This window comes from Coenobita brevimanus, chromosome 101 (genome assembly GCF_032717465.1).
Source record: "Coenobita brevimanus isolate Jiangsu-jjx chromosome 101, ASM3271746v2, whole genome shotgun sequence".
Classification (NCBI taxonomy): Eukaryota; Metazoa; Arthropoda; class Malacostraca; order Decapoda; family Coenobitidae; genus Coenobita; species Coenobita brevimanus.
This window is the reverse complement of record NC_137054.1, coordinates 61,539,998-61,764,015: the sequence shown is the minus strand read 5'-3', so window position 1 is coordinate 61,764,015 and position 224,018 is coordinate 61,539,998. Positions and strand designations below refer to the sequence as shown.

Here is a 224,018-nt window from a genome sequence, read left to right as displayed (position 1 = left end):
TTAAGGCAATAGATGTCATTTGAGGTATACTGCCTGGTTTTTATGTCCTGTTCCTTTGTGGGTGCTTTACTTCCGGTCCGGAAAGGGGACCCCACTCAGTCGCTTTATGGGTCGTACCATTCTAAAGTGGCGGTTGGGTGGGGCACCAACCTCTGTACAGTTTTGCCAAGTTTTCCATACTAGCGTCCCTCTACTCTCTCTCTCTCTCTCCTGGGGGTAGATGTTGAATCACCTAGGGAATTTTGTTTCTTTTGTCTTATAAACTTGTGTTTTCATTTCTTTATTTTTGTTTTTTATTATATTATTGTTTTACATATGGCGCCCAGACGACCTCGGTGTTGAGGCGCACGTTGATTTGTTTTCATTCCAATAATTTCTCGCCCCTCCTTCCTTTCCTTCCCTCCCTTCATCTTTCCCTCAGCTTGACAATGCACTCAACATTGTTGCCCCTTGCCTGCCTTCTCTCTCTCTCTTTCCTGGAGGAAGAAATGTGCTTCACCCTTGGGAATTTTGTTTCTTTTTATGAGTGACATAAACTTGTGCTTTCATTTCTTTATTTTAATTTAATTATATCTAATTATGTTTAAAAAAATATTTTAATTTTACACATATGGCGCCAGATGACCTCGTTGTGGCGCCATAGATTTGTTTTCATTCAATCACTCTCTCCCTCCTTCGGTCCCTCCCTTCCTCCATCTCTCACTCAGCCTGCACTCAACACCGCCCCTGGTCTGCCTCCTCCCCCCCCTCTCTCTCTCTCTCTCTCTCTCTCGTCTGTGGTATTTTAGGATACATTTTGCGTTATTTTCTTTTACGTTATAATGTACAGTACCATATTGTAAATGACTTTATTTCCACACCACCCAAAAGGTAAAAGTCTTGTAGATACTGCGAATAGTGAGCTGGCTGAACTGCTGCATCCTGTCTGAGTCAAGGACACAAAGGAAGAGAGATAGAGGAAGCTCTGGCCAGGTCGGGCTGGGTGTGTGTGAGTGTTGCCGCTCACGAGGGTTTTAATGTATATATTTTTTTACTAAGAAATTGGCATATTTTTTTCTTATATTCCTGCACATTATCTTATAATCATAATTGTGACATTATTACCCACCCCAGAAATATGGTAACATCCAATAAAAGCGACTCCTTTTTCTTAAACAACACTGTAAAATAATTATGCCACGTTTCTGTACTGACGTATAAATATTTTATGCATAATAAGTTTACTGTTCTTTCATATATTATAATACACACGTTACCATTATATTCTTATGTGTTTTATCTTATTGTGTGATGCCTATTACATATATATATCAGAGCCGTTCACATAAGCGGGTATGGAACTCGTGGCAACACTGCATACCAGAGGAGTTGGTGCCCCACCCAAACCGCCACTTTAGAATGGTACGACCATAGTGCTTTTAGGACGAGAAGTCGACCTAAAAACACTCCAGCATAACAAATTAGTGTACGATGATGGCTGATATAAGTGCATGTAGGATAGCCCCTGCCACCAAAATAAATTACCACAACCATTCATTTACAACTTCTTATACAATGTCCTTTAGAAAAAATGTACTTTCATTTTATTCTACCAGGGAGAGAATTATCTCCATAAATAAAGGAGCCTTTTTCCAAGAATCCGCCGCACTCCCTATAAATGGTACCTAGCCAATGGAAACTGAGAGATCAGGTGGTGGGAGGCACGATCTGGCCCCCTCCCCCAGTGTGGGGGATGCCCCTCCCCCGGTCCATCTCTCCACCTCCCTTTGCCCCATTGGATCCTGTCCTGCACAGTTAGCCCAGAGACTCAAACAGTGTGCTCATATGCCGAAAGCAATCACACCCCCAGAATATGGCTCCTCCCACTTTCCTTCGTGTCTACGTCACTTGGAAAATGATTCTGTGTGTGTGTGTGTGTGTGTGTGTGTGTATATATATATATATATATATATCATATATAGCCTTAAAATGCGTGACGTAAAGAACAGTGCCCCGAAATATACCACATAGTGCCCCCGACAACGGGACCAAAGCAAAATACAACTCAGTATGCCCGAGAATGTACCCGACACCCCCACACGGACCCCACGGGGTAGCCGCCACCAGTCAGAACCACTCCCGGCAACAGAGACATATGTCAGCCCGGGCCGTGCGCCCCTATGTCACTCCAGCCACTACACGCCGTCGCCACCGTAGGAGAAAGACACTACCTTCATGGAGTGGGGGTTGTTGAACCAGCCAGGGGTGGAGTTGTCATAGGCACTCCAGACGGCGCCCCTCCGGTAGAGACGGCCTATTGCCGCTCCCCATCCTCGTGAGACGATCTATGAGGTCGCTCCGAAAGTGCTCCGGTAGAGACGGCCTACCGTTGTCAGCTCCCCATCCTCGTGAGGACGATCTATGAGTCGCTCCGACAGTGCTTCGGTAGAGAGACGGCCCTACTGTCGCTCCCATCCTCGTGAGACGATCTATGGGCGCTCCGACAGTGCTCCGGTAGAGACGACCTATTGTCGCTCCGAGAGTGTCTTGGTAGAGACGGCCAATTGTCGCTCCCTTCCTCGTGAGATGATCTATTGTCGCTCCGAGGGTGTGCAGAAAGAAGTAAGGAGAGAGACGTCACTACGGCAGGAGACTAGAGCCCAGGCTTCCCATCCCAGAGTGACCCACACAGGCCTCACAGCCTCCCCTGGCCTCTGCTCCCTACGTCTGGCTCTAGAGCAGACACATCTGACGGGCCCCAGTGGAAGTCGCTGCCACAGCCCTCCTCTGTCGGTGCCCCTAGGCAGCTGGAGACCGCAGCCCATAGTCTCTCTTGGTTCTCCCCAGGACACCCAGGCGCATGATCTCCCTACGCCCCCATGTTGGCAATGTAAGGCTCTCACTACAGGCCGAGACTTACAACAGAGGTTCCTGGAGCTATTCCAGCCCCTAGTCCCGGGGAGCCACACTCCTGAGCCCAGCCGGGAAGCCACGGGTAGCCCAGGACGCGAGAGGACGCCCTTGCTGGTTATCCCACGCCCTCTTGTCACGCCTCACATTGGCAGGTGCCCCTAGCCCGAGCAAGATGCGCCGACGACATGTTCCTGCCTATCCCCCTGATGAATACGTGTGATACTGCAGTACGAGTGATTTAGGTTAAGTGCTTGATTTCCCCTAGTATAAGTATTGTGCAGTGACTTCATATAGTGAATATCGGGGCGAATAAGATCTCAGTGAGAAACTAAAGGACGAGTGTGTGGAACAAGATCTGATGAACTATATTTATGAGTGACGTCCCTTTTATACAATCAGTAAGCCTGTGCCGCCTGGAAATTCCCCTGTAATGACATACCCCTATTACTGTGAGATCTAAAAAAAGGAATATTATGAAAGAGAGTATTAATGGTATTCTCTCCCTCCCCCCACACTTTACCCATAAATCTTGTTTATCACTCTCTTCACCCAATATCCCGAGTAAGTGTGAATCAAGAATAAAATCAATTACCAAAGTCCCTTGGCTAGTGGAAACCCGTATAAACTTCACGGCTAATATCTGCCTCTCTCCAGTATTACCATAACTTTCCCCTAGCCGTCACAAGTCACTCCTAAGCACCCTCCCCTATCTCCTCCTTGTGAGACTCACCCCCCCCCGCCACCAGCCTGCGCCAATATTAACAGCACCCATGAAAAACAAGGATAGATTGTGTTGTCATTACTGTCAGAGAAGCAAGTATCCTGCGAGATACACATATCCTAGATAAGGTTTTATATTGCTATGTATAGTGCTGTAATATTTGCTGACTTGTCCCTGTGTCTGATTGTGGTAATATACGTGCCTAAAGGTTGTTGCCTAGAGTTTTTGTGTCCTGCCTCTCTTTATTGCACTAAGCTCCGGTCTCGAAAGAGGACCCCGCTCCACGTTAGGTGTAATAGGAATGAGAAGTCGAGCCTAATTTCACCCAGCATTACACTGGTGGCCAGCGGTGGCTCTAGACCCGGGCGTAAAAGAGAGGTAATCAGGAATATTTGGCAAAATGGCAACCAAACCGCACATTCAGTTACCCAAATTTGACCCCGACCAGTATGATATACACACATATCTGGCAATAATTAAACCCTTACTGGATATTGGCTTTGAAAATGACCAACAAAAAATTGCAATTACACTACCACTGTTGGGTAAAAGCAGCGGCGAATATAGCACCGAGAGAAATCGTCCTGGAGCTCACCTGGCAGAACTTTACAAGAGTTCACTGTACAAGCCATCACCCCATCATTGGGAAAGTGGTGGCACTATCCCAACTGGATAGTCTAAAATTTGGCAGGAATCTAAATGATACCCTAACTCTGGCAAGACGCATGAGTCACCACTGCCTACCGGAGGCAGATGAACAAACCCGGGAACAACTCACATTTCATACACTCCTCAGAGGATTCTCCCAGATTATATTAAAGAACATTTCATAATACACGAACCGACGGGAGACCTGGATAAAGATCATCCAGTTTAATGAGGCACCTTTTAGCTTGCGTCCACTTGCCACCCCCTCTCAACAGCATCAGTGAAATACAATCAATTCCCCGTTGACCTCATCACCATCCTTACCCGTGGGAATTTTCTCCGTTAACTACCATGGATGCCTGATCCACGACATCCCATGAACACAGCTAGAAGCTGCCCAGTGCAGCCAAATGACACGAGGGGCGCTTACACAAACCTCCACCATACGCAAATTCCCCTAAGCCTCAGGGGAAGAAAATACAAAAAGAAAACACAAAAAGCGCCCCCACTGCACCCGCATCCCCACCGTAATGGCGGGGGCCACCTCACATCTCCCCCAGTCTCTACGGTACAAAGGGGGGAACGTTATCTTTCCTTTTCCTCCCCTCTCACTATCTCTTCTGTTCTACCTTCCCCTATTCCTGCCCCTAGTTCTAACCTTCCCACCCCCCCCACCACTCGACCCCCCTCAACACAAAAAAACTGGCCTCCCTCTTCACAGGCCTCCTAGGACCCTTTCACCTCATCTTCCCCCTAACCTACTTCCCTAAAACCACCTCCCCCTGTCTACTGCCTTCCACCTACCACCACGCACCACCCCACCACCATCACTTCACCACCGCTCGCATTTCCCCGCCCACATGGTTAACTCATTTTCACCTTCCCTATCACACCCTCCTCCTCACCCCCACCCACCTTTTTTCCTCGCTCCCACCTCCCCTACCCCACCGTCCACCTCACCATCCCCACAGACCCCCACCTCGGCCCCAATAACCACACCAGATGCCTCACCTTCCACCCACACCCCGCACCCCTCCACCCATCACTCTCCTCACGAGCTCCAGCCCCCTGCTACAACCTGCACCGCCCCATCCCCGAACATTCAAAGACAACCCCAGCGAGGCTGCATCTCCCCCCCCACACCACCACCGGCTCCCTCTCCCCCTAAGACCTTACCCCACCTTTCCTTGCCTCCGACAACACACACACCACCTGCCACATCCCACTCCACAGCCCCTGCCAAGCCACCACGGTTCCAGCACTGCACACCGTCCGCCCCATCACCCCCACACCCGCCTGCCATCCCCTAGCAACTTCGATACCCACCACGCCCACCCCACACCAATAGCACACAACCCTGCAAACACCCAAACCACCCCACCACCAAACACCGGGATGGCGCCACAAGATCGCACTCCCTCCTCGCCACCTACCCTCCAAGCCAACTCTCCTGCCACCTCACCACTGCTACCGACTCCATTCCCCCACCCTCCCCCGGCTCCCACCGCCTGGCACTTCCACCTACGAGTGCTATGTTTCCTCCTCGCCATCCCCCTCCACCTCCCCTACCACCTCAGCCTCCACCACCTCCACCACTCCCCGCACCTCACCTGACATCTCACCCAGCACACCTCGCTCTCCCTCACCCCTTCCCTCCGCTGCCTCACCCTTTACACCCAAGCCCACGTGCCCTGCCCACCCCGCCACCCCCACAGGACAACCCACTACCACCACCCTCTCCCCTCCACACCTACGCACGCCCACTCCGACGATCTCACCTTCCACCGCGCCCCCAACGCGCGCAACAGCCCATGCTAACCAACCCCGCCCACCCCGCACGTCTACTTCCCCACCCACACCCACCCTCAGAACCACCACCACCACCCCCTCTGGCCAACGCTTATGCCCACCCACCCGATACACCCACACCCCTACACCACCCACCTCTCCACGACTTCACACCATCAAGCTACATCAGGCCCAAATCTCCTCTACCTGTACTCCCCAGAGACTCAACGCCGCATTACCACGGCACAAAACCTTACCCTCGGTATCCAGCATTCAGCTTCCAACCACACCGACAGCCACACCAAGCAAGATGAGAGTGAAGCGGGCCGTATGGGAGCCTACCCTTGGCAGGAACCACAGACTCTGCAGGCCACACCACCTGCTAACCCTCTTCAGTCTACCACCACCGCCTCCACACTCTTCCTCACCTGCAACCCAGAACAAGAAGAAAACCCCTACACCATCGCCTGGCAAACTGTGCTGCAACACCTCCAGCCCATGTACACCACCTCCAACACACAAGCATTCCACCTCCAGCCACGAGGACGTGACTTTTTACAGGGGGAGAGTGGTAAAATGCATGACTTAAAGAACAGTGCCCCCGAAATATACCATAGTGCCCCCGACAACGGGGCAAGCAAAATACAGCTCAGTATGCCCGAGAATGTACCGACACCCCCACACGGACCCCATGGGGTAGCTGCCACCAGTCAGAACCACTCCCGGCAACAGCGACATATGTCAGCCCGGGCCGTGCGCCCCTATGTCACGCAGCCACCACGCCGTCGCTGCCGTAGGAGAAAGACACTACCTTCACGGAGTGGGATTGTTGAACCAGCTAGGGGTGGAGTTGTCATAGGCACTCCAGACAGCGCCCCTCCGGTAGAGATGGCCTATTGTAGCTCCCATCCTCGTGAGACGATCTATGGTCGCTCCGAAAGTGCTCCGGTAGAGACAGCCTATTGTTGCTCCCATCCTCGTGAGACAATCTATGGTTGCTCCAACAGTGCTCCGGTAGAGACGGCCTATTGTCGCTCCCCTCCTCGTGAGACGACCTATTGTCGCTCTGAGAGTGTCTTGGTAGAGATGGCCTATTGTCGCTCCCTTCCTCGTGAGACGATCTATTGTTGCTCCGAGGGTGTGCAGAAAGAGGTAAGGAGAGAGACGTCACTACGGCAGGAGACTAGAGCCCAGGCTTCCCATCCCAGAGTGACCCACACAGGCCTCACAGCCTCCCCTGGCCTCTGCTCCCTACGTCTGGCTCTAGAGCAGACGCACCTGACGGGCCCCAGTGGAAGTCGCTGCCGCAGCCCTCCTCTGTCGGCGCCCCTAGACGCTGGAGACCGCAGCTCGCAGTCTCTCTCGGTTCTCCCCAGGACACCCGGGCGCGATCTCCCTACGCCCCCATGCGCCTTAAGGCTCTCACTACAGGCCGAGACTTACAACAGAGGTTCCTGGAGCTATTCGGCCCTAGTCCCGAGGGCCACACTCCTGAGCCCAGCCCGGAAGCCACGGGTAGCCCAGGACGCGAGAGGACGCCCTTACGAGTTATCCCGCGCCCTCTTGGCACGCCTCACATTGGCGGTGCCCCTAGCCCGGCAAGATCACCGACGACATGTTCCTGCCTATCCCCCTGATGAATACGTGTGATACTGCAGTACGAGTGATTTAGGATAAGTGTGATTTCCCCTAGTATACTGTAAGTATTGTGCAGTGACTTCATATAGTGAATATCGGGGCGAATAAGATCTCAGTGAGAAACTAAAGGACGAGTGTGTGGAACAAGGTCTGATGAACTATATTTATGAATGACGTCCCTTTTATACAGTTAGTAAGCCTGTGCCGCCTGGAGATTCCCCTGTAATGACATACCCCTATTACTGTGAGCTCTAAAGGAATATTATGAAAGAGAGTATTAATGGTATTCTCTCCCTCCCCCACGCTACCCATAAATCTTGTTTATCACTCTCTCTCACCCCAATATCCCGAGTAAGTGTGAATCAAGAATAAAATCGATTACCAAAATCCCTCGGCTAGTGGAAACCGTATAAACTTCACGGCTAATATCTGCCTCTCTCCAGTATTACCATAACTTTCCCCTAGCCGTCACAAGTCACTCCTCGCACCCTCCCCTATCTCCTCCTTGTGAGACTCACCCCCCCCCCCCGCCTCCTGCGCGCGCCTATATTCACTGCACCCTTGATACACTAGGATTGATTGTGTTGTCATTACTGTCAGAGAAGCAAGTATCCTGCGAGATACCCATATCCTAGATAAGGTTTTATATTGCTATGTATAGTGCTGTAATATTTGCTGACTTGTCCTGTGTCTGATTGTGGTAATATACGTGTAAAGGTTGTTGCCTAGAGTTTTTGTGTCCTGCCTCTCTTTATTGCACTAAGCTCCGGTCTCCAAAGAGGACCCCGCTCCACGTTAGGTGATTTAGGAATGAGAAGTCGAGCCTATTTACACCTAGCATTACATATATATATATATATATATATATATATATATATATATATATATATATATATATATATATATATATGTGTGTGTGTGTGTGTGTGTGTGTGTGTGTGTGTGTCTATCTATATCTATCTATCTATCTATCTATCTGTATGTGTGTGTGTGTGTGTGTGTGAAGCTGTTTGCATGTATGAGAGAGAGAGATGCCGTACCTATTTCACCTGCGGGTATTTGCCAAGCTCAAGTATCAGGGGAATACCTCTCTCTCTCTCTCTCTATCTCTGTAATTTCCTAACTCTTCTGTTTTTTTCCGTCCGGTATTTTCAAGGGTTTGAATTAATGTGAATAGTTTACAAGAATTACTGTCACATATATAGGTTGGTAGCATTAATATTTTGTTACATTCACCAATTATTTCGTTATACCTAACTTCTTCACTCGTATTACAATGAGTCTATCACAATTTCGTTATGGAAATTGTATATAAAATGCGTGGCTTGAACAGTGCCCCCGCAGAATACCATAGTATCCCCGACGACAGGGCAAACCAAGAACAACATAATTTGCCCGCAAACATGCCGACACCCCCACACGGACCCCACGGGGTAGCCGCCACCAGCCACCACCACTCCGGGCAACAGCGATGCATGTCAGCCCGGGCCGTGTGCCCCTGTGACATGCAGCCACCACGCCACCGCCACCGTAGGAGAAGGACACTACCTTCGCGTGGCGGAATTGCTGAGCTAGCTAGGGGTGGAGTTAGAAATCAAACTCCAGACGGCGCCCCTCTGGTAGAGACGATCTATGGTCGCTCCCAAAGTGTTTCGGTAGAGATGATCCATGGTCGCTCCCACAGTGCTCAGGTAGAGACGATCAATGGTCGCTCCCACAGTGTTCAGGTAGAGACGATCAATGGTCGCTCCCACAGTGTTCAGGTAGATACGATCAATGGTCACTCCCAAAGTGTTCCGGTAGAGACGATCAATGGTCGCTCCCCCAGTGTTCAGGTAGAGACGATCAATGGTCGCTCCCCCAGTGCTCAGGTAGAGACGATCAATGGTCGCTCCCCCAGTGCTCAGGTAGAGACGATCAATGGTCGCACCCACAGTGTTCAGGTAGAGACGATCAATGGTCGCCCCCACAGTGCTCAGGTAGAGACGATCAATGGTCGCTGAAATGCGTGGCTTTGACGGACACACATACGGCACTCCGGAATATTCCGGAGAATACCATAGTATCCCCAACAACGAGGCGAACCAGAAGCAGCGGAGTTCGCCCTCAAGAATGCCGACACCCCCACTCGGACCCCATGGGGTAGCCGCCACCAGCCACCACCACTCCGGGCAACAACGACGTATGTCAGCCCGGGCCGTGCGCCCCTGTGACATTCAACCACCACGCCGCCGCCACCGTAGGCAAAAGACACTACCTTCGCGTGGCGGAATCACCGAGTTAGCTAGGGGTGGAGTCATAAACAATACTCCAGGCAGCACCCCTCTGGTAGAGACGATCTATGGTCGCTCCCACAGTGAACAGGTAGAGACGATCTATGGTCGCTCCCACAGTGAACAGGTAGAGACGATCTATGGTCGCTCCCACAGTGAACAGGTAGAGACGATCTATGGTCGCTCCCACAGTGAACAGGTAGAGACGATCTATGGTCGCTCCCACAGTGAACAGGTAGAGACGATCTATGGTCGCTCCCATAATATCCAGGTAGAGATGATCTATGGTCGCTCCCATAATATCCAGGTAGAGACGATCAATGGTCGCTCCCTTAAAACCCCGGTAGAGACGATCAATGGTCGCTCCCATAACGCCCAGGTAGAGACGATCAATGGTCGCTCCCTTGGCCCTCCGGTTGAGACGATCAACGGTCGCTCCCACAGTGAACAGGTAGAGACGATCTATGGTCGCTCCCACAGTGAACAGGTAGAGACGATCTATGGTCGCTCCCACAGTGAACAGGTAGAGACGATCTATGGTCGCTCCCACAACATCCAGGTAGAGACGATCGATGGTCGCTCCCATAACACCCTGGTAGAGACGATCAATGGTCGCTCCCTCGTCCCTCCGGTTGAGACGATCAATGGTCGCTCCCACAGTGAACAGGTAGAGACGATCTATGGTCGCTCCCACAGTGAACAGGTAGAGACGATGTATGGTCGCTCCCACAGTGAACAGGTAGAGACGATCTATGGTCGCTCCCACAGTGAACAGGTAGAGACGATCTATGGTCGCTCCCACAGTGAACAGGTAGAGACGATCTATGGTCGCTCCCCCAAAGCTCAGGTAGAGACGATCAACGGTCGCTCCCTTAGCACTCCGGTAGAGACGATCAATGGTCGCTCCCACAATATTCGGGTAGAGACGATCAATGGTCGCTCCCCCAGTGTCCAGGTAGAGACGATCGATGGTCGCTCCCAGGGTGTAGTGAGGAGAGGGACGTCTCCACAACCGGAGGCTGAGCTTCAGGGGTCTCACTCCAAAATATCTCGGAGAGACCTCCCTGTTTCCCCCGGCCTCTGTTCCCTGTGCGTGGCCCTCGAACAGACACACCTGTCGGGCCCCCGTGACAGCCGCTGCCGCAGTCCTCCCCTGACGGCGCCCCTGGTCGTGGGAGACCGCAGTCTGTCGCCTCTTCCGGCCCGCCCTAGGACACCCGGGCAAGACCTCACCACGCCCCCGCGACGCCGGGACCTGACCCAGAGGTTCCTAGACCTCTTCGGCCCCAGTCCTACGGGCCTTACGCCGGAGCCCAGTCCGGAAACCCCCGGACGCGAGAGGACGCTCTCGCGAGCCGCCCCGTGCCCTCTCGGCTCGCCCCGCCCAGACGACGCCCTCAGTCCGACCGGATCGAGAATGACGTGTCCTTGTTTCTCTCCATGAGGAAATATGAGTGACCCTGTAACAATCGTGAAGTAGGTTAAGTGTGACTCCCTGTCTCTTAGAATAAGTATTGTGCAGTGACTTTATGTAATCTCCATTGGGGTAAATCAGAACACAATATCCAGTTGAAGGACGAGAATGTGGGTTGAGACCTAAAGTGAAAATACGTGCAAGTGCCACCCCGAATCTTTCTAAAGACATATCCCTAGAACCCGAAGAAAGACTAAAATATTACTGGAGTTCTATTGGCTAGTCTCTAAGTAATATGGTGAAATAATATTTACGAATATTCCGACTTTGTTACGCGTTGTGAAGCGAGAGTCTACATATCATACCGAGGAGATGTGTAACGAATAAGTTGTGCCTACAGAAACCATATTTCCACCAAAATATCAAGGAAGGAGAGTGTTAACGATATTCCCCTCCTCCGCACGCTATTCCTAAAACTCTCTCCATTCCTCGCTCCTGCTCTTAAAGCCAAAATAAGAATCAGAGTTATTTGTCAAAGAATCTTCACCAACAGAAAACACCTAAACTCCCTTGCTAACATCGGGCATACTTCAATATTACCATAACTACCTCCTCGCCGTTTTAAGTCACTCTCCGTGTCTCCCCTACCTCCTCCTGGTGGATCACAAACCCCCCCCCTCACGCGCTCCGCGCGCACCTGTATTTACTGCACTCCTAGTACTAAGATTTGTTGTATTGTCATTAGTATCTAGAAAGCTAGTATCCTGCGAGATACACAATATTTTAGATAAGGTTTTTGTATTGCTCTATATTGTGTTGTAATATCTGCTGAAGTGTCCTGTGTCTGACTGTGGTAATATACGTGTATGGTGTTGCCGAAGGTTTTTATGTCCTACCTCTCTTTATTGCACTAGCTCCGGTCTCGAAAGAGGACCCCGCTCCACATTGGGTGAAATAGGGACGAGAAGTCGAACCTGATTCAACCCAGCATTACACTGGTGGCCAGCGGTGGTTCTAGATCAGAGCGTAGAAGAGAGGTAAATAGGAAATATTTGGGAAAATGGCAACTAAACCGCACGTTCAGTTACCCAAGTTTGACCCTGACCAGTATGACATACACACATATCTTGCAATAGTTAAACCCTTACTAGATATTGACTTCGATAATGACCAACAAAAAATTGCAGTCACACTACCACTACTGGGTAAAGCCGCAGCAAATATTGCGCCAAAAATTGTCCCAGAACTCACCTGGCAGAACTTTACCAAGTTCGCGGTCCAAACCATCACCCCATCACTAGGGAAAGTGGTGGCTCTATCCAAATTGGATAGCTTTACTTATGACGGGGATTTAGATAATACCCTGTTGCAGGCAAGACGCCTGATTACTGCTGCCTACCCGGAGACAGATGAAGAAACCCGGGATCAGCACACCTTCAATACTCTGCTCCGAGTACTCCCAAGTGTTGTGAAGCAACACTTTACTATCCACGACCCAACAGGAGACATGGATAGGGATATACAGCTGATACGGCGCCTCCTGACCGCCTGCCCTCCTCCACAACAAATTAATGTTGTCAAGAAATTCCCCACCCGACCCCCGGCTCCCCCAGCCACACCGCGTCCGCCCCTGCCCCACACCAGCCCGACCCCGATGCCTAGCCCACCCAGGGCGCACCCCTCTCGTCAGCGCCCCGCCCCGCGAGAAAACCCAAACTTAATTCTGATCAACCCGTGGGAATTCACAGCCTGCAACTCCCGTTGCCCCCTTCATGACATACGGGACCAGCTGAAAGCTGCTCGCCGCAAAAGCACAACCCCGGGTTCGCGTAAGGTTTCCGCCCTAGAAGGCGAAGCCCCAGGGGACGAGCTGGCGCCGGCGGACGACCCCCCACCAGGAGGACTAGAGTAGGAACAGGAGCATGAGAGCCCTAGCCAGCTGGATTTTTAGGCCCGCCCCCGCACCAACCCACGGTGGCGGGGGCCATCACCCCTAAGTATCGCCCCCCAGTATACCACAAGATGAAAATCAACAGCGTGAAGGCCAGACTACTAGTTGATACGGGAGCAGCCAGATCCTGCCTTTACAGCCATTATTTCTTCTGCTACAAATCACGGTTTGGCCCGCTCTGCCCCACTACCACTCACCTTATAGATGCGGGGGATGGCCCCCTGCCCATCCGTGGGGAGACTCGGGCCCTACGGGTCGACACCCACCAGCCAGTATCTACCCAGCACCCCTTCATCATTTTTTATTCCTCCTGCCGGAGCTATGACGGATATTTAGGGCTAGACCTACTTCAAAAACTTGGAGCCACCATCGACTGTCGCAGCCGACGACTCCAGTTCCGCCCCCCACCCCGCTCCACTCCAGCCGTTTGTACCTGCACGCCGCAGCCCCGGCCGGAGGACCCACACAAACCCCCCCCCGCTCTCTCTCTCTTTTTTCCCCCCCTTCTTCGCCCCCTCCTTCCCCCGCGCTGCCCCACCCCACTCTTGCCCCCTCCTTCCCTGCCACCATTTCCGCCGCCGTTACCATCCCCTCACACCACGAGGCATGGGTGCCCCTGAACAGGCCCTCGGGCCCATCCGTTTTGTTCTCCCCCCTCCTCCCTGCCGGACCCCTTTCTGCCTGCCTCATTTCCTCTACCTTTCTCCCCCCCCACCGCGCTGCCATTCGCATCGCCAATCTCGCACCATCCCCTCTCACCCTCCCCAAAGGGCTTATCGTCGGAGAGATGGAAGAAGCAGAGCCCTGCGTCCCGTCCCCCCCCCACCGCCCCGCCCCCCTTCCCCCCATCCCTGACCATCTCTCCGACCAACAGTCAGACGCCTTACGCCGCCTCCTCCTGGAGTTCCAGGATTTGTTTGCGACAGGGCCCGCAGATATAGGACACACTACGTACCTGTCTCACGAGATCCATACGACAGGCCCTCCGATACGACAACCTTCCCGACGTAAGAACCCCCAACAGAGAGAAGAGGAGGACCGCCAAGTGCGCGAAATGGAAGAGGCGGGTGTTATTTCCCCCTCCACCAGCCCGTGGTCCTCCCCCGTCATTCTAGTAAAAAAAAAAAGATGGCACGATGCGATTTTGCATCGATTACCGCCGCGTGAACGACGTCACGATTAAGGATGCTACTCCCCTCCCCCGCATCGACGATTCCCTAGACTCCCTATACGGGGCGTCTTGGTTTTCTACCCTTGACCTCCAGTCTGGATATTGGCAGGTCCCCGTCCACCCGGATCATCGAGGCAAGACGGCCTTCTCTACCAGTAATGGCCGACATTATGAATTTAATGTCCTGCCATTCGGCCTCTGCAATGCCCCTGCCACGTTTTCCAGGCTGATGGAATCTGTCTTAAGCGGCCTCACTTGGGAGATATGTTTGGCCTATCTTGATGATGTCATTGTTTTTAGCCAAACCTGGGCCGACCACTTGCAGCGCCTCTGCCGAGTTTTCACCCGAATTCACCAGGCAGGCCTCAAGTTACATCTATCCAAATGTGTCCTGGCCGTAAAAACCGTCGCGTTTCTAGGCCATACAATTTCCCAAGCAGGAATTTCCCCAGACCCCGACAAGCTGCGTGCCATAGCGGACATACCACCTCCGCAGGATGTCCACGGCGTCCGTGCCTTCTTGGGGCTCGCGTCCTACTATCGCCGCTTCGTGAAGGGGTTTGCACAGATTGCTAAACCTCTTCACGACCTGACGAGAAAAGGGGAACCTTTCCTCTGGACAGAGGACCGACAAACCACTTTCCAACAGCTGAAAGACAAGCTCATCTCGGCCCCCATCGTGGCCTTCCCCGACTATGCCCTCCCTTTTTGCCTCTACACGGACGTCTCTCTTGACGCCATTGGCGCTGTTCTAGCCCAGGTACAGGCCGGTCGGGAACACATTATTGCTTGTGCCAGCCGCACACTGAACCCGGCCGAGAAAAATTATGCCGCCACCAAGCGAGAATGCCTCGGCATAATCTGGTCCCTCCAATATTTTAGGGCTTACCTTTCCGGGACCCAAGTCACTATAATAACCGACCACCAATCACTCCAGTGGCTGCAACAATCGGACTCCCAGAATGCTCAAATCGTCCAATGGCGTGACACCCTAGAGGAATTCCAATATGAGATCTCGTACAGACCCGGGAAGCTCCACACCAACGCAGATGCCCTCTTCCACCTTCCCATCTGCGCGATCCAACCAGACCGGGACCTGCTAGAACTCTGGCACCACAAAGAACGCCCCCCCTGGATTCCAGCCCACCTGTTTCCCAAATTGTGCCGACAGGGCGACCACCTTTTAACCCCATCTGGACACATCCTCTTGGCCCCCGATGCGGCACGTGACACCCTGCGCCAGTTACACGCCCACAACGGCATCCATTTGGGCACCAAAAAATTGCTACAGGTGTTCAACGACGTCTACTAGGCCCCGAACCCCTCCACCCTCGCCAAGGAAATTATTCAAACTTGCCGCACCTGCGCACTCGGGAAAGACATTACCCGGACCGCCGGGCCTTCTGGCCATATCACCGCCCACAAACCCTGGCAGCTCCTAGCAGTCGACGTGGTAGGGCCTCTCCCTCCTAAATCGGGATATAAGTACGTGATCACTTTTGTTGACACGTATTCCAAGTTCGTAGTAGCCTGCCCCGCTAAAGAACATCACGCCGTCGCTGTCGCCGATGCCTTACTCCGACACGTTTTCCCCTACTTTGGCATTCCCCAAGCCATCCATTCCGATAATGCCCCCGAATTCTCCGGAAAAGTCTGGGAAGAGCTGGCCAGGATTTTTGGATACGAAATCTCCCACTCCTCACCATATTGGCCTCAAGGGAACGCGGTGTGTGAACGCAGCCATCGTACCTTGGCAAATCAGCTACGGACCAGAATCGAGGCTACAAAAGACAACGATTGGCCAGCACACGTTAAAATCGTCCAGTGGGGCATGAATTCGTGCCCCCAAGAGGACGGGGTTTCCCCCCACGAAAGGATCTTTGGCGAAACCCCCCTCCTACTACCTTTACGCCATCACCTGCAACCGCCCACCTCCGCCCCCGCCACGGACCCGCTACACTTGCTAAAAAGGCGGATATACCACCTACAGCGGAACTTAGATCTTGAACCCAACACAGCCACCAACCCCTTCAAGCCGGGTGACACCGTAGTCGTCGCCCAACTCCCCACTCCCCACAAACTTGCCCCCCGTTTCACGGGCCCCCACACCATCACCAAGATCCCCAACCCTTACCAGGTGGTCGTGGATTACCACGGCACTCTCCGTACCCTCCGAAACCGACATGTGCGCCCCTTCCGCACGCCCACTCGCCCCGCCCCGACCCCACCCCCCCAACCCCCCATGGCTCCCGCTCCACCATCTACAACCACATATGAGTGCTACATCTCCTCACCTTCCCCCTCCCCCTACCACCTCCACCTCACCTGCCCCAGGCGCCTCACCTGGACGCCTCCCCCGCCACCCCCCTCCCCTCGCCCCACCTGTCCATGGCTTCCCCCTCAGTCCTCACTCCCCCATCTCCAGCCCCTGCCACCACCCCCTCCCCCCAGCCCACCACCACCTCTTCCGCCCGCACCACCACCCCTTCACCACCCCCCCTTCCACCCCCTTCCCCTGCCCACCACCCGTACACCCACTCCACCAATACCACGTTCTACCATGCCCACGGCACGAAAGACAACACGCCCACACCCAACGCTCCCCTCCCCCCCACCCCTACCCTCACCACCACCACCACCCGCTCCGGCCGCCTCTCACGCCCACCCGTCCGATATTCCCACACCCCTACACCACCCACCTCCCCGCGACTTCACACCGTCCAGCTACATCGGGCCCAAATCCCTCCTACCTGTACTCCCCAGAGACTCAATGCCGCATTACTGCCACACAAAACCCGGCCTTCGCCCACTCTATCCAGCATTCAACCTCCAACCACACCGACAACCACACCAAGCAACATGAGGATTAAGCGGGCTGTATGGGCCCCTTCCTTTACCAAGAATCACCGGCTCCGCAGGCCACACCACCTGTTAAATATCCTCCAACACACCACCACCCCCTCCGCCCTCTTCTTCACCTATGACCAAGCACAAGAGGAAAATTCTTACACTGTCACCTGGCAGAACACACTCCGACACCTCCAGCCCGTTTACACCACCCCCAACACTCTAGCATTCCACCTCCAGCCACAGGGACGTGACTTTCTTCAAGAACACGGTGGTGAAATGCGTGGCTTTGACGGACACACATACAGCACTCCGGAATATTCCGGAGAATACCATAGTATCCCCAACAACGAGGCGAACCAGAAGCAGCGGAGTTCGCCCTCAAGAATGCCGACACCCCCACTCGGACCCCATGGGGTAGCCGCCACCAGCCACCGCCACTCCGGGCAACAACGACGTATGTCAGCCCGGGCCGTGCGCCCCTGTGACATTCAACCACCATGCCACCACAACCGTAGGCGAAAGACACTACCTTCGCGTGGCGGAATCACCGAGTTAGCTAGGGGTGGAGTCAGAAACAATACTCCAGGCAGCGCCCCTCTGGTAGAGACGATCTATGGTCGCTCCCACAGTGAACAGGTAGAGACGATCTATGGTCGCTCCCACAGTGAACAGGTAGAGACGATCTATGGTCGCTCCCACAGTGAACAGGTAGAGACGATCTATGGTCGCTCCCACAGTGAACAGGTAGAGACGATCTATGGTCGCTCCCACAGTGAACAGGTAGAGACGATCTATGGTCGCTCCCACAGTGAACAGGTAGAGACGATCTATGGTCGCTCCCATAATATCCAGGTAGAGACGATCAATGGTCGCTCCCTTAAAACCCCGGTAGAGACGATCAATGGTCGCTCCCATAACGCCCAGGTAGAGACGATCAATGGTCGCTCCCTTGGCCCTCCGGTTGAGACGATCAATGGTCGCTCCCACAGTGAACAGTTAGAGACGATCTATGGTCGCTCCCACAGTGAACAGGTAGAGACGATCTATGGTCGCTCCCACAACATCCAGGTAGAGACGATCTATGGTCGCTCCCACAACATCCAGGTAGAGACGATCAATGGTCGCTCCCTTAAAACCCCGGTAGAGACGATCGATGGTCGCTCCCATAACACCCAGGTAGAGACGATCAATGGTCGCTCCCTCGGCCCTCCGGTTGAGACGATCAACGGCCGCTCCCACAGTGAACAGGTAGAGACGATCTATGGTCGCTCCCACAGTGAACAGGTAGAGACGATCTATGGTCGCTCCCACAGTGAACAGGTAGAGACGATCTATGGTCGCTCCCACAGTGAACAGGTAGAGACGATCTATGGTCGCTCCCCCAAAGCTCAGGTAGAGACGATCAACGGTCGCTCCCTCAGCACTCCGGTAGAGACGATCAATGGTCGCTCCCACAATATTCGGGTAGAGACGATCAATGGTCGCTCCCCCAGTGTCCAGGTAGAGACGATCGATGGTCGCTCCCAGGGTGTAGTGAGGAGAGGGACGTCTCCACAACCGGAGGCTGAGCTTCAGGGGTCTCGCTCCAAAATATCTCGGAGAGACCTCCCTGTTTCCCCCGGCCTCTGTTCCCTGCGCGTGGCCCTCGAACAGACACACCTGTCGGGCCCCCGTGACAGCCGCTGCCGCAGTCCTCCCCTGACGGCGCCCCTGGTCGTGGGAGACCGCAGTCTGTCGCCTCTTCCGGCCCGCCCTAGGACACCCGGGCAAGACCTCACCACGCCCCCGCGACGCCGGGACCTGACCCAGAGGTTCCTAGACCTCTTCGGCCCCAGTCCTACGGGCCTTACGCCGGAGCCCAGTCCGGAAACCCCCGGACGCGAGAGGACGCCCTCGCGAGCCGCCCCGTGCCCTCTCGGCTCGCCCCGCCCGGACGACGCCCTCAGTCCGACCGGATCGCCGATGACGTGTCCTTGTTTCTCTCCATGAGGAAATACGAGTGACCCTGTAACAATCGTGAAGTAGGTTAAGTGTGACTCCCTGTCTCTTAGAATAAGTATTGTGCAGTGACTTTATGTAATCTCCATTGGGGTAAATCAGAACACAATATCCAGTTGAAGGACGAGAATGTGGGTTGAGACCTAAAGTGAAAATACGTGCGAGTGCCACCCCGAATCTTTCTAAAGACATATCCCTAGAACCCCAAGAAAGACTAAAATATTACTGGAGTTCTATTGGCTAGTCTCTAAGTAATATGGTGAAATAATATTTACGAATATTCCGACTTTGTTACGCGTTGTGAAGCGAGAGTCTACATATCATACCGAGGAGATGTGTAACGAATAAGTTGTGCCTACAGAAACCATATTTCCACCAAAATATCAAGGAAGGAGAGTATTAACGATATTCCCCTCCTCCGCACGCTATTCCTAAAACTCTCTCCACTCCTCGCTCCTGCTCTTAAAGCCAAAGTAAGAATCAGAGTTATTTGTCAAAGAATCTTCACCAACAGAAAACACCTAAACTCCCTTGCTAACATCGGGCATCCTTCAGTATTACCATAACTACCTCCTCGCCGTTTTAAGTCACTCTCCGTGTCTCCCCTACCTCCTCCTGGTGGATCACAACCCCCCCCCCTCACGCGCTCCGCGCGCACCTGTATTTACTGCACTCCTAGTACTAAGATTTGTTGTATTGTCATTAGTATCTAGAAAGCTAGTATCCTGCGAGATACACAATATTTTAGATAAGGTTTTTGTATTGCTCTATATTGTGTTGTAATATCTGCTGAAGTGTCCTGTGTCTGACTGTGGTAATATACGTGTATGGTGTTGCCGAAGGTTTTTATGTCCTACCTCTCTTTATTGCACTAGCTCCGGTCTCGAAAGAGGACCTCGCTCCACGTTGGGTGAAATAGGGACGAGAAGTCGAACCTAATTCAACCCAGCATTACAGTCGCTCCCACAGTGTCCAGGTAGAGACGATCAATGGTCGCTCCCACAGTGCTCAGGTAGAGACGATCAATGGTCGCTCCCACAGTGTCCAGGTAGAGACGATCAATGGTCGCTCCCACAGTGCTCAGGTAGAGACGATCAATGGTCGCTCCCACAGTGTCCAGGTAGAGACGATCTATGGTCGCTCCCAGCCTCGTGAGACGATCTATGGTCGCTCCGAGGGCGTGCAAAGGAGAGGGACGTCCCCACGGCCGGAGACTGAAGTCCAGGCTCTCTGTCCCAGAGTATCCCGGACAGGCCTCCCAGCCTCCCCTGGTCTCTGTTCTCTACGCCTGGCTCTAGAGCAGACGCACCTGACGGACCCCAGTGAAAGTCGCTGCCGCAGTCCTCCCCTGACGGCGCCCCTAGACGTTGGAGACCGCAGCCCACCGTCTCTCTCGGTTCTCCCCAGAACACCCGGGCGAGACCTCTCCACGCCCCCACGACGCCGGGACCTGTCACAGAGGTTCCTGGAGCTATTCGGCCCCAGTCCCGAGGGCCACACGCCGGAGCCAAGTCCGGGAGCCACAGGGAGCCCAGGACACGAGAGGACGCCCTTGCGAGCCGCCCCGTGCCCTCTCGGCACGCCCCGCATTGACGGTGCCTCTAGCTCAGCCGGATCACCGATGTCATGTTCCTGTCCATCTCCCTGATGAATACGAGTGATAATGTAACATGAGTGATTTAGGTTAAGTGTGACTCTCCCCTAGAGTAAGTATTGTGCATTGAATTCATGTAGTGCATATCGGGGTAAATCAGATCACAGTGAGAAGTTAAAGGGCGAGAACGTGGACTAAGATCTGAATGACTATACGTGCGAGTGCCATCCGTTATATAATTAATAAGCCTATGCCTTTAAAGACATACCCCCATTGCTGTGAAGGAATATTGTGAAAAGAAGTGTTAATAGTATTCTATCTTTCCCCACGCTGTGAAACGAGATCTATTGACTAGCTGTGAAGGAATAATGTGAAAAGAAGTATTAATAGTATTCTATCTTTCCCCACGCTGTGAAACGAGATCTATGGACTATACCCGTGAGGACATCTCTGTTATATAATTAATAGCCTGTGCCTATAAAGTCATACTCCCATTACGGTGAAGGAATATCGTGAGAGGAAATATTAACAGTATTCTCTCCTTCCCCACGCTACCCATAAAATCTTATTTACTACTCGCTCTCGCTCCTAAATCTCAAGTAAGTGTAAATCAAGGACCAGAGCTATTTACCAAAGTATCTTGGCTAGTGGAAACCATATAAACTTCACGGCTATTACCTGCCGCCTTCCAGTATTATCATAACTTTCTCCTAGCCGTTCTAAGTCACTCCCCGCACCTCCCCTATCTCCTCCTAGTGAGTCACAACTACCCCCCCCCCCCCGCGCCCTGCGCGCACCTATATTTACTGCACTCCTGATACACTAGGATTGTTGTGTTGTCATTAGTATCAGAAAAGCAAGTATTCTGCGAGATACACATATCCTAGATAAGGTTTTATATTGCTCTATATCATGTTGTAATATCTGCTGATTTGTCTTGTGTCTGACTGTGGTAATATACGTGTGAAGGTTGTTGCCGAGAGTTTTTGTGTCCTGCCTCTCTTTATTGCACTAGCTCCGGTCTCGAAAGAGGACCCCGCTCCACGTTGGGTGAAATAGGAACGAGAAGTTGAGCCCAATTTCACCTAGCATTACACTGGTGGCCAGCGGTGGTTCTAGACCCGGGCGTAGAAGAGAGGTAATCAGGAAATATTTGGCAAAATGGCAACTAAACCGCACGTTCAGTTACCCAAGTTTGACCCTGACCAGTATGATATACACACATATCTGGCAATAATTAAACCCTTACTGGATATTGGCTTTGAAAATGACCAACAAAAAATTGCAGTCACACTACCACTGTTGGGTAAAAAGGCGGCGATCATAGTGCCGAAAATCGTCCCAGAACTTACCTGGCAGAACTTTAAAAAGTTCACTGTACAAGCCATTACCCCATCATTGGGGAAAGTAGTGGCTCTATCCAAATTGGATAGCTTTTCATTCGACGGGGATTTAGATAATACCCTGATACAGGCAAGACGCCTGGTTACTGCTGCCTACCCGGAGGCAGATGATGAAATCCGGGATCAGCATACATTTAATACTCTGCTCAGAGTACTCCCAAGTGTTGTAAGACAACACTTCACTATCCATGATCCAACAGGAGACATGGATAGAGATATCAGTTTAATGAGGCGCCTTTTAGCCGTCCATGCCACCCCTCAACGCATCGGCGAAATAAATCAATTCCCCGTTGACCTCATCACCATCAACCCGTGGGAATTTTCTCCGTGCTACCACGGATGTCCGATCCACGACATCCATGAGCAGCTAGAAGCTGCCCAGTGCAGCCAAATGACACGAGGGCGATTACAAACCTCCCCACCATACGCAAATTCCCCTAAGCCTCAGGGGAAGAAAATACAAAAAGGGAAAAACAAAAAGCGCCCCCCCACTGCCCCCGCATCCCACCGTAATGGCGGGGGCCACCTCACCTCTCCCCCAGTCTACGACAGAGGAGAACATTATCTTTCCTTTTCCTCCCCTCTCACTATCTCTTCTGTTCTACCTTCCCCTATTCCTGCCCCTAGTTCTAACCTTCCCACCCCACACACCACTATACTCCCGCAACACAAAACCGGCCTCCCTCTTCACAGGCCTCCTAGGACCCTCTCCACATCTTCCCTTAACCTACTTCCTAAAACCACCACCCCCCGTTTACTGCCTTCCACCTCCCACCCCGTGCCACCCACCACCATCACTTCACCACCGTTCGCTTTCCCCGCCCACACGGTTAACTCATTCACCTTCCCTATCACACCCTCCTCCTCATCCCCGAGCATTCAAACAACCCCGCGAGGCCGCATCTCCCCACCACCACCGTCTCTCTCTCCCCCTACACTTCACCCCACCTTTCCTCGGCTCCGACGGCACACACCACCTGCCGCATCCCACTCCACAGCCCCTGCCAGGTCACCACGGTTTCAGCACCGCACACCGTCCGCCATCGCCCCCACACCCGCACCATCCCCTAGCTTCGTACCCACCGCCCACCCCACACCACTAGCACAGAGCCCTGCTACCGCCCAGACCACTCCACCACCAAACATCGGGATGGCACCACAAGATCGCACTCCCTCCTCGCCACCTACCCTCCAAGCCAACTCTCCTGCCACCTCACCACCACTACCGACCTCACACCCCCAACCCCCCCCTGCTCCCGCACTGCCTGTCACTTCCACATACGAGTGCTATGTTTCCTCATCGCCATCCCCCTCCACCTCCCCTACCACCTCAGCCTCCACCGCCTCCACCACCCCCTGCACCCCATCTGACATCTCACCCGCCACGCCTCGCTCACCCTCACCCCTTCCCTCCGCCGCCTCACCCTTTCCACCCAAGCCCACGTGCCCCGGCCACCCCGCCACCCCCGCAGGACAACCCACTACCACCGCCCTCTCCCCTCCACACCTACGCACGCCCACTCCGACGTTCTCACCTTCTCCCGCGCCCCCAATGCACGCGACGGCCTGTGCTAACCAACCCCGCCCACCCTGCATGCCTACTTCCCCACCCACACCCACCCTCAGAACCACCACCACCATCCCCTCCGGCCGACTCTCATGCCCACCCACCCGATACACACACACTGTCAAGCTACATCAGGCCCAAATCCCCTCTACCTGTACTCCCCAGAGACTCAACACCGCATTACCACGACATAAAACCCGGCCCTTACCTGCAGTATCCAGCATTCAGCCCCCAACCACACCGACAGCCACACCAAGCAACATGAGAGTGAAGCGGGCCATATGGGCACCTACCCTTAGCAGGAACCACCAACTCCGCGGGCCACACCACCTGCTAAACCTCCTCCAGTCTACCACCGCCACCTCCACACTCTTCCTCACCTATGACCCAACACAAGAGGAGAACTCCTACACTGTCGCCTGGCAGACTACACTGCGACACCTCCAGCCCGTCTACACCACCCCCAACACACTAGCGTTCCACCTCCAGCCACGGGGACGTGACTTTTTACAGGGGGACGGTGGTAAAATGCGTGGCTTGAACAGTGCCCCCGAAGAATACCATAGTATCCCCGACGACAGGGCAAACCAAGAACAACAAAGTTTGCCCGCAAACATGCCGACACCCCCACACGGACCCCACGGGGTAGCCGCCACCAGCCACCACGCCGCCGCCACCGTAGGAGAAGGACACTACCTTCGCATGGCGGAATTGCTGAGCTAGCTAGGGGTGGAGTTAGAACTCAAACTCCAGACGGCGCCCCTCTGGTAAAGACGATCTATGGTCGCTCCCAAAGTGTTTCGGTAGAGACGATCCATGGTCGCTCCCACAGTGCTCAAGTAGAGACGATCAATGGTCGCTCCCACAGTGTTCAGGTAGAGACGATCAATGGTCGCTCCCAAAGTGTTCCGGTAGAGACGATCAATGGTCGCTCCCAAAGTGTTCAGGTAGAGACGATCAATGGTCGCTCCCACAGTGCTCAGGTAGAGACGATCAATGGTCGCTCCCACAGTGCTCAGGTAGAGACAATCAATGGTCGCTCCCACAGTGTCCAGGTAGAGACGATCAGTGGTCGCTCCCACAGTGCTCAGGTAGAGACGATCAATGGTAGCTCCCACAGTGTCCAGGTAGAGATGATCAATGGTCACTCCCACAGTGCTCAGGTAGAGACGATCAATGGTCGCTCCCACAGTGTCCAGGTAGAGACGATCTATGGTCGCTCCCAGCCTCGTGAGACGATCTATGGTCGCTCCGAGGGCGTGCAAAGGAGAGGGACGTCCCCACGGCCGGAGACTGAAGCCCAGGCTCTCTGTCCCAGAGTATCCCGGACAGGCCTCCCAGCCTCCCCTGGTCTCTGTTCTCTACGCCTGGCTCTAGAGCAGACGCACCTGACGGACCCCAGTGAAAGTCGCTGCCGCAGTCCTCCCCTGACGGCGCCCCTAGACGTTGGAGACCGCAGCCCACCGTCTCTCTCGGTTCTCCCCAGAACACCCGGGCGAGACCTCTCCACGCCCCCACGACGCCGGGACCTGTCACAGAGGTTCCTGGAGCTATTCGGCCCCAGTCCCGAGGGCCACACGCCGGAGCCAAGTCCGGGAGCCACAGGGAGCCCAGGACACGAGAGGACGCCCTTGCGAGCCGCCCCGTGCCCTCTCGGCACGCCCCGCATTGACGGTGCCTCTAGCTCAGCCGGATCACCGATGTCATGTTCCTGTCCATCTCCCTGATGAATACGAGTGATAATGTAACATGAGTGATTTAGGTTAAGTGTGACTCTCCCCTAGAGTAAGTATTGTGCATTGAATTCATGTAGTGCATATCGGGGTAAATCAGATCACAGTGAGAAGTTAAAGGGCGAGAACGTGGACTAAGATCTGAATGACTATACGTGCGAGTGCCATCCCTGTTATATAATTAATAAGCCTATGCCTTTAAAGACATACCCCCATTGCTGTGAAGGAATATTGTGAAAAGAAGTGTTAATAGTATTCTATCTTTCCCCACGCTGTGAAACGAGATCTATTGACTAGCTGTGAAGGAATAATGTGAAAAGAAGTATTAATAGTATTCTATCTTTCCCCACGCTGTGAAACGAGATCTATGGACTATACCCGTGAGGACATCTCTGTTATATAATTAATAGCCTGTGCCTATAAAGTCATACTCCCATTACGGTGAAGGAATATCGTGAGAGGAAATATTAACAGTATTCTCTCCTTCCCCACGCTACCCATAAAATCTTATTTACTACTCGCTCTCGCTCCTAAATCTCAAGTAAGTGTAAATCAAGGACCAGAGCTATTTACCAAAGTATCTTGGCTAGTGGAAACCATATAAACTTCACAGCTAATATCTGCCGCCTTCCAGTATTATCATAACTTTCTCCTAGCCGTTCTAAGTCACTCCCCGCACCTCCCCTATCTCCTCCTAGTGAGTCACAACTAACCCCCCCCCCCGCGCCCCGCGCGCACCTATATTTACTGCACTCCTGATACACTAGGATTGTTGTGTTGTCATTAGTATCAGAAAAGCAAGTATCCTGCGAGATACACATATCCTAGATAAGGTTTTATATTGCTCTATATTGTGTTGTAATATCTGCTGATTTGTCTTGTGTCTGACTGTGGTAATATACGTGTAAAGATTGTTGCCGAGAGTTTTTGTGTCCTGCCTCTCTTTATTGTACTAGCTCCGGTCTCGAAAGAGGACCCCGCTCCACGTTGGGTGAAATAGGAACGAGAAGTTGAGCCTAATTTCATCTAGCATTACAGTATAAATAATTGTATGTTAAATGAAAATATAGTTATGGTGCACTAATAATGCCCTAGAGGTACGTTAGACATGGCTGGGTCCACATTCATTTATTTAGCCTGTTACACACACCCCTTGGGTTCTCCGTGATAATGCATTGCATTAGGGACAAGAAAATCCTTTAAGCATCTTGCATGAACATTTGATGCTCATGCTTGAACATAAATCCCCTAATAATTATTAATCTTACTGTAGTCAGTTATTTTTCACCATAAAACTATTTACTCACTGCATACCTTGTTGTTTATTAGGCAGATTTTGATCAGGGACTACTCCTGACTTTAGCAGTCTTCTGATTGGTGGTGGTGTCCCCAGCAACTTGCTTTGCAGATCTCTTGCATTCTGTTGCGAACTGAAATGCCTTTCACAGACACGGCCAGTGGGAGAAACCTTGTCCTTCCGTCCACACAAATGTATCCACTTTTGCCTGTTGATTTTATCATTTGGCATGCGAAAGCGTCTCAGAAACTTGCCATCAGATGTCTTCCCTGAACACCCAAACACACTGCACATCGTGAAAAGTATTTTAACTTGATGAAACGTATAAAATAAAGCAGGCTATGCGTCACGAATGGCTGGTAAAAACACACTGTTGTCCTGCTCCTTTGGGCGAGACAGCCATCCAAGTGACGTCACGGGTCAAGGTCACCAATCATAGATGACCTGTGCAAAACCGAACTTATTTTGGTCCAGAGATGAGCACACTGTTTGAGTCTCTACATTGTGCTGCCCTGTGTCCACTCCCACCCAAACTACCCCCCATACCCCCTCTAGACCGTATTGGGTGTGTGTGAGACATATTCTATCTCTTTCCCACCCCCCGCCTGATGTCTCCCCACACTCCCTCCACCTCCCTATTCCCCCTTATTTCTCAGGGGTGTCCCATTCTTGCACATAGCGAGGAGTAACTTTTTTTTTTTTTTTTTGACGGTCGATTGTGCAGAAACCATTAAACATGTGAGAGTAAAATGTACATTTTCTGCTGTGTGAAATCAAGCTCTTCAAATCTGTATGACCAAAATTTACTTTGGCACAATTTTTTTCTCTTTATACGTGAGGGGTAACATGTGTTATATTTGATGTTCTTTGACGGTCAATATTGGGGTAACCATTAGTCATATGACAGTGAAATATACGTTTTCAGGTATGTAAATTCAAGCTCTTGAAGCCTAAGGAAAAAGTTTGACCTTGGTGGAAGTTCAAAAATTGGACCCTTATTGCAGTTCTGGGGATAGGCGGCTGGGGATTTGCAGTCTTTACTGCAGCTTCTACACCTTCATCCCACCACCATGTTACTTTATGTTTTTTTTTGGGGGGGGGCCTTGTCCTCATGAGACTGTTCTTGGGAGCTCTGTACTGTTCATTAACACTTCTGTCAACAGCTCCCTGTTCAGCCACCACTCTACTCATCTCGCTATAGAAGGCATCCCTTACTGCTTGTTTTTTCACCGTCCATATTCTCCTCCTACTGTACATGCATAGGTCCTCTTCTCCATCACCCATTCCTTAAGCACCATAATTTAAGTTGCAGTACTCACTCCTCGCTCCCTATAACTTTAACATCCCTCACCAACCTCCTATCAGCCCTCCTGACCAGGAGATAGTCTATTTGGCTACTATTTTCCCTAGACTCATATGTAATCAACCAACTCTTTCTTTTCCTAAAATATCTGTTGCACATAATCATGTTCATTGCCTCCACAAACTTGAGTATCCTTTCCTCTTCCTCATTTCTCGTACCATATGTGAATCCCCCATATAACCCTTCATATCCTGGTGCTGTTTCACCTACATGGCCATTTAAGCCCACTCCCAAAACTACAATCTCATCATCCCCCTTGCCACTTACCACATATAATAAGTCATCCCAGAATATATCTTTTTTCTACACCATGCAAGCCAGCTGTGGAGCATATGCCACTATAAATGAAAATGTGTGCCAGCCTAACATAATTTTCACTACTATATTTCTTTCACTCACTCTCATTACATTAATGATATATTCCAGCCATTTTTTCTTAACCAGCACACCCACACCACCATGTCCATTTGCCCTTCCCTGCCAAAATGTCTTAATCTCCCAGCAATAATTCTGGCTGATCCTCCCCTATATCTAACCTCCTGTACATACCAACATCCACCCACCTCCTACTCATTGCCTCGACCACTTCCCCCGTTCTACCCTCCAAACTACCCACATTCCTAGATGCCACTCTGATTCTCTCGGGTGATTTAGTATCGTCAGGCTTCCGCTTTTTCTCATTTTTTGAGGTCGGTAAAATTAAATAAAGGGAAAGACAGACCACAGGCCCTGCCCCCTCACACAGTTCCAAGTCCAGGCATGGGACCTGGGACCCACAGCCCACCAGCAGTGAGCAGTGGCCTTGAGGCACCCTGCCAGGTCTGCTGCAGGGACACCTGTCCTTGCAGGGTGCTCCAAGGCCACTGCCACAGTCACTGAAAGGAAGAATATGGTATTTAAGGTGGCAAATCAGATGAGGAAGGAAAATAAGGATATCCTAGGGGTGCACTGAGTGAAGTATGATGAGGGAAAGGTTGTAATGGACAGTGAGGATATTAAAGATGCTTGGAGAAAGCATTATAACTGGTTGCTGAATGAGTTTGACTGGAACAGGGAAGGTTTGTCAAAAGATCCAATGTTTGGCTCTTGGCCTTTGAATGATGCTGCTACTGTTAGCAGGGGAATAGACAGGATGCAACTGAGGAAGGCAGCAGGTACATCTGGGTTGACTGTTGAAAATGATGAAGACCTCAGGAGATATAAGAGTGGGGTTAGTTGCTGATTTGATGAACATAGTTATATATAAGTCAGTTGTCCCAGATGACTGGCTGATGAGCGTGACTGTAAATGTGTACAAGAGGAAGGGTGATGCTCAGGAAAGAGGAAATTATAGAGACAGGTTGTAGCAACCATCAACCACTCACTTGATGCAGTGCTGCCTACTTCTGCCTTCATTTTTATCACTTTTTTTCTGTGTCTGCCTGCTCTCTTCCTATTTCTCCCATCTTTCCTGTTACTTTTTATTACTCTTCTTTCCTTTTCAGGTAACTTCACATCACCTTTTCAGGTAACTTTACAAGCCTAATAGTTTCCTATAAGCCAGGAAACCATTACAGCATTGGGTGGTAACTATATAACCAATCCATACATGTTCCGAACATGTCAGCAAGTGGGTTGGCAGAGGGTTAGTGCCCCTTCCCATAAAACAACTAACTCACAGACAAATGGCCACCCCTTACGGGATCATGGCGTCCGGCTATAGATAGATAGATAGATCAAACTTTTGGACCAGATAATGAAGGTAATGGAGGGAGTCCTAGAGAGTATGATTATAGAAAGAATGAATATTGATGAGATCCAGTTTGGGTTTATGCCAGACAAAGGGACCACTGATGCCATATTCATTGTCTGCCAGATTCATGAAATACTGTACATAGGAAAGAAAAGGGTTCTGTACTTGTTTTTGTTGATTTGGAGAAGGCTTTTCACAGAGCTGCAAGGGAGATGAAGTGAGCAATGAGAAAGCTTGGGATCAAGGAGTAGCTGGTTAGAGTGGTTATGGCTATGTATGTGGGTGCTTGCATCCAGGTGACAGTGAATGGAGATTTGAGTGATGAGTTTTCAGTGAATGCTGGCGTGCATCTGGGGATCAGTCTTGAGCCCCTTATTGTTTGTCATGGTGCTTGAAGCTCTTTCACATGACATCAAGAGAGGACTCCCATGGAAGATATTGTATTGTGATGACTTGGTGTTGATTGCAGAGAATGAAAGAGTAGGTAGAGGAAAGATTTAGGAAGTGGAGAGACGGAATGTGGATAAAGTGATGATATTTAGGGCTGGTGGTGGTACTGTTAGAGTAGCAGGAGAGTGGCCATGTGCAGGTTGCCACAAGGATGTGGGAAGTTATTCCATCTTGTGCGGTATTTGTGATATGTGGGTGCATAAAAGTTATAATGGTATTAAAGGCTGACTACATGATTAAGCTGATTTCACGTGTGTGGTGAGTCGGGGAGAGCATATTTTGTTAGGTGTGAAAGGATTGATCTTGCTGGTGAGTCTCTTGAGTTTTGTTATTTGGGGGACATCTTATATGCTGGAGGTCTGGCTGGAGGAAGTTCAGGAAGCTGTTGCCTCTCCTGGCACTGAGAGGGCTCTCTCTCCATGCTAAGGGATCTTTGTATGTAGCATGTGTTAGGAGTGTAATGCTGTATGGCAGTGGGACCTGGACAGTAAAGGAAGAGGATTTTTGTAAGCTCAAATGTAAAAAAAAAAAAAAAGTTTTACGCCAGGTACCCCTGAAGGACTAAGGCATTGCCCCTGGGTAGAGGACTTTGGATTGGAGGGTGTAGCATTTTATGACCGGATGCCCTTCCTGATGTCTACCAATGACCCTTGGGTGGATTCGATCCTCCGACCCTTTGGTCAGAGCGGAGTACCCTAACCCATTAAGCGTACAGAAATGATAATGATTAGATGGATATGTAGTGCATCCTTGAATGCAAGACCTGGGGGGGGGTCTAGGTGTAGAATTGAAGAATTGAGAGGAAGAATGGGACTGGAGTGTATTGGTGCTGTGGTGAGGAGGGGCAGATTGAGATGGCTTGGTATGTGGAGAGGATCGAGGATGACAGTTGGGTGCAAAGGGTGAGAGGTGTGAACATCAGGATTAGGGTTGCAAGAGGCTGATCGACAAAGACCTGGGACTAGGTTATAGAGTGTCATCTCGAGGTTGCCAGAGATTAAACAGCATGGGAAGCCGCCATTCGGTGACCAAGGCCAATGCATGGAAGCATGTTAGAGCCTTTACACATGATATGAATGATACAAAAGTGAGAAGGTGCACTGTCACAATAATAATAATAATCTGAATACTAAATTATCTCCCTCTCAGTACAACTCTGCTTCATTTGCAAAATTGTTTCTCAAACAGCTTGATAATGTCTGTTACAATGCCTTAAGATTTTTCGGTGAAAAAGCAGACAGAGAGGATTTGCACTGTTGTAGAAATTCAAGGGTTTATATTCATAATCACATGTTGTATGCATTCAGAATATGAGTCACTGTGTCCTCAGAGGTGCAACTTGTGAACCTTGCTGATTTATGGTTAGTAGATTACTTTTTAAATAGAAGTGTATCTCATCTGCAGTAAAGACCTATCTGATGTTATGATCACTATATTCATGACCGTTAACTTGGCTGTGTACCCCTGCAAAACATTCTTGTCTGCACAGGCTGGCTCAGCCTTAACCAGTCCAGTATCATGTCATTTTTTTTCATTCTAGCTTCCTCCAGATAATTTTACTAGACTTAAGTGAGACCTCTCTGAGTGAAGAGATTAGAAATTATCTCTACTATCCACTTCTTTAAGATAACTTTTTTTTTTAACTTGTACATTTTAAAATTCAGATTAGGAAAGATTTCTTACAGTGAAGATATTATACCAATATTTTCATGCTGTTCACTTTAAAGGAATGCAAAAGCAAATGGTTTACTTGCCAAGGAAGATGGTAACCAGATAACATTATCCTCTATCCTCCTTTGCCACTTCAGTATACAGCCATGAATCTTTGCTAATGGGTGTGTTATTATGTTTTGTATTCAGTACGGCATGCCAGCAGTCCTTAATCTTTGCAAATAGTGGATTGTCTCCAAGTTTAAGTGACACTGCTACTGACTTTGCAATCTATCTTTTAATCCTTATCAGGCTGAACTTATTGCAGTCCTTATTAGATACTTTAAATCACACTGTACAGTACTCTTCCCGGCATGGTACAATTCATAACATTGTCAGCTTTATCCAGTATGTCCACTTCTTGACTGAGCATGTTCTTCACCTATTTTAGTGCCAATATCACCTGAAGCACTTGTCCAATCCTCAGGCATATTTCCCTTCAGTGCCACAGTGCAGCAAAGAACTGTACATCTGTACATTTATCATGATAACCTTTACTCCATACACTCACAAGACTGTAGAACTAATTTATACAGGTTTCTAAAAAGTCTTGGAATCTAACAAATTACCAAGCCAAGCAAGAGCCACTTCAAGCATCTGATACTTCTTTACACTCATGCTTCACTTGCTTTCCACAAAAACAGCACTTTACAGTCAAAGATTCTCTTATATGCTGAGTCACTGAGCAGGCTAGGTGTGGGTATGCCATGCTGGAAGATGAAGGGTCATGGGAAATAAGGACACAGTGCAGGTCAGTGGGCCACCAGTGGAAGCAATTGCCTGTGAAGGTGGAAAGGTACAGTGTTATGGCAATCACACAGCTCTGTTTGATAAAATTTTGAATGGAAAAGCTTCATGGCTGCAAATACTTTTTTTCATGATTGCTGAAATCGTATGTATGCAAAAGCAGTTCTCACTGGTCTTAAGCTCATGGAAACCCAGGGTCTCCTTTATACGGTTGATATTTAATCTTGCAAAATTTCCAGCAGGATGTAAAAATGGAATTTGGGGTTTGTGTTCATAATGTCTCACGTATGTAAGTTTGAAAATAAGAAAGTAAAGTAGCAACACTTACTTACATACTTCATTGTTTGAGTCTAACCTAGCAGGTAGCTAACTGATACTTTCCTCTTTTTCATTATCAAAAAATACAATTATTAGAATTTTGTGACAATTATAAATAGGATCCAAGCCACCCTTTGAACAGATAAAGCTTAATATTATAATTTTGCCTGTTTACAGATATCTAGCACTTATGAAGTGAGATTTTTAAGGTCAATCAGCTTTTGGTAACTCTGAATAGATTAGGTGAATACAAATAACAGTACTGTTTTATAAAAAGGTGATCTGTTTGTTAATGAAAGATTACAGATTAAACAGAACTACAGTAAGGTTTGATTTACTGATTTCCTGACTTCACTGGGTGGTATAAGAACAGTGACAGAGCATTAATGCATGTGATGTTATTAACAACAATATTAACTACTTTGTATTATCTCATTAACCCACCCTACTGTATGCAAACATACATGGTTTAAATGTGATGACAGTACTCTTATACCCATTTAAATTTTCCCTGCACAGGTAATATCTGTGCAAATTAAATAAACCATTTTACTGGCAAACTGCACCTCTAGTATAGCCTATAGACCTTAGGAAGGTTAGTGTGAAAATTTACTGAAAATTAAATGGAAAGGTTAGACATGACACATGATTAGCTATACAGTTAACAGCTTTGATTTCTGGCAGAGCAAATTTAGGCACAGACTAAGTCATTTTATGTCTCCCTTTCATTAAACAGTAGAGTTACATAACTGGTAATAACAGAGTAATAATATCCTTTCCCTTCCCTTCCTTTCCAGAATATGTGAAAGTGGGCCAAGCTGTGGAAGTGAACAACATTTTCTCTCATATGAATATCTGTCTAGGCTTGATTCAAATAGAGATACCTGGCTGCTCTATCCTCTTATCTGAGTTGTCTCTTACTAATGCTTGGATTCTCTTGGTTATCTTTTAGTTTGGATAATCATAAGATGTAAACTGTAAGGCAGGTTTACTTAGAAAGGCAGGAGAAACAATTTGCAAAAGCATAAAACTGAAGGTTTTTTCATCCTTTTTCATTTAAATATTATATCCTAGACCCATGTCCCCTCACACTTCACTATGTGAAGTTTTATAATTAAATGATCTTGTGTTGTGTCATGTTTTGTAATGCTAAGCCTTGGAATAATGAAACTGAATTACAACTTTGCTTTGAAATGTAAGGGAAGGAGAGAGATAATGTGAGACATACTACCCTGAAGTCTTTTCTGTGATACTGTATTCTGTTTGGGTTTGTTAATACTGCAAATGCCATCTCGAATTCATACTACCAGCATCAGCTCAGATCAAATAAAACGGAATGCCACTCCTCTTAACTGAAGTTCGTTGATGTTTTTTCTGGACTGGAAGCTAACCAGATGCCAAAACCTAATAATCATTTCCTAGAAGTTGCTGGAAATTGTTGTGAGAAAAAAAGTCTTGATTTGTAACCTCAGCTTGAGCTCTGACCCTATTAACTTGTGGATGAGTTTTCCTGTCTTAGTCCGTGTGGCTAGTTACCAAGCTTGTAGACACACTTCAATCTTAGTACTACCGGTACCTACCAAGGTGAATGGTAGACACCAATCTACTGCTGATATCCTTAAGATGTAATTTTCCATTTCCTGTCATGCACTTTTTACACAGCATTTGAAGAAAGACATCTTTGCAGAATGACACTGCTGTGAAAGGTATCCATGCAACTTATTTATACTGGTTGGTAATGACAAGGAAAATTAGTGGGTGACATATTTACCACAATGACAAACCTTTTTTTATGATCTCATGCCATGATGTCCTGAGATACCACGCCCACACTCACGGTTCCAGCCACTGTATGAAAGTGCTATCTCGACAACGGCTTTCAAGATGACTACAGACAGTCAGTTACATATTACCTAACAGGGGTCAGGAACACCACAATTGCCCATCCTCCAACCTCCATCCATATACCCTGTACCATAATACACATGTCATTTCCATATAAGAAGTGTGCAATTTGCATTCACTGAATTTTTTAATTTTTTAGTATGCATCTGACTGAAATGAAAGTGATATACTGCTGCAAGTCTTACATGAGCCATTTTAGGGGACATTATTAGCTATACAGTATTATATATGGAAGAAAAACACATTTCTTTTCCAAACAGTTTTACCTCAGATTTTTTAGTTACGTGTTCAGTACTAACCTTATACTTCAGTGAAGTTTATTAGTTGGGGTTTCAAAACAACAGGGGAATAATCTTTTCTGGGCAACTGTAATGATACCTGATCACACTTGTTACATATGCTAAAACAGTTTCTTTTATTCTGCCTTCCCATTGCTGTATATTATTTCTTAGCTCAGTAAAGTACAGTGGCTATATACATGACTGGTAAGTGTCATATAAAATAATTTTAAATACAATCATACCAAACAGTACTTTCTTAAAGATGTGGTAACTTACTGTTTCACTTGCAAAACAAGCACTCTTCGTACAGCATGACATATTTCTTTTAACAAAGTTTAAATGCTGTACACCATATCATAGAGAAAGGGGGACAGAAAAGGACAACATATTATGGTAGTCAGAAGCGAAGTACCCAAGCTTTATGTGTACTTTGCTGTTATGTACCATATGGAATTAATGTATGCAATTAAAGTACTGTACTCTAGTTTTTACTTACACAGGTGAAGTGAATTACTGTATTTGTAATAATCCAGCATTATCCAGTATTTTGTACATGTATATAAATTATTATATATATACTGTAAGAGGTTTTGGTGCATCGAGATTATAGTTCATGTAGAATGTTTAAAACGAAAATGTTTAAAATGAAAACATGCTGAAATGAATAAAAATAACACTAACTTGGCTTTTTTACATCATCACCTAAGAAAAAATGGACTGGTAGATTTCGGAGTGTGATTAAAATTTATTAACTTATCACTATTTATGGACTGAAGTCATTTCTTTTTGTGCTATATGTAAAACTGCCACTCATATGGAAGAACATTCCAAGCAAAAATGAGCATATAACAAAATTTATGAAGCCACAACTCATATTACATATAATTATTACTATTATTTTTATTTTTAGCTCCATTCTGGGTCCTTGGTATCAAACACACACACATTCATACATCCAAAGTCTCACATACTAAACACTGTACTATGCCACAGTAATAGGTTATTCTCACCCTTTAGTAGTGGTGTCATAAGGCTGTTTCTCATTCCTTATTGCATCACTCACTAGTGGGCAGCAGTGTGGTTGTTAATCCTCACGCTGCTCACATGCCACTGGTTCCTCACCCACTTGGCCTATCTTATTTAGTAATGAGCATGTGATGGAAATCATAGTGACTATTAATTTCTTTAACAATTTATTCTGCTAACTTGTTTCTAAACATTATCAACTAAGTTTATAAGCATAATCAGTGTTATCTTTTGTTTCCATAAAGAGCCTTTCCTTATTGGTATTTTCAGTCAAAATCCTTGAATCATCAGCCTCAGGTATTACAAATAAGTGTATACATACAAACAGTGGCGGGAACAAGAGTGCCACACCACACTCCTCAGTTGCCACCTGGTGAGGCTGCCACTTCTGTCTGTGTGGGCGTGTTCTCGTGTCCGTTTTCACAACACACAACGATAATAAGCGTATCATCAACAATGTAGATTCCAGATATTTAGCAGGGCCATATGAGGTCAAACAGAAAAAGTTTGCATGGTGGGACCAGGAGTGTGGCAGGAGGGGGTGAAGAGGGAGGAAGGATGATGGCTAGGGTACTGGGCTAACAGGATTTTACACAGCATTGTTACACACCACTTAAAACCAAGCATCTTTCTGTTAATGAGGAAAGTTTTCAGTTGCTGCAAACATTGTGATTTTGATGATTTTTTTCTAAAGTACACAATTTTGGGCTTGAGGTGTCCAGAAAGGTTGGTGTTCTGCCTGCTGGCCTGTCACTCACCCAGGCCGGCCCAAGGAGTGACTCAGGATGATACATCCCTCATATGGCCACTGTCAACACCCAGCCTTGCTTTGGCCGTCATCACAGCACCAGTCCCAGCCTCATATCCAGCACTAACCCTGCACACCATCTGGGGGTCCACACTCATGCTCCCTAGTTAAAAACAAGAAACAAAATCTGATGAGGGTGAGGATGGGAGGACAATAGGTGTGTCCCTCACTACTGGGCCACAAATCGAGGGTCTTCATGTCATCTGATCTAACATTCATACATACAAACAACCACACAAACACGTGCACTCCCTCGTGACCTATTGTGTGTGGGGAACTCAACTATGTCACAGTTTGTTATCTGCCCCTGGGCAGGTGAATGTGTTATACCAAAATAAACAATTAAAGTCGGGATGGTCAAGGCTCCATGACCCACTTATAACATGTTAAAAATGTTCATGGTTTTATACAATGTACAATGTTGTTGACGAGTGAGAAGCGTAGTAAGTGCCCCCTGGCCTGGTCTGAGAGCCACTGATGGCCCTCAGCACTTAGCCCGAGGGAGGCATGGCCCGGGGCGCCGCCCAGTGGACGTAACACAGAGGGGAGAGAGTGGGCCTCCCCATCAGGGTCCCCCGCCCCTGTCAGCCTGGCTACCTCTGATACAGAGGCCCCATAGGCGCTGACAATGCCGCTCACGCCACCAGATCAGGCGGGTCGGGGCCAAATAAGTTCTTGTATGAGGCCTGCAGTCGCATTGTGTCCACACCAGCTGGGGGCGGAGGAGGCGGGGGCAGACCTTCATCCTGAGCCGAAGTGATGTGCCGTTGACGAATGTCGTTGCCCCAGCGTGGCGCTGGCGGGGCAGGGGGCACTTCAGGGAGGTGTCCTGGGGGTGAAGGAGGGGCAGGTACCGTTGGAACAGGACGCATCAGTGACAAGCCAAAGGATGATAATTTTGTTGATGAGGTGGCAGCAGGGACAGTCTCTGAGGAGCTCACCATCACAGCCTGGGCCACAGCTGCAGCCTCAGCCCCAACCCCAGCTGCTGCCCCAGCTCCAGCCCCACTGCCACCCCCAGCACCACCGCCACCACCACTGCCACCACCACCACCACTGCCACCACCACCACCGCCACCACCACCACCACCACCACCTCCTCCTCCTCCCCCTCCCCCTCCTCCTCCCCCTCCCCCTCCTTCCTCCACATTGACACAGATCACTGAGGGCTCGTTGACTCCATTTGCCTTCAGCCTTCTCTGGTTCGTCATGGAGGCTCGCAGGGTCTTTCTCTTCTGCAACACAAGTGACATATCAGTAAATGATCTCATTCTTAATTAATAAATTATACACATTATCATGTGTCATCTTATTAATCAGTAAAATATCACTAGTGAATGTCTTCTTAATTTCACAGATGACTAACCTCAACCGCACCCCTCCACCTATAGACTGCCTGGCGTGCAATCTCTAGGCGTGTTTGCTTGCGAATCTGGTGCTTCTTGTAAATGATTTCAATGATGATGAGACCTATGCCACCCAGTATGCCTGCTGCTACGAGAATGAACACTCCTGCCATATTCTTGAGACCTAGTGTGGCAGGTGCTTTTTCATCAGTGTTGCAATTATCCTCCTGGTTTTGTAATATCCACTTATTGTCCAACTCCTCCATGTACCCACTCTCATGAAACTCTAAGATGGCGAGTGTAACACGATCAGCCCAGGGAGAGTTCTTCTTTAGGCCAATACCATACCCTGACCGACCAAACAACTCTCCTGCAGTCACCAGCTCACAGTCCTGGGCCGCTTCATACTCTAACCTCGAACTATCCCAGATAAACGCTTTCAGCTTCCTGCCATAAGAAAAAATTAATATTATGATTCAGTTTTTTGTAAATACAGTATTTAACTGTGAATGGAACTGACTAATTTTTAACTACATAGTTCTTGAATTTGGTTTTAAGAGGATAAACTAACGATCACATCATATTACAGTACAGTCAGTAAATTATATGAAGTTTAAATGTGGGTCTGGTTAGTACTTGGATGGGTGACCGCCTGGGAACACCAGATGCTGTTGGCATCCATACGTGTCAAGTGGGGTTGGTGGAGGATTAGTGCCCCTCCCTGTAAAACAATTAACTCTAAGCCATTGGCCACCCCGTCTGGGATACATGGCGTCTGGCAATGGATGGATGGATGGAAATGTATAGCCATCTCACAACAATAAGGTCCATCTAGCCTTTCCAGTCAGGTAAACTCAAAGAAACAACTATCTTCCCAATTCCATCTAAAGAAATGTACAACTGATGAAATACAATGAAAACCCTATCTCTACTTGTGCATATTTCAGATGGTTCAGCTTTTCCACTACCAATATGTATCAGCCAAAGTTTGGGAAGATACTTGTCTCTGTCTGTACATCTCACCCATGATTCACAAAAGAGCCTGGTGATTGACAGAATAAAAAGTAAATGATGTTCAAAGTTGAATAAATTGTTTGGTGTTAACTGACATAAAATTTAATAGACCTACAGGGAAAGATAAAGATAAAAAATAAAAAATTAGGGATACATAACTTGCATGTTACCTGTAAGTGGGAGCAAGCATTTGTCAGTATTATGGGTCCCTTCCTCATATATTTAGCTATAAGTCTGCTATTAAACCTGTTAGATGTATTCTCACAATATACAGCATATTAGCCATTCCACCCAAGTGGCATAATGCAGCATCTACACAGATCCTCTTCAAAGAATTCTTCTGTTGCTTTTGTGTATGTAATGCCATATACAGTACAGTACAATCCCAGATATCTGGTATTTAGATAACTGGAATTATCAGGCAACTGGGAAAATTTACGGCAGATATATAAAAATATAACAGTGTGCGACACTTTTAATGTCCACCCCTTCAGAGGGTAGTCGCGTGTCACATGAGACTGGGAGAAGTCGGGCAATGTGAAGTGCAGGCATTTCTGGTCAAGGTTGTTTCCTAGTTAATCCCCTTCCCCTATCCTCCCCTCCTTAATTCGATCACCCTCCATACTACTTCCACAAATCACCAGTCTGCTTAAAGGTGCTTGTCAGTTGGCAGGCACTCTTGCTGTTGAGTTGTCATGTCATGATAGACGGTGATTTCTACACACTCTGATGCTTTAAGTGCAAACTAAGCTTACAGTGATTTGTGCTCACCTTGAAACAGAAGGTGGACAAGACTTGAAAAAGGAGAACAATATTATGACACTGATGACAAACTCTGACACAGGAAATTCCACGATTTATAATATCAAGTCCCAGGGAACCAAGCTCAAAGAATTTATCATCAAAAGCAAGGAGAATAAATCCACTGAAAAAGGCCATATCATTCCTTGGACAAAAATGTGTAGTATAGGTATGGTTTTCTACCTCGTGAACCTACTCTAACTCCACACGAGGTTGCAGTATCTTTACCTTGACCAAGTCCATTTTGTTAAATATTATTATTATATTCATAAAAACATGGAAAAATAAATTAAAGAACAAATCTTGAGCATTTATTGCTGAACTGACGATTTGGAAAGAAATGTACAGTAAAATTATCATAACTCCCTTGCTCACACATCAGCTGTATATACAGTCATGGCCCACCCACTTCTTCCTTACCTGACCACTCACTCCACTCCTTGCTTGCCACTACACTGTTTTGCATATAATAAAATTAATAAATTGGAATTGCAAGCACAGTTATTGTGTCTAGCAAACTAAACCTTCATATCTATCACCTAGATTTTATCTTCGTTGCCAATGCAAATGCGTTCTAAGACTGATTTACTCGTGTGTATAAATCCATCATAGAATGCATTTGCACTGGCAGAAAAGACAAAGTCTAGTTGATAGAAATGGTTTGTTTTGTTGGACAAGATACTTGAGTTTGCAATTCCTACATATTTATTTTATTGCCTGCAAAACAGCTGAGTGGCGAGTGATGGGTGGAGTGACAGTGGTCAGGTAAGAAATGCGTGGGCCGCAACAGTATGTACAATAATAACTTGTGTATCCAAACTAGTTGGGCCAAAAGAGGGTCAGATACTGAACTGCAAAAAATTCGGATAATGACAAATATAGTATTTTAGGCATAAATTGTCTGTAAAATATAGGTGCATTACATTACTCACCAATTTACATGCCTGCCTCCTCAATTTCATCCCCACTGTCATCATCACTCATGGGTATTGTGGCTGAATGAGGTGCTGTTGAGGTGGATGCTTGGCTGCATGGCAGTGTATGCAATGATGATGGCGATGATACTGAAGTGCTTGGCTTGAAGACGTTGTCAACTGTTTGAAGAAGTTGCCAGCTGTTGTTTGCTTGAACGCCTGTTTGCTCTGACTTCTGATGAACAGGTCATGAAGTTCTCGGAGGGAGTGTGAGGCCTTTTGGATGGGTGGTGTAGCATTTGGGTGCTCACAGTAATCAATGAGGGTCACAAAGGCTTCCCTGACTTTCCCAGCCTTTGGCACAGGGGTGGAAGGTTATTGTTTGCTTTGCCACCTACTGGCCACAGCATGAGCTTCGCCACGCGCGCAAAATTATCTTTCGTATATATATTATTTGTTTATTTTGTTAATTATTCAGTTTGGAGATTTGGAAAATGTTGAGGTTCATATAATGCATGTTTGGATATGCGATTACTGTACATCTGACATGTGAGCATGGGAGGCATAATCATTGTGCTGTACATTTCTTTCCGAATCATGAGTTCACTAATAAATGCCCAAAATTTATTCCTTTAGTTTATTTTTCCATGTTTTGATGAATAAACTAATAAATATTATTTAACAAAATCAGCCTACCATGTAAATTTTGCACAACTGCAAGACACTGCAATCATGTGTTTTACATCTAGGGGATGTGTTTAGGAGATAATGTTTCTAATGGAATCTATTAGTGTGGCCCCAGATATGAGTGGTGAGTATTGTATATACTGCAATGATAAAGCCTATGTATATGAGTACAGTATATCGGACATCCAGGGAAAAATTTGGTAACTGGGCTGGTAAATTCTCCAGGTTTCCTGGTTAACCAAGACTACTGCAATATGATAATGACCCTAAATACACCAACCATCTGTAGACTGCTCCTGATGTCAGTAATGTGTAAAGGTGTCCCATATCTCCCATTATTGGCCAAAGAAAATGATATAATAAGAATGAAAGAATGAAAGGAATAATGAAAAACTAGCACCAAGCCATAATATGGCTTTATGTCTCTAAGACAGAAGGGAGACAGGGAAATAATTACAAGTATATTAAATATATGATGTGAAAACCAGTAAGAAAAGTGATAATACTGGAAATAGAAACAGTGGGAGAGTCACCTTGGAAATCAGCAACCTGTGTGGGCCAATGCAGTGAGGAAAGCAAGGGGGATGCTGAGAGTCAGTGTTAGAGTGTAGATGAGCAATTAAGAAAATGGTAATGAATAGTGATAGGTTAGTTAACAATGTGAACAGGCAGGCTAAGGGTCATGGCTCATAAATGACCATGACTGAGGCTGGTACACCCCGAGAGAAGACATGCAAAGATAGTTTCCCATCGACGACTGAGGTGGGTTGATGTGTTCCTGGGAAGAACTGAGAGTTTAACACCATCAAGTTTGCTGTGAACCTCAGGTTCCATGAAGACTGCCAACATTCATGGAAGAGACGGGTCAGAAGAGGGAAACAATCAAAAGCATGAATAGGACAGAGAAGGTACCTAGCAGAGAGCAGCAAAACATACCAACGAGTAAGCTTGTTTGTTACCTGTAATTCCAATTTCGCTAGGAACCCAGCAGACGATAACTGACTTCTTCCAAACAGAAAGGCAGAACAGCCATTCCTGCATTTGAGTGATTAGAGGATAAGAAGACATGTTCTTACCTAATTGTATTTTTACAGGAATGAGTCAAGCTCATACTGTCCCGTGTCTTAAACCATTTTTATCATACATCTCCTTAAATTTATGAATTGTTTTGACACACACTATTTCATTTGGTAGTGCATTCCACTGATCAACTGCCCTATTTGGGAAACTAAATTTCCTTACGTTTTTATCGCCTCTCTTTTTATGCAGTGTCCTCTTGTTGATGCTTCCCCATAGGTTATATATTCATTTATGTCTATTTTCTCCTTCCCCAAAATCCATTTATATAGCATATCATGTCTCCTCTTTTCCTTCTCTCCTGTAGTGTTGGTAGATTTAGTTTATCTAGTCTTTTTTCATAGCTTAGATCCCTGAGGCTTAGTACCCATCTTGTAGCAGCCCTTTGAACTTTTTCAATCTTATCTATATGTTTTTTGAAATAAGGATTCCAGACTACTGATGCATACTCCAGGGTTGGTCTGATGAATAATGTTATTATCTTTCTCAGCATGTCTTCATTTATGTAAGTGAATACTACTCTCATATTTGCAAGCAGTGTATACATGTTCCATACCTTCTCACTGATGTGGTCAGCTGGAGATAGTCTGTTATTGATAATCACACCTAGGTCCTTCTCTCTTTCTGATATGTGTAGGGTTTTACTTCCTAACTTATAATTCCAATCAGGTCTTTTTCCACTTTTACCAAACTTGATTACATGACACTTGTCCACATTGAATTCCACTTGCCATGTATTACTCCATTCATGAAGTTTATTTAAGTCTTCTTGTAGCTCTTTACAAGAGTCTGTGTTAGTAATTCTCCTTTGTATTTTTGCATCATCAGCAAATATATTTAGATAGTCTTCATTTCCAATGTTACTATGTCATTTATATACACTAAAAACATAACTGGTGCCAGCACTGAGCCCTGTGGAACTCCACTAGTCACTTCCCTCCATGACGAGTAATTTCCTCTTAGTACTGTTCTCATTTCTCTTTTTCTGAGAAAATCTTGTATCCAACAGTACAGTTTGCTTCAGACTCCTCCTCGATGGTACAGTTTCCATAAAAGTCTTTGGTGTGGTACTCTGTCAAATGCTTTCTTGAAATCTAGATAAATACTGTCCACCCATCCTTCTCTGTTCTGCAATGTTTCTGCAACTCTATCATAGTAGCTCAACAGATTAGTAACACATGATTTTCCCTTTCTGAAACCAAACTGTCCTTCTGTTATCATATTGTGTTCTAGATGATTTACCCAAACTTTTCTTACCAGCTTTCCTAATATCTTGCTTACAACACTGGTTAGTGATACTGGTGAGTAGGTGACAGAATTTTGTCTATTTCCTTCCTGAATAAGGGAACAATGTTTGCTTTCTTCCAAATATCAGGTAGTTTACCTTGATCTAAGGATTCCTTGAATATTAAAGATAATGGTTTACTTAACTTCTTTGCACATTCATGTAGCACCCAACATGAAATTTCATCAGGACCATTTGCTTTTCCTTTGTCTAATTTACTTAACTCCTCCTGTATTTCTTTTTCTGATATTTGTATATCTGGTAATATGATTGGGCATGTATGATCCATATCATCCCTCTCAAGATTAATTTCTTCTACAAAAACTGATTGGACATTCTTATTTAGTGCTTCACAAATATCTTTCTCTTGAGTATGGATGATCCCTTCATCCGTAACGGACTGTATTTTATCTTTTACTTTGGTTTTGCTTCGGATGTAGCTGTGAAATAGCTTCGGTTGATCACTACTTTTATTTATGATGTCTTCCTCAAACTGTCTTTGGGCTTGTCTCCTTATTCTTGTATATTCGTTTCTTGCCTGTTTATAGTTGTTATATGCCGTCTCCCTACTGTGTCTTCTGTATCTATTCCACAACAAGTCTCTTTTGTCTTTAGATTTTTTACATTCTGTATTAAACTGGAGTTGTTCGGGAGATGGCTGGTAGAGTTGAGCAGAGGGTGTTGCGATGGTTTGGGCATATGGAGAGAATGGATAATGAGCGATTGGTGAAAAAGATAACTAGATCTGATGTGAGAGGTGTAAGGCTGAGAGGAAGACCACGAACAGGATGGATGGACAGTGTGAAGAGAGCGCTGGATGCAAGAGGGATGTCTGTTGAGCAAGGAAGAGTGGCTGTGCATGACAGAAATAAATGGAGAGAAATTGTGAATGAATAAGTGGTGACGCAGCCCTGAGGGGATATTCTCCCGCATTTGGTCTGATCAGCTAGTCAGGTCAGGTGCGGGTAAGGGGATGGGACTGTCATGATGTGGCAGGGGTAAACCAGATCTGCTGTCGGGCCCTGCTGTGGATGTCACTGATTGCATTGCGCAGTTGACCCTTGTGCGGTGTGGTGCGGTGAGGATCTGTCCGTTCTCCCCTTTGGGGCTAAGATGCGAATGAATGTGTTTGAATGGATGAGTAAATGGGGAGTGTGTCGTCTTGTCTCAGCTACCTCCCTTTCCTTGGGGGAAGCAGCCTAGGTATATAGATAGATAGATAGATTAAACCATTTCTTTTTTTTCTTTTCTGCTTCTTTGTGCTGTGGGGTATAATTTTGGACTCCTATTTCATAAGGTTCACAGAATTTTTTATATATAACATTTAAATCTTGTCCTCTAAGCTCATTTACCTAATCTATTTCTAAGAAGTCCTTCTTGAGATCATGGTAGTTTCTCTTTTTGTTGTTTAGGCTCTTTTTGTACCTTTCATTACTGTTAACAATGTCATATGCAATCCTGAAGTTGTAATCTAGTACTGCATGGTCGCTTTTACTGAATGGAGGTTGATACATTATACTGTCAATATCGTTTTCTTGCCTAGTAAATATAAGATCTAATACTGATGGTACATCAAGTCCTCTTTTTCTGGTACTTTCCTTTACTTGTTGTGTTAGGAAAAACTCCTGCATGAGGTCCAGGAGCTTTAGGTCCCAGCAGCTTTCCTGGCTTTTTATATCTACTGTATTTCTCCTACCTTTCCTGTCACTTCTTATTGCTTTTCTTTCCTTTACAGGTGGCTTTACATTGAGTGACAAGCCAAATGGTTTCCTGTAAGCCAAGAAACCATTTACAACGCTGGGTGGTAACCATATAACCAAACCATACGTGCTCCCTACGTGTCAACAAGTGGGTTAGTGGAGGGTTGGTGCCCCTCCCTGTAAAGCAACTAACTCAGTGTCAAATGGCAACCCTTTACGGGATTATGGTGTCTGGCAATAGATAGATAAATAGTATTCCAATTTCTATTTGTATTAAAATCCCCAGTTAATATAATTCTTTCATATTTCTCCTCCATTCTATGTAGTAATGCTCTTAAACTCTGAATTGTACTCTCTGCCAGTCTTCATATTCGCCTCTTTCCCATGTGTTTGATTTGGGTGGCATGTATTAATTTGCAACAATTACTTTCCCTTCTGATGTATTAATCTCTACTGCAATCAGTTCTACTTGTGAGGGTATATCTAGTTTTATTTCTTTGACATGCAAATTTTTCTTTGTTAATATTATAATTCCTCCTCCTTTTTTTAAGTTCCTATCTCTTCTCCATATACTGTATTCCTCTAGGTTTAGGGTATCGTTTGATATCCTTGGTGTTAATTTTGTTTCAGTTAGGCAAATAATATGCGGTTCATTTTCTTTGATATAATCATTCGTCACTAATACTTTAGATACCATTCCATCTACATTTGAGAACATCAGTTTAATCATCTGGTTTACATACTTGTCATGACTTGGGCCTACTACCTTCCTCCTTATTAATCCGTCCTGGTTATGTACCATTTTCGTACCAGCAATCCAATTACTTTGTAAAAAAATGTGTTCTTCTCCTCCTCTGATTTTCCCTCATTCTTTGTTTTTGCTTCCTCCGTCTTCTCTTTCAGTAATTCCTTTTCCTCTTGAGTTACGCATCTTTTTATCCATACATTTTTTAATTCCTCTTTTTCCATAAGTTTCTTTGCATTTTTTAGTATCTCCTCCACAGTGTTTACACTCTGGAATGTTACTTTCAGTGGCCTGGATTTATTTCTCTCATATTCTCCTAGCCTTTTGTGTTCCTCTATGTCTTTATTACAGATTTCCTCTGATACTTCCTTCAATATGCTCATTACATTTGCCATCTCCTTTTTGTCTCTCGAGATCTTGTTCTTTATTTCTTCCTCCTCTATACCAATGATTACTATAGATTTGTTGATATCTGCTGAATCTTTGACCAATTTGGGATTGTTTTGGATTATTCTTTTCACTTCCTTTTTAATGCTTTGTTCTTCAACTCGTTTCTAAGTCTTTCTTTACTTTCACCATTTCAGCATGTGTACGGAAGTGAGTGCACTGAGAGAATCAAAGATAACAATGGTGGAGGAAGAGATCCTAGGCAGAGACTTCAGAGCAAAATGAACAGCAAAGAGTTCTGCAGTGAGAATACTTGCAACGGAAGGAACTGTATTTTGGAAGGAGGAGTCAGGGAACACAACTGCAGACCCAACACCATGGCGAAATTTGAAGCTGTCAGTAAAGATATACATGGCTGAAGACTGACAGAATATATATTCAAGAAAAAGGAAATGAAAAGAGTCTAGGGGAAGAAGAGACTTAGAACAAGGGAGAAAAGAAGGGCAGATTGCAGAAGGAGGCAGAAGCCAAGGTAAAATGTAAATTGGACAGAAAAGGAAGAATAAGAAGAAAGATGAAATAAATGAAATTCAAGAATAAGAAAGGTGATATCAACAGCTTGAGGAAGGGTGGGGACCTGAAGAGGGAATGGAAGAATGAGATGAGAGACAAGCAAAGAAAGGACAGAGTGAAGATGAAAAAGTGTGACACAATGAGCACCCCATGAAGGCTGAGACAGTGTTTGCAGCAAACGAGGATGATAAGAGTAGAACAGTGGAGGGAAGAAATATGTGCATTCCAATTTAACCAGGAGTCAATGTGAGGCCAAGAAATGTGGTAGAGGATCGGCAGGGAAGAGGGATGTAATATAAGTAAAGAGAAGGCTGCAGTATGGTTCACGTATGAGTAAACGTTACTGCACATGCTTAGAAGTAGAAAAACGAAAACCATGGGTAGTAGCCCATATGGAGGTAGCATCAATGAAGGACTGAAGAAGGGACTGGAGACAAGGCAGGTCTAAATCTGCAACGAAAATAGCAAACTCATCAACATACAGAGAGACCAAAACAAAAGGGAGAAGAGACAATGCCATTTACAGCTATAAGGAAAAGGGTAGTACTGTACTAAGGATGCAGCCTAGGGGGGACAACTTCATGTCAGGGAAAGGCAGGAGAAATGTGGTATCTTAGACATGAAAGGTTCAGAGGGGAAAAAAAAAAAAATGAAGAAAAACACCTATGCTGCCAAGAAGTACAAAGGAACAATGAATATAATATCTCCATGCAATATCATGGGCCTTTTCTTATTTATAAAAAAAAAAAAAAAAAAAAAAAACAGCAATGGCTGACTGAGTTAAAAAGCAGAGTGGATAATATATTCAAATCTACAGAGAGGATCTAAGGTGTTGCATGCTTTGCAATACCCAAACTGTTAAGGGAAAAGGAGATAACAAGATTCAAGGTGCCACACCGAGTCGAGTATTGACCATTTGTTCCAGAAGTTTACATAAACAATTTGTCAGGGCTATGGGATGGTAATCTTGAGGATGGTGACCAAGTTTACCAGACATATCCTTTAGATAAAACGTCTGACTACATTGACAAAATAATTTACTTTTGACAAAAACAAAATTTTACAGAACAAAATATTAGCCTGGTCAACTGTTTTTCATAGATACAAATGCCCCCTGACCCACTTGGCACAGAAAAGGTAACTCACAGGTTCATTTCAACAACTTCATTTCTGGCTACATTTTGACAGTCTACCTGGGTCTGTTGTCCCCACTGACCATTATATCTAAAAAGTTAAGAAACAGGAGGATGATCATTATATGCCAATCAGGGGGAATGAAACTTTCAGTCCAAAATTAATTATAGAAGGCCAAGAGAAAGGACATGGCTTGTGGGGAGAGATGCTGTAACATAGTGTAATGAACACCACCACGTGTTTCAGTAGTATTTTTACAGGATTTAAGAGACGATGACAATTCATGAAGAGAGAAGGGAGTGTTGAGAACTCCCTCAGATGCCAATGTAAAAGAGACTGGTGGTAAAAGATATTGATATGGATTCAGAATCAGATCTAAGGTGATGAAATGCGGGAGAGAGATGAGACCCACTACTAATAAGGCTAAAATAATTACCCAAACTATCCATAATTAAGGAAGACTCTGCCATGGACCGGCCATTGATATTAATAATCGGTGTTTCGGGTGGGATATCTTTGCCTGGTATCCTATGACATCAGGATCAAACTAAGGCAATAGGCAAATATATCTGCAGAAACAGAAGAAACACAGTCCCTCCAAGCAGAACGTATGGCCTGACAGATGATGTGATGGAAAACAGTGGAGGCTTGGCAAAATATGAGAAGACTATGAATCCAATGAGGCATGGACTGTTTATGGCGAAAACTTTTCCTGACGACATGTTTCACACAAAGTACTCGCGAAATAAAAGTAATCCACCACGGAACACGTGAGGCAGTTGATGGTCGCATATCATGGGGAATGGTAGGGAAAGCAGCACTTAAAACCAGGACATGGAAGAAGGCCAACATATCCTGAGGGGACAAAACAGAGGAACAAGAAAGAGGAAGCACTGTAAGAGAAGAAAATAACACCCAGTCAGCAGCATGGAACTGCCAACAGACGGAGGACGAGGAAGAGGACAGTAAGACACTAGAGAGAGTTTGATGGGGAAGTGATCACTACAAAGATTGTCTGCTAATGCCAACCAATGAAAGCTGAGTGAAATCACAGGTGAGTAAAGAGGCAGATCCAAACAAGAGAAGGGATGAGTATGGAGGTCAAGGTGAGTGGAGGTGCCAGTGCTACAGATGAAGAGATCTTGAGAAGATAGGAACTGTTCTGACAGGTTTCCTCTAGCAATGATTACAGTCATCTCATAGGGAATGCCAGCAACTGAAGTCACCAGAATCATAGAAGGAAGAGAAAGGAGTGAGGCAAAGTTTGGAAAATCAAAAGGGACAGAAGAAAAGAAACAGAGAGAGCTACCAGTGATCCACTGATGAAGAAAGGCATGAGCAGACATATGATGGACAGGAGAAGAAATAGAAAGATGTTCAAAGGGGACATCATTGCAAATAAGTAGGTCAGTATCATATAAAGCAGGGGATTGAAGAAAAGCATAGCCAGAAATAGGCACCAGAGAAATATGAAGAAAAGTTTCTTGAAGGGAGAGATGATGAGGATTATGGGAGGAAATAAGGAAACAAAGGTCCATACAATGGGTACTGAAGCCTCTAACATTCCACAGAAGAAGTGCTGTTACAATGGAAAGAGTCAAGTTTGGGAGGAGTGCGGAGACCATTTACAGCACAGGGGGAGAAAGAGTATCCAGGAGGCATAGGTAAATCAAGAATGGAAGAGATCGTGGAAGATAGGGAGGGTGCAGTGATCCTGGAGGAAGCATGGCTGGACACTGGACAAGAGAGAAACAGATGAGGAGGGAGGAGGAGGTGAAGGGTAGATAGGTGAAATGAGAGGGGGAGGCTCAGAAGAGGAAGCAGGAGGGAGTGGGGAAGGGGGGAATGTATATCTGCAGTGACAAGGGCCGGCAAGGAAGGGGTAAGGTGAAGATAGTTGAGGATACTTTCCAGGAATTCTGCTTCCATAGGAGAAGACAAAGGCTGAGTGGGAACCAGCAATAGAGCATTATGGCATTGTTGTTTGAAGTAGGGGGAGCACTGAACAGGCCAGGCAGTAGAGGGAGAGGGGGAGAGACCAGGAATATGAGATGGAGAAGATGCAATGGCAAATTTAAGCTTGTAGATTGGGAAGAAGAAGGTGAAAGAAGAGAAACGCGGGAGGATACTGAATGGGAAGGAGGTGGGGCAGAGGAAGCAGAACTAACAAGAGAGGAAAAAGAGGATGAGGAACCAGGAAGTGAGGCATGAGCAGAGAATGAATTGGAGACAAGTATGGAAGTGGAGACAATGGAAGAGCTGGAGACCTGCGACGTAGGAGTGGGTTGGGCCACGTGTACATATGAGATGCCAGGGAAGTGACCTAAGTGATGTGCTTCTCTAAGGGTAAGCCCAGTTTCCAACAGATATGGGACACTTCGATCTCAAAAATGTAAACTGGACATATTCTGTGGGAGGCTGTATAATGCCCCCCACAGTTCAGGCAGGACTGGAAGGTCAATGTAAATGTGGATGCAATGTCCAGCCTGTGAATAGCTGGGGCAGACAGCCTGTGATTGATAGTACTTGGCTGTATGACCAAAATGCTAGCAGAAAGTGCACTGATGAGGGGAAGGAACACATTCTTTGACAGGAAGGACTATGCCTCCACTGATTACTAAGGAGGGAAGACTGTGAGATTTAAATACAATTTTGGCAATGTTAGCTGCTTGTTGGCAGCATCAATGGGGAAAGATACTGTGGCAAAGTGCAGAAAGAATTGGGTGGCTCTGTTCAAATAGAATGAGTCGAATATCCTCAGAACAGTCAGCAAAGTTTCTATCACCAAAGGACAAGAGGAGAGACGGACAGTGCCTATGGATGAATTTAACTGTGCATCCGGAGAGACCGAGATAGGACTGCCTGATGGATCAACTAAAGATTTATCTTTTTCTGCTTGGGCTGCATTTTGTACTTTAGGAAGATGAGAGCCACTGGCTCATACAGATAACATAACATCAGTGCCTACTTGGGGTAACAGAGAGAGGTGAAGTGTGAGGTCATCCATCTGTGAGGTGATGTTAAAATACTGAGACCAGGTCTGGGGTCCAAAAAGTGAGGTGGTCAAGACAGGATTGGTGAGTCAGGAAGAAATAGGAGGATCGGACAGGGAAGCCGAAGAAACAGGAAGGGTAGCTGGAGATGGGGGTGAAGGCTAACAAGGTTCAAAAGTTACTACAGGAGATGAACAGGTGATCAGAGTTGTAGATGTCAGGGTCTTGTGGTGGGAGCTGGTGTAGTTAAGTGGGATGAAGCAGTAGAGGTGAGTTGAGGCTGGGAAACAGTAGGAAGAACCAGAGAAGTATCAGGAGAAGAAGCCGAGGTCATCATCAGGGTCAAAACATTGACAGAACTTGGGGAGGGAGAACTGGAGACAACTTTCATAATCATATGTGGTAAGGAAAAGGCTCAGCATGACTACTGAAAAAGAAAAGATCATGTGGGCAGAACCAGGAGTCTAGAGGCCTGGCCAATGACCCAAGCAGGGGCAGAGCTCCAAGAATGCACTCCCTACCCTACTCAAGAAGGGGTGCAATACCGTGTGGGAAAGCAGAGTCTCCCAGCACAAGGCAGGGCCAACAGTCAATGGCTGAGAGTCCTATCACAAAGCAACAACACCCCAGGAGCCGAAGGTTGTAGCCTTGTATCAGTTCTGCCTCCACAGAGGTCCACACACTGGGGTGGTGCTGAACCATCATGATCCCCACAACTGACCAGGCCAATAGCCCATGGGTACACCTTAATCCTTCCTGTTGCAACATTCTAAAGACAACTGATGAAAATTTTTATGAATGTGGGAAATTCCATTCTATTTAAAGCCAATGACAGAACAATGACAGAACAGAGAGGCTAGGAGAAATGGAAGGAAGAAGCAACAGCGGAAGAAAAGGGCCTTGCAAAATTAATTGAGGCAGCAACAGGGGCTCAAGGAGAGGGAAGGGGACAGAACAGAGTGAAGATGCAAATATGGCATCCACCCAGCAACCAAAGCTCCACACAATGTTGAGTCTATTAAGGTACTCTGCTACTGCTTCCCCATGCATCAAATCCCAGTAGATGTCTCTGAAGCCACCCCATGACAACAATGAGGAAGGAAACGGGAGGGGGGGGGGTGATATAGTAAGAGCCTCAATGTCATAGATGATAGTCAACATCTGGCACTTGCCTCTAAGGCCACCATGGCTGGCCCAGTCTGATGCTTCTGTGCAATGGGAACTTAAATACTGTGTTGCACCCCACAATGCCAGTGGCATCAGATAACTGCCAACTCACATTACCCATGACAGAATCCATCACATTACCAGTGACTTAGTGAAGCAACAAGGAACTTGTATGAACCCGCACAGAACTCTTAAATGAATGTTGGTGGTGACTCATGTCACTGACAATAACATACCCAAACCAAACCATTTCTCACCTGATAACATAGCAATGGTTGTTTTCAACTATACCCTTGCCTTTGAGTCATAAATTTGAACCAAGACTAAGTGTGTCCATCATACTGATGATAAATAATTTTTAGGAGGATCAGCCTCCAAGCATTTCATGCTTCTCAATGCTGCCATCATTACTTATCAAGATACAATGATGACAGATCTCCATCCCTGATATACTATCACTGGTGAGGCTTGCTTACACCCCAGTTTCAAGATATGTAATTGCACCACTGCCACTATTTCCCCACTCATAGCCAATTACCTCTCCCCAGTGCTCTAGAAATTATCTTGTGACTTCCAAAACCTCTAACATAACTACACTGTTCTCCATTCGCTCCTCTCCAAGTGGAACACTATTACCCACTACTTCTGAAGCCATTACAGCACTTCAAGAAAATGGAAGGTTATTGAATAAAACCTTCTATATGCAGGCTTCAAAGGATCAGTGCCTGAGTACCCCAAACAGTCCTTATCAGACCTAGATTAGGCTTTCTTATAGCTTAATCTCTCTGGCAGAAAAAAAAAATCACACTGACATAAAGAAACATTAGCCAACACTACAAAACCTCTTCTCATGACTCTGCTACCTTGAATGCAGTGATGCACACAAGGGCATAGTATGAGAATTTTGTTTCATCCATAAAACCCAAGTTGCCTATGAAAAAGGGAGAGAAAAGATATGAAGGACAAAAGGTAGGTGAAAAGGCAGGAAGGCTGTGGAAATCATTAAAAACTTTGAGCCAACCAATGGTGGGTTGTACTCCAATATCCATCAATTTACTGCTTTCTTCAGGGTTTACATTCTGAGTGGCAAACAATTCTGCCTGAAGGATAGGATTCACTGCCAAAGGAGCAAATATTTTTAGAAATGAATGGACTGTCTCAGCAGATGAAAAAATACAAGTGGTTCCCAGCCATCCTATACAGTGTATAGCTTTGATTATATACAGTATATCCATCCATTCATCCATCATCCAATCCTACGTTGCCCCATGAGGAGCGTAGGAGCCCGGGGCTAGGCGGTTGGTCCTGACATTTAAGATGAGAGTGACCAGCCTCACTCATCCCTGAGTGGCATTACGTGAGCAACAAACCCCAACCACCCCTTGGATATAAACCTTCACAGGCTCAATCCGACTGGAGCATAATAATTACCCATTAAACCACCAGGTGCCAAAATTTGGTTATATGGTTACCACCCAATGTAGTAACTGGTTTCCTAGTGTACAGGAAACCATTTGGCTTGTCACTCAGTGTAGAGTCACCCACAGGCAGAAGGAAGAGGAAAGAATGAAGGAAAGAAAGATGGAAGAGGGAGTGTAAAGTATATATACATACATATATATATATATATATATATATATATATATATATATATATATATATACAGTACAATTCCAGGTAACCGGAAGGCTTGGGGAATTAACTTTCCCGGTTACGGATTTTTCCCGTATTTCTGATATTCAAATCTATACAAAGACTATAATTATCACAGTAGTAAATACAATTCAGGTACTCACAACTAACACCAGGGGCCACACTAAGAGATTCCCCCTGAAAAATTTCCTCGTAAACACACGACATGGTCATAATGCACGTGCATGCAATGCCTCACAGTACTGCAAAATGCACAAGTCCATTCTGTTAACTACCGAATTATTTGTTGTATGTACTGTACTTATAAAAATGGAAAAATAAAGAAATAAAATCTTGAACATTTATTGGTGAACTGATGTTATGTTAAGACTGCACTGTAGAATTATCACGACACCTGTGCCCCCACGTGAGCTTTGTTTATGGTCCCGGTGTCCGTGGATACTTTCAAAACAGAAGCTAAACGGCCACTCGGCGCATGCGCACTGAGCAGAAAGGTAACTTCCAGCATGTCACTCTGTGCATACGACACCGGCCCTGACTGACCGCCACCATTCCACCCCTCACCTGCCACTCAGTTGTTTTGCACAAAATAAAATAAATGATGTATATATGAAGTGCAAACATATTATTTTTTCTTCTTCCAACAAAGTAAACCTTCATTCCTATTAACATTTTTTTCCATCTCTGCCGGCACATATGTGCTGTAAATAAATTTTTGTGGGGCAAGTTAGAGTCAGTCTGTTAGGAAGAAATACGCACCGGCGTTTGCTGTTTGCTGATTTGCTCTCTCCTGAGCTGTCAGGTTTATGAATTTTATGCCTGTCTTTGAAATGATTTAACTATCCAATACTGAAATCACACCCAACTTCTATATTCATTTTACTGTGAAACTCTCTCGCTTTTTCTTGTGTAAGAGGACAAGAAATAGGTGCTCCCTTAGATATTTCTAAGCAAAACCACTCATACAATGAAGAGTATGCCTTTTTTCAATAGATTTACTTGTCTCGCTTTTCATGAAAAATTCGTTGAGCTTGGATGCTTGGGCCTTGATATCATAAATCACTGAATTTCCTACATTATATTCAGCCATCAGTGTTTTATAATGTTCACCTTTTTCAAGTCTGTTGCATATGTCCAGCTTCTGTTTCAAGGTAAGCAAGACATGCTTACATTTAGTTTGCTCTTTAGGCATTTTGGAGTGTAGAAATTACCGTCTATCAGAGTAACACAACAGCAAGAGAGCTTGTTTACTGTCTGGTGGCAAAATGCAAACTGGTGATTTGTGGAGGATGTGGAGGATGACTGAATTCAAGTAGTGGAAACAGAGGGAGAGGAGGGTTGGTTAAGAGGCTTTACTAGCAATTTACATTAGCCAGAAATTACTTCACCTCGTTTTGTCCGACTTCACCCAGCCTCGCGTGACACGATAAAACGGCGGTTTGGCAGTCCATTCAAATTGGCGCACAGTTATAACTTACTGACATTTTTACCAGCCTTTGAATTTTCCCGTTTTTCTGAGTATTCCGTTTGTCTGGATACCAGATAGCAGGAATTGTACTGCATATACACTCAATCCTCGTAAATCGCGTGTTCATAAATCATGGATTCGTAAATCACGGCTAGGTGGCCGTCAGACTGCCGGCAACCTTAAATCACTGTTAAGTCCTGAAAATTGCGGATCTAGGCACCCAAGAGGGCCTTTTCCGAGAAGAACTGTAAACCGCGGCATTCAAATTGAAAATCGCAACCCAACAACCAATCACCGCGCGTCCCTGGTGGCATATGTGCATACTAATGCCGCCATGTTGTTTGTTGTTCTTATCCCGCCAGTCCGCACACTACAGACCGTCGCCATGGAATATGAGAGCTAACTGCCTTTTTTGTGCAACTTCCCCCTGCCTCCTACCTGCCATGGCCCCTCCCGACCCCCTAATGAAGCACTGTAAGCAGTATGGCGTCAAGAAGCTGCCGCAGTTGTTGTACAGTCAACATTTGGAGCTCATTCGTCGTGTTGAGAGGGGAGAGAAGTTTTCAAAGCTGGCGAAAGAGTTTGGGAAGAACAAGTGCTGAGAGGTTCTAAGTTCTTCCCAACACCACCCCACTCCATTCACTTAAGCAATTTCGTCACAGGATTAAGGTGAGGTCCCTTAACATGGCTTATTTCTATCTAATACATGCACTGAATATTCCTAAATTTGTATGTTTGTGTTTGATGGTGCCTAGATAGGTGTAGGTAGGGTGCTGTGGGGGAGGGTTGGCCAAAGTCCAGACCCAAATTAATTTTTCACATAAGAGTTATTATTCATAAATCACGGAATTCATAAATCACGGCAGTGGTCCAGACCCAAATTGCCGTGATTTATGAGGATTGAGTATATATATGTCCAACGGCCATGCCACGTTGAGTACACCGCTTCCCGTCCGATCAGCGAAGTTAAGCAACGTTGGGTCTGGTTAGTACTTGGATGGGTGACCGCCTGGGAACACCAGATGCTGTTGGCATCCCTACGTGTCAAGTGGGGTTGGTGGAGGATTAGTGCCCCTCCCTGTAAAACAATTAACTCTAAGCCCTTGACCACCCCGTTTGGGATACGTGGCGTCTCGCAATGGATGGATGGATGGAGTATATATATATATATATATATATATATATATATATATATATATATATATATACAGTATATATATATCTATCTATCTATATATATATATATATATATATATATATACAGTATATATATATATATATATATATATATATATATATATATATATATATATATATACATATATATATATATATATATATATATATAGTATATATATATATATATATATATATATATATATATATATATATATATATACGTATATATATATATATATATATATATATATATATATATTTTACTGTATATATATATATATATATATATATATATATATATATATATATATATATATATATATATATATATATTTTACTGTATATATATATATATATATATATATATATATATATATATATATATATATATATATATTTTACTGTATATATAAAGTATTAAGTATGTTATCTCTGACTCCCCTGTGGAAGGTGAGACAGGGCATATTGGTAGGGCTCACTGAGGCTGAAACCACAGGGGCCCAAGAAAGAAAAATAAGGCTTGTTAAAGTTTTTTTTTTTTTTTTCTTCAAAATATAAGGTAGGGAAGTGTTAAAAAAAAAAAATCCCTCAACAAACTTGTGAACACAAGACTGAACAAAAATTTATTTGTTATAAAAAAACTAATTCTTACAATTTATCCACAATACAGTACAAGATGGCACTAAGAAAGTTAAAATAATTATTTTCTTACACACGATGCAACACTGAATACTTAAGAAGGAATGAATGTGAAACATATGAAGATATTTCTATCTATCTATCTACTGCCAGACGCCATAATCCCGTAAGGGGTGGCCATTTGACTTTGAGTTTGTTGTTTTACGGGGAGGAGCACTAACCCTCCACCAACCCACTTGTTGACATGTAGGGAGCACGTATGGTTTGGTTATATGGTTACCACCCAGCGTTGTAAATGGTTTCTTGGCTTACAGGAAACCATTAGGCTTGTCACTCAATGTAAAGCCACCTGTAAAGGAAAGAAAAGCAATAAGAAGTGACAGGAAAGATGGGAGAAATAGGAAGAGAGGAGGGCAGGCACAGAAAAAGAATGATAAAGGCTAAGGTATTTAATCAAATTAATGTGTGTTCGGAGTAAGATATTATAAACAAGTTGTAGGCTATTAAACTATGCAGGATGGCATTAGGGGGTGGGTACTACTAAGTACTTCTGCATGCAACCAGTGTGGACAAAGAGGCTGTGGGTTGGGTCTCATAATAGAGAAACCAGTGAAAGAACACACCAATCCCCAATTTGCAGCTACCAACAATTTGGTTTGTCATCATTATAATTCAGCAATTATCTCAGCGTTTATCTGTACTCTGAAGTAAAATCCATATGCAGAGATGAATAATAAAACGAAAATCTTCTGTAGTTGAAATTAACACAACACACTACAATTAAAGTAACATTTTATTCATAAACCAATCACGTGTCACAGCAGGTGACAAGATGTATTTTTAACCCTTTTAGATTTTCAGCCTTACGCTGATTGTGTCTGTGCCAGATTCAGCTGGGCGCACTGAGAGTGCACCGTTGCACAGTGATATTTGTACTTAATTGGCCACTGCACACTAACTTTTCTTGGTAGATTAATGAATGTGGTACCATTTTAAAGCTGAATAGTTACTCTTTATCGCAGTATGGTTGAAAAAGGTAAATATGATAGCTAAAAGGCTAACAGGACGAGTAGAAGTTAGCCGAAAAGGAAAAATCGCACACCCTTCCATACAAAAATATTTGTAAAAAATAAAAGTATGAGACTTACGTGAAATTTGATAGCACCACTTCAATCTATTGTAAATTCCCTTTCTATTGATATACAAGTTATGGCAATTTATATTCACAGAGAAAAGCGAAAGACCTCACTGTAACACTGGCAAATATCCATGCTGGTAATACCGATATTATTCATGGTAAAAACCTACTTATTATGCATATCTATCTGATGTACTTGTCACTGTAAAACAAATAGTTGGAATATAACAGGATAGTGTATGTGGAACAAGGCCAGATAAGAGATGGAAAACATGCAAAAAAAAAATATACCGGTTTATTGTTTTGTATGACTTGAATTCAAGTCATCAGAATCTCAAAGGGTTAAGAGTCTGCACCCAGCCACCAACTGGGCTGTGAGATGTTTGCACAAAAATGGTATCATGTCAGCCGACCAATCAGCATGCCGCTGAAAATACTGGCTGTACAGTCTCTCTTTCCACAGGGCCTCTACTCGGGACTAGCTTCTGACCATCTCCCTTTGGTGAACTTTTTCAGTGTTTCAGTAAGACAGACAGTAGGCCTCATGCTCTCCAGTACAAGTTCCTCTAACTGTCAACACCAAAACTACATGCACATTACTTACTACACTTCCTATTCAAAATTTTGTTGAAGATGGAATCTCAACACCGAGCCTTGGAGTCCCTGTGGGGTGGTGGAGGGGACCATAAAAGCCCCAGTCATCTGCCCCTCTCCTGGTGATAACCATTTATGATGCCTGCAACTACTGTCTGACTCAGTTCTTCTTCATTTGTAAAACATTCACAGCCTTTCCTCTAATCTTCTCTCTGTTGAACACCACCTCTCCTCCTCCTCCTCCTCCTCCTCCTCTTCTAAACCTCACTTTCTCTTCCTCATTGAGACTCAAGTGTTTGAGACAACTGATACCAAGCTCTTCTCTGTTCCTCCTACTTTCTCTATACTCATTTCAAAGCTGAAGGTGGTTCTTGTGTATGAGTATGTACGCAATAACATATCTTGGTCTTGTGTTCCTGAACTTGAATCTTCTGAATTCTCTACTCCTGGCTTCAGCTATCCTGTCATTCTCTAACTAAACATATCTGTGCTGTTTACTTATCCCCTAATTTACTGACTATGAAATATTTCTCGACTATCTTGGTTCTTAGGTGGAACATATCCTATCAATTTCTCCTTTCTCTGAAATCTCCATTCTAGGCTATTTCAATGCTCACCACCACCTTTGGCTCTCATCTTCTTTCACTGCTCCACCAGGTGAACAAGCCTAGATCTTTTCCATCCTTAATGACCTAGAGCAGGTTGTACAGCACCCTACCTGTATCCCTCACTTGCTTGGAGAAAGTTCCAACATACCTGACCTCTTTCTTACAACTAATCCTTCTGCTTACACTCTTAATCTTTCCTCTCTGTTGGAATCCTCCAATTAAAACCTTATCACCTTAACCGTCGCTCCAGTAAGGCCTGTGGACCCTCTCAAGTAGTAGTGGCTATGGCACTCTAGAGCTACTGATAGGTTGGCCCTGAGGCAGTACTTCTGAGATTTTCCCTGGAATGATTATTGTTTCTAAGGCCAAGAACCCTCTAAGCATGCCATGTGCATTACAGGGTTTATTATCCTGGGCATGGAAGCATACATTCCTTTCTTTTATCCTGTGACTAATGAAAAAAAAAAAAAAAAATAGTTTAATCACAGTTGTTCTACTGCTGTCCACAACAAGGAAAGCCTACAAAAGGTACTGGAGCAAACTCACCCCTGAATTTCATTTCTTTTATGTTTCTGCCTGGAATTGTGCTAAGTCTGTTCTTTGCTCTGCTAAAAATAATTTCATTTGTACTAAATACTAAAACTCTGAACTCTCCAACTCAAATGCTTCCCGCTCCTTCTGGCACCTTTCCAAAAACCTTTCTAACAACTTTACCTCATCATTCTTCCCTCCTCTTTTCTACTCTGATGGTTCTGTAACTCTTTCTTCTACTGATAAAGCAGATCTCTTTGCTCAGACTTTCTCTTCCAATTCCACCTTAGATAATTCCAGTGCTGTTCCCCCAGCACTTCCCCCCTCTGACTTACTCATGGATGACATTAAAATGTCTTCAAATGATGTATTTTCTGCCATCACTCACCTCAGTACTAATAAGGCATATAGGTCTGATGGGGCCTCTCCTGTTGTCCTTAAGAACTGTGCCCCAGTGCTTACACCATGCCTGGGGTAACTCTTTCGTCTTTGTCTATCAACTTGTACCTTTCCTTCTTGCTGGAAGTTTGCTCTCATTCAGCCTGGCCTAATGAAAGGTGACCATTCCTAGCCCTCTTAACTATTGTGCCACAGCTTTAACATCCTGTATTAAGTTTTTAATCCACAGAATTCCTAGCAAAAAAAATTTAAAGCACCTCTCCAATCATAACCTTTCCAACTGTTGGTATGGGTTCCACCAGAGACGCTCCACTGACAATCTTCTCATCTTCCATTCAGGCTCCTGGTCATCCTCCTTTTGAGACTTTAGCGAAAGCTTTGCCACTGCACTGCACATCTCAAAAACTTTCAACTGTGTCTGGCAAAAATCTTTAATTCCCAAACTGCCCTCGTAAAGTTTCTATCCTTCTATCTGTTCCTTCATTTCTAGCTTCCTTTCTGAATGTTCTATAGCTGCTGCCACCACTCCTCTGATACAGATATCAACAGTGGTGCACCTCAGGGCTCTGTCCTATCGCCAAATTTTATCCTTTATTCATCAATGACCTAAGCTGAACATCTAACCCTATCCACTCATACATTAATGACCACCCTTCAACTTTTAATTTGCTTCCTGCTATGTCCATCTCAGCAGTTACTTCAACAAACAAGAGATAAGGCAATGGCACACCTAATGTCTGACCTGGTTCATAATAACTCACATTGGGGCAAAAGTAATCTTGATGTTTTTAATGATCCAAAAACTCAGTTCTTACGTCTTCCAACCCGGCAAAATTTTCCACAGGATTATCCTCTAATATTTAACAATATCCAACACAATCCTGCATCATCTTTAAACATAATTGGGGTTTCATTCTTTTGGGATTTATCTTGGAAAAATCATATCAACTCTTGTAAAATCTGCTTCCAAGAGATTAGGTGTGCTAAACCAACTCCATTCTTTCTTTACCCCTGTGCAGTTGTTGACTTCATACATGGGTTTTATTCACCCTTGTGTAGAGTACAACTCTCAAGGTTGGGGAGGCTCCCCACACACAGCTCTTCTTGACAAGGTGAAGTCAAAGGCTTTTTGTCTCATTAACTCTCTTCCTCTTACTGGCTCCCTTCAACATCTGTCTCTTCGCCTCAATGTTGCATCTTTATCTCTTTTCTGTCGCTACTTCCATGGTCACTGATCCTCTAAACTGTCTGCTTGCATCTCTCCATCACTACTGCAGGTGCATGGCACTCATTTAGCAACAAACTCTCATCCCTTTTTTGTCCAACTCTCTAATGCAAGAGTTAACTGTTACTCCCAGTCCTTCATGTATGCAACAGGTCAACCCAGGAACTGTCTTCCTCTGTCTGCATTTCCTACTGCCTATGTCCTCCAGTCTTTCAAACACAGTCTATCCACAAACCTCAAGATGAACAGATCTTGCATTTGGCTCTCTGTTATCTTGTTTTTGCTTTTTTCTTGGAGGGAAGAATCTTATGTGATTCTGGCCTTTGGTTCCTTCCTCCTTGAATTAAAAATTGAAAAAAATTGCAAGCCCTCTGCAGTGGAGTAACCAATCATCTCGAAGAAGTTAAGAACCAGGCCAAAGAAGAAGGTACACAATGGAGACAAAACCAAAAAAGAGTTCTCCCAGGAAACACAGGCTTCTCGTGCTGAATGTGTGGCAAAGTTCGTGGATCCAGGATTGGTCTGCACAGTCACACACTGGCACCAACGACAATGAGAAACACACCAACCTTGTGGCATAGCATGCATCATCTTCTGTAGCAGGACAGCTTTAAGCGTGTTCTTACCTAATTGTTCTTTCCTAATTGTATCTTTACAGGAATAAGTCAAGCTCGTACTGTCCCGTGTCTTATGCCATATTTATCGTACATATCTTTAAATTTGTGAATTGTTTTGGCACACACTATTTCATTCGGTAATGCATTCCATTGATCAATTGCTCTGTTTGGGAAACTGAATTTCCTTACGTCTTTATCACCTCTCTTCTTATGCAGTTTTTTGCAGTGTCCTCTTGCTGATGCTTCTCCATATGTTAAGTAATCATTTATGTCTATTTTCTCCTTCCCTGATATGCACTTATATAGCATTATCATGTCACCTCTTTTCCTTCTGTCCTGTAGTGTTGGTAGATTCACTTTATTTAGTCTTTCTTCGTAGCTTAGGTCCCTTAAGCTTGGTATCCATCTTATAGCGGCCCTTTGAACTTTTTCAATCTTGTCTATGTGCTTTTTGAGATAAGGACTCCAGACTACTGATGCATATTCCAGGGTTGGTCTAATGAATGATGTTATTATCCTCCTTAGCATGTCTTCATTTATGTATGTGAATGCTATTCTCATATTTGCAAGCAGTGTATACATGTTCCGTACCTTCTCGCTGATGTGGTCAGCCGGAGATGGTCTGTTATTAATAATCACACCTAGGTCCTTCTCTCTTTCTGATGTGTATAGGGTTTTATTTCCTAACTTATAATCCCAATCAGGTCTTTTTCCACTTTTACCAAACTTGATTACATGACACTTGTCCACATTGAATTCCATTTGCCATGTACTACTCCATTCATGAAGTTTATTTAATTCTTCTTGTAGCTCTTTACAAAAGTCTGTGTTAGTAATTCTCCTTTGTATATTTGCATCATCTGCAAACATATTCAGATAGCTCTCATTTCCAGTGTTACTGTTTATATCATTTATATACACTAAAAACATGATTGGTGCCAGCACTGAACCCTGTGGTACTCCACTAGTCACTTCTTTCCATGATGAGTAGTTTCCTCTTAGTACTGTTCTCATTTCTCTTTTAATGAGAAAATCTTGCATCGAACAAAACAGTTTGCCTCGAATTCCTCCTTGAAGGTACAGTTTCCATAAATGTCTTTGGTATGGTACTGTGTCAAAAGCTTTCTTGAAATCTAAATGGATACTGTCCACCCATCCTTCTCTTTCCTGTATTGTGTTTGTTACTCTGTCATAGTAGCTCAACAGATTAGTAACACATGATTTTCCTTTTCTGAAACCAAACTGTCTTTCTGTTATCATACTGTGTTCTCCTAGATGATTTACCCAAGCTTTTCTTATAAGCTTTTCTAACTTGCTTACAACACTGGTCAGTGATACTGGTCGGTAGTTGAGTGGATTTTGTCTATTTCCTTTCTTGAATAAAGGGACAATATTTGCTTTCTTCCAAATATCAGGTAGTTTACCTTGACTCAAGGATTTCTTGATAATTAAAAATAATGGTTTACTTAACTCCTTTGCACATTCTCGTAGTACCCAACATGAAATTTCATCAGGACCACTTGCTTTCCCTCTGTCTAATTTACTTAACTCCTCCTGTATTACTTTTTCTTCTATTTGTATATCTGGTAGTATGTGTGGACATGCATGTTCCACATAGTCCCTCTCAAAATTTTTTTCTTCTGCAAAAACTAATCGGAAATTCTTATTTAGTGCTTCACAAATATCTTTCTCTTGTGTATAAGTGATTCCCTCGTCCGTAATGGATTGTATTATATCTTTTACTTTGGTTTAGATTCTGATGTAGCTGTAAAACAGCTTTGGTTGATCACTACTTTTATTTATTATATCCTCCTCAAACTGTTTTTGGGCTTCCCTCCTTATTCTTGTATAATCATTTCTTGCCTTTTTGTAATTATTATAACGCCCTTTCACTATTGTGTCTTATGTATCTATTCCACAACAAATCTCTTCTTTCTTTTGATTTTTTACATTCTGTATTGAACCATTTCTGTATTTTCTTATCTGCTTCTTTGTGCTGTGGGATGTACTTCTGGACTCCTATTTCATAAAATTCACAGAATTTTTTATATACAGCATTTAAATCTTGTCCTCTAAGCTCATTTTCCCAATCAACTTCTAAGAAATACTTCTTTAGGTCTTGATAATTTCCCTTTTTATAGTTTAGGCTCTTTTTGTAACTTTTTGCTGTTAAGTATGTCATATGCTATCCTGAAGTTGTAATTTAGTACTGCATGATCGCTTTTGCCGAGTGGAGGGTGATATATTAAACTGTCAGTATCATTTTCTTGCCTAGTAAATATTAGATCTAGCACTGAAGGTACATCGAGTCCTCTTTTTCTGGTGGTTTCCCTCACATGTTGCGTTAGGAAAAACTCTTGCACGAGATCCAGGAGCTCTTGGTCCCAACAGCTTTCTTGGCTAATTATATCTAGAGTATTCCAATTTATATTTGTATTGAAATCTCCAGTTAGTATAATTCTTTCTGATTTCTCTTCCATTTTATGTAGTAATGATCTTAAACTCTGAACTGTACTCTCTGCCAGGTCCTCATATTCGTCTCTTTCCCATGTGTTTGATCTGGGTGGCATGTACAAATTGGCTACAATTACTTTCCCTTCAGATGTGTTGATCTCTACTGCAATCAGTTCTACTTGTGATGGTATATCTAGTTTTATTTCATTGACTTTTAGATTTTTCTTAGTTAATATTATAATTCCTCCTCCTTTTTTTAAATTTCTGTCACTTCTCCATACATTGTATTCCTCTAAGTTTAGTACTGTATGTCATTGGATATCCTTGGTGTTAATTTTGTTTCAGTTAGGCATATTATATGTGGTTCATTTTCTATGACATAATCATTCATCTCTAATAATTTAGATAACATTCCATCCACCTTTGAGTACATCAACTTTATCATCTTGTTTATATACTTGTCATGACATGGTTCTACTACCTTCCTCCTTTTTAATCCCTCCTGTTTGTATACCACTTTCGTACCTACAATTCTATTACTTTGTAAAAAAAAAAAAAATGTGTTCCCCTCTTCTGATCTTCCCTCATTTTTTGTTTTTGCTTCCTCCCTCTTCTCTATCAGTAATTCCAGTTCCTCTTGTGTTAGGCATCTTTTTATCCATACATTTTTGAACTCCTCTTTTTCCATAAGATTCTTTGCATTTTTTAGTATCTCCTCCACAGTGTTTACACTCTGGAAAGTCACCTTTAGAGGTCTTGTTTTGCTTTTCTCGTATTTCCCTAACCTTTGTGTTCCTCTATGTCTTTACTACAGATTTCCACTGATACTTCTTTCAGTAAGCTCATTACATTTGCCATCTCCTTTTTGTCTCTTGTGATCTTGTTTTTTACTTCTTTCTCTTCTATACCAGTGATTACTATAGATTTGTTTATATCTACTGAATCTCTAACTAACTTTGGATTGTTTAGGATTATTCTTTTCACTTCCTGTTTAATGATGTATGCAGATGAGTGTGTGTGTGTGTGTGTTCTTACCTAATTGTTCTTACCTAAATGTATCTTTACAGGAATGAGTCAAGCTCGTACTGTCCCGTTTCTTAAACCATATTTATCGTACATATTTTTAAATTTGTGAATTGTTTTGGCACACACTATTTCATTCGGTAGTGCATTCCATTGATCAATTGCTCTGTTTGGGAAACTGAATTTCCTTACGTCTTTATCACCTCTCTTCTTATGCAGTTTTTTGCAGTGTCCTCTTGCTGATGCTTCTCCATATGTTAAGTAATCATTTATGTCTATTTTCTCCTTCCCTGATATGCACTTATATAGCATTATCATGTCACCTCTTTTCCTTCTGTCCTGTAGTGTTGGTAGATTCACTTTATTTAGTCTTTCTTCGTAGCTGAGGTCCCTTAAGCTTGGTATCCATCTTGTAGCAGCCCTTTGAACTTTTTCAATCTTGTCTATATGCTTTTTGAGATGATGACTCCAGACTACTGATGCATATTCCAGGGATGGTCTAATGAATGATGTTATTATCCTTCTTAGCATGTCTTCATTTATGTATGTGAATGCTATTCTCATATTTGCAAGCAGTGTATACATGTTCCATACCTTCTCGCTGATGTGGTCAGCTGGAGATAGTCTGTTATTGATAATCACACCTAGGTCTTTCTCTCTTTCTGATGTGTATAGGGTTTTATTTCCTAACTTATAATCCCAATCAGGTCTTTTTCCACTTTTACCAAACTTGATTACATGACACTTGTCCACATTGAATTCCATTTGCCATGTACTACTCCATTCATGAAGTTTATTTAATTCTTCTTGTAGCTCCCTACAAGAGTCTGTGCTAGTAATTCTCCTTTGTATTTTTGCATCATCTGCAAACATATTCAGATAGCTCTCATTTCCAGTGTTACTGTTTATATCATTTATATACACTAAAAACATGATTGGTGCCAGCACCAAACCCTGTGGTACTCCACTAGTCACTTCTTTCCATGATGAGTAGTTTCCTCTTAGTACTGTTCTCATTTCTCTTTTTATGAGAAAGTCTTGCATCCAACAAAACAGTTTGCCTCGAATTCCTCCTTGATGGTACAGTTTCCATAAAAGTCTTTGGTGTGGTACTGTGTCAAAAGCTTCTTGAAATCTAAATAGATACTGTCCACCCATCCTTCCCTTTCCTGTATTGTGTTTGTTACTCTGTCATAGTAGCTCAACAGATTAGTAACACATGATTTTCCTTTTCTGAAACCAAACTGTCTTTCTGTTATCATACTGTGTTCTTCTAGATGATTTACCCAAGCTTTTCTTATAAGCTTTTCTAATACCTTGCTTACAACACTGGTCAGTGATACTGGTCGGTAGTTGAGTGGATTTTGTCTATTTCCTTTCTTGAATATGGGGACTATATTTGCTTTTTTCCAAATATCAGGTAGTTTACCTTGACTCAAGGATTTCTTGAAAATTAAAAATAATGGTTTACTTAACTCCTTAGCACATTCTCGTAACACCCAACATGAAATTTCATCAGGACCACTTGCTTTTCCTCTGTCTAATCTACTTAACTCCTCCTGTATTACTTTTTCTGCTATTTGTATATCTGGTAGTATGTGTGGACATGCATGTTCCACATAGTCCCTCTCAAAATTTTTTTCTTCTGTAAAAACTAATTGGAAATTCTTATTTAGTGCTTCACAAATATCTTTCTCTTGTGTATAAGTGATTCCCTTGTCCGTAATTGTTTGTATTATATCTTTTACTTTGGTTTTGCTTCTGATATAGCTGTAAAACAGCTTTGGTTGATCACTACTTTTATTTATTATATCCTCCTCAAACTGTTTTTGGGCTTCCCTCCTTATTCTTGTATAATCGTTTCTTGCCTGTTTGTAATTATTATACGCCCTTTCACTATTATGTCTTCTGTATCTATTCCACAACAAATCTCTTCTTTCTTTTGATTTTTTACATTCTGTATTGAACCATTTCTGTATTTTCTTATCTGCTTCTTTGTGCTGTGGGATGTACTTCTCGACTCCTATTTCGTAAAATTCACAGAACTTTTTATATACAGCATTTAAATCTTGTCCTCTAAGCTCATTTTCCCAATCAACTTCTAAGAAATACTTCTTTAGGTCTTGATAATTTCCCTTTTTATAGTTTAGGCTCTTTTTGTAACTGTCATTGCTGTTTACTATGTCATATGCTATCTTGAAGTTATAATTTAGTACTGCATGATCGCTTTTGCCGAGTGGAGGGTGATATATTAAACTGTCAATATCATTTTCTTGCCTAGTAAATATTAGATCTAGCACTGAAGGTACATCAAGTCCTCTTTTTCTGGTGGTTTCCCTCACATGTTGCGTTAGGAAGAACTCTTGTACGAGATCCAGGAGCTTTTGGTCCCAACAGCTTTCTTGGCTAATTATATCTAGAGTATTCCAATTTATATTTGTATTGAAATCCCCAGTTAGTATAATTCTTTCTGATTTCTCTTCCATTTTATGTAGTAATGATCTTAAACTCTGAATTGTACTCTCTGCCAGGTCCCCATATTGATCTCTTTCCCGTGTGTTTGATCTGGGTGGCATGTACAAATTGGCTACAATTACTTTCCCTTCAGATGTGTTGATCTCTACTGCAATCAGTTCTACTTGTGATGGTATATCAAGTTTTATTTCACTGACTTTTAGATTTTTCTTAGTTAATATTATAATTCCTCCTCCTTTTTTAAAATTTCTGTCTCTTCTCCATATATTGTATTCCTCTAAGTTTATTATGTCATTGGATATCCTTGGTGTTAATTTTGTTTCAGTTAGGCATATTATTTATGGTTCATTTTCTCTGACATAATCATTCATCTCTAGTAATTTAGATACCATTCCATCCACATTTGAGTACATCAACTTTATCATCTTGTTTATATACTTGTCATGACATGGTTCTACTACCTTCCTCCTTTTTATTCCCTCCTGCTTGTGTACCACTTTCGTACCTGGAATCCTATTACTTTGTAAAAAAATTTCTTCTCCTCTTCTGATCTTCCCTCATTTTTTGTTTTTGCTTCCTCCCTTTTCTCTTTCAGTAATTCCAGTTCCTCTTGAGTTAGGCATCTTTTTATCCATAAATTTCTGAAGTCCTCTTTTTCCATAAGATTCTTTGCATTTTTTAGTATCTCTTCCACAGTGTTTACACTCTGGAAAGTCACCTTTAGAGGTCTTGTCTTGCTTTTCTCATATTTCCCTAACCTTTTGTGTTCCTCTATGTCTTTACTACAGATTTCCTCTGATACTTCTTTCAGTAAGCTCATTACATTTGCCATCTCCTTTTTGTCTCTTGTGATCTTGTTTTTTACTTCTTCCTCTTCTATACCAGTGATTACTATAGATTTGTTTATATCTACTGAATCTCTGACTAACTTTGGATTGTTTTGGATTATTCTTTTCACTTCCTTTTTAATGCTTTTTTCCTCCACCCTTGTTTCTATTCTTTCTTTACTTTCACCATTTCAGCATATGTGGTTTCCACATCATTTTTGTAGCTTTGCACAGTTTCATTCACCTGTTATCTTCTCCTCAATATCACTGCTTACTTGCCTAATTGTCTCTGTGTCATTTTTTAACTCTTCCATAACACTCTCGTGATTGACTACTGTACTTGCCATTCACTCATTTTCTTCCTAAGTGTACTCAATTCCACTGTTAGTTCACTGATGGTTGTGTCTTTCTTATTGGCCTCCCTTCCTAGTTTTTCTATTTCTTCCTTTTGCAAGTGCATCTGCTTCTTTATTTCATCAATTTCATTTTTGAAAGCCATTTCTAGTTTGTTTACACATTCAACCAGTCTATTGTGGGTCTCCACTTCAACCAGTTCTTGGTAGAAATCATCATTTTGCTTTTTACCTTTATCCCTTTTCTTTTCCAAATTTTCTTTACTAAAGTATGTATCCATTTTGCAATACTAAAAGTGCAGAGTAGGTACTTACAATCCCCGTGTTGTTGTAGTCTAAACAAACCTCAGATGATTCAGCGTATTCTTTCGTCTTGCTTCTCTTTCCTGTTTGAACAAGTCTTGTTTAAACTTATTATTTTTTTCCTTTTAATAATGAAAAATCATTTATTCTAACCTGGTACAGAGCTTGACTCATAAAAAGATACTAATTTAGGTAATGCCACTGGCCGTGTTGGTTCGGTACAGAGCGCCGATGTCGCACGTCCGCCTCGGTTGAATCCCTGTGTGTGTGTGTGTGTGTGTGTGTGTGTGTGTGTGTGTGTGTGTGTGTGTGTGTGTGTGTGTGTGTGTGTGTGTGTGTGTGTGTGTGAGAGAGAGAGAGAGAGAGAGAGAGAGAGAGAGAGATGATAACTCAAATCTGATGTATGCAGATGAGTGTTTCTTGCTGATAACAAACACATGGCTTCTGGACTGTTGCAGTCTTGCTGAGGTCTGTGAATGTCTCACTTTGATAACTTTTGATAAGTGATGTCTGTTTAACCCCTACACGCCAGTTGACGTGTATAGTCGCCACGATTTTGGGCGCAGAGCAACGCCAGTTGACGTGTATAGTCACAAGTGTCTTCCCGCCACCCTTTGAACTTTAACTTATCCTTACTCATCGATGAGACCACCTGGAGATGTGGGGATACTTTCATTTGAAAGAGGAAGAGTTGCTGAGTCTTATATACCCTTAATTTTTCTCTTGCTTTATAGTTTGGCAGATATTAGGGTTTGAAGGACGGGCATTTTTCTGAAATCATGAAATCCCCCCTATGGAGGAGCGTGTGACAAAAGAAAACCCCAGGCGTGTAGGGGTTAAGAAGCTGATTCCCAGTATGATGTGAGTGAATGGAGAGAGATCTGAATTGGTGCAATAACAGAAAAGAGATTAATGTGCAAAGAAAGTGGAAAGCAGATTAGGACAAGGAAGAAAGTGGCTTGTGCTTTAAGGGTCTTGATATTAGGCAGAGGTCTAAGTGTGGAGGCTGCACAAACATTGCATGAAGGTGTTTTTGTGCCCACATTAAAGTATCGGTGTGAGATCTTGCTGTGGAAGGAGAACAAAGAGTCGTGAGCAGGAGCAGTGACATTAGGGTTACTTAGGAAAATACTACATCTGAAGTGCGTAAGACAGAGTGCACTAGATGTGATTGGTGAAAGATATGAGTATCTTGACAGCACAGCTGAAGAGAGTGTGCTCAGATGGTACTGCAGATGAGAAGAGATATAGATAGCCCTATGAAATGTGTATCTGTGAGTGAGTCTGAAGGAAATTTCATTACAACTCTGACTGCAAGGGACCAATGCCATCATCAACTCATAATATCTACATGCTCACAGTCATTTATGAGTACTCACGCTTCCATTTTGCATTCCCATGTCCAAAAATGCATATCTCAACTGTGATAAAATATCTTGAACAGATATTTACTCTCTGCAGAATGCCAAGTTTCATTCAATTGGGCAGAGATGCATCTTTTATGTATCAAGCACTCAAGATATACCTTTCCCAGAACAAAGTTGCGGCAAGGAGAACTACAACATACCACCATGTTGGAAATTGTCAGATTAAAAGGTGCAATGACAACATCTGACATCATTTGAAGGGCAGTACATCTAGCTCTTAAGTCAAGAAACCTTCCTGATCAGCACTGGGAAAGAATGGCTCCAGATGCATTGCACTCAATAAGATTACTCTTATCAACTTCTACAAACACCACTCACCCTGCATGAACTGTTCTTCAGATTCATGCAACGCTCAACTCATGGGTCTTCGTTATCATTGTGGCTCACCACACCAGGAACAGTACTGCTTTGAAAATTTAAGCAGTCAAGCAAGAATGAACTAGCAGCTGATCAGGTTAATCTTACTGATGTCATCCCAACTTATGTCAACATAGGGTATCCTAATGGGAGTGAGTCTACAGCTTCAATTTGAGACATAGCCCCATGGCCTAAAGGTCCTATGGCTTCCACTGATATGTAAGATGTCAAGCCTAAATCTCAGGATGTGCTCCATCTAACACAAGCTGAAAGATTTTTGGATACTCCAACAAACTCTGTTACTGCCCCTAGTGAATCGCACGAAATGATCCCATTTTCACAGCAGTGAGAAGTCCGATTCTTCAAGAAGCAAGAAGGTCTACCCATGTTTCAAAATCTAACATTTATGGGACTGTAACTTAACTCTGCTCTGGGCTATATTCTTAAGTTCTTGCCTATTGTGATATTTTCTAAGGAGGGAGGTATATAACATTACCACTACATTATTAACATACTGTACAATACAAACTTTTACTATTTTTGTACTTATATGTCCTATCTTACCAGATAATGGAATACTAGTGAGGTACAACAATTTCTGTAAATGTATGGTAGCTACTGCTCCATCTTTATGTCTGAAAATTTGAATACACCTGCCCAAGACTTTAATTCGCTCTGTCATGTACACTAAGCTGTAATGGTTTTTCATTTTAACTGTGAAATACTACAAAGATATGTTCAAATTTGTGTTGAATAATGTTTAGATTTACCTTAAGAATATTTTGTAACACTATTCTCCTCTGTTCTTACAGAACAACTGTCAAATGAGCAGACTAAATATTGGACTAACACCAAGTATTTCATTACATCCCACCCCTTTCTTGTGCAGTAGTCTTTATGAAACATTTTGTAACTACTGTAGGAATTTCAAATTCTCCAACAAAATCTCTATTATCAATGTGAATCCATGACTGTAGTGGCCACAACACTGAAATGTTCCACAGCCATGAATGTCTTGAGGTCTGGTAATTTGTTTCTAACTGATCTATCACTGACAAAAGCTATCTGAGCGGGCTCCAGCCTTTTCCTGGAACCCTTTAGCTGTCCCCATTTCTCAGACAAATTGGTGTATCTGGTGGTAGTTCTATCTTTCTTGGCCCAGTTTCCTGCTTGCCATCAGAGGAAGAAGTCAGCAACTGTCATTCCCCAACCTGAGTATTATTGCTCCTCTGAGGTTTGAAGTCTGTCAGCTGCCATAAGACAGAGTCCTCCAATAAGGCAGAGTCCTCTGGTGACAGTCCCCCCCCCTCCTCTCTTTCTATCTCCCTCTATCTCTTAGGGGGTCTTCTAATTGTGATAAAGAACCTCCAGTGTTTTCTGAGAAAGTAACTCTATCTTTCTGAGGCCATTTCCTTGACTCTGAAGGAGAATATGTTGATGTTTGCTGTGTGTTTCCTGCACCACTTGCAACCACATCATGGCTTGACCTCAACAAGCTAAAGAGATGTTGATTATGGACATCACCAAAGTGAGCCTTCCCTCTAGCACTTAAATGTACACCATCATGAAGGAAAAATGTTTGTTGCCTATAGAACTCGTCAAATGGGTCAACAAATTTTACCCCTCGGCGGATGAAGTCAGTTAGTCTGGAATTTATGCCTATTGGTTTACTGATGTAACAATTATCAGCAGACACCCTTGGTAAAATGCAACTTATCATGCCTCAGTCTGTCTTGAACCTCATCTCATCAGCTGGAGTCATGGCATTACCTACAGTCTTCTCTGTAACACTAACCTTGATGTTCCTGATGGATCATTGCCAGTAACCTGGGCAATTATTGCAGTCCTCCTGTCCTTTACCCAGATTTTCTCTACTTCTCTAGCAATTTTCACTGTTTTAGCACCTGGAAAGGTTCTGACCTTCCTCTTACCCCTGTGGAGCTTTCCTATGTGAAACTTGTACCCACAAACCAGAGAATCACCAATCAGGAATGTCTGGGTTCCCCTGGCATTCACCAGACAGAAGGTGCTCATGTTTACTTTGTTATCTTTCATAGCCTTCACTGGCTGTTGCTTGTTCCCCCCTCCCACTTTGCACTCTTATCATTCAGATTCTCTCCTGTCTCTACTGGCGTTGGGTTGTGGCATATTCATTTGTTCACAATGCAAGGGCACTGAATCAGTCTGAGATGCTCAACCCATTTTTAAGTTTCTTGAGCTGGTTGTGCACCTTTCTGTGTACAGTTTCATGGCTTTCAAACCCCTTATCATCTTCAACTGGAACCAGTACCATGCTCTCACTGATACTGATATCTTGCTCAGAACCTGCTACCTAGCCTCCTACTATAGCGGTGGGTGGAGATCTGACCTTTTTCAGGGTTGGCTTACAGTCTTCAGACTTATGATTTCATCTTTTAGTCTGTCAATCTCCTTCTGACCTTCAGCAACTTCCTTTCTTATGCAGCTAATTTCTTTCTCATAGTTTTTTAGTATCTCCTTTACCTCTCTTGCATCTTTTGTATGCTTTTTCCCATGCTCACAAAAGAGGCAGATGATGTCATTGTCAATTTTGGCATATGTTCCTTCTTTGAAGTCAATACACCACTATTTTTTTTGCATCTACAGCAAGTAGGTTTCAGTTTCTGGATACCAGTTGTTTAACTACTTCCATAGTGTTTAGTTCTAACTTTTCAAGGTGTTGGTACTGATTTGCTAAAATTTCAGAAAAACTGTGTGACCAATAACTAATTCATATGGAGAGGGAGAGTGTAGGTCAGATATTTGTGTTTAAGATGATGTTTGTTCTAAGATAATTATTGGAAAAACACTTAAAGAAGGGAAAGAAGCTGTATGTTGTCTTCATAGCTCTGGAGAAAGCATATGACAGAGAAAATAGAGAAGGAATGTGGAGGGTGCTAAAAAATATATGGAGTAGATAGGAAATTAGTGGTAGGTGGGGGCACTCACAATCCATTCACTCAATGATAGTGCAGCTCTGAGTGTCTGTCCTTTCCTCTCTTCCTTCCTTCCTCTTCTCTTTCTTCCCTTCATTCTTTCCTCTTCCTTCTGCCTACAGGTGACTTTACACTCCTTCTTCTGCCTTTCCTTCCTTCACTCTTTCCTCTTCCTTCTACCTATGGGTGACTCTACACTGAGTGACAAGCCAAATGGTTTCCTGTATACCAGGAAACCATTTACCACACTGGGTGGTAACCACATAACCAACTTACGGCACCTGGTGGTTTAGTGGGTAATGAACTCCTGCGGTCACACCACCCACCCCTCCTACCACCACACCCACACACCATCCGCCACCGACTTGCACCCTCACCTCCCACCTCGACCCCCTACCACCCCCCACCACCCCACCTCAAACCCCCACTGCCCCCAAGTTCTCCCACCATCTCCCCAATACCTCCCACTGCCCCCTGCCACCCCTAACCCCCACTCTCCCACCATCCCTACCCTCCCCACCCCATCCCCATCCCCTACACCCCCCACAACCCCCAATCCCCCCAACCACTTCCCCACCACCCCTAACTCCCCCCACCATCCCCCCCACCATCCACCACCCACCACCCCCTGCTGCACACTCTCTACCCCCACCACCCCCAACCCCCCACCCTCCTCAACCCCACACCCCCAACACCTCCAAACCCTCCACACACCCCAAACAACACCATCCCTCCATCCCTCACTGCCACCCCCACCCTTCTCCCCCCACCCCCTCCCCATCCCCCTTACAACCCCAACCCATCACCCCCCACCCCCACCCCCCACCATCCCCAAGCACCCCGTCCCAATCCCCGCACCACCCCACAACCCCCACAAATCCCCCACCATATCGCATCTGCCGATTATGTCCGTCTTGAGCGTGCGTCAAAACTTTCCGATGACCGTCTTTTAGGAGTTAAGGTGCTCCAATCGGATTGAGCCTGTGTAGGTTTATATCCAAGGGGTGGCTGGGGTTTATTGCTCATGCAATGCCATTCAGGGATGAGAAAGGTTGGTCACTCATCTTAAATGTCAGGACCAACTTGTCTCGCCCCAGGCTCCTATGTTCCTCAGGAAGCGGCACAGGATTGCCTGATGGATGGATGGATGGATGGAGATAGGAAATTACTGAATGTTACAAGTATGAATGCCTGAGCAAGGGAGTCAGTGTGTTTGAAGAGTGAATGAAATGAGTTCTCCGTGATTTGGATTCTGGACTGAAACAGGGCTGTTATGTCAGCACACTTTCAGTCTACGATCGTTTCATTTATAAAGGCCCCAACATACTTGCATGCATCAGCCTTCGCCACCTAATGGCAGTTCTCCACGCTGTTCGATCTCTGGCAGCCTCCCTATCCAGTCCCTTATCCCTGAGGTCACACTGTGGCCTCATCCCAGGTCTTTTTTGGTCTGCCTCTCACAACTCCACCTACAATGTTCACACTTCTCATTTTCTGCACCCACTTATCCTCTCCACATGCCCAATCATCTCAATCTACCTCTCCTCATCAAAACACCAATACACTCCAGTCCCATCCTTCCTCTTAACTCTTCCATCATAAACCAAGCTCCTCCAGGCCTAACATTCAAGGACACACCACTTAATCACTGTCATTTCTGTATGTTTGAGCCTGTGAATATCCACCTCCTCTACTGCCCAGGTCTCACTACGATACAGCATTACACTCCTAATACATGCTGCATACAATGATCCCTTAGCACGGAGGGAGAGCCCTCTCAATGTCAGGAGAGGCAACAGCTCCCTGAACTTCTTCTAACCACTCCTCACTCTACCAACAAGCCAGCCCCAGCTCCATCTCCAGCACATATCATGTCTCCCAAGCAGCAAAACTCTTCCACGCACTCAAGAGACTCACCAGCAATACCAATCCTTTCTTGCCTGACAATCTCCACATGTTCTCCTAGACACACCACACACATGAAATCAGCATTATCTCAGAGTCTACCTCTGATATGCACCCACGGATCACAAACACTGCACAATATGGAATAACTTCCCACACCCTTGTGGATGCATTTGAAAAAAAGGAAAAAACATTTATCATATAAATGGGTTCAATGGGTATAAATTTCGCGCCAAGGATCACCGAACCATCAAAGTCTAAAAACATGTTTCAAACTTACTTAAATTGGCAGTTATTTCATTTCAACACATTTCACTTCCTTCTTACCACCAAAATTAAGTTTAAAAATTAGTTTTCAACTAACCAAAATTGGTAGTTACTTCACTTGCTGCTTGAATTCCATTAAACTACTGTCCCATTACTGACACTGGCTGAATTCAAAGGCCATCTTGGAATGAACAAATGACTGCAGGCTTGCATGTCAGTGATTGTATAAGCAAAAATATCTCCTAACTTTTAAGTCATCATACAGTAAACTCTCAATTATCCGTCATTGTAATAACCGGATCAAAGAAATATCCGGTGCTTTTTGCTCGGTAGAATTTGGCAGTATCTTAGGAAGCAACTGGTAGTCCTTTGCAATACAGCGCAGTCTCGTTATATGACACCTTGTTATGTCATAAATCGCTACAATGATAATTAAAGAGTTGTACCCCGTCTCTGTACAACATTAAAATATTAACTGCGATTTTGCTACAATGATGTTTTCAATGGTCACCTCTGAGAATCTCATGTGGATGTGGTGATGCACGCAAGCCAGAATGGCTACCCTAGTGTTTACATTGGATGTGATCATTGCCTTTAGTTCATATTTTGTGCATGAAAGGCCACTGAAACACTACTGTTATTGCCAAATAACGGTGCAAGCACTTAACAATAGTACAGTATGCAATAGTAAGTGAAGTGATACTTTTCTGTGTGTGAAGTACAGAAACTTATGACATGGATATTGTGTCAACCTTATATAACCATCATCTCCTTTTTGGACCTACTCTTGCATGAAAAGCCACTGAAACACTGTTGTTACAGCCAAATAACAGTGCAAGTGCTTAACAAATAGTGCAGTGTGTAGTATCACGTAATGTGCCACTTTTTTGTGTGTGACATACTGAAACTTGTGACTTGGAAGACATGTCAATCTTTCATAACCATCATCCTCTTTTTGAGCCTCTGCACATCCAACTGAGCAAAGGTGCCCGCCCAGTGTTTACACCTTTTGTTTTATTTTGTGCATGAAAGACCACTGAAACACCAATCACCAAATAACAGCACAGGTACTTAACATATAATGCAGTGCGTGATAGTAAGTAAAGTCATACTGTATCTTTTTGTGTGGAGTGGTTGTCCAGACCATCCAAATGTCCCCCATCCTGAGGGGGGGGGGGGGGGCCTTGGTAATGACTCATACCAGCATAGGACAAACTTCAGGTGGGTGGCAGAGGTTTTTTAGGTCATTTTAGGCTTTGTGATTGAGGCCACCCTCCCTAACCACACTGAACCCATGTTAAATAGAACTCATTATGCAATATTTCTTTATGCAATAGGTCTTTATGCAACAGGGCTTGATGCAACCCTATTGTATAATGAGGTTGGACTGTATATATATAGTATATAGACAGGTAGATACTGGTAGACAGATAGATAGGTAGACTGATAAAGATAGATATGTAGATTGATAGACAGACAGGCAGATAAAGTATAGATAAACAGACAGACAAATAGATAGAGACTGATCGATACAGACACACACAAACAGCGGTTTACAGCATATGTAAATATATGTGCATGCACAACAAAGAAGGTTGCTGGTTCTATGAAAACAGTGATAAGAAACAGGGAAATGAGCATGGAAGTGAAAAAGTTACTACATGACAGTATTGTGATACCAACTCTAACGTATGGAAGTGAAGCTTGGACCTTGTTGGAGGGACACAAGTCAAGAGTGAGAGCAGTGGAAATTAGTTATTTGAGAGGAGCATGTGGAGTCACATGGAGAGAAAGACTAACAAATAAGAATGTGAGGGAGCATTTTGGTGTGAATGTGGATGTGATAGGAAGCATTAGGAGAAACACATTAAGGCAGTCTGGACATGTTGAGAGGATGGAGAGTTAGAGACTGATGAGGAGAGTGTATGTAAGTGAGGTGGAGAGGGAGAGAGGAAGGGGGAGGCCAAGGATGAGATGGAGGGATGGAGTGGAGAGGTATATGAGGGAGGGGGGTGTGAGCTAGGAGCAGGGCAGTGAAATGGCGGGGGACAGGGCGACGTGGAGGCGATTTGTTTGTGGCCACTCCGTATGGGATTAAGGCATCTGGCAATAAATAGATAGACATATCATCCATACTGATAAGAGCTGACCTGCCAGAAATATGACACTGTATGTAGAAAATCTGACTCTCACCCTACCTTTTTATATGTTACTCCATTTTTATTCCTGAGTTTTTGAGATATTTTCAGGTAATTATAAAATTACAAGCAAAATTAATTAGCTTCTGACATGGACTTTTGTAAACTTTCATAAAACTTCGGCAGGTTTTAAAGAGATATTTAACATCTGAGAACCAGTGACAGACATGTTAAACATTACAGCTCATTGCAGTGAATGACCATGTGAAAATAATACAACCAATACTATTACAGTAATCTTCCCAATATCTGATGTAATACAGTCAAAGGCATGTCGAGGAAGTGGTTTTGTCCGGATACTGGGCCCCTGCCTCCTGGACTGGTACTCATGGATCCTAACCCAGCCTAACTCCGAGAGCCACCCAAATAACTCCCTACCGGACGCGCAGAGCACCTATTTAAGACCCTATTCACACAAATAAGGGACATAAAGCATGAAATAAATGGAAAGGAACCAGAGAATGAGGAATTAGAAGTGAGTATGGAAAATATTTAGCTGTGTACAGGGTACTTACAGCACATTCGTGGCCGCCTCCTCTAAGGCTCTGGCAGTGGTGAAAATGCTCTTGAAGCACTTACAGTAAGCCAGTGTTGTGCTGCACTTAATTCTTTGCACTGTGAGAGTAGAAGCATGCATGGACAAGTTTGAGAGGAGCGAGAGAGTGCTGTTGATTGGAGACATGAATGGCAAAGTTGGGAATGTACGAGTGGATGGAGTGGTTGGTCAGTGGGGTGTGCCAGCTGAAGTAGATGGGAATGGTAGTGCTTTGGTGGACATCTGTGCTGGTAAGGGGTTGGCAATAGCCAACACCTACTTTCGGCATAAGATGATCCACCGGTATACATGGAGAGTAATGAGGAGGATGGATGGTGAACTTGTTGAGCGAAAGGCAATGATAGACTACGTGTGTGTGGATGAGCGAATGAGAAGACAAGTGTTGGATGCAAGGGTGTGGAGAGGGTGGGGGAATGGAGTCTCGGACCATCACTTAGTGATGGCCAAGGTAGAGCTGCAAAGAAAGTGGTTGAGGAGGTGAAGGGGAAGACAGGAGGAAGCAGCTCCTGTGAGAAGAGTGGAGAAATTGCAAGATAGTGAGAAGAGGACAGAGTATAAGAGCATAGTGGAAGAAAGATTGGGAAGGTATGAGCTAGAGCAGATGGAAGGGGTGGAAGACGTATGTAAGATATTCACGGAAGAGATAAGCGCAGCGTGTGAGGCGGTTTGTGGAGTGAGGAGGAGATGCAAGGGTGTGCAAGGGACAGCATGGTGGAATGATGAGGTGAAACGAGCTGTGGAACAAAAGAAGAAGGCATATGGTGAATGGTTAGCGAGTAGAGGTAGGGGAGAAGATGAGAGAGAGAAGAGAGAGGTATATGTGAGCAGGAGAAGGGAGGTTAAGAGACTGGTGAAGGAGAATAAGAAGAAAGTGGATGAAGAGTTTGGGAGGAATCTGAGTGTGAAATGGAGGGAGAGTAAGAAATTGTTTTGGAAGGAGGTAAAGAAAGTAAGGCAGTGTGAAAGGGGAAAGAATAGGGGAGTGAAAGACAGGAATAATAGATTGTTGGTGGAGAAGAGAGAGAAATTGAGGAGATGGAAGGAGCACTTTGAGGATTTGTTGAATGTAGAGAGTGAGAGCAGTGTGAGTATAAGTGGTTGGGGAATGGCTGAGAGAAGAAGAGATGAGAGGAGGGAGGAAGAGATCAGTAGGTCGGAAGTAGTGGAAGCGATGAAGAAGATTAAGCTGGGAAAGGCCCCAGGAATTGATGGAGTGTGTGGTGAAATGCTTAGGTATGGGGGTGAGATTGTTGTGAAGTGGATATGGAAGTTGTGTAGATTGGCTTGGGAAGAGGGAAGGGTTCCAGAGGACTGGAAAACAAGTATAATTGTTCCTCTGTACAAAGGAAAAGGGGAGAGAGAAGTATGTGGTAACCATAGGGGTATTTGCCTTCTTAGTGTGACTGGTAAAATATATGGTAGAATACTCATTGATAGGGTTAGGCATATGACAGACGAGCTAGTTGGAGAAGAACAAGGGGGATTTAGGAAGGGAAAAGGGTGTGTAGATCAGATATTTGTTCTAAGATGTTTAGTGGAGAAGTATCTAGAGAGGGGAAGGAAAGTGTACGCTGCCTTCATGGACTTGGAGAAAGCTTATGACAGAATAGATAGGAAAGGTATGTGGAAGGTATTAAGAATATATGGAGTGGAGGGGAAATTGTTGAGTGCTGTGAAGAGTATGTACGAGGGAGCAAGGGCTACGGTGCGAGTGGATGGTGAGCTGAGTGAGTTCTTTGATCTCAATGTGGGACTGAAACAGGGGTGTGTAATGTCTCCATGGCTGTTTAATATATATATGGATGGGGTTGTAAAGGAGGTACAAGGTAGGACAGTGGATGTGGGGGTGGCCCTAATGAATGAGGGTGAGATTTCGAAGCTTCCGGTGTTGCTGTTTGCTGATGATACAGTATTGTTGAGTGAAGATGAATGGGAGTTGCAACGTTTGGTGAATGAATTTGGGACAGTGTGTAGGAGGAGGAAGCTGAAAGTTAATGTAAACAAAAGTAAAGTTATGGTGTTTGAGAGGAATGAAGTCACAGAGTGTGCAGTGAGGTTGGATGGTGAGGATATGGAGAATGTGAGTGCATTCAAGTACTTGGGTAGTGTGATAATTAAGGATGGAACTTTGGGGGATGAAGTACGTGAAAGGGTACAGCAGGGAAGGAAGGTTGTTGGCACACTGAAAGCAGTGATGAGAAATAGGGAGGTGAGTATGGAAGTTAAGAAGTCACTGCATGATGGTATTGTGATCCCTACCCTGACGTATGGAAGCGAGGTGTGGACCTTGCAAGAGGGGAACAAGTCAAGAGTGAGAGCAGTGGAAATGAGTTACTTGAGAGGAGCATGTGGAGTGACGTGGAGGGACAGGTTGACGAATGAAGAAGTGAAGGAATGTTGTGAGGTAGATGTGGATGTGGTTGAAAAGATTAGGAGAAATACACTGAGGTGGTTTGGACATGTGGAGAGGATGGAGAATGAAAGACTGACTAAGAGGGTGTATGTAGGTGAGGTGGAGGGAGGGAGAGGGAGGGGCAGACCGAGGATGAGGTGGAGGGATGGAGTTGAGAGGTATATGAGGGAGGGGGGGGTGAGTTGGGGAGAGGGGAGTCAAATGGTGGGTGACAGAGTGACTTGGAGGCGTTTTGTCTGCGGCCACCCTTTGCGGGATTAGGGCGTCGAGCTATAGATAGATAGATAGACTGTGAGTTATAATTGTTTAACACTGCACATTCTGTTCTTAATTGCATCACGCCAGTTTCAACTGCCAGTTTGCACTCCATACTTATTCCTTTGCACTCTACATTCTAATTTCTTAACACACAATACTATAAATTCCCATGTGGTCTAGTGGTGAGGTATTGCAGTTTATTCACTGTTTATTCACAAAAACAAGCACGTGCGGTATCCATTGTGATGAACATCTACTCACGATGGTAGTTAGGCGGTAACTGGGGAGGGGAGGGATGGCAGGGGGCCGGCGGCTGTGCGAAAACACAGTCGTTCAGCACCATGTGCCAAGCTCAAATTATGGGTGGGAAAAAAATTCGGATTTTTTTTTTGTTTTTTGTTTTTTGGTCATTTTTGGGTGCCGAAGGTCCAGGCCCAAAAGGTCCGGGTAGTGGGCATCCGGATAATAAAGAGATTACTTTTCATCCATAGTACTAATGAAAATTGTGTGTGAGGGTGGGGGTTACAATCTACTGTATGTACAGTAGAGCTGCTCCTCTATTTACAAACTTCATTGATTTCAAGAATTGGCTCATATTTCAAAAAGTCTGTAAGACAAAATCCACTAATGCCAAAAGCCAAATACAGTACGGTACATAACTTCCATTGGGGAACAAAGACAGAAACAATAATCCAATGTTGTACCAAATGTTTCATATAATTGCAATCACTAATACCACTGTCATGAAGTCTTGATACATACTGTATACAGCATTTTGTAGATGTCTCTGAAAAAAATATGACTAAACAATTCTCAAAAAGATTCATATCTCCAAAGTTCGTAAGTCAAAAGTCTGAAAGTAGAGGAACAACTGTACATGTGAGTAGATTATTGAACCAGGAAGCTTATCATCAATTCATACATTAAGTCAGAAGAAAGAATGAACATTCATAATATATGCTAGATGTTGGATAAGCTCACCCAGCTTTAACTGCAGCAATGGCTGCCTCCGCAGTTGGGTAATTGTTACCCTCCATGGTTCTGTACATGTTACTCAGCTCCACCTGCCGCCTGAAGTACATATCCACCGAAGATCCTTTCACTGTTGCATAAGTGAAGTTTTCCATGGGGTTACGTAACTGAGAAGAAAAGAAAGTAAAGAAGTAAAATGAATAACACAGCATTTATGTTGGTGTAAATAGTTCCTATGCTCCTGATAAAGGGGAAGTATATTACTGAATGGTGTGTGGATGGATGATAGAGTTCCTTTACACTGCATGCCTCTTCTTCTAGTTCTTGTTGCAACCCTGCCATATCTGGACATGAACTCAATGGGCAGGAAACTGGCCACTTCAACCTGGTGCTCCCAGAGATCTTTTGTTGAGATTGTGTTGAAGGATCACCTCTTTTGTGAAAAAGGTACAGTTATAGACAGATGAAAATATAACAACAAGTTCTGCCTCACTGTGGCTGACTGCTCACTGCACTGGCAAACAATAAATGAGGCACAAATATTCACTTTGGGTTCAGTCAGGTGTCAGGTCAAAGCAAATCTTGAAGTGCCTGTCTACATGACTAAAACTAATATAATGTGTTATTAAACCTGTTGTATAATGATGATGATGATGATAATGATGATGATAATAATATAAAAAAAAAAAATAATCTATCTATCTATCTATAGCCCGACGCCCTAATCCCGCAAAGGGTGGCCGCAGACAAAACGCCTCCAAGTCACTCTGTCACACACCATTTGACTCCCCTCCCCCCAACTCACCCCCCCCTCCCTCATATACCTCTCAACTCCATCCCTCCACCTCATCCTCGGTCTACCCCTCCCTCTCCCTCCCTCCACCTCACCTACATACACCCTCTTAGTCAGTCTTTCATTCTCCATCCTCTCCACATGTCCAAACCACCTCAGTGTATTTCTCCTAATCTTTTCAACCACATCCACATCTACCCCATAATAATAATAATAATAATAATAATAATAATAATAACTGTAGTAGTAGCAGTAGTAGTAGTAATAATAATAATAATAATAATAATAATAATAATAACTGTAGTAGTAGTAGTAGTAATAGTAATAATAATAATAATAATAATAATAATAATGAGTAATAATAATAATAATAACTGAAGTAATAATAATAATAATAATAAATAATAATAATAAATGTAGTAATAATAATAATAATAAAAATAATAATACACTAATGATAATAATAATAATAATAATAATAATAATAATAATCTATCTATCTACTGCCAGATGCCTTAATCCCATAAGGGGTGGCCACAAACAAATCACCTCCATGTCACCCTGTCCCCTGCCATTTCATTGCTCTGCTCCCACCAGCTCACACCTGTCTCTCATATACAGTACCTCTCCACTCCATCCCATCCTTGGCCTCCCCCTCCCTCTCCCCCCCTCTACCTCACTACTCATATACACTCTCCTCATCAGTCTCTCACTCTCCATCCTCTCCACACGGCCAAAAATAATAATAATATTAATAATAATAATAATACAGTAATAATAATAATAATAATAATAATAACTATGATAATTATAATAATCATAACAATAACATTTAACTATCGGCCTATCTGTTTTATAGCCAGATGCCTTAATCCCAGATGGAGTGACCACAACCAAATTTCTTCCATGTCACCCTGTCATCTACCATCACGCTGCCCTCTCTCTAAATCACCCCCCCCCAATATCTCATCTCATCTCCTTGGTCTCTGCCTCCCCTTCCCCCCCCCCTTCTCCATCACATTCACATACACTCTCCTAGTCAGTCTGTCGTTTTCCATTCTCTCCATATGGTCAAGTATATGAGGAGCTTGGAAGTAAGACTACCGGTACCTATCTGCCAAGAGCCAAAAAAGCCAATTAATGAAATTAAAGTTGTGCAACTTGTGTTTAACCATAACTCAAGACTCAATCAAAATACTGTACTTTCAAGACAACTGACATAGGGTACTGTTTGGTACAGCACTATACTTCATGATGTGATATTGAAGCACAAGCTAGTAACTGAGAATGCATTTTTTTTTTTTTCTTCCAAGGGGATACACTTGACATGTCAGTACCTGCAACAGAATTTATTTATTTTTCTTGATTCTTGTTTTATTGGTGATAAAAGTTTATTTCTGCCCCTTGTAAAATTTCAATATACTGTAACTACGTTCAAAAGTTATGGTGCAAGATTACTGTGTGCACACTATAACTGCTTTCTATGGCAAAAACAGGATGTTATTTACAGTAATGGAGCATAATAATAAACCTTTAGCTCAAGCATTTGCACACACACACACACACACACACACACATTGGCGGATAAGATTCACAGTTTAATTGTGTGTTCTCTGGAAGTAGGAAAAGTGCATCGGGAATGGAAGAGGGCCAATGTGGTACCAGTTCATAAGGGAGGGAACAAGGAAGAATCCCTGAATTATAGACCAGTGTCCCCGACCAGCATGGTTGCAAAATTATGCGGGAGAATCCTGAAAGACGGATGGATAAAATATCTGGAGGAGATGAACATTTTGGCTGAAAGTCAGGATTCAGAAGTGGAAGGTCGTGTGTTTCCAACTTGTTGAGCTTCTACTCAAGAGCGATTGACGTGCTACAGGAGAGAGACAGTTGGGTGGACTGAGTTTATTTAGATTTGGGGAAAGCCTTTGACAAGGTACCCCACAAGCAACTAACGTGAAAATTGGAGCACATAGGAGGACTGAAGGGAAACCTCCTGAAGTGGATGAACAACTTCCTGAGAGACCGACAAATGAGGATAGTAGTAAAAGACAGGATGTCTGGATGAAGGGAAGTAACAAGTGAAGTCCCACAGGGCTCGATGTTAGTGCCCATAAAGTTCCTGATTTACATAAATGATATGGTAGATGGAATGAACAGTTATCAAGTCTGTTTGCTGGTGATGCAAAGATCATGAGGAGAGTAAAAGTTAAGGAAGACTGTAAAATGTTGCAGGGGAACCTGGATAGGATTCATGATTGGAGCTGGAAGTGGTGAATGAAATTCAATGCAAAAAAATGTAAAATATTGGAAATGGGTAAGAGTACCAAGAGGCCATCCCTAAATAATTTGATGGGTAATGAACCAATCACAGAAGCAACAGAAGAGAAAGTCTGGGTGTGCTGGTCCAGGATAGTTTGTCGCCTGAAAAACACATTAACAAGACAGTTAGAGAGACGTATAATCTCTTGACTAACATAAGAGTAGCATTTCATTACATGGATGAGGAGATGGTGAAAAAATTGGTAGTGGCCATGATCCGCCCCAGGTTGGAATATGCGGCAATAGTGTGGTCCCTACACAAAAAGAAAGATATAAACAAGATCAAGAGAATACAAAGAACAGCAACCATGATGGTCCTTAGCTTGGTAGGTCTGTCGTACACAGAGAGGCTGGAAAAGCTGGATCTGCCTTCCTTAGAAGAAAGGAGAGAGAGGGGTGACATGATTGCAATGTTCAGGGACATGATGGGAGTAGATAAAATTGACAGAAAAGATCTGTTTGCCTGGGATGAAAGAGTAACAGGAGAACATAGAATGAAACTGAAAAAGCCAAGTCACTTGAAGGATATCAAGAAATATAGTTTTCCATATAGATGCATAAACCTGTGGAATAACCTTGACAAAGAGCTTGTCCAGTCTAAAAACTTCAACACGTTCAAAGCAAAATTTGATTTATTGAGAAACAGAAACGGGACTCCATGAGGTACCTCATTTCCTGTATATAGCAACTAGGTAAATACACAAACACACACACACACACACACACACACACAAACACACACACACACACACACAAACACACACCCACACACACACACACACACACAGAGGCAGGCAAAAACGTTATCACTCCCCCTCCTAAAGGCAGGCGATATCTACATCACAGCTGGGGTGGAGCCAGCTGCTGCCAGTTTTTTGTGGATCTTGCATGATCGGTGTTGCTCGTCCTTTCAAAAAATTACGCAAAAAATCTTGATCAATGAGCTCAGTACTTTAGAGGTTAATGGAATTATACTACTGTTTATGGAAATTTTCCCTTACATAGGACAAACAAATATCAGAAAAAAAATGCTTCCCCTTTTTTGTGCTTCTGTTATATTGAGTTCCATTTTATTGGGCTTCTACTGTATATTTATATCCAAACTTAATGAGACAAGCATGTGCTTTAAGGATGAACCTTTTTATATCAATGTGTTGTTCGGTGCTGATGACGGGTTTAATCTATCACATTCAACAGAAGAAGCAAAAATGAGTACTGAAATCACTATTACGGTAGGAGACAGTGACTTAGAAATATCAATCTACCTATCTATCTAGCTATTGCCAGACACCTCAATCCCATAAGTGGTGTCCACAAACAAATCGCCTCCATGTCACCCTGTCCAATGCCATCCCAATGCCTTGCTCCCAGTTCACACCCCCCCAGTGCCTTGCTCCCAGTTCACACCCCCCTCTCTCATATATCTCTCCACTCCATCCCTCCATCTCATCCTTGGCCTCCCCTTCCCTTTCCCCCCCTCCAACTCACTCACATACACTCTTCTAGTTAGTCTCTCACTCTCCATCCTCTTCACATGGCCAAGCCACCTCAGTGTATTTATCCTAACACTTTCTATCACATCCACATCCACACCACAATGCTCCTTCACTTCCTCATTTGTTAGTCTGTCTCTCCATGTAACTCCACATGCTCCTCTCAAATAATTCATTTCCACTGCTATATTTCTTGACTTGTGTCCTTCCAACAAGGTCCAAGCTTCACGTCCATACACTAGAGTTGGTATCACAATACTGTCATGCAGTGACTTTTTACTTCCATGCTCACTTCTCTGCTCCTTATCACTGCTTTCAAAGAACCAGCAACCTTTCTTCCCTGTTGTACCCTTTCAAGCACTTCACCCTCTAAACTTCCATCCTTATTCATCACATCACCTACCCAAGTATTTAAACACATTCACATTTTCCATTTCCTCCTTATCCAACCTTACTGCACATTCAGTGACTTCACTTCTCTCAAAGACCATAACTTTACTCTTCTGTACATTCGCCTTTAGATTCCATTTCCAATACACACTCCCAAACTCATTCACGAAGCCTTGCAGTTCCCCATCATCTTCACTTAACAATACAGTATCGTTTGCAAACAACAGCACAGGAACTTTCCAAACACTGCCCTCTCTTATTTGGGTCACTCCAACATCCATTGCCCTACCTTGTATCTCTTTTATAACCTGATCCATATACAGATTGAACAATGATGGGGACATGAAACATCCCTGTTTCAATCCAACATTCAGATAAAAAAATTCACTCAGTGCACTATTCACATGCATTGCAACCTTAGCACCCTCATACATACAGTTCATGGCATTCAGCAACTTCCCATTTACTCCATATATCCTTAGTACTTTCCACATTCCTTGTCTATCCACCACCATATGCTTTCTCCAAAGCCATGAAGGCTGCATACGACTTCTTTCCCTTCTCTAGAAATTTTTCCACAAAACACCTAAAACTGAATATCTGATTTAAACAACCTCTTTCATTCTTAAAACCTCCCTGTTCTTCTCCTGCTAATTCCTATGTTATTTCCCTAACTCGGTCAATAAGTATCCTACCATATACTGCTCCTATTACACTAACAAGACAAATGCCCCTATGATTACCACACACTTCTTTTTCCCCTTTTCCTTTGTACATGGGAATAATCATACCTAACTTCCAATCCTCCAGGACTTTACCTTCCTCCCAAGCCAATCTGTACATCTTCCATATCCATTCTACTACTGTCTGCCCCAAGCTTCAGCATTTCACCACACACTCCATCAATTCCTGAGGCTTTCCCCATTTTGACTCAGTTCACTGCTTCCACTACTGTACTTCCATCCTACTGATTCCTTCCTGTCTTCTCACCTCCCTCCTCCTCCCAGCCATTCCCCAGTCACTTATACTCACATTACCTTTATTCTCTATGTTCAAGAATTCGTTAAAGTGTTCAATCCATCTGCTCACTTTTTCTCCTTTCTCCAGTAGCAATATACAGTATTCACTTGTTTATCCAAACATAATAAGAGTCAAAAGCATGTCCAGGTAGTGGCAACATCAAGATAATGAACACTATTCCTCTATTATACCCAAACTCTACCTATACTCAACCGCCAACCTATACCTAACCTATTTGTACAGTACCTATGCTTAATTTCGCAGTATTTTCCAGTCATTCAGGCATATGTGGACACATAGGAATATCCAAAATAATGCTAAACATCAAGAAACCCTGCAGAAAAAATACTGAAACCAAAAAACACCCTGCCTCTACACTACTGGATGTACAGTACCCCTCCTTATTTTGGCAGTGTTTTCTAGTCATTCTGCCCTATTTTGATGGCAAAATATACATAGGATTATCCAAAATAATTTTCAACACCAACAAAACCATGCAAAAAAAAAAACCACAGTGAAAACCAAAAAACACCCTACGTATACACTACTATATGTACAATAACCCTCCAAATTTTGACACTGTTTTCAAGTCATTCTGCCATATTTTGACATCAAAACACACATGGGAATATCCTAAATAAATATTTTTACACCAAGGAAACTATGAAAGAAACCTAAAGTTACCTGCCAAAAAACATTCAATTAGGGTACTTACCACCCGGGGCACTGCAGACAGGCTTCTTAACCCGCACACCTCCAGCAGGTGTACAGTTGTCCCATGTGGTCTAGTGGCTAACCTTCGCATTTAGTAAAGGTAAAAGAACTCCTCCTCCTCCTCCTCTACCTGCTGGAGCTAAGCGATGAGCGGTGACATGTGGTGCAGTGATGGTGGCATACCCACCTCAGGAGGCTCCAACGACAGCAGCAAGCTTACATCCAATGGAGACTCAATGGCTGTCGATGTGCTTGGCTGCGGGTCCAATAGTGAAGGCGGAAAACGAGCTGGTGGCAGTGCTGGTGGTGAGAATGGGCTGGCACTCATGGGGGTCACAGGCTTGGAGAAGGAGTCGGTCCTGGTCTGACGATAGGACCGACTATTCTGCCGGAGGATGACAGCGTCACGGACTCCCCACAGCTCCATCGCCAGGTTGAGTAGCACCAAATCCCTGTCACAGTGCAGATGCTCAGCATACTCCAGCACAGCACCCCCTTCAGTACCACAGATGACACTGAGACAAGGGACTGAAGGAGTTGCAGAAAGCTGCGAGTCAGAGTTAGCAGCAGTGATCACCTCACCAAACATGGTCTGATAACCAGGATTGCCGCCATCGTCGTCCAGCCAATCCCTCACGTCATCGATGTCTACCTGCTCTCCTGCTGTTCGAAGGTGGCGGTGGAAATCATCCACGTCAAAACCCCTCAAAGTCGTGCTCGGCTTCAATTCCCTGGAGACGTGACTAACCACTTTTGAGGGTTTTCACAAAGACTTCCTTCCACACATTCTCCCAGTTGAACACTGCAGACTTCAGGTCATAACGCTGAAGATTCTGCAAGGTCTGCTCCCCACGTGTGTCCTCGGCCCCATCCTCGTCCTCCAGCACCACCATCACCTTGTTCAGGAACCTCCAGTGATACAGTCTCTTCACAGCCACAGTAACACCCTGGTCCATTGGTTGAATCAGAGCAGTCGTATTAGGTGGCAGAAACATGCAACTAATCTGCCCATCATAAGCAACCATATCCTTCTTGGACGGATGCACAGGTGCATTTTCCAGGAGCAGGAGTGCCTTCATCTGGTCGCATGCGATACCAAAGACCTGCATTTAATATCGGTTAACCTCCTTGATGAAATGTCTATGGAACCAATCTCTGAAGATCTTTGCAGTAAACTTGGCCTTCACAGAATAATACCACACAATAGGCAGGCTATCCATCAACCCATGGACACAACGTGGTTGTTTTGCACACCCAACAATAATGGGTTTGAGGCGGTGCGTTCCACTGCCACTGGCACAGAACAAGTCAGACACGTTGTTTGGACATCTTCCGACAAGGCACAGTCTTCGTCTTTTCCTCAGCCAGGGTGTTGGTGGGTATGGATCGGTAGAATACACCAGTTTCATCAGCGTTATAGACTTGACCAAGGGAAAGGCCCTCATCCTTGATCAGGTGCTGCACTTTCTGGCAAAATGGGTCTACTTCCTCCACTGCTGCATCCAAGGCCTCACTGTGTGCCTTAGAGCCAGTAAGTCAATGGCGAAGCTTGAAGCGAAACAGCCATCCCTCGATCCCTTGAAGTCATGCAAATTGTGCAGGTGAGCAAACTTCTCGGCTGCAGTCTTCAACTCGGTCCCATGCACCAGTACACAGACACCACGTTACTGGTGAAACCACAACAATGTCAACTGGTCAATAATGGTGTGCTGGGCTTGGGCCATAATCCTCCTGCTGCCACTACGTGTGCTTTCGCTGAAGTCCTGTCAGTACTGTGCAAGCTTGTGCCGTGACATCTTGATATCAAACACTGTTGAATGGGCTAGATCATATTCCCACAGCATGCGTCCTGTGGTCCAGCCCATGTCAACCTTGCTCAGTATCTCACGTTTCTTCTCTAGAGTCAAAACATTCCTCTTCCGTTTCTCAGGTGGTGGTGAGGCCAACACCACACACAAGAGAATACAGCAGAGGAGGGCCACAACATGAGGAAGGCAGGGGACCACCACAAAGGCTACTGCATCCACACCCACTCTTGTAAGCAAATCACTCAGGCGAGACAAAGGCGGGAACTGAGGAGCAGGCTTGTGTTGGATGGTAAGCAGTACTGCACTGCCATATCACACCCCACAGTTGTGTCCCAGCACAGACGAAGCAAAGCATGGCAAACTGACATCTGCATTTAAGGTTCACTTAATTCCATTTACCCAGGCAAGGGTTAGCACATGAGGGCAACAGCAGATGACCAGTACATCACTGCCTCAGGCAATGTATGACTAATGCGGCCAGCCAGCCGACACTGCCTATTCAATAGGGAAGCAGATAGGAGTGGGTGGTGGGGACTTTCCGCACTAATCCTGGAGGCCGAGGGACTCCTGGCATTCAGAGTAGAGGCGGACAGTCTCTTTTACCATACATTTACTCGAGGCTTATGGTCTGTGTTACACGCACGGTGGTAACCGGAAACCCTCAGCCCGGAACAACGTTTGCCCCATCGTTTCAAAACTAACCATAGGATTTTCTTGAAAATATGCTCAATGCATTTCCCAGGCAAAATTACGTACAGTATGTGAACATATCCTAACTTAACCTAACCTAACCAAACTTAACCTATCCCACTTGGCTGAGGTGGCTGGTATTGAAATGAACATCCATACAGAACAGAAATGTACTGTACAGTACACACACACATACTGTACTTTCATATGCATTTATACAGAGATTACTGTACTGATACTGTAATCATATCATGGGAAGGACACTCTCTCTCCTTCTCTCTGTGTTCTTACCTACCTAATTGTTCTTACCTAATTGTATCTTTACAAGAAAGAGTCAAGCTCGTACTGTCCCGTGTAATAAACCATTTTTATCATACATATCCTTAAATTTATGAATAGTTTCGGCACACACTATTTCATTCAGTAGTGCATTCCACTGATCAATTGCCCTATTTGGGGAACTGAATTTCCTTACGTCTTTATCGCCTCTCTTTTCACGCACAGTAGTTTTTTTTGCAGTGTCCTCTTGCTGGTGCTTCCCCATAGGTTATATATTAATTTATGTCTATTTTCTCTTTCCCTGAGATGCATTTAAATAGCATAATCATGTCTCCTTTTTCCTTGTCTCCTGTACTGTTGGTAGATTCAATTTTTCTAGTCTTTCTTTGTAACTTAGATCCCTTAAGCTTGGTACCCATCCTGTACCTGCCCTTTGTAATTTTTCAATTTTATCTATGTGTTTTTTGAGATGAGGATTCCAGACTACTGATGCATACTCCAGGGTTAGCCTGATGAATGATGTTATTATCTTTCTCAGCAAGTCTTCATTTATATGTGTGAATGCTATTCTCATATTAGCAAGCAGTGTATACATGTTACTTACTTCCTCACTAATGTGGTCAGCCGGAGATAGTCTGTCACTGATAATCACTCCTAGGTCCTTCTCTCTTTCTGATATGCTTAGGATTGATCCTCCTACCTTATAATCCCAATCTGGTCTTTTCTCACTTTTACCAAACTTAATTACATGACACTAGTCAACACTGGGTTCCATTTGCCATTTATTGCTCCATTCATTAAGTTTATTTAATTCTTCTTGTAGCTCTTTGCAAGAATCTGTGTTAGTAATTTTCCACTGTATTTTTGCATCATCCACAAACATATTTAGATACATTCCATTTCCAGTGTTACTGTCTATGTCATTTATATACATTATAAACATAACTGGTGCCAGCACTAAGCCCTGTGGAACTCAGCTAATCGCTTCCCTCCATGATGAGTAATTTCTCCTTAGTACTGTTCTCATTTCCCTTCTTCTGAGAAAATCATGCATCCAACTGTACAGGTTGACTTGGATACCTCCTGGATGGTGCAGTTTCCATTAAAGTCTTTGGTGCAGTACTCTGTCAAAGCTTTATTGAAATCCAAAAAGATACTGTTCACCCATCATTCTCTTTTCTGCAATGTTTCTGCAACTCTGTCATAGTAGCTTAATAGACTGGTAACACGATTTTCCCTTTCTAAAACCAAACTGCATTTCTGGTATCATACTGTTTTTCTAGATGGTTTACCAAAACTTTTCTTATCAGCTTTTCTAGTATCTAACTTACAACACTGGTCAGTGATACTGGTTGGTAGTTGAGTGGATTCTGTCTACTCCCTTCTTGAATAGGGGAACAATGTTTGATTTCTTCCAAATAGCAGGTACTTTACCATGACCTAAGGATTCCTTGAATATTAAATACAATGGTCTGCTTACCTCTTCTGCACATTCATGTAACACCCAACCTGAAATTCCGTCAGGACCACATGCTTTTCCTTTGTACTTCTTTTTCAGATATTTGTATATATGGTATTATGTGTGGGCATGCATGTTCCATATCATCCCTATCAAAATTATTCTCTTTTGTAAAAACTGATAGGAAATTTTATTTAGCGCTTTACAAATATCTTTCTCTTGTGCATAGATGATCCCCTTATCCATAATGGACTGTATTTTATCTTTAACTTTGGTTTTGCTTCGGATGTAGCTGTAAAATAGCTTGGGTTGATCACTACTTTTATTTATATGTCTTCCTCAAACTGTCTCTGAGCCTCCCTCCTTATCTTTGTATAGTCATTTCTTCTCTGTTCATAGTTGTTATATGCCCTCTCACTACTGTCTTCTGTATCTATTCCACAGCAAGTCCCTTTTTTCTTTTGATTTTTTACATTCTGTATTAAACAATTTCTTTATTTTTATTTCTGCTTCTTTGTGCTGAGGGATGTACTTTTGGACTCTTGTTTCATAAAAATCATAGAATTTTTCTATATACAGAATAATATTTAAATCTTGTCCTCTAAGTTTCTTTTCCCAATCTATTTCTAAGAAGTATTTCTTTAGGTCGTGATAGTTGTCCTTTTGTAGTTTAGACTCTTTTTGTAACTCTCTTCACTATTACTCTCTTCACTGGTAACTATGTCATATGTAGTCCTGAAATTTCATACTGCATGGTTGCTTTTGCCAAATGAAGGGTGATATATTATACTGTTAATGTCATTTTCTTGCCTAGTAAATATAAGATCTAGTACTGATGGATCATCAAGTCCTCTTTATCTGGTGTTTTTCTTTACTTGCTGTGTTAAGAAAAACTCTTGCACAAGATCAAGAAGCTTTTGATCCCAACAGCTTTCATGGCTTCTTACATCTAGAATATTCCAATATATATTTGTATTGAAATATCTGGTTAATATAATTCTTTCAGATTTCTCTTCCATTTTATGCAGTAATGTTCTTAAACTCTAAACTGCACTTTCTGCCAGGTCTGCATATTTGCCTCTTTCCCAAGTGTTTGTTTTGGGTGTCGTATAAATATGCCACAATTAATTCCCTTCAGATGTGTTAATCTTCAGTGCAATCGCTTCTACTTGTGAGGGTATATCTATTTTTATTTCTTTGACTTGTAGATTTTTCTTTGTTAAGATTATAATTCCTCCTCCCTTTCTTAAATTTGTGTCTCCTCTCTATATATATTATATTCCTCTAAGTTTATAGTATTGTTTTATATCTTTGGTGTTAATTTTGTTTCAGTTAGGCAAATTATATATGGTTCCTATTCTTTGGTATAGTCTTCTATTTCTAATAATTTAGACACCATTCCATCTACATTTGAGTACATCAACTTAATCATCTTGTTTACATACTTGCCTTAACTTGTCTACTATCTTCCTCTTTTTTATTCCCTGTTGGTTATGCACCACTTTCGTACATGCAATCCAATTCCTTTGTGAAAAAATGTACTCTTCTCTTCCTCTGATCTTCCCTCATTCCTTGTTTCTGCCTCCTCCCTCTTCTCCTTTAGCATTCCCAATTCCTCTTGAGTTAGGCATCTTTTTTCCAAACTTTTTTAAAATTCCTCTTTTTCCATGAGTTTGTTTGCATTTTTTAGTATTTCCTCCACACACTGGAAGGTTACTTCCAGAGGCCTGACTTATTTCTCTCATATTCTCCTAGCCTTTCATATTTCTCTATGTCTTTATTACAGATTTCATCTGATACTTCCTTCAATATGCTAATTAAATTTGCCATCTCCTTTTTGTCTCTTGAAATTTTTTTATTTCTTCTTCATCTTTACCAGTGATTACTATAGATTTATTCATATCTGCTTAATCTTTGACCAATTTGGACTGTTGTTTTGGATTATTATTTTCACTTCCTTTCTAATGCTTTTTCCTTCGTCTCTTGTTTCAAAGTTTTTCCTTACTTTGACCATTTCAGCATATGCAGTTTCCACTTCATCTTTGTAACTTTGCATCACTTTATGCACCTGGGTTATCTTCTCTTCAATATCACTGCTTTGGTCTATCAGACTGCTTGCTTGCCAAATTGTCTCTGTATCATTTCTGAACTCCTCTGTAATACTCTCATGGTTGACAACTGTATTTGCAATTTCACTAATCTTCCTTCTAAGTGAACCCATCTCAACTGAAAGCTTATCTACTGTTGTGTCTTTTTTGTTTAATTCCCTTACTAATATTTCATTTTCTTCCTTGTGCATGCGAGATGCTCCTTAAATTCATCTATTTCACTCTGAAAAACCTTCTCCAGTTTATTCACTTTCTCAATTAGTTTGTTATATGATTCCATTTCACACAGTTCTTGGTAGAAATCATCATCTTGTTTTCTACCTTTATCCCTTTTCTTAACTCCTTCCATATTCACTTTACTAAGGATGGTGCTCATCTTGTGGTATTGCTCAGAAAGGTTATACTTACAAGTAGGCATCTCCTTGCTACTCGCCTGCTGGTGATAGACGACACAGCTGATAATGCGTTGATCAGCAAATTCTTGCACTAACTGGATGTATTTTGTTCTTTGGACAACACTTTTGCTTATACTTGCTCTACTATATTAGAACCCCATTTAGTTTAACCTAGTACAGAGCTTGACTCATATAAAGATACTATTTAGGTGTGGCCAAGGGTGGCCAGCGTGGAACGAGGAGCAAGGATACAGACATGTTGACTCTGACGCTGCCTCTGTGTGTGTGTGTGTGTGTGTGTGTGTGTGTGTGTGTGTGTGTGTGTGTGTGTGTGTGTGTGTGTGTGTGTGTGTGTGTGTGTGTGTGTGTGTGTGTGCTAACCTAATTCTTCTTACCTAATTATATCTTTACAGGAATGAGTCAAGCTCGTACTGTCCCACGTCTTAAACCATATTTATCGTACATATCTTTTAAATTGTGAATTGTTTTGGCACACACTATTTCATTTGGTAGTGCATTCCACTGATCAATTGCTCTATTTGGGAAACTAAATTTCCTTACGTCTTTATCACCACTCTTCTTATGCAGTTTTTTGCAGTGTCCTCTTGCTGATGCTTCCCCATACATTAAGTAATAATTTATGTCTATTTTCTCCTTCCCTGATATGCATTTATATAGTGTAATCATGTCACCTCATTTCCTTCTCTCCTGTAGTGTTGGTAGATTCAGTTTATTTAGTCTTTCTTCGTAGCTTAGATCCTTTAAGCTTGGTACCCATCTTGTAGCAGCCCTTTGAACTTTTTCAATCTTGTCTATGTGTTTTTTGAGATGAGGACTCCAAACTACTGATGCATATTCCAGGGTTGGTCTGATGAATGATGTTATTATCTTTCTTAGCATGTCTTCATTTATGTATGTGAATGCTATTCTCACATTTGCAAGCAGTGTATACATGTTCCGTACCTTCTCACTGATGTGGTCAGCCAGAGATAGTCTGTTATTGATAATCACACCTAGGTCCTTCTCTCTTTCTGATGTGTGTAGGGTTTTATTTCCTAACTTATAATCTCAATCAGGTCTTTTTCCACTTTTACCAAACTTGATTACATGACACTTGTCCACATTGAATTCCATTTGCCATGTATTACTCCATTCATGAAGTTTATTTAATTCTTCTTGTAGCTCTTTGCAAAAGTCTGTGTAGTAATTCTCCGTTCTATTTTTGCATCATCTGCAAACATATTTAGATAGCTTTCATTTCCAGTCTTACTGTCTATATCATTTATATATACTAAAAACATGATTGGTGCCAGCACTGAGCCCTGTGGTACTCCACTAGTCACTTCTATCCATGATGAGTAATTTCCCCTTAGTACTGTTCTCATTTCTCATGAGAAAATCTTGCATCCAATAATACAGTTTGCCTCGAATTCCTCCTTGATGGTACAGTTTCCATAAAAGTCTTTGGTACAGTACTCTGTCAAATGCTTTCTTGAAATCTAAATAGATACTGTTCACCCATCCTTCTCTTTCCTGTAATGTGTCTGTTACTCTGTCTTAGTAGCTCAACAGATTAGTAACACATGATTTTCCTTTTCTGAAACCAAACTGTCTTTCTGTTTTCATATTGTGTTCTAGATGATTTACCCAAGCTTTTCTTATAAGCTTTTCTAATACCTTGCTTACAACACTGGTTAGTGATACTGGTCAGTAGTTGAGTGGATTTTGTCTATTCCCTTTCTTGAATAAGGGAACAATGTTTGCCTTCTTCCAAATATCAGGTAGTTTACCTTGACTCAAGGATTTCTTGAAAATTAAAAATAACGGTTTACTTAACTCCTTTGCACATTCACGTAGTACCCAACATGAAATTTCATCAGGTCCATTTGCTTTTCCTTTGTCTAATTTACTTAGCTCCTCCTGTATTACTTTTTCTGATATTTGTATATCTGGTAGTATGTGTGGGCATGCATGTTCCACATAATCTCTCTCAAAATTTTTTTTCTCTGTAAAAACTTATTGGAATTTCTTGTTTAGTGCTTCACAAATATCCTTCTCTTGTGAATAGGTGATTCCCTCGTCCGTACTGAATTGTATTTTATCATTTACTTTGGTTTGCTTCTGATGTAGCTGTAAAATAGCTTTGGTTGATCACTGCTTTTATTTATGATATCCTCCTCAAACAGTTTTGGGGCTTCCCTCCTTATTCTTGTATAATCGTTTCTTGCCTGTTTATAGTTGTTATATGTCCTTTCACTATTGTGTCTTCTGTATCTATTCCACAACAAATCCCTTTTTTCTTTTGATTTTTTACATTCTGTATTAAACCATTTCTTTATTTTCTTTTCTGCCTCTTTGTGCTGTGGGATGTACTTCTGGACTCCTATTTCATAAAGTGTGTGTGTGTGTGTGTGTGTAAATTCTTATAAATTTGTTTATTCATCCTCTGTCATCCCACTATAAACATCCGCTTGGAAGCATTTCCATTGTTATTCTGGTAATTATTCTTCTCAAACTTATGTCAGTAGTCTTGAAACCGAGGACAGGGGTTACCCTTCCCGCACCCCGCTCGAAGTGGAAGCTTACACCTTCAATGCAATTGGTAATCTTGAAAGCATGAAAGGCTGAAAGCACACCCCTTCGTGTGGGTAGGCGTGGCAGACAGTTGGTAACACTGATTAGTTTTAAAATTTAAAATCTTAAATATACATACTGTATACACATATACAGTATACTGTATATCTCTCATCTCATCTCATCAGCCATTTGAGTGTCCACTGCAGGACCGGCCTATCCCTACTGAAGTGGGGATGATACAGCCAATATATCTCTACCAAGTGGCTTAGGCTGTCTGGCAGAGATTGTATGTAGGGTCAGAAGTGCTAGTAAGTGTAATTGTAGTGCTGTAGTGCCTTTGGATGTGTGTGTAGTCTGTGAACCAAGTGTAATCGGCCTGCACCAGCCGACTGGGTGCAAGCATACTTAGTATGCGACACTGGTTCAACCAGAGCACCCCTGATGTCCGCCAAGCAGTACGTGGTCAGAAGAACGCTCCCAAAGTTTATTACCCTGGCGGGGCGCAAACCCTCGTTCTTCAGTGTACGAAAATGCAAACTTTACCACTGTACCACAGAGGCTCCACACACACACCCACACACACATATATATATATATATATATATATATATATATGTATATTTACACAGTAATCCCTCCAAGATCCAATGTAATAGAGCCAAAGGCATGTCTGGGACTTGGTTTTGTCTGGGACTTGGGAAAAATACCCCTGGACAGGTACTTATAGACCCCAACCCAATCTAACTTTGAATGCCACCTAAATAACTCCCTACCGGACACGCACAGCACCTATTTAAGACCCTACGCACACAAATAAGGGACAGAAACCATGAAATAAATGAAAAGGAACCAAAGAATTAGAAATTAGGAGTATGGAAAATATTTCGCAGTGTACAGGGTACGTACGACACGTCCGTGGCTGTGACGAAGTTAACCTACCTCTTCTATGGCTCTGACAGTGGTGAAGGTGCACTTGAAGCACGTACAGTTATCCAATGATGTGCTGCACTTAATCCTTTGCACTATGAATTACAATTGTTTAACACTGCACATCCTGTTCTTACTTGCACCATGCCAGTTGCAACACGCCAGTGTTGCACTCTGCATTTAATCCTTTGCACTCCGAATTCTAATTTCTTAACACTGCACAACACTAAATTCCCATGTGGTCTAGTGGCAAGGTATTTCAGTTATTCACTGTTTATTCACAAAAACAAGCACATGGGCAGCCATGGCGACAAGCGTGCAGTCACGACGGTAGGTAGGCTGGAACTGGGGAGGATGCAGAGGCATTCTAGCAGACGTCGGAGGAACTGTGCCAAAACACAGCTGTTTGTCACTGCGCGGCAATTTTAAAGTAGGGATGAACATATATTGCTTTTTTTTTTTCTTTCTTTCTTTTTTTTGGTGTCCAAGGACCTGAGCCCAAAATGTCCGGGACTTGGGCATCTGGGTCTTAAATGGATTACTGTATATATATACATATATACATACTGTGTGTAAATATATATATATATATATATATATACACACACAGTACCTCCCCCATGTACGTGCCTATATGGGCAGCAGAGGACGTCGCATACTAGGAATTCGCGTACTGTGAATACATAAACGTATGCGAAAAATTACACATGGGCGGCAACCCCCTTCATGGGCAACCCTTGAGACGCCTTTCAGACCTAAGTATTGTATTATACAGGGAAACTATCTAAGACATATTACCTAAGATAAAGTAAACCAACAAGACTATGGCTTTACTAGGTAAATCAACAAGGATATGGCTTAACTAAACCAACAAGAATATGGCTGCTCACCTTTACCCATTATCGCTTCTTGGGGGGGGGGGCAATGTCACTTACACGGGTAACCCCAGATTTGGGCCACTCTTTGCTGCCCGTCTCGCTTACAAGGAGTTCAATTTGCTTACTAATAAAAAATACACACACACAAAAAAATAGGTCCTCACGTACAAGGGGGATTTCATACTCAGAACTCGCGTACTGTGGGGATGTACTGTATATATATATATATATATATATATATATATATATATATATATATATATATATACATATATGTATATATATATATATATATATATATATATATATATATATATATATATATATATATATGACAATTTCTAAGGTTGACATACAATACATCTTTCAATGTTAGCAGTTCTTACCTCTTACATTATTAAAGACTGGCATTTGTTCTTAATACATTACTCTGTATAAGAGTAGATATACAGGCTTTGGAGAACTTGTACCATAGGAAAAAATCAGTGTCAGACATAGCTTCAAAGGGATTCATGCGGTCGGTAGTAACCCTACGAATACACCTTGGCTGGTCATACCGATTTTGACACATTTCTGCCCCAAATGCTTGTTTTTGCCATTTTTTTCTTACCCAGAACCCCGAAATCCCACCAGACCCCCAAGACACTTGGAAGAGAGGGTTAATTTGAAAACCAATCACAAGCACCTTAATCCCGTTCGGGGTGGCCACAAACAAATCGCCTCCACGTCACCCTGTCCCCAGCCATTTCACTGCCCTGCTCCCAACTCACACACCCCTCTCTCACATACCTCTCCACCCCATCCCTCCATCTCATCCTCGGCCTCCCCCTCCCTCTTCCCCCCTCCACCTCACTCACATACACTCTCTTCGTCAGTCTTTCATCCTCCATCCTCTCCACATGGCCAAACCACCTCAGTGTGTTCCTCATAACGCTTCCTATCACATCCACATCCACACCACAATGCTCCTTTATATCCTCATTCGTCAGCCTGTCTCTCCATGTGACTCCACAGGTTCCTCTTAACTAACTCATTTCCACTGCTCTCACTCTTGACTTGTGTCCTTCCAACAACGTCCAAGCTTCACTTCCATACGTTAGAGTTGGTATCACAATACTGTCATGTAGTAACTTTTTCACTTCCATGCTCACTTCCCTGTTTCTTATCATTGCTTTCAAAGAACCAGCAACCTTTCTTCCCTGCTGTACCCTTTCAAGCAATTTGTTCAAACCACACCAAAATACACCAGAAAAATATATTGCCAAGCCAAAACAAAATAGTGCAGACTCGTAGAAGTTTACCAAACACAAACATGAGACTTCATAATTCAAACTAACTGGCTGTGCACAAATGATCTGTTTAGGTAGTTCTCAGCCATTCTTTACTGTAGGGATCATTAATTTCCATGAACTAATCAAACTAATTACAGGGTATAAAGGTATCATGCAACATATCTGATAAACAGCTTTGTAGAAATAGTGAAAAAATAAAATAGAAGAGGATACAGTATATCATTTTTGTTTTTGTCTCATCATAGATTAACCATCTCCGGAGAAGCGGTGAAGTCTTTTAAAATGATAAAAATATTATATGCTCATTTTTTTTTTCACATGATGTTTTTATCATTAAATTAAAATTCCCATCACACACACCACAGGGTCCTTCAAATTCTAAATTTTCTTTCCACAAGGCTGCTGTAATATGATGAAGGGGTATGTGATGGGATGCTAAAAGACTCACTGCAGATTCCAGTGCTACGCTGTGGTAATCCTTTCCCATTCACCAGGAAACGCTCTCCCTTTAGTGAGTTTGGATTACCAAAAGATACGGATAGGGCAAGGTGAACGTCTGTCCACAGTTTAAGAATACTGATGTTAGAGTTTACGGTAGTGTGTAATAATAATTAAAAAAAAAAATCTATATGATCGATTAACACGCTTATCATTTTCCTTTCGACAGAATGACATGGGAAGCCCTAATTACAAGATTGGTCTCTGTAACTATCATTCCTATCGAGCATTACAATACGAAGGCAAAGAAGCATACCTCTGTCAGTAAACATGTACTGATACTGTGAGTGAGCAACTCTTCAAACCCTCCCATCCCTGGCCACCCTCCCTCCCACTCACAGTTACCAGAGAAGTGGGGTCTTGCTGCTGCTTCAGACTATTTGTAGACCACCAATGCTCTGAACAGTGGGTAATGCTGAACTTTCCCTGACTGTACCAATGCTGATCTAGCTCTAATATTTGTAAAGTTTGCCATGTAATTTAATACTGTATATATATACTCTTCTTATAAGTTATATACTTATTTAGCCTAAAGAAAAAAAAAGAAAGTGGCAGGAAAGTAGTACTGTACCCAGCAAAGTACTCTGACTCAATGATTATGTTAGCAACCACTGCAGCTGCTGCATGAATCAACTACATCCTTAAACAGAAAGTGATATACTTCAAGGAGCACTCCATTAACAAAAAAAATGTCATTTACTTCATGATTTTTCAATGCCAAGATTGCCACAAAAGGATATTTTGAATTATAGGCAGCTATTTGGCTTGCCCTCAAATGTGACAACTACAGCACTGAGCTGGGAACACACACACTTTAAGACTGTTGCTGTTTCAAAAATCTATTGTGAAAATACACAGGCAGTCTGAAATTAACTTGGACGCAAAATTTATTCTGAATTATAGGCAGCTATTTGGCTTGCCCTCAAATGTGACAACTACAGCACTGAGCTGGGAACACACAAACTTTAAGACGGTTGCTGTTTCAAAAAACTATTGAGAAAATACACAGGTATTCTGAAATTAACTTGGCAGCAAAATTTACTGTCATAACTCCAAATATTATGCACCAAACCACCACTTCATCACCACAGAAGCTTGTTTACTCGTATTTGTTTACAAAAATGCTTAGTCTTGCACAATTTTCTGAACAGCCCTGCATTTCTCATATATTTTGTTCCTAACTTATTCATTATTTATTAATGGTAAATGCAGCCATCATATTTATGATTACTGTACAGTAATCCCTCTAATATCCGAACGCCCAATATCCGAACATCCCCACTAACCGGACATAATCGTCCCGGGTTCCAATATTCCCAAAATGATTCGAAAACTGCAAAAACATCGAGGGAAAAAAAAAAAAAAAATCCTGCCCGTAATTTGAACTTGGCGCACGGGGCGTGGGACAGCTTTGTTATGGTGCGTCATTCCTCTGACGTCCGCTAGAGCGCCCCTGCATCTTCCCCACTTTCCACCTGTCTCTCGTTGCAAGTGCACGCTCGTTGTCATGGCTGCCAATGTGCTCGCTTTTGTGGTGGTGCCTTACCTGCTGCAGGCACTCCTGCTGCTCTCGTGCCTCTCCTTCGTGTGTGTGATGATGGCCCCGCCGCTTGAGAAGAGGGAGAGAGTGCTGTTGACTCTGGAGAAGAAACGGGAGATATTGGAGAAAGCAGATGCGGGGTGGTCTTCTTCCCGCATCCTCCACGAGTTCAACCTGGCCCGATCTACTTTGTTTGATATTAAGAGATCCCGAGACAAACTCATGCAGTACACAGTTGACTTCTCGTCGAGAAGCAAACGCAACGTGGAGAGGAAGGTGATGTTTACTCCCAAGTTTGCTGAAGTCGACCACTCCACGTTGATTTGGTATCGACAGCAACGTGCTGCTGGTGTGATGGTACGTGGTACGGAGCTGAAGGCTGCTGCTGAGAAGTTTGCCAGGCTTCACATCGCCCTAGACTTCAAGGCATCTGAGGGTTGGCTCTTCCCGTTTATGTTACGGCATGGCCTTACCAACCGTAAAGCTCATGGCGAAGCTTTGGACGCTAACGAGGATGGAGTTGATGAGTTTCGGCACAAGGTGAAGGGCTTGATCGACAGGGAGGGCTTCACTCTAGGTCAAGTGTCTACAACGTTGACAAAACTGGTTTATTCTATTGCTCTTTGCCAACGAACACTCTAGCCGAGGAGACGGAGAAGCGTGTACCTGGCCGCAAGCTCTCCAAGCAACGGATATCTGCTTTGTGTTGTCCCAATGCTAACGGCATGCACAGGCTTACGCCCGTTATTGTTGGCCGTGCAAAGCAGCCTCGGCGTCTTCGTGGAGTGATGGATGTCCTTCCTGTCGTCTGGTACCATTCTTTGAAGGCATGGTTTACAGCCCAGATCTTCAAAGACAGGTTCCACTGCCATTTCGTCAAGGAGGTCATACAATACCAGACAGAGACACTGGGAATCCCACGCGACCAGGTAAAGGCCCTCCTTCTCCTCGACAATGCACCTGCCCACCCGTGCGACAAGGACTTGGTGGCTGAGAATGGCCATATTAGGTGCATGTTTCTGCCACCTAATACGACTGCTCTCATCCAACCAATGGACCAAGAAGTGATCGTGGCAACGAAGAGGCTGTACCGAAGGAAGTTCCTGGACGAGGTGATGGTTGTTCTCAAGGACGAGGGCGAGCGCAGGGAGGGACGGGACAAGCGAGGCCAGCAGACTTTGGAAAACCTTTGCCGCTACAACATCAAGTCTGCAATCTACAATTGGGCCAGTGCATGGAAGGAAATCCCTGTCAAGACTCTAGAAAATGGTTGGTCTCGTCTACTTCTCGGAACGGATGTGGAGTACGATTCCTAGGTTTTGACGTGGATGACTTCCATGCACGTCTACGTACGCATGGCGACGATGTTGATGTGGACGATGTGCGTGAGTGGTTGGATGACGACGAGGGCGATCCTGGGTATCAGACATTGTCTGATATCGAGATAGCATCTTCAGTTGCACGTGTCAGTACCCAGCTTGAAGATTCCAACGAGGACGGCGACGATGATGCGGACTACTCTCAGCATGACACAACTCCAGCCATCCCCAAGCTGAGCGCACTCCGGGAACACCTAGAGTTCGTTCTCGACTATCTGGAACACCCGGACTGTGACAGGGAGATGGGGCCCTTGGGACTTGTGGAGGAAGTGCGTGCTTTCAGGCAGCGCATCATCAATCGTCAGAATTGTCGTTCCTTGCGTCAATCAGCGATTGACAGTTTTTTCAGGCCCGTGACCCCCGCTGTGCCCAGCCCTGGCTCCACTCCATTGCATCCCCAAGACAGGCCCTCATGCTCCGAGCCACAGCCCACCACATCAGCCACGGTGGAGTCACCGCTCAACATGAGTTTGCGTCTGTCTTCAGAGTCATCTGCAGTGGGTACGCCATCACCACGACCCAGCGACGCACCCCTAGGTCACCTGCCAGCGATACTCTCAGACTCTGACAGTGAATAGACGCCAAGAACTTCTCCACTAGACCACACGGGAATTTACAGTGTTGTGCAGTGAAAAAAACAGTACATTGTGTTAAGGATTTACAGTTGTGAGTGAAAAGACAAACATTTTTAAAACTAAATCTAACGTAAATAGACGTGTGTTTTTGCTTTAGAAAATGGTTATAAGAGTGGAAAGAGTTAAAGTGCAGAGTGCAACACTTATTAAGTTACAATGGAGCATAAGTTAGACAAGAGTGCGCACTGTGAAGAGAATGGATTTCTGAGTGCGAATGACTAAGTTCAGTGCAAGACTTCAGGAACAGTGTACCGCAAGTGCTTCAGGAAATCCTTCTTACTGTCAGAGTCCGAGAGGAGGCGGTTATTCATCGAGATGGCCATGGACTTGCTGTAAGTAGGCAGAATGTTTCATACTGTACTTTTTTCCATACTATACTTACCTCAAACACCTCATTTCACTCTTTAATGTCCTTTATTGGTGTGTAGGGTGTTAGGAGCTATACATGTGCAGTAGGAAGGTGTTTTTCTGAGTTAGGCTAGGTTAGGGTCCATAAGTACCAGTCCAGGAGCCAGGGACTTGTAAGTACCCAGAATGTTGAATATTGTATGAACCTACCTCAAAAACCTCATTTTATGCTTCTTTTGCATTTATTTCAGTCTTTTATGTGCCTTATTGGAGTGATTTGGGTCTTAAATAGGTGCTATGCATGTCCAGAGGGAGTTGTATAGGTGTTTCTCTGAGTCAGGGTCCATAAGTACAAGTCCATAAGTTGGGGCCCAATATCCGGACAAGACCACTATCTGGAGCTGCCTATGGCTCTATTACGTCGGATATTGGAGGGATTACTGTATTTATGTTTGTTACATGAAAGGGGGGTGCCTGGTGGTGTTAATCCTCCTGTCACATTCCAATACTATTTTACGCCATAACCACGTGATGAATGCCTGACGCGAACAGCAAATTAATTTATGGTATGAAAACCAGAAATGTCAGACACGTTCGTCAGTACTGGCCTTTAGTTTTTATAGTACCACCCAAAGTGGCGCCACTCAGTGGTCCATGTGAAGAGGTTTGCTGCAGGGAAGTGCCACTGCATTTATATACTGTACATAAATATAAACTTTTTTTCGGTTTCATCATGGACTCTGACCAGGAAACTGTTCTTGCTCTTCACCTACGATGCTGTCATCATTCTAGACAATGACGATCATTGTGGATGCATCCAATAACATCTGAATGGTTAACAGTTAGATAGTTTTACACAATAATGAATGAACTAAAAGCGGACAATGCCGTTTTTAAACTACAGTAATCACTCCAATATCCGGATCAATAGAGCCATCGGTAGGTTCGGATATTGGTTTTGTCCGGATATTGGGCCCCAGCTTATGGACTTGTACTTACGGACCCTAACACAGAGAAACACCTATACAACTCCCTCCGGACATGCATAGCACCTATTTAACACCCAAATCACACCAATAAGGCACATAAATGACTGAAATAAATGCAATAGACACATAAAATGTGGGTTTAGAAGTATGTTCATACATTAATAAACATTCTGGTACTTATGGACTCTAACCGAACCTAACCTAACCGAACCTAACCGAACTCTGAAAAACACATTCCTACTGCACATGCATGAGGTAAGTTTAGTATGGAAAGAAGTACAGTATGACACTTTCTGGTAAGTATAGTATGGGAAAAAATACAATATGAAACATTCTGGTAAATATAGTATGGAAAATAGTACAACATGAAACATTTTGGCTACTTACAGCAAGTCCCTGGCCACCTCGATGAATAACCGCCTCCTCTCGGACTCTGACAGTAAGAACGATTTCCTGAAGCACTTGCACTACACTCTTCCTGAAGTCTTGCACTGAACTTAGTCACTAACACACAGAAGTCCGTTCTTTTCACAGTGTTCACTTTAGTCCAAATAATGTTCCATTAAATTTAAGTGTTGCACATTAACTTTTCACAAGTTTATATAAGTTTCCAAAGCCAAAACAAAGAAGGTTAGTTACGTTAAATTTCTTTTCTACTTAGTCTTTTCTCCCAACTTGAAAACCTTAACACAACACACCGTTTTTTTCACTGCACAACACTCAAAATTCCCGTGTGGTCTAGTGGAGAAGTTCTTGCTGTTTATTCACTGTCAGAGCCCGAGAGTATCACTGGCAGGCGTCCAAGGGGTGCATCGGTGGGTAGTGGTGATGGCGTACCGACTACAGAAGACTCTGAAGACAGCCGCAAACTCACGTCGAGCGGTGACTCCACTGTAGCTGATGTGCTGGGCTGTGGCTCGGAGCATGAGGGCCTGTCTTGGGGAGGCAACGGAGTGGAACCAGGGCTTGGCACAGCGGGGGTCACGGGCCTGAAAAACTGTCAATCGTTGACTGACGCAAGGACCGACGATTCTGGCGATTGATGATGCGCTGCCGGAAAGCACGCACTTCCTCCACGAGTCCCAAGGGCCCCATCTCCCTGTCGCAGTCCGGGTGTTCCAGGTAGTCTAGGACGAACTCTAGATGTTCCCGGAGTGCGCTCAGCTTGGGGATGGCTGGAGTAGTGTCCTGCTGGGCGGAGTCTGCATCATCATCGCCTTCGTCGTCGGAATCTTCAAGTTCGGGACTGACACCAGCAACCGAAGACGCGATCTCGATATCAGACAACGTCTGATACCCAGGATCGCCCTCGTCGTCGTCCAACCACTCACGAACATCGTCCACATCAACATCGTCGCCGTGCGTACGTAGCCGTGCATGGAAGTCATCCACGCCAAACCCTAGGAAATCGTACTCCACATCTGTTCCGAGAAGCAGACGAGACCAACCATTTTCAAGAGTTTTCACAGGGACTTCCTTCCATGCACTAGCCCAGTTGTACAGCGCAGACTTGATGTTGTAGCGGCGAAGGTTTTCCAAAGTCCGCTTGCCTCGAGTGTCACGTCCTTCCCTGCGCTCGTCCTCGTCCTCGAGAACCACCATCACCTCGTCCAGGAACTTCCGACGGTACAGGCGCTTTGTTGCCACGATCACTCCTTGGTCCATTGGTTGAATGAGAGCAGTCGTATTAGGTGGCAGAAACATGCACCTAATACGGCCATTCTCAGCAACCAAGTCCTTGTCGCACGGGTGGGCAGGTGCATTGTCGAGGAGAAGGAGAGCCTTTACCTGGTCGCGAGGAATTCCCAGTGTCTTCGTCTGGTAATGTATGACCTCCTTGACGAAGTGATGGTGAAACCAGTCTTTGAAAATCACAGCTGTGAACCATGCTTTCAAAGAATGGTACCATACGACAGGAAGGACATCCATCACCCCACGAAGGCACCGAGGCTGCTTTGCACGGCCAACAATAACGGGCTTAAGCCGGTGCATGCCGTTAGCATTGGCACAACACAAAGCAGATATCCGTTCCTTAGAAAGCTTGCGGCCAGGTACACGCTTTCTCCGTCTCATCGGCGAGAGTGTTCGTTGGCACCGAGCGATAGAATAGGCCAGTTTCGTCAGCGTTATAGACTTGACCGAGAGTGAGGCCCTCCCTGTCGATCAAGCCTTTCACCTTGTGCCGAAACTCGTCCACTCCATCCTCGTTAGCGTCCAATGCTTCGCCATGTGCTTTACGGTTAGTAAGGCCATGTCGCAACTTGAACGCGAAGAGCCAACCCTCGGATGCCTTGGAAGTCTAGGGCGTCGTGAAGCCTTGCAAACTTCTCAGCAGCAGCCTTCAGCTCCGTTCCACGTACCATCACACCAGCTGCACGTTGCTGTCGATACCAAATCAACGTGGAGCGGTCGATCTCTGCATACTTGGGAGTAAACATAACCTTCCTCTCCACGTTGCGTTTGCTTCTCGACGAGAAGTCAGCCGTGTACTGCATGAGCTTGTCTCGGGAACGCTTGATATCAAACAAAGTCGACCGGGCCAGGTTGAACTCGCGGAGAATGCGAGAGGAAGACCAACCCGCATCAACCTTCTCCAATATCTCCCGTTTCTTCTCCAGAGTCAACACCACTCTCTTCCTTTGCTCAGGAGGCGGGGCCATCATCACACACACTAAGAGTAGGGCAGAGAGCAGCAGGAGGCCTTGCAGCAAGTACGGCACCACCACAAAAGCGAGCACGTGGGCAGCCATGACGAAGAGCGTAGGTCTTGTCGCGGTGAGAGACAGGCGGGAAGTGGGGAGGATGCAGCGGCGCTCTATCGGACGTCGGAGGAATGACGAACCAAAACAATGCTCTCACGCGGCGCGCGCGGCAAGTTCAAATTACGGACGGCAAAAAATCGATTTTTTTTCCAATTTTTTTGGATTTTCGGACCATTTTGGGAATGTTTGATCCCAGGACGATAAGGTTCGGTTAGTGGGGATGTTCGGTTATTGGGCGTCCGGATATTAGAGTGATTACTGTATTTTATTAAGGCGCAAGACACTTTAAACCAGTTTCTCATCTTTTTTTTCAAAATCCACATTCAGAAGGCAGACACAAACATGAGAAGGAGAATCCCTGCTGAGAAGAGACTTGCAGTGACACTGAGGTGAGCATCAGTATCAGAATGTTGTTGTGTTTAAGCCAAAATAGCACTGGTTTTGTGTTTGTGTGAGTTTGTGTGTATGAGAGAGAGAGAGAGAGAGAGAGAGAGAGAGAGAGAGAGAGAGAGAGAGAGAGAGCATAAATTCTGGGGGGGTTGCTGCTCACTAATTTATGCTATGTTGGATGCAATGAGGTTTTCATTTTGAAAATACTATTATTCATTACTTCATATAGTTTTATTCACAGGAAATTGTACTTATATTACTATGTGGTAAGGTAAGTCCTTCTCAAAAATTTATTGGGGGAAATAATCATCACAAATGCTTGAACTGAGCTGTCAGACAGTGGGGATACTGTTTGTGTAGCTGCAGATGATTCGGGAGATGGACTGTCAATTCGTATTGGCTGGAGATGTGATAAGACCAGTGATCCTGCTGAATCCGACAGTTAGGGATTGGTGTGAGAATGATGTCTGGAATGTGGGTCTGTTTTGGTTCAGTACAAGATGGACCTGTATTGTATGGGAGAGGAAAAGTGTGGAGCTGACTCATACATGAGGTAGGATCACAGAAGAAGTGAGTTGGCGTAGGAGGAAATTGTTGACTGGCAAATGCAGCACGTTGTTTGTGCTTTTTGAGGTTACATATAAATTCTCCCTGATCATTTAGCTTAGCATCTTTTGGGAGACATTTAAAGCGAGGCAAAAGACCAAGCAAAAAATGCTGCCAGGATCATCTAGCTCTTTTCTCTTGCTTTCCTCTCAATGTCTTTTGACAATGTTTGGAGGAGAAGCTGCTCCTCTGAAGCTGGTGTTGTCCTCTTCCTCTTTTGATAAGCAGGAGGGGGAGGAGGAGGTAACTGGTTTTCTCTCTTCTGCTGGACCCTCTTAAACTCCCTCCTCCTGTGGCCTGGTCTTGTAAATTGGTAGCAAGAAAAAAAGCTGTCTGAAGTAAATATACTCCTTCCTCCCAATTTTTGCTTCAATGCCAGTCTTAGCTTTCCTGACTTTTGCCTACTCTCTTCTGAAGGAATCTCTCAAACTCTTCTACTTCTGTTGCAGGTCCACAGCTGAAAGGAAGAGAAAAATTGCATTTGAAGGCTAAGGGCATTTTGGTAGTGCATTTTCAAACTTTCCGCAGCATATATATTGATAGTGGGGCAATGTGATCATCATGTAGGCATGGATGAATTTCACTGACTCTAAGTTTTTTTTTCCTTCTTCTTCTTCTTCTCATATATCTTGCCACTGGGTGTTCATTCACAGACCTACATTATGTTTTCTGATGTGGAACTTTCACTGCTTAGGAGATTGTCACTAATGTCTGTGAAAAAATTTGGCAGAATCTACATGACCTCTGTATTCCACAATTAACACTACAAGAGTAGCTTAAGACTGCAGATGACTTTGAGTCTCAGGTCAATTTTCCCAACTGCATAGGAGCAACAGATGGGAAACATGAGAGGCTCATTCAACCAAGTGGCAGCAGATCTACATATTTTTGCTATAAAAGTATTTTACCATGGTGTTACTGGCTGTATGCAATTCTAATTACCGGTTTACTTTTGTTGATATTGGTTCCAATGGTAAGACACCTGACTCACCAACAGGCTACATAAAAACAGTGTGCTCTTTCACAAAATGAAGGAAAATACTTTGAACATCCCAAATGACAGACCAGTATCAACAGACAGAGACCCACTCCCCTTCACCTTCACTGGTGATGAAGCTTTTGGTCATTCCACCCACATGCTAAAACCATATGAGGGCAAAAATCTCTCACATAAGAAGAAAATTTTTAATTAACGGCTGTCAAAAGTGAGGCACTAAATAGAATGCGCTTTTGGCATTCTTACAAATAACTGGCATATGTTCCACAGACCGCTAGACGTAATGTTCGGAATGCTGAAACCATCATAAAGACATGATGCACATTACACAACTTTGTAAGAACTGAATGAAGGTGAAGTTGCAATTCTGTACAACCAGAGGGTCTGCAATCAGCTTTAACAATCTGAGTAAAGTTTGCTGAGCACTGTACTTCTCTAGTAAAGAAGAATCTGTGCCGTGGCAAGTTAGAATGATCAGTGGATGATGTATTTGTTACATGCCTAATCTGAGTTCTGTTTTTAATGGACTGTTGTAATTAAAGTAATATTCTTTAATTTATCCTAAAGAATAAACAGAGAAACAGAGTAAACTGTTTTGATTTTGTGTGTTTAATCAGGAGTAAGATAAGCTGATAAATTTCCTTTAGAACTGTGTTAATTTGAATTTGTAACATACAAAATTCACTGTAATGTCATAGCCTAATAACATCCCCTTCCAATTATTATTTTATTTTTATTCCAAATCCAATTTAAATATTTGCATTGATATTGGTTTTACAATACATGCAGTGTCAATAAAGAGTAGCAGAGAATATATTAGACAACTGTGATTGAACTATTATTCTTTCATAATATCTGCAGAAATAATCAGGAAACAGAGTAAAACGTTTTGATTTTGTATGCTTAATCAGGAGTAAGATAATATGATAGATTCTCCTGTAGAACTTGTTAATTTGAATACATAACATTAAAAATATCATTGTAATGTCATAGCCTAATAATCATCTCCCTCCTATTATTATTTTATCTATATTCCAAACCTTCTTTAAATAATTGATATGTTACTAATTTTACAATACTGTACATGTATTGTCTATAGAGAATAACAGGAAATATATTAGATAATACAGAAACATACCTGCTTTATCTTTCTTTGCAGAATTCAGTTCTTTGAAGTCCGGTACAAAAATGTCACACAGCTCCTCCCATGCCTTTCCTCTTGATAATTTATTGCTGTACTCATTGCATCTTGAGTCCCAAATCGATTGTTCTGCTTCAATAACAAGTAGGTCTGAATAAAAATCTGCCATTTTAAAAAAACAAATAACTACAACACCAAGTTCCACACAAGCCAAGGTCTGAGGCCCGGCAGGCTGGGTGGCAGCTTGGTTCGGTCATGTGACTCAGCCACCAAAAGGGGTCCATGTGGAAAGCTCCACATCACACAGTGGCACCACCTGTGGCAGGGACCTGCATCTCCCTGCCACAGACACATACCACTGATGCCCGTGTGAAAGCACACAGGAATTTCCTGTTCAAAACTAAAGGAAAGACATGGGTGCCACAGAGGCATTCCACTCAGTGGCGTCATCATGTGGTCTATCCATAAGCACCCTAAGAAGCCACTGATAGAGTTAAATTTAAGTAAAAGAATCAGACAAAGTACAGGGATCACCACCAAGACTTGCAGTGTCAGCAAATCAAAGTGATCACATGCTGCACTTGACAATATGTGTGGCCACCCAGTAAACTAGTCTGGCAGACACACGGGAATTTCAATTGTCCTCTCATAATATTGTACGGATTAAAGGAGGTGCTGGACCATCCAATGCTGGAAAATTGGTGTTGTACCTATACAGTACCTCCGAGACCCACACTGCCATCACCTCCAACACTCAACACATCCTCTCACACAAAAAACAGGCAAACATCCTAGTGAACCAATGTGTTAGTATGTCACCTTACATCAAGACACAATGAGTCTGAAAAACAATATTCTCTGAATGGGCAGTCCTTTTCACTCAACAACATACCTTCTTCACTCCACAACAAATGCACAGCATTATTTTAAAAAATACAGATTTCTACAAGCACAGGACGGATGAAATCAGCAAATTATGTCTGAAACATTTTGGACCACACAGCATCCCAGTCCTCACAAGCATTAGCAACCACAGCAGACCCTTGATTTAATGTACCTCAACAGACCAGATCTGGATTTAACTGACACCTGACAGTTAAATGAGGTGCAACAGGTTGCAATACATATGCTTCCTACCCATTTTACTCCAAAAATGAAGTGAAATAAACTGCAAAAGAGTAAAACTATGGTCCAAGTTAGCATAAAATGAGTTAGTTTCATTTTTAGTAATAAAATATGCTATTGTAATCACTTATTTTCACACATGCGCCTGAGATCCCACCTCGGGGGGAGGGGGGGACCATCGGATATAATGGATTTTCAGTTTTATTGGACCAGGCTTTCCCCCAATTAGTTAATCATGAAGAGGGTCTAAAGTACTCATACGCAAATTGTAGCTTTTCCAATCTTTGGACACATGGAACAATTATCACTGTATCCAAACCATTTAAAAGCCCAGTACACTCTTCCTTACAGAGACCCATAACATTACTCTGCACATCAACCAAGATAACTGAACACCTGATTCTTAAAGTCACATCTCATAGTCCCCTTGCTCCTTCACAACATCGCTTTAAAGCACTCCATCCTACTAACACCTAACTAACCAACCTCACACAACATGCATCTGATGGCACCAGCACTGTGAGACCTGCATAAATGTACACTTCTTAGAATAAACATTACTAAAGCCTTTGATGCCATCCCCCAATGCAAACTAATCACCAAAACCTACAATACAACACAAACATGGAGAACAACACCAAATACCAGCTGTCAACTATTTATCAGCAGACCGGCAAACATTATGTTCCAGGGCAAGTCATCACAAACACAGAACTTTCCCAGAGCTCTGGTTTCTCACTTACACACTTCAGCATACACATGCATAATATGCCCACACTGCAACCACCAGCAAACAGCCCTATACTCAGAAGACATTACCATCACAACTACACACGATGCTGAAGACAAGAGTCACCTCACTGAAACATGATTACCTTGATAATCTTCAGGGATGGATCGAAGACAATAGGCTGATGACTGCTCCAGCCAAATCCACCACCATAATAATTACCAGTGGCAATCACAGGCACAGATACACCCCTATCATCATACTTAATGATGGACTTGATACCCTTTTACTAAGATCCTAGGACACTGGACATGTTTTCAAGGATCACATACACTACATAAAAGCGTGATGCACCTCCAGACTAAATGTATTAGGGCACTTGTTGGGACATACTATGGACAAGAACAACAAAATCTTCTCCCTACTTTACGAACAGTATACTGTGTTTGTGATGTCCTATGCTTCCCTAGCATGGACCCCCATCCTATGTAATACCCACTACGTCACTTTACAAACCATACATATCAACACTCTGCATATCATCACTGGCTGCACAAACACTACAGCCATAGCCCACTTACATCGAAACTAAAGTTCTCCCAGTTAGAAAATATTCAAATATGGGGGTCATACAATTCTACATGGTAGCCTGCGCTAAAACACAACACCCGTCATTATGTGCCAGAGTCAAAAAATACAATTAAACACATAAAACTATCATCACTCAAACTTTATCACACCCTGATCAACAACTTCTCATTTCAAGATATTCCTACATTAACAGAAGACATATCTATATACCCACTTCACACAGGGTGCAACAAAACACTATACTACACACACCACATCCCAACAGTCACCCATCAGAGGTATCCTTAAATAATGCTCATTGAGTTCACCTAGCCAAGCGAAGATTATCACATCACTCAGCCTTCCTACATTATGAACAAAGATTGAGTTGGGTAGAGTCACTAACAATACATGCCCTAATTGTAGGAATAAGTCTATCTATCTACTGCCAGACACCATAATCCAGTAAGGGGTGGCCATTTGAGTCTGGGTTATTTGTTTTACAGGGAGGGGCACTAACCCTCCACCAACCCACTTGTTGACACATAGGGAGGAATAAGTCCACACAACATAAAACACTTAACAGAGCACTGCATACCAGATGCTACACTAAAACTCAGACACAACATCAATGGTGTACAGAAACTATGAGATAACACCATAGGAACAGTTGCTTAACTGTTACTGACAGGTCTGTTTGGTTAGGTGTACTAGTGTTATGCAACAACAACAACAACTTTCATCATATTGTATCATTTGTAGAGGCTTAAAAATGTTTGCATGTATCGGCCTTAGTTATCTAATGGCGACTCTCTGCTGCCTGATCATTGGCAGGCTCCCTACTCAGTCCCTTACCCATAAGGTAACATTCTATGACCTCATCTGGTCTTTTTTGGCCTGTCTCTTGCCACCCTACCCTTGATGGTCACCTCTCACCTTCCACACCCAATTGTCATCCAACATTCTCTCAACATGCCTGAACCATCTCGATCTACTCTTCCTCATAATAACATATAACAACTATTATGTGCCCACTTATCACAAACACTGCATTTCCCATGGGGGTCCTTTATCATTATAAAAATTGTAATAAAATAATAATAATAATAATAAAAATAATAATAATAATCGTCATCATCATCATCATCATCATCCAGACCTCCTTTCCCTGGGAGTCCTTTATTATTATTATTATAATAATCTATCAATCTACATACCTAGGCTTTTCCCCCAAAGGAAGGGAGGTAGCCGAGAGAGGACAACACACTCCCACTTTACTCATTCAAACACACACATTCATTCATATCTTAGCCCTAAGGAAAGAAGGGACAGATCCTCACTGCACCACATCGCATGAGGGTCAACTGCTCAGTGAAATCAGCAACATCCACAGCAAGGTCCGGCAGCAGAGCTGGTTTACCCCTATCACATCATAATGGACTCATCCCCTTACCCGCACCTGACCTGCTCGGTTGATAAGACCAAATGCGGGAGAATATCCCCTTGGGGCTGCATCGCCACTTATTGATTCACAATCTCTCTCCAATCATTCCTATCATGCTCAGCCACTCTTCCTTGCTCTACAGACACCCCTCTCACATCCAATGCTCTCTTCACACTGTCCATCCATCCTATTCATGGTCTTCCTCTCAGCATTACACATCTCACATCCAATCCAACTATCTTTTTCACCAATCGCTCTTCATCCATTCTCTCCATATGCCCAAATCATCGCAACACTCTCTGCTCAACTTGGTCAGCCACCTACCGCATAACTCCAGTTCTCCTTCGCACTTCATCATTTCTCACTCGATCCATACGCATCACTCCACACATAATCCTCAGACACCTAAACTCCATTACATCCAAATTTTCCTCTCTGCTACACCCATATTCCATGTTTCAACCCCGTATAATGCAGTCAGTACCACTACACCCTCATACAACCTTCTCTTTACATCCATTCCAAGCAAACGACATCTAAACACCTTTTTCATTCCTCTCGGCACCTTTCCTATTTCATTCATTCTAAACTTCACTTCAACATCTGTTCTTCCATCCACAGCAACATGTCACCCCTAAATACTTAAAACACTCTACCTCCTCAAGCAACTCACTGTTCAAAACTATATTCATCCTCCTACCATCTACCAACCTCGTACACTTCATCACTTTACTCTTATTCTCATTTACTCTCCATTTCCTCCTTTCACACACCCTTCCAAACCCCCCTACCAACTGTCTCAATCTCTCCTCAGAATCAGCTACCAGTGCAGTATCATCTGCAAACAACAGCTGATTCATATTCCACTCTCTACTATCAGCATTCACCAGACTCAAACCTCTACCTAACACTTACATTCACCTCCCTTACAACACCATCCATATAAATATTAAACAACAACATGACATCACACATCCCTGCTGCAGCCCCACTCTCACGGGAAAGCAATCACCCACAGTATTTACCACTCTTACACATTCTCTACTATTTACATAAAAACTTTCAATCCTTTTAACAACCTATCACCGGGTCCATACAATCTCAAAACAGTCCACAAAGGCTCCCTATTAATTCTATCATATGCATCCTTACCTTTTGCCACATACTTTCCACACACCTGTCTCACAGCAAACACCTGATCCATGCATCCCCTCCCTCTCCTATAGCCACACTGTTCATTACCAAACACTCCCTCTGTACCCTCTCTAACTCTCTTAATTAACACTCTGCCATACACTTTACCTACAACATTCAACAGACTTATACTCTTAAAGCCAGTACATTCATACTTATCACCCTTACCTTTATACAATGGAACCACACAAGCACTTGCCCAGTCAATCGGCACCATACCGCTCACAAAACACACATTCTCTTACTAACCACTCAGCAATACTGTAGTTGCTCCACCAACTTTCAGGCAATCCACAGCACACCCATCCATACCTCCAGCTTTCCCTGCTTTCATCTCCTTTACTACCTCCTGCACTTCCTCCATCGTGATCAAAGAATCATTCAACTCTCCCAACAAATTTATTCCATGCATCCTTCCATCCACCACAATCTCAGCCACCCTTTCCTCCTCTACATTTAACAATCTTTCAAAATACTCCAACTATCTCTTCCTTACTGCATCCATCTCAATTAACATCCTTCCATCCTCTGCTTGTACTCACTCTTCCTTCCAAGACTCTCCCTTTCGCACTATTTTCACCTTCTTCCAAAACATTTTCTAATTCTGTTGAAAATTCTCAGTCAACCGCCTACCCCACCTCTCATCTGCTGCCACTTTCACTTCAAGCACAGTCCTTCTCACCCTATTCCTCTTTTCCTTGTACCTCTCATATATCAGTCATCCTTCCTCTGCAGCCACACTTCACATGCACATCTCTTCTCAGCCCAAGCCATACTTACTTCCCTGCACCACCATTCACTTCCCTTTCTTTCACCACCACCCACAGCACTCTTAAACAACTGCCACTCTTCCTCCTGACAGCCATTTTCCCAATCTTTCACTGCATTCCACTCATCTTTCAACTTCTCCCAATACTCTATCATTTTCTCTCTTTTATCCAACAACTCACCCACTTTCAAAACCTCCCTGCCACACCTAACTATCCTAGCTCTAACCCACCTCATACCTACTCTCAACTTTCCTTCCACCAGGTAGTGGTCAGACATACCTCCACCCTTCCCCCTCTCAGAACTCTCACATCTAACAATCTTCCTATTACATTCCTGGACACAACCACATAGTCCACCAAAGCTCTATCAACAACCCTTCCACCCTCCTATCTCACCCATGTATACTTATAAATATCTTTCTTCTCAAACAAGGTACTGTATTTCCAATCACCATCTCTCGCTCAACACACATCCCAATCATTTGTTCCCCATTTTCATTTCTTCCAGGCATACCATACACACCAACTGCACCTTCAACTGCTACATTTTCCACTCTAGCATTCAGATCTCCCATCGTAACCACATTCACATTTGCTCCAACACTCTGCAGACACTCATCAACATCATTCCAGAAAGACTCCGTCTCTTCTGCAGCCCTTTTGCTACCAGGCCCATATGCACTCACAAATACCCACAACTCACATCCAAAATTCGTTTTCGCCCACATCAGTCTTGATGACACCTCTGCCCATTCAATCATACACTGCTACACTTCCAGGCTCACCAACAAGGCCACATCTTCTCTCGCCCTTCCTCTACAAACACCTGACATCTTTCCGTTCATGATTCCAAACTTACACTCACTTTCCCTTTCATCTTTGTTTCACTCAAAGCTAACACATACAATTTTCTTCTCATATACATTCTCCCAAACTTCTCCCTTTTAGCCTTAATTGTACTACATCCACCCATCTTTTATATATACAGACGTAAACTGTACTTCACATGAGGCACACAGCATGGCCCACACAAACTTTCATTGTGCCTCATACGAGCTCTGCAGCTTGGTACGGGCTAACAATGCTGTTTGGTAGCATTCTGGTAACTGGATTAATTGTCGAGAGTAACATCATGGATTGAGGGGACATGTGGGGGACTTTGGGCTTGAGATTTTGAAGCAATTAATTCTATATCTTCGTAAGTTCTTTTATTCATACAATGTAGAACACATGAAATGCAGTGGCCGTTAGGAAGGCAAGTCATGCACTATAAGACTCTGAACTATTGTGTCAAGGTAAAGGTCCAAAAGCAATGGGTGTGCAGAGGAAGAGAAAAACAGAAGAAAGCAGCTCCTACAAAATGAGCAGAAAGACCGAAGTGGGGAGGAAAAAAAAAAGAAATAACATAAGACAAGAGAGAAGTGGAGGAAAGACTGGATACATATGACCTGGAGCAGATGGAGAAGGTGAAAGGTATGTGTAAGGTATTCTCAGGAAAAATCTGTGCAGCATATGAGGTAGTGTGTGGGTGAAAGGAAGATTGCAAGAGGGTGAAAGGAATACCATGGTTGAATGAAGAGATGAAACAATCTGTGGAAGAGAAAAAGAAAGGATAAAATGACTGGATGGGAAGAAGAGGAATGGAGAGATGGACAAGAGTGTTATATGTAGAGAAGAAGAGAGAGGTAAAAGGATTAGTTAAAAAAAAATAAATAAAATAAAAAGGAAGAGAAAAAAGAAGCAAAGAAAAAAATAAAATGGATGAGGAGTTTCCAAGAAATCTGATTGCGAAAGGGAGGGAATGAAAGAAACTATTCTGGAAGAAGTTCAAGAAAGTATGACAGGGTGATAAGGAAAGTAATGGTAGTAAAGGAGTGAAAGATAAAAATGAAATGGAAGAATGCTGGTAGAAAAGGGAGAAAACGAGAAGATGGACAGAACATTTTTTACTGAGTATACCGAACGAAAGTAGCACAATAACAGTATATGTGGTGGGGGAATGGTTCAGGTAAGATGAAGAGAGATGAGAAGGGAGGAGATCAGATGGATGGAAGTAGATGAAGCAATGAAGAATATCAAAACAGGGAAAGCCTCAGAAACTGATGGAATGTGTGGCAAAATGTTGAAATATGAGAAAGGGTTAGTGATAGAACTGATATGGAATATGTGCAGATTGGCCTGGGAGGAGGGTAGGGTCCCAGAGGACTGGAAATTAGGCATGATTGTTCCCTTATACAGTGGAAAAGGAGAAAGGGAAGTGAGTGGCAATTACAGCATTTATCTTTTCAGTTTACTAGGAGAAAAATATATGGAAGAATAATTGCCAAAAGAGTAGGGGAAATAACTATGGATTTAGCTGGAGAAAAACAAGGTTTTAGGATGGCAAGAGGTTAAGCAGATCTGATTTTTAGTATGGAAAGTTATCTTCTATCTATCTATCTATCTATCTATTGCCAGACGCCTCAATCCCGTTTGGGGTGGCCACAAACAAATCATCTCCAAGTCGCCCTGTCCCCCGCCATTTCACTGCCCTGCTCCCAACTCACACCCCCCTCTCTCATATACCTCTCCACCCCATCCCTCCATCTCATCCTCGGCCTCCCCCTCCCTCTTCCCCCCTCCACCTCACTCACATACACTCTCTTCGTCAGTCTTTCACCCTCCATCCTCTCCACATGGCCAAACCATCTCAGTGTGTTCCTCATAACGCTTCCTATCGCATCCACATCAACACCACAACGCTCCTTTATATCCTCATTCGTCAGCCTGTCTCTCCACGTGACTCCACAGGCTCCTCTTAAATAACTCATTTCCACTGCTCTCACTCTTTACTTGTGTCCTTCCAACAATGTCCAAGCTTCACTTCCGTACGTTCGAGTTGGTATCACAATACTGTCATGTAGTAACTTTTTCACTTCCATGCTCACTTCCTTGTTTCTTATCACTGCTTTCAAAGAACCAGCAACCTTTCTTCCCTGCTGTACCCTTTCAAGCACTTCACCCTCCAAACCTCCATCCTTACTCATCACACTACCCAAGTACTTAAACGTACTCACATTTTCCAATTCCTCACCATCCAACCTCACCGTACATTCACTAACTTCACCTCTCTCAAAGACCATCTACTTTACTCTTCCCTACATTCACATTTAGATTCCGTTTCTTACACTCTCTCTCAAACTCATCCACCAAGCCTTGCAGCTCCCCTTCGTCTTCACTCAACAACACAGTATCATCTGCAAACAACAGTACAGGGAGTTTCCAAACAATATCCTCTCTCACCAGGGACACTCCAACATCCACTACCCTACCTTGTATCTCTTTTATTACCCCATCCATGTACAGATTGAACAACCATGGAGACATGACACATCCCTGTTTCAAACCAACTTTCAAAGAGAAAAATTCACTTAGTTCACCATCCACACGCACTGCAGCCTTCGCACCATCATACATACTCTTCACAGCATTCAACAACTTCCCATCTACTCCATATATTCTTAACACTTTCCACAATCCTTGTCTATCCACCCTGTCATATGCTTTCTCCAAATCCATGAAAGCCGCATACAACTTCTTTCCCTTCTCTAGAAACTTTTCCACTGAAGATCTAAGAATGAATATCTGATCTACACAACCTCTTCCCTTCCTAAAGCCTCCCTGTTCTTCTCCAACTAATTTCTCTGTTCTTTCTCTAACTCTGTCTATAAGTATCCTACCATACACTTTTCCTATTATACTAAGAAGACAAATGCCCCTATGATTACCACACACTTCTTTCTCCCCTTTTCCTTTGTACAAGGGAATAATTATACCTGACTTCCAATCCTCCGGGACTCTACCTTCCTCCCAAGCCAATCTGCACATCTTCCACATCCATTCTACTACTATCTCTCCCCCATGCTTCAGCATTTCACCACACACTCCATCAATTCCTGGGGGTTTCCCCGATTTAACTTTCTTCATTGCTTCCACAACTTCTACCCTACTGATTTCTTCCTGTCTTCTCACCTCCCTCCTTCTCCCAGCCATTCCCCAGCCACTTATACTCGCATTACTTCCATCCTCTACGTTCAACAATTCCTTAAAGTGTTCTCTCCATCTGCTCACTTTTTCTCCCTTCTCCACTAGTAATCTACCATTTTTATCTTTCACTCCCCTGCTAACTTCACTTCCACCCTGTCTTACTCTTTTCACCTCTTTCCAGAACATTTTCTTACAGTCCCTCCACTTTACACTCAAATTCCTTCCAAATTCCTCATCCACTCTCTTCTTACTCTCTCTTACTAATCTTTTCACCTCTCTCTTTCTTTCTACATATAACTCTCTCTTCCGCCTCTCAACTTCTTCCACACCCCTGTTTCTCATCCATTCATTGTATGCTTTCTTCTTTTGTGCCACAGCCTGTTTCACCTCTTCAGTCCACCATGCTGATCCTTGCACCCCCCTCCGTCTTCTCTTCCTTCCACACACCACATCACATGCTGCACATATTTCTTCTGTAAATATCTTACACACACCTTCCACGTCTCCCATCTGCTCCAATTCATAATTGCCCAATCGTTCCTCCACTTCTCTCTTATACTCTGCCTTTTTCTCATCCTCTTGTAACCTTTCCACTCTCCTTGCAACTACTCCTTCCTCTCGTCTTTCCCTTCTTCTATTCCTCCATCTTACTTGCATTCTAATTCTGGCCACCACCAAGTAGTGGTCAGAAAGTCCACTCCCCCAACCTCTATACACTCTTGCATCCTTTACACATCTTCGCATCCTTTCATCCACACACACATAATCAATCATTGCCTTCCTTTCATTCAGTTCACCACCCACCCTTCTCATCACTCGCCATGTATACCTGTGGATCATTTTATGCCTGAAGAGGGTACTGGCTATCACCAACCCCCTCCCAGCACAAATGTCCACTAACGCACTCCCATTCTCATCTATCTCAGCAGGCACTACCCACTCACCAACTATTCCATCCACCTTCACATTCCCAACTTTACCATTCATATCACCAATCAAAAACACTCTCTCATTCCTTCCAAACTTTTCCATGCACACTTCTACATTTGTCCAGAACTCTTCTCTCACTCTTCTAGCACGATCTTGTGTTGGTGCATACACACACACAATCGCCCACATTTGTATTCCAACTTTCAACTTTACCCACACAATCCTTGACCCAACTGATCCATACTGTCTTATGCTCCTCTTCCATCTTTTACTCACAACTATACATACTCCTTCCTTTGCCCTCTCATTCTCACCTACTCCTGCACATATACCCCATCCATACCCCCATTCTCTCACACTTTCTCCTCTCCATTTTGTTTCAGTTATTCCACATACATCCACTTTCGCACCCTCAAGCACCTGGACAATCTCTCTCTCTTTCACCTCATCATTCGCTCCCCTTATATTCCAAGTTCCAATTACCATGTCCTTTGTCCGGTCCTTGGTCGTCATCGTTTGGTCAGTCCTTGTCCGAGGCTGGTTTTGTCTATATAGGCTCAAACATGCATTAGTGTGTCGGCCTTGATCACCTAATGGCTGTTCTCCATGCTGCTTGATCTCTGGCAGCCTCCATACTCAGTCCCTTATCCCTGCAGTCTTGCTCTATGACCTCGTCCCAGGTCTTTTTTGGTCTGCCTCCCGCAAACCCACAACCAAAGTTCACATTTCTCACCTTCTGCACCCAATTGTCATCCCCCATCCTCTCCACATGCCCAAACCAACTCAATCTATCCCTCCTCATCACAACACCAATACATTCTAGTTCCATCCTTCTTCTCAACTCTTCCATTGTAAACCTAGCACCCCCAGGCCTCGCATTCAAGGACACAAAGCACATCCACCTAATCCTTGGCAATTCTGTATGTTTGTGCCAACCAATATCCTCTTCCTCTACTGCCCAGGTCTCACTACCATACAGCATTACACTCCTAACACATGCCACCTACAAAGATCCCTTAGCATGAAGAGACAGCCCTCTCAATGTCTGTAGGAGTAACAGCTCCCTGAACTTCTTCCAATCACTCCTCACTAGTAACAGAGCTTGCTCCAACTATACCTCCAGCACATTAACATGTCTCTCAAGTAACAAAGCTCTTCCACACTCTCAAGAGACTCACCAGCAAGATCAATCCTTTCACATCTGACAATCTGCACATGTTCTCCCTGACACACCACACAAAGGAAATCAGCATTATCTTGCAGTCTACCTCTAATACCATTTCATCTCTTATGCACCCATTTAACACAAACACCAGCCAAGATGGAATTGCATTCCACATCCTTGTGGCAAACTGCACATGGCTACTCTCCCTCTTCTTTGACAGTGCTGCCATCAACCTAACTATCAGCACCATTGTTTTATCTGCATTTACTCTCAAGCTCTTGTGTCCCATACCATCTCTCCACTTCCGAAACCTTTTCTCTGCCTCCCTTTCTTTACAATCAATACTAAATCATCGGCATATAACACCTCCTGTGGCAGCCCATTTCTGAAGTCATGTAAGAGGGTTTCAAACACTATGATAAACAATAAGGGGCTCAAGACTGACCCCTGATGCACACCAACATTCACGGAAAACTCATCGCTCAAATCTCTATTCACTCTCAGCAGGGTCCGAGCACACACATACATAACAATAACCACTCTAACCACCCACTCCTAGATCCCAAGTTTTCTCATTGCCCACTTCACTATCTCCTCAGGGACTCTGTCAAAGGCCTTCTCCAAATCAACAAAAAGAAAGTACAGATCCCTTTTCTTTCCTATATATTTCTCCTGAAGCTGTCGAACAATGAATATGGCATCAGTGGTCCCTTTGCCTTGCATAAACCCAAACTGCACCTCATCAATATTCATTCTAATCATACCTTCCAGAACACTCTCTCCATTACCTTCATTATCTGGTCCAAAAGTCTTATGCCTCTACAATTTCCTCTTTCCAGGGCATCACACTTCCCCTTGTAAACATTTACAATCACATTCTACAGTCAATCATCTGGGACAACATACTCATAAATAATAGCATTTATCAGATCAGTAAGTAAATCCACTGCTATCTCTCTTGAGGCCTTCAGCATTCCAGCAGTCAACCCTGATACACTTGCCACCTTCCCCAACTGCATCCTGCATATTGTCCTGCTCACAGTAACAGTGTCAATCAAAGGCCAAGGGCCAAACACTGGATCCGCTGACTCCAAACCATCCCTATTTCAGTCAAATTTCTCATTCGGCAGCCAGTTACAATGCTCTTTCCCGGTGTCTTTAATATCCTCACTGTTCTCCACTACCTTCCCTTCATCATTCTTGACACACCGCTCACTTATGATATCCCTGTTTTTCCTCTTCGTCTGACCTGTTACCTTAAATATCATATTCTTCCTTTCAACATTACTTAGGTTATCCAATAAAAGTCTCTGAGATGCAGATATTGCCCTGTATACATCTTTTCTTTCACTATGCTTGGCAGCCAGGTTTGTTACCACCTCTATTCCATTCCCAGAAAAGCCTACTTTTCTCCTTAATTGCAGCTTTTACACCCTCATCCCACCACCATGTTACTTTATGTCTTGGGGATCACCTTGTCCATCTACATGCTGAATCAGCAACTCTCAGGAGATTGTTCTTGAGAGCTCCGTACTGTTCACTGACACTTATATCAACGGCCTTGTTTTCAGCCACCACTCAACTCATCTCGTTACAGAGTAGGGAAAGATGATGTATGCTATATTCATGGATGTGGGAAAAGTATATGACTGAGCAAACAGATAGGAATGTGGAAGGTACTGAAGATATATGAAGTAGATGGGACGCCAGTAAATACCGAATTGTCAAGAATATGTATTTGGGCTCTAGGGTTTCAGTGCGAGTGGAGGATGAACAATGTGAATTCTTTTATCTGGATGTTGGGCTGAAACAAGGATGTGTCAATTCTCAATTGGTGTTCAATACATAAATATTAAGATGGGAGTTATATGGAAGGTAGGAGGTACAGGCTATCCCCTGTATCTGAATGTTCAGTAACTCATTTTTACTCATCCAGATTTTTTGTTTTTTTTACCCAAACCCCTTTATCAGAATGCTTTCCCATTAAAAAAAAAAAAAATCAAAGATTTTTTTTTTTAACTATACAAGCTGCTAGATACATAGCCAGCCCTAGAGAGCATGCCTGTAGTATGCTGTATTTTTTGCACTGAACTCTGTAATTGAATCAGTATTCCTTTGTATCTGAGAATAACTCTCTGTCAATACAGTACTTGATATAACCCCATTTAACCCATGTATAACTGAATGTTGTAATGGGGTTGTAAAGGAGGTGCAAGGTAGGGCAGTAGATGTGGGGGTGGCTCTAATGAATGAATGTGAGATGTGGAAGATTCTGGTGTTGCTGTTTGCTGATGATACAGTATTCTTGAGTGAAGATGAATGGGAGTTGCAAGGTTTGGTGAATGAATTTGGGACAGTGTCTAAGAAGAGAAATCTGAAAGTTAATGTAAACATGAGTAAAGTTATGGTGTTTGAGAGGAATGAAGTCACAGAATGCACAGTGAGGTTGGATGGCGAGGATATGGAGAATATGAGTGTATTCAAGTACAGTAAATCCTCATATTTGGACGCATTTTACTTTGACGCCTCGTTTTTCGCGCAAGAAAAAGTTTCCGAGTTGTCTCACAATTCACGAATTTCCCCACAATTTGATGCTCCCAGCCGGCAGCCGACACTCAACAGACAATGCGTACCGATGCTCAGTCTAGACACTGTCCATTTTTCTATGCAACAGTTTTCCATGATCTTTATACAGCAGGTCCAGCAGGGCAGTAGACACGAGAGTTTGTTATTGTTTATGATCATAATGTACGATCTTCAGCTATGTTATGAATACACAGCAGGTCCAGCTGGGCAGTAGACACACGTGAGTTTGTTATTGTCTGTGATCCTACCGTACGATCTTCAGCCGTGTCGTGATACTATTTCTTAACAAAGAATCGTTACATGTTTCTCATAACACTATTTATTTTTGTTTTCATGGACAAATACCTGAAATGGATGTAAAATAAAGCTTATCAATATTTCATGAAGGAAAGAATAATAACCGTCCCAATACAGAGATGGTAGACTCAGCCCACCAACTTTTTTTTTTTTTTTTTAAATGCGAGGAAGAAGGAACCAAAGGCCATGAGCCCGCTGTAACAGGTCCCTCCAAGAGAAAAACAAAATACAATAGAGAGCCAAATTCAAGATCCGATCATTTTGAGATGCCTGGACACTGCGTTTGAAAGACTGGAGATCATAGGCAGCAGGAAATACAGACAAAGGGAGACAGTTCCAGAGCTGACCTGTTGCATAAATGAAAGACTGGGAGTAACGGTTAACTCTTGCATTAGAGAGTTGGACAGAAAAGGGATGAGTTTGCTGCCACACGGGTGCTACACACCTGTCGTAGAGGTGGAGGAATGCAAGCAGACAGTTCAGAGGAGCAGTGACCATTAAAGTAGCGATAGAAAAGAGATAAAGATGCAACAGAGCGACGAAGAGACAGAGGTTGAAGGGAGTCAGTAAGAGGAGGAGAGTTAATGAGACAAAAAGCCTTTGACTCCACCCTATTGAGAAGAGCTGTATGTGGGGAGCCTCCCCACACATGAGAGTTGTACTCCACACAGGGGCAGATAAAACCCCTGTATAGAGTCAACAATTGTGCAGGGGTAAAGAAAGAGCAGAGTCGGCTTAGCACACCCAATCTCTTGGAAGCAGATTTTACAAGAGATGTAATATGATCTTTCCAAGATAAGTCCCGAGTAAATGAAACCCCAAGCATGTTCAAGGATGATGCAGGATTAAGCTGAATATTATTAAACATTAGTGGGTATACCTGTGGAAGATTTTGTCGGGTTGATAGGTGTAAGAACTGAGTCTTAGATGTATTAAAAACAACCATATTATTTTTACCCCAGTCAGAGATACGAGCCAAGTCAGACATTAGGTGTGCCATAGCCTCATCTCTTGTTTGTTGAAGTAACTGTTGAGATGGGCGTTGCAGGAACCGAATGGAAAGGTGAAGGGTGGAGTCATCAGCGTATGAGTGGATAGGGTTAGATGTACAGCTTAGAAGATCATTGATGAATAAAAGGAAGAGAGTAGGTGATAGGACAGAGCCCTGAGGAACACCACTGTTGATAGATCTAGGAGAAGAACGATGGCCGTCTACAACAGCAGCTATAGAACGACCAGAAAGGAAGCTAGCGATGAAGGCACAGATAGAAGGATAGAAACCGTAGGAGGGCAGTTTGGAAATTAAAGATTTATGCCAGACTCGATCCAAAGCCTTTGAGATGTCAAGTGCAATGGCAAAGCTTTCGCCAAAGTCCCGAAAGGAGGATGACCAGGAGTCTGAAAGGTAGGTGAGAAGATCGCCAGTGGAGCGTCCCTGACGGAACCCGTACTGACGATCGGAAAGAAGGTTGTGATAGGAAAGATGCCTTAAAATTTTTCTATTGAGAATTGACTCGAAAACTTTTGAAATACACGACGTTAAAGCAATTGGACGATAGTTGGAGGGTTGGGAGTGGTCACCCTTCTTTGGGACTGGCTGAATGAGAGCAAACTTCCAGCAAGAAGGAAAGGTACAAGTTGACAGACAAAGGCGAAAGAGTTTGCCTAGGCAGGGTGTAAGCACAGAAGCACAGTTCTTGAGAACAACAGGAGGGACCCCATCAGGCCCATATGCCTTGTTAGTACTGAGGCCAGTAATGGCAGAAAATACTGTACATCAGCTGAAGAAATTTTAATATCAGCCATGAGGAAGTCAGAGGGGAGAAGAGATGGAGGAACAGCACCGGAATCGTCTAAGGTGGAATTGGAGGAGAAAGTCTGTGCGAAGTGATCTGCTTTATCAGTAGAAGAAATAGCTACAGAACCATCAGAGTAGAAAAGAGGAGGGAAGGATGATGAGGTAAAATTGTTAGAAAGATTTTTGGCAAGGTGCCAGAAGGAGCGGGAAGAATTCGAGTTGGAGAGTTGAGAGCATTTAGTATGGATGAAATTATAGGGGAGAAGAGATGGAGGAACAGCACCGGAATCGTCTAAGGTGGAATTGGAGGAGAAAGTCTGTGCGAAGTGATCTGCTTTATCAGTAGAAGAAATAGCTACAGAACCATCAGAGTAGAAAAGAGGAGGGAAGGATGATGAGGTAAAATTGTTAGAAAGATTTTTGGCAAGGTGCCAGAAGGAGCGGGAAGAATTCGAGTTGGAGAGTTGAGAGCATTTAGTATGGATGAAATTATAGGGGAGAAGAGATGGAGGAACAGCACCGGAATCGTCTAAGGTGGAATTGGAGGAGAAAGTCTGTGCGAAGTGATCTGCTTTATCAGTAGAAGAAATAGCTACAGAACCATCAGAGTAGAAAAGAGGAGGGAAGGACGATGAGGTAAAGTTGTTAGAAAGATTTTTGGCAAGGTGCCAGAAGGAGCGTGAAGAATTCGAGTTGGAGAGTTGAGAGCATTTAGTAAGGATGAAATTATTTTTAGTAGAGCGAAGAACAGACTTAGCACGATTCCGGGCAGAAACGTAAAGATGATGTGATTCAGGGGTGGGTTGGCTCCAGTACCTTTTGTAGGCCCTCTCCTTGTTGAGGACAGCATTAGAACAAGCGTGATTAAACCAAGGCTTTCTTGCGTTAGTCAAAGGATATGAGAAAGGAATGTAAGCTTCCATGCCCGAGAGAATAACCTCCGTAATGCGCAAGGCACACTCAGATGGCTCCCGGCCATGGAAGCAATAATCATTCCAGGGAAAATCAAAGAAGTACTGCCTGAGGGCCTCCCAGTCCGCGGCTCCAAAATGCCACAGACGACGTTTAACTGGAGGGTCCACAGGCCGTACCGGAGTGATAGGACAGGTATATTACGGCCTCTCTTCCTTTTAGTAGAGCGAAGAACAGACTTAGCACGATTCCGGGCAGAAACGTAAAGATGATGTGATTCAGGGGTGGGTTGGCTCCAGTACCTTTTGTAGGCCCTCTCCTTGTTGAGGACAGCATTAGAACAAGCGTGATTAAACCAAGGCTTTCTTGCGTTAGTCAAAGGATATGAGAAAGGAATGTAAGCTTCCATGCCCGAGAGAATAACCTCCGTAATGCGCAAGGCACACTCAGATGGCTCCCGGCCATGGAAGCAATAATCATTCCAGGGAAAATCAAAGAAGTACTGCCTGAGGGCCTCCCAGTCCGCGGCTCCAAAATGCCACAGACGACGTTTAACTGGAGGGTCCACAGGCCGTACCGGAGTGATAGGACAGGTATATTACGGCCTCTCTTCCTTGTAGCAGTGAGTAAAATGATGTTGTTATAATTTCTCCCTTCCTTTTAGTGACAAGGAGGGCTCATAAAATGACCGGGGTTTAGTTAACTGACTTTGATGTCGAAAATTAAATAATCTGGTGAAAAGTGGCAGTTTATCCTTGGTTAGTGACACTGGGAACTAGTCCATCCACCCTCAACACATTTTCACTTGCCACTCAAGCCAGTTTTCACTTTATTTCTGGTAAGGATTTTTGGTGTTGCAGCTCTTTGTAACAGTTTTAATGTCTTTTCAGGTACATGTTTATTGTGTTATGTTGTTTCAGCACTAGTAAACACTCTTCATTTAATTTTGAGTAGGGCATGTTTGGTGTCATAGTACTTTCTGATAGGGTAGGTAAATGTCCCATCGCAACGCACCTCTGTTTTCCCCATTGATTCTTAACTTCACACTTTGACATTCCGCATTTTGCGCAGTTTTGGTAGAACATCCAAGCTGCGAAAAACAAAGATTTATTGTACTTGGGTAGTGTGATGAATAAGGATGGAAGTTTTGGGGATGAAGTGCTCGAAAGGGTACAGCAGGGAAGGAAGGTTGTTGGTTCACTGAAAGCAGTGATGAGAAACAGGAAAGTGAGTATGGAAGTTAAGAAATCACTGCATGATAGTACAGAACTGTGATCCCTACCCCGTCGTACGAGTATGGAAGTAAGGCGTGGACCTTGTTAGAGGGGAACAAATCATGTGAGAGCAGTGGAAATGAGTTACCTGAGAGGAGCATGTGGAGTGACATGGAGGGACAGGTTGACAAATGAAGAAGTGAAAGAGCGTTGTGGGCTGGATGTGGATGTGACTGAGAAAATTAGGAGAAATACACTGAGGTGGTTTGGACATGTGGAGAGAATGGAGAATGAAAGACTGACTAAGAGGGTGTATGTAGGTGAGGTGAAGGGAGGGTGAGGGAGGGGTAGATCGAAGATGAGGTGAAGGGATGGACTTGAGAGGTATATGAGGGAGAGGGGAGTGAGTTGGGCGGAGGGTAGTCAAAAGGTGGGTGACTACGACTTGGAGGCGTTTTGTCTGCGGCCACCCTTTGTGGGATTAGGGCGTCGGGCTATATATAGATAGATTACTTATCAAATAATTTGTTACAATATTACAGAATAATTTAGTCATTTATTTCCGTTTCCAATGTCTCCATGGACGACAACAGAAAGCGGGAAGGCAGCCTAAGTCAGGAGGCTATTTTAAATGCTTTGATCAACAAGCACGAAAGGAGACTACTTTTACTCAAAGACATGCAGATATTACACTACATTTGGCCAGTTTTCCATTAAGAAAAATCTCTGGGTGATTTAATATTAGCCAGAGGACTATCAGTGAATGAAATATAAAAAAAGAACCTCGAAATTTGCCGAGAGTCAGAACTCCCTGGAGAATGCCAACTTGCGTCACTGCTTAGTATCCTCAGTGCATAAAGGTAATAAAATGCAAAGGTTCATAAACATAACATTGATTTCAAAACTTCCAAATCAGAATTTCCAGTTAAGCAGGACACAGCAGTTTATTTAAAAAGAAAGGTATAACAGATTAAAAGGTTGAACAAAAAGTGTGTCCTTTTGCACTGCAAGACTTTATAAACTCATGTTTTGGTCCTCTTGATTACCTAGTGTCAGAGAAAAAGGTAAAATCTGTCATCCCTCCTTACAACTGAAAATAATTTAGTGTCAACTGAGGATAAAGTAGTTAATTATAATCATTATAAGTAAGGGGAATACAAGGAATAAAAGGCAGAATGATATTGCTACCACAGGTAGGATTTCATTACTAAGAATAATTTCATTGTTATGGCAACTTTATTGTTGCTATATCATCACCACAGCATTTGAAAATAGAGTAGTGTACTGCAGTCACAAGAATTTTCTTTAAATCGTCTTCGAGATTACAGCATCTGTATTTGAAATCCTAGGAAGGAAATAAATCAGGAATACGGGGTTATACTGCTCACTGTGCACAGAGTAATACATTACACATTCATTCATATTGGGAAACGTATCTGTGTTATCTTTCATATCATTGCCTCCTGTTATTCATTTTACATAATTCTTAGCGTGATATAATAATATGTCTATCTATCTATCTATTGCCAGACACCATAATCCCGTACGGGGTGACCATTTGACTCTTGAGTTACTTGTTTTACAGGGAGGGGCACTAACCCTCCACCAACCCACTTGACACATAGGGAGCACGTATGGTTCGGTTATATGGTTACCACCCAGCATTGTAAATGGTTTCTTGGCTTACAGGAAACCATTTGGCTTGTCACTCAATGTAAAGCCACCTGTAATGGAAAGAAAAGCAATAAGTAGTGACAGGAAAGATGGGAGAAATAGTTAAGAGAGGAGGGCAGGCACAGAAAACGAATGATAAAGGCTAAGGAAGAAGTAGGCAGCACTACATCAAGTGAGTGTATTTTATTTTATATGATGAAGGCATAGAATTATTATCTTACATTCAATGTTTTTATTGAACGTATGGCAGTGCAGAGTGACAGAAGCAATCTGAAATTCTGCCATCACTTCTTGGGTGACTGTACAGAGGGTGACAAAAGTAACACATGATAAACCTGTGTAGTATAGCCATTAGACATACCACCATTAAGCCCTTGTGTTACTGAGTGCTATCTATTGTGCAGTCACCCCAAAAGAGTGATGGTAGAGTTTCAGACTGTTTCGGTCACTGCACTGATATACGTTCAATGAAAACTTGGTGAATATAATTATGGTAAAACTTCTATGCCTCCATTACGTCATATAAAATAAAATGTATATCACGCTAAGAATTAGGTACAATGAATAACAAGAGGTAGTGATATATTAGAAGTTAACACTCAGATATACGTCTCCCATTTGAACGAATGTGTAATGTATTACTCCGTGCACGGAGTGCGGCGTAACCCCCTTTCCTGATGTATTTGCTTCCCAGGATTTCAAATACAGAATGCTCTAGTTTCGAAGACCAGTTAAGGAAAACTCTTGTGACTGCAATACACAACCTTATTTTCAATTGCTGTAGTGATGATACAGCAACAATAAGGATGCCGCAAGTGGAGTTTATCTTAGTAATGATACCCTACCTGCAGCACCAGCAAGACCATTCTGCTTTTTATTCCTTGTCTTCCCTTCACTTATACCAACTTTATTCCAAACTGATGCAAAATTATTTTAAGCTGTAATAAGATATGAAGGGTTTTATGTACACTAGGCAATGAAGAGGATGAAAGCATGAGCTTATACTCTAGAAATACAAATGCACGTAATTTTTGCTCTATCTCTAGTATCCTTCTTTTAAAATAAACCTCTGTGTCCTGCTTAACTGAAAATGCTGATATGAAAGTGTTGAACTCAGTGGCTTGTTTATGAATATTTGCATTTTATTTCTTTTGCCAACTGTTTAGACACTGAGGATACTAGGCTATGACACAAGTTTGTCATTATCCAAGGAGCTCCAACTCTCGGCAAATTTTCAAGGTTTTCCTTATTTTTCATTCATTGACAGTCCTCTGGTTTATATTAAAACTTCAAGAAAATTTTCTTAATGAAAAACTGGCCAAATGCAGTGTAATAACTGCATGTCTTTGAGTAAAAGTTTGTTTCCTTCCATGCATGTTGATCAAACCATTTAAAATAGCCAACTAACTTAAGAGGCACGGAAACTCACTTGGAAGGCTGGAGTAAGGTGCTTAATGGCAGGGATGGGGGTGTAATTTCTGAGGCAGGTGGTGAGGTTACTGCACTCCGCCACCTCTGGCACCTCCACCCTCCTCAGCCTCTGCTGCCTCCACCTCTCCACACAACACATCCATCCTGCGCTGCATCTCTTCTGTCTGCTGCTCCTGCGCAGGCCCACAGAACTCCTCATCCTCAAGCAGGTCCATGATGGCATCTTTACTGGGTTGTGCTCCAAGCTCAGCTGCCCCAGCTGCTTGCACTGGGCTTTCCACCTCTTCCACTTCACGGGGTCGGCTAAGGTAGCAGGTTACAGAGCTTGCCGTCTTGCATTCACTTTCTCATTTAACACATTGTTTATCAGCTTTGGTAATGCAGAAACACAGAACAGGCACTCTTACTTGCTGGCAAACTCTGCTAGGTTGACTTCCTCCTGCAAATTTTGAAAGGAAGCAACCACGATGAAAGTGATGATGTTGCTGGAGTTTTGTTGTCTTCTTTTGGCTTCTCTACTCACTGCTGCTGTTCCATATTGTCCTCCTCCAACTCCAACATTTCTGTAATAGACACTGTTGGTCTGTGGCCGACCAAGTGCTCCAGTTCACTGTTGATTGCGTCAGCAAATCCGGGAAGTCCGAGCGCGCAGTTTGTTTACGTTTTTCTCACCATGAATGGAGGGGCTTTTGTGCGAAACCTGGTGTTTGAGAATATCTGCAGGCCAACGCTAACCATGAAACTGTAAACGATGATGTTGCTAAACCTGGGACTTCAATGTACAGCATAAGTGTAAATACAGTCAGCTCTCACTTAATGCGCGATCTCAGTGCGCAAACCTCTCATAATACGAAATGCAACTTTTGAGGCCAGGAAATGGTCAAAACGTGAAAATGACAGATATAACGCGGGTTAAAACACCTGCCCATTTTTTTGAAAAATGTACTATGCTGCAACAATAGGGATTACGCTGCCTGAGGGCACAAATTATGGTAAAAAAGCCATTATGCGAAAAAATTGGTCATAACGCAATGGGAACAGACAACGCGGGCAGCACAGTCATAGCGTGGGTTGCATCAGCCAATGACGTATGGCTGTCACGTGTCTGCACGGGGTGTCATCACAGTCCACTGAGCATCCCTACCCCACTTGAGCCTACCCTCTCCCCTTGCTCTGGCTGCACACATGCTGTGTGTTATCTTTGCTCTTTTTTTTGGCCATCTGGAGACCAGTAGGAGTCCTGCCCTGCCTCAGAACCCCACTCCCCCTCCCCCAAGGAAGCCCACAATCTCTTCAAGGTAAGGAATCCTCCAGTGTTTTTATGTAATCAAGTCATTATTAGGTAGGTAAATGTCCTGAGAAAAATCCCAGAAAATTGCCCCAAAAGGTGAACTTGGGGCTGGCTTGGGTTCCTTGAAATCCTTTAACATGTCAACATATGGCCCTATAATGCAAAAATCTCATAAAGAGGGACCTCCCAGGGACAACATTCGCATGTTATGTGGAAGCTCGCTGTATACTTTTGAAGGCGTGACTGAAGGTAAACAAGAATAAATCTCTGTAGCACCACCCAATCAGGTTGGTACACCTGAGGAGGATGGGAATGCTAGTGTTAAAGGAGCTGAAGCTCCTGTCTCACTAACCATCAGGATATCATGACCATCCTCCTTTGCTGACCTTTTTCAGCTGGACACTAACATGGTGAGTAAACCAGCATACTCTCCTAAACACATTTCTCTATCTACAATATCCCACATGACCGTACAAGCACTTTACATACTACACAACATACCCCACTATGTCACTGTGGTTTATAACAACAAGGACGTGGGACCACAAAACTTTGCCCCTGCTATCTGGTGGGCAGACACAAGGGGAGGAATGGTGCAGGCTCTACCAGCACAGATTTTGGGACTGGGGTGCAATGGGGTTCAAATCTGTGCCAGAGGGAATAGGGCATTGTGACTCCCAGGCTGCTGCTTCCACTCAAAACAGAATGGCCTAACCTTGGAGTAGCACTCCAGGAGGCTATCATATCACTGAGTGTGTAATGGCTGGGCAATTACAGTGCAAAAGCATGCTTGAAGGGTGTCCCAGTAACTGTCCTGACAGGGTGCCCTGAGGTCACTGCCATAGTTATTGACCACAGTTGTGGGTTATGGGTCCTAGGTCCCACGTCTGAACCTAGAATTCTGCAGGTGGGTGGGACCTGTGGTCTGTCTTCTCCCTTATTTTACCTGACTTATGACAAAAATGAGAGACAGAAAAAGTAGCAATCCCATGGGTGAAGCAGCTCAAGGATATGAAGGGGTACACGGGAATGTGCATATGGTAAGAGGAATGCGGAAGGAGAAAAGATACTCGAATTTGAAGAGGCAATGACCATGAGTGTGTGCAACACGCATTTTATGAAAAAATAATGTAGGTTGACTACATACGAGTCTTGGGGTAGTACAGTAAAAGTCCTATTATTCGGCAGCTGATTATTCGGTAGATCTGACATTTCGGCAGTTTTGAGAAATAGTCCCATTTACGAAAATCACTGATTGTTCGGCAGATGTCCGGAATCATCTCGGCAGTCCAGGAAGTGTTATCTGTGACTTGTAGGCCTAATGTTTCATTACAGTGTATGTTCACTAGTTTCTATATTTTTTGAGATTCAGGTATAGTACTGTATTGATTACAATATTGCACAGTATCATACAGTAAAGTAACCACCCCCACCAAAATAGCGAAGGTTACGTTCCAAGCATCCTCTCTAATTCTTGAAATTCGTTCATTCTTGACGCCTTCCTGAAAATGACATTTACCAGTAATTGCGTAGCCCATTAACCACTGATACTGTAATGCATTACCCATAAATGTTGCTTGTTAAATCAGTTTCCCCATTGTTTTTAGCTGTACGGCTGTGACAGCTCTAGTATTGTTATTCCTCAGCATAATGGTGGAAGGGAATGTCCTGTTTAAATAAACCTAACCTAACTGAGTTTAACTGTACAGTACCTAATAATTTAATGAAACCTAACCTAACCTAAAGTCAGAAAAATACTTAAAAATAAACTGGAGGATTATGAATTGTTAAGATCTTTCTGATGAAAGTTAAACGTACATTTAGCGCTCATTCTTTTGTTCGTTTTTGTGTTTAACGTGAAAGAGAGAGTATTAATGCAAACAGTAATATATCCCATTAACCCCTTAATAACCTCCGGCACTGAACAACCCTTTCCAGTACCGATGTCAGTGATGTCAAGATAGTGTGAGCTATAAAGAAAACTGAACAATTATGGGGAGGGAATGAAGATCACTGGTATGTTTACACGACTCTAAGCTACGATTCCAAGCAGTCAGGCGGTCGGTTAATCTCATATGTTTTCGCCCATTTGGTAAGTACATCGTAACTTTATCAATTTTTCAGTGACTCATAGCGATATCATAGCATGGGTTTAGGAAGCTAAATAGCACATTGCTAGGTGGGTCAGACAATTATCTTCACATCTATAAGAAAAATAAATTTATTTCAGAAGAATGAAAGAAACTTATTCTACGTACTCAAAGAGAGATTAAATTTCTTCCATTTTCTTAAAGATGTGAAGATAATCGTCTGGCGCACCTAGAAATGTGTTATTTAGCTTCCTAAACCCATGCTATGATTCGCTATGATTCACGGGAGAAATTACAAAGTTATGGAGCCTTTACCAAATGGGCGAAAACATCTGAGATTAACAGACCCCCTTACTGCTTGTAATCGTAGCACAGAGTCGTGTAAACATACCAGTGACCTTGGTTCCCTTCCCATAACTGTTCACAGTTTTTTCATAGCTCACTAACTTGACATCACTGACACCGGTACTATAAAGGGTTGTTCAATGCCCGAGGTTATTAAGGGGTTAATGGAATACATTACTGTTTGCATCAATACTCTCCCTCTCACATGTAAACAAAAAAACGGACAAAAGAATGAGCGCTAAATGTACGTTTAACTTTCATTAGAAAGACCTCACCAATTCATATTCCTTCACTTTATTTTATGTAATTTTCCGACTATTTTATTTTGTTTGGTAAAAGTACTGTATTAGTACTCACTCCAAACATATCTGTAATAATATAAGTAGTGATGAGTTCACCAATACAAGTGATGTACTGAGCTGGTAGGTAATATTCTGTATCATTTCAGCCATCCAGGAAGTGTTATCTAACTTGTAGGCCTACTGTGTCATTACACTTGTATATGTTCACTAATTTAGGTATATATTTCAGATTCAGGTATAGTACTGTATTCATTGCAATGTTGTACAGTATTTAGTACTCTCTCCAAACACAGTTGTATTACCATAAGTGGTGATGACAGTGTTCACCAATATATTTAAGGTTCTGAGTGGGTAGGTTTTTTGATTATTCGGCAAATCTAATTTCTCGGCATCATCCCGGTCCCATAGATGCCGAATAACAGGACTTCTACTGTAATAGCTAGACTGCCTATTGCTTGGTCAGGAGGGCTGATAGGAGGTTGGTGAAGGATGTTAAGTTGTTAGGAGTGAAGACTGTGTGCAACAACACAAATTACTGATATGTGATATGATGCTTAAGTGCAGCTGGTGAAGAAGAGGACCATCTATGCACCCAGGAAGATAATATGGAAGTTGAAAAACCATGCAGTTAGGGATGCCTTCTATAAAGAGACATGTAGAGTTGTAACTGAACAGAGAACTGCTGACAGAATTGTTCATGAACAGTATGGAGCTCTCAAAAACAGTCTCTTGAGAGTTATTGATTCAGTGTGTGGATAAATAAGGAGCCCTCCATGATATAAGGTAACATGGTGGCAGGATGAGGGTGTTGAAGTGGCAGTTTAGGAGAAATAAAGACTTTTCTGGAAATGGAAAAGGAGTGGAATATTTGGCTGCCAGGATAGAGCTAGAAAGGAGGTATGTAGGGTAAAATCTGCATCTCAGATTTTTACTGGATAACCTAAATAATGTGGAAAGGAAGAATATGGTATTTAAGGTGGCAAATCAGAAGATGGGGGAAACCAGGGATATCACAAGTGAGCAGTGTATCAAGAATGATGAAGGAAAGTTAGCGATGGACTGTGAGGTTATTAGGGACATATGGAAAGAGCATTATAAATGACTGCTGAATGAGTAGTTTGACTGGAACAGGAAAGGTTTGGAGTCAGTGGGTCCAATGTTTGGCACCTGGCTTTTTATTAATGCTGCTACTGTGATTATGGCAATAGGTAGGATGAAGCTTGGGATGGAGTGGTGGGTGTGTCTGGGTTGACTGCTGCAATGCCGACGGCCTCAGGAGATATAGCAGTGGATTTAGTTACTGATTGGATAAAATCGATTATATATGAGTGTGCTGTCCCAGGTGACTGGTTGACAAGTGAGATTGTAAATGTGTATATGAGGAAGGGTGATGCCCTGGAAAGAGGAAATTATAGAGGTATAAAACTTTTGGACGAGATAATGAAGGTAATGGAGAAAGAGTCCTTGAAGGCATGATAAGGGAAAGAGTGAATACTGATGAGATGCAGTTTGGGTTTGCCAGGCAAAGGGACGATTGATGAAATATTCATTTCCGACAGACTCAAGAAAAATACAGTACCCTCGTGTCCAACACAGTAATATTGTCATGCACGGGTCCCGTGTTGGACAAACATCACAGCTCATGAGGAAAAATGAATTATGTCAGCAACCCTACATAAAGTCACCCTAAATACCTACCATATACCTATACATATATTGGTACTACTGTAATTATAATAAATGGTACTGTACTATGAATGATAACTAACCTTTTAGGATAGTGTTGGTGGGCTTGCTGGGAATGGAAGGTGATATTTGAGGCTGTAGGTAGTCCTACTGGGTCCCTGGAGGATGGCTGCTGGCATCACTAGCGGATAATGGCTGCTGCTCCTCCTCAACCTCCCTCATAAATCCTTTGAAATTCCTCTCCCCTTTCTTCTGCCTCTCGATGAATTCTAGCTTGGTGGCCTGAGGGAGGTGCCATCGCTTCTTGGGGTTCTCAGAAGGATTCCTAGGCATTGTGAGCAGGGTAAAATGCAGTAGCAAGGGCAGAAAATGAAGCATGAAAAAAGCACCGTCCAATGTGAATTATGCGACTGAGTGGCGCTGTGGCGGAAGAAATTTAAACAAAACATCACATGGGAGCAGAGGTGTTTTTCAATGAGTGACATCACGATCACGTCACGATAACAGGCGGGGAAGGCTACTTGATCGGAAGTTTTGAGTCAGCGTCACGGGAACGTCCAGTATGACCGTGTTGGACCAGGGGTGATTGTGTTAGAGGCGAACTCTGCGGATTTAGCCCACTTCTCGAAGCTTCGTCAGTGTTATGCTTACGCACCCATTTTATAGTATTTAAATCATATTAAATCGTACTAATTTTTTGCTCTCCATGCTGGACGCGAATCGTGCCGGACAAACACGTGTTGGACGAGAGGGTGTATATAGGAAAGAAAAGAGAGCTTTGTGACGTAGTTCAATGGAACAGACCAGACCTTTTTTTTTTTTCTTTTTTTTTTTTTTGAGAAGGATTTTGACAAAGCCCCTCAGGAGGTGGTAAAGTGGGCAATGAAACTTTGACTTCGAGGAATGGCTGGTTAGAGTGGATATGGCTATGTATGAGGTCTGTTCAGAAAGTATCTGACCTTACGGTTAAAAAAATTAATAGCTAACCTGTTGAACTAGGACACAATTCCCCCTCAAAGCTTCTGACTTGACACAAGCAGTCCAGCATTCTTTCCACTGCCTGAAACATTTTTAAAGTCAGTTTTTGGTATTTCCTGCAGGTCCTTCATTGCATTCGTCATGATCTCTTCTCTCGAATAAATATTGCTCAAGACATGTCAAAGTATGCAAATCATGATCCAGACTTTCTGAAGGCTGTTATCGCTGGAGATCAGACGTGTGTGTATGGGTACAACCCAGAAACCACAGCACAATCATTCCGGTAGAAGCATACAGGGTCACCTAGGCCAAAAAAGCACGACAGGCCCGCAGCATGGTGAAACGCGCCCACATGCCGACAGTTTTTTTCGACTACAATGGTGGTGTGCATCACAAATATGCACTAGACGGTCTAGCTGTCAACTAACATTACTCCCTCAACATTATCCGTTGTCTTTGTGACGTAGTTCAATGGAACAGACCAGACCTTTGGAAAGTGGCCAGTTGGAAGCTGCACCATGACAATGCCCCGGCCCATTCTTTTCAACTGATTCATAAATTTTTGGCGAAGCACAACATCCCACACGCCTAGCAGGCTCCCTCCTCACAAAGCATGGCTCAGTGCAACTTTTGGCTATTTCCCAAGCTCAAAACTCCAATGAAGGGTTCCCAATTTGAGACAAGAAAAGAGATTATGACGAATGCAATGAAGTACCTGCAGGAGATACCAAAATCTGACTTTGAAAAATGTTTCAGGCAGTATAAAGAATGCTGGGCTACGTGTGTCAAATCAGAAGAGTCCTTCTTGGAGGGGGATTAGTGTCCTAGCTCAACAGGTTAGCTATCTACTCTTTCACAGCCAAAGGTCGGATACTTTCTGAACAGACCTCATAAGTGAGTGCTCCCACCCAGGTGAAAGTGAATGGAAATTTGAGCGATGAGTTTTCCGTGAAAGCTGCTGTGCGTCAGGCGTCAGTCTTGAACCCCTCATTCTTTGTCATGGTATTTGTAGCTCTCTTATGACTTCAGAAGTGGACTCCCATGGATGATGTTGTATGCTGATGACTTGGTGTTGATTGCAAAAAATAAAAGCGAGGTGGAGGAAAGATTTTAGGAAGCGGAGAGATGGAATGGGGCACGTGAAGTTTGAGAATAAATGTGGATAAAACAGAAGTGATGATATTTGGGGCTGGTAGTGGTACTGTCAAAGCAAAGGGAGTGTGGCCATGTGCAGTTTGCCACAAAGTTGTAGAAAGTAACTCCATCTTGTGCAGAGTTTGTGATAAGTGGGTGCATTAGAGCCGTAGTGGTACTTGATGTAGACTGTGAAATAATGCTGATTTTGTGTGTGTGGTGTGTTGAGGACAGCACAAAGAGACTGTAGTGCACAAAAGGACTGATCTTGTTGGAGAGTCTCCTGAGAGTGTGGAGGCACTTTGTTATTTGGGAAACATGTTAGACACTGAAGGTGAGGCTGGAGCTAATTCTTGACTTTTTGTTTTCATGTCAAACCAAAGTCTCACACCAAAATAAATAAATAAATATATATATATATATATATATATATATATATATATATATATATATATATATATATATATATATATATATATATATATATATATATATATATATATATATATACATATACATATATATATATATATATATATATATATATATATATATATATATATTATATATATATATATTCTATCTATCTATCAATCTATTGCCAGACGCCTCAATCCCGTTTGGGGTGGCCACAAACAAATCGCCTCCAAGTAGCCCTGGCCCCGCCATTTCACTGCCCTGCTCCCAACTCACACCCCCTCTCTCATATACCTCTCCACCCCATCCCTCCATCTCATCCTCGGCCTCCCCCTCCCTCTTCCCCCCTCCACCTCACTCACATACACTCTCTTCGTCAGTCTTTCACCCTCCATCCTCTCCACATGGCCAAACCACCTCAGTGTGTTCCTCATAACGCTCCCTATCACATCCACATCAACACCACAACGTTCCTTTATATCTTCATTCGTCAGCCTATCTCTCCATGTGACTCCACAGGCTCCTCATAAATAACTCATTTCCACTGCTCTCACTCTTGACTTGTGTCCTTCCAACAACGTCCAAGCTTCACTTCCGTACGTTAGAGTTGGTATCACAATACTGTCATGTAGTAACTTTTTCACATCCATGCTCACTTCCCTGTTTCTTATCACTGCTTTCAAAGAACCAGCAACCTTTCTTCCCTGCTGTACCCTTTCAAGCACTTCACCCTCCAAACCTCCATCCTTACTCATCACACTACCCAAGTACTTAAACGTACTCACATTTTCCAATTTCTCACCATCCAACCTCGCTGTACATTCACTGACTTCACCTCTCTCAAAGACCATCACTTTACTCTTCCCTACATTCACCTTCAGATTCCGTTTCTTACACACTCTCCCAAACTCATCCACCAAGCCTTGCAGCTCCCCTTCGTCTTCACTCAACAACACAGTATCATTTGCAAACAACAGTACAGGGAGTTTCCAAACACTATCCTCTCTCACCAGGGCCACTCCAACATCCACTACCCTACCTTGTACCTCTTTTATTACCCCATCCATGTACAGATTGAACAACCATGGAGACATGACACATCCCTGTTTCAAACCAACTTTCAAAGAGAAAAATTCACTTAGTTCACCATCCACACGCACTGCAGCCTTCGCACCATCGTACATACTCTTCACAGCATTCAACAACTTCCCATCTACTCCATATATTCTTAACACTTTCCACAATCCTTGTCTATCCACCCTGTCATATGCTTTCTCCAAATCCATGAAAGCCGCATACAACTTCTTTCCCTTCTCTAGAAATTTTTCCACTAAAGATCTAAGAATGAATATCTGATCTATATAACCTCTTCCCTTCCTAAAGCCTCCCTGCTCTTCTCCAACTAATTTCTCTGTTCTTTCTCTAACTCTGTCAATAAGTATCCTACCATACACTTTTCCTATTATACTAAGAAGACAAATGCCCCTATGATTACCACACACTTCTTTTTCCCCTTTTCCTTTGTACAAGGGAATAATTATACCTGACTTCCAATCCTCCAGGACTCTACCTTCCTCCCAGGCTAATCTGCACATCTTCCACATCCATTCTACTACTATCTCTCCCCCATGCTTCAGCATTTCACCACACACTCCATCAATTCCTGGGGCTTTCCCAGATTTAACTTTCTTCATTGCTTCCACAACTTCTATCCTACTGATTTCTTCCTGTCTTCTCACCTCCCTCCTTCTCCCAGCCATTCCCCAGCCACTTATACTCGCATTACTTCCATCCTCTACGTTCAACAATTCCTTAAAGTGTTCTCTCCATCTGCTCACTTTTTCTCCCTTCTCCACTAGTAATCTACCATTTTTATCTTTCACTCCCCTGCTAACTTCACTTCCACCCTGTCTTACTCTTTTCACCTCTCTCCAGAACACTTTCTTACAGTTCCTCCACTTTACACTCAAATTCCTTCCAAATTCCTCATCCACTCTCTTCTTACTCTCTCTTACTAATCTTTTCACCTCTCTCTTTCTTTCTACATATAACTCTCTCTTCCGCCTCTCAACTTCTTCCACGCCCCTATTTCTCATCCATTCATTGTATGCTTTCTTCTTTTGTGCCACAGCCTGTTTCACCTCTTCAGTCCACCACGCTGTTCCTTGCACTCCCCTCCATCTTCTCTTCCTTCCACACACCACATCACATGCTGCACATATTTCTTCTGTAAATATGCTACACACACCTTCTACGTCTCCCATCTGCTCCAATTCATATTTGCCCAATCGTTCCTCCATTTCTCTCTTATACTCTGCCTTTTTCTCATCCTCTTGTAACCTTTCCACTCTCCTTGCAACTACTCCTTCCTCTCGTCTTTCCCTTCTTCTATTTCTCCATTCTAATTGGACCTTGATTCTGGCCACCACCAAGTAGTGGTCAGAAAGTCCACTCCCCCAACCTCTATAAACTCTTGCATCCATGACACATCTTCGCATCCTTTCATCCACACACACATAATCAATCATTGCCTTCCTTTCATTCAGTTCACCACCCACCCTTCTCATCACTCGCCATGTATACCTGTGGATCATTTTATGCCTGAAGAGGGTATTGGCTACCACCAACCCCCTCCCAGCACAAATGTCCACTAATGCACTCCCATTCTCATCTATCTCAGCAGGCACTACCCACTCACCAACTATTCCATCCACCTTCACATTCCCAACTTTACCATTCATATCACCAATCAAAAACACTCTCTCATTCCTTCCAAACGTTTCCATGCACTCTTCTACATTTGTCCAGAACTCTTCTCTCACTCTTCTAGCACGATCTTGCGTTGGCGCATACACACACACAATCGCCCACATTTGTATTCCAACTTTCAACTTTACCCACACAATCCTTGACCCAACTGATCCATACTGTCTTATGATCTTCTTCCATCTTTTACTCACAACTATATATACTCCTTCCTTCGCCCTCTCATTCTCACCTACTCCTGCACATATACCCCATCCATACTCCCATTCTCTCACACTTTCTCCTCTCCATTTTGTTTCAGTTATTCCCCATACATCCACTTTCGCACCCTCAAGCACCTGGACAATCTCTCTCTCTTTCACCTCATCATTCGCTCCTCTTACATTCCAAGTACCCATTACCAAGTCCTTTGTCCGGTCCTTGGTCGTCATCGTTTGGTCAGTCCTTGTCTGAGGCTTATTGTTTGTTTTTTTAGTTAGTTGTTTTCCGGGGAGGGGCTCTAACTCTCCGCCAACCCTTTTAGTCGCCTTTTACGACAAGCAGGGATACTGGGGGAGTATTCTTGAAAAAGAAACCTATATTATATATATATATATATATTAAATGCAAGGAAGAAGAAACCAAAGGCCAGGAGCCCACACCGGTCCTTCCAAGAAAAAAAACAAAAACAATACAACAGAGGGCCAAATTCAATATCCAATAATTTTGAGAAGCCTGGACACAATGCATCTGAAAGACTGCAGATCATAGGAAGTAGGAAATACAGACAAAGGGAGATAGTTCAACAAAAGACCTGTTGCATAAATAAAGGACTGCCGCTTCCGCCCAATAGAGAGGGGCCCGAACCTAGGGTAGCGCCCCAGGAGGCTGCCCTATCAGTGGGTGTATAATGGCAGGATAGTTGCAGTGCCAAGACGCGCTTGGAGGGTGTCCCTGCAGCTGTCCTGGCAGGGTGCCCCGAGGCCACTACCACAGCCACTGGTAAGCTGGTGGGCTAGGGGTCCCAGATCCATTGCCTGGACCTGGGACTGTGCAGTGAGTGGGACCTGTGCTGTGTCTGTCCCCCTTTATTAATACTGAAGATGACAAAACAAAATAAGTTTCAAAGCAAGCCTGAGGACAGTAAATCACCCATGGGGATGAGGGTGAGTTCATGGAATGTGGGAAGTTTGAGGGGAAGAGCGGGGGAAGTCGTTGAGGCATTCAGTAGGAGGTGGGTGGATGTGGCGTGTTTGCAGGAAGTCCAGTACAGGGGTGGATCAGCCAGAAAGATTGTTGGGAAGGACTGCTGCTATAAGTTGTTTTGGCAGGGGGGGACAGACGGATATGGAGGTGTTGGTGTGATGGTTGCGGAGAAATGGGTGGAATATGTTATGAATGTTTTGAGAGTAAGCGATAGGATATTGGTAGTGAAAATTCTGTTGGGAAGAAAGATAGCTGTGATTATATCGGCATATGCTCCACAGGCAGGACTGGATGAATCAGAAAAAGATAGATTTTGGGATGATTTAATACGTGTAGTGGGTGGTATGCGGGATGATGAGATAGTGATTTTGGGAGGGGACTTAAATGGTCATGTAGGTGATGCAGCACAAGGTTATGAAGGAGTGCATGGGGGATGTGCGTATGGTCTAAGGAATGCAGAAGGGGAAAGGATACTCGAGTTTGGGGAGGCAACGGACATGATTGTGTGCAACACATATTTTAGGAAAAGAGACTGTAGGTTAATTACGTATGAGTCTGGGGGAAATAGCAGTCAGATAGATTATTTTCTGGTTAGGAGGGCCGATAGGAGGTTACTGAGGGATGTTAAAGTTATAGGAAGTGAGGAGTGTGTGCAGCAGCACAAACTATTGCTTTGTGATTTGGTGCTTAAAGAACAAGTGATGAAAAAGAGGACTTATGTACCTAGGAGGAAAATATGGAAGCTGAAAAACCAAGTAGTAAGGGATGCCTTCTATAGCGAGTTGAGGAGAGTGGTGGCTGAACAGGGAGCTGTAGACAGAGTCGTTAATGAACAGTACAGAGCTCTCAAGAACAATTTCTTGAGAGTTACTGATGTAACATGCGGCTGGACAAGAGGACCACCAAGACATAAAGTAACTTGGTGGTGGGATGAGGGTGTAGAAGCTGCAGTTAAGGAGAAAAGAAGGCTTTTCCGGCAATGGAAGAAGGGTGGTAGCAAAGAGGAATATTTGGCTGCCAAGCGTAGGGCTGAGAGGTATACAGGGCAAAGTCTAAGTCACAGAGACAATTACTTGATAACCTAAATCATGGGGAAAGGAAAAATATATTTAGGGTGGCAGGTCAGGTGAAGAGGGATAATCGGGATATCATAGGTGAGCAGTGTGTGAAGAATGATGAAGGAAGGGGTAGTGGTGAACAGTGAGGATATTAAAGATGCATGGAGAGAGCATTATAACCGGTTGTTGAATGAGGAGTTTGACTGGGACAGGGAAGGTTTGGAGCCAGCAGATCCAGTGTCTGGCCCTTGGCCTTTGATTGATACTGCTACTGTGAGTGAGGCAATAGGCAGGATGAGGGTGGGGAAGGCAGCAGGTGTGTCTGGGTTGACTGCCGAAATGCTGAAGGCCTCAGGCGATATAGGGGTGAGTTTAGTCACTGACCTGATAAACAGGATTATTTATGAGTGTGTTGTCCCCGATGACTGGCTGAAGAGTGTAATTGTAAATGTGTATAAAGGGAAGGGTGATGCCCTGGAAAGAGGAAATTATAAAGGTATAAAGCTTTTAGATCAGATAATGAAGGTAATGGAGAGAGTTTTAGAAGGTATGATTAGAGAAAGAGTGAATATTGATGAGATGCAGTTTGGGTTTATGCCAGGTAGGGGGACCACTGGTGCCATATTCATTGTTCGACAGCTTCAGGAAAAATATATTGGTAGGAGAAGGGATCTTTATTTTGCTTTTGTTGATTTGGAAAAGGCCTTTGACAGAGTCCCTAGGGAGGTGGTGAAGTGGGCAATGAGAAAGCTTGGCTTGGAGGAGTGACTGGTTAGGGTGGTTATGGCCATGTATGTGGGTGCTCACACCCACGTGAGAGTGAATGGAGATTAGTGATGAGTTTTCCGTGAATGTTGGTGTGCATCAGGGGTCAGTCTTGAGTCCCATGTTGTTTATCATGGTACTTGAAGCCCTTTCACGTGACTTTAGAAACGGACTCCCATGGGAGTTGTTATATGCTGATGATTTGGTGTTGATTGCAGAGAACGAAAGGGAGGCGGAGGAAAGGTTTAGGAAGTGGAGAGATGGTATGGGGCAAAAGGGTTTAAGGGTAAATGCAGATAAAACAAAAGTGATGATATCTAGGGTTGGTGGCGGTACTGTCAAAGACGAGGGAGAGTGGCCATGTGCAGTTTGCCACAAGGGCGTAGGAAGTAATTCCATCTTGTGCAGTGTGTGTGATAAATGGGTGCATAAGAGATGTAGTGGTATCAGAGGTAGACTGCGAGATAATGCTGATTTTATGTGTATGGCGTGCCGGGGTGAGCAGGTGGCGATTGTCAGACGTGAAAGGATTGAACTTGCTTGTGAATCTCTTGAGTGTGTGGAAGAGTTTTGTTATTTGGGAGACATGTTGTGTGCTGGAGGTGGGGCTAGAGCTACCTCTGTGGCTAGGGTGAGAAGTGGTTGGAAGAAGTTCAGGGAACTCTTGCCTCTCCTGACATTAAGAGGGCTCTCTCTACGTGCTAAGGGGTCTTTGTATGCAGCATGTGTTAGGAGTGTAATGCTGTATGGTAGTGAGACCTGGGCAGTGAAGGAGGAAGAAATTCGCCGGCTCAGGGAACTCTTGCCTCTCCTGACATTAAGAGGGCTCTCTCTACGTGCTAAGGGGTCTTTGTATGCAGCATGTGTTAGGAGTGTAATGCTGTATGGTAGTGAGACCTGGGCAGTGAAGGAGGAAGAAATTCGCCGGCTCAGACGTACAGAAATTACAATGATTAGGTGGATGTGCAGTGCGTCCCTGCATCCAAGGCCTGGAGGGGCTGGGATTACAATGGAAGAGTTGAGAGGTAGGATGGGACTGGAATGTATTGGTGTTGTGATGAGGAGAGGTAGATTGAGGTGGTTTGGACATGTGGAGAGGATGGGGGATGATAATTGGGTGAGGAAGGTGAGAAGTGTTAATATTGGGGGTGGGGTTATGAGGGGTAGACCGAGAAAGACATGGGACGAGGTCATTAAGTGTGACCTTAGGGTTAAGGGACTGAACAGGGAGGTTGCAATGGATCGTGCAGCGTGGAGAGCCGCCATTAGGTGACCAAGGCCGACACATGCAAGCATGTTGGAGCCTTGAAAACGAAAACAAAAACAAAAACGAAAACCAATAACGGTTAACTCTTGCATTAAAAGGGATGAGAATTAGTTGCTAGACAGGTGCTACACACACGTCGTAGAGGTGGAGACAGTTCAGAGGAGCAGCGACCACTGATGTAGCGACAGAAAAGAGATAAAGATGCAACAGTGCAGTGAAGAGACAAAGGTTGAAGGGAGCCAGTAAGAGGAGGAGAGTTGATGAGACGAAAAGCCTTTGACTCCACCCTATTGAGAAGAGCTGTATGTGGGATGCCTCCCCACATGAAAGCTGTACTCTACACAGGGGCGAATAAAATCAGTGTATAAAGTCAACAACTGTGCGGGAGTAAAGAAGGTACAGAGTCATCTTAGCACACCTAATCTCTTGGAAGTTGAATTTACAAGAGATGCAATATGATCTTTCCATGATAAATTCTGAGAGAATGAAATCCTAAGTATGTTTAAGGATGATGCAGGATTAAGCTGGATATAATTAAACATTAGTGGGTACTCCTGTGGAAGATTTTGTCCCGCTGACAGATGTAAGAACTGAGTCTTTGATGCATTAAAAAGAACCGAGTCTTTGATGCATTAAAACAAGATTATTTTTACCCCAGTCAGAGATACAAGCCAAGTCAAACATTAGGTGTGCCAGAGCCTCATCGCTTGTTTGTTGAAGTACCTGCTTGCATATATTCTAGCGACCTTCTCTATTCCCCTACTGCTACTTCAGCCTCTGTACTCTGCCAAGCTGTAAACCTTTTACTAGCTGTACCCTAGCAACATCACACACAACTTTATCATTGCTAACCAAACACTCACTTGATGCTTCCACTAAATTTCCATATCCTTTTCCTCTTAATTCATTGACTTTTCTTCTACCTTTACCTGGTACTGACTGCTACTGCTCTGTTTCTTAGCTTCTCCACTTTGTCTATCACTATGACCAGTTTTCTCTTCATCCACCATGCTCCTTTCAGTTTTATCTTGCATACCATATTCATAAAATCAGATACACCTCTCACATCAACACTCCCAATCACCCTTCTACAAGCTCATAATCAATCAGGCTCCTTTCACCATTGTCTTTAGTCTTGCTGTATCACATATCTTTGTGTCCATTTGTGCTTAAATTATTAAATACAAATACAAGTACATTAACTTCCTTTCCCAACATATGTCTTTGGTTCATAATCATTGCCTCAAGTATTCTGTAACAATCCATAATGTCATTCACAGGACAATTCATGTCATTCATTACAAACACTCAACAGCATGTTGTACTGTACTTTTCTAACATATATCCATTCCCCAATTACCTTGCTTACTCTATGAATCACTGTACTTTAAGTAGGATAAAAGAAAAACAGCCGTTCATTAGACTGCAATACAGAATACTTGCACGTCCTTGTTAAGTTCGGATAGACAATAAAGGCTACTGATATCTGATGAATCTTCTGTATAATCAAGTTAATAATTACTGTATGATGCACTGTACCTGTATTTTTCTGTGTATGTCATGAACCTTGATAAGACTGTTAGATGAAATGGATAAAGGTATTATGATGAAAAGATGAAGGCATCAAAAAGAGTAATATATCTTACTCTGGCATCGTTGATACCGGTGAGTGATGTCTGGGGCCGGTCCAGCACAAGGAAGGCAGCCAGGTTGGCAGTGTATGAAGCTACGATGATCATGGCGAATCCAGCCCACACCATCCCTAACACCCTGGCACTGAAGCTACGTGGAGTGCCTGTCAAACACATGATCAGTATCATTAGTACTGGATAGTACTGCAGTGGTGCTATGCATATACCAGCAGGGCTGTGATGCCAAATACAGTTGTTAATATTGTTGCTTTATTTGTCTGCAACTGCACTTGCAATGAATCAAGATTATATTTTTATGGGGGTACCAGGTACTCTAATTCACATCACTTAACCCCTTCACCCTAAAGCATTTCTAAAATTAATTAAATCATCTGGCATTGGCCACCATTAAATCCATCCATCCATCATCCAATCCAATGTCACCCCATACAGAGCGTAGGAACCTGGGGCTAAGCAAGTAGGTCCTGATATTTACTATGAGAGTAACCAGCCTCACTCATCCCTGAGTAGCATTAAGTGGGCAATAAACCCCAATCACCCTTTGGATACAAACCTACACAGGCTCAATCGGATTGGAGCACCTTAATTACCCACTAAACTACCAGGCACCATAATTTCATTATATGGTTGCCATCCAGCATAGTAAATGGTTTCCTGGTGTACTGAAAACCATTTGGCTCGTCACTCAGTGTAGAGTCACCCATAGGCAAAGGGAAGAGGAAAGAATGAAGTAAAGAAAGAAAGAAGAGGGAGTGTAAATCACCCACTGGCAGAAGAAAAAGGAAACCATGAAGGAAAGAAAGACAAAAGAGGAAGGATAGAAGAGAGGAAAGGGCAGACATCCAATGCAGCACTATATTGAGTGAGTGGATGGTGAGCACCCACCATTATAAGTATATCCTTGAGTTGAACAGGAGTAAGTGTACCTATATTCTCCAGTTACCTGTATTTAACTGTACCAAAATATTAGCCATAAACTCATATAACAGAAAGTAGAGTACGCTGATCCCTACGATCTTTTCATACTGATTATGGTGATGGACAGTCATTATCTTCATAGTACTGTATTTGTAATTCCATTATCATCTTAGAAGTTAGGCTTACCTTCACCAATCCCACTGTTGAGCAAAACTCCCCAAGCAAACCAGATGGCTGAGGAGAGGTTGAGTGCATCCTCTTCTGTTCCATCTGTGTTGGCTACTTTGTACCTGCAACACCCATACACGCTTCATATAAATAAAGAAAAGTGTACTTAAAAAAATATATATATATATGTTATCAAAGGAACAAAAGAGGCAAATGAATAATATAATCAGACCAATTATGAACAGCTTTATCATTAACATATTTACATATTGTACAATAGGGGAAATTTGGTGGATTACAGTAATACCTCACCTGCCAAAGGGACTAAACCTGTCAAGAAGGTAGAGTACAAGGGCAACCACATGCACAGACACCATGACTAGGATCCACAGTGTGTTGCGAAATGGCTGCAGGAATGACACTAACGTGGAATACCGAGGTTGCTGGTGAAGAGAAAAAGAAAGATTTGTACCACATTTCACAAAATGATCACAGGATTAATCCGTTTATTTTTCCACTGGTTTCAGAGACAAAGTTCACTTATGCAAACAAAACTTGGACGGGCACATGTAGCTGCTTCTGAAAGAGATTGATGGGGAAAAAAAAAAAAAAAGCTTTGTTTCTCCAACACTGATGACACCTGAGGGTGATAGAAGCTTAGATAAGAAAAGAGGTAGCCTTAAAAGCAAAAAAGGAGGCACAGAAGATGCTTCAGAAAAATGTGTCGAGAGAGAGAGAGAGAGAGAGAGCAAAACATTTCTTTCTACAGCTCACAAAAGGTTCAGTTTTGCCTATGCTGGCCAAAGTAAACATCATCTCACCCACTGAGTAGTTGCAGGATGGATGCACAGACTGTATTATTTTCCTCCTTTTATTTAATTCTCTCTCTTTCTATTGTTTTGTAATGTCTGGATATTCAAAAATGAATAACAGCGAGTAAATGGGAGGAGGAAAGGAAAGAAAAGGGAAAGGAGAAAAGAGGAAGAGAGAAAGTGGAGGAAAAATTGAGAGGGGTAGAGAGGAGAGACTGATAAAATCATGGTCTGTCAATGCAAGCTTTTACTGTATAATGGAAAAACATATTCCTACATACACAGGACTGGTCAAATGACTGCGTGAGTTTTGGATAGGGGCTGGAATGCATCTCTGCAATTTCTTGAGAAACTGATAGGGAAAAATTGTTTCAAAATCCAGCTGTCATAGGTATACATAGCCACTGCATATCAGGGTACTCCTGTACACGGTTGATGGCAGATGATGGCAGTCATTGTTCTAGATGAAATATCCATTCTAGGAATAAATGCTGAAGGAGGAAAATTTATTTTTGGAGAAATATTTGTCCTAGGAGAATATATTTGTTTTAGAAATACAGCAAAACCTTGATATAACGAACTTCAATAGACAGGAATTTGCTTTTATCGGACTCGAGGAGCTACCAGACTAAATTCCTATATATAGGAAAATGTCCAATAAAGCCAGAAGCAGTCCAAACTGCCTGACCACTTCAGCTATGTTCACCACAATAAAGTAATTAAAAGACACGTTTATCAGTGTACAGTACAGTATTATTATATATATATTATACCATATAATTAACGTAGTGAAGGTATAACACAGTACAGTAACGCAATGGTAGTGAAAACAGTTTAAAAACCATTGATGCAATCCGGACTAATGTCTGATATATTGAAAAAAGTCCAGATTAGCTGGGGAAAGTCCAGATGATGCTTTTATCGGAATTTCACTTCTTCCAGAATGGCATGGGACCCAATTTTTCCGTTATAGTGAGGTATTACTGTAATTGTTCTATGAGAAATATCTGAGGTGTCCCATGGAACAAAAGCATGTCAACCAAAATGGCAAAACTGAGCTACAAGCATTGATGTGTTCCCATAGCCTACAACTCACTTTTTTGCTCTCAAAGAAATGCAAATAAGCTCTTGGAGTACAGTCAAAACTGCTGTGTTCAACCCTCCTGCACACAATTATACTGCATGACATACACTCAGTCGGTTGTGATGGAGAATGGTACTGATTATGGACCTACAATTTCCCACCTCACAGCCAGTAATGGACATGGATTCAGCAAAGACCTTAACCTAAGCCAAGCAGCATACACCCACCCCCGCTCCTTCACCAACATCTCCTCAGTTAGCAGAGATTTCTTGAGAAGTACACACTTTCTGTCATTCCTTCGGATTTACTGCCTCTTACTTTATACAGTAAAACCTCGATATAACGGACTTCACTAGACCGGAATTCGCTTTTATCGGACTTGAGGAGCTACTGGACTAAATTCCTACATATCAGGAAATGTCCAATAAAGCCAGAAGCAGTGCAGACTGCCTGACCACTTCAGCTCTGTTCACCACAATAAGGTAAATAAAAGACATGTTTATCAGTGTACAGTACAGTATTATTATATATATTACTGGATTAATGTAGTGAATGTATAATACAGTACTGTACCACAATGGTAGTGAAAACGATTTAAATACCATTGGTGTGATCCAGACTAATGTCTGATGTATTGGAACAAAATTTTCTGTAGCCCTTTGCTGCTGTAAACACTCTTTTGGGTGTTTGATTCTGGCTTCTACATAATTCTTTTTAAAGTTCCTTCACCTTAACTTGGCCCAGAGATCTGTCCTTTTGTAGCTTATTTCACGTAACTGCAGAAAAAGATAATGTATCAAAGTACGGATATCGCTTTTATCGGAATTTCGCATTTTTTGAAATAACTTGGGCCCCAATTAGTCCGTTATAGTGAGGTGTTACTGTATACTGCTATCATGGAGGACTCTGATACATCTTCCTCCTCCTCCTCCTCTGAGGGGGCTCTCTTGTGCAAGGAAATGCACTCGTAATCTAAGTATTGGAGGAGTGTGGCAGAAGAGAAGAGGCCTGTAAGTTTAACTTTTCCTCCTTTAAATTTATTAAATTAATTGCCTTAATTCAATCGAATAACAGCTGTAGTGATGTATTAATAATTTCAGTCTGGGAGGAAGAAAAATGATATTTACTGTCAGTGTCTGGTATGTTGGGCTGACAACCACTATTACTGACTATTTCCTATATTCTCACACCCAAACCTTTAAATCTGAGTGGGTATTGGCTTCACAGCATATGAATATAGGTGAATATTTAACTCTGATTTAATATTATTTAGCATGATATGCTTTATGTTATGCATTAATAGCTCAAAAGTCTACGAAATTACTGATTTTTTGGGGGGTGTACAAATGAAATTAACTCAGGCATTGTGGAGTTATTAAAGTTAAAAACTTTAAATGTGTTTATCTCAACAGTGTGTTTTGGGTGATACACCTTTGTTCCATGGGATGACTCATTTATCCCAGGAAGCAAAATCTGTTCTAGAAATAATTATTCTACGACATATATTTATTGTAGAAGAAATATTGTTATATAAGAAATATTTATTCCAGGAAGTACTGTATGTTTCTTCTGGAAAAATATTAGTTCTAAGAGAAATATCTCTTCAAGGAGAATTAATCTCAGCAAAAAGAATATATGCTTTATGAGCAATAATTGTCCTAGCAAAAATATTCGTTCTAGATAAAAAATATATGTTCAGGATGTAAGTGTTGTGGGAGAAATATTTACGTTTTCATTTGAGTGGATGCCAACTTCTTCCTTTACCTACATCATTCTTTTCTGTGTCTGCCCTTCTCTTGTCCTGTATTTCTCATCTTTCCTGTCACTTTTCATTACTCTCCTTTCCTTTGCAGTGGCTTTACACTGAGTGACAAGCCTAATGGTTTCCTGTAAGCCAAGAAACCATTTACAACGCTGGGTGGTAACCATATAACCAATTCATATGTGTTCCCTACATGTCAACACATGGGTTGGCGGAGGGTTAGTGCCCCTCCCCGTAAAACAAGTACCTCAAAGTCAAACAGCCACCCCTTACGGGATTATGGCACCTGGGGATAGACTGACAGATTGTTTATAAAGGTTCCAACATGCTTGCATGCATCAGCCTTGGTCACCTGAGAGTGGCTCTTCATGCTACCCGATCTCTAACAACCTCTCTATCCAGTCCCTTAACCCTGAAGGCACCTCTGTCTGACCTCATCCCTAGTCTTTTTTTATCTACCTCTCACAACTCCACCTCTAACATTCAAACCTCTAACTCTCCACATCCAGTTGTCATCATTCATCCTCTCCACATGCCCATGCCATTTCAAACTTCTTTCTCATCACAGCACTAATTCATTCAACCCCTCCTTCCCCTCAATTCTTCATTTGCATTCTTAATCCTCTTAGACTGTTACTCATGGATGCAATAAACATCCATTTAATCATTCTCATCTCTGTACATACGAGACTATGAATATCCTCCTCTTTTACTTCCCAAGTCTCACTTCCGTACAACAATATACTCCCACATACAAGAACCTCATAGCACAGGGCAACAACTCCCTAAACTTCTTCCAACCACTCCTTACCCTTTACAGTGACATATGCCCATCGCTACCACAGATCATGTCCTGCAAGTAATAAAAACTCCTAAACACATTCAAGAGATTCTTCAGCAATATTAAGCCTTTCCAACCTCTCTCCTTCTGTATGCTCTCCCTTCACATAGCACACACTCAAAATCACCAACATTTTGCAGCCTACCTTTAATTCCAATGCATCTATTATGCACCCACTTATTACAAGCACTGCACAAAATGGAGTTACCCCATTTGTTCCATTTCATTTTGTTTCTAAAGGTTCCAACATGCTTGCATGCTTTAGCCTTGATCACCTAAGAGAAATAAGTGCTGTAGAAGAAATACTTGTTCTAGGAGAAATGTTTGTTCTAGAAGAAATATCTGCCTTAGAAAATATTTATTCAGGGAGAAATAATTGTCCTAGGTGAAATACTTATTCTAGAAGTACTGTACAGGTATTTGTTCTACGAGAAGAAGGGCCAACCAACCAAAAATGATCAAATGGACCTACAGCTTTCAACATGTTCCCCTGGCCTAGACTGCATATTTGTTCCTTCAAAAGAATGAATACTAACTCATTCAGCACGGTCGAGAGTCCATAGTGTGGGCCCCAAGCAACTGACCCTATTGTATTTAGCTGGCCCAGAAGACAGTGCTCCACTGGGGCACAAAGAAGGGCCACTGGGTAAATGCCTACCAGGCAATGAGGCTCTTCTTGGCCTGTGAGTATGACATCTGATGCTTAATACTGGTCAGTTATATTGTTAATAAATAGATATAACAGCTATAATGATGCCCCCCAAATGGCATTATTTTTCTTCATTTTTTTATTATTATTATTATTATTTTTTTTTTTTTTTTGGGGGGGAGGGGAGGATGACCAAAGTACTATATATCAAGTCTTGTCATTTCTTAACTTTCAAAATGTGATGGGTTTTGGTTTTGCAACTCACAAAAACAGGCACCACCACCTACATACCTCCACACATTAAGTGTGCCATTTATTGCATTGTAAATGGTTACAGAAATTTCACAAATGTAAATATGTTCCCCAGTTGTATTATGAATGCCTAAAACTCACTGATTTTTTAGTGGGTTAGAAAAGAAAATTGGAGTGGCCATTTCAGAGATATTGTATTAGCTTTCATATCTTTAAACACATTTGTTTCCAAACTTTGTTTATGGTTGGTTGGCCCTTCTTACGAGAAGCAGTGCTGCTTTGGGTGTCTGTCCTTCCCTCTCATCCTTCCTCCCTCTTTTGTCGTTCTTTCCTTCATTCTTTCCACTTCCTTCTGCCTTCGAGTGACTTTACACTCCCTCTTTTGTCTTTCTTTCTTTTATTCTTTCCCTTTCCTTCTGCCTATGGGTTACTCTACACTGAGTGACAAGCCAAATGGGTTCCTGTACACCAGGAAACCATTTACTATGCTGGGTGGTAACCATATACTGCAACCAAATTATGGTACCTGGTGACCTGGTGGTCTAGTGGGTAATTAAGGCACTCCAATTAAGATTGAGCCAGTGAAGGTTAATATCCAAGGGATGGTTGGGGTTTATTGCTCATGTAATGCCACTCAGGGTTCAGTGAGGCTGGTCACTCTCATCTTAAATGTCAGGACCAACTTGCTTAACTCCAGGCTCCTCTGCTCCTCATGGAGCAATATAGGACTTGGATGATGGATAGATGGATGGATGAAATATTTCATTTAAAAGAAATAATTGTTTGAGGAGAAATGTCTGTTCTAAGAAAGTTATCCCTTTTAGGGAAATAATTTGAGCAAATACTTCTATTAATAGAAATAATTGTTAGAGGAGAAATAATTCTTCAAAGAGAAATATTTGTTCTAAGAGAAATAATTGTTGTACAGTAGGATTATTCTTCTGGGAGAGATTCTTGTTGTACGAGAAATTTTTTAGGAGTAAGATAATTATATTCAAGGGGAAAAAAAATATTCAAGGCAAAATAATTGTTTAAAGAGATATATTTCTTTCTTCTACACACACACACACACAGCAAGGTTAGATTTACTGTTTACCAAAGAACCCGATGTAACAGAATCATTGAAATATTTCTGTCCTATAGGAAAAAGTGATCATGTGGTCACTGAGTTCCAGATGATAATAGGGAACGTCAAGCCAAGAGACGAGCTTCATAGACAGGGAAGATACAACTTTGGGAAAGCAAATTTTACAGGATTGTGAAAATTTTTTGAAAATGCGGAATGGAGAAAATTCAGCGAAACAAGAGAGATACAGAGGAAGTGGGATATCTTTCTGGACCTCTATAATTTGGGAGTGGAAAAATTTGTACCGAGTAAGAGGGAAAGAAAACAGGAAAAAGGAGTGGTTTAATAGAAGGTGAATGATAGCAAAAAAAGAGAGAGATAGGCATGGAACAACTGGAGAAAGAGAGGTAACAACAGAACAAAGGAAGAATATAAAAGAACAAGAAATGAATACACAAGAATACGTAGAGAAGAAGAAAGGAATTTTGAAAAAGGTATAATAGACAAATGCAAGGATGAACCCAAACTGTTTTATAGATTTGTTAATGGCAAACTGAAACAAAATGTTGATGGAGGAGAGTGGAATCTGAAGCAGCTGCTGTTTGCAGATGATACTGCACTGGTGACTGATTCAGAGGAGAGATTGAGACAGTTGGTAGAAGAGTTTGGAAGGGTGTGTGAAAGGAGGAAATTGAAAGTAAATGAGAATAAGAGTAAAGTGATGAAGTGTACGAGGTTGATAGATGGTAGGGGGATGAATATAGTTTTGAATGGTGAGTTGCTTGAGGAGGTAGATTGTTTTAAATATCTAGGGTCACATGTTGCTGTGGATGGAAGAATAGATGCAGAAGTGAAGTTTAGAATAAATGAAGTAGGAAAGGTGCTGGGAGGAATGAAAAAAGTGTTTAAATGTCGTTCGCTTAGAATGGATGTAAAGAGAAGGCTGTATGAGGGTGTTGTGGTACCGACTGCATTATATGGGGCTGAAACATGGAATATGGGTGTAGCAGAGAGGAAAAGTTTGAATGTAATGGAGATGAGATGTCTGAGGAGTATGTGTGGAGTGACGCGTATGGATCGAGTGCGAAATGATGAAGTGCGAAGGAGAACTGGAGTTGTTTGGGAGATGGCTGATCGAGTTGAGCAGAGGGTGTTGAAATGGTTTGGGCATATGGAGAGAATGGATAATGAGCGATTAGTGAAAAAGATAACTAGATCTGACGTGAGAGGTGTAAGGCTGAGAGGAAGACCACGAATAGGATGGATGGACAGTGTGAAGAGAGCGCTGGATGCGAGAGGGATGTCTTTTGAGCAAGGAAGAGTGGCTGTGCGTGACAGAAATAAATGGAGAGAAATTGTGAATCAATAAGTGATGACACAGCCCTGAGGGGATATTCTCCCGCATTTGGTCTGATCAGCTAGTCAGGTCAGGTGCGGGTAAGGGGATGGGTCTGTTATGATGTGGCAGGGGTAAACCAGTTCTGCTGTCGGGCCCTGCTGCGGATGTCACTGATTGCATTGCGCAGTTGACCCTTGTGCGGTGTGATGCGGTGAGGATCTGTCCGTTCTCCCCTTTGGAGCTAAGATGCGAATGAATGTGTTTGAATGGATGAGTATATGGAGAGTGAGTCGTCCTGTCTCGGCTACCTCCCTTTCCTTGGCGGAAGCAGCCTAGGTATATAGATAGATAGATAGATAGAAACAAAAGGAAGGAATCACCAAACTGAAAGTACAAGGAGAGGTCTATAAAGATGCAGTAATGCAAGCTGAAATAATGAACAAATGTTTCCAATCGGTTTTCACTAATGAAAGAGAGTTTGTGCAAGGGGAGGGAGTGATTAGAAATGTATTGGTGATATAAAATATAAATGTGGAGGTACAGGAAGTATACAAATTACTGGAAACTCAAGATGTAAGGAAAGCCCCAGGACCTGATGGAATTTCTAATTGGGTGCTGAAGGAATGCAGAGAACAACTGGCGGATAAAATTCACAGTTTAATCATGTGTTCTCTGGAAGAGGGGAAAGTGCCACAAGAATGGAAAAGGGCAAATGTGGTACCAATTTATAAGGGAGGAAACAGGGAAGAACCCCTGAATTATAGACCAGTGTCTCTAACCAGCATGGTCGCAAAATTGTGCGAGAGAATCCTGAAAGACAGACGGATGAAATATCTGGAAGAGATGAATATTTTGGCTGAATGTCAGTTTGGATTCAGAAGTGGAAGGTCATGTGTTTCCAACTTGTTGAGCTTTTACTCAAGAACGATTGACGTGGTACAGGAGAGAGATGGTTGGTTGGATTGTGTGTACTTAGACTTAGAGAAGGCCTTTGATAAGGTACCTCATAAGAGACTACTGTGGAAACTAGAATACTGTATATAGGAGGACTGGAGGGAAACTCCTGGAATGGATGAGAGACCTTTTGAGAGACAGACAAATGAGGACAGTAATAAAGGATAGGATGTCTGGATGGAGGGAAGTAACAAGTGGAGTCCCTCAAGGCTCGGTGCTGGCGCCAGTAATGTTCCTGATTTACATAAATGATATGGTAGATGGAGTGAACAGTTATGCAAGTCTGTTTGCTGATGATGTAAAGATCTTGAGGAAGGTAGAGGTTGAGGAGGATTGTAAAATGCTGCAGGAGGATCTGGATAGGATACATGATTGGAGCCGGATGTGGGAAAGGAAATTTAATGTAAAGAAATGTAAAATATTGGAAATGGGTAAAAGTACCACGAGGCCATCACTGAATTATTTGTTGGGTAATGAATTAATCACAAAAATGAGAGAAGAGAAAAATTTGGGAGTGCTGGTCCAAGATAGTTCGTCACCTGAAAAACACATTAACAAGATAGTTAGAGAGACGTATAAACTCTTGTCTAACATAAGAGTAGCATTTCATTATATGGATGAGGAGATGATGAAAAAATTGGTAATGGCCATGATCCGCCCCAGGTTAAAATACACTGCGGTAGTGTGGTCCCCACACAAAAGGAAAGATATAAACAAGATTGAGAGAATACAAAGAACAGCAACCAAGATGGTCCCCAGTCTGGCAGATCTGTCATACAGAGAGAGGCTGGAAAACTTGGATTTGCCTTCCTTAGAGGAAAGGAGAATGAGAGGAGACATGATTGCAGTGTTCGGAACCATGGTGGGAGTAGATAAAATTGACCAAGAAGATCTGTTTTTATGGGATAAGAGAGCAACAAGAGGACACGGAATGAAATTGAAAAAGTCAAGCTGCTTGAAAGATATCAAGAAATATAGCTTTCCTTACAGAAGTATAGACTTATGGAATAGCCTGGACAAAGAGATTGTCCAGTCTAAAAACTTAAACGAGTTTAAAGCTAAATTTGACTTACTGAGAAACAGCGACGGAAACCCACGAGCACAGCAAATTCCGTGTATATCACATTCATTCATTCATTCATTGCCAGACGCCATGTATCCCAGACGGGGTGGCCAAGGGCTTAGAGTTGATTGTTTTACAGGGAGGGGCACTAATCCTCCACCAACCCCACTTGACACGTAGGGATACCAACAGCATCTGGTGTTCCCAGGCGGTCACCCATCCAAGTACTAACCAGACCCAATGTTGCTTAACTTCGCTGATCGGACAGGAAGCGGTGTACTCAACGTGGTATGGCCGTTCACAATAGGTATATTAGGTAAATAAATAAGTATCTGGAATGAATTAGATGAAAAGGTGGTGCATGAGAAAAACATTCATGTGTGTAAAGGTAGACTAGATAAATGTGGATACGGAGACAGGACAACACGAGCATTGCTCAATTCCTGTATACTACAAATAGGTAAATACAAACAGGCAAATACACACACACACACGGGAGAGATAACACACGAGTCGGCCATACATCACTGAACTTCGCTCTAGGGATACCTAAGTTGTACCTATTTATGGGTGTATTGGAAGCGCATAAGGCAAAGTGGGCACACATAGAGGAAGAACAGAAAGAAATGGTCAGCTTAAGAGAAACCATCCAGGAAGAAAGAGAAATGAACAAGATAAAATTGGAAGAAAATGTAGTGAAAATACTGAAGAAAAAAGAGAAAATAGTGAGAGAAACTGTAGAAAGGAACAGATGCGTGGTAATATTTAGAAACAGGGAGGAGGAAGAGAAAGTTAGATCCGTGAGACTTGAGAATGACACGAACCTGGTGAGAGGAATATTAGTCAAGATTGATCCCGAAGGAGACAAGTGAGTAAAAGAAATTGAAGAAGTAAGGAGAATAGGGCCTTATAAGAAAGGGTAAACAAGACCAATGAGAGTCAAGTTGTCAGCAGAAAGTGTAGTAGATGATATACTTAAAGTGACCTGGAAATTAAACAAAGAGGCATGGATGGAAAATGTTATAATAAGAAATGATTTGAATGAGGAAGAAAAAGAATTTTTAAAATCACTGAAGGAACAAGTAAAGGAAACAAATGATAAGAAGACAGAGGAAGAATGTAATACCTTTTTTTTGGAGAGTGATGGATATGAAAGTAAGGAAGTGGTATTTAAGGAAACAGAAGTGAAGGAAACTAAGGGGGATGGCTGTGAAAGATCAGAAGTTGAGGAAGTGGTACTGACAGAAAGAAGGAGAGAAGAGGGTATAAAAAAACTTCAAAAATAATTTGAAGGTGATATACACTAATGTTGATGGTTTAATATCGGCAAGGCTTGAAATTAACAATTTCTTGAGAGAAAATGAACCTGATGTCATGTGCTTTGTAGAGACCAAATTACGAGAAAATATTGATGTTCTTTTGGGAGATGGTAAATACAAACTGTGGAGAAAAGACAGAAAAGAAAAAACGGGAGGAGGAGTGATGATAGCAGTGAAGAACAACATAAATGTAGATACCGTGGAAATGGGAGAAGGCAGGGCTGAAGTGATAGTAATCCCTCTAATATCCGAACGCCCAATATCCGAACATCCCCACTAACCGGACATAATCATCCCGGGATCCAATATTCCCAAAATGGTCCGATAACTGGAAAAAAAAAAAAAAAAAAAAAAAAAAAAAAAAAAAATCCCGCCCGTAATTTGAACTTGGCGCGCGCGGTGCAGGACAGCTTTGTTGTGGCGTGTAATTCCTCCGACGTCCGATAGAGCGCCCCTGCATCCCCCCCACTTTCCGCCTGTCTCTTGCCGCAAGTGCACGCTCGTCGTCATGGCTGCCCACATGCTCGCTTTTGTGGTGGTTCCTTACCTGCTGCAGGCACTCCTGCTGCTCTCGTGCCTCTTATTAGGGTGTGTGATGATGGCCCCGCCGCCTGAGAAAAGGAAGAGAGTGATGTTGACTCTGGAGAAGAAACGAGAGATATTAGAGAAAGTAGACGCGGGGTGGTCTTCTTCCCACATCCTCCACGAGTTCAACCTGGCCCAATCTACTTTGTTCGATATCAAGAGATCCCGAGACAAACTCATGCAGTACACGGCTGACTTCTCGTCGAGAAGCAAACGCAACGTGGAGAGGAAGGTGATGTTTACTCCCAAGTTTGCTGAAATCAACCACTCCACGTTGATTTGGTATCGAGAGCAACGTGCTGCCGGTGTGATGGTATGTAGTACGGAGCTGAAGGCTGCTGCTGAGAAGTTCGCCAGGCTTCATGACGCCCTAGACTTCAAGGCATCCGAGGGTTGGCTCTTCGCATTCAAGTTACAGCATGACCTTACCAACCGTAAAGCTCATGGCGAAGCTTTGGACGCTAACGAGGATGGAGTTGGCGAGTTTCGGCACAAGGTGAAGGGCTTGATCGACAGGGAGGGCCTCACTCTCGGTCATGTCTACAATGCTGATGAAACTGGTTTATTCTATCGTTCTTTGCCAACGAACATTCTAGCCGAGGAGACGGAGAAGCGTGTACCAGGCCGCAAGCTCTTCAAGGAACAGATATCTGCTTTGTGTTGTGCCAATGCTAACGGCATGTACCGGCTTAAGCCCGTTATTGCTGGCCGTGCAAAGCAGCCTTGGTGTCTTCGTGGAGTGATGGATGTCCTTCCTGTCGTCTGGTACCATTCTTTGAAGGCATGGTTTACAGCCCAGATCTTCAAAGACTGGTTCCACCGCCACTTCGTCAAGGAGGCCATACATTACCAGACGAAGACACTAGGAATCCTGCGCGACCAGGTAAAGGCCCTCCTTCTCCTCGACAATGCACCTGCCCACCCGTGCAACAAGGACTTGGTGGCTGAGAATGGCCGGATTAGGTGCATGTTTCTGCAAGCTAATACGACTGCTCTCATCCAACCAATGGACCAAGAAGTGATCGTGGCAACAAAGCGCCTATACCGACGGAAGTTCCTGGACTAGGTGATGGTTGTTCTTGAGGACGAGGATGAGCGCAGGGAGGGACGGGACACGCGAGGCCAGCGGACTTTGGAAAACCTTTGCCGCTACAACATCAAGTCTGCAATCTACAACTGGACCAGTGCATGGAAGGAAGTCCCTGTCAAGACTCTAGAAAATGGTTGATCTCGTCTGCTTCTCGGAATGGATGTGGAGTACGATTTTCTAGGGTTTGACATGGATGACTTCCATGCACGGCTATGTACACATGGCGACAATGTTGATGTGGACGATGTGCGTGAGTGGCTGGATGACGACAAGGGCGATCCTGGGTATCAGACGTGGTCTGATTTGGAGATTGCATCTTCAGTTGCAGGTGTCAGTACCCAGCTTGAAGATTCTGACGAGAACGGCGACGATGATGCGGACTCCTCTCAGCATGACACAACTCCAGCCATCCCCAAGCTGAGCGCACTCCGGGAACACCTAGAGTTCGTTCTCGACTACCTGGAACACCCGGACTGTGACAGGGAGATGCGGCCCTAGGGACTTGTGGGGGAAGTGCGTGCTTTCAGGCAGCGCATCATCCATCGTCAGAATCGTCGGTCCTTGCGTCAATCAACCATTGACAGTTTTTTCAGGCCCGTGACCCCCGCTGTGCCCAGCCCTGGCTCCACTCCATTGCATCCCCAAGACAGGCCCTCATGCTCCGAGCCACAGCCCACCACATCAGCCACGATGGAGTCACCGCTCGACGTGAGTTTGCGTCTATCTTCAGAGTCGTCTGCAGTGGGTACGCCATCACCACGACCCAGCGACGCACCCCTAGGTCACCTGCCAGTGATACTCTCGGACTCTGACAGTGAATAGACGCCAAGAACTTCTCCACTAGACCACACGGGAATTTACAGTGTTGTGCAGTGAAAAAAAAAAGTGCATTGTGTTAAGGATTTACAGTTGTGAGTGAGAATACAATTTTGGAACAAAATTTAACGTAAATAGACTTGTTGGTTTTTGCTTTAGAAAATGGTTAGAAGAGTGAGAAAAGTTAAAGTGCAGAGTGCAACACTTAGTAAGTTACAATGGAGCATAAGTTAGACAAGAGTGCGCACTGAGAAGAGAACGGACTTCTGAGTGCGATTGACTAAGTTCAGTGCAAGACTTCATGAACAGCGTACTGCAAGTGCTTCAGGAAATCCTTCTTACTGTCAGAGTCCAAGAGGAGGCAGTTATTCATCGAGATGGCCATGGACTTGCTGTAAGTAGGCAGAATGTTTCATACTGTACTTTTATCCATTATTACTTACCTCAAACACCTCATTTCACTCTTTAATATCCTTTATTGGGGTGAATAGGGTGTTAGGAGCTATGCATGTGCAGTAGGAAGGTATTTTTCTGAGTTAGGCTAGGTTAGGTCCATAACTACCAGTCCAGGAGCCAGTAACCAGAATGTTTAATATTGTATGAACCTACCTCAAAACCCTCATTTTATGCTTCTTTTGCATTTATTTCAGTCTTTTATGTGCCTTATTGGTGTGATTTGAGTCTTAAATAGGTGCTATGCATGTCCAGAGGGAGTTGTATAGGTGTTTCTCTGAGTTAGGGTCCATAAGTACAAGTCCATAAGCTGGGGCCCAATATCCAGACAGGACCACTATCAGGACCTGCCTATGGCCCTATTATGTCGGATATTGGAGGGATTACTGTATATGAAATTAGAAACTGGAGAGAATGTTAAGAGAGATATGGCAGTAGTGTATGTTCCCCCTAAGACGAGAGTATGGAATGATGACGAATACCAGGAGATGTTGTCAGATATGGCTAGCTATTTACAAAAAATAATTGAGAAAAGCAATAATATAATTTTGGTGGGTGACGTTAACTGTAAAGAGGTGAACTGGGAGGAATGGTACTCAGGATGCGGTGAGGATTCCTGGGGCACTATGTTATTAAATATAATAATGAATAATGTCATGACGCAATGGGTCAAAGAAGAGACACGGTTTCGAGGTGAGGACACACCAGCAAGGTTAGATTTACTGTTTACCAAAGAACCCGATGTAACAGAATCACTGAAATATCTCTGTCCTATGGGAAAAAGTGATCATGTGGTCACTGAGTTCCAGATGATAACAGGGAACGTCGAGCCAAGAGACGAGCTTCATAGACAGGGATGATACAACTTTGGGAAAGCAAATTTTACAGGATTGAGAAACTTTTTTGAAAATGCGGATTGGAGAAAACTCAGAGAAACAAGAGAGATACAGAGGAAGTGGGATATCTTTCTAGACCTCTATAATTTGGGAGTGGAAAAATTTGTACCAAGAGCAAGAGGGAAAGAAAACAGGAAAAAGGAGTGGTTTAATAGAAGGTGTATGATAGCAAAAAAACAGAGAGATAAGGCATGGAACAATTGGAGTAAGAGAGGTAACAACAGAACAAAGGAAGAATATAAAAGAATTAGAAATGAATACACAAGAACACCTACAGAAGAAGAAAGGAATTTTGAAAAAGGTATAATAGACAAATGCATGGATGAACCCAAACTGTTTTATAGATTTGTTAACCCGCCCCGTCCCGTCGACGTATGGGTACGTTGCAACATTTTGCATTTGCCAGTCCCGGCGATGTACTGGTAAGTCGCGCAATTGCAAAGTGCATAATTTCCACAATTTTCAAATTTCGCGCTTGATTTTCGGTAAGTATCGTCGCTCGACCTTCCCCTACCTGCCATCAGGCGGGGACACTCGGCGACCCCGCGCGACCCGTGCTTACCCGCGGCTCGGTCACTCACCTGTTAGCAACGGTCCTGCTCAGACATGGCAAAGAGAGGTCTCTCAGAGGACGAAATTCAAGCCGCCCTGGACGCCTTTACAGGCGACAGTGATTCCCCACTGGATGACGAGGCTGTTGACAAAGATTATGTGCAGCCAGAGGAGGAGGAAACCACCAGCAGTGATGAAGAAGTCCTGTCCCCCAGGAAGCAGCAGTACGTGACTTACCGTGCCGCTAGAGAGGGGCAGCTGGCCAAAAAACCACGTGCAACATCCTATGCCCAGCCCCAACGTGATGTGGAACCCGAATTTGATGACGAGGACGAGGACGGAGCCGTGGAACATGCTGCCACGTGGTACGGACGTGAGGTGATTACTCATCGTGGCCCCGAGCGCACACCACGTCGGACGAGCAGGTATGGGCCTAGTATTTTGTTTGGGGAGGTAGGAAGTGCCGTGGAGGGAGTCGGGAGTGAAAGGGAAAGTGCAGGGAGGAGTATGGAAGTGAGAGTGGCAGGAGTGAGTCATCGCTCTCCCTAGGTAGTGTGAGGCGGCAGGGTGTATCATGTGGGCAAGTGCGGGTGTGTTCTGTATCACGTGGGGTTGTGATGGAGAAGGAAGGTGGGGAGGAACCACTCCCAAGCACGTCTTATGCTCCCCAATATTCCCAAACACGTGGGCAAGTGAGGGTGCGTGAAAAATCACGTGGTGTTGTGGAGGGGGAAGGTGGGGAGGAACCACTCCCCAGCACGTCTTATGCTCCCCAATATTTCCCAACTTCATCCCCACAGCCCCCTAATGTTCCTCTAGGCCGTAAGGGTAAGGGAAAGGGTAAAGGCAGAGGGAAGAGGAGTGAGAGTGGGAAAGCCCTCCGCACTTCACCCCAACCTTCCCCACCAGCATCTCCTTCCCACCCAGACGAAGGCGGTGATGGGGATGATGGGGACGAGGGATTTGTGGGATGGAATTGGGAGGATGGGAGTGATTTTTCTCCCCTCATTCACCCCTTCACTGAGCAGGGGCGCTCTGGCTGCATTGCTCCAGGAATTCACCCTAATTCCACCAGGATGGATTTTTTCCACCTATTTTTTAGTGAGGCATTCGTGGAGCAGATTGTGTACCAAACCAACCGTTTTGCAAGCACCCAGCGCCGTGAGAGTGAAAGACTGGGAACAAGGAGCAGGCATTCTATCATATATGATTACCCTGTCTCCCTTTCAGAAATGTTCTTATTTTTTGCCCTGGTCCTTTTGATGGGTATTATATGAAAGAACAGAATTCTGGCCTACTGGACAAGGGACCCTGTTATGCTTACATCAATATTTGGGCAAGTCATGAGCCATAATCGCTTCCAACAAATTCTAAGTTGCCTCCATTTCTATGATGCTGATGATCCTGCAAATGCGAACGACACAGATAAGATGAGGTGAATTAGGTTGGTCTTTGATCACCTGAGGCAAACCTTTCGTTCGTCATTTTATCCCTATAGAGACCTCGTCATAGACGAGAGTCTCGTGTTGTGGAGAGGCAGTATTTCATTTAGGCAGTATATACCCAGCAAAAGGCACCGTTTTGGGTTCAAGATCATTGTTATGTGTGACTGTAGGACTGGTTATGTGCAAGACATAGTCTTGTACACCGGTGCACAGACAGACATAATAGAAGATCGGAGTATTGGACTGTCGGAAGCAGTGGTAAAGACAATGATAGAAGACTACCTTCTTCATGGTCACGTCCTCTACCTGGACAATTGGTACACTAGCCCTCTTCTCACTTGTTATCTACACATGCATGAAACGGGAACCTGTGGAACCGTGAAGGTGAACCGGCGTCACATGGTCAAGGTAGGGCGGAAACTTGACAGGAATGAGGTTGTCTCCTTCAAAGCCAACAACATACTTGCAACTGTGTGGAACCATAATAGAGAAGTAAGCCTCTTGTCAACAGTTCACTGCCCCTTGATGCACCGTACTGATTCTGTGGATTACCGGAGCAAGAATTGGCGTCATATATGGAAACCTGAGCGTGTCATGGACTATAACATAAACATGCGCCTGGTGGACCAGTCAGACTCCATGACATCGACGGTAGAGTGTGCCAGGACCACGTTGAAGTGGTATAAGAAACTGTTCTTTCACTTGCTAGATATCACTGCTCTGAATTGCCACCACCTGCACGCCATGACAGCAGGAGTTCAGGAAACCTTTGAAGGGTTTGTGAGGGAGCTCACAAGAGAGATGTTTGCACGGTATGCTGTTGAAAGGCCCTAACATCGCACCTGCACTGCCCCTATTGCCCAAACTCCCCTGAGAATATCCGGCCACCATTTCCCCACTCCTATCCCTCCCCAGCCAAATAGACCTAGGCCCCAAAGCAGGTGTCACGTGTGTAGCAATTCCCGGGTGAGACTCACCACACAGAGGAAGGACACCTGCTATGAGTGCGTCGAGTGTGATGTGGGTCTCTATATTCACCCATGTTTCAGCGAATATCACACCTTGATGCAATTCTAATATGGTGTGAATGCGACAGGACGCTGAAAGTCTGAAGTAAATGCGACAAACAGATGCTCAGTGAAATTATAAGTCCTGTTGATCTGAAAATATTAGTATAAAGTGCATACGGGTATAACAAAAGTGCAAAAACAGTATGTAAGTGTATAAATATGATGTAAGTGGAAACATACCTAGAGAGGGTTTTTTGATGCGATATTCTGTCGCTCAGTGCAATAAATAAGGCCTGTAAATATGTAAATATTATTATGGGAAATGCAAACGGGTATAATATATGTTCAAATTATTGTAAGTGCTGAAATGTATTCTAAGCCAAAATATTCCTAGAGTGTGTATAGAGATGCGATATCCTCACGCTCAGTGGAATGAATCAGGCCCGTAATTATGAAAATAGAAGTCAACAAGTGGGAAAGTGTGTAATATATGTGAAGAATTTGTATGTAAGTATTTGAGTATTATGTTGGTCGAAACATTCATTGCGAGGGTATTTTCATGCGATATTCTAACGCTCACTAGAATAAATAATGCCAGTAACTATGTATAGTGCAGTATAGGGGTGTCAACGTGTGTAATGTAAGTGGGAAAGTATAATTGGAGTGAAAAAATAAAGTAGAAGATGAAACACAAGTGTCTGAGATTGTGCCTGCTACGTGAATATGCGCTAGCATTTCGCTAAATGCCCTCGCAATGAATGTAAATAATTGAAAACATTTACAGTGGTGGAGGAAAGGTTCTATGTAAAGAAAAAAATAATAGGAAAGTGATAAAACAATTGGGTATGTTGAAATACGAGTCACAGCGAGTGCGCTTAGTAAGCAGATGTGCGCTATACTTATGCTGCATGTCATCGTAATGAATGAAAACATCTGAAAACATTTACAAACAGTAAAAATGGGTAAAATGTCAATGAAACAGAAGTATACAAGTAGAAAAAATGATATGCTGACTAATACAAGAAACTTAGCACATAGCATGTTACCACTCGGACCTAGCTTGCTATGCTCGCGCGAAGGTACAATGCTTATTTTTCATATATATGTATTTGACATTCATTTTATTGTTACTCTTATTGTTTATTAGTTCAAATTCAATAAATGTAGAGGTGTTGTTTGTTGTTTCTCCCAATATTTCCTACCATAGAAAACGTGAGCGTCTCACACGTCAATGATAGAATACAATACCTGGCGAGGGGGACCTCACCTGTTCCGACCACTTATGGACCACGGTAAGCCCTTTCTTGGTGATTTTCCTTTGTTTCTCAACAAAAGCGTAAGTTTTAGCCAAAAAAAACTTTTTCCAAAATAGCTCGGGATTGGGGAGTGTCGGAGGTGCGAAAAACCTCGGGACTTGACGGGTTAATGGCAAACTGAAACAAAAGGAAGGAATCACCAAACTGAAAGTAAAAGGAGAGGTCTATAAAGATGCAGCAATGCAAGCTGAAATAATGAACAAATGTTTCCAATCGGTTTTCACTGATGAAAAGCAGTTTGTGGAAGGGGAGGGAGTGATTAGAAATGTACCAGTGATAAAAGATATAAAAGTGGAGGTACAGGAAGTGTATAAATTACTGGAAACTCAAGATGTATGGAAAGCCCCAGGACCTGATGGAATTTCTAATTGGGTACTGAAGGAATGCAGAGAACAACTGGCGGATAAAATTCACAGTTTAATCGTGTGTTCTCCAGAAGAGGGGAAAGTGCCACAAGAATGGAAAAGGGCAAATGTGGTACCAATTTATAAGGCAGGAAACAGGGAAGAACCCCTGAATCACAGACCAGTGTCTCTAACCAGCATGGTCGCATATTTGTGCGAGAGAATCCTGAAAGACAGATGGATAAAATATCTAGAAGAGATTAATATTTTGGCTGAATGTCAGTTTGGATTCAGAAGTGGAAGGTCATGTGTTTCTAACTTGTTGAGCTTTTACTCAAGAGCGACTGACGTGGTACAGGAGAGAGATGGTTGGGTGGATTGTGTGTACTTAGTTAGAGAAGGCCTTTGACAAGGTACCTCATAAGAGACTAATGTGGAAACTAGAATATATAGGAGGACTGAAGGGGAAACTTCTGGAATGGATGAGAGACTTTTTGAGAGACAGACAAATGAGGACAGTAATAAAGGATAGGATGTCTGGATGGAGGGAAGTAACAAGTGGAGTCCCTCAAGGCTCGGTGTTGGCACCTGTTCCTGATTTACGTAAATGAAATGGTAGATGGAGTGAACAGTTATGCAAGTCTGTTTGCTGATGATGTAAAGATCTTGAGGAAGGTAGAGGTTGAGGAGGATTGTAAAATGCTGCAGGAGGATCTGGATAGGATACATGAATGGAGCTGGACGTGGGAAATTAAATTTAATGTAAAGAAATGTAAAATATTGGAAATGGGTAAAAGTACCAGGAGGCCATCACTGAATTATGTGTTGGGTAATGAATTAATCACAAAAATGAGAGAAGAGAAAGATTTGGAAGTGATGGTCCAAGATAGTTTGTCACCAGAAAAGCACATTAACAAGATAGTTAGAGAGACTTATAAACTCTTGACTAACATAAGAGTAGCATGTCATTATATGGATGAGGGGATGATGAAAAAATTGATAGTGGCCATGATCCACCCCAGGTTAGAATATGCAGCGGTAGTGTGGTCCCCACACAAAAAGAAAGATATAAACAAGATTGAGAGAATACAAAGAACAGCAACCAAGATGGTCCTCAGTCTGGCAGACCTGTCATACAGAGAGAGGCTGGAAAAGCTGGATTTGCCTTCCTTAGAGGAAAGGAGAAAGAGGGGAGACATGATTGCAGTGTTCAGGACCATGGTGGGAGTAGATAAAATTGACAAAGAAGATCTGTTTTTATGGGATAAGAGAGCAACAAGAGGACACGGAATGAAATTGAAAAAGTCAAGCTGCTTGAAGGATATCAAGAAATATTGCTTTCCTTACAGAAGTATAGACTTATGGAATAGCCTGGACAAAGAGATCGTCCAGTCTAAAAACTTAAAAGAGTTTAAAGCTAAATATGACTTATTGAGAAACAGTGACAGAAACCCATGAGCATAGCAAATTCCGTGTATATCACAATTAGGTATATTAGGTAAAAAATAAGTACTTGGAATGACTTAGATGAAAAGGTGGTGCATGAGAAAAACATTCATGTGTGTAAAGGTAGACTTGATAAATGTGGTTATGGAGACAGGACAACATGAGCATTGCTCAATTCCTGTATACTACAAATAGGTAAATACACACACACACACACACACACACACACACACACACACACACACACACACACACACACACACACACACACACACACACACGGCATCGTCGGAGGAAGACGTCCTTTACCGGCGCTCCATACCAGCTCAACACGGCCAGAGACATTACCTAAATAAGTATCTTTGAATGAGTCAAGCTCTGTACCAGGTTAGACTAAATGATTTTTCATTATAAAAAGGAAAAGAAATAATAAGTTTAAATAAGACTGATTCAAACAACAAAGAACCACGATGCGTTGAGTCAGCTGGGTTTGTTTATACTACGGCAACACGCGGAAAGTGTAAGTACATACTCTTCATTTAGTATTACAAAATGGATACATACTTCAGTAAAACAAATTTGGAAAAGAAAAGGGATAAAAGTAAAAAGCAAAATGATGATTTCTACCAAGAACTGGTTGAAGTGGAGACTCACAATAGACTGGTTGAACGTGTACACAAACTAGAAATGGCTTTCAAAAATGAAATTGATGAAATAAAGAAGCAAATGCACTTGCAAAAGGAAGAGATAGAAAAACTGGGAAGGGAGGCCAATAAGAAAGACACAACCATCAGTGAACTAACAGTGGAATTGAATACGCTTAGGAAGAAAGTGAGTGAAATGGGAAGTACAGTAGTTAATCACGAGAGTGTTATGGAAGAGTTAAAAAATGACACAGAGACAATTAGACAAGCAAGCAGTCTTATGGACCAGAGCAGTGATATTGAGGAGAAGATAACACAGGTGAATGAAGCTGTGCAAAGCTACAAAAATGATGTAGAAACCACGTATGCTGAAATGGTGAAAGTAAAGAAAGACTTAGAAACAAGGGTGGAGGAAAAAAACATTAAAAAGGAAGTGAAAAGAATAATCCAAAACAATCCAAAGTTAGTCAGAGATTCAGTAGAAATAAATAAATCAATAGTAATCACTGGTATAGAAGAGGAAGAAATTAAAACCAAAATCACTAGAGACAAAAAGGAGATGGCAAATGTCATGAGCTTACTGAAAGAAGTATCAGAGGAAATCTGTAGTAAAGACATAGAGGAACACAAAAGCTTAGGGAAATACGAGAAAAGCAAGACAAGACCTCTAAAGGTGACTTTCCAGAGTGTAAACACTGTGGAAGAGATACTAAAAAATGCAAAGAATCTTATGGAAAAAGAGGAGTTCAAAAATGTATGGATAAAAAGATGCCTAACACAAGAGGAACTGGAATTACTGAAAGAGAAAAGGGAGGAAGCAAAAACAAAAAATGAGGGAAGATCAGAAGAGGACAAGAAGAAATTTTTTTACAAAGTAATAGGATTGCAGGTAAGAAAGTGGTACACAAACAGGATGGAAGAAAAAGGAGGAAGGTAGCAGAACCATGTCATGACAAGTATATAAACAAGATGATAAAGTTGATGTACTCAAATGTGGATGGAATGGTATCTAAATTACTAGAGATGAATGATTATGTCAGAGAAAATGAACCACAAATAATATGCCTAACTGAGACAAAATTGACACCAAGGATATCCAATGACATACTAAACTTAGAGGAATACAATATATGGAGAAGAGACAGAAACTTAAAAAAAGGAGGAGGAATTATAATATTAACTAAGAAAAATTTAAAAGTCAAGGAAATAAAACTAGATATACCATCACAAGTAGAACTGATTGCAGTAGAGATCGACACATCTGAAGGTAAAGTAATTGTAGCCAATTTGTATATGCCACCCAGATCAAACACATGGGAAAGAGATGAATATGAGGACCTGGCAGAGAGTACAATTCAGAGTATAAGATCCTTGCTACATAAAATGGAAGAGAAATCGGAAAGAATTATACTAACTGGGGATTTCAATACAAATATAAATTGGAATACTCTAGATATAAATAGCCAAGAAAGCTGTTGGGACCAAAAGCTCCTGGATCTTGTACAAGAGTTTTTCTTAACGCAACATGTGAGGGAAACCACTAGAAAAAGAGGACTTGATGTACCTTCAGTGCTAGATCTAATATTTACTAGGCAAGAAAATGACACTGACAGTTTAATATATCACCCTCCACTCGGCAAAAGCGATCATGCAGTACTAAATTATAACTTCAGGATAGCATATGACATAGTAAACAGCAATGACAGTTACAAAAAGGGACTAAACTATAAAAAGGGAAATTATCAAGACCTAAAGAAGTATTTCTTAGAAGTTGATTGGGAAAATGAGCTTAGAGGACAAGATTTAAATGCTCTATATAAAAAATTTTGTGAATTTTATGAAATAGGAGTCCAGAAGTACATCCCACAGCACAAAGAAGCAGATAAGAAAATACAGAAATAGTTCAATACAGAATGTAAAAAATCAAAAGAAAGAAGAGATTTGTTGTGGAATAGATACAGAAGACACAATAGTGAAAGGGCGTATAATAATTACAAACAGGCAAGAAACGACTATACAAGAATAAGGAGGGATGCCCAAAAACAGTTTGAGGAGGATATAATAAATAAAAGTAGTGATCAACCAAAGCTGTTTTACAGCTATATCAGAAGCAAAACCAAAGTAAAAGATATAATACAATCCATCACGGACGAGGGAATCACTTATACACAAGAGAAAGATATTTGTGAAGCACTAAATAAGAATTTCCAATTAGTTTTTACAGAAGAAAAAAATTTTGAGAGGGAATATGTGGAACACGCATGTCCACACATACTACCAGATATACAAATAGCAGAAAAAGCAATATAGGAGGAGTTAAGTAGATTAGACAGAGGAAAAGCAAGTGGTCCTGATGAAATTTCATGTTGGGTGTTACGAGAATGTGCAAAGGAGTTAAGTAAACCATTATTTTTAATTTTCAAGAAATCCTGGAGCCAAGGGAAACTACCTGATATTTGGAAAAAAGCAAATATAGTCCCCTTACTCAAGAAAGGAAATAGACAAAATCCTCTCAACTACCGACCAGTATCACTGACCAGTGTTGTAAGAAAGGTATTAGAAAAACTTATAAGAAAAGCTTGGGTAAATCATCTAGAAGAACACAGTATGATAACAGAAAGACAGTTTGGTTTCAGAAAAGGAAAATCATGTGTTACTAATCTGTTGAGCTACTATGACAGAGTAACAAACACAATACAGGAAAGGGAAGGATGGGTGGACAGTATCTATTTAGATTTCAAGAAAGCTTTTGACACAGTACCACACCAAAGACTTTTATGGAAGCTGTACCATCAAGGAGGAATTCGAGGCAAACTGTTTTGTTGGATGCAAGACTTTCTCATAAAAAGAGAAATGAGGACAGTACTAAGAGGAAACTACTCATCATGGAAAGAAGTGACTAGTGGAGTACCACAGGGTTCGGTGCTGGCACCAATCATGTTTCTAGTGTACATAAATGATATAAACAGTAACACTGGAAATGAGAGCTATCTGAATATGTTTGCAGATGATGCAAAAATACAAAGGAGAATTACTAGCACAGACTCTTGTAGGGAGCTACAAGAAGAATTAAATAAACTTCATGAATGGAGTAGTACATGGCAAATGGAATTCAATGTGGACAAGTGTCATGTAATCAAGTTTGGTAAAAGTGGAAAAAGACCTGATTGGGATTATAAGTTAGGAAATAAAACCCTATACACATCAGAAAGAGAGAAAGACCTAGGTGTGATTATCAATAACAGACTATCTCCGGCTGACCACATCAGCGAGAAGGTACGGAACATGTATACACTGCTTGCAAATATGAGAATAGCATTCACATACATAAATGAAGACATGCTAAGAAGGATAATAACATCATTCATTAGACCAACCCTGGAATATGCATCAATAGTCTGGAGTCCTCATCTCAAAAAGCATATAGACAAGATTGAAAAAGTTCAAAGGGCCGCTACAAGATGGATACCAAGCTTAAGGGACCTAAGCTACGAAGAAAGACTAAATAAACTGAATCTACCAACACTACAGGAGAGAAGGAAAAGAGGTGACATGATAATGCTATATAAGTGCATATCAGGAAAGGAGAAAATAGACATAAATGATTACTTAACATATGGAGAAGCATCAGCAAGAGGACACTGCAAAAAACTGCATAAGAAGAGAGGTGATAAAGACGTAAGGAAATTCAGTTTCCCAAACAGAGCAATTGATCAATGGAATGCACTACCGAATGAAATAGTGTGTGCCAAAACAATTCACAAATTTAAGGATATGTACGATAAATATGGTCTAAGACACGGGACAATACGAGCTTGACTCATTCCTGTAAAGATACAATTAGGTAAGAACACACACACATGTACACATACCCTTGATGAGCAGGTCTAAACTAGTTCGTTGCCCCCCCCTCTCATAAATAATACAAAGTAATACACACCCAAACGACTATAAAATCATACAAGAGTGGCTGACAGTGTGATTTTATATTATATTGTGAATTACTGTGATAAAATACAAGTGATTTAGAATTTTTTTTTTTTGATAATCAGTGAAGTCATATGCTAAGTGCATTAGCTAGCAAACATTTTTATGGTTGCAATTTTTGCAGCTATGCTACAAAATGACTCATAAATGAAATTATATCGATAAGTTTTATAAAAATAAGTGGTAATAAAAATTTTTCATGAAGTTTTATAAAGTCTGTAATGATTTTCCTCACATCGCTACTGTTTCGCTAAAGTCTAGCATAAACACTGCAGAATATCGCAATAAAATCATACAAAACTGGCTAGAAGTGTTTTTTTTTAATGTAATTATTGTGATGAGATAATGTGAGAGTAACCCTAATTTGTACGAAAAAAATCCTGTGGTTTGGTGGAAATCACCACCTCGTTAGGCTATTTCCCATGTCAGATGGTCAAAACACACCTTGTAGTCTATCAAAACTTTCTCTGGGCTGGGAGTACCTATGGACATTCAGTTTGTTGCAAACAACAGTAGAAAGATTGAAGCTTGTCTGACAAAAATTTTAACTCATATGATTAAGGATAAGTGGCAACATGAGTTGAAAACACACCATTATTTCCTATTTCTCCACACTGAGCACATAAGTTGTTATGGCCATCACAGCCAAAAGGTTAAGGCATCTACAGCAGCCAAGATTAGGATGATCTGCATCATGGAGGGCTCTCCTGGTGTTTCTGGTGTTGCTGGCATCGGTGTAAACTCCTCTTGACTCGCCTCCTGTACTGTGTCCTCAATAGATGCTTCAATAATCTCATCTTTTGTTGTGGTGGCTTCACCAGCATTGTTATTTTCTGATGTTGTGGATATTAAGAGACAGCTCGCGTTAGTTGTGAACTGTGCTATTTGATCACGCGCTAATTGGGATCAAGGTGTGCTTTGTGTTGAGTGATGGAACGCGGGTCAGGGTGCAGGAGGAATGCCCAGGGGAGTGTCTGGTAGGAAACATCAGGTGCCAAACTTGTCTACATTGATACACCAAATTTAACTCATATACATGTTCATTGTTCATTTGTTTTTCCACACTAGCAGATGAAATTCCATGAACTGACAACACTGTTTTGCGGTGGGTGACAGAGTATGAGCCAGGATGCGGGAGGAATGTCCAGAGATGCATCTGGCTGGGAACAGTAGGCTCTAAACTTGTTTACATTGCGTGCCAAATTTAACTCGCGTAAAATTGGAAGGATTTGCTTTATACAATACTGAAAATATATATGTAACTGTATGTGTTGTTTAAATGTATAATTTAAAACCAGTTCAAGTTAAATTGACATTCTACTATATATTTTTCATGAAGTTGTTGAGTAATGAATATTGTGTGGCCAACTTTGCCTAGTAAAGGAAGAAAACAGATCAATTATATTGTCAGAGATAGTGATAGGAAGCATTATGAGGAACACACTGAGGTGGTTTGGCCATGTGGAGAGGATGGAGGGGGAAAGACTGACGAAGAGAGTGTATGTGAGTGAGGTGGAGGGGGGAAGAGGGAGGGGAAGGCCGAGGATGAGATGGAGGGATGGGGTGGAGAGGTATATGAGAGAGGGGGGTGTGAGTTGGGAGCAGGGCAGTGAAATGGCGGGGGACAGGGCGACTTGGAGCCGATTTGTTTGTGGCCACCCCAAACGGGATTGAGGCGTCTGGCAATAGATAGATAGATAGATAGTGGAGGAACAGAAAAGAACAAAGGAGATCAATTATACTGTCAGAGATAGTGGAGGAACAGAAAAGAACAAAGGAGAAATTAGAATGAGAAAAAAAAGAAGAAAAAGTAAACTCTGAAGCAGGTATGTTGAACACTATAAGGAAGAGAGAAAATAAAATGAAATAGACTGAAAACAATTTGTTCTTGTGTTTAGAGATAAGGAAGATGAAAAATAGGAACAAAACTGGGAGGAAAGAGTCAGAGGAAGATTATGACGGTCTCAAAAGGTTAAGAGCAGACCATTTCAGAAACAGTTAAATTTGACCAGGGTTGCCAAAGGGATATTACGATCCATATGCATGTTGACAGATGGTGCAAGATTCAACAGGATGGCTGTTGGAGAGGCCCAAAAACAGGAAAAGAAAGACAATAAGAAACATGATGGCAGAAGCAATGAGGAATAATGATGAGAAAACAGAAATATACATACATATATATATATATATATATTGGAGCCAGCACATCCAGTGTCTGGCCCTTGGCCCTTGATTGATGATGCTACTGTGAGTGAGGCTATAGGCAGGATGAAGGTGGGGAAGGCAGCAGGTGTGTCTGGGTTGACTGCCGAAATGTTGAAGGCCTCAGGCGATATAGGGGTGAAGTTAGTCACTGACCTGATAAATAGGATTATTTATGAGTGTGTTGTCCCAGATGATTGGCTGAAGAGTGTAATTGTAAATGTGTATAAAGGGAAGGGTGATGCCCTGGAAAGAGGAAATTATAGAGGTATAAAGCTTTGAGATCAGATAATGAAGGTAATGGAGAGAGTTTTAGAAGGTATGATTAGAGAAAGAGTGAATATTGATGAGATGCAGTTTGGGTTAATGCCAGGTAGGGGGACCACTGCTGCCATATTAATTGTTCGACAGCTACAGGAAAAATATATTGGTAGGAGAAGGGATCTTTATTTTGTTTTTGTTGATTTGGAAAAGGCCTTTGACAGAGTCCCTAGAGAGGTGGTGAACTGGGCAATGAGAAAGCTTGGCTTGGAGGAGTGGCTGGTTAGGGTGGTTATGGCTATGAATGTGGGTGCTCACACCCAGGTAAGAGTGAATGGAGATTTGAGTGATGGGTTTTCCATGAATGTTGGTGTGCATCAGGGGTCAGTTTTGAGTTCCATATTGTTTATCACGGTACTTGAAGCCCTTTCACGTGACTTTAGAAACAGACTCCCGTGGGAGTTGCTGTATGCTGATGATTTGGTGTTGATTGCAGAGAACGAAAGGGAGGTGGAGGAAAGGTTTAGGAAATGGAGAGATGGTATGGGGCACAAGGGCTTAAGGGTAAATGCAGATAAAACAAAAGTGATGATATCTAGGGTTGGTGGCGGTTCTGTCAAAGACGAGGGAGAGTGGCCATGTGCAGTTTGCCACAAGGGGGTGGGAAGTAATTCCATCTTGTGCAGTGTTTGTGATAAATGGGTGCATAAGAGATGTAGTGGTATCAGAGGTAGACTGCAAGATAATGCTGATTTTATGTGTACAGCGTGTCGGGGAGAGCAGGTGGAGATTGTCAGACATGAAAGAATTGAACTTGTTGGTGAATCTCTTGAGTGTGTGGAAGAGTTTTGTTATTTGGGAGACATGTGTGCCGGAGGTGGGGCTGGAGCTAGCTCTGTGGCTAGGGTGAGAAGTGGTTGGAAGAAGTTCAGGCCTCTCCTGACATTGAGAGGACTCTCCCTACATGCTAAGGGGTCTTTGTATGCAGCATGTGTTAGGAGTGTAATGTTGTATGGTAGTGAGACCTGGCCAGTGAAGGAGGAGGATATTTGCCGGCTCAGACGTGCAGAAATGACAATGATTAGGTGGATGTGTAGTGCGTCCCTGCGTCCAAGGTCTGGGGGGGCTGGGTTCACAATGGAAGAGTTGAAAGGTAGGATGGGACTGGAGTGTATTGGTGTTGTGATGAGGAGAGGTAGATTGAGATGGTTTGGACATGTGGAGAGGATGGGGGATGATAATTGGGTGAGGAAGGTGAGAAGTGTTAATATTGGGGGTGGGGTTACGAGGGGTAGACCGAGAAAGACATGGGATGAAGTCATTAAGTGTGACCTCAGGGTTAAGGGACTGAACAGGGAGGCTGCAATGGATCGTGCAGCATGGACAGCCGCCATTAGGTGACCAAGGCCGACGCATGCAAGCAAGTTGGAGCCTTTAAAAATGAAACGAAATGATATATATACAGTATATATATATATATATATATATATATATATATATATACAGTATATATATATATATATATATATATATATATATATATATATATATATTTCCTTGAATGATAGACATGAAAGGAGTTAGATGGTATAGTGGAAAAAAAAAAAAAAAAAAAAAAAAAAAAAAGGATATAAAAAACACAAAGGAGAAACAGGAGGTGAGGGATGCAAAGTCAAAGTAAGAGAGAGCAGTATCATAAAGGTTATGTATAGTTTTGTAGATGCATTAATCTTTAAAAACAAAAGTTGTTAAAAGATTATATAACCTAGGAGAAACAAGCAGTCATGCGTTTAAGGGAAACAAACAAAGATATAAAATTAGAGGTGTTGGACTGGAATTCATATAAAATACAGAGAAAAGACTGAGAAGGTAGATCTGGTGGAGGAGTTTTAATAATGACAGAGAGGAAGTTAAAGGCAAGAGAGGTGGAAATGGGTAACAATATGGCAGACGCATTAATAGTAGAAATACAAAATGATCAAGGCAGAAAGACGGAGATACAAGTGGTTTATATGCCACTCCACACAAGAACATGGAATGATGAAGAATATGGCTAGAAATACAGTATGCTGATTGTTCGTTCATTCGTTCATTTTTGAAGGCTCAACACACTTGCATGCATTTTTTTTTTTTTTTTTAGCAAGAAACAAGGAACCAAAGGCCATGAGCATGCAATAACTGTTGCTTCCAAGAGAAAAACAAAATACAAGAGAGAGCCAAATTCAAGATCCGATCATTTTGAGATGCATGGACACACCGCGTTTGAAAGACTGGAGATCATAGGAAGCAGGAAATACAGACAGAGGGAGACAGAGTTGACCTGTTGCATAAATGAAGTATTGGGAGTAACCGTTAACTCTTGCATTAAAGAGTTGGACAGAAAAGGGATGAGAGTTTGCTGCTAGACGAGTGCTACGTGCCCGTCGCAGAGGTGGAGGGATGCATACAGACAGTTCAGAGGACCAGTGACCATTGAAGCAGCGATAGAAAAGAGATAAAGATGCAACAGTGCAGCGAAGAGACAGAGGTTGAAGGGAGTCAGTAAGAGGAGGAGAGTTAATGAGATGAAAAGCCTTTGACTTCACCCTATTGAGAAGAGCTGTATGTGGGGAACTTCCCCACATAAGAGTTGTACTCCACACGGGGCGGATAAAACCCATGTATAGAGTCAACAATTGTGCAGGGGTAAAGAAGGAATAGAGTCAGCTCAGCACACCTAATCTCTTGGAAGCAGATTTTACAAGAGATGTAATATGATCTTGGCCTTGGTCACCTAATGGCAGCTCTCCATGCTGCCAGATCTCTGTTAGCTCCCCTATTCAGTCCCTTGACCCTGAGGTCACACTCAATGACCTCGTCCCAAGTCTTTTTAGGTCTACCTATCACAACCATATCCCTAACATTAACATTTCTCACTTTCTGTACCCAATTATCATCCCTCATCCTCTCCACATGCCCAAACCATCTCAATCTACCTCTCCTCATCACAACATCAATACACTCCAGTCCCATACTACCTCTCAACTCTCCCATTGTAAACCTAGCCACCCCAGGCCTCACACTTAGGGAGGCACTGCACATCCTCTTAATCAGTCATTTCTGTACATGTGAACCTACGAATATCCTCTTTCTTTACTGCCCAAGTCTCACTACAATACAGTGTTACACTCCCAATACATGCCGCATGCAAAGATCTCTATGCATGGAAGGAGAGCACTCTCAATGTAAGGAGAGGCAACAGCTCCCCTAACTTCTTCCAAACACTTCTTCCCTAGCCACAGAGCTAGCTCCAGCCCCACCTCTAGCACATAACATGTCTCCCAAATAACAAAACTCTTCCACATACTCAAGAGACTCACCAGCAATTTCAATCCTTTCATGCCTGACAATCCGATATACAGCACACATGAAATAAGCATTATCTACCAGCCTACCTCTAATTCCACTACATCTCTTTTGCATCCATTTATCAGACATTGCACAAGATCAAATTACTTCCCATGCCCTTGTGGCAAATCGCACGTGGCCACTCTCTCTCTTCTTTAACAGTATCGCCACTGGCCCTAGATACCATCATTTTTGTTTTATCTGTATTTACTCTTAAGCCCTTATGCCCCATACCATCTCTCAATTTCCTGAATCTTTCCTCCACCTCCCTTCCATTCTCTGTAATCAACACCAAATCATCAGCATACATCTCCCATGGGAATCCATTTCTGAACTATGTAAGAGGATTTCAGGTACCCTGATAAACAACAAGAGACTCAAAACTGACCCCTGGTGCACATTAACATTCACGGAAAAGTCATCACTAAAATCTCCATTCACCCTTACCTGGGTGTGAGCACCCATATATATGGCCATAATCACCTCAACCAGCCACTCTTCATTCCCAGGCTTTCTCATTGCTCACTTCACCACCTCTCTGGGGACTCCATCAAAGACTTTCTCCAAATCATCAAAAACAAAGTAGTCTGTCCTCGTTTCACACAGTTAATTGCTTCCGCACTCCTGTCATGTTAAGAGAAATTTCATTTTACAGGGACTCTTGCAACCCCCTATTTCCCTCTGCACCCTGCCCAAAGTCCACCTTTTCCCTCCTTGTGGTGCAAAATTTTTTTATACTCCCCAATTTTAACCTCCTAGAAAGCATTAATATGGTTCAAAAAATTATAAAAAAGTATTATTACAATTAAAAGCCACATTTTATTTACCTTATGGGAGGATAAGACAAGACAAACTATGCTTGAGAGGAGGTAGAACACTGGTTAAAATCCTTCAAAGTCAATAGCACTTATAACACTTCTCACATCAACACCTATGTTATCCATAGCATCTTCTTCCTGCTGGCGCTGGATACCCTCTTCCTGGAGTTCTGCAGCAATAAGAATGCTGAAGCGTGATTGGCTGGGAGGTAGATGACGCCCGTTGGCAAGGCAACGCTCCTATGATTCATCTCATCACCGCCCGCCGGGTTCAAGTAACCGTGTTAGCTTCATCAAAAGCCGTGTTAGAAGCAATAGTGCTTCTGGAAAAGTGTATTGTGTTAGACCATTTTCATGTTAGCGAAAACCGTGTTAGTCGAGGATAGACTGTACAGTTCCTTTTCCTTTCCTACATATTTTTCCTGAAGCTGTCGAACAATGAATATGGCATAAGTGGTCCCTTTGCCCGGCATAAACCCAAACTGCATCTCATCAATATTCACTCTTTTTCTAATCATACCTTTAGAACTCTCTCCATTACCTTCTTTATCTAGTCTGAAAGCTTTATGCCTCTATAATTTCCTCTTTTCAGGGCATCACCCTTCCCCTTGCACACATTTACTATTACACTCTTCAGCCAATCATCTGGGACAACACACTCATATATAATCGTATTTATCAGGTCAGCGTCTAACCCCACTCCTATATCTCATGAGGCTTTCAGCATTGCAGCAGTCAACCCATTCCCACCTGCTGCCATCCCCACCTGCATCCTGCCTACTGCTCTGCTCACAGTAGCAGCATCAATCAATGGTCAAGTGCCAAACACTGGATCTGAAGGTTCCAAACCATCCCTGTCCCAGACAAAGTCCTCATTCAACAACCAGTTGTAATGCTCTCTCCATGCGTCTTTAATATCCCCACTGTTCACCACTACCTTTCTTTCATCAGTCTTCACACACTGCTTACCTATAACATTACTATTCTCCCTCATCAACTGATATACCAATTTATATATCATATTCTTCCTCTCCACACGATGTAGGTTATGAAGTAAAAGTTTCTGTGACTCAAGACTTTGCCCTGTAAACCTCTTTTCTAGCCCTACGTTGGCAGGCAAGTACAGGTATTCCTCTCTGTTACCATCGTTTTTCCATTCCCAGAAAGGCTTTCTTTTTTCCTTGCCTGTGGCTTCTACATCCTCATCCCACCACCAAGTTATTTTATGTCTTGGTGGGTCTATTGTCCATCCACATACTGAATCAGTAACACTCAAGAGGTTGCTCTTGAGGGCTCTGTACTGTTCATTAACACTTCTGTCAATGTCTCCCTGCTCAGCCACCAATCTCCACACCTCTCTATAGATGGCATCCCTTACTGCTTGGTTTTTCAGCTTCCATATCTTCCTCCTAGTGCATAGGTCCTCTTTTTCATAACCCACTCCTTAAGCACCACATCACTTATCAATAACTTGTGTTGCTGCACATACTCTTCGCTCCCTATAACTTTAACCCATGGATTGCGCAATTACCCTTTTTTACCCACCCTGTGGTGTGCAGAAAATGAAGGAAAAAAGTTTTTTTTTTTTTTTAGTTTTTATTATAAACTTGAAGATAAACATCCAGGGCATCATCTGGTGAAAAAAAAAAAGATCTCTCTCTCCATCTTTGCATAGGGTCATGCATAAGTTTATATAATGATATTGAAAAAATGATTTTTTGTTGTTTTGCTTTGTTTTTTATCATAAACTTGATGATAAACATCTGGTGAAAAGAAAAAAATCTCTCTCTCTCTCTCTCCGTCTTTGCGTAGTGCCATGCATAAGTTTGCGCAGGGGTTGAGTTGTTTACAGTGATGCACGGCCAGCACAGCTTGAGCTGTGGCTCGCAATGTGACGTTACCCAGCCTGAGCTGTGGCTCGCAATCCACGAGTTAACATTCCTCAATAACTTCTTATCAGCCCTCCTGATGAGGAAATAGTCTACCTGGCTGCTATTTTCCCAAGACTTGTATGAAATCAACCAACTCTCTCACTTCCCAAAATGTGTGTTGCACACAATCATGGTCATTGCCTCTCCAAACTCGAGTATCCTTTCCCCTTCCTCATTTCTTGTACCATATGTATTCCCACATGTATTCCTTCATATCCTTGAGCTGCATGACCATTTGAGTCCCCTCCCAAAAATACAATTTCATCATCCCACATACCACTTACTACACATATTAAGTCATCCCCAAATCTATCCTTCTCTACCTCATCCAAGCCTGCCTGTGAAGCATACACTGATATAAATGCAAATATTTTCCCACCGAACAAAATTTTCACTACTATTATCCTATCACTTACGCTTAGAACATTCATAACATATTCCTTCCATTTCTCCCCAACTAACACACCCACACCACCATATCCATTTTTCCTACCCTGCCAAAACAACTTATAATAACAATCCCTCCCAGCATCCTTTCTGGCTGATGCACCCCTATACCAGACTTCTTGCACACATCCCACATCCACCTGCCTCCAACTCAATGTCCCAACCACTTCCCCTGCCCTACCCCTCACACTTCCCACACTCCACGATGCTACTCTGATCCTCCTGGGTGATTTAGTGTCCTCAGTAAAAAATGGACTGGTGCTAAATAGAAACTGTAATCACAAAGAGTTCACTTGGGAGGAGAATGGTGCAGGTAATAATACTACTAAATGGGGACATATTACTGGTTTAGAACAGCAAGGAGAATACAAGGATGCGAGGTGATGACGAACCACCTACATCAGATCTTGTATTTACAAAAGATTTAAATTATGTCCAAAAATATAAAGTATTGTTGTCCCTTAGGAAAAAAATGACCATTAGTAACTGAACTGGAGGTCATGAACTGGGAAAACGAAGAAAGAAAAAACATATAGAAGATGGGTATAATTACAGCAAAGTTGATTTCATGGCACAGAAAAATTATTTCAAGGAATATGACTGGAAAAATTTAACGCAAGAACTGTGAGTTACATTCCTGAATGCCCCGTGTTTGACTGTCACTTACGTCACGGAAGTTGAGCCACAAATCATAGTTTCTGTACCTTGTTTTAAAGTGAATTGTGATCAGGTGTTCATTTGTAAGTCAAGTGAAGGCATCGAATTTACCTTATCATACAATAACATACCCTCTTTTATCTCATTACCTTAAAATCGGTTTCCAATGCAGGTAAATTGAAAATGTCAATTTAGATTAATGCCTTGCCTGGTGTCATGGAATCATAACTTAAGACATCAGTAGTGTCTAAACTATAGCACATAATGACCTAAAAATTTTGGAACATATATTTCATTACATTCCCTATCAGTCTGTAAGAACAGTATTGGAATACCAGAAACTTCAAATTTTTTTTTTTTTTTTCCCCCCATACCATAAAGGTCCCCTGAAATCCTAATGGCATAGTTGATGGGGCTAATGAACCTACAGATGTGCAGAATAAAAGCTCTCATTTTCAGGGGATATATACTGAAGGTGTTAATAAATTCACTGTCAAATACAGAACTAAACATGAACAGATAAAGGAATCGTTGAATGATAAATGCAGAATACAAATGGGGAAAAGAAATAACGCATGGAAAATAAGGCATGAAAAATTAGGAGTAAACTTGCATGGGAGAGATATGGGAGATTAAGAAATGATTATGTGAAATTAGAAAAGAAGCACCAGCCATGCATGAGAAAAACAGTGGATAAGTATAGAGGGCCGGATCTACCACTTTGAAAAAGGAGGGGGGTGATTCCTGTCAGAATTACCCCTCAATGCAATTAAGAAAAAAAATAAAAAGGAAAAATAATTTATTTTACTTGCTTTAATCACAGGAGAACAACAACATACGCAAGTGCAACTGCAATCAGATATTCATTGCATACCGTATATTCTGGTGAATAACATCATTAATTTATTAAACGTAATCACTTTTCTGCCAAAAATAGGGGCGGGGTATGCCCTCTGTGGCCCCCCCAACCCACAAATCTGTGCATAGTGTGGAAGTGATCCAAAATTATTAAGATAATTATAAACAATAAATAGTAAAATGAACTGAAAGGAAGGAATTGTAAGACTAACGGTTGGCAAATCAGTTTAAGAACAAGTGGAGGACATGTCTGAGATTATGAATGGATGAAAAATTCCAGACAGTTTTTGTAGGGGAAGAATTCCAGATACCTGAAATAAATCATACGAGGACAAAAAAAGATAAATTTGATGCAATTTTAACCCAAGGGGCTGCTGGAGCTAACGAAAAATCTGGATGCATGAAAAGCCACAGGGCCAGATAATATATCTGCCTGGGTAATTAGAGAATGAGCTAATCAATTAGTTCAACCAATTCATGAGATAACAAAGTGTTCTTTGAAAATGGGAGATCAGCTGAGATACTGGAAAATGGCAAACATAGTACCAATATACAAGAGTAAGAAGAGAGAAGATCCAGTAAACTATAGAGCAGTGTCACTCACCAGCATTATTTGTAAATACTGTAGTGTGAAAAAATCATTAGGAAAAGAAGAGCTGCAAACTTATTTTTTTTATTATTATTATTTTTTTAATTCATCATCCAATCCTACATTGCCCCATGAGGAGCACAGCAACCCGTGACTAGGCATGTTGGTCGTGATATTTAAGATGAGAGTGACCAGCCTCACTCATCCCTGAGTGGCATTAAGTGAGCAATAAACCCCAACCACCATTTGGATATAAACCTTTACCTATTGGAGCACTGTAATTACCCACTAAACCACCAAGTGCCAAAATTTGGTTATATGGTTACTACCCAGAGTAGTAAATGGTTTCCTGGTGTGCAGGAAACCATTTGGCTTGTCACTCAGTGTAGAGTCACCCATAGGCTGAAGGATGAGGAAAGCATGAAGGAAAGAAAGATGGAAGAGGATGAAAGAAAAGAAGAATGGAGGAGAGGAAAGGGCAGGCACCTGGGAGCAGCACTACATCGGGTGAGTGGATAGTAAGCATAATAATCTAATTACCTCAAGGCAATTTGGTTTTAGAAGCGGTACTTCAAATGTCACAAATTTATTGAATTTTTATGATATAGTTACTAATGTGCAGCAGGATGGAGATGGGTGGGAAGAGTGTAATATATTCATTTGGACTTCAGGAAAGCCTTTGTTAGAGTATCACATGATATATCAATCAGGAATAAACTAAATAATGGTGGTATTGGAAGGTGATTTATTGAGATGAATGAGAAGTTTCCTTACTGGCAGAAAAACGAAAACTATGAATATATATAAGTTTTCATCATGGACAGGAGTAATAAATGGTGTACCCCAGGGGGCAGTCTGGACAGCCATAATGTTTCTAATATATTTAAATGATATGCCAAATAAAGTCTGACCATATATAAGTATGTCTGCCGATGATGCAAATATCATTAACCCGTGGATTGCGAACCACAGCTCAGGCTGGGTAGTGTTGCATTGTGAGCCACAGTCCAGGCTGTGCTGGCCGTGCATCACCGTAAACAACTCGACCCGTACGCAAACTTAAGCATGGTGCTACGCATCACCACAAACAACTTGACCCCTACGCAAACTTAAGCATGGTGATACGTAAAGATGGAGAGAGATAAATTTTTTTCTTTTCACCAGATGATGCTCTGGATGTTTATCTTCAAGTATATTAAAAAAAAAAAAAAAAAAAAAAAAAAAAAAAAATCCTTCGTTTTTTTATGCACCACGGGGTGGGATAACAAAGGTAATTGTGGAATCCATGGGTTAAACAAATTGTTGATGAGACAAACTGTAGAGAGTTGTACGAAGGCCTGAATCAACTAAACTCATACAGATGGACTCAGGAATGGAAGAGTTAATTTAACAAAAGTAAATGTAATATGAAAATGAGAGAATGAATGAGAAAGGTATGCAATGGATGCAAGAACATACAGATACTGAGGGAGTGGACTTACTGACCACCACTTGCTGGTGGTGAAGGTGAAGGTAATAATGCAATGGAATGGATAAACAGAAGGAGAGATGGTTAGGAGAAAGTAGTCCATTCATGGAGGGTAGAAAGGATTCAAGAGGATGGAAAAAAGGCAGAAAATAAAAGAGAAGTGGAGGAGCAATTGGGTAAATATGATTTGGAGCAGATGGGGGAAGTGGAAGGTGTGTGAAAGATATTCACAGAAGAAACCTGTGCGGCATGTGTGGTGGTGCGTGAAGAAAAGACGAGAAGGGTGCAAGAAACAGCATGATGAAATGATGAGGTGAGACAATTTGTGGTGCAGAAAAAGAAAGCAAAAAGTGAGTTGATGGGAAGCAAAGGAGGTTGAGAGGTGGAAGGGAAAGAGATATGTAGAGGGAAAGAGAGAGATGAAAAGATTAGTATGAGAGAGTAAATTGGATAAGGAATTTGGAAGGAATTTGAGTGTAAAGTGGAGGGAATGTAAGCAAGTGTTCTGGAGGGAGGTGAAAAGAGTTGGACATGGTGATAAAGAAGTTAGTAGGAGAGTGAAAGATGAAAATGGTTGACAACGATGGGAGAAACAGTGAGATGATGAGGACGTTTTAAGGAATTGCTGAACATAGAGAATGAAAGTAATGCAAGTATAAGTGGCTGAGGAATGGTTGGGAGAAGGTGGGAGGTGAGAAGGGAGGAAGAGATCAGTATGATGGTAAGTAGTGGAAACAATGAAGAAAGTCAAAATGGGGAATGCTCCAGGAATGGATGGAGTGTGTGGTGAGATGCTGAAGCATAAGGGAGAGATAGTAGTAGAATGGATATGGAAGATGAACAGACTGGCTTGGGTGGATTTTTTTTTTTTTTTTATGCCAGGAAGAAGGAACCAAAGGCCACGACCCCGCAATAACTGTTCCTTCCAAGAGAAAAACAAAATACAAGAGATAGCCAAATTCAAGATCCAATCATTTCAAGATGCCTGGACACACTGCATTTGAAAGGCTGGAGATCATAGGAAGCAGGAAATACAGTACAGACAGAGGGAGCCAGTTCCAGAGTTGACCTGTTGCATAAATGAAGGACTGGGAGTAACGGCTAACTCTTGCATTAGAGAGTTGAACAGAAAAGGGATGAGAACTTGTTTCTAGGCGTGTGCTACACGCCCATCGTAGAGGTGGAGGAATGCAAGCAGAGAGTTCAGAGGAGCAGTAACCATTGAAGTAGCGATAGAAAAGAGATAAAGATGCAACAGTGCAGTGAAGAGACAGAGGTTGAAGGGAGCCAGTAAGAGGAAGAGAGCTGATGAGACAAAAAGCCATTGACTCCACCCTATTGAAAAGAGCTGTATGTGGGGAACTTCCCCAAACTTTTTTTTTTTTTTTTTTTTTTTTTTTTTTTTTTTTTAATGCGAGGAAGAAGGAACCAAAGGCCATGAGCCCGCAGTAACAGTTCCCTCCAAGAGAAAAACAAAATACAATATAGAGCCAAATTCAAGATCCGATCATTTTGAGATGCCTGGACACACTGCGTTTGAAAGACTGGAGATCATAGGCAGCAGGAAATACAGACAGAGGGAGACAGTTCCAGAGCTGACCTGTTGCATAAATGAAAGACTGGGAGTAACGGTTAACTCTTGCATTAGAGAGTTGGACAGAAAAAGGATGAGAGTTTGCTGCCAGACGGGTGCTACGCGCCCGTCGTAGAGGTGGAGGAATGCAAGCAGAGAGTTCAGAGGAGCAGTGACCATTAAAGTAGCGATAGAAAAGAGATAAAGATGCAACAGTGCGGCAAAGAGACAGAGGTTGAAGGGAGTCAGTAAGAGGAGGAGAGTTAATGAGACGAAAAGCCTTTGCCTCCACCCTATTGAGAAGAGCTGTATGTGGGGAGCCTCCCCACGCATGAGAGTTGTACTCCACACAGGGGCGGATAAAACCCCTGTATAGAGTCAACAATTGTGCAGGGGTGAAGAAAGTGCGGAGTCGGCTTAGCACACCCAATCTCTTGGAAGCAGATTTTACAAGAGATGTAATATGATATTTCCAAGATAAGTCCCGAGTAAATGAAACCCCAAGCATGTTCAAGGATGATGCAGGATTAAGCTGAATATTATTAAACATTAGTGGGTATACCTGTGGAAGATTTTGTCGGGTTGATAGGTGTAAGAACTGAGTCTTAGATGCATTAAAGACAACCATATTATTTTTACCCCAGTCAGAGATACGAGCCAAATCAGACATTAGGTGTGCCACAGCCTCATCCCTTGCTTGTTGAAGTAACTGTTGAGATGGGCGTTGCGGGAACCGAATGGAAAGGTGAAGGGTGGAGTCGTCAGCGTATGAGTGGATAGGGTTAGATGTACAGCTTAGAAGATCACTGATGAATAAAAGGAAGAGAGTTGGTGATAAGACAGAGCCCTGAGGAACACCACTGTTGATAGATCTAGGAGAAGAACAATGGCCGTCTACAACAGCGGCTATAGAACGACCAGAAAGGAAGCTAGCGATGAAGGTACAGATAGAAGGATAGAAACCGTAGGAGGGCAGTTTGGAAATTAAAGATTTATGCCAGACTCGATCCAAAGCCTTTGAGATGTCAAGTGCAATGGCAAAGCTTTCGCCAAAGTCCCGAAAGGAGGATGACCAGGAGTCTGAAAGGTAGGTGAGAAGATCGCCAGTGGAGCGTCCCTGACGGAACCCATACTGACGATCGGAAAGAAGGTTGTGATAGGAAAGATGCCTTAAAATTTTTCTATTAAGAATTGACTCGAAAACTTTTGAAATACAGGACGTTAAAGCAATTGGACGATAGTTGGAGGGTTGGGAGTGGTCACCCTTCTTTGGGACTGGCTGAATGAGAGCAAACTTCCAGCAAGAAGGAAAGGTACAAGTTGACAGACAAAGGCGAAAGAGTTTGCCTAGGCAGGGTGTAAGCACAGAAGCACAGTTCTTGAGAACAACAGGAGGGACCCCATCAGGCCCATATGCCTTGTTAGTACTGAGGCCAGTGATGGCAGAAAGTACATCAACTGAAGAAATTTTAATGTCAGCCATGAGGAAGTCAGAGGGGGGAAGTGATGGAGGAACAGCACCGGAATCGTCTAAGGTAGGTGTGAGTTGTACTTCACACAGGGGTGGATAAAACCCCTGTATACAGTCAACAATTGTGTAGGGGTAAAGAAGGAATGGAGTCGGCTTAGCACAGCTAATCTCTTGGAAGCAGATTTTACAACAGATGTAATATGATCTTTCCAAGATAAGTCCCAAGTGAATGAAACCCCAAGCATGTTCAAGGATGATGCAGGATTAAACTGGATATTATTAAACATTAGTGGATACACCTGTGGAAGATTTTGTTGGGTTGATAGGTGTAAGAACTGAGTCTTTGATGCATTAATAACAAGATTATTTTTACTCCAGTAAGAGATATGAGCCAAGTCAAACATTAGGTGTGCCATAGACTCATCACCTGTTTGTTGAAATAACTGCTGAGATGGACGTTGCAGGAACCGAATGGAAAGGTGAAGGGTGGAGTCATTAGCATATGCGTGGATAGAGTTAGATGTACAGCTTAGAAGGTCACTGACAAATAAAAGGAAGAGAGTTGGTGATAGGGCAGAGCCCTGAGGAACACCACTGCTGATAGATCTAGAAGAAGAACGATTGCCCTCTACAACAGCGGTTATAGAACGACCAGAAAGGAAGCTATAGATGAAGGCACAGACAGAAGGATAGAAATCGTAAGAGGGCAGTTTGGAAATTAATGATTTATGCCAGACTCGATCGAAAGCCTTTGAGATGTTAAGTGCAATGGCAAAGCCTTAGCCAAATCCCGAAAGGAGGATGACCAGGAGTCTGAAAGGTAGGTGAGAAGATCGCCAGTGAAGCGTCCCTGACAGAACCCATACTGATGATCAGAAAGAAGGTTGTGATAGGAAAGATGCTTTAACATTTTCCTATTAAGAACTGACTTGAAAACTTTTGAGATACAGGATGTTAAAGCAATTGGACAATAGTTAGAAGGTTGGGAATGGTCACCCTTCTTTGGGACTGGCTGAATAAGAGCAAACTTCCATCAAGAAGGAAAGGTACAAGTTGATAGACAAAGGCGAAAGAGTTTGCCTAGGCAGGGTGTAAACACAGATGTACAGTTCTTGAGAACAACAGGAGGGACTCCATCAGGCCCATATGCCTTGTTAGTACTGAGGCTTGTGACAGCAGAAAATACACCAGGTGAAGAAATTTTAATATCAGCCATGAGGAATCAGAGGGGAGGAAGTGATGGAGGAACAGCACTGGAATTTTCTAAGGTGGAATTGGAGGAGAAAGTCTGAGAGAAGAGATCTGCTTTATCAGTGGAAGAAATAGCTACAGAACCATCAGAGTATAAAAGATGACGGAAGGATGATGAGGCAAAGTTGTTAGAAAGGTTTTTGGTAAAGTGCCAGAAGGAGAAGGAAGAGTTCGAGTTGGAGAGTTGTGAGGATTTAGTACGGATGAAATTATATTTGGCAGAGCAAAGAACAGACTTAGCATGATTCCGGGCAGAAACGTAAAGATGATGTGATTCAGGGGTGGGTTGGCTCTGGTACCTTTTATAGGCCCTCTCCTTGTTGCGGACAGCATTAGAACAAGCGTGATTAAACCAAGGTTTTCTTGCGTTAGACAAAGGATATGAGAAAGGAATGCATGCTTCCATGCCTGAGAGAATAACCTCCGTAATGCGCACGGCACACTCAGATGGCTCCCGGCCATGGAAGCAATAATCATTCCAGGGAAAATCAAAGAAGAACTGCCTGAGGGCCTCCCAATCCACAGCTCCAAAGTGCCACAGACGATGTTTCTTTGGAGGGTCCACAGGCCGTACTGGAGTGACAGGGCAGGTTAAGGTGATAAGGTTGTGATCAGAGGAGCCCAATGGAGAGAAAAGATTAACAGTGTAAGCAGAAGGATTAGTTGTAAGGAAGAGGTCAAGTATATTGGAGCCCTCTCCAAGGCGGTCAGGGATACGGGTAGGGTGCTGTACAAGCTGCTCTAGGTCATTAAAGACAGAAAAGATGTAGGCTTGCTCACCAGGTGGATCAGTGAATGGAGAGGAGAGCCAAGGGTGGTAGTGAACACTGAAATCTCCTAAAATGGAGATTTCAGAGAATGGAGAAATGGATAGAACGTGTTCCATCGTAGAAGTAAGATGGTCAAATATTTTTTGATAGTCAGTAGAATTAGGCGATAAGTAAACAGCACAGATATATTTAGTCAGAGAATGACAGGAAAGCCAAAGCCAGAGTGTAGAGAATTCAGAAGAATAGAGTTCAGGAACATGAGAGCAAGATAAGTCGTTGCATATATATATACAAAACAGCCACCTTTGGCTTTTAAATGAGTATAGAAATAGGAGGAGGATACAGAAAAGGGTTTGCTGTCAGTTGCCTCGGACAGCTGAGTCTCAGTTAGAAAGAGAAGGTGAGGTTTAGAGGAGGAGAGGTGGTGCTCAACAGAGCAAAAGTTAGAGGAAACACCGCGAATGTTGCAGAAATGAAGAAGTGAGACAGACAGTGGTTCCAGGCAGCTCAAGTCATCACTGGGAGAGGAGCGGAAGGTGGTGGCATTTATGGTCCCCTCAGAGGACAGGAAGTCAGGTATAATTATTCCCTTGTACAAAGGAAAAAGGGAAAAAGAAGTGTGTGGTAATCATAGAGGCATTTGTCTTATTAGTGTAACAGGAAATGTATATGGTAGTATATTTATTGACAGAGTAAGGGAAATAACAGGGTAATTAGTTTGAGAAGAACCGGGAGGTTTTAAGAAGGGAAGAGGTTGTGTAGGTCAGATATTCATCGTTATGTCTTTAGTGGAAAAGTTTCTAAAAAATGGAAAGAAATTGTATGCGACCTTCATGAATTTGGAGAAAGCACATGACAAAGTGGATAGACATGGAATGTGGAAAATATTAAGAATATAAGGAGTATATGGGAAGCTGCTGAATGCCGTGAAGGGTACATATGAGGGTGCTAAGGCTGCAGTACTTGTGAATGGTGAACTATGTGAATTTTTCTATATGAATGCTGGACTGAAACAGAGATGTGTCATGTCTCCGTGGTTGTTCAATCTGTATATGGATGGGGTTATAATAGAGATACAAGGTAGGGCAGTGGATGTTTGAGCAGCCCTAATGAGAGAGGGCAGCATTTGGAAACTTCTTGTTCTGTTGTTTGCGGATGATATTGTATTGTTAGATGAATGCGAAGGGAAGCTGCAAGGCTTAGTGAATGAGTTTGGGAGTGCATAAGAAATGGAATCTAAAGGTGAATGTAGGGAACAGTACAGCTATGGTCTTCAAGAGAAATTATGTCACTGAATGTGCAGTGAGGCTGGATGATAAGGAAATGGAAAATGTGAGTGCATTTAAGTATTTGGGTAATGTGATGAGTAAGGACGGAAGTTTGGAGGATGAAGTGCTTGAAAGGGTACAACAGTGAAGAAAAGTTGCTAGTTCTTTGAAAGCAGTGGTAAGAAGTGGGGAAGTGAGCATGAAAGGAAAAAAAAATTGGCTGCATGATACTACTGTGATCTCCACTCTAACATGTGGAAGCTAAGCTTAGACCTTGTTGGAAGGACACAAGTCATGACTAAGAGCAGTGGAAATGAGTTATCTGAGAGGAGCATGTGGTGTTACATGGAGAGACAGACAGACAGATGAGGAAGTGAAAATGCATTGTGGTGTGAATGTGATGGAAAGACTTTGGAGAAATACACTGATGTGGTTTGGCTATGTGGAGTGGATGGAGATGACAGACTAATGAGAAGAGTGTATGTGAATGAGGTGGAGGGAGGGGGGGAGGAAGGGGGAGGCTGAAGATGAGATGGAGGGATAGAGTGGAGAGGTATATAAGAGAGGGTGTGTGTGAGCTGGGGGGAGGGCAGCAAAATGGCGGGGGACAGGGCAACATGGAGGAGACTTGTTTGTGGCCACCCCTCATGGGATTAGGCCAGCTGGCATTAGACTGATGGATTTAAGTGTCTTGTCATTGAGATGTGCGTAAACATGAAAAAAACAAAATGGAACTATAAAACGGAGACAGAAGACACTGCCAAGACATCACATTAAAAAGATTTGGGTGTAATAACACAACCAGGATTATCACCACTGAACCATATATAAGATAACCAGCAACGCGTACAATATGAATTGCATTTAATTTCAGTGATCCTTTGGTTATTGCATACTTGGTTATAATGGTTTCTGTTACCACTGCAAAATGAATCTGCACCTCTGTCACTACCACACATTTTCACCCCAAAAACATAATTATTGTTCACCTGAGGTGATTTCTGCCAACAATGATGATGCAAAATCCGTGGTTTCTGATGGCTTTGTGGGATTCAAAGATGAGGACCTACTTGAGCAATAATATCAGGTGATGGAAACCACTACTCTCTACTCCCTAGACTCAGAACCCCTAACTTCAAACCTATCTTAAGTTACTATATGATATGTGTTTCTTCCTTATTATGCCATTTTCGTCACTTTCTATTAACCGAACCATGCCTACGTGTATTTCTGATACTAACCATAACAGTATGTATGTATTTAGTGGGTTCAGACTTTAGACTGTTGTAAAAGGTAAAATTTGGGCTGGCACTTGGGATGTCTGGTACCAATTAGAATAAATCCCATTGGTTCTCTGCTTTTGTTGTTGTGCAATTTCATTACCACACACCATGCTTGGAACCAATTACCAGAATGTGCTGTGCAATGAACAAGGGATCATCCAGCCCTATTGAGTTATCAGAAGAGGCTGGATGACTCTGTCCCAGATACCTGTCCAGGATGCAACACAGCACCCCATACTATTAACCCCTCTGTGGCCGAAGGCCCGGAATTTTCCGTGCATGCCAGGCCAACGCCAAAAATTGATTTTTTTTTTCTTGCCATATTAAAGAGAAAGTTCAGGTGTGCCTAACAGTGCAAATTCCAGCTTCCTAGACACATTCTGTGGCTTGCAATGGAGCGCATTAGTCGCAGAAATATCGGCAACCGATATCCGCCGCCCAAGGGCAATGCCGCAATGCAACTAGGCAGGTGTTGTTGTTTTTGTTTTTTTACCTCCCAAAATGACGTGAATGGTGCTGAACTGTGCTCATATATGAGATATGATGATATTGAATGATTTCAGTACATAATGTGTTAGGAATGGCTGGAAAAAAAAATGTTATGAATACTTTTTCACCTTTTTCATATAAAACATGTTTATGGTGGTTTAGAGTTATTTTTTAGGTTATCGTTGTGCCCAGGCTTGGAAAAGGGAGCGAAAGGGTTGAATTTTCAGCCAGAAATGAGAAAATTGCACGTCTTCCGAGGCTAGGCTCTGCCACAGGATTGAAAGTGGATGGTCAGATCCGATTAGCAAGACGGAAGTTGAATCCCACACCACACGTTTGGCTAAAAATAAAATCGTAATGCAGTTTCAGAATTAAGACTAAGTCTAATTATTACAAATACAGAGACAAAGCAGAAATAAATACGTTTACAGACAGGGGAAAATGTATATTTTCCATAATAACATGTTCATCTTTCTCTATCATTTTACATTCAGCTTTATCATTTTACCTGGTTATTCTTGCAAACAAGGTGGTTGTGTGTCTTTTGCAAGGGAGGAAAAAGATTGTATTTTCTGTCTGGGTCGAGCTAAAGGGTGTAACTATATGTTTTTTAGGCATGGCCATGAGCGAAAAAATCATACATCCACTCCTCACGACTGCCCGTGGTGAACTGACAGATGATATGTGAGAGGGTGAAGTCAAGGTCAGTCTCATGTCCCAGATTTTCGTTCACTTCCCAAAAGTCTTCACAGTTTTCTACAAATTGTACTGCATCTAATGATCCAAACCATTACAGCAAACCTGAGCAAATAGGTAAAGATACCAACACAAAAATGTAATTTTCACTTATTATCGTGTCCTTTTTGTTTGTGCCTGTATTACTGCATAATTGTAAACAGGTGGTTGTGTGTGTTTTGCATGAGAGGACAAAGATGATATTTTCTGCCTGGATCGAGATAATGGGTGTAGCTGTCCTTGTTTAGGCATGCCAGGAGCGAAAATATTGAAAATCAACTCATCACAGCAGCAGGCTCTGAACTGCTTGATGGGGTGTATGGATGTGTAGTGTAGGTCAGTGTGAAGATGTTCAGAATGTTTGTTCACTTCTCAAAAATTTTTGCAGGTTTTTATAGGCCGTGCTCAAATGATGCCTGCGGCCATTTATTGGCTAAACATCATTCGACACCGGCAGCCACAGCGGGGTTAAGCACATAATGGAAGACCGCACTGCACACAATCGCCTGCACCAATAACACAACATACACTCCTTGAGAGCTCTATGGGAAAGCCAGGTCTCGGTCGTGGTCTTCCTTAGGGACTCAGGCCTGTTTGGCCAGACTGCCTAAGGAACAACTACTACTACTGTTTGGCCAGACTGCCTAGGGAACAACTGCTACTATTACTACAAGGGATCACTGTCTGTAAGAGAAAATATTCTAAATAATTGATAATGACACTGCTATGACCTAAATTAGAATATGCTGCAGTTGTGTGATTTCCCCATTTAGGAAAACATACCAGTAAATCAGAGAAAATACAAAGAGTGGCTACTAAGATGCTACCAGCCTAAAGAGGTTACAATAGCTGAAATTACCTATGGTGCATAAGAGAAAAGACGAGGCATGATAATGATGTATAAATGTACGCATGGTATTGAAAAGATTGATATGAGATGATTATATTATACAGGATGGTGGAAGAACAAGTGGACATAATTATACAGGTGAACTTCAGCTGCCAGGATGCTCGAGTAATGTAAGAAAATACAGTTTTCCAAACAGAAGTAGGGCTAAATGAAACTAAATGAAAATGTGTTAAGTGCAGAGAATATCTATACTCTCAAGTAAAACCTGAACAGCTGTAATGCTGGTGAGAGGACAGTATAAGTAAGTACAGTCAACCCCTACTATTCATGGGTTTGCCATTCATGCGTTCACATATTCGCCAATTTTTCTGGGAAATTATTTTAAAAATTCAAAGGAAGTTATTTCCTGCTTTTCCCACAGCATCAGCTGTTCCTAGTAGTTTATAAGCGATTTTGTTTTTTGCATGTTTTCCATGAGAAAAACTGTCCCATTCAATTAAACTGTGCAGTAACCTAGTATTGCAGAGGTATGTGCTGTTCAGCAAAAGGGCGTCAGCACTCTACAGCACTCGGTATTCCACAATACAAATCTCCCACTCTTTTCTTGCAATGAGCGCTTGCTTATGATTGGCTCCTGGGGTAGTGTCCCATATTATCGCCTATGTGTCTTCTTTCTCCTTATCCTATTGGCCATTCAAAGACGGGACCCGATTGTATGCCATTGCATTCATTCCCTCTCAGTTCATCTTAGGGGTTGTCGTGCTGCATATGTTCTGCTTGTTATTATGGCTTTGTTAATCAACTCCATTCTTTACCCTTGCAAAAAATGGGTCCTAAGCATGCTACTCTGGGTGCACCTGCTGCTAGGGAGCCTATGCGGCAAATGAAAGTGATGTCACTGAAAAATAAAGTAAAACTGTTGAACATGGTGCATGAGGGATAGTTGTTTGCAGCTGTCGGGTGACATTTTGATGTGAACGAGAGCATGGTGCATTACATCACAAAATATGAGAAGGCCATTAGGGAGCTGCTTCCACCCTCCATCCCAGCTGCCGCTGATGACCCTGATGACTCTCCCTCCGTCAGTGATTCTCCAGAGCTCAACTAGAGCCCATCCTGCTGTGCAGTGCAGAATATTCATCATTTATTGTCCATCATATACTGCAGAGCAAACTCTCATTGTCATCATCACATGGGTGAGTACAGTACAGGTACACTGTACCATACCAAGAAAGGCTTGTGTATCATCCTGAACTGTCATTTTAAGAGGTATTAATGCACCATAAAAGGCATTTACAGGTATCACTGTGGGCCTGTTGAAATAATTATAACAGTGAAACCAGTGACAGCTGCAGAAGGTGTGGATTATTTGCAGATTTCACTAATTCAGGGGGGGAGGGGGGGAGTCCGGTACGTAACTCCCACAAATAGTAGGGATCAACTGTAATCAAATCTCGTATAATACGTACAGATGAAATCGGTGAAGAGGTGAACACACTCACAAAAGTTACTGTTGTTGTTGCTTAACCTCAGTCTGTCTGCCTGAGTAGATCTACTGACCACAGGTAAGCAACTGCTACTGTGGGGCAGTCCTAAAGGTATACTACAATACATAAACTATGTAGTGATTCAACGTCCCCTTGTGGTAGAAAGCATCTCACCAGGGCAAGACCAGGGTCCTTCCCAGGGTGAGGTGCAGGGAACATGAGAAAGTTTGGCTCGTGGGTGGACACCGCAGCTGCTTCACTCAGAGTGTCCCGTGCCAACACATGCAGGCTTCTCATCAGCATCACACACATCGAGTAAAATTTTAAACCCGCTCTTGCTTTGTGGGTGTGGGTGTAATTACATACTGGCAAGCTAGCAAAGTTCTTTTTGTCAGTTAGCCTGTTAACTGATAAAAAGATGGATGGCAAGCTGGCGACAGGAAGAGCTAGAGCTCCCATTTTACCAGCCCTCAGGACCTGTTCCTGACCATCTCTTTTACTGAACATTTTCAGTGTTTTCATTAACACAGAGAGTAAGCCAACATACTCTCACAAACATATTCCTCCAACTGTCTACATGACACTACATGCACATCAGACAACACACCTATTCCCTAAGCCCCGTAACAATGGCCATTGCAATATTAAGAGACAACGTAGTGATACCTCAGACTGCTGCCACCGGTGGGGCAGGGCTGGCAGCAGAGGGCTCGCCTGGTCATCATCAAGTGACTATGCCAGCAAGCAGCACTTAATGCATGCTTGTCAGTGAAGTGTGGGTTCGGACTTATATTTTACCAACATCCATGGTCTTAGTACCAATCTGAATTCTGTTCACTTCTTCTCGAATCCATATCCCCTCTAGCCCTATTCCTCGCAGGAACCAAAATCTCTCCCTTTACTGACTCATCCCCATTTCTTGGTTATCTCCTCACTAGCTTTCCAAACAAGGGTGGCATTTGTTGCTATATTAAATCTGAATATGCAATTGACATTATAATGAACTTCACTCCTACTAATTTTCATATTTCACTGTACAAACTAAATTACCTCAATATAACCAAATATATTTGTACAGGTTATTGTTCCCCCAATGCCTCACCAGAACCTAGCGTATCTGACTCCATATCTACACACTTGACTAACCTTAACCCCACTCTTACTACTGAAATTACAGTGTTGTGTAATTTTAACATCCTAAAGCAGAATGGTTATTGCATTCAGCCAGGACTGATGGTTTTGGTCTAGAATGCAAGCTGTTTGAAGAATCATTTAATTTCCCGCAACCAACCAAAATACTACATAATCCTGACCATACAGCAGCACCTATCTCACAGCCTTATTCCTGACAAACAACCCGTATCAGTACATGATAGAGGTACTGTCACCACTTGGATCCTCTGTCCAAAGTTTCATCAAACCATCATTTGTCAGTTGCCCCAAACCTTCCCATTCTGAACCAGTCAGGGTGACCAGATGGTACTAAGATGAGGTGGACTGAGCTGGTTTTAGAAATTATCTAGCTGATATTCCATGGCAGTCTTTCTCCTCAATTAACATAAATTTTACTCAGTTTCACATTACTGACTTGATATAACAAGTTGGTATGGAATTGTTCATACTATCTATCTATCTATCTATTGCCAGACACCATAATCCCGTGAAGGGTGGCCATTTGACACTGAGTTAGTTGTTTTACAGGGAGGGGCACCAACCCTCCACCAACCCACTAGTTGACATATAGGAAGCACGTATGGTTTGGTTATATGGTTACCACCCAGCGTTGTAAATGGTTTCTTGGCTTACAGGAAACCATTTGGCTTGTCACTCAATGTAAAGCCACCTGTAAAGGAAAGAAAAGGAATAAGAAGTGACAGGAAACATAGGAGAAATAGGAAAAGAGGAGGGCAGGCACAGAAAAAGAATGATAAAAGCTAAGGAAGTAGGCAGCACTACATCAAGTGAGTGGATGATGGTCGCCACCACCTACCACAAAATTGTTCATACCATGTCACTAATTTACCAAAACACTGGACTTCCCAAAATGGTTCAACTGCAAATGTGCCACAGCAACAAGCCAAAAGTCTTTGGTATATAACTATTACTTATAATAAAAAGTCCCAAATCCCATAATCACTTTAAAACTGCCAGAAATCATGCAAAAGTATAATAAATTTTGCCAAATCAAACATTCTTCAAAACCAAGCATCCAAACTAGTTATAATCCTAATGACAACAGAATGTTATAGTACACTCTCAGTTCTTTCAACAGTAACTTTAACAAGACTTCACCCATTCCCCCACTGAAATCTTCATATGGAAACAGTGTAAATGACCCTCATGGAAGAGCCAACATTCTTGCCAGTATAAATGCCAGAATTCTATCTAAGAGGAAGTCAGTCAAAATGTTCTTGTATTAGAATTTGGATCCCCCCAAACTGCTCCACTAAAGATACAAACTAGATATGCAAAATTTAACCTAGACAATTTACCAACCAACAAAGCTCCAGATCCAGATGCAATTCCTCCAATAGTTTTGAAAAAGTATTTCCCATAAAATTGCTCCAGTTCTTGTTTAATTATTCAGACTATCCACAACATTCTGAAGGGGAAACAAAGAATAAATGAAGCACTGAAGAAAATGGAAATTGGTAAGAGAAGGAGGGATGTGCTCTAGACCAGGATGCTGCCCAATGAGAAGCTGGATAAAACTGTGTAACAGGAGAGTGCTGAGGGTGTCCCTGCTTGTGACCTGGACATCCAACATGCAGCACAGGCTTGCTGGCTACCTTGGGCTTCAAGACTTCAAGTGTAGTGATGGCTGGCTGTGGAGGTTCAGGAGGTGCCATGGCACTGTTAATAGGCCCTTAACTGAGGAGCTGCTCTGTGCCAATGCTGATGCTGAGGAGCAGTTTGTTCAGCATCTTCAAAAGCTGATGGACGAGGAAAGCCTGCATGAGTTCCATATTTACAATGTTGAGAACCTGGGCTCATCTGGTGTGCTCTTCCTCAAAACACCCAGGCTTCCAAAGATACTGGCAGCACTCCAGAGGGATAAAACAAAGAAGGAGAGGTTCTCTAATGTAGCCAGTGTCAATGCTGATGGGTCCCACTGACTACAGCCAGTCAGAGTAGCCATGAGCAAGTGGCCCAGATCACTTAAATACATCATGGCCAAGGTTCCAGTGGAGTATCATGGGAATAAGTCTTGCTGGTTTACCTAGAATATCATTAACAACTGAGTTCACCAAAGCTCTGACCCTTCCGTCAGGCAGCACCAACAAAGGCAGGCATCAGCCCTGATGAAATGACAGAAGTGCTGCTGTTAGACAAAGCACCAGTCCATCCTTCCACCACCAAACTCTGCAGCAATGATGGACAAATCAGGACCTGATTCCAGCCACCCAGCACCACTGCTGTGATCCAGACCATGGACCAGGGAGTCAGAGAGAGTGCCAAGAGGCACTACAGAAACCTATACCTGCAATGGTGCCCCGTTGTGATTGAGGATGGGATAGACCTGCAGGATTATGAGGATAACAGAGAGAGAAGAACCTGGAGAATTTCAAGATCTACAGCATTAAGGACACAATCTTTACCTGGGCAAAGGCATGGAAGAAAATGCCATTTGCCACACCAAGAATAGGTGGTTCAAACTCCTCAAAACCCCCAAGACTCCAGCACTACATCATGATTCTGAAGGGTATGAGTCACTAAGGATGGCAGAATTGTTGGTGGCTGTAGGGCAGGGAACATTGCTGAGAAGGAGATGCATGAGTGGCTGGATAAATATGCTGGTGTGCCTGGATACCATCACCAGACAGAAGAGGATATTGTGGCAAGTGTCCAGGATGACAGGACACCAGCAAAGGATGAAGAAGAGGAAGAGGAGGTACCTGGACAGTCTCTAGCTGGATGCAATTATGCTGCAGACACAATCCTGAGAATCACAGAGCTGGAGGTTGTCTTGCTCAACATTAAAAGGTCATGTGACTCATCCAGATGAGTTAATGCAGCACCAGCAGCCAAGGAGGATCCAGCCCTAAGATCTTCCAGTTTTTCAAGCTTCTGCCCTCTCCTGCTGCCGAGAGGATCTGCACAGTCAAAGACCTCCATTGTTTCTGGAGCATCAACCTCCTCAGCCAGCCTCCACATTGCCTCAGGATCCAGCACTACAGCCTCCAGAACCCCAAACATCAAGACTCTCTATATCAGATGTTTCATCAGAGTCACCAGAAGTCATCTTTACCGAAAGTGATGATGATTGAAAGTTCACTCAATGCACAGCCTACAAGTTGCAAGTGTCAGCAGTGTACAGCCATCTATGGTATTGTGTACAATACATAAGTTTCCTACCCTGTTTACTCCAATCTGACCTGAAACTGCCCTCTCCCCAATGTGGCTGCTGAGTTGTGATAACATATAATACGAGGTCTGTCCAAAATGAAACCAAACCTTTTGAACAACCCACCAACTCGCCGGCATAGCAAGATTGCAATGGGAACGCCATGTAGCGCAACCTTGAGCATAAGTCTACCACTAGCTGCATCATGCCACATCACTTAGTCATTGGAATGCATGCACTTGTATGAATGTATGTTTAGTGCAATTGGCAAATTTTCTTTTGTCTCTTCTATCGTCTGAAATCAGTGACCTTTCAGAATGGATTTCAACTTTCAGGGGAAAAAAAAAAAAAAAAAAAAGTCTGCAGGGGCCAAATCTGGAGAGTAGGGTGGCTGAGGGATGATAGTCATCTCATGCTTCACCAAAAAGTCATAGATAAGGAACCATGTATAATCAAGTGCACTGTCATGGTGCAGCATCCAGGTTATGTTTGTCAATACCTCAGGCCTCTTCCTTCACACTGCCTCCCTCAAACACTTCAGGACGTCCAAGTAAAACTCTTTATTGACTGAGTGACCATGTGAAACAAACTCATAATGAATGACACCATTCCAATTTATTAAAAAAAAAAATGAAAGACAGAGAGAGAGAGAGAGAGAGAGAGAGAGAGACAGACAGAGAGAGAGAGACAGAGACAGAGATCAACATTACCACATTACAGTGATTCTGACATGTCTTTTTTGGTTGTGGTGAGGATGTTCCAACCCTCTGCAGTTAATGCCTTCTTGTTTCAGCATTACAGCCACACACCCACATTTCATCACCTATTATGACATTTTAAAAAAAGTTTTCATCAGCATTCGAACAACCAAACGGCTACTGACTAACTGTAACATGGTTCTCTTTTTGCTCATCTGTCTGCAGAAACAGCACAGATTTTGTGGCAACACACTGCATCTTCAGTTTTTCGGTTAAAATCACGTGGCATGGTCTTTTACAAATGCCTACTTCAGAAACTTCTCAGACAGTCAGGCAACAATTTTCCCAGACCACAATATGTACACTTTAAGAATGATTGCCGTCTCTTGACGTGGAAGGTTGTCCAGATTTGGGATCATCTTCAGTGGATGTTCTAACCGATTTAAGCTGCTGGAACCACTTGTGAAATTACATATGGCTCAAACAATCACCTCATAAGCCTGCTGCAACATTTAAAAAGTCTCCGTAAAAGTTTTTCCCAATATGAAATAGAATTTCACACAAACAAGTTGCTCAAGCCCCTTCACTGTTCAACTTGCAACAAACTGTCAAGTGCACCAAACACATATTCACTCAAGCACATATACCTTAATGACTAAGTAAGGTGATGTGATATGGCTAGTGTTAGACAAAACTCAAAGTTGCTGCTACACAGCACTCCCATCACAATCATGCCATGCTGGCTAGTTGCTGCAATACTTAAAGTCCGGAATGTTTTCGGACAGAACTTGCAGTAAGACTGTATTATACTTGTCATAAAGACATTTTATGACAAGAATGTGAAATATGCTGCAAAAAGGCAAACTTATGAGCCAACTTATCGTAAAATGGGTATAGTTTTCATTTACAATACTAGAATGTGCTACTATAGTCATTTATTTTCAATCATATGTTTGAATTCCCACCTGGAAGGGGTGACCCTATGATTTATCGAACTTTCGGGTTTATTGAACCAGGCTTACTCCCAACTGGTTTGATACACCACATCAGAAAAAATAAGTCCAGCTAAGCACTAAGATGCATCAGATCCTCCAGCTGGTCAATTACTGGCACTCAATGGTCGCTCTGTTGATGCCCAACTCTCGAGATGCATTCTGTTTCATTGCAAACAATGTCATTGATGGTGGCCATGGCTAGCATACCACCTCCACTACACAGCTGTTTTTCTTGCCGTGTGACACTGCCTGTTTTTGCCATGTGTCCCAGTGCTTTGCTCTTGCCCTTGGTTTCATTGCAGCTCTGGATTTCTGTTTTTGGGTGAGTTTTCCCCCTTCTCTGTCTGTTTTGGGGATTGTCCAGCTGGCCATGTAGACTGCTGGGGTGGCTTCTACTTGTGCGGGGTTTTCTGTTGTTTTATATTGCTAGTCTTGTTCTACTGTGATCCTCACCCTGCTCTAGGGTGGGAAAGGAGGTCCAGATGATGATGATGATGTTATATCGTGATAATCTTGCTATATCACTTTTTTTTTTTTTTTTCTTTTTTTTTTTTTTGTGCACTGAGGATTATTTCTCCCTAGCATTTGGGCTTCATGTCAGCCCCAGTCTTGCTCTCTGGTGCTGCACCATCTGCAACTTTCTAGTTTCTCAGCTTTTAGTCAGTGGTGACTGTAGTTCTCTTTCCTGCTTGTTCTGGGGGTATAGTTTGCCCTGACAGCTTCTTCATTGCTCTGTTTATTGTTGTGCTGCTCACCACCTGGAGATTATCTTGTTTTTTTCCTTTGCATGTCCTTTCCAGCCACCATCACTGGATTTTGTTCCCTTAGGCCCTGGCATTCCTGTTCTCATACCTTGCCCTGCATCATCCTGGCCGATCTTGCTTTGTTCGCATGACATTTCAAACTAGCATTTTGCCAGCCATGGCTGCCACACACATCCCAGTATGTCTTGCTATGTCATCATGACATTTTCCATTGACACACTGTCAATGTGGCTTGTGATATCCCTGTGATGTTTCACCTTTGTCACCTCCTGGACACTTTCCATTGTTCTTGCATCTCTCCTCTCTCTCTCTGAGTGAAGTTCAGTTCTGGCATCTTCAGGATGCTTTCTTGTTGGCTGCCATTGCATCTCCCAACGTCCTAGTGGCATTTCACACTGATAGGTTGTTGGTGTGCCTTGCAACATATCACCTTCAACATTGCCTGGACCTCTTTGATTTCACCTGTCTCTCTCCTCTCTTCAAGTGGTATTCAGCTTTATCATATTCAGGACACTTCTCACTGGCAGTCTTTCACACATCAGTGTATCTCATGATATTCCCACAATGTTTTGCACTGATAACGTTATTGCTGTTGTGCCTTATGCTGTTTCACAACGACATACAGTCAGTGCACCTTTCAATGTCCCAACCATTCTCCACTTTCATAGCTACCTAGACGGCCTTGAATTCAACCATATCCCTCCCCTCTTTGCAAGGAGTTCAGTTTGGGCATCAACTGGATACCTTCTTGCTTTGCCGTCTCTCTCTCTCACCAATGTGTCTCACAATGTCCTTGTGACAGTAACATCAGGACATTATTGGTGTGCAGTAGCCTGCATTGTCCTCATGACATATGCTTTAGGCACCACACTAATACCTTTGATTTCTTTTGTGTTCCTACCCACTCTGTGAGTGAAGTTCGGTCCTCATAATCCTTTCATGCTTGTGTGAACACTGTTCTCATGGATGCATACAGACACCATTAGTCTTTTTGTATCTTGGGCAAGTTACCCTGTCTACTTTGGTTGTTTCTGACTGTCCCTCGACACTCAGAGAATCATACTGGACAGGACATACTAAATTTTTTAATTCATCCACAATATATATCCATTCCATTTCCTTAACACTATTCTCTTTATTATGAACTGAAACAAATATCCAAGATATTTTGAATAGCCAATGGAAAAGTTTCCACTATTTTAGCTTTCAGCTTCTCTCCATGATCCAAGTACACAGTCCCTTGTTTGATTTTTGGCCAAAGAGATTTAGAAGTGGGTTTGGTTACTGATTTGATAAGTATGATTATATATGAATGTGTTGTTCCAGATGACTGGCTGAAGGGTGTGATTGTAAATGTGTACAAGAGGATGGGAGATGCCCTGAGATGAGGGAATTATAGAGGCATAAAACTTTTAGATCAGATAATGAAGGTAACGGAGAGAGACCTGGACGGTATGATTATGAAAAGAGTGAATATTCATTAGATGTAGTTTGGGTTTAGGTCAGGATGGGAGACCACTGATGCCATATTCACTGTCTGACAGCTTCAGGAAAAATATATAGGTAAGAAAAGGGAGCTGTACTTTATTTTTGTTGATTTGGAGAAAGCCCCTGACAATGACCCTAGAGAGGTGGCGATGCATGCAATCCGAATGCTTGGGATCAAAGAGTGGCTGGTTAGAGTGATTTTGGCTATGCATGTGGGTGCTCGCAATCAAGTAAGAGTGAATGGTGATTTAAGTAATGAGTTTTCCATGAACGCTGGCATGCATCAGGGGTCAGTCTTGTGCTCCTTACTGCTTGTCATGGTACCTGAAGCCCTCTCACAAACTTCAGAAATGGACTCCTGTGGGAGATGTTGTATGCCCATGATTTGGCAATGACTGCAGACAATGAAAGGGAGATGAGGAAACAATAAGGGTGTGAAAAGATGGTATGGGGCATGAGGACTTGAGAGTGAATGCAGATAAAACAAAGGTGATGGTATCTAGGGTTAGTGGTAGCACTGTCAAAGAAGTGGGAGAGTGGCCATATGCAGTTTGCCACAAGGGCATGGGAAGTAATTCCATCTTGTTCAGTGTCTGTGATAAGTGGGTGCATAAGAGATGTAGTGGTATCAGAGGTAGACCGTGAGACAATGCTGATTTCAAGTGTGCAGTGTGCTGGGGAGAGCATGTGGAGACAGTCAGGCATGACAGGATTGAACTTGCTGGTAAGTCTCTTTAATGTGTGGAAGAGTTTTGTTACTCGGACATGTTATTTGGTGGAGGTGGGGCAGAAACTCGCTCTGTGCCTAGAGTGAGGAGTGTTTGGAAGAAGTTCAGGGAACTATTGCCTCTCCTGACATTGAGAGGCCTCCCCCTCCATGCAAAGGGATCTTTTTATGTGGCATGTGTTAGGAGTGTACTGCTGTATGGCAGTGAGACCTGGCCAGTAAAGAAAGAGGATATTCGAGTCTCAAACGTACAGAAATGACAATGATTAGGTGGATGTGGGGTGCATCCTGAATGAAAGGCCTGGGGGAGCTAGGTTTACAATGGAAGAGTAAGAGGGAGGATGGAGCTGGAGTGTATTGGAACTGTGATGAGGAGAGGTAGACTGAGATGGTTTGGGCTTGTAGAAACGATGAGGAATGACCACCAGGTGCAGAATGTGAGAAGTGGAAGAGTTAAGAGGAAGGATGGGACTGGAGTGCATTGGCGTTGTGATGAGGAGAGGTAGTTTGAGATGGTTTGGGCATGTGGAGACAATGGGGGATGACCAACAGATGCAAAAGAGTGAGATGTGTAAATGCTGAGGGTAACGTTGCAAGAGGCAGACTGAAAAGACGTGGGACAAGGTCATGGAGTGTGACCTCAGGGATAAGGGACTGAATAGGGAGGCTGCCAGAAATCGAGCAGCATGGACAGCCATTATTAGGTGACCAAGGCTGAAGAGTATGTTGGATCTCTATTAATGAAATGAAAACAAAACAAAATGTACATCTGAGCCTTTGAAAATCCTCTTCCTTTATTGTCCAAGTCTCATTACAGTACCTAAACCATGAAACTCGAAATACATGCTGTATATCAGGACATCTAAGCACAGAGGGAGAGCCCTCTCAATGTCAATGTCAGTGCCTAAAGGAAGTGGACTTTAGCACCAGTCAAACAGGGCAGTACTCCCAAAAGTGCATGGAAAGGTGATGACAGGGACAGTTCTTTTTTCTGATTTCATCAGCCCTCAGGACTAGCTTCTGACCATCCCCCTTTGCAGATCTTTTCAATGTTTCAGTAACACAAAGTGTAAGCCTGCATACTCTCCCATACAATTTCCTCTACTTGTTAACACCAACCTAAATGCCTACTGCACACCATAATTCCTACTCCAAACTCTGCAAAAATGGTATCTAAGCACCCTGCCTTGAAGTCACCAGGAAGGGGGACCACAAAAGCCCCCATCATCTGTCCCTCTCCCAGTAACAGCCAAGTGAGATGCCCGGAACCACTGTCTGACTCACTCCATGTTCATTTCTGCAACATCTGAGGCCTTTCCCCTGATTGTGTTTCTGTTGAATACATCCTCTCTTCCTATAAACCAGTGGTTCTTTACCTATGGGTCGCAACCCAAATTTGGGTCGCCAAGCCATTTGGAGTGGGTCGCCAAGAGACAAATATATTACTGATATTATTAATGTTGTACACTATTACTTTTTAACATGTTACCGTACTTGTCGATACTTCACACTTTAGATTCTCTCTCTCTCTCTCTCTCCTACAGTAGGCGATTGCATTTGGCTTAAAAAAAGATTATTACCATGCACACAACTGGGAGTAGAGTACCGGTACTGTACATTTTATATTTTAAAACTTAACCATTTTCATTTCGGAGTAGGCTAATGATGCCCAGCTCATGGCTTATGTACGGTACTGAGGTCCAGAAGACATGGAAGAGGAATTTCTGTTCTGTCGGCCATTACACACAACCACAACCAGAGAAGATATTTTCAGTACTGTGGACTGAAGGGCGTCAGTGGAATCAGTGTTTTATGTCTGTTGTGATTGTGCATCAGCAATGCTGAAAGTACGTCAGTGTTTCATTGCTAGAGTTAAAGAAGAAAATCCATTCGTGCTGATTGTTCACTGTCTCCTTCACCTGAGAATCTTGCTTCTCAGGGGTTGTCACCTGAGTTACAGAAAGTGATGCAGAAGTCATCCAGGTAGTCAGTTTCATTAATCTAGGGCTGTGCCCTCAGGATCATCAGTCGGATGTTTTGATTTTGGTTCAGAACATGTACACGTGTTGTACCACTCTGAGGTTAGGTGGCTGTCACGAGGAAGGGTGCTCCAACGGTTGCCTGAAATGCGGAACGAGACTGAGATATTTCTAGCAAAAAAGAATCATTCACTGGCCCCAAAGATTCTCTGATTCAAAGTAGGTGATGCAAATGGCTTATCTTGCAGATATCTTTGCTGAGATTAACGCCTTGAACATTTCAATGCAAGGTCACGATCAGACATTAGTTGGGCTGTCAGAGAAGGTAACTGCATTCAAGGGGAAACTGAAGCTGTGGAAGAGTAAAACTGAGACTGGGAAGACTGTGTCGTTCCATCTTTGAGTGAATTTCTGGAAGACGAAAAATTTTCTCTCACCCAGGTCCAAAGCATCATTGTGGAACATATCTCCAGACTAATCGAAGAGTTTTTCACTACATTCCTGAGAATGTGATGAAATATGCCTGGGTAAGAAATCCCTTCAGCATTGATGCTGAAGACTTACCTGACGAGATTTCGAACATCAGCTACCTCCAGGAGCAGCTCATCGAGGTTCAGAATGATGAAACACTTCGTTATGATTTCAGGAAACAAAACGAATCACTGAGCTCATTCTGGATCAGAGTTTACAAAGAAAAGAAAATTCTTGGAGGTGAAGCCCTGAAAGCACTCCTTCCCTTTGCTACAACTCATCTGTGTGAGACAGGATTTTCTGCACTCACAAATTACAAAAACCATCTACAACCAGAGCATGACCTAAGATGCAGTCGGTCATCTAAATCACCCCGGTTTGAGAAGCTGATTGAAACTTTTCAGTGCCAGGGATCTCACTGATTATAGTACTTTATGTCTCAGACAACATCCAAAATAGTGACTCTCTCCTTAATGGTCAGAGTAAATAGGTGTATCATGAACATGAATGAATTATTTTGATTTTCTGATCTTCGATTTATTTTTTTCCTGCCAAAATGTGTTGATATTTTAGTTCTTAGGAAGTACATATAATAAAAATGAAATTTATTTATTATGACATCAATAAAATACTGAAATATTACTTTGGTTTTAGTCACATTATATGACACATATGTTTGTTTCAGTTCTGGTGCAAAGTAAGTTTACGAGGGTTTGGGTCACCATATAGACCATCTTATGGATTTTGGGTCGCCAAGAAAAAAGGTTAAGAACCACTGCTCTAAACCTTACCTTCTCTTCCTCATCGAGACTCACCTGTCTGAAACAACTGACTGCAAATCTTTCTCTGTTTCCGTCTACTTTCTCTATACCCACTTCAAAGTAAAAGGTGGCTGTTGTCTAAATATGTGCAGCAATAAATATTGCTCTCGTGTTCTTGAACTTGAATCTTCTGAATTCTCTACTCTCTGGCTTCAGCTATCTTGTCATTCTCTGGCTACCTATATCTGTGCTGTGAACTTATCCCCTAATTTTACTGATTATGGAAAAATTCTTTGACTATTTTACTTCTAAGATGGCACATCCTATCAATTTCTCCATTCTCTGAAATCTCCATTCTAAGTGATTTCAATCTTCACTAACACCCCTAGTCCAACACCCTTTTACTGGTCCACTTGGTGAACACGCCTACATCTTCTCTATCCTTAATGACCTAGAAGCTTGTACAGCACCCAATCCATATCCTTGATCACCTTGGAGAGAGTTCCAAAATACTTGACCATTTCCTAACAATTACTCCTTCTGTTTATGCTGTTAATCTTTTCTCTCTGTTGGGATCTGATTACAACCTGAACACCTTGACATGTCCTATCATTCCAGTACGGCCTGAAGGCCCTCCCAATAAGCAGCAACTGTGGCACTTTCAAGCTGCTGACAAGGAGGCCCTCAGGCATTACTTCTTTGATTTTCCCTGGAATGATTACTGTTTCCATTACCAAGAGCCATCAGAATGTTCCTCATGCATTATGGAGGTTATTATCTCTGGCATGGAAGCATACATTCCTTTCACTTGCATTAGGGCAAGTGTTTAATCGCACTTGCCCTAATGCTGTTCACACAAAGGAGAGGGTCTTCAAAAGGTATCAGAACCAACCCACTCCTGAAAATCATCTCTTTTACATCTCTTCCCAAAACCGTGCTAAGTCTGTTCTTCGCTCTGCTAAGAATATTTTCATTTATGCTAAATGATCTGAACCCTCAACTCTCCAACTCAAATTCTTCCCACTTATTTGGCACCTTGCCAAAAACCTCTCTAACAACTTTTCTTCATCATCCTTCCCTCCTCTATTCCGCTCTGATGGCTTTGTAGCTGTTTCTTCTACTGAAAATGCAGACCTCTTTGCTCAAACTTTCTCTTCCAGTTCCAACTTGGATTATTCCAATGCAGTTCCTCCATCACTCTGCCTCTCTGACTTCCTCATAACTGACAGTAAAATTTCTTCAACTGATGTACTTTCTGCCCTCAGTGGCCTCAATACTGACAAGGGACGTGGGCCTGATGGGGTCCCTCCTGTTGTCCTCAAGAACTGTGCTTCTGAGCTTACACCCTGTCTAAGCAAACTCTTTTGCCACTGTCTGTCAATTTGTACCTTTCCTTCTTGCTGGAAGTTGCTCTCACTCAGCTTGCTGCAATGAAGGGTGATCATTCTCAGCCTCCTAACTATGGGCCAATGGCTTTAACATCCTGTATTTCTTAGGTTATTTAATCTATTCTTAATACAAAATATTTATAGCACCTTTCCAATCACCAGTATGGGTTCCACCAGGATGTTCCACTGGCAAACTTCTCACCTTCCTTTCAGACTCTTAGTCATCTCCTTTCAGGACTTTTGCGAAAGCTTTGCCACTGCACTTGACATCTCAATGGCTGTTGATTGAGTCTGGGATAACTCTTTAATTTCTAAACTGCCTACTATGGTTCATATCCTTCTATCTTTGCCTTCATCTTTAGCTTCCTTTCTGGTTGCTCTAATGCTGTTGTTGTAGATGGCCACCATAATTCTCCTAGGGCTATTAATAGTGACCTAAGGGCTCTGTCCTATCACCAACTCTCTTCCTTCTCTTCTAAGCTGTACATCTGACCCCATCCACTCATATGCTGATGACTCCACCGTTTACCTTTCCATTCACTTCTCACAGTGTCCATCTCAGCAGTTACTTCAGCAAATAAGGGAAGAGGCTATAGTACACTAGACTTGGCTCGTATCTCTGACTAGGGTAAAGGTATTCTTGTTGTTTTTAATGCATCAAAAACTCAGTTCTTACATCTTTTGACCTGCCAAAATCTACCACAGGAGAATTTTCTAATTTTCAACATTATCCAACTCAATCCTGCCTTATCTCTGAACATACTTGGGGTACCATTATCTTAGGATTTATCTTGGTCATTTTCATAATACCTTACATAAAATCTGCTTCCAAGAGATTGGGTGTGCTAAGCCAATACTGTGTCTTCTTTACACCTGCACAATTGTTAACTTTATACAGAGGTTTTATTCTACCACATGTATAGAACAACTCTCATATTTGGGGAAGTTTCCCATAAAGCTCTTCTCAACAAGATGGAGTCAAAGGCTTTTTCGTCTCATTTCAGTAAAACCTCGATATAACGGATTTCAATAGACCGGAATTCACCTTTATCGGAATCGTGGGGCTACCAGACAAAATTCTGAAAAAGTCCGATTAAGCCAAAAGCAGTCTGGAGTACCTGACCACTTCAGATATGTTCACCACAATAAGGTAAGTACATCAGTGTACAGTACAGCATTATTATATATATTATACCATTTGAATATTTTTCGTGAATCAATAATACAGTACAGTACTGCAGTGGTAGTGAAAACGGTTAAAAACCGTTGGTGTGATCCGGACTAATGTCTGATATATCAGAAAAAGTCTGCGTTAGCAGGGGATGCCAGATGTCGCTTTTATTGATATTTTGCTTTTTTCAGAATGGCTTGGGCCCCAATTAATGTTATAGTGAGGCTTTTGGTGTAACTCACTCCCTCTTACTGGCTCCCTTCAACCTCTTTCTCTTTGCTGCAAAGTTACATCTTTATCTCTCTTCCATTGCTCCTCGAACAGTAACTGCTCCTCAGAACTGTCTGTTTGTATCCCCCACCATTTCAGTGGCAGTATAGCACCAATCTAACAGCAAATTCTCATTTTTTCTGTCCAACTCTCCAATACGTGAATTAACCATCACTCCCAGTCCTTCTTGTGTACAACAGGTCAACTCCAGAACTGTCCTTCTGTGTGTATTTCCTATTGCCTATGGCCTCCAGTGTTTACATACTGTGTCCAGACATCTCAAAATGAATGTTCATTTTATTTACTTTAGTTTATAAAGGTCCAACATACTTGCATGCATCAGCCTTGGTCACCTGATGGTGACTCTCCATGCCGCTCAATCTCTGGCAGCCTCTATTCAGTCCCCTTATCCCTGAAGTCACACTCTATGACCTCGTCCCAGGTCTTTTTGGTCCATGACTCTCGCAACCCTACCCTCATCGTTGATACTTCACCTCACTTTCTGACCCTAGCTGTCACCCCCAATCGTCTCCACATGCCCAAACCATCTCAATCCATCTCTCCACAGGACCTGGAGCAGTGGCGTCTTCGTTGTGGGTCTACCCCCCAGAGGGTGTCGAAGAGAAGAGGAGGACAGCATGGGGGCCAAACCACCGCAAACCCCCCCGGCCCCTCACGGGGCTCGAGTACCTGGGAGTGGCTTCGGTCGCCAGGGCAAATACCACACCTCCCAACACATCACGCACAACAACACCGTTTTTTCTACACCGAGAAATGATTCCCCAGCTGTCATTTCTCGACGACTTCTTCTAGCTGAGGACATTGAGAGCAATCCAGGACCCACCAACAAATACATATGTCCAACATGCTCAAAACCTATCACGTCGAGCCGACAGACAAAGGGTTCAGTTCAATGCAATTCCTGCAAGAACTGGATCCATTACACCTGTACAACACTTGCATCCAGAAAACATTACACAAACACCTGGACCTGCTCCTTATGCTCCTTCCCCCCACCCATCAACCCCCCTTCCAATCCTACTCCTACTTCCTCCACACCTGCACAGCCAAACCCACCAACCCTTCCCGCACCATCCAGTCCCCCAACTCCTCGCATTCCAACCCATCCTAATCCACCTCAACCCTTACCTCCCATCCCACAACCTCTCCTCCTACCCCTTCCCCTCCACCCACACCACCTTCCCCCCGTGCTGCAGCAGCAATAACACACATCGCACACACAACATAAACATCCTTCAGTTAAACATAAGATGGCATAAACACCAAAATACATGAACTCCACACAATTCAGCTCAAACAACAGAACATACATATTGCCATCTCTACAATAAACAAAACTACACAGAGCACAAGAAAAACACTGACATTTCATAACTTCACTACCATTTGACACAGACTGGGCGGACAGGCGGTGGCCAGTGGACTCATCACCCTGGTACACAAATCCATCAACTTTGCAGATACCAGTGCACACACAAAGTCAGCTTCTCCCCCAGTACATGACACCACAACATGAAATACAATCGAATTAAAATACGCTGGTAACAAATCACACATAACAATCGCTAACACATACAATTCCCCCCAATCGTCCCCCACAGTACCACACACCATTACTCTCCACACAGATACACCACATCACTAACAGTACCCATCATCATCCTGGGTGGTGATTTCTAACGCCAAGTCGTCGGCTCTGGCATGTCAACAACAACCTGACACAGACAGAGGGCTGGTACTACAACCCCAGACAGATCATCTCTTCATACTAAACAGTCCTAGACCAACATACTCCATATCCCCCACACCATGCCCTCTTCTTCTTTTCCTTCCCATCATCTCCAGACATCACCTTATGCTCCCACAAACCTCGGCTTCCTGCATCATGGAGAGTGAGTCAAAACCCTAGGTTTTGATCACCTCCCATGCATCATCACTACGCAAAACCAGAATCACCCCAGCTGGCCACAAACACACATACACCTAATTATAAGAGAGCCAACTGGGAGAGCCTTTTGTAACTGAAACAGAACAACATTTCAAAACACTAAACAGTACACCCATCACAAACATCAACACCCCCCATGTGAACACTTTCAATACAATCATACAAAACACTTAGACAAAAGACACATCCCTAAAGGCAACAGAAGAAGAAATACAACCCCAACTTCACACACCCAGAAATTCAAAGGGCCTCATCAGACAACCAGGACACACTGCAGACACTCCCCAACACCCCATACACAAGACAACCATACAACAAATACAAGAGAACTCAACACTCAAACTAAACAATAAAATATCAGAACAGCAAACACTAAACTGGAAAAATTACCTCTCAACACTTTGACCACAAAACAAACATCAGTAAACTCTACAAAAAAACACTAACCTGTGCATCACACTTTCCAACAGCAACTTTTCCCACACAACTCAGTCACGCTGCCTATCCACAACAACAGACACACCTCATACCCTCCAAACAAACAACAAGCAAACACTCTCATCAATCAACTTTTCACAAGTCAGCTCATCTAAACCCCCATTCTGAGAGACCGGACGTATCATCCAACGTAAGAGACAGTTCCCCACAGACCCAGACTTCGCACCTTTCACTTACAACCAGACGAGGTGTAAGCACATCATTAACAAATCCTCAAGTACTCATCTGCCTGTGGACCAGAACAACATAAGCAACATTCACCTTAAACACTCGCTGAGGACCACAAGGCATACAAGCACTCACCAAACATATCAACTACTACAGCTACTCATCAGAACATAATACCCAACATCTTGGAAGCATGGCAATATCATCACTATCCCTAAACCCAACAAAGACTCCACATTCACCACCTCCTCACATCGCCACATCACACTCCTCTGCACCCCTCTAAAGTCACTGAACGACTGTGAGTACTACAACTAGTCACACTTCACATTCCCCTAGCCCAGTCACAACATGGCTTTAGGCCACTACACTCCACAAACACCCTTCTTACAGACCTTACACGGAGAGTTTTTGATGGCATAAATCTCAGCTAGGCCACCACACAGAACACTCCTAGTCACAACTATTAACATTAGCAAAGCTTTTGATGCCATCCCCGCCACAACCTCACAAACAAAATACTCAACACAAACAGGTACAATAACACAAAAAGATGGCTTGGCAAACTACTTAGCAGGCAGATGTGCACATGTAATATTGCTAATACGTCTTCTAACATCAGAAACTTCTACAAACGTATCCCCCTATGATCTGTTTTGTCCTCTTATACTCTTTAACCTTATATGTACATGTATTTATATCAACACCACATACATTGATACAGATATATATAGCTTCCTATGCAGATGAATATAACACTTACATGTACGCACCAAAACGCAAACACAGCTGCATTACATCATGCAACCTTACCTCAACACACTACACGAATGGTTCATCACAAATAGGCTCAAAATAGTTCAGCACCCAAATCTACAGTGACTTTTCTCACAAACTCACAGCAGAATACACAGTCATATCCCACACCTCACCATAAACAATAATTTCCTACCATACACACACACACACAAAATCTTTGGTGTAACATACAATACATTGTCATTTAAATAAATACATCACAAACATTGTAAAAATAAAATAACACCAAGACTCAATAAGCCATTGAGGTCACCTTGCTCCATACAACATTCGGACACAACAAAGAAACCACCACCACAGTATACAAACAATACATAATGCCTGCCAGTGATGAATCTATGCAAGCCCTGCCTGGGCTTCTAACCTCACCAAAACACACTACAACACTTCTGCACAGACCATACAGAACAAGGCCTCTATAAATAATCACAGGCTGCACAGCTACTACACCCACAGACCACCTACATCAAGAAACCAAGGTCCTCAAAGTCAAGGATCATCTAGAGATATGAGGCACTCAGATCTCCGTTACAGCCTCCACAAACCCACATGACATCCACTACAGTACATACAGCACATCCACTCTACCCATGAACATCAAAACAACACTCCAGCACACGATTCTTCCATACACAAATACTGTCATCTCTCCCCCTCGCCCACCTCAGACCAGCTTCCAGAAGTATATCCACTCTCAGATCACTCGCCGCTCCATTCAGTCATTAAAGACAACATACAGTTGCATGCACGGCCTCCTGACATCCACCCTCCTGAATCCTATCTTCCTCGTGAGGACAGTGGTCCACCTGGCCAGGTTGAGATGTGGGCACCATCCAGCCCTCTTAAGCTACCAGAAGAGGCTGGCTGACTTCCAAGCAAGCTTAGATGCCTGTCCAGGATGCAACACAGTACCTCATCCTATTAAGCACATTATGGAAGATTGCATTGTACATAACTATTTACACCAACAACACAAATATAACACTCTTTTGAGAGCTCTGTGGGAAAGACCGGTCCCCGGCCGTGGCCTTCCTAATGGACTCCAGGGCTGTTTGGCCTGACTGCTTAGGGAACAACTACCATTACTACTTACCCCTCCACATCACACCAGTACACTCCAGTCCAAAACACACATACACTCTAGTCCTAATCTTCCTCTTGACTTCTTCCAGAATCATAAACTTAGTTTCCCTTGCCTCAGATTCAGGGACCCACTGCACATCCACCTGAATACTGTCCTCAGAATTTATTATTCTGTTATTTTATTTGCTTGTTTGTTTGTTTTGAGGGGAATAATCTTGCTAAGCTTCAGGCCTTTTGTTCCTTGTTGCTTGGAAAGGAAAAAAAAAAAAAAGAAAAGAGGGGGGAGTGAAGGTACAGTTCCTGGATTTTATTCCAACTATTTTTTGCCTTAGCCATTTCTATCAATTACTAAAATTGCTTCCTCTGGTACATGTCATGTCCCCTAAATAACTAACCTCCTCCTCTTCCATGTGCACTTAACACAGACTCTCCAGCAAGGTCACTCTTTTTCCACCTCTCTCTGTCTTTGCATGCTATCCCCTACACACCAATGTACACAAAATCAGTATTATTTCTCAAGCCTACCTCTAATATCCCCACATCTTTAATGCACCCACTTATCAGCAAATTAATTGTTACATAAGTAGTGAGCTTGCTTCCCACATCCTTAAGGCAAACCACACATGGCTACACTCCCTCTGCTTCTTGACAGTACTGCCACCTGTCCCTAGATATCACCATCTGTGCTTTTT

The 224,018-nt window shown here is 42.9% G+C and overlaps 2 protein-coding genes and 2 non-coding genes across 4 annotated transcripts in view; 1 reads left to right on the top strand and 3 right to left on the bottom strand.

Annotated features, from left to right (window-relative positions):
* Nucleotides 1–37,492: 37,492 nt before the first annotated feature.
* On the bottom strand, nt 37,493–155,356 carry LOC145415052 (glutamate [NMDA] receptor subunit 1-like). The gene is made up of 8 exons (XM_080284467.1): nt 155,306–155,356; nt 154,525–154,655; nt 154,231–154,334; nt 153,121–153,269; nt 83,904–84,061; nt 38,645–39,071; nt 38,255–38,513; nt 37,493–38,158 (listed from the first exon to the last, which is right to left on the bottom strand). The coding sequence occupies exons 1-8, from the start codon at nt 155,354–155,356 to the stop codon at nt 37,914–37,916; spliced, it is 1,524 nt and encodes a 507-aa protein (XP_080140593.1). The 3' UTR covers nt 37,493–37,913.
* Nucleotides 57,138–57,256, top strand: LOC145415250 (5S ribosomal RNA). Its single transcript, XR_013900027.1, has one exon. It is a non-coding gene; the product is annotated as a 5S ribosomal RNA (ribosomal RNA).
* An 8,861-nt stretch (nt 155,357–164,217) lies between the features above and the next one.
* On the bottom strand, nt 164,218–164,336 carry LOC145415155 (5S ribosomal RNA). The gene has a single exon (XR_013900010.1). It is a non-coding gene; the product is annotated as a 5S ribosomal RNA (ribosomal RNA).
* Nucleotides 164,337–207,653: 43,317 nt separating this feature from the next.
* LOC145415051 (nuclear transcription factor Y subunit gamma-like) overlaps nt 207,654–224,018 on the bottom strand; it is a 174,536-nt gene continuing 158,171 nt past the window's right edge. The window contains exon 8 of the mRNA XM_080284466.1: nt 207,654–207,938. Coding sequence (XP_080140592.1) covers nt 207,654–207,938 — 285 coding nt within the window. The remainder of the gene's footprint in view (nt 207,939–224,018) is intronic.

Excerpts from the sequence above, each read along its gene's own strand:
- LOC145415052 (XM_080284467.1), bottom strand. The coding sequence starts at position 155,356 with ATGCATTCCAGCCCCTATCCAAAACTCACGCAGTCATTTGACCAGTCC. Across the intron at positions 153,270-154,230 it reads CAACAGTGGGATTGGTGAAG|GCACTCCACGTAGCTTCAGT; the intron begins GTAAGCCTAACT and ends TGTGTTTGACAG. Across the intron at positions 84,062-153,120 it reads CCGGTATCAACGATGCCAGA|TTACGTAACCCCATGGAAAA; the intron begins GTAAGATATATT and ends TTTTCTTCTCAG.